General features: G+C 32.5%; 21 protein-coding genes, 1 long non-coding RNA gene and 1 other non-coding gene across 29 annotated transcripts; 8 read left to right on the top strand and 15 right to left on the bottom strand.

The window, feature by feature from the left end:
* Positions 1 to 2,300: 2,300 nt before the first annotated feature.
* Positions 2,301 to 4,351, top strand: LOC137814506 (protein RGF1 INDUCIBLE TRANSCRIPTION FACTOR 1-like). The gene is made up of 4 exons (XM_068617285.1): positions 2,301 to 2,507; positions 2,602 to 2,781; positions 2,883 to 3,098; positions 3,485 to 4,351. The coding sequence occupies exons 1-4, from the start codon at positions 2,505 to 2,507 to the stop codon at positions 3,713 to 3,715; spliced, it is 630 nt and encodes a 209-aa protein (XP_068473386.1). The 5' UTR covers positions 2,301 to 2,504; the 3' UTR covers positions 3,716 to 4,351.
* Positions 4,352 to 16,532: 12,181 nt separating this feature from the next.
* Positions 16,533 to 16,637, top strand: LOC137816792 (small nucleolar RNA R71). Its single transcript, XR_011081893.1, has one exon. It is a non-coding gene; the product is annotated as a small nucleolar RNA R71 (small nucleolar RNA).
* Positions 16,638 to 29,583: 12,946 nt separating this feature from the next.
* On the top strand, positions 29,584 to 31,776 carry LOC137814499 (probable 2-oxoglutarate-dependent dioxygenase SLC1). The gene is made up of 5 exons (XM_068617274.1): positions 29,584 to 29,709; positions 29,864 to 30,168; positions 30,347 to 30,594; positions 30,815 to 31,148; positions 31,341 to 31,776. Exons 2-5 carry the CDS (start codon positions 29,875 to 29,877, stop codon positions 31,587 to 31,589), a joined length of 1,125 nt encoding a protein of 374 aa, XP_068473375.1. The 5' UTR covers positions 29,584 to 29,709; positions 29,864 to 29,874; the 3' UTR covers positions 31,590 to 31,776.
* A 15,965-nt stretch (positions 31,777 to 47,741) lies between these two features.
* On the top strand, positions 47,742 to 49,480 carry LOC137814504 (uncharacterized). The gene is made up of 3 exons (XR_011081650.1): positions 47,742 to 47,986; positions 48,074 to 48,308; positions 49,349 to 49,480. It is a non-coding gene; the product is annotated as an uncharacterized lncRNA (long non-coding RNA).
* Positions 49,481 to 49,516: 36 nt separating this feature from the next.
* On the top strand, positions 49,517 to 55,721 carry LOC137814503 (probable pectinesterase 15). 2 transcript variants are annotated; one of them, XM_068617282.1, is made up of 6 exons: positions 49,517 to 49,945; positions 50,474 to 51,173; positions 52,581 to 52,752; positions 52,989 to 53,087; positions 54,945 to 55,195; positions 55,278 to 55,721. In XM_068617282.1, exons 2-6 carry the CDS (start codon positions 50,734 to 50,736, stop codon positions 55,456 to 55,458), a joined length of 1,143 nt encoding a protein of 380 aa, XP_068473383.1. In that variant the 5' UTR covers positions 49,517 to 49,945; positions 50,474 to 50,733; the 3' UTR covers positions 55,459 to 55,721. The 2 variants fall into 2 exon arrangements, with proteins under 2 accessions (XP_068473383.1, XP_068473382.1); XM_068617281.1 differs by having other exon boundaries at positions 52,881 to 53,087.
* Positions 55,722 to 59,803: 4,082 nt separating this feature from the next.
* LOC137816208 (UDP-glycosyltransferase 73D1-like) lies at positions 59,804 to 61,333 on the bottom strand. The gene has a single exon (XM_068619286.1). The coding sequence runs from the start codon at positions 61,297 to 61,299 to the stop codon at positions 59,839 to 59,841; it is 1,461 nt and encodes a 486-aa protein (XP_068475387.1). The 5' UTR covers positions 61,300 to 61,333; the 3' UTR covers positions 59,804 to 59,838.
* A 5,541-nt stretch (positions 61,334 to 66,874) lies between these two features.
* On the bottom strand, positions 66,875 to 69,558 carry LOC137814502 (UDP-glycosyltransferase 73C6-like). 3 transcript variants are annotated; one of them, XM_068617278.1, is made up of 2 exons: positions 67,863 to 69,558; positions 66,875 to 67,158 (listed from the first exon to the last, which is right to left on the bottom strand). In XM_068617278.1, the coding sequence occupies exon 1, from the start codon at positions 69,361 to 69,363 to the stop codon at positions 67,894 to 67,896; it is 1,470 nt and encodes a 489-aa protein (XP_068473379.1). In that variant the 5' UTR covers positions 69,364 to 69,558; the 3' UTR covers positions 66,875 to 67,158; positions 67,863 to 67,893. The 3 variants fall into 3 exon arrangements, with proteins under 3 accessions (XP_068473379.1, XP_068473380.1, XP_068473381.1); XM_068617279.1 differs by having other exon boundaries at positions 66,875 to 67,147; XM_068617280.1 differs by having other exon boundaries at positions 66,875 to 67,506; positions 67,863 to 69,552.
* A 2,228-nt stretch (positions 69,559 to 71,786) lies between these two features.
* On the bottom strand, positions 71,787 to 73,887 carry LOC137814501 (UDP-glycosyltransferase 73C12-like). The gene has a single exon (XM_068617276.1). It carries the CDS (start codon positions 73,499 to 73,501, stop codon positions 71,996 to 71,998), a length of 1,506 nt encoding a protein of 501 aa, XP_068473377.1. The 5' UTR covers positions 73,502 to 73,887; the 3' UTR covers positions 71,787 to 71,995.
* A 3,284-nt stretch (positions 73,888 to 77,171) lies between these two features.
* On the bottom strand, positions 77,172 to 79,429 carry LOC137814497 (UDP-glycosyltransferase 73C2-like). Of its 2 annotated transcripts, XM_068617273.1 has the most exons (2): positions 78,519 to 79,021; positions 77,172 to 78,394 (listed from the first exon to the last, which is right to left on the bottom strand). In XM_068617273.1, exon 2 carries the CDS (start codon positions 78,375 to 78,377, stop codon positions 77,493 to 77,495), a length of 885 nt encoding a protein of 294 aa, XP_068473374.1. In that variant the 5' UTR covers positions 78,378 to 78,394; positions 78,519 to 79,021; the 3' UTR covers positions 77,172 to 77,492. The 2 variants fall into 2 exon arrangements, with proteins under 2 accessions (XP_068473374.1, XP_068473373.1); XM_068617272.1 differs by having other exon boundaries at positions 77,172 to 79,429.
* A 2,156-nt stretch (positions 79,430 to 81,585) lies between these two features.
* On the bottom strand, positions 81,586 to 83,278 carry LOC137816207 (UDP-glycosyltransferase 73C6-like). The gene has a single exon (XM_068619285.1). It carries the CDS (start codon positions 83,170 to 83,172, stop codon positions 81,706 to 81,708), a length of 1,467 nt encoding a protein of 488 aa, XP_068475386.1. The 5' UTR covers positions 83,173 to 83,278; the 3' UTR covers positions 81,586 to 81,705.
* Positions 83,279 to 86,729: 3,451 nt separating this feature from the next.
* LOC137814500 (UDP-glycosyltransferase 73C6-like) lies at positions 86,730 to 88,366 on the bottom strand. Its single transcript, XM_068617275.1, has one exon. It carries the CDS (start codon positions 88,269 to 88,271, stop codon positions 86,799 to 86,801), a length of 1,473 nt encoding a protein of 490 aa, XP_068473376.1. The 5' UTR covers positions 88,272 to 88,366; the 3' UTR covers positions 86,730 to 86,798.
* A 2,670-nt stretch (positions 88,367 to 91,036) lies between these two features.
* On the bottom strand, positions 91,037 to 92,867 carry LOC137814496 (UDP-glycosyltransferase 73C1-like). Its single transcript, XM_068617271.1, has one exon. It carries the CDS (start codon positions 92,588 to 92,590, stop codon positions 91,121 to 91,123), a length of 1,470 nt encoding a protein of 489 aa, XP_068473372.1. The 5' UTR covers positions 92,591 to 92,867; the 3' UTR covers positions 91,037 to 91,120.
* A 2,641-nt stretch (positions 92,868 to 95,508) lies between these two features.
* LOC137814495 (UDP-glycosyltransferase 73C1-like) lies at positions 95,509 to 97,260 on the bottom strand. Its single transcript, XM_068617270.1, has one exon. It carries the CDS (start codon positions 97,101 to 97,103, stop codon positions 95,643 to 95,645), a length of 1,461 nt encoding a protein of 486 aa, XP_068473371.1. The 5' UTR covers positions 97,104 to 97,260; the 3' UTR covers positions 95,509 to 95,642.
* Positions 97,261 to 100,265: 3,005 nt separating this feature from the next.
* Positions 100,266 to 102,211, bottom strand: LOC137814494 (UDP-glycosyltransferase 73C2-like). Its single transcript, XM_068617269.1, has one exon. The coding sequence runs from the start codon at positions 101,944 to 101,946 to the stop codon at positions 100,447 to 100,449; it is 1,500 nt and encodes a 499-aa protein (XP_068473370.1). The 5' UTR covers positions 101,947 to 102,211; the 3' UTR covers positions 100,266 to 100,446.
* Positions 102,212 to 106,395: 4,184 nt separating this feature from the next.
* Positions 106,396 to 108,272, bottom strand: LOC137816206 (uncharacterized). Its single transcript, XM_068619284.1, has 2 exons — positions 106,981 to 108,272; positions 106,396 to 106,672 (listed from the first exon to the last, which is right to left on the bottom strand). Exons 1-2 carry the CDS (start codon positions 108,173 to 108,175, stop codon positions 106,638 to 106,640), a joined length of 1,230 nt encoding a protein of 409 aa, XP_068475385.1. The 5' UTR covers positions 108,176 to 108,272; the 3' UTR covers positions 106,396 to 106,637.
* A 3,499-nt stretch (positions 108,273 to 111,771) lies between these two features.
* Positions 111,772 to 113,834, bottom strand: LOC137814493 (UDP-glycosyltransferase 73C2-like). The gene has a single exon (XM_068617268.1). The coding sequence runs from the start codon at positions 113,603 to 113,605 to the stop codon at positions 112,109 to 112,111; it is 1,497 nt and encodes a 498-aa protein (XP_068473369.1). The 5' UTR covers positions 113,606 to 113,834; the 3' UTR covers positions 111,772 to 112,108.
* A 3,178-nt stretch (positions 113,835 to 117,012) lies between these two features.
* LOC137814492 (protein SHOOT GRAVITROPISM 6) lies at positions 117,013 to 173,369 on the bottom strand. Of its 3 annotated transcripts, none has more exons than XM_068617265.1 (51): positions 173,128 to 173,369; positions 172,950 to 173,040; positions 172,815 to 172,869; positions 172,544 to 172,675; positions 170,032 to 170,103; positions 169,525 to 169,615; positions 169,323 to 169,418; positions 168,352 to 168,430; positions 168,175 to 168,238; positions 167,841 to 167,944; positions 167,569 to 167,674; positions 164,581 to 164,670; positions 163,566 to 163,643; positions 162,842 to 162,909; positions 162,665 to 162,764; positions 162,424 to 162,561; positions 162,002 to 162,091; positions 161,819 to 161,884; positions 161,556 to 161,651; positions 161,349 to 161,423; positions 160,421 to 160,480; positions 159,722 to 159,811; positions 159,278 to 159,399; positions 154,747 to 154,876; positions 154,570 to 154,649; positions 153,464 to 153,599; positions 151,211 to 151,292; positions 150,767 to 150,909; positions 150,596 to 150,676; positions 150,423 to 150,523; positions 149,767 to 150,005; positions 149,575 to 149,684; positions 149,255 to 149,386; positions 149,046 to 149,120; positions 148,833 to 148,966; positions 148,630 to 148,702; positions 147,946 to 148,077; positions 141,764 to 141,939; positions 141,562 to 141,684; positions 141,050 to 141,110; positions 140,868 to 140,963; positions 139,625 to 139,725; positions 130,299 to 130,404; positions 122,478 to 122,591; positions 122,312 to 122,386; positions 120,267 to 120,365; positions 119,266 to 119,337; positions 119,083 to 119,168; positions 118,877 to 118,970; positions 117,653 to 117,760; positions 117,013 to 117,571 (listed from the first exon to the last, which is right to left on the bottom strand). In XM_068617265.1, the coding sequence occupies exons 1-51, from the start codon at positions 173,156 to 173,158 to the stop codon at positions 117,413 to 117,415; spliced, it is 5,112 nt and encodes a 1,703-aa protein (XP_068473366.1). In that variant the 5' UTR covers positions 173,159 to 173,369; the 3' UTR covers positions 117,013 to 117,412. The 3 variants fall into 3 exon arrangements, with proteins under 3 accessions (XP_068473366.1, XP_068473367.1, XP_068473368.1); XM_068617266.1 differs by having other exon boundaries at positions 118,877 to 118,967; XM_068617267.1 differs by lacking the exons at positions 169,323 to 169,418; positions 169,525 to 169,615; positions 170,032 to 170,103; ... (2 more) ...; positions 172,950 to 173,040; positions 173,128 to 173,369 and having other exon boundaries at positions 168,175 to 168,243; positions 168,352 to 168,431.
* A 2,940-nt stretch (positions 173,370 to 176,309) lies between these two features.
* LOC137814491 (uncharacterized) lies at positions 176,310 to 184,877 on the bottom strand. Its single transcript, XM_068617264.1, has 9 exons — positions 184,321 to 184,877; positions 183,142 to 183,355; positions 182,891 to 183,038; positions 181,808 to 181,887; positions 181,676 to 181,718; positions 181,153 to 181,209; positions 180,915 to 181,002; positions 176,700 to 176,794; positions 176,310 to 176,617 (listed from the first exon to the last, which is right to left on the bottom strand). Exons 1-9 carry the CDS (start codon positions 184,493 to 184,495, stop codon positions 176,522 to 176,524), a joined length of 996 nt encoding a protein of 331 aa, XP_068473365.1. The 5' UTR covers positions 184,496 to 184,877; the 3' UTR covers positions 176,310 to 176,521.
* A 4,718-nt stretch (positions 184,878 to 189,595) lies between these two features.
* Positions 189,596 to 191,949, top strand: LOC137814490 (expansin-A4-like). Its single transcript, XM_068617263.1, has 3 exons — positions 189,596 to 189,830; positions 191,060 to 191,378; positions 191,471 to 191,949. The coding sequence occupies exons 1-3, from the start codon at positions 189,641 to 189,643 to the stop codon at positions 191,781 to 191,783; spliced, it is 822 nt and encodes a 273-aa protein (XP_068473364.1). The 5' UTR covers positions 189,596 to 189,640; the 3' UTR covers positions 191,784 to 191,949.
* Positions 191,950 to 192,956: 1,007 nt separating this feature from the next.
* LOC137815395 (uncharacterized) lies at positions 192,957 to 202,113 on the bottom strand. Its single transcript, XM_068618536.1, has 12 exons — positions 201,816 to 202,113; positions 201,524 to 201,739; positions 199,944 to 201,071; positions 199,079 to 199,201; positions 198,005 to 198,186; positions 197,661 to 197,892; positions 197,327 to 197,536; positions 196,745 to 196,873; positions 194,774 to 194,842; positions 194,509 to 194,631; positions 193,645 to 193,695; positions 192,957 to 193,562 (listed from the first exon to the last, which is right to left on the bottom strand). The coding sequence occupies exons 1-12, from the start codon at positions 202,047 to 202,049 to the stop codon at positions 193,425 to 193,427; spliced, it is 2,835 nt and encodes a 944-aa protein (XP_068474637.1). The 5' UTR covers positions 202,050 to 202,113; the 3' UTR covers positions 192,957 to 193,424.
* Positions 202,114 to 209,219: 7,106 nt separating this feature from the next.
* On the top strand, positions 209,220 to 216,216 carry LOC137815393 (phosphatidylinositol 4-phosphate 5-kinase 9-like). The gene is made up of 9 exons (XM_068618535.1): positions 209,220 to 209,466; positions 210,157 to 211,678; positions 212,590 to 212,757; positions 213,145 to 213,310; positions 213,812 to 213,922; positions 214,161 to 214,348; positions 214,827 to 214,984; positions 215,099 to 215,261; positions 215,786 to 216,216. The coding sequence occupies exons 2-9, from the start codon at positions 210,462 to 210,464 to the stop codon at positions 216,060 to 216,062; spliced, it is 2,448 nt and encodes an 815-aa protein (XP_068474636.1). The 5' UTR covers positions 209,220 to 209,466; positions 210,157 to 210,461; the 3' UTR covers positions 216,063 to 216,216.
* Positions 216,217 to 224,023: 7,807 nt separating this feature from the next.
* Positions 224,024 to 227,204, top strand: LOC137814488 (ras-related protein RABC2a-like). The gene is given in 7 exon segments (XM_068617262.1): positions 224,024 to 224,662; positions 225,098 to 225,166; positions 225,343 to 225,408; positions 225,961 to 226,082; positions 226,644 to 226,772; positions 226,888 to 226,917; positions 226,919 to 227,204. Coding segments are annotated over 7 exon segments (585 nt in total). The 5' UTR covers positions 224,024 to 224,523; the 3' UTR covers positions 226,949 to 227,204.
* Positions 227,205 to 231,298: 4,094 nt separating this feature from the next.
* On the bottom strand, positions 231,299 to 232,603 carry LOC137814487 (zinc finger protein ZAT5-like). The gene has a single exon (XM_068617261.1). The coding sequence runs from the start codon at positions 232,265 to 232,267 to the stop codon at positions 231,458 to 231,460; it is 810 nt and encodes a 269-aa protein (XP_068473362.1). The 5' UTR covers positions 232,268 to 232,603; the 3' UTR covers positions 231,299 to 231,457.
* Between the last annotated feature and the right edge of the window lie 21,430 nt (positions 232,604 to 254,033).

Raw genomic sequence — 254,033 nt, 5'->3', positions numbered from 1 at the left:
ACTTTTTTCTTCAAATAAACAAGACAAAGATAATTCAATTTTTTCTTTATTTTCTGAAATTAAGGTTTCATTGATCGAGACTAATAAAATAAAGTAGATAAAAAAATTAAAATAGGTGACAAGAAAAATAAAATTAATATTCCGTTAAAGAGAAATAGAAAAACTAATAATAAAAGATATAAATAAATAATTAAAAATATGTAAAAATAAAATGAAAATAGATCCTACTATTTTTAAAAATTGTTCTCATATATTTTCACCAAATTATTTTCATTTATTCTTTTCCTGTAACTTGTTACCAAAAAAAGGTTAAATAATTTCAAATGTACTATTTGTTTCTTTTAGATCTCAAATTAACAAAGTGTAACTAAAGTGATAGTAAAACACAAAAAGCAAAATGATAGTAAGAGAAAGTACAATGAAGAGAGAAACAAATTATTGATTATTTGCTTTGCATGACATTGATTGGATTTGAGGCAAATTAAAGTTAGATCAATCCATCATGACATGAAATTTTGTCTACATTATGCATAATGCCATTCATATAATTAAAATCACCCAAAATAAAATAAGAAAACGTATATACACATTTGTTTATTCATTTTCTCTATATCATTGTTAATTATTTTTTATTTTTATAATCTATAATATATTATTTATATTAAGTGGTCGTGATGATAAAAATTAAAAGTAATTTTATTTTATAATTGTAATAACTAATAACAAGTATATTATTTTCTAATATTTTTTTATTACAATTTTTTTAATTTGTATATTTTTTTATTATAATTTTATCAAAAAAATCAATTATATTAAATTTTTATTATCATAAAATGTCAATATAGATAACATCCCTATTTCTATTAGTTTTAGTAATATTTTTATTCAATTTAATACTCTTTCATTTAAGGTGATCTGAGAAGTTATTCTATTTATACATAAGTTAATTTCATTAAAATAAAAATTTGTTTAGTATCTCTGTTAAGTAGTGAACTTTAAGCCTAACTCAATCTCATAAAACTATCCCATAAAACTGGCTCAATGAGGTGAGGTTTGCACCCACTTATATACTATGAAAGGCTTTAATCCCTAGTCGACGTGAGATCTCCAAATCTCCAACATGATTAGTATCCTACCTGATTAGTATCCTACCTAATTATATTGTAATTTGAAGAGAGAAACTCTCTATATATTTACTTTGCATGTTATATATATATATGTATGATTTTATTAATTTTAATTAAAATAGTTAATCACGAAACAAAAATTTATAACAAATTCAAATTATAAGAAATAATTATTTTTGTTTTAGAATAACGTTATTAAAAAAACAAAATATAAAAAAGACAGCTTTAAACAATATAAATCTAATCAATCAGTTTGTTTGTCAGAAAAGAGAAGAACATGATAAGTTTATAAAAGAACAAATAAAAAGGTACTCATAAAACTTTCAATAAAACTTAAAAAAGAAGGTGGAGTGTAGAACTATGAAGAGTCTATAAAGAGGATGTTTCAAAATGAGAACATTTGTGATTTTCATTAAGGTAAACCCTAAATACATAAGTTTGAAAGAGAAACAAAATTCAAAGATAAATGTTCTTGTAAGTTAAGAATAGAGATAAAGAGATTATACAATATAAATATTGCAAGTGATATTAATGTAACGTTCTTCCATAATTTTTTATCTTTTGATATACATGCATGTATGTTTTTTAAGATATATTTTATAGGATTGAAGAAGATATATTATAAATATGGTACATCATGTTTATAGGTTAGAGCACCCTACAAAATTCTAATTTATTAATTTATTATTGTTGGTTAAAATATTATTTAATAGTTCCACTTTACAAAATAATATCTCTGTCCTTTTTTTCTTTATTATTGTGTAATTTTATAAACAAACTGCAGAAGAGTGTAAAAAATATATATAAAAGAGAAGAAACAATTATAAAGAGTCTGAATTTTTTTTTAATATATAATTAAATACTAGGGCTAATAATATTTTAAAAAGAGGTAACAGGAGATTCTTTGAGAGTGGGAGCCACTAATCTGTGAGTGACCATAGATGTGACGCCACGTGGATAAGTATGGCATGTTGGATGGTGAATAAGTACTAGAATACATCTAGGGTAGGTAAATTTTGTATTGTGCCAACTTAGAGACGCAAAGAAGATCCAAAGTAGCGTAAACGCCAAACACATCTCCAAGCATCCAACGGCTGTGATCTTCCATGACTCCTATCTTTCCATCTCATCCCTACATTCTCCTATTTCTTTAATCACCCTTTGTACTTATACACTCTTTAGCGTTGTTGTGTAGTTGAATTCTAAGTCGAAGGCCGTTTATTATTTTCTTTGCTCTTTCTCTCCCTCGCCATTTTCATCTTCATCTTCAGCATCTGCGTTTTCTTTTTCAACAACTGAATCAAAACGGTTCTAACATTCTGCACTCACCCATTCAATTCAGCCACATTGTTAATACTATATCCTCATCTACCCACCATGGTATATATATTTATTTTACAGTCTTAGATTTCGGTTGTTTTTTCAATTGACGAGGTTTACAATGTCCATTTTCTCCGACAATGGATTTGAACAGGACACAGTTCTGGTACCTCCTTGGCTTGAGCAGCTTCTTCACACACCTTTCTTCAATGTTTGTCGAATTCACGCAGACGCAGCAAGGAGTGAATGTAACATGTTTTGTCTAGATTGCAGTGGCGAAGCCTTCTGTTTCTATTGTCGTTCTTCTCGACACAAAGATCATGGAGTGATTCAGGTGGGTGGAGTAGTACACACAGTTGTTCATTTGCATATATATATAATAATGTTTGATTTTGTTATATTGAATAATTTTGTGAGGCTGTTATTGATGGATAGATAAGAAGATCTTCGTATCATGATGTAGTGAGGGTGGGTGAAATTGAGAGGGTGTTGGACATAAGTGGAGTGCAGACATATGTGATAAACAGTGCTCGAGTTTTGTTCTTGAATGTGAGGCCTCAACCAAAATCTGGAAAAGGAGTAGCTCACATTTGTGAGATTTGTGGAAGGAGCCTCTTGGACCCATTTCGCTTCTGTTCTTTGGGATGTAAGGTGAAACAAATACTATTAATCTTCTTATCATTATATTTTTGCCATATTCTTCATTTCATTATCAACATGCACATCATTCACAACTCAATCATCCTCATCATATGGGTATAACACCCACCACCCATACATCATCACCTACATTTGAAACCCCATCACCATCATTCACCATCATAATTATATTCCCTCTACTTTTGAATATTCATCATGTCTCTGCATAACAACATGCCACTCATATTTTAATTCCTTCTTAATAGTCATAAAGCACCCGTTTTACAATTATTTAAATTCTAAGTATCCTTGGGAACATGACGTGACATATCATTAATGTCGCCATTTAATTCAATGTTTCTGCTAATACATATACCTTAATTGTGGAATTTAACTAGCTTGAAGGAATAAAGAAAAATGGGGATTCAAGCTTTGGTTTGGATGGTAGGAATAATGATGAATTGACAATGGAGACTACTACTACTACTTCAACTTCAAGAGGATCAATCTCATCAAGACAGCAAGAAGAAGGATTGCGTGAAGGTTCAACACAAGACATGTATCCAGCCACACCTTCAAACGCAAGGAGAAGAAAAGGAATTCCTCATAGAGCTCCCTTCGCCTCCTAATTATGCTTATTCCTATTCTTCTATATTCCAACAAAATTATTGAATAAAAATTTATTTTAAAAATAAAAAAATAACTAATCACTATATTGACTGAATTGGATATATAGTGATTAATTATTTTTAATTTTTAAAATTAATTTTTATTTAATGGTTTTTATTATCAGTTAAATTGATACCTGTTCAATATTCAAGATCATATAGTCCCTTTGTAATATATAATACAACCCTCTTTGTGGGAAACCTCGTGATTATAATTTTTTTGAATAAAGAAGTAGGAGGGTTTGGGCAAGGTCCGTGATGTGGGAAAAAAGAAAGGGTATATAGGAAAGTTCCCTCTGTTGGGGTCCAAAAAAAGGAATTCCCCCTTCTGAAGATTCAATAATGCAGATTTGTTTAATATTTAATTATTGTGGGTGTATACGTAATTAAGGAATAAAAAGGCAAGTCTTTGGGAAGTCCGTTTTATAGTTTTCAATGGCCCCCCATCCACATGGGTCATTTACATAAAGATAATAGTTTTTTTTTTTTTTTTTTATGTATCTTTTGTATTTTATTTAATTTATTAATTCGTGTGCATGTAAAGTAACAGGGACAAATCAACTTTCCATTTATCATTGCCAATTTTGGAGAGCTCAATGAGTTGCCCACACTTTCTCTCCTTTTGCCCTACATAACCTCCTAAAAATACGCCCACTGCTTTTCTCTATATTCCTTTGTTAATTTCTTTCCTTCTTTCACTTATTCTTTTAACTCTGTAAATGTGAATCATTAGTTATGCTTATACTTGACCACACCAAAAAGTTATCATTGCGTAGACACCTTTTCTGTGATTATTAAACTAACGACACAATGCAATTTTTTTTTTTGTACAAAGAGATGAGGTAGTTAGGTAGGAGCGCTGGAAATTTGGAGCCTCACTTAAAAACAAAACTCATACATCTATCAACCTACCTTTGTCCTAAATCTATACAAATTAATCAATAATTAATTTTAGGTCTTAACATTATCATAACTTCAAAACAAGAATATGGATCGTGTCGGAGTTGTTCCAATCCATTAAGATGGAGTTTGATTATTAGTATAGGTTTTAGTTATCATTCAATTTTGTTAGTTTTTTGTTAATGTTATTACCTAATTTTGATATCCAAATGCTAATAAAGTAGAACTTTTAATTTTAGAGACCAAGTAGTTCATTCTATTCTGCAACTACACATGTGGCTTGGAGATTTCTCAAGGGAAGGGTACCAACAAAGGTTAATTTGAAACGTATAATAGGGTTGGGCTACCGGGTATACTTTGTGAATTTAGCAATCTGGTTGAGGAAACTGTTTCACACATGCTCTTATAACTTGTAAGGAATCTTATTTCATATGGTGTATGTGTGTTAAGTGGGTTGGAACCCAATCGGTACACCATTAGGACCCAATGCAACATTTTATAAATTTTAATTTAATATATTTGAAAGTGAAACAAAATAAAATTTGGAAGAACTTTTAGTGAGTTATTGTGTGAATGACTTGGAACAAAAAAATAGGATAATTTTGAAGCAAGGAAAATATATCATCAAGATTTTCAAGATATTTTTTTTATAGTAAGGAAATAATGATTATCAAATTATGCGTAATTATAGACAATTATATGTAATTAATTTGATAATGTTCCATAATTAGTTTGTAATTTGGAGAGAAAGTCTTCGTACATTTGTATATATTTCCTATACATGGAGTGATGTAAATACGCACAAAAAAATAAAGGAATTACCATTTTACTTACCATCTTCTTATATGCCATTTTCTTATATGGTATAAGAGCAAATTCAAGGCTTCACTATCGATCAAATTCAGCAATTGACAAAGGCGGTTTACTCGCTTAATAATAATGGTAAAAGTGATGCGTTTATAAAGTTGCAGGTCTGTTTGTCCATAACTCGTTTATTGATTCTGCTTCTACGAAACCATGAATTTTGGATAGCGGAGCAACTGATAACATTGCATCTGATTCACAATTTTTTAGACACACTTCATTATCATTTATTCCAAATGTTAATCTGCTCACAGGCTCAGCTGCGACCATCTCATCTACTGGCACAATTAAATTCAATGACAATATCACTCTAAAAAAAAAATGTTCTTTGCGTTTCTTATTTTAATTTAAATCTCATGTCTGTTAGTAAGATAATCAGTTCCCTAAATTGTTGTGTCGTTCTTTTTCCTCATGGTTGAGTTTTGCAAGACTTGGCTACGGAGAGATGATTGACTTGGGTAAACAATAGGCGAGCTTATACTACATATCCTCTCTTCCAAACCAAGCCCGCGCATCTCAAATTTCAACCGACCCTTATTTATGGCACAATCGCCTCGGACATCCTTCTCCGACGCGTCTACAACTTGCATCTTCATTACTACCGTAAAAATCTTATTTCCATTCATAATAATTGTAGTATTTGTCCCAAAGCTAAACAGACAAGGTTACCCTTTCCTTTAAGCACAATAAAATCTCGTTCTCCATTTAATCTATTGCATTGTGACATTTGGAATCCTTATAAAATCCCAACTCATTTTTGAAAATATTTTCTTTCTCATTATAGTCGATGACTATACTAGATGCACTTGACTGTTTCTTATAAATCACAAATCTTAAACCTAACATATCTTAGAATCATTAATTACATTTGCACAAAATCAATTTCAGACATATATTAAAACCATCCCGCGTGACAACATATTGAAATTTATTTCAATGCGAATTTCAAAAAAGTATTGAATGTCAACGCATCTGCGTCTAGTAACAAAATGGACTAGTAAAACACACAAACATAATACGAGCCTTCCTATTTCAGTCCCATTTACATTAGAATTTTGGGGAATGCATTTTAACCTCCACATATATATCATTAATCGCTTTCCACCGCCTTTACTAAAAAATAAATCACTTTTTGAACTGTTATATAATCACCCACCTTCACTTTCTCACCTTTTGGTCGTCTAGACAAATTTCCAATGGAGCAATACCTAAAACTCACATCGGACAATGGAAAGTTATTAAAGGATCTAGTCAAATACATGAGACTTGTGGGACGGCTGATATACCTTACGGTTACTTGGCCTGTCATATTGTTTTTGGTTTGGACCCTATATAGAGACTCCACGAAAACCTTATAGGGATGCCGCAATTCGAAAGGATCACTAGGACAAGGATTGCTATTGTCATCTGAGAACAATTTGACATTGACAACTTATTGCGACTCAGACTGGGGAGGTTGTCAGACAAATCAGAGATCAGTATATGGGTAATGCATTTTTCTTGGTTCTTTTATTATCTCATGGAACTAAAAAAAACAGACAAACTTATCAAGATCATCTGCTGCGCAGAAACAGAATACCACGCGATATTTTGGTTACGATATTTGTTGAAGAACTTAAAGATGCCATGTAATTTGCTAGTTCATTTTTACTCTAAATATCTCTTATTCTATATTTTTCTCTATGATTTTATCATCAATCTTAGTGGGGTTAGTTGGGAAAAGTGTTTCTCTCAACTTAATTAAGCTCATACTAAAATTTGGTAATGTTTGTATAACTTGCTCGAGGTTCCTAAATTTTGGAGTGGGTAGAATTTCTATCAGAATAAAGAAAACTAACTTTAATTTTTAATACTACCCTAAGCTAAAAGATCTGGATGTGGAGGGAACGTGGTCCCAATATTCAATTTATCTTGCAGGGATGTTGTTTGTTTATATATTGTGTGTTTTTATTTATATATATATTGTTTCTTGTAAAAATATTAGATTTTGATGGTTTAGTATTTAAGTGTTATATTTTTTTTATGTTAAATAGGTTTTTGAATGTTGTGGATTTGTCTTTTGAATGATATTGATGAAAATGATATGAAATTGAGTTAATACATTTGAAATAATGTATAGATTGATGTTTGTTTGTGTATTAAGTATTGATGCCTATGTGGTAATATAGATCTTCGAGTTTTACTGATGATCTAATTCATATAGAAATGACTACCTTAGATTCTAAATTCTAAATTTGGTAGCAAAAATCTTAGTTGCTAATTAAATACCAATTTAGAAATCATTTAACAATAATAAAAACTAATTTAGAAATCAAAATTGTTTTTAGTCTCTAAAATGGTTTCTACTTTATTCACTATAACAACTAATAATTATTTTTTGTCTGGTTTATCCTTGTTTTTCTCGTTGTGTTAGGAACTGGGATGAATGTACTATGTATACAAGCAGATAGGTGACTGAAGTTCTAGAGGACATGTAAGATTTGTATTGTAATAGTTAGATGTAATTATGGGAGAACTTTTGTCACCTTAACCCTTGACTGAGACTTATTTCCGTATGCTTAATTGTCTTACAGTTCAAAGCCTAAGTTCACATTTTCTTAAATTAAAATTAGCTTGCATTTAATGTGATGTTTTTTTAAATAATTTGATAAATTATTAATTATTTTTAACTTAAAAAATCAATATTTATTAACATTGATTTTGATTTACATTAATTTTGAAATTACGTGATTTATGTTGGAACGTTTTTGTTATAGAAGCAAATTAATATATAGCTTGATATATTTATGATCCAACAAAAAAAACATGATCTAAATTTGTTTTAACTTGAAATTAATTTTGGACCTAAAATAAAATCTTCAGCAAACCAAACATGTAAATATTTATTAAATATGTCGATAGAAAATTTGAAATTACATATCGATTATTGCATACGAATAAAAATTCATATGTAGAATGAACGTTACATACGAATTCTAATAAGTATGTAAATAGACATTACAGTTTTTTTCATATGTAAACCAAAAGTAATTACAGATATAATCCGTACGTAAGGTATTTAAAAATTTAATTAAAAAAAAGTTACATACGGATATAATTCGTATGTAATTTATTTTAAATTTAATTAAAAAATAATAAAAAGTGTTACATACGAATTATAATGTATTAAAAATTTAATTAAAAAAATTGTTACATATAAATTAAATTTATATGTAACTTATTTCAAATTTAATTAAAAAATAACAAAAAATTAATGTAAATAAATAAAAACGGTAACATACGGATAAAATGGGTATGTAACTTATTTCAAATTTAATTAAAAAATAATTAAAAATATTATTTTCTTTTAGTGAATAAAGTATCTCTTAGCTACATTTTCTTGTTATTTTATTTTATTCAATGTGAAGCCATTTTTTTCAAATGAAGTTATCAAAGGTTCCTCCTTTGCTTGATTAAGTTTAACAAAGTCTCAATTTTCTTTCTTTTGTTTTCAAATCACTCCAACTCTAAAATCTTTAACCATCAAAAGGGCAAATAAATCTAAATCTCCCTGAAATCCAAAATAATGTGAAAACCCCCTAAAAGAACCCAAGTAACAAAATTGGTGAGAACAAAGGGTAGAACTAAAACCTAATGAGGAATATAAATTGCATGCAAACCTACATGAATTAATATGCACATATGGTAAGAAATTTTAGGCATCACCATCATTTTGTGAAGCGATTGGCAAGGCTAACTCACAATCAAAAGTGATTGGTGACCGACAAACTGGGCAATTGGCATGGTCCATGAACCATGAATCAATGCAGGATTTATGGAAAACATGATAACAAGAAGGCAACAACCGCACCACATCCTCATCTTCCCATTGTCCAAGGCAAATAGAGCATTCAATATTTTGGTCCAAATGAATGGCAATGACAGCACTATTTGTTTGTGTAGAGATTGAGAAAACTGGGATTTTGTTAAGGATTTCTTCATGGACCCCTTCACTCTTTACATAACTTGTGTTTGTTGTGTTGTCCCTGTGTTGTGCTATCTGAGTTCTAACGAAATACCTCCAGAGGATGCAGTGGTACACTGCTATCGCTACTGTAGAACAAACTATGCCAGCAGTGGAGATAATGAGAGGGGTGACATATGAGTTCATTAGGGTTTGTAGTTGAATTGGTGGAGGTTGTGGTTAAATAAGAAAGAAAAGTTGCATTTTGTATTAGGGTTTTGGTTTAGGTTTGTCAAGCCTTGAATTGTTATTCCACCAAAGACGGGTTCTGTTAAATTGACTACTTCATTTTCAAAATTAAAAAAAAAAAACTCAACTACAATTAGATAAGTAATTAAGAAATAAATGCTAATAAAAATTTAGGTTTAATTTTACTTTGCACTATATATAACTTATGTCACATCAAGTTACATAGTGTAAAAGTGCATTAATCACACATAATATTAAGTTAATTATTTATATAATTAATTTAATAATAGTAAAATAATGTTATAATAAATATTTAAAATATCATAAATATATTTAAAAACAAAAATATTAATTAATATTTATTATAACCATTATATTTATTAACATGATAGTATTAAAAAAAAGTAAACCAACTACATTACAAGAAAATTATTATTTTGGAGTAGATATGAGCAAGGGAGTAGCTAGATTGGTTTAGGTTGTTGCTGTTAAAAAGCAATAGAAACATTATAAAAAAATAATTAATTAGATACTAATTTTAGAAAAATAATAATTAATTATTATTAAATTAAAATTTTGGTAGTTATTTAAATATTAATTTAGATATTATTTATTAATAATAAAAATTATTTTAAATACTAATAATTTTATTAGTGTATAAAATATTATCTAATTTAGTTAATATATTTGACTAATTATTATTTTTCTAATAATAATGTATTGTTAGAAAATTATGTATATATTTTTAACTTTTATTTTCTACACATTTAATTTTGAAATCCTATTTTTTTTACTAGTTGGGTTTCTTTGCTAAGCTGTAAAAGATGAAGAGTAGGTACTTTGAACTATTTGAGACACCTTTAAAATATTTTATTTTATTCTATTTTTATTAATAAAAAAATACTTCTTATTTTAAAATTAGTTTTTATTTTTATAATAAAAAAAGTAAGGAAATGATGTATTTGACTCAACTCAAGTCAAATGTCATGGTTGAAGAGCAAGCATAAGTTGTAACCTTATCTTTCTAGGATTGGTATGTCAATCCAATATTTTGCCTTAAAACTTCGTTTTAGATGGGATATTTTAAGATGAGTAAATTGGTTTTTTCTTGTCCTATAGGCGTTGTTTTTGTTGTAGGCAACATGTGCCAGTGCTAGTTTAATCTGCAGGGAATGTGTCTTGTTGATGCAAGTGGAATAACAGCAAATATGAGGTCTTGAAGGTTGTAAAAAGCTACGCAAAAGTTGGATGGACCAAAGGAAGAACAAGTTCAAATTTCTTAGCAGAGGAGAAGAGCAAAACAGAGTTTTAAATTTGCTTGCACCATTCTACTGATATTTGGTGCAGATGCTTAGACCACATAGGTGCAACAATAGTGGTGAGAAAAAAATCCAAATTGTTAAATCCAATCATAATTGATCTAAATTTATATTATTTTTAATTAATTTAAATGGATTTATCTCAAATCCAAATCTATATTTTAGGATTTTAAGTTCAAACCATTTAATTGGATATGAATTAGATATAGATTGAATACATTTTTGAATTATCCAAATTAGATTTTGGGTTGGATTTTGACTTGGCCCAAGACCAGGTTGAGAAGAGTCAATACGGACCCATGTTGAGCTAAGTCGGTTTGAACTCATGTCGAGTCAAGTCGGCCTGGTCCCATGTCTGATATCGAGCCGAGTCGAACTAAGTTCCTGTCGAGCCAACTCCACCCGGGATGATGCCGAGTCGAATCAAGCAAGGCCAATGTAGAGCTACGTTGGCCCAGGCCGATGTCAGGCTAAGTCAGCTCGATCCAATGTCGATCTGAGTAAGCTAGGGACAATGTCGAGCCGAATCGGCCAGGATCAGTGTTGAGTTGAGTCGACCCGGGCCCATGTCGAGCCAAATCGACCTGGGCCCATGTCGAGCCGAGTCAGACTTGATCAATATCGAGCCGAGTTGGTCTGGGTCGATGTTGAGTCGAATTGACCTAGAATGATGCTGGGTCGCGTTGGCCTGGGTCCATTTCGAGTCGTGTCAATCAAGGACCATGTCGACCCGAGTTGACTCGTTTCGACATCGGCCCGGGACAATTTTGAGCATCGTCGACCCAAACCGCTATCGAGTGGAGTCGGCCTAAACTGATGTCGAACGAGGTCGGCCCAGGTTGATTTCGAGCGAAATCGGCCAGGGTCAGTGTTGAGTTGAGTCGACCCGGGCCCATGTCGAGTGATGACTTTTTACGGCAAGTGCACCGCGTTTGTCAGAAGTAATAATTGTCCCTAAAGACGGATATCGATCCCACAAGGAACAGTGAATTATCAAGTACAATAATCGCTAAATATAGAACAAAACAATTAAAAGTATATTGAAAGTGGTTGTGTTGGCGATGATCAATAAGAAAACAGACAAAGAATTAATTGTTTCAATTGGAAAAATAGGGATTAGGTTTCATCTCTCTCCCTCTCATGTATTTTGATTAGCATATCAATATTAAGTTCTTTAATTGAAATTGATGCCCGTATAAAAAGCATTTATATCGATTCCTCGCATATAAAATCCTTAAGAATGTTCCCGAACTATCGATCCCTCGCATAATTATAAGAACAACTTAGAACGAAGCTCAGACGTTAATAGCAATTAACATTTCAAGTCTATTCCTAGCACTCAAATATGTTAAGTATTGTTGTTTAGGTCCGAACCCTAAAAATACCTCCCGGTCAGATTTAAGATTCTCAATTTGTCACGGAAAATTAAAAGTAAAACAACAATACCAATAATCAATCAAGAACTGAATATTAATATATAAAATATCACCTCAATACATAAGAGTTTGAGCAGATTACTCCCAATCCCAAAGGGTAGAATTAGCCACGCATACTTCTATCACCTTCCATTCTCCCAATTGGGTTACAATTCACTCTATGGTGTTTTCCTCTCAGTCTGACACACTAAGGTTGAGCCTCTAGCCCTCTATTTATCCTAGTTTTCTAGGGTTAGGTTGTTTCATATGTCGCGCTAATGGGCTAAATGATAAAACATAAAAAAGGCCCAATCTTTCTTTGCATCTTTTTCCATTCTGGGACCTTCTATCTTTATCTTTTTAGCTCAAATCATTCATCTTTAATTCAAATCTCCAATCTTCCTTAGAAATCTGCAATTAACACCAAATTTGAGAATAAAATACTCTTATTCAAATAAAGATCATAAAAAATGTAAAAAGGTATAAATTCATAAATTAGGGATTATTTTATATGTAAATTAGCAATAAATCCTCATAAGTGCCTATATTTTAATATGAAATATTACTGAAATTAGACACTTATCACTCTCCCCAACTTAAAATCTTGCTTGTCCTCAAGCAAAGTAAATGAATATATTTGAATTTAAATATCAAACAGCTTAATTCACTAAACAACAAATCAAATTAGAAACTTATGATGCTTCCAATTTCAAATATAGAAAATTATAGACACAATCAATTTCCAGGATAAAATCAAAACAAATAAATGAAAATTCATCAAGGAATATCTTCTCATATGCTCACGGGTAAGTGTTTCTCTCTATTTTCACTGAATCATAACAAATCACAGTTGCTTTTCATTTCATCTTCAAATCACAAACATATTAGAAACATGAATCTTGAGGTCTTTTACAGGGTTGTAATGAGGCTGGGCTTCCAAAAAATATTGGTTTTTCTTAGATAACAAAATGCACATCTTAAAGAAGAAGAACATACCTACAATTCAATTATAGAGAACATATATGTTATCTAATTACCACTTTCTTTCGATGTCACCTTTTTCCTCATTTTCTTTCTTTTCATGATTTTCATGAAATTATTTTCTATCTTTTTTTTTTTTATTTCTTTTGCTTCTTCTGTTTCTGTTTTTTTTTCAATAATAGGAAAAGATTCTTCCTATTTTCAACTTTTTGAACTCTCAAAATCAGAACCAACCATTCCCTTTTCTATATGTATTGCATCTATGTTCTCCTTCCTTAGACATGCTAAAGGGTAGAAAATTATATCAATAAAGGTTAAGGTGCAATATTAACAAAAAATTTCTTAGCCCAAAGGGATATAAAAAAATTGGAATTCTAATATAAAGGTTGGCTTTTTGGCCCTGGCTCCTAATTAACACAAACAAATGCCTCAATCATCTTCATGATCTTTTATGATGCAACAAAAATAAAAATCAAGCAACCACAACTGTCAATTCATCAGTAAAACTCTCAAAACTGTTTAAGGTTCACACACTCACTTGGTTTAAATGGTCTCATTCCTTTTTGTCTTGTCATTATTTGTCCTAATCAATCATCCTGTTAAATTTTCATGTATCATAATTTTAACTACATTTGAATAGGGATTCAATCATATTTTCTTTTCTAACCTGTGTCTAATTCATCTCACTGTTTAATATCTAAACACAAATTCTTTTTTCCACAATTCAAAATTAATATTCTAGTTCTTTTTTATTTGAGAAAAATAAACTAGAAAGCAAACAAATTAAAACTGAAAATTTATTCAAGAACGATAATTCAAAACCTAAAACTAACAAACTAACAAAAACAACAAATTTATTCAAAACACAAAATAAGCAATTAAAACAAACTAAAAAATAAACAAATAAAAAAAACAAAATAACCAAAAAATAAAATAAAATAAATAAAAACTAAAAAGAAAATAAAATTTAAATAATTGAAAAGAAAAGAGAATTAGAGAGATAGAACCATATTTTTGCTCAATCCTCTCTTCTTTAGAAGTCATCCAGCTTTTTGTTAAAAATTTTATCTATAGTCTTGCTTCATTTGCTGGATCTGCCCCCTTGACTAATAGAACCTGTCCTCAGGTCAAAATACATAACCTGCAAAATGATTAGGAGGCATACAAGATTTTTTTTTTTTTTTGAAAAATAAAATAAACAAATGTAACAACATAAAACTAAAATGTGGACTGGGTTGCCTCCCAGTAAGCGCTCATTTAACGTCATCTAGCTTGACGCCTGTTTATTTCAAGGAGGATATTTATCTTGTTCCACCCGTGCTTTTGTTATCACTTTTATCCGTCTTGAATATGGCTCTTCAACTTCAATTTTTCCGTCTTTCTTCAATTCCTTGATGACCCATAATTTTCTTGTTTTCTTCCTTCCTCTACCCCTACCTGCGTTGAGCATGATAGGTTGTCCTGGACGATACTCCTCTCCTTCCACTAGCTTTCCTTGATTGTCTCCTTTTGCCTCTAACTTTTCATGACGTATAACTTTCTCCTTTGACTTTGAACTCTTCATCTTTTCACTATTTCTTGGAATTTCCTCTTGTTTCCCAGTCTCATCTGCAGTACACTTGGTTACATCATTAAAAAGATTAAATTTTACCTCTTCATCATGAGACCTTACAAGAATTTCTCCCTTGTCAACATCAACTATGACTTTAGCAGTTTTCATTAAAGGTCTGCCGAGAATCAAAGGGACATCCTCATCTTCTTTCATGTCCAGGATAACAAAATCCACCAGAAATATGAATTTGTCTATTTGCATAAGGACATCTTCAACCACACCATAGGGATACTTCATTGTTCTGTCAGGCAATTGTAACTGCATCTTGGTGGGTTTAACCTCCAAGTTACCTATCTGTCTTAACATGGATAATGGCATCAAATTTACACTTGACCCTAAGTCCAATAAAGCATTATACACAAATAAATTACCAATTGACACAGAAATAGTAAAACTCCCTGGATCCCTGAATTTCTTTGGCAAAGTTTTTGAGAAACTGCTCCCTGCTTCCTTCTCTCCATATTTATTTTTAAAACAACATATCTTCCTTCTAACTTCATCAAAATATGTCTTTTTCTCTGGCCATCCTGCAAAATAATTTTTTGGAAGCAAATTGTCAGAAAATAATCCTTCCTTTTCTTTTTTTATGTTCCTCTGGGATATTTCTTTTGCGATTTCTACAATTTCACAATTTTCTCCCTCTTCCTTATTTTTTTCCTTTTCTTTTTCAACCTTCACCATCTCACCATTTTCTTCTCTAGTTTTCTCATCACCTTCAGTAGTGATGTTATTGCACTGCTCATTGGGGTTGGTGGTAGTGTTAGCTGAGAATTGGCCAATTTTCCCTTCTATAGTTTGTGTGAGTTGTGACATTTGTTTAGCTAGCTGTCCTATCTGAGTTTCCATGCTCCTAATCGTAGCCATACTATTTTCCTGTGTACTCACAATCTTTGACAAAACATCTTCCACTTTATTCATCCTGTCAGGAATAGATGGAGAATTCGATTGATGCTGCTGTTGGAAAGGCCCTTGCTTGTTGGATGAATTATAGTCTTGCTTCCATCCAAAATTCTGATTTTGATTATTTTTCCAACCTTGAGGATAATTGTTAGAAAAACCGCCTTGCCTTCCTTGATTGCCCATATAATTCACCTCAACTTCGGATGCGTTGTTCTGATAAGAACAGTGACCATTAGGATGATCACCTCCACAAAAATCACACCTGAGAGGTACATTCTGACTTTGGAGTGATTGAACAGCATGCAACTTTTGGGGTAATTGGGTCATATGTGCGGTCAGTTGCTCAAGTTGCTGTGTCAGAATTTTGTTTTGAGCTAGCAATGCATCTGCAGTGTTTAACTCCAATACTCCTCTTTTTTGATGATTTTGTCTATCATGTTGAGCTTGATAGTCAGTTGTGGCCAAAGCTTCTATAATCCTCGTTGCTTGATCTGCATCAACAGCCATCATTGTGCCACCAGCCGCGGCATCTAGGAGCATCTTTGTATTTGATCTGAGACCATTAATAAATATGCTCAGTTGAGCAATATCTTCAAACCCATGGTTTGGGCATTTTCTCAGCATCCTCTTGAATCTCTCCCATGCCTCACAGAAAGACTCTTCTACCCCTTGTCTGAACATAGATATTCAGACTTAGCATTGATGTAGCGAGAGATTGGGAAAAATCTTTGCAAAAATTTTTCCTCCACATCCTTCCATTTGGTTAAACTCTGATTAGGATGAGATATAAGCCACTCCTTTGCTTTCCCTGCCAAAGAAAAAGGAAATAAACGCATGTATATACTCTCAAGATCACCTGATTGGAAACCCATAGTTCCCACCAATTCATAAAAAGTAGCCAAGTGTGTATGAGGATCCTCATGATCCATCGCCGTGAATTGATTGGTACTAATGAGGGTAAGGAATGCAGGCTTCATCTCCAAGGCCCTGTTAGTTGCAGGCACTGCAATGCTAGAAAAGTGTCTAGGCCCTTGATGTATGGCGTAATCTCCAAGAGTTCTCCTAGGAGGTGGTGTTTCCTCCCCCGCCATGTTGTTATTCTCCTGAAAAATATCAATGGAAAAAGAAGAAGATGTTGAAGAATACTCTTTATTATCTTCTTGATTCTCTTTTGTCTTTGATTTTCGATTTTTTCTGGCCACCTTCTCAATTTCTGCTTCAAATAGCAAGTGGTCTTCTGGAATTTGACCTCTCAATATCATATAAAAACAACTAATGCAAGGGTTAGAAGGAAAAAATCACAAGTAGTAACCCCAATTTTATATTTTATATTATTATTTAATTTTTTTTATTCAAAAATTCAAAAATAAACAAGAATTTAAATAGCTAACTAAAATAAAATCAATAAACTACAAATTAAAACTTAAAGATAAAATAAAACAAAAACAAAACACTAAAATGACACTAAGAAAATAAAACAAAGATATTCAGAAAAAAATAAAAATAAAAAATATAACAAAAATAAAAATAAAAATATATAAATAAAATAAAAACTAAAACAGAATAGAAGAAAACAATGAAAACGAGAAATAACTAAAATCAAGAAATAAAAACAGAATAAAATAAATACTAGAAATAAAAACAAAATAGAATAAAACAGATAAAACAAAACGTAAACAACTAACTTATTTTAAAGATACTACGTAAACTAACGTAAAAATACAAGCTAAAACTAGTAATAGATAAATAATTAAAACAAATAAATAAAAACTACCTAAACCTAAATAAAATTACGTAACTAAACCTAAAAAGAACTAAAATAAAATAAAATCAAAACAAAAATCAAACTAAATCTGAAAATAAATAGAAATAACTAAAATCAAAATAAGAATTAAAATAATAACAGCAAATCAGCAAACTAAAATAAAATCAAATAAAATAAAAAAAGAATCTGTAAAAAAAAATAAAAAAAAATAAAAAAAAATCAAAACAATTAAAATATTCACAATATTTAGGAAATTATACTCAACAAATCAAAACCTGTCCCCGGCAACGGGGCCAAAAACTTGATGACTTTTTACGGCAAGTGCACCGCGTTTGTCAGAAGTAATAATTGTCCCTAAAGACGGATATCGATCCCACAAGGAACAGTGAATTATCAAGTACAATAATCGCTAAATATAGAACAAAACAATTAAAAGTATATTGAAAGTGGTTGTGTTGGCGATGATCAATAAGAAAACAGACAAAGAATTAATTGTTTCAATTGGAAAAATAGGGATTAGGTTTCATCTCTCTCCCTCTCATGTATTTTGATTAGCATGTCAATATTAAGTTCTTTAATTGAAATTGATGCCCGTATAAAAATCATTTATATCGATTCCTCGCATATAAAATCCTTAAGAATGTTCCCGAACTATCGATCCCTCGCATAATTATAAGAACAACTTAGAACGAAGCTCATACGTTAATAGCAATTAACATTTCAAGTCTATTCCTAGCACTCAAATATGTTAAGTATTGTTGTTTAGGTCCGAACCCTAAAAATACCTCCCGGTCAGATTTAAGATTCTCAATTTGTCACGGAAAATTAAAAGTAAAACAACAATACCAATAATCAATCAAGAACTGAATATTAATATATAAAATATCACCTCAATACATAAGAGTTTGAGCAGATTACTCCCAATCCCAAAGGGTAGAATTAGCCACGCATACTTCTATCACCTTCCATTCTCCCAATTGGGTTACAATTCACTCTATGGTGTTTTCCTCTCAGTCTGACACACTAAGGTTGAGCCTCTAGCCCTCTATTTATCCTAGTTTTCTAGGGTTAGGTTGTTTCATATGTCGCGCTAATGGGCTAAATGATAAAACATAAAAAAGGCCCAATCTTTCTTTGCATCTTTTTCCATTCTGGGACCTTCTATCTTTATCTTTTTAGCTCAAATCATTCATCTTTAATTCAAATCTCCAATCTTCCTTAGAAATCTGCAATTAACACCAAATTTGAGAATAAAATACTCTTATTCAAATAAAGATCATAAAAAATGTAAAAAGGTATAAATTCATAAATTAGGGATTATTTTATATGTAAATTAGCAATAAATCCTCATAAGTGCCTATATTTTAATATGAAATATTACTGAAATTAGACACTTATCATCGAGCCAAATCGACCTGGGCCCATGTCGAGCCGAGTCAGACCTGACCGATATCGAGTTGAGTTGGTCCGGGTCGATGTCGAGCCGAATTGACCCAGAATGATGCTGAGTCGCGTTGGCCAGGGTCCATTTCGAGTCGTGTCAATCAAGGATCATGTCGACCCGAGTTGACTCGGTTCGACATCGGCCCGGAACAATTTCGAGCATCGTCGACCCGGACCGCTATTGAGTAGAGTCAGCCTAAACTGATGTTGAACTAGGTCGTCCGGGCTGATGTCGAGCGAAATCGGCCCGGACTGACTGATGTTGAACACAATTGACATGGGTCGATGTCGATCGGAGTAAGCCCAAGCCGATGCCAAGCGGAGTCAGCCTGGGTCGATGTCGAGCGGAGTCGGCCCGGGTCGATGTCGAGCGGAGTCGGCCCGGGTCGATGTCGAGCGGAGTCGGCCCAGGTTGATGTCGAGCGGACTCGTCCCGGGTGAGCGGACTTGGCTCAGATCGATGTCGAGGGGAGTCAGCCCGAGTCGATGTAGAGCTGAGTTGGCTTGGGCCGACCGATGTCGACCGAAATCGACCTAGGTGGATGTCAATCGGAGTCAGCCAGGGTCGATGTCAACCGAAGTCGACAAGGACGATGTTGAACGAAGACGGCCCGAGTCGATTTTTGGAGTCGGTTTGGGTCGATGCCGACCAGAGTCGGCACAGGCCGATGTGGACCGGAGATGACCCGGGTCGAAGTCGACCAGGGTTTGTCCGGACCGTTTTTTGAGTTAGCCTATGTCGATGTCGAGCGGAGTCGACCCGGGTCGATGGTGAGGGGAGTTTGCCTGGGCCGACGTCGAGTGGAGTCGACCCGAGCAGATGTCGATCGGAGTTGACCTGGCCCAATGTCGAGCGAAGTCAACCCGGGTCGATGTTGAGCCAAGTCGGCACGGGCCAATATTGACCGAAGTCGACTTGTGTCGCTGTATAGTGGGCTCAGCCCGATCAATGTTGAGCGGAGTCGGCCCTGGTCGATGTGGAGAGGAGTTGGCCTGGGTCGATGTGGAGCGAAGTCGGCCTGGGGCGATGTCGAGCTGAGTCGCCCTGAGCCATGGTTGATTCGCCACTGAACACCCATATAGAGTCAAGTCGACCCAAGTCGAGTCGAGCTGGATCGATGTATAATCGAGTCGACTAGCTTTCATGTCGAGTCGAGTAGGGCAAAATCCCAGTCGAGTCAAGTGAATCAAAGTATATATCGAACTAATTGGGTCCGAAACTTTTCAAACTAAATGATTTAATCTAATTAACAAAGTAAATTTAATTTAATTAACAAAAGATAAATCTCCCATTTTATTCGATCTAAATTGGATTTTGAAAAATCAATCCATCAACACCTTACTCCCTACCTATCAACCATCAATTATTGCAAACCTCTTGTCTCCAATTATATCTCCACTATCATCTATGTATGCATACCACCATATCACACTTCTCCCAAGCCTAATACCATACGCCTAATTAATATCAACTATGAAATTGAATGCAGTGAGAGTAAATAAGTTCAAGGCTTTAAGGGTCAAATAAACAAACACAAGAATGCAAACGAACGGATGCAAATGGTGTCACGTATCCCCGTTAAGCACGTGCTGCTGCTTTCCATACCCGCAACGCTAGCCTTCCATATATGTGAATACATTACTGTATACATATAAACCTTAATTCCCTCCTCTGCATCCAACACACTGCATTGTTTCACACATTATTACCAACCTCATATATGTACCAAAATGAAAAACAAAAGATACAATAATGGACACACATCTATGCCCCAAATCAAAATTTGTCTAAACTATCACTGTCATCATTGCTAATGCAGTTATTATTGGAAGTGAAAGAAATGAAGAACATTCTAATACTTTATTGCTTTCTTGATGTGAGGAAGAAAATAACAAGCTTTTAAAATGTAGTTGTACTGAAAGATTTATCACAATCTTTGATAGAATGAAAGTTTATAAACAATATGAGCATAAAAACCTTGACATTATAAATGCAGTGGCAGGCTCTTAATTAAAACCTTGTTAATGAATACCACCCCATGTTTAAATAAAATGATTTGGCTATTTAAAAATGACAATTAAATCAGATGAATATCCAATGAATTCAGAACTTAAGAAAAATCCAATTAGTTTATGAATGAAAACAAAAGGAGATGCAAATAAACAAATTAAAACTTAATAAGTAAATTTTAAATTTAAGTTAATGTTTTCAACTAGAACATTTAGTTTAGTCACAATTATTTTTAGTTTAGTTATTTTCTAAAACGATAATACTTTGGCTTAAAAGGCATCAGATACGAAGTGCATGCTTATTTTTTCTTTACATCACTTGAAAGGTCATTGCAGGAAAGATGAATAGACCTTGACCACACTAGAAACTGAGAAGCCTCCTCTGTTAATTTTATTGGTGAGGTACCTTCCCTTCAACCACATTCTGTCTTCATTAACATCTTTATCTTATAGGCTTTACAGTTCTATGCTTCTCGTGATCATATATGGTATACATATCATGCTACTCTAACTATCCTACCTTATCTATATTACTATACATGTAGGGTTTCAATTATTTTATTAGCTCAAATTAATGTTGTTTATGCTAATTATTCAACATCACCTAACTCATGAAATGTTATATATGAGATATGATTCATTAGTGATTCAGTGCTTTGGCTAATAGTATATGGATTAACGTGCATACTCACTTAATATCGTTTCTTTAATTAATTCATATATATAAGTACAACAGCATAAGTTCAAAAACTTAAAGTCAACAGCTGTAATGCATGGAGAAGCTTCATTAATTACAATTTCAGTAGTAGACTTTGTTAAGTTAATTTAGTGTATTAAATTAACCAACAAGTGATGTGTGTCAGTATGAATAAAAAATAATTGTGTCAAATAAATATTTTGATATAATAGTTTTATCATGATATATAATTAATTGAATAATATACATGTAAAATTTAAACATTAATAAAAAAATGAGATTTTACATTGATTGGATAAATAGTTAATGTCACATTTTACATTAAGCTATCTCCATAATTAACATAGAAGATGTGGAGTTATATTTTTTTTATCATAAAAAAATTAATAAATATGATTCACTCATGATTCAAAGTGCTCAAACCTTTTTAAAATACAGTATACTACTATGAAAATACAGTACTATAACCCATAATACAGTGAAGATCTGCTATATTTGTTGTACTCTGTCCCAACCATCAAACCAACAAAACACAGCAGGCATACAAGAAAATAAAACTCCCCTCCCAACCCATCAATTACAGTTAATTATAGTCATAATGGACAATGGATGGATGCTTGAAAATTACAGTGAATAGCAAGGAGACAAAGTCCTTCTTTTGAGCTGATACGCTTATATTCTAGATTAGGATTAAGGGCTGGATTCCTTGATAGATAATCTGATGTATGTATAAACATCTTAATGTTTTTAAAGAGATGTAAGATCATCAAAATTATATGTGTAGAATATAACTATGTTTAGGTACTTTATCTGTCAACCTTTTTCTCTAGCATAAAAAATTTCTGTACATTGATTGAAGAAACCGAGTACTTCTATTTATTAAATTTTTATTGCTGATTAAAAAAAAAAATCATAGTTAACTTTGAGCAGAAAACAAGAGATCATACATAATATGTAAATTAATTCAGCCAACTTAAGTCCTGCATTGCACTCTACACATCCTTATTCCATTTTAAAACATTAAAAAATACAATTTTTTTGATCTTGTTTTCCACCAAACTGCCCCTGTTTAACGGTTCTGCATCACCTTCATAGCAGCACCATTGCAGCATTTTAAATGTATAGCAAAACCAGAAGAATCATCTTCACCCAGTGTAATGGAACCAAAACCGTGCAGTAATGTTGCCGAGATAGAGCGTTTGGCATTGGCTTAATATTCCAGCTTTTGTTTCTATGCTATTAAAACTCATCCACTTAAAAGTATCCTCACCATAATCTTTTCCTTCTCCTACTTGGCCTCAGCCTCGTCCCTTTATCACATCTCTCTTCCTCGATTTCTCTTCTGCTAGTTTCTCCCATCTCTGTTCCCTGCAGCAAAAACATCAATGATCCCTTGCTTAACTAGACAAGGGGTTAGACCACCCCTATAACATAGTACGAAAATGGGCCTAGATAATACTTGCCGACAATAATAATGGTCATTGATATCTTTTCGTTCTTTTTTACTTTTTTCGTACTCGTTTCTAGTATTCGGTCGTTCTTCCTTACTCTTTTCGTACTCGTTCTCTGATACTCGGTCATTCCTCCTTGGTGCTCAGTCAGGAGTTAACACACAAAAGTTCTCGAATGATCAAGTAAGTACTCTGTAGTAATAAGAGTGTATGATGTAATTGATAAGAGCGTGCGTTACTCCTTTGTAGAAGCTTATTTATAGTGTTTGTAGTAGACTATTTGATTCATTAGTCGTATCTGGTGCAAATCTTTAATAAATCAGTGTTAACTGATTTTTCGGGTATCACCCAGATTTGGTGGGATACCCTGATTTATAGGATGTTTTCTTACTTATCATTTATTTGACAATTTATTCTTTAATTTGAGAAATCACCTGGTCAGTCAATGATACCGAGTGATGTGAGTGACTCATTCAGTCCATAATATGATTAATCATCTAGTTGGTCAATCAATAATGTCGAGTGTCATGACTCATTTGGCCCGACCCATACAATTTACTTTTAAAATAACTCGTAGACTATTCAAAAAATTAAACTAGTATGATGTTTTCTTTTAAAATAAAATTAAGTAATTTATAAATTTGTATATTTTCTATTTAGTTTTTGTTAATTATTTTTTCTATTAAGTATTTAAAAAATTATATTTTTAAATAAATTTTTTGTTATTTAATTTTTTTTCTTTATCAGTAATAATAAATTAATTAATATTATGTAGAGTGCTCTAAATTCATATCCAAACCCATATAAAAAAGTTATTATTTTTTAAAGTTTTTTTTGTCAAGGGTATGTTATCTTATCTTAACTCAAGTATTAAGAAACATAGAGTTTTGTGATTAATAAGAAATAATATTGTTGTTAATGTAAATAAATATTTTTATGTTAAATAATGAGTTTATAATGGACTCTTAGTGATAGCAACATGCTAAGGGAATAGATAGTTCAACTTAGCTAAAGTCTTAGTTTCAATTTTGAATTTAAATATTATCCTTTCATGAAAATAAAGATAAACAAAGAAGATGTAAAATTATAATACAAAATAATAAAGGTTAAATTTAAGCTAAAAACTAATAAAAAGCATAATAATGATAACTATCCAAATATAAACTATAAATAAATAAAAATATATTAATATTTGAATTAATCAATTATGTTAAAATACTAGATAATTGTGTATATGTTGTTTTCGTTTAAAAACAGGGAAAAAAAACTATAATCCCAAATAAACCACTATCGCATCAGCCAACAAAAAATAAGCCATAGAAGAAAATAAGTTTTTTCAATAATAACCATCGCTTTTATCTTTTGCAGTGCATTGCAGATTGCTTTTCCCTTTTCAAGATGTGAAGTAAAAATGAAGGATTCAAGAAGAATCCGCCAAGGTATTTGTAATAACTTTCAAGTAATTACAATATTATTCTTGCTTAGCTGATAAAAAAGGTAATGATATATGTGGGCATTAATTGAATAAGTAGAATTGAGAGAAACATCTCAATATATTGGACACAATGCAAATGACATGATAGGATTGCCTCTATCCCATAATATAAAACCATAATTTCAGTGTAAGAATGTTTCAACATTTACAAAATATCCTTCAATATATAGTATATATTGACATGTGAGAAACTAGCAGAAGAGAAAAGCATTTTATCAGTTTAGCTTTCAGCTGAATTGGGACAAATCACAGTTAAACAAAAAGCGATTTTTTCCCAATTAAAAACAATTACATTTTATATATAAAAAATATAAAGATCGAACACTTGCCCTAAAAAAGGAAAAAAAAAAAGTAAAATGATATTGTAAAAGAATTTAAAATTATCCACTCCCACTTAAACAAGGGTATAAAAAGTGTTCCTTTAACTTTAGATCATGCCAAAAATTTCAGTAAGTTGTGCACAGTGAAGACAGAAAATGTGCTCCATTTTTTTCTCAATCTGCAATACTTTTTAATCTTCAGTTCATACCAAGGAAAAAAATAGTAACAATGAAGAGTTACTATAATGACAAAGATTTACAAAAAAAAAATTATAATGAAAGAAAGTAACTAAATTAATTATGATTATAAAATATTTTAAAAAAATAAAATCATTTAGATAAAAATTAATTTTAACCATAAAAAATAATTAGTCACTATATTAATTAAATTAAATAATAATTTAAAATAAAAAAAGTATTAATATTTAACATACTTTTTATTATTAATAATTAATATTTAATTTAATATTTAATTAGTTATCAAAATTTTAATTTGATTAATTATAAAGTGTGGAGATGATATCTGGTTTCTATGGGTGGTGCAAGGTACAGATAAGAGAGAATTTGCATTGGAGGAAGACCGGATTATGAGAAGATTTATTATTATGAAATTATAATTATTGGTATACTGAGCTGAGTCACCACACTCTCTAGGAACCCTCCTAGAGAAAACCCAGTACCCTCTAGGAACCCTCCTCTCACCACACTTTTTCAAACTCACAATAATTTTCATCCAACAATCTTCTGGTCAACTCTTAGTCTATCCAACCACACAGCACCCACTCTTGAAACTTGCAAAATAATCATCTCACATTCTAGCTAGTATATTTAATTTTGGCATTTTTCATGAAATTTAAGTATGAGCAATCTTTCATAAAATAATTTAACCCAACATACCACTAAGTTGAATCAGTATAAATTTACTTTGTACTTGAAAGAGTGCAAATTTTACTTAGGAAGAAACTATCCTAACCACATCATTATCATTTCAACAATACATAGTTGGGTATGAAGTCAAAACCAATTGGATTGAGCTGAATTGACACCATATTTAGTGAGTGAACTTAATCATTGTGTCTATTTTATAATTTATATTTAAAGAGACTATTGTACTTATAATTGATGTGCAACATAATAGAATGAAAACTTAATAATTGCCCATGTGGATGTAGGATGCAGTTGGCGATCGAACCACCTTAAATCATGTGTTGTTTATTTTCTGCAGTTGATTTGTGATTGTGTGTTGCTTTCGCGTGTGTTTTTTTCCATCAAGTTTTGCATACATACAACAATTCATTGTTTTTCTTTTCTCATTTCCCATTATAAGAGTTCAAGAAAATAACTTTTGTATATTCAATGAATTAATTAAATGATAGCTTTGTGAATATTCATTGATTTTGACCTGCTCCATATTAATAGGAAAATTTATTACATTTTGGAAAATATAGAAGAATGAATAACTATATATAAAATTACATAAATAGATTTGATCTGATATAATTTGTTATATTTTTATAACTTATGAATGTGATGAATTACTTCGAAATGAATTTGATGACTGATAAATTGATTATTTTCTCAACTGAAAGAACTTCTCGAAGCAGTCCAATTCTAGGAGCTCTATAAATTGACGGTAATTTAAAACGTGCAACCCTTTTAAATAAAAACATGAGAGATGCACTAAGCAGACAAAAGAATTAGTATTAACCCGGTAAAGATTGTGATAATTGTTAATTAGAAGAAATAACTTGGAAAGGTTATGAGTCAAAATCACAATTCAAACAAATATGTAAAAAGTGGTAAAAGTGCTGACAGAGAACACAAGGCTACTTACCCATTAATATTAATATCAGAAATAAGGTAGTGGCTTGCAAAAAGGCTGCTTCAGCCCCGAAACATGAACATTTTGAGTCACAAAAGGCATAAACATGACGTGGAAAGTAAATTTACGTAGGAAGTGAAGATTTGGATTTTCAATTATTAATTATGGCAAACAAACATGTAAACTACCCCACTCCATAGCCATCAAAAATGAACCTACTAGAAGAATAATTACATTGAATTCAAATACTCACCATGCTGTCAAGACAAAAAGGCGTGATAATGAAGGCTGCTATACTTCACTGACTTACCAAACCGGATGAAAAAGAGAAGGAAAATCCAGTAAAATATACATATCATTTATGACTTTTGTTATTTTTTTTTTCATCTTTCACTTCCTTCCATACTATAGATGTACCGGATATTTCATGGATCATGTGGTCGAAATCGATTCTTAGGAAGCCAACAATTAATCTTTAATTAGTCTAATAAAAAGTACGAAATCTTACTTTAATATCGAGTTTAATTTTGCGACCTATTCTAATATATTCATAATGATCCTATAAATATACACTACATCCAAAGATAAATGTACACATCATTGAACAATATTTATTACTTTTACTTATCATATTTTTTTTATTAGCAATAAAAAATAAATAAATGGAAACCACTTCAGGGGTGGTCTAACCCTTATACATAAATAGCTAGCGCCTTACCAACCTCCAACCAAGGAACACCTTCCAACTTAAATAAGGAACAACCAAAGCAACTCAAGAAAGCGTTAAACAACCAGCCTCATACAATCCACTGGGTTCATTACCCAGTTGGGGTACGTAAAGGAACTTTTACTTATCACATACTGAGTTCTAATTTCAGTATCGGAGTTTTGATGACTATTTTCCGGCAAGTGTACCAAGTGAGAAGTAATAATTTGTTTCTAAGGACAAATATCGAACTCACAAGGAACAATTCTAAAATTTCAAGTATAATATTCACTAAATATAAGAAAATAGGTAAAAGTTTGTTGGAAAGTTGTTTGTATTGTGAATTGGCAAGAAATTAAATAAAGCAAAGTAAAATATTTGTATGTGTCGATTGAGAAAATTGAGATTGTGGTTCATCTTTCTCACTCGTCTGTACTTTTTCAAAAGCTTATAATATTCAATCTTGATTGATATTGATTGACGCACATATAAAAATCATTCATATCAATCCCCTGCATACAAAATTATTAAGAGAGAGTCTCCTATACATATTGATTTCTCACATATTTATAAAAACTCATTATCATTACAAACACAGATGTTATAAAACAATTAACATTTCAAATTTATTCCTAGCATTCAAATATGTTAATCACTAACATTTAAGTCAGATGCTTAGAAGTACTTTTCAGTCAAACCTAAGGATCAAAATTATGAATAGTTCAACCTTTGAGAATAAATGATAATACCAATCAAGAATTCAATATTATAGATAAATATCACCTCAATACATAAGAATTTAAACAGATTTCTCTCAGTTTCAAATAAAAGAATTAATCACTCATGATGGCTATTACAAGCATGGACAACAAGAAAAGAAGATCTAGAGTGTTTTTCTTTGACGACTATCTCCTTTAGGTTTCCTTCCTTTGGTTCATCCCAATTTCAATGATGTCTAGGATTATGCCTCACACCTTCTATTAACTTAATTGGGTTTGAGCTAAGTAACATATTTATTCATAATATATCATTTTGCTTCATCTTTCGTTAAATTCCTAAAAATAACACAAAATTGATAATAAATCGTTTTTATAATTCAACTTCTAAATTAGAAGTTGAATTATAACTATTTTATCAATTAAAGTTCATAAGTGTTTATCATTTTGTATGAAATATTACTAAATTATGACATTTATCAAGTTTGCATATACTTCACCATCTTCATCAGAGACCAAATCTCATGTAACACTGATAACTATAAACATTTATAAGGACAAGAAAAGTATTTCTAAATTAGAAGTTGAATTATAACTATTTTATCAATTAAAGTTAATAAGTGTTTATTTTTTTGTATGAAATATTACTAAATTATGACATTTATCAAATTTGCATATACTTCACCCTCTTCATCAGAGACCAGATCTTGTACAACACTGATAACTACAAACATTCAGAAAGACAAGAAAAGTATTTCTAAATTAGAAGTCCATAAGTATCTATCATTTATATGAAATATTACTAAATTATGACATTTATCAAATTTGCATATACTTCACCCTCTTCATCATATACTGGATCTCGTGCCCGATAACTAGAAACATTCAAGAAGTACAAGAAAAGTATTTCCTAGACCATAATAGGGGTACACAAATTGATGTATAGATACTTTACTAAATTGGTGTTTTAAGAGTTTATAATAGTAGAAACAAACAAAAAGAGAGTAATAATAGGAAAGAACAGGGAGAGAGGTAGTAGGTGCTAGGCAAGAAAGAGACACTATCGATTGGCATGGATGGGGTCTTTTGTGTCTGTCTTGCCCTTGGTCTGACTGAACTTTTGTCAACGGTTTTCTTAATAGACTTGGAATAGAAATGGAATCGGTCTTCCGATTCAGAACATTGAAACTGGTTTCTTCAAAACTTGCTGCTCTTCCCTGTCCCACTTTTCCTTCTTCCCTTCACTATATATACATCAATATATTCATATCATTAACACCCATAAAGCTTCTTTTTCAGTTTCTCTTCTTCTAAGCCTCATTATACGCTACCAATTTCTCAACCAAGGTAGTTTATAGCAACTCAATTTAAGCTCATCTTTCTAGTTAGTCGTACAATTACATAAAACTAACAAATTTTGTTGTCTCCAGTTAATTACATGCATGTTGTTACATGATTATAACTGCTTCCACATGGTAATTAACTGGTTTACATTTAGCAGAGCCTATATATATGTCGCCTGCAATGGCACTAAATGAGCAGAGGAGCAAGGATGATACAGCAGAAGAAAAAAGTGGATATGAGAAAGGAGTGAAGCATCTGTGTGAGAAAGGTCATATTCGTTCGGTACCTAAGAAGTACATACTTCCTGTTGCTGACAGACCCACCAAGAGAGTGGAAGATTCGAATGCTTTGAACCAAAATCTTCAGCTACCCATCATTGATTTTGCCGAATTGCTTGGTCCAAACAGGCCCCAAGTCCTTCAATCCTTAGCCAATGCTTGTCAACAGTATGGATTTTTCCAGGTAATTATCAGTGTTTCGTGCATGGACTAATGATGCATAAACAACGAACATTAAATATACAAAGAACTAAGCTTTAGGGAAATCATTTTCGTGAAGAATATCAAACAATGATTAATTAGTATTAGAACGTGATGTTTGTGCTTGTGATGCTGAAGTTTGTTGTGTTGTATTGATGCAGCTGGTAAATCATTGCATATCGGATGATGTTATAAGGAGCATGATAGATGTGAGTGGGAGGTTCTTTGATCTCCCTTTGGAGGAGAGAGTTAAGTACATGACAACTGATATGGGAGCACCGGTTCGATGTGGGACCAGTTTCAGTCAAACCAAAGACAAAGTGTTGTGTTGGAGGGATTTCCTGAAATTCCTGTGCCATCCCTTACCAGATTTCCTCCCCCATTGGCCTGTTTCACCAGTGGACTTTCGGTGAGCAGAATACTACAACAAACAAGCTTAAACTCAACATATAAATAATGTTTTTACCCTCTTGAAAGTGTTTACACAGATTTTTCTTTTCTGCACATGCCCACATAACAATTTTTATGATTAAGAGCTGTGATGCAAGTGGTGGCTGGTGTCACATGCCAAATGATACATTAACAACTAACATTTTCCGTCTGACTTTTATGTTTTTATTTAAAACCAGGAAAGTGGTTGGCACCTACGCAGAAGAAACCAGACATTTGTTTCTGGCGGTAATGGAAGCGATTCTAGAGAGCTTGGGAATAATGGAAAAGGAGGAAGAAGAGAATGTTATGAAAGAGTTTGAAAAGGGGAGCCAAATGATGGTGGCCAATTTCTACCCACCATGCCCTGAACCAGAACTTACCTTAGGTATGCCCCCTCACTCCGACTATGGCTTCCTCACACTTCTCCTGCAAGACGAGGTAGAAGGGTTGCAAGTCCAATACCAAGACAAATGGGTCACTGTTCAACCCATTCCCAATGCCTTTGTTGTCAACGTTGGTGATCACTTAGAGGTACCTATACTCCTTCATTTTCAAAATTTGGGAACATGCACACCATGCATTTTTACTGCTTTCTTCTTACTTCCGGACAAAATTGTTGGACTCTGTAAAGAGAAACGAGTCAGTAAACTACAATAACATAAATAAATGTTTGTGTTTATGGTTTTGCATTGGTCATTTAACTTTTGTGTTGGAATTGATTAGATATATAGCAACGGAAAATACAAGAGCGTATTACACAGAGTAATGGTGAATGAAGTTAAGAGCAGGGTGTCTGTGGCTTCGCTTCATAGCCTTCCATTTAACTGCACAGTGAAACCGTCGCCAAAACTCGTTGATGATGAAGCCAATCCCAAGCGTTACATGGACACAGATTTTGCTACCTTTCTTGCCTACGTATCCTCCCATGAGCCAAATAAAAAGGATTTTCTGGAGTCAAGAAAATTGCACTGATGTATCCAAAATTAGAAACCAAAATAATCGGCTCCGGTCGAGAGTTAACTTTTTAATATTTTAAATAATCGCATTCAAAGTATTTTTTTTGAGTTTTTGAGCACTGTAACAGTTTTGTCCTTCTAAAAAAGGAAGATGTATATAAATTGTCACTGGTCTCGACTCTTTAGCATCTCAATAATTAATTAATACATTCGAGGTATTGTGAACTTTGAAATTTTTGAGTCCATATATGTGAAGATCGTAAACTTTTTCCTTTAACTCGCAGACTTTTAAATACACCTATCTCTGCCAAAGTGTGGACAATACCTTAATATCGGCTTTTAAATACTCCTACATCCACGAGAGGTGTACAATACCTTAGATCGGAATAATATCGATGTTTTGTTTTGTGTATGATCAAAAGAGTTGTAGAATAAAATTTTGAAAATTATGATTGGGTTAATTTTGAAATTGGTATTTGTTTATTTAATTTAATTATTAAGGAATTAATAGGATATGAGGGTCTTTACTTTGAGATGAACATCTCTTTACGTGATTAAACTGATTAAGACATATAAATAAATTAATAAGTTTAACAGTAGTTCTCAAAATTATAATCAGATGAAATATAAAACTGTAGAAACATACATCGATGAACAAAAATGTAGCTTATTAAAAGTGAGGCAAAAAGGAAAATGTGAAGTTTTTATAAAATTTAATTAGAGAAGTTTCTGCTATATTAACTATTTAATTAATCAACAATGTAGATTAGTATTAATCAATTGTTAATTTGGGTGTATTAAATTTGAACGGTTTCTGCATTAAAAAAAATGAAAAGAAAAGGACCAATTTAAACTAACATGGTAACTTATTAAATTCGAGCAATATTCTTTTAAAAAAGCTTTCTCATTTTATTATAATATATTCACCGAAAGCTTTCTTCTAGCTTAGAATGCAGTTTGTATCCTACAACTTTTCATTTATTTGGTAACTATGCAAATGTATTAATAGTAATTTGGCCAAAAATACTTAAACAACCTGTTTCCAAACAAATGAAACAATATTTTAGATATTTAGATATGGTTTTGTTGTGTGGGTTCAAAGGGTTGATAAAAAAAAAGTATTGGACAAAAGTGATCTTTGAAATCTAGATTGGGATAAAATGGCATTGAAGAAAATCATTGCATAATTTCGATTTGCCTATGATAATGGATACGCCTTCAGGAGGTACTCATTTTTTTGACAATGACTCATGTTGCAGAAAAATAGTAAAACTCATAAAATATATTTAGAATTTTGAATCTAGCATCTACAACAAAACAATTACACGTTTAAATGTTTGTGGTGGATTGTCATAGTTTGCAACTTTTTCTTTGGTTTAATTTGGTTTTGTGATGATTATCTGGTGTTTATTTGTATAGCTGCTTAATACAGTATAACCATCGAGTCTTACTTTTTGTTATCTGTTTCTTCTTCTTTAATGTAAATGGGTTACTTGCTCTTATCTTTCTCTTCACTTTAGTTTCTTCTTCTCTAGGGTATACAAGTTTGACACCCCTTGTACCAATCACCATTTATATACATTTCTTCTTCTTGCTGATAAATTTTTTTAAGCTAAATAAGTTACTACTAATCTTCCATTAGAATATAACAAGTAATTTTTTCATTAATATCTAATACAATGTTGTTATTGTGCAAAGGTATTTTTGAGTTATCACGTGATGAAATTCTCTCTTTCTATGCTTGAATTAGTCATAAATAAGTACAAAATTTATTCTCTTTTTATTAAGTTCACTCATCTTTATAGTTGAAAAAACTCCTCACAATATATGAGGTATTGGAAAACGGTTTTAAAAAATTATGAATTAGTTGGTCGATTTCCATAATTCTCGTACAGGATCTCAATTAGATCTCTAAAAATGTGCTTAAGGGATTTGAGGGGTCGATCTCCTAGAGACCAATATTCTCAAAACTGATGACTAGAGATCATCATTCGGGTAATAGGAAGCTTGAGAGGTTTCCCCTAGAGTTCATCCTTTAAGCGATAAGAGACTTGAGAGGTTGATCTCCTCAAAATCGATGATTAGATATCACTCTTCGAACGATACCTTTTATGATCAACTATTTATATATACAACCACTTATATTTGTCTCTATTAGGACGGTACAACTGTAAAATGTGCATTAAATAACAATAAAAATTCTATAAAAATAATAAAATATCTTTGTATATGAAATAACTTAACTTCCTCCAATAAATCTTTAACCCACAGGCCTAGATTTCAATGCATATATTATTGAGTTTACTATATAATACCTTAGTCATCACCTCGATTTAGATGAATGTGGCATATTGACATGTAACCTAACATCATAACAATTATTCTTGGAGTTTTGTTTTATTTAAAAGCATATGTATGCGATTTCTTAAACGAGAAAGTCTTTTGGCCTAGTTTTAAATTTGTTTTATCAGCAAAGTAACCTAATTCTAGATATCATGTCATGTTCATAGAAAAGAAAAGAAAAGGACAATTCTTCACCACCTACTATTTATTTGTCCCTATTAGTGTGTTTTGTGCATTCATAAAGAGAGAGTTGATGCAAGACTTTGAATATGGCACACCACAATTTTGAAAGTGTCTTCTACGCTATCGCATTAATATGGTACGTGAATTTTCTAATGTCAAATACTACCATATTTACCAATAAGAAAAACTACAAATATAGCACATTTTGATAACATTTACTTCTCAACAAGACCACTCAATGCATTAGAATATCTCATATACCTATTTAGATTTTTTTTTCACAAATAATTGACAAAAATTTAGTTCACTATATATAAAAATTCTATTCTTTAGACATAAAAAAGATTAACACCGTTTTTAAAATTTACAAATAATTATTGTTTTTATCCTTTTTTTATACACTTATAATATGCCTCAGAATAAAAAGAGATACCTAAATTATTGTCCCACTTTGATGTCAACCAAAATATTTTTATCGTAAGACATCTCTGTCTACTTTGCATAAATCATGACTAATTCCTCTACTCTCTCTGTCTGAATTTTAATTTTACATAAATACCTTTTTCTGTCTGAAATATTATTTTCTCAATATGCTTTGTGTATGGGTCCCATAGGACTTTCTCGTGCGTATAATTAAGAAATTTCAATGAAGAAATTCAAAATTATATGAAGAGGAATATTATGCATGCAAACAAAAACAATAAAAAAAATATCGTATTGCTAGATTCCTCACATAACAGAAATAATAGCATAGCTTCCCCTATAATTATCTTGAAATTCGTGTGTCTGTAAGTTTTGCAATATCAAAACTATATGATTAGTTAAAATTAAAGATTAAAATATTCATAATATATAAATAATTGTAAATTTTAAATTTATTTTATAAAATTTAATGGTTGGAAACTAAAAATTAAGACATTTTATTTTAAATTAATTTTATAAGATTTACTTAAGTTTAAATTCTATTTTTTAATAAAATTTTGTTTATATTTTTAATATTATTTGGATTAATTAAGATACTTTTAATATTCTTGGTCTTAATTTGCAGAAGAATGGAAATGGGTGAGAAATTTAGAAATCAGTGTTTTAATCCTATGATGAAGATGTAAAGTCTGAATTAGAGGTATTTAGTTGGACCGGTGCAGTATCATTTTGTACTATACTATATTAATTGACTAATCATTTGCTTATTATATGTCAAAAAAATGGTCCCTATTGTACCTTGCCGTCAATTTGGCTTCATGTAAATGAGTGTTCACACTAATTTAAGAGAGGTGTGAAGTGTGAAGTGTGAAGTGTGAAGTAAGTATTAAAAAAACATTGTCAACACCCTACAATAATTTTATAAATTATCTTAGGTAATCACCAATAATCAATGCAAATTCACGACTAATCAAGATGCACACACTAGTTTCTCATAACTTCAGATCTTAGGCGTGTATGCTAATTCTCACTTTACAAGTTATGTTTTTATAAATATAAGTTAAATTTAAATTTATTTTTTAATATTAATTATGAAAGAATGGTATAAGTTTTTTTTATATATATATTGTTTTCCTTAAGTGCAAATCCTTCACATATTTAAACAAAAAAAACATAAGAATAAAAAATGAAGGAAAGCAATTAAACTCAAATTTTATATACATTGTTTTCGGTGAACAAAATATATAAATAACCATTGAATTTATTGTAATTTTTTTTCTTGTTTATTATTCTTTTGTTTTCTCGTTTGAACCCACCTTGCAACAAACTAAATATAGTTTTAATACCAATTATTATTTTGTACATTGATGGGCATTGTAGCTAGCTACTAAATTTATTTTGTTTAGTTCATAATCAAACTAGTTTTCTTTTGTGGAGTCTCCTTTTTAGAGGATAATGAAGCTCTAGTTGAAAGAATTATTTTACTATTGTTTTCGCGCCAATAAACATTATAAAATATAAGAGTAAAAGAGGTTAATTTTCAAACGGGTGTAAATTTACTTCGAATTTCTGCAAATAGACAAATTTTTTTAATCCTAAAATTAGATAAATCATATGAAATACGATTTAATTTTTAAAAAATCACCAATTTTTTTAAAAGATTTTACTAAATTTCAAAGATTTCGTATTCATTATATATGAGAAAAAAAAGAGTTTATTCATAAACCGTACATGAAAAATACGATTTTAATTACGAAATCTTATATTTCAAAAAACTGATTTTATAAAATAAATTATATATAAATGGTATATTGAAATCATGATTAATATTGAAAATTGTACATGCTATATACATTTTGTAAAATATAATTTGTTATAATTAAAATGTTTTTATATATTTAAAGAATATAGGAAGAAGTTACATTCTTTAATGTTTTGATATTATCTACACTAGGGGAAACACAGGTGTGGTTGCTTGTGTATCCACATTTTTCTCTTCTACTCAATTTTTATTATTATAGAAATTTAACATATATACACAAATAATTTTGGATGAGTTGAAATTGAAAAGAAAAAAAATAATATGTAAAAGAAAATTGATGAATTGATTAATCAACCTCTTTTTTCTTCTTCTCTGGATTGAGTCTGGTTTAAGTTTCTCTTCTTCTTCAAGTTTTTTTTTCTTGCATTGATAGTTTTGAGATTGGAGAATATGATGATGTTCACTTAAGGTTATGATTAGCTTGATGGTAGATACAAAAGAATAGTGACTTTACCAAATAATAGAGTTGCTTGTGAAGAGAGTGATTAGAAATGAAACTTATTTTATTTGATATGTGAGATTTGGTATGAGAACCGAATGAGGGTGAGAGTATCATCTTTCTCTGTTGTTGCCTTAAAATAAGGAATTAAGGGAAGTGTGAGGAATTAGTTTGCATATAAAAACGGTCAATTAATATTAATTTAAAAATTTAAAAAATAATTTTATTTTTTAAGTAATTTCTATAAAATGACAAATACTTCATTGTATTAATAAAATGAGATATATTAAACAATAATCGAATCAGAAAAAAAATTGTATACACCAAAAAACAGTTATTTTAAGAAATCATTTTTTTATCAGCAATAATAAATAAATAAATAGAATCACTTCATGAGTGTTTCAACCCTTATATATATCAAGACATTGTAACACACCTCTCCAAAACACTACTCCCAATCGAGGAAAAAAATCACCATCTAACATAAAACAACCCAGAAACAACCATAGCCTCTAAAGGGAATAACAAGGTAACCCAGCAAACAAACAAACTAAAAGCCTCTTAAAGAACATCCAACCCAAACTCACAAACAACCATCACCCAACCCACACAAGAAAACCAACCAAAGAAAACAATAATCGAACAACTTATAACAAATTAAGACAAGACATAGGAGTCAAACACCAATCAAAAAAGGAAAAAGAGCAGTGGGAACTTTAGAGGTAACCCAAGACCAAACATTCAGTTGGGCCAAAGAAAAGATTTCAAGGTGATCCACCACTCCACCGTTGAAAATGATCTTCTTCTATGATTCCAGATCTCCCTTACCACAACAATCCACACGCTTCCCAAGATTGAGTTGACAAATAAAGATTACATAAAGAGAATTGAATAAAATTTGAAAAGTGATCAATGGGAGCAGCCGACACCAAACCTAACCATGAGAGACACTGGTTCCAAACTAACCAGACAATTCTACAGCAAAAAAAAATTATTCATAGATTCTCTTGTACCCCGCACAAGCAATAAATAATATTGTCAATCACCATCCGACGCCTAACCAGGTTAACTTTAGTAACAATCTTATTTTCCAACACCCTACAAACCAAAACCTGAGCAGCATGTATCTCTATATATAAGTATTGATAATGATAAATATGAAATCTTTGAAATTTAATAAAATCTTACAGGACATTGGTGATTTATAATCAAAGACTTTTTTAAAATGAAATGGTATTACATGCATACGATTTATTCAATTCTAGAATTAAAAGGAAATCTGTCCATTTTGCAAAAATTCAAAGTAACGTGTATAAATTAAAGAAGGGGAAACCAAAAAGTTATAAGAACAAATTGCTAAATAAGTTTAATTAATGAAAGGAATGGGAGGGTGTAAATAGTTGTGTTTTTTTGGTACAAGACAAGAAGATTAACTCCGTCGTGTTTGAAAGTGGAAACAGATATTTTAAGCCGCCATGCAGAAGGTCTTTGGTAAATCCATGCAGTAACGAAGATGCATGCAATGTGCGAAGACCTTGACCTTCATGGGATTGGTACCAGTTTTCTGCCAAATTGACTTCACCAACCTATAAATAGCCACGTCGGCATTCATGTTTTTAACAGTTGACAGAATTTAAAAATTTTAAATTCTCAGTCCATTAAAATAGTCACTCCCTTTTGTTGAAGAAAAGAAAAACAAATTTGCATAAAATTAACTATACATTTTTTTTTTAATTCATGTATGACTTTAAAAGTAAACACTGTATGCATCATGACACAGGGTTTTGTTTATACACTGTATATCTTAGTTTCTGAATTCTAGAATTTTTTATTTATTTCTTTATCTTTCAACACTGAACAAGTTACGTTTGTTGCTGACATAAATAATAAAATCAATTTAAAAAATAGCAAGTAAAACTAATATTCTTTAAGTTTTGGTTAAAATATTGTTTTAATCTTTTGAATTTATGTCAAATTTTATTTTAGTCTATTTTAGTTTTTTAAATTAAAAAAAGTGAATTAATATCTCTAGTTTTGAATTTAAAACTTTTGTTTTCTCTGACTCTTTTATGAAAAAGATTAAGACATGAAAAAGTAAATTAAAATTTATAATGCATAAAAGAAGTAATTATTCTAAGATTAAATTGTAGTGTACTGCATTTTTACATTATCAAACCATTATAGCAAAATAAAATCAATAAACTTATTCTATGATTACATATGTTATTCACGACAGCACAGTTTGTAAATTTACAAAATGCACGGGGCGTAAGTTTAATATATTTCTCTAATATAGTTTTATTAATTGGATGAAATTAATATTATGGAAATATTAGTTGATATTATTAAATATGTACACTATACTACAAATAAAATACTGAAATGTATGATTTTTTTTTTATAAGTAACAATGGAAAGAAAAAAAACTAAAAACTTTTTCGTTTTTAGTTGTTGTTTGTCCTTAATAATTTATTCAAAATACTTTGTGATGAGATTTTTCAATAAAGAAAAAGAGTCTGCAGTCTTTTTAAGCTTTGAATATTTATAAATGACCACGACAAACTTTAATTAGTATACTATGTTTAACCACCATAGAATAGTGACATGTAGAAATACAATCTTTTTATTGTTGAGATATCAACTGTCCATTAAAGTATTCTGTAAAAAAGACTGTAACTATATATATATTATCTTTATTAGTTTCCATAAAAAATAAATAAACTTTATTTAAAACTATTTTAAAGACTTATGCGCATAATTTTTAAAACAGATATTATATATTTATACAATTCTTTTGTACAATAAAAAAAGGAGAGAAAAAAAAATATGATGAGATATTTGATATGACATGTAAAAGTAAAAGAAATAATATTATTAGGTGTACTTTAAGTCTAACTCAATCCTATAAAATCACTCAATAAGGTGATGTTTGCACCCACCCACCCATTTATATACTAAGTAAGACATTTTATACTGGATAGGAATCGAACCCAAGTCATAGGACTCGAAACCAAGCCCCTAAATTAATATTTCAAGGAAACTGCAACAGTCAGGATTTGAACTTGAGTCCTTCAAGTGACCTAGGGTAGCATTAACCACTAGACCAGAGAAATTCTTTGGTCATATTATCATTTTTATTATATTTATTATTAATATAATTTATACATATTAATATAATTATTATTAATAATAATAAAATAAATTATACTTATTAAATTATTATTAAATTATTATTAACATTATTATTAATATTATTATTAACATTATTATTAATATTATTATTAAAATTATAATTAATATTATAATTAACATTCTAATTAATATTATAATTAACATTATTATTAATATTATAATTAATATTATTATAAATATTATTATACATATTATTAGTATTAATATTAATATTTAATAAATTTAATTTAACTAATTTATATCATAATTTCAAAAATAAAATAGTTATGACAATATATAAATAAAATAAATTTAAAATAAACAAATATTTTATATAACATTTAAATAATTTAAATATATATTTTATTTTACTCAATTAATTTTAAATCAAACGCTTATTTAATTAATTTATATTCAAAATTGATAAATTAAATAATTTATTATGAAATAATTTATTATGAAATAATTTATTATGAAATAATTCTAAAATAAATATAATAAAGAATTCAAAATTAAAATATTTATTATACATTAAAAATATTTCAATTTTAAAATTCTAAACATGCGTGGGCGGACGCATATGTGTGGGTTCTGTGGGCAACGCAAAATGGACGCATATGCGTCGGCCGCGGCCCACGCAAAACCGACGCCTATGCGTGGGCCGCGGCCGACGCAAAATTTTTTTTAAAAAAAAATAAAATTAAATCAATATATGCGTCCGTTTTGCGTCCAATGTAAATCTTGCGTGGGCTTTTACTCATTTTGGCCGACGAGAATAGCGTCCGCAAATGGCCCACGCAAAAATTTGGAAGCTAAATCAAGTTTTTCCTGTGTTAAATTTTACTCAAAACAACTTGCCACTTTCATGTATCACAACATATTTTTATCAAAAAGTGAATGAAAAATATAATTAAGATATACAAATCGAATTCTTTCTTCAATTATTGAAATGTGTAAAAAATAAAAAGTGCATTCAAATTGAAGAAAAACCGTTAATTTATATTTGAATACTCTAATCAGACTTTTTACTTCCTTCACCTAATAAATTTGAACATATACTTTCGCTAATATGAAAGAACCAAAATGTCTTCTTTAATTTTTTAACGGTACAGGTAAAAATATATTTTTAATTTTCTGGAACACTTTTTGAAATACTTTTCTGGAATATGCTTTAGGGAATAGTTTTTAGAATATGTTTTCGAATTTTTGTTTTTTCATAATATTTTTTTCTAAAATATATTATTTGTATTTTGGATTTGTCTTTTCCAAATAAAATTTTGGTTTTTTAATTTTATTCCAAACTCATTTTTCAATTTCAGATTTTTAATTCTTGAATAAAGGACAATTTTTAAATTTTAAAAATTCATTTGATGCAGATTCAAAATTATTGGATGCAGAACTAATTGTCCTCTAACCCATATTGGAAAGTTTAATCTGAGGTAAATTCTTTCGGCACTATATCAATAATATACACTCAATCTGCTATTTGAAATGATAAAAATCTTCTAAAAAAAACAAAAATAATCTTAAATTAAAAGATAGTGTAGATAAAATTTACTTATGGAGCTTTTTTCGGAAATATTCTGCAATTTAATTATCCAGAACATATTTTTTAATTTTGAAAATTCTAATTTGAAATGTATTTTCAAATTTTGTGTTCCAGATTTTTTTATCGGAATGTATTTTTTTTTAGTTTTGAATTATATGTATTATTTCAGATTTTTAAATCCAAAACAAGGATAATTTTGAAAATTTCAAAAATTGATAGGTGCAAGTTAAAAGTCATATGGTGCAGGAAGAAATTATCCTAATCTAATTTAGGCCCAATATTTGAATTTTTTGCCCAACAAATATCCTCGAGGATTTTCTTCCTACACCCTCCATACATTTCTGTCTGCAATCCCTATGTAGACAAAAAATATTATTTTTAAATTCTTAGTATACTTCCAAAATATTATCCATAATATAATGGAAAAGCTTTTGAAGTACATATTATGGATGATAATATCCAAGTTATGAATTTTTTTAAAAAGAGGCACTTTGTGCCACTATATATTTAAGAAAATTACTATTAATAATAATAGTTTTATAAAAAAAATTATAGATGGTTACACAAAGTGTACGCGTTACTCTTAATATTTGAATAATTTTTTTCAAAGAACAATTATTCCATATATTTATTAGATATTGAAAATAAAACTATGAAAATTAACAACAATTATTCCTTTATAAGTGAATAAGAATTTTTTTTTATATATCACTGTTACTAGGAGTTACTAGCCGTGATTACGGTATTCATAGCTATTTTCATTTTCAAATTTGTATTGATAATTGTATTTTTGTGATATTGGCAAATACAATAAATATTATTTTTATTTAAAATATAATTAAAGATAGAATAAAAATATAAATTATGTATAATAAATTCTCTAAATATAAATATACATATGACTACAAGAAAAATCATTAAATATAAACTAATTTTAAAGATAAAAAATAATTAGTTACTATAATAACTCAAATAGAGACAATTTTAAAGACTAAAAAAATTATTGATTTCTAAATTTGTTTCTATTGATAAATAATTTTTAAATTAAAATTTAATTAGTTACCCAAGTGTTTGTTACCAAATTTATAATCTAAATAATTGATAGTTAAAACCTAGTAACTAATTAATTATTTTAATAATTGTTTGTAATATTTTTTAAATTTTGTTATTACGGTGGTGTTAGAGTGATGTTTAATCGATGTAGTTATTCGTGGTCTATGCTACAAATATTAACTTAGTGATGTATTTTTTTTTTTATTCGTCATTGAAGATGTTAAGCTGACATATTGCATTTTACTCTTTTTTTCCCTTTCAAAAGTTAGTTGTAAAATTAGAAGAAAAAAAGACAATTGTCTTCTCCAAATATGATAGGTTAGCCTAAAGCACTATGCTTTGTTTTGGATGAGGCATTGGATTGTGATTAAACCCACTTATTTGTTCGCTAATCACGGGGTAGTCTTTCTTAACCCTCTAACTTAAAACTTGTCTCAAAATACTCATCAAGGAGTAAATCCTCTTGCAAAGAAAGGCATTGATCAATGAAATCGAGATAGTAGAGACCTATGACATGATGCCGCTCTTGTCATCAAGATTTATAGGGGAAAGAGGAAAAAAAAGGAAGAAAGTGAAAGCCTATATAGCTACCTACATTTTAACACAACTTAACTTTTTTAAAGTTTATATTTTCTTTTCTTTGTAAAGGAGACACAACTGCTCTAGTGAACAATAAAATATTTGATGCCATTCCTCTCATGTCTTTTGCCCATCCCTTCTCTGCACATGCTAGACAGACACAACAGTTTTTCCTAGGTGCTATTCTACTTCTTGTTTTTTCATTTTTTTTTCCTTTTTCTAAATACGACTTCAGAGAAAACCTCTGAAAAATATAAAGGGAAAGCGATGAAACATCTCCGACCGCTGATAGCGGGTGACCTGATAAACTCAACAAACACTCATTAGAATATGTTCGAAATGAACCTGATACCATATTACAAAATGAACTTTAAGCCTAACTAAACTCCATAAAACCGATTCATGGGATGAGGTTTGCACTCACTTATATATAATGAAATGTCCTAATCTCTAGTCGATGTGGGATCTCCAACACACTCCGACCTAATAGCGGATGATCTGATAAACCCAATAAACACTCACTAAGATATGTTCGAAATGATCCTGATACCATATTACAAAGTAAACTTTAAGCCTAACTCAACCCTATAAAACCGGTTCATGGGATGAGGTTTGCACCCACTTATATATAATAAAATGTCATAATCTCTAGTTGACATAGGATCTTAACCACAAGTGTCAATTTTGTAGTTTATCTTTATCGATCTCCAATACTTCTTTTTCTATCTGAAATCTGTAACCACTTTTCCGTGATCATAATTGTTATTAATGAGTGTTTTTCCAAATGAAGGTAATGCATTATAGGTGGGTATTAGTGGAAGTGATGAACTGGGGTAGTTGGTTAGGTAGTTTACGTAACAAGAAACCGATTGCTCAACTGCTGAGGTAGCTAGTTAGGAGAGAGCTTGGGGCATAGTGGGATACTACGATACCAACTAATCATTTTGTAAACGGTGGATGGTGTGTTGCCAAAAAGAAAATACGTATGATGTGAGATTTATGCAAAAGTGAATATCAGATGTGGAGAGCAATGGAGGTGGCAATGGTATATGCTTTGGAAGATGCTAAAATGAGAATCTCCATTAAACTCTTTTTCTGTTTTATTCAAACGTTACTTTTCACAAAAAGTCACTCCTCACACTAGCTACACTAGCTATATACAGAACTCATCTCGCAAACAATCCTATAACGCCAAATCCAACACTCCTTCTCAAATCCTCTCCAAACTGCACCCCATCACTATTAACCCTCACTGCTTCTCTGTGGCATGGAGGTGGTGCAGAGGCATAGATGGGGGGTAATTACTGGTTATCCTCCATTTTTGTCAATGTTTCCTTTTGATTCGATCATGGTAGAGCAAGAATGTATAATAAGTTGAAAGATTGCTGGGAATGAACCGTCCTTCTTAAGGGCGATTTTCTCTTGAAAAGGGCAACTTCCATCCTTTGGCATTTTCCTATTCCTGGAACTCACTTCACTTTGTGTGAATCAAGTTTGGCAATTCATATATATGTACTCTACTATTGTACTCTTTGTTTTCTTCTACTTTATGCTTCAATTCCAACTGCATTATATATGTATCAATATATATGATACCATGCGCCTACTATATAGTACAATGGGCAACAAATAAATGGTGTTCAGAGAACTGTTGCCATGTTGTGTTCATGTGGGTGTGTTTCTCTGTTTTTGTTATTTTTCTTCTTATATAATAAAACAAAATTGCTTCTTACTGATTAATATCAGTACTCCACTCTCTATATATAGTTTCATCTTCAGCAAGATTAAACTGCAGATTTTGTTTGCATGTTGGCACTTTTGATTTCTGCATGTTAATGCTAATAAAAATACAAGATAGATGCGGTTAATGCTAATTTTGTACCTAATCTCTCGCTGAATCGATATATATGCGCATTTTTATTTTATGACATAACTTATAAAACTTTCTTTACACAGTTGTTTCAATTCCTATCTAGCTCCATGGCAGTGCTACACTTCAAATTATATTTTTAAATTACCTTATCTAATGAAATTTTGTACCTTTAAGGTGATGCCTAGCGAATATGCAAACATTTAAAAGAATAAGGTTATGTAGGCAATTCAACGCACGAAAAATCATTTCCTGGTGAAATCAAAATTTTATCATTAGATGAATCTTATTACACTTGAGTTTTGTCATATCAAATTTTCCTCAACGAAATAGCTCTAATCAAACTTATTGCAAAGTGTAAAATGATATAAAATAAACTAAGAAAAAATCACATAAAAATAATGTGATTCATTTAAAATGGTAATGGAGTTTAATCTATGTACATAATCCACTATGATTAAAAATTATAACTCAAAATTTATCTTCAGTGAACTATGTTGTTTAATTATCAAAGTTTTCTCTTAATCAATAAAATAACAATTCTTCAATTAATAGTAATCCTAGCTGAACGATTTTTTTTTACCTACATAATTTGTTCCTCTCTCTTTGACAACCAGTGCCTTCATAACATTACAAGTATCATTTCACATATGTTCAATTATCAACAACCTTTCAATACCATCATAACTTTGCTCGACCCTGGCTCGGGCGGGCATACGTGGTTCGAGTTGGATCTACGCAGACGTTGTTCGATCTGAATTAGGGCCTCACTAGACTTCAGCTTATGGATCTAGATCGACTTAGTTTGACCTAGGCTTAGGTTAACTCGGATTGACGACCAATTAGGCTAGATACCAGTATGCACTGACTTGACTCCATCTAGACCGGCTCAACTCGACTTGACCTGGGTACAGACCGACTCGTCTCTACCTAGGTTTGGGCGAACTCAACTCGACTTGAGTTCAGGTCGACTCAGTTTGACCTGGGCCTGTGCTGAATCAGCTCGATCGTGACCAGATCCTACATGGCTCGACCTAGGCCCGTGTGGACGTGGCTCAACCTTGATCGAAGCCTAGTGGCTCGAGCTGGGACTAGGCTAATATGACTTGACCTAGACCAGGATCAACTCGGCTCGACCTAGACCCGGGTCAAATCAATTCGACCGGAACCTGAGTTAACACAACTCAACCAGGGCTCTGCTAACTCGGCTTGATGTTGGCTCGTGGGCTTAAATTGACTTAGTTTGAACTTGGCTTGAGTTGACTTGGGTTAACTTGGGTCTGGGCCGACTAGGCTTGACCTTGGCACGCGTTGACTCGACTCCACCCGGGTTGGCTCAACTTGGGCATGAGCCGACTTGTCTCTACTTGGGTTCGAGCGAACTCAACTCGACCTATGTCTAGGCCGACTCGGCTCGACATGGGCTCGATCCGGACCCAGGTCGACTAAGCTAGACTTGGACTTGAGTTGATTTAGCTCGACCTGGCTCGAGTTGACTCGACTCAACTTGGGCCTGGGCCAACTCAAAATCTAACAAAAAAATCCATTTTGAATAATCCAAAAATGTATTCAATCTATATATAATCCAAACCTAATTAAATGGATTGAACTGAAAATCCAAAAATATGGATTTGGATGATTATGAATTGGATTTCAAAACTTTGGATTTTTTCCCACCATATGTTAGTCATACTCCGTGATAAGTTAGTAGGCACTTGTTTGTGCTTATTGATATGTCATTTAATTACTTGTTCACCCAGTAGCTTGACTGAGTCGATGACAAACCGAGTTCAAAACCTCTGCCTAAGATGCTAATACGTTAGGTTCTTTGAGTATAGAAGGCTTTAAGTGACCATGAAGATCCGGATAATAATTCATCCATAGGTTACCTACAATGTAAAACACCTTTTGTAATCCAGCTCGTGCCTTCTATACCTCTTTTTCCAAATATAACAACAGTTGAGGAACTAGAGATTCTTTTTTCCCGTATTTATATTCTTTTCCTTCTTGGGTAAATGCCTCGTTCACAATTGTTATACTAGATTTGTAATCTAAAAGCTTACGAGTTAGCAGAATATTCCCTGTTGAACTTATTTTGTATATATTTGATGGATGGGATTGTTTTAGTAAAGTTGTACATGAACTATTATATTTTTAGATATCTTTCAAATTGTATTAATTTTTATTTCATATAGAAATAGCTGAAACTTTTGTTTTAGATGCCTTAATTTTTTTTTTCAATATTTACTGAATGAAAGCAGCATGAAGAATATTTGCTTTGTTGGGTAAATTGTGAGATAGTCATCTTCTAAGCAAGTGTTATGGTCCTATCTTTGAAAACGCACAGAATGCGCATCTATGTCTAGTATTCCGAGTGGTGACTGGTACTGTCAATTTTGCAAAAACATAGAGAGAAAAGTTCGCGGCGCACAATGTCAATGCCGTTGCAGCTGGAAGAGTTGAAGGAGCTGATCCTATTAAACAGATTACCAATAGATGCATTCGCATAGTCGAAGACATTGAAGCTGAGGTTAGTGGGTGTGCTTTATGCAGGCAACAAATTCACAGTAAAGATTAGAAGCCCTTTTATAGACTTAGCTGTTATCTAACGTTCTACCAAAAAATGGCAATTGTTGCCATGTGGATATGCTCCAATAGCCAAGTTAATGAAAAGCAATATTGTATATTCATGATTGCACTGAGCTAGGCAATATAAAGAGAATTTTGTACATGTAGGGGTGTTGATTTCTGAAGATCTGGCTTTGGTCCACGAACAATATTACTCTGCGACCAGATATGCATTCTGATCCAATTTTGATTTTGTGTCATTTACAAGGACTTTGTAAACATTGGTGCAAGTATGAAGTATCTATTTCTTAGTTTTATTCAGCTAGCTTTTGTTTCCCCTCTCGCTTTTGCTGCAGTGTGAAAAGGAATATCACGTTCGCTGTTTGCGGGATCACAGGATGACATATTTGAAGGTATACAGTTTTTGTCTTCATATAATATTACTTTTGTCAGCAACTTCTCCTTCGTCTGTTAAGCATAATGTGTAAAATTAATTTCAGGAATTGCCAGAAGGTAATTGGCTTTGTTGCAATGATTGCACACAAATACATTGTACTTTGGAGAACCTCTTGGTTAGGGGGGCTGAGAGACTTCCAGAATCTCTTTTGGGTGTTATAAAGGAGAAGCAAGGAGAAAAAGGATTAGAACCCATCAATGATATCGATGTAAATTAATGGCAAAATTACTTCTCCTGAAACTAGACCATTGCTTTTGGAGGCTGTTTCAATCTTTCATGTAAGTTCTGCTTACCCTTCTCAATTTATTGATAATTATCGTTTGTTCTCCTTGATTTAATATAGGTAATTTTCCTTGTTTGTTCCCTAATAAGTGATGAAGCTGCTTTGGATATTTACCCCCTGGAACATTTTCCATATGTTTTGTTGTTGTCCTTTCTTTTCTCAGTTGAGCTTCCCCTTACACCGTTATCTGGTTGTAGCTTGTGATTTGGCAGTAATTGGATAAAATATATGCAAGGTTTTAGTTGTGCACCGATTGGTCTGCAATCACAACCTGATGCAGTTTGTAATTGAATTATGTGATGTCATCTGTGATTTAAAACTGATTATACAATATATAAACCATTTTTACGAAAGCATTGAACAAATTATACCATCATTGGATTTAACATCTCTATTGCTGTTGCACTACAATGGTGTCTCACATGGTGTCCCTGTGATGCATTGAATCTCATGTATTGTTTGACAGAGTGGTCATCACTGTGCAATCACCACTGGTGATTTGTGAATTTTTTTATCTGATTTTTGTCGTAGACCTAGTGGGGTAAGGTTTTCGCTATTGATTTCTGTTATGTCTTCCCCTCTTGTTTTATCATGCCCACAGCAGTAAAAATTGCAATCTTCCTTGTGAGATTGCAAAGTTTTCATGCTCCAAGTAATTTTGATCAGCCTGAAAAGCTTGTTCTGGTGTGATTGGGGGGGTTGCATGATCTTATGTAGTAGTGTCATCGGATGATCCAGCTTCCCACCATGCAACTCAAGAAGCCATTAGGGGTATAGGGGGGGAGGGGGACTGAGACAACCTGAAAAAAAAAAATCTTCGAACCCTACTTCCTTCATTTTGACTTGTATACAAGTTTTGTACATATTTTTGTACTCTATCTGTATGAGCTTTGTATAGGGTATTGCTTTAGTGAAATGTGTTACAATTTCAGTCTATTTGGTGTCACTTTTGTGTTTTATCCCTTGGGGAACCACTTTCGTCATTTACTACATGAATTAATTGGATTGAGACGAGATTTCCCCAGCTTGTTTCAGGAATGCTTTAATCCAATAGTTGATGCATCTAGTGGGCGTAACCTTATTCCAGCCATGCTTTATATGGGTCAGAAACTCCTTTTAAACCATTTTTTTTGTCTCATTTTTCCTTTATCTTCTTTCTTTTTTTCTGTCTCAATTAATGTATCACTCACATACAGGAGGAATGTGCGTGATCAGGAGTTTGGAGGAATGTATTGTGCATTACTAATAGTCAAGTCAGAAGTGGTTTTCTGTATTTAGCTTTATTTATTTAATACTTAACAGTACTTGCTGTTTTTAATATGTTGAAGTTCATCTGTGGTATCTGCTGGCACGCTTCGAATATTTGGCACAGATATTGCTGAACTCCCTCTAGTTGCACTGCAGAATTTCGACTGATTCGTGTATATTACGGTCACTTATGGCTGTCATTGTAGTGCATCAATTATAATTACATTGGTTTGATCCAAGCAGGGCTACTTCCAAACACTCTTCTCCTGCATCGAGAGGCTGCTCGCTTTTTTGAATGTGAAGAACCTTGTTCTGCCAGCTGCAGAAGAGGCAGAATCCATATGCACGGATAAATTTGTGTTTAGCAAGATCAAACAAGATCAGGTATATTCTTCTTTTTTATATTTTTTAAGGTTAGCTTTATCTAGGTTACCGTGGCAGATAATTCAACGATTTGCATTAATATCACAACACCATTTTAAAAAAAGAATAATTTTCATCCTTGTGTTGCAGCTTACCAACTACAGAAGGACCTGCAATCAGATAGTAAGTTTCAAGGGGACAAATATGCTGCATAAAATGGTGCCTCCCTGTCGGATTATCAATAATCAATCATGACATTTTTTTAGTTCGTTTTAGTTTTACTTTTTTTATATCAAACCAGTACACATCATCTATTTGATACATCTTGAGTAATTTTTTATTGTCCAAATCTTAAGATTTTATAAAAACTATGATCTACATTTAAAAAAATGGTAATGACCCGGAATTTCTCCGAGCCAAGTATTAATTAACAAGTAATACAAGACACAAGTACAAGAGGGGTGATTGCAACAGATTCAATTCGAAGTATGGACCTGCATTTATTTTTTGATCCTCAACTTCATTTTTTCATTTTCAATCTTTGTTCAGTTACTTGGCGTGTCCATCTTCCAATCTCTATTACTGAGTATCTTTGCCATACCATCTATTTTCTCCATAGTAATCTCTACACGCCTAACTAGACATGACACAACTTCATACCAATATTTCTTACCTCCCACTCCAATCAACCATCACTGCCACACCCTTTTCACATGCACATAATAAAAGCATTTCTCACTCACTCCCCTCCACCCCAAACCCTTATTTACCTCATTAAGACAAATATACTAACCATTTCATAAAGCTAAATGATGGGATTCAACAGAAACCTCTTCTGGCTTTCTGGCTTTGTGATTTTTCTCTTTTATATCTCATTTGTTCTTTATTCCACTTCACCTTCCCCGAGCAATAACACGGCCATTAGTCCTCAAGATAGTTTCAGTTTCCAGCTTGGTATATTTAGCAAGATTATAAAGCTTAGTGGCGCTCAAGACTTGGTATCTCTGATAACAAGTATAGCTAGGAGGAGACATCGTCACCATCATCATCATCACCGGGGAAGACATAAGGAAAAATGTGACGGGGCCAAGTGGGATTCCAGGCTTATTCAACACTATAACGTGAGTCTTGTTTTCACGGTTGATTTGAAGGGCTGTGCTAACTTCAGTAGCGTTCAAAAAGCTGTTGATGCTGTTCCTGAATCTAGCTCTGATACCACCCTTATCATAATCGATTCTGGTACATACAGGTTGTTGTCTCTCACTTTTTATTCATCCTTTCTGCCTCATCACCTCCATTTTACTTTTGCTTTCATTTGTTAAACTAAACACGTAGTTCAAGTTAATCATGTGTGTCTAAAAACCAAATGAATGATTTTGTATTGCATCTGAGAAACTCTCTTACATGCAAGAGTCTTCTGAGACTGAAGGGTAAATCATTCAAAGGTTGTCGTGTTAAAAAAATAATTTTGGTAAGAATGGAGGCTGTAAAGGATCAAATTTTAGATGACTTGGTCCTAAAGGTGCTTATTCCATGTCATGAACTTACTACCCCAAAAAGTTAAATTATTAGGTGGAGAAAATTGAATTACTCTATCACATCACTATAACAGTAACTCCACCAACTTCTATATTCATTCTTCTTTATAAGGTTCCACTTTTACAAGAATCAGTCATTAAAATCCGTTGAGTTAGCATACAAAGGTTCTTAAAGAATAAAAAAATTAATTATAATAATTAATTGTTGTTAAGTTGTCAAAAAGAAAAATTATTAAAGTACGGATTATTTATACAAATCTTGCCTCTAGGAACAAAACTAGTAAAAATAGGTGTAAGATTATTTATGGATAATGCAGTGAACATGTTAAGAATGAAAGTCAAAGTTGTAGAACATCACCAGACGTGTCTGGCTATATATAATTATAGCGTTTTTGTTATTATACTTCGATCCCTTTTTTAGAAAAATATTTTGCATTATAACCAAAATCCTTGAAAACAAAAACCTCAAGCATTTAGCCTATCTAGAAAAATATTTAAATCAATTAATGTTATTTTGAAATTAAAAGGAGATTTCTCAATTTCTCGTCCACTTTCCTGCGACCCAAGAGGTTTCTATCTCTGTGAACATCGTTGGAAGGAGAAAAAACATGTGCAGTTTTCTTAAATGAAAATGAATTGATTTGTCCTTGAAGTGAGTTCAAATTCAGCATACAAATGCTAATTAATTGCTCTATTGGGTGGTAATCCAAATAAATATTGTAGTTTTTGTGTTTTGTTTATTTTTTTTATTTGAATTTTCTGGTATGATTCAGTGGTATAATGAGAAATTGGGTACGTAAACCGAAAAACTTAAAAAATGATTTGTATGAGGTTTTTAAGTAATCACATATTTTTTTTATTGTTTTTGTTGGTTGACTTTTAATTAAAGTCTGATTTTGTATACGAATTAGAACACTTCAAGTGTTCTCTTTTATTTAATTATTCTTGTTAATAAAAAAATTAATTACTTTACATTATATAATTTATTTTTACTTTATTATATATGTAGTAGTAGTATTGATAATGCTGAATATTTTAGTAAGTATTTCAAAAATTCAAATACATAGGATAATTTGTAATTAATTAGTATAATTTTGATAAGTTCTTACAAATCACAGGGAGAAGGTAGTTGTGCAAGGCAACAAAACAAACTTAATAATTCAAGGTCAAGGGTATCTGAATACAATCGTTGAATGGAACGACACCGCCAATTCCACCGGCGGAACTTCATACAGCTACTCATTTGCCATCTTTGCTTCTATGTTCACTGCTTACAACATCAGCTTTAAGGTAATCAAGCATGCATGCATGCAGTTTAATATGTTACTTTCTTTGTTCAACTTCCTGTGTTTCTGCATGGTTATGGATATCATGGCCATGTGACTTCTGAAATTTTTACATTCTGATTCTCTGAAAAGAACACGGCTCCACCACCGTCACCAGGAGTGGTTGGGGCACAAGCAGTGGCACTGAGAGTTACCGGTGATAAAGCAGCTTTCTATGGATGTGGATTTTATGGTGCGCAGGATACATTGAATGATGATGGTGGAAGACATTACTTTAAAGAATGCTTAATCCAAGGATCCATTGATTTCATATTTGGAAATGCCAGATCCCTTTATGAGGTAATAAAAATAACTTTCTTCACTTTAAAGTTTGTCTTGTCTATCGCAATTCAATACCAAAAACATGACATTGCTTAAGGTTTTGGATTCTTCCTATTCACCATAAACACATCCGTTAAGTAATGTTAATATTTTATTATATAATTTAGTGAGAAAAAGATGTCATACAATTAAATATATTTTTAATCTTTATAAAAATAAAAACTTCATTTCCATTTTTTCAATGTTTTTAACGTTTTGGTTTACTATTTTGTATTTCACATGATACATTTGAAAATATTACTTTAACAACTACTTTATAGTAACATCGTATTTTTACATATTATTAAATAATAATATAAATTTCTTTCAAAACTTTTAAATTTTATAAAGATAAAAGTAATAGTTTATTAAGAGTTAAAACTAAAATTCATCTTACTAAAAACATATACTAAACCATATATTGTAAAACATAAAATCATTAATATTTGGATGTTCATATGAGTTGGTTCACCATTGGTTCAACTAACAAATCAACTTATTCAACTTTTATTTTTTTAAATATATTTTTTGTAATTAGACTTGACTAGTTATTAGACGGTTCACTTAAGAATTCTCTGAAGTTATTTTACATATTTATGTGTATTGACTGATTCATTTCTTTATAATCAATCAAAATATTAATCTATTTTATTTAATATTTATTAAGAAATAGATTTTAAACCTAATTTAACATTATAAAATTGACTTATAAAGAAAATGTTCTTATTTCTAGTTGGTGTGGACTCCAATACATCTCTTCACGTTGACACTGTCAACTCGTGTGTGAACTATATATTATGGATGATCCGATAATGATCCAATATCAGATAACTTAATAAATCCAACAAACTCTTACTATAATAGACTCTTAATATCCTTATATCTAATATAGTGGATTTGAAATCTTTTAACAATATTAATCACAATTTGAAAATGATATTATAAAGATAATAAGCTAGTATCAACCTTTATAATCGGATAAACAAGCTTTCAAACTTCAAACACTATTCAACATATATAGTTATAGTCTTAAGAAAAATACTGTTAACCTACATAATTAAAAATAATAAAAAACTTTAATAAAAAATTATAAAATATCATTATCAATTACTCACATTTTGAAAAAGTTATATTTTTTCAAATGAACTCAACTCAACCATAAGTAAGTAAGTGGTGTTGATTCACAAGTTTAAACTCATGTTTTGACTCCTAAAATTTGTATACATACCCTCACATAGTTAATTTAATTTTTTTTTATGTATATAATGTCGTGACATAACGTTAACAAGTATGATTTAAGTGGTCTAAAGTTTTATTCCTAGAACATTACGCTTTTAAAAATATACCAAAATTAAATGGAAAAATGTCTCATGAACACTAAAATATATTCATCAATATCTTATTTATTGATTATTTACCTTATATTTATGTGCCCGTAAATATTGGAACTTTTTTAGCTCTATCTAATAAGAGGTACACCATTTATAAAGAAACATATATAGATATAATTGTTAAATGAAATTAATCATTAAGATTATAATAATTAATGTATATTAACTTAAAATTTATTTTATGCATTTTCAATTCAGTTATTATACTTTGTCTTTTTTTTCCTAAATACACATTATTTTAAATAATTAATATATTTCGCTTTAAGTGAGCTCCTAACTTTGGCACACATGTGCATATACATTATTATTTAAATTAAATTTAAATATGATTTTTGTTTATTTTACACCCACACACACTCTTGAGTGGTAGTATCATTGGGAAAACTCAATGAGTAAATATAATTTAGAAAAACACAGGAATTAAGTTGCGACAGTAAACATGCAGGATTGTACCATAAACTGTGTAGCAAAAGAAGAGAAGGATGAGATTAGCGGGTCGATCACCGCTCAAGGGAGGAAATCGATGGATGAAGAAAGTGGGTTCTCCTTTGTGAATTGTAGCATTGTTGGGAGTGGAAGAGTGTGGCTTGGAAGAGCTTGGGGACCCTATGCCACTGTCATCTTCTCAACAACATACATGTCTGATGTCATAGCCCCTGAAGGATGGAATGATTGGAGAGATCCCTCTAGAGACCAGTGTGTATCTCTTCTCCTTCTTATACTTTTTATCTCTTAACTTTCAACAATCATTCACTATATCTGTTTTTCATTGACACAGGAGCGTGTTCTTTGGGGAGTACCGTTGCCATGGACCTGGAGCAAATTATGAATCTAGAGTCTCTTATGCTAAGCAACTCAGGGATAACGAAGCAAACTCCTACATGGATATTTCCTACATTGATGGAAATGATTGGCTTCTTAGTTATCCTCAAAGCTATGTTAACCCTTCATATATCTAATGCCAAACAATAAAGCTCAACTCATGAATGCATGATTAGGATTTGGGGAAACAAACCAAGTTTTTTTTTTTCCTTTCGTTCATCCAGTAGTTAATAATTGATGGGTAAATTTGAAGTCACTTGTAAAAGTTTTTGCACTCTGGTTTATGCTTAAAGTTGATGCAGAATTGCTGCATCACTACTGCTTTAGTGGTGCAAAATCTGTTGAATACTAGCGGCATAATTTATGGTGCAGATTTAATGAATACTTTATGCATATTTTTTTTATGCAAAGCTAGATTTTGGGTCTGCATAATAGTCTTATGTATCTTCACAAAGTAAGAGCCATAGTAGTTTAGATTTTTGTGTTTGTTAAAGTTTTTTTTAGATTATATTTGTGAAGACGGGTTTAGAATTTAGGTTTCACAGTGCTCCTTTTAATTATTATTTTTTTATAAAAAAATTTATAAAATTTTTTTATTAGTAAAAAAATAAAATTAATAAGAAATACAAAAAGGGTATTTCAACCCATGTAAAAAATAGGATGCGGTTGGTCCTTTAAACTATTATCAGAACAAAAAAATTGTTTTCTCCAATTACATGTTTCCTGTCTTGATCTCAGTTAATTCAGAATAATCCAAATTAGCCTAAAAAATTGTTGCATTCACTACCAGTGAAACAACAACTCACATATACATGAACCAAACTTATAGGTTCTGTGACGATATTGGAGGAGTTGTGTTGAGAGATTTTGATGATGAGTTGTATGTCTAACCAGTAATACAGAACACCATTGTTCTTGCATGACACAAAATTGCCATAACCAATTTGTTCATCCCATTCTCTTTCTCTATCAACTTGATTAAATTCAAGTTCTTTATCCACAATTCCAACATTTCCTTTGACTATTATGTAACAAGATAGAGTGGACCATATTTTGTCCTTGAGTTGGTTTAGAATAGTCCGAATTAGCCAAAGAAAGTGTGTTGATTTCACTATCAAGAAGACAACAACTCTCATTTTGTATGGACCTCTGGAACAAGCACTAAGGATTGAATATTGGATCCTTATATTTTGTTTATCTCTGAAGCACTTCCTTGTTTCTGGTATCCATAATGTTTATACTCTCTTATCTTTCCATTAGATCATGTTCCTTGCATGAACCAATGTGCATCAGCCCTTCCCAACATTATATAAGAGGGCTTAAGCTATAAGAACTCCTTCCCACCTAACTACCTGCTGAATGCGTAATTGTTTTAAGGCATTGAGTTGGGCATAAAAATCAGTATGTATAGGAAAAGTTGATAGCAGGCAATTTATTAGCCATATGAAGTAATTATTCCACATCTACTTTATTCTTATATATACTCTAAATTGTTGCAATCCATAGTCTCTTCCGCACCAAGTTTTGATTTTGACTTATTTGAAAAATGTGAAATTATCGGAAGTGACTCATAAGCTTATTGTGTTGGGCAGATTGAATTCCTACCCAATTACAACTTGTGTTCCAAATTCTGATATCTGATAGGTAAAGAATAAATGTGGAACAATATCATCATGTTACTGGCATAGATGGCAAATTGTACTAGTTGATCTCTCTTTTAAAAAATTCTGACTTATGGGTACTCATGACCCTCCATGCAAGGGTTTGAAGTTACAATGTGGAATATCTTGACTCATAGAAACAATATAATTTTCAATAATCATAAACCCAGACTATGAAAACTTTCATGTTGGTTTAGGTGAAAACTTAGACACCAATTTAGAAACCATTTAACAATAATAGAAATTAATTTAGAAATCAAAATTTTTTTAATATCTAAAATGATTTCTAATTTAGTCACTATAGCAACTAATTATTTTTTGTCTCTAAAAATTGATTTCTATTTCATGATTTTCTTGTAGTACAGTGAATAATGTAGCCGAAATCCCAAACCCAAATTAGAAGACCGTGAAGCCGACAGATCCGGAGAATAATGAGTTTTTTGTTTCTAGGCCCCGTAAGAACAAAAGGAAAGAAAGAAATCTTGAGCTTGGGAAACTACTTACAAATACTTTGTAGAATTATAATTTAATTGCCTATATATTTTGGGAATGGGGCTACTTTTTTGCATCATTGTTTCAGATATTATGTTCTTAGTCTTTGATATTTTTCTTTTGTAGTTAAATATGCATGTTGTAGTTGTGAGACCCTTATCAAACTTATATATTGGGGTATATTCTTTGTTGGCTTTTTGGTGGATATAATGTGCAACCTACTCTTTTCTATTTCTCTTATTTGAAGAAGGTCACACAGTTGTACTATCACTACAAGAAAATTGGGTATTAGCTGCGTAAAATTTGCGTCGGCCAAGAGTGGATGTGAATTGTGTCGATCAAACCTAGGAAAAGTTGACGCAAAAAAGATGTTGCATGGGTCAGCCGATGCATGGAAGACACTAAGAGAAAGTGAAATAATAATAATAATAATAAAATCACAGATTTGCGTCGACCTAGTTGACACTAAAAGAAATGAAGTTATTTTGTCGGCTGGCCAATGGGAGTAAAGTTGCTTCGCCTTTCGTAGGCTTAAGCTTATGCTAAGTATGTCAGTTTGCATCGGTGATAACCGACACGAAATGTTTGTTCGTATCGTTTTGCATCGGTCACAATCGACGTGAAGTGTGTTTCCATGTTTGTGTCAATCTTGGCCAACACAAAGTCTTATATATAACAAACTTTTGCTCCCCATCGTTCACTTTCCTCTAAATTAAAAACCTAATCCTAATTTCTCTCTCTTCACTCTAGAGTTTCCTCCGCCTTCGCCACCTCCCACCTCCACTGCCTCTGCTAGCCATTCCCACCCCTACATTGCCTCTGTTGTTACGATCCCGACGGTTGCCCCGTCGAAATTGTCTCAATCGTTGATCTTCTGTGCCTTCTTCCTTTTCTTTGTACCTTGTTTATTTTTTTGAAATTTATTCTTAAGGTTTTTTTTCTTCATTTCAACTCCAACATTGTACTTCCATCATCGCTGGTCTACCATGTCGAGCTCCAACTGCAACTCCAATTTCGTCTTCCATTTGCTTTTCCATCTTAATTAGCAAAAGGTAAATTTTAAAAATTTCAAACTTTGCATTTGAGGTTTTTTTTTTTTTTTTTTATGTTGTTGTTTATGTTTATGATTTTATTTGAATAGTCTGTTTATGTCTATGACTTTATCTGAATTGTTTGTTTTATCGTTTCCGGGGGAAAGGAAATGCAAAAAATTTTGTTGAATCATTAATGGGTAGCAAAATTAAGTTTATATTATTAATTAGGTATATATATAATTTTCAAAGAAATTAAAAGTTGGTGGGTGTATTATTAATTTTAATTTTTTTTCTAGCTTTCATTTTTGTGTGGGTCAGGCCCACGCAAGATATTTTATTTTTTATTTTTATATAGTCGACGCAAATTCTGATTTCAATGTTTTTATTTCTTTTGCGTCGGTTTGGCTGACGCATGATGATGTTTGTGATCCATTTGCATCGGTCTGACCGATGATATTTCGTCCCTATTTATGTTAGCTAGGTCGACGATATTTGCATCTGCCTCACGTCAGCTTGGGCCATGCAATTTGTGTTTTCCTCGCTAGCCAATGCAATATGGACTTTCCTTCCATGTTTCTCTTGCCGTTTTCTTGGCCAATGCAGACCTGATATTTTTTCGTCAATTTTCGTTGATTTGCATTTATTTTTGGTTAATGAAAAAGACAATTTTTATTGTAACATGGACTATATTTTGTACCAGGTTTAAAACACCTTTAATATTTTATTTTATTTATTTTTTATTGTTGATAAAAAAATTAAAGAATTTAAGTATTAGGTAATGGTTTTACCATGTTGTATGCTCTTCCCTTAACCATTTGCACGTGTCTTGATTATCTGTGTTCAAGTGTAATTTGTTTATTTCATTAGTGAATTATAATTCTTGAACATTAAATCAAGTTGCAAAGGGAAATAATTATTAAAGAAGTGTTCAACCCGTGTAAAAATTTCTCTTATTTAGTAATCTTAAAATATAAAATAGCTATTGTGTACGACGAATAAAGAGAAACAACAAAAGTTGCATTAATAACAGTAAGCATATACCATCAAACGAAATAACAAAATTATGCAATTTATATGTAAAATGGTCTAACGCGGCAAATATATATATATATATATATATATATATATATATATATATATATATTGTAAAATCATGTAAAACATTGTAGTCTCTTATACTTTTCTTAGAACCAAAAAAGTTTATTTTATTTTATTTATTATAAATCATAAAGAGAAAAGGACAGAAGGAAAAACAAAGATATGGCTTATTAATCACAAGCAGCGCAACAAAGATCTTAACCCACACATTTAACATATTAATTAATTAATATTAATGTCTCAGAATGTCTTCAATTAAGCATGAAACGTTGGAGTGAGATGAACCTTCCTCCACCGTGGCATTTCGTGCCATCTTTCCAAGCTCTGTTGCTCTATTCCTCCTCTTTTCCCCCTCTTCACCACCCACCATGCACATCTCTATAGCCTCACTGATTCTACTTTTCTTCACCATTGCACCAACTTTCTCTTCATCACCCCACCTTACCGGAACCTCCACGCCTATTCTAACTCCAATTTTCAAAACTTGCACAATAAATTTTTCATTCAAGAATTGCTCAGCAAACAAAGGCCATGTTATCATTGGCAACCCAGAGCACACGCCTTCTATCGTTGAATTCCAGCCACAGTGGGTCAAGAATGCACCAACAGAAGCGTGAGACAATATCAATGTTTGTGGAGCCCATCCCTTTATGAGAAGTCCTCTACCTCTTACCCTTTCATCAAAATTTTCATTCACTAACCAGTTATTGAGCTCTGAAATGTTTTCTCCTGCAGTTTTGACTACCCATATAAATGGTTTACTTGATGCTTCTAAACCCAAAGCAAGTTCTATCAATTGAGATGTAACAAGCCTACACAAGCTTCCAAGGCATACATAAATAACTGATCTTGGTTCTTTTGAGTTTAGCCATTCCAAGCATTGCTTCTCTTCAATTGAAGACTTGTTTCCTCTCTCAAACTTGTCCAAACTATCCTTGTTGGATAAAGACACAGGACCAATGCACCAAACTCTCTTGTTCAAGGCCTTCTCATACTCCTTTACACAACCATGTTCCAGTTGTTCAAAGCTATTTACCACAACCCCAAAAGAAGACATTTCAGCCTCCAACATTTTGTGTCTAAAATCATCCAGATCAGGCAGAGAAGAAAAGGCTCCAGGGAGTTGTGCTTTGGTTATCTCAACCCTCTGAGGCAGTCCTGGTATGAGAAAAGATTCTGAATCAGAAGAGCATGATAGATGAGAATTGTAGAGCTTGATATTATAGGAGCTAAGTAATGAAAAACAAGACATCCCGTGAAAGACAAGCCTTGGAATATTGAACTTCTTGGCTGTTGTAGAAGTCCAAGAGAGGCATTTATCTGATATAATGCAACTTGGAGGAGAAGGGTGGTTTTGGAGGTACTTCTCCACAGGTTCTTGCATCATGTCAAGGCCAATATAAAAGTTTCTGAGTAGGTTTTTTGATGGTAAAGTATCAAGGTTTTCACAGCCTAATGGAAGTCCAACTTTCTGGCATGGAAATGGAATTTCTAGAAGCTGAATTTGAAGGCCAGATTTTGCTGCTCTAATGATTGTTTGCCCCAGTCTTGAGGCATTGTGAGGGGTACTTATCAATGTGATAATAACCCCTCTCTCTGCCAGAATCCTTGCTATGTCAACCATGGGGATCATGTGCCCTTGAGCCAGAAGTGGAACCAATACAAAATGAGGCTGCTGCACTGGCAAAGCCATTGCTTAATGAAGTAAAATTATATGATGAAACAGGTTTGGTACATGCTTTAAAAAAATTGAGAAGGCCAATATATATATTGTTGCCCATGAGTCACAGTAATGTTTCTATTTAAACTACGGTACGGCTGATGATCTCAAACCTTCTAGAGTGCTCATGATAATAAAAACAAAGAAAATGATGGTTGGACATGCTCACTTTACACCCTATTAAATATTAATATTTTAATTATTTTTAATTTTAGAAATTATTTTAACATTTTACATTTTATTTAATATTTCATTAAATACATTTTTTTATTTTTAAAATTTTTATTATAAATATTAATATTTTAGTATAGGTATAAACTGGAGCGGGATGTCAAAATATAATAAAAAAAAAGACTTTATAGAGTATTTTTTAATGGTCTGAAAATATTAACTTTAAAGCAATTTTAAAAACATCAAAATAAATTAATGAAGAAATAATCTCACAGATCCATTTATTTGTCAATTTTCCTGTAAATTAGTTTTTTCCTACCCTTTAACATTACTCAACTTTAATATGCATAATTATTGTATATTATGACTAAGTGCATTTTTTTATGAAATAAGCTTAATTAATTGCTACTAGGAATTTATCAGTGATCAAGAAAAGATGTATGAGTTTGATCAATTGGCAGTAGGTTTTGCATTTTATTATTTATTTATTATTTCTCTGATATCCATAACCAAGTTTAAGTAATTTGAGCATTTGTTAATGAGATGAAGTGTACGACTAATTCATGAAATGCATTACATTTCATATACTCAATCTGTTTTATAAAAAAAATTGAACTCAATTGTTAGATTAATTAATTTTATATTTTAATAATAGTCATCAAATGGTTTGAATATAAAAGTTTGACACCTGCCATTAATGTACTCTGTCGCTGTCCCGTGTGTGTTGGAAGTGGGAAAGATGAATATGCATTAAGAAACATATAACTTCTATTTATATTGTTATAATATTGAAATGGTAGTTTTAATTATACATCGAAAGTATTTGTTTTCTTAAAATGTTACTTTTTTAACTGAAAATTGAAAAGATACTCTTTAAAATGGTAATTTGAGTAATGTAATTTTAAAATTATTTTATTTTAAAAAATATATTTTTATTTTTAATTTTAATTTAGTGTAAAATTATCAACATGTCATTATTTTTTTTTGACGAAAATATTATAAGTTTGACGAGTTTGCTTTGAAAAATAACACATAGGATAGTAGAGATCAAACCAAATAGCCACGCAAAAAGACTTACAGAAACAGTGGATTCCTCGTTGATTAGGTCAAAAGTTGAATCACTCAAAAACGCAATACGCAATGTTTGAAACCAACCGTGTGAAAGATTTTTTCAACAAGAAATTATGGATAAATAGATATGAAAAGCTGAAAATATAGGAATCTGTCCAATTAAATATGTTTACATGGAACTTAAACAATTATATGAATAAGTTGGTATTTTTTTTTTTTTAGGTTTTGGAATATTTCTTCTCAAATTAGATTTTATTTAAATCCTATAAAATATCATTTTTCTCCAAAATACATAAATATAACAAGAATTCTTTTAAGAGAGTTGATGTTTGGTTCTAAATTATATACAGAGTAAAAGACCCTCTAGTAATGAGAGAGTCGTCCAATGCAAAAAAATTAGACTTAACTATTTTAAAAATTAAACGTTAAAACAGATAATCTCTTTTATATATATGGGTATAGATATATAAATAAAAGAGAGAAAAATAATAATAATATATAATTAAAAAATACATAAAAAAAGTAATAAACACATAAATTTATTAAAATTAATATAAAAAAGAACTTAATTTCACTTTCTTACCTTTAATTGAAGAGATATAATAGAAGTAGCTACAAATGCTTATAAAAAAATTCTAAATTTTACTTGTATATCTCTACATCCCTCTTTTTTTTTCTCCTTCTCTCTTCTCTCTCTCCTTTTTTTTCTTTCTTCTATTCGAATATTTCCCACCCCATCCATCACATATATGTATAGTAAAAAATTATTTTAATCTTGATTGTATTTTGGATAATATTTTGGATAGTATTTTTTTAACTTATTTTTTATTGATGATGTCTTAAAAAATATTAGGATTTATATTCTTTAAAATCAACCTATTATCTGAATATTTACCTCCATGCATGAGTATAACAATTTATAGTATTGAAATATTATTTTTGCTACTTTAAAGTAAAGTTGTTTAAGTTAAGCTTTATAAATCAATCCAGCACACCACAAGTTAGAATTAGATAAAAAGAATTGCAAATTTTAATACGGAGTCAAAAATCGAATTCGGTCTATTAAGAATCCAAACCATCTGAGTTGAACCCATAGTGCACTACTACACAACCAATCTGTAATAATAATAATAAAAAACACTTTGACGTAGTCCAATAACAACCTAACACAATTAAAAAAACTGAGGTGACCCAGGGTTCCGTTATTCTCTTCAACTCTCTTTCTATCTCTTTTCTCTATGATTTTTTATTTTCTGCCATAAGTTCCCACACAACATTTCAAATTATCATTTAGTGTCTGTGTTTGATATACAGATATTATTTTATATATAATAGCATATCTCATCATCATATATGTATATTAGTATCACACCTATACTAGTATGATGATTTTTTTTTTTTGTCATGATTATTTTAGTAATTTTGGTTTCAGCTTTAATATTAAAAACATATATTAAAGAAAAAAAATTTAAAAACTCTAATTTTCTTAAAATTTAATAACTAAACCCATTTAACTTATTAAATTGTGGCGGATCATATCAGATTTGTTTTTTTTTTCTTCTTAAACTCACTAATAAGTAAATTATGTTAAATTAGTCTAATGGAGAATCTAGACTAAGACAAAAATAAATATAAGTGAATATTTAGTTTATAAGATTAAATTAAAATTTAATTTTTATATTTTTTAATAATATTTTTTTATATGATGATAAATAGTTGTTATGTGATATATCAGTACATTTGAGATTTCAAATTATATAATAATGTTTAATATGAAAATTTTTATTTAAAAAAATTTATTCTTAATATTCATCGAATAATAAAATGAAGAGTCAGAAAAATAAACTATTTTAATAACAAAAAGAAAATTACTGAATAAATTACTAAAAATTGAGATATTTTCAATATTATCAAGTAACTTTTGCATTTGTGATGATTAACGTCAACTCTGGAAAGTATAATGCCCAGACAAAAGTATAGAACCCCACCCATTGGCTACTGAATTTTTCTAGCATAGTTTCAAAAGAAGGTTCTTTCGTCCTTGCAAGTAAACTGCTTAAATACGTGGGTTTTGAATATATCAACTAAAAAGAAGAAATATAGGTAGGTTTTCTTAGCAAATGGACACTTGAATTTTCGTCCCAATGCCAAGAAATGAAGAAGTTTCATAGCAAATTACTCACTCCATCCACGTTCTAGAATATTTTTTTGTTACACATAAAAAGGTAGTAAATAGATAAAAGAGTGTGACAATTTTATTAAATTAACCTTATAATTATTAATTTATTGAAACTTTATGTTGTCCATCATTAATATTATTAACATTATAAATAAAAATATAATAATAATAGTTATTATTACATAGAAAAGGTAAAATAATACTTATTTTCAGTTTTTTTTTTCTTTTTTACATAAAAATGGAGAAATTACATATCATTAATGTATATATTCACTAAAATTTCATTTATTCATATAATCAACTTATTACGAACCAAAAGCAATTTAACCAGTTTAAAATTAAGACACAATTTGACTACTTTTAATTAAAATTATATTTATGTTAATATTTATTACACAAAACTATAAATATAAATTCTAACTTTTATTTAAAATAGTAACAAAAAGTGTGTGTGTGTGTTCGCAAATTTCCTTGCAAAATATTTAAGCAATCAAATTCACTTCATACTTTAATTTAAAAAATAAAAATTATTCGAAAATATTTACCCACAACAATTTAATTTACGGGAGCTTTTTTATACCACATTATATTTTTGAAGTGAAATGTTCAGTAGTTCATTTGATTCAGTTTTTCAATGGTGAATGACGGTTAGTGTGTTTTTTTATCTCACTCCCAGCTATGCACTTTTCATCACTTCCTTTATCTCTTTTCTTACTTTTTCATATGTGATAGTTAGTTATGACAGTTATGTGGTTCTGTTTGGTTGACTGTATAAAAGGGAAAACTTCCCATTTTCTGTTTTTTAGTTTTTCAATTGCTGTAAACAACTTTTCCCTGCAACTCTGATCAATAAAATCTCTTCTTGTTCAGTACTTTTGGTTCTGCGAGTTTCTTACAATTCCTAGAGCTCTATCTTCTATCAATTGGTATCAGTCTGTCTCTCTTTATCCCATCTTTTTCATGGCGGAAAACACAAGAATACAGACGGCAATGAAGGACATGGAAGATCGTATCGCAGCAAGACTCGAAACGCGTTTGAAAGAACTTACGGCGAACATTCTAAAGGCACTCGTTGCATCTTTAACAAACATCATTCAAGAAGGGTTCCGGATTTCACAAGAAGGTGCTGATGGTCATGGTTCTTCTGGGGACACGTATCGAAATCAGAATAAGGGTTCTAATTCACAGCATTCTTGCCGCATGAGACCCGCCGCAATAGATTTTCCGAGATTTTTTGGTAATAATGTACATCAATGGATCTATCAGGCTGAGTGTTACTTTTCTATTCATAATACTCCTAACGATAATAAAGTCAAGATAGCTATAACTCATCTTGAAGGAAATGCCTTGCAGTGGTATGCGTCAATCATCAGGTCTGCGGCTACTTTTCCTATGCATGATTGGGTTGCATACACTAAATTGTTGATTGACCGATTTGGTGAAGAATGAGATGATCCAATGGCCGACTAAATGCAATTGCGACAAACATCCACTGTTCAAAAATACCGTGAGGATTTTGATGCTCTTATTACTCGATTACAGTTGTCGGAAGAAGATACTTTGAATTGTTTTTTAGGAGGATTAAAGAAGCACATTCAAATGATGGTGAGAATGTTTCAACCGGATTCTGTGGGCAGGGCGTTTACGTTGGCCAAAATCTATGAAACTGCTACAACTTCTCAATCCTCGGTAGCGACTCCCTTCACTAGCAAAATAGAAATATTTTTTTTCCTTAGATGTTTTTTCACTGTGAATCGTGTTATGTGGACAACTCAGACAATTGCTAACTAGATTAGATTCGGCCTATGTCTTCTTTCTTGTTTCTGGTTTTATTGGGGTTTATGTCATCATAAATTTTTTCAACTCATCTGTTATGTGACACAACAAGAAAAAGAAACGTATTTTAAATCTAATTTAACATTATAAAACTTATTGTGTCTAATATGTAGCCAGTTAGAACAATATATTCTCAATCTAAAAGAATAATTTTAATTGAATATGTCTTAAGTTGAGTACTTTTCTGAGTTTTGAGCAGCCATTATGTGTGCATCTGCTCTCTTGGCATAGTGGCCTTCTACTACACCGCTACTTTTTTTGGGGTTGATCGTTATGCCTTATGGTTTAGGATTAAGTACACAAGACCTTACTCTGCTATCATTCCTTTATGTAAAATATCATACATTCCAGAGGTATTAGAGAATGACTACTGCAACCTCAGTAGGCCTTACTGGGTCATTTACACTGTTACTTGTCTTGACCCTTACATCTTCAGCTCCAGTTGCAGTGAGTGTTGTCCATGTGTGTGCAGTAAATGCACTCACTCCAGCGCAAAAAGCTTATAGTTGCATAAAAAATCCACAGAAGTAGCTCAACACAGAAATTAAGCATCTGAGGCAAGTTCTGCATTGAATCTGTGTTAAATGATACAAATATATGAATTGTTTTATCAATAAATATACACTTTTATTCATTTTTTAAGGGTAAGGGAAATAATTGTTGCTATATGTTTGTGCCTAGACTCCCATAAAAATGTTGATTTGGTGACTTTAGACCTCTCATTCATCTGTATTCTCCTAATAAGCTCTGAAATCTGATTAAACATAATCCTACACTCCTATTACAAGGAAAGTATTTCAGATTATAAGAAAAGTTTCCGATCTCGATCTTGTGTCCTATTTCTGCTGATTATTAAGTGGTTGGCTATCTGTTGTAAGCAACCACATAAGGATAAGAAGAGGAGACATTGGAGTTGATTTTCACTGAAATCAGAAGTAGTAGTATGATTAGCCTTTTTATCCACAAATACACCATACATACCTTAACAATCTAACATTCTTCATATTTTTCTTTCAAATACCCAAATTCACTTTCTCAAATTTTCACATATCTCCTCCCTAATCCAAACATACACATCCAATACAATACAATGAATATGCTTAATATCGTATTACTCATTCTAGTTGAATAATTGACCGTGCCAGTGGACTAAAATCATCAGCTAAAATATAGGGCGAGAATAATTAATTTTGGCAAACACAGATCAAAATTACAAAATTAGCAATGTATTTTATTGATTTGCTTAGCAGAATTAGGAAATTATCTGGAAATAATATACCTAATATGGTTTTGATAACCGAAGATAATCTTTAGTCTTTGGTGGACTGTTGCATGATATCTTTGATTAGCTGGGTCACATTGAAGTGAGATGAGCCTCCTTCTACAGCTGTCTTAGCCATCTCTGCAAGCTCTCTGGCCCTTTTTCTTCTCCCTTCACTTTCACTTCCCTCATCCATTAACTTCTCTATAGCCCTCACTACATCCTCCTTCTTCACCAACACCCCAGTTTTCTCTTCATCGCCCCAGAGCACCGGACTTTCCACCCCAACGCTTACTCCGATTCTTATAACGTTCACAACAAACCTCTCATTGAAGAATTGGTCCCCAAACAATGGCCACGTAAGCATTGGCACGCCAAAGGATATTGCTTCTAGGGTTGAGTTCCAACCGCAGTGTGTTATGAACCCTCCAATTGCAGGGTGTGATAGTATTAGTACCTGAGGAGACCAACCCAGAAGCATTAGACCTACCCCCTTGGTCCTTTCCTCAAACCCCCATTCTTTAATCCACTTCATCAATTCTTCTGTTTGACTCCTTTCCCTGATGACCCAAATGAACGGTATTTGGGATGCTTCTAAGGCCATGCCAAGCTCTATCAACTGCAACGGAGATAAATTGCATAAGCTCCCAAGGCACACATAAATGACCGAATTTGGGTTTTGCAAGTCAAGCCACTTCATGCAGCTATGTGCATCACTTGATGTGTTGTTGTTGTTCCCTCTTTGAGCCTTATCCAAGTGATTCCTGTTTCTAAGTGAAACGGGCCCAACAAACCACACTTTATCGTTTCTGGCCTTCTTGAAATCCCTTGCATAGACTTGTTCCAACTCCTCAAAAGAATTCACGACCACCCCGTAAGTAATCGCTTCAGCCGCCGCCATTTTCTCAACAAACTCGCTCCAGTTTTCATGCATAGGTCTTGGCGTCTGTGCTTTTGTGATCTCAACTTTGTCAGGGATGTCAGGTATGGAAAAGTACTCTGAATCCGTGGCTACCTTCTCAAACACCTTAGAAGTGGCCAACTTTTGCTGCCACCAAAGACAGAAGCAACTAACTCCGTAGAAAGAAATTCTGGGGACGTTGAATTTGGTAGCGATGTGGGCTGTGTATGCTAAACTCACATCAGAGATTATGCAGTTTGGTTTTGGTGTCAACTGTTCAAACACTTTCTCAGCCGGTTCGTGTAGAATGGTGTTTGCGGCAAGGAAGAAATTCAAGCCCATGCCCATTGAAGGAAGCATGTCAAAATTCTCACACCCTTCTGGAAATCCAGCATGGTGGGATGGAAATTGGAGTTGAACGAGTCGGAGGTTGAGACCCGAGTCGGAAGCACGAGCAAAGGTTTCTGAGAAACGAGAAGCGTTATGTACGGTGGTGACTACAGTAACAATCATGTTATTCTGTGCCAATATTGTTGCAAGGTCTGTCATGGGGAGCATGTGGCCTGGGGCCATGAGAGGAAACAGAACGAAGTGAAGCTGAGATTCTTGGGATGCCATTTGGATTTGAATTGGTCGAATCACAAACACACTGAAGAACTTCACTTGTTTATAATCTGTTCTCTTGTTTTTAAAGCATGTTATGTCTATTATCTGTGACGTAAGAGCTTACCTATGCAAGTTCATGTCTCAAGCCACCATTGCTTCCTAAATGGTAGAAGACTAGTAAGTATGGCAGAGTGACGCTACTTCCACGCCTTTAAATTATTCCACTTCCCACCTTAATATATTATTATTTTAATTATAATTATTTTATATTTTAATTATATCATTAAAATAAGTTGTAATAATTTTAAATATATTATTATTTTAATTATATTAGTTTAAATATATATTATTATATTATTTAAATAAGTCGTAATTATTCTTCAAATATTGCAAGTCAACACGTCTTTATTACTTTTCTCTCATTAAATGAGTATTTTATGGTTGAAAAAGAAAATCATATAAGACAAAATATTTCCACTTTACCATTTCGATCTCAACATAGACTCAATTGCCTCAACTTCAATGGCTGACTCTGGATCCAAACCGACTTGGTCGATCTGGACTCGAGATAACTCGGGATGATTTGGGTGACCTAAACCTGGGCCGACTACGTTTCATCCGGACTCGGTCCGATTACACTCAACTTGGTACTAAATGGTTCAACTCGACATGGGTTCAAGCCAACTCAACTTGATATGGGTCAGGCCTAACTCAGCTCGATATGAGCTCGGGTTTACTCAACTAATATGGGCCCAGGCCAACTCAATTCAGCCTAGGTCTGAGCAGAGTTGGCTCAATCTGGGGTCGGTCAACTTAGCTCGACTTGGTACCAGGCCAACTCAGCTTGATATGGGCCTCGACCCACTCGTCTCGACATGGGCTTGAGCCCACTTGGCTCAACATGGCTCAAGCCGACTCACTTGACCTAGGGTTGGAAAACAACCGTACGGGATATACTCGGCCGAGGAGATTGTACCAAAGGAGACCCGTTTCAACCTGACCTGGGGTCAGTGCCACCTCGACATGGGCTCGAGAAATTCGGCTCAACATGGGCATGAACCCACCCGACTCGACATGGACCCAGGCCAAATAAGCTTGACATGGACCAAGCTGACTTGGTTCGACATGGGCTCAGGTCTACTTGACTCAACATGGGCCCGAGTTGACTTGGCTCAATATGGGCCTAAACTAACTCGACATGGGCCCCGGCACACTTAGGTCGACATGGACCCGAATCGACTCGGCTAAAAATGGCCCGGGTCGACCTGGCTCGACATGGCCTAAGTTCACTTAGGCCAAGTTGACTTGACTCGATATGGGCCTGGATTGACTTGACTCGACATGGACCGGGATCGACTTGGCTCGACATGGACCCGAATCGACTCGGCTTGACATGAGCCCAGATCGATTCAGCTCGAAATGGGTCCGGACTGACTGAGCTCAACATGGGCCCAGGTCAACTTGACTTGATATGGGCCTGAACTGACTTGACATGGGCCCAGGAACACTCAGGTCGACATGGGCCCAAGCACACTCAGAACGACATGAGTCCAGATCGATCAACTAAAAATGGGTCGGATCAACTAGGCTCGACATGGGTACAAGTCAACTCAGCTCAACATCGAATTAGTTTAACATAAACTCGGACCGATATAGACATGGACCGACTCGATTCGACATGGATCCATATCAATTCAGCTCTAGACCTGGACCAACTCAAATCAACATGAGTCAAATTGACTCGATTAACATAAATTCGGATCAACTCAATTCGATATGAATCCAAAGTGATTTGACTCGACATAAATATGAATTGACTTGACTCAGTATAAACCTAAACCGATTCGATATAGCCAGACACAGTTAGCTGGATATATAATGGGTAATTATATATTTTGTTTTTAACGATAGTAAACATGCATATGGTAGGAGTTCCAAGGTACATGCATATGGTAGGAGTTCCAAGGTATGGACGTGACTTGACTTGGACCACTTAAATGTAGACACGAGTTGTTGTCTACGGACAAGACATAAGTCGTCACTTTCCAAAATGCAACCGTGGAAGATTAAGGTGTTTTTTCATTCACGTGATTTGGACTATAAATTTCGACCTGGTTTTGAGTTAACGAAGCAGATTCGTCACTGACGGTGATGCTTGATCATTGGGTGTGACGGAATTTGGGATTTAATCTGAGGCCAAGATGAAATTATTATTGCGCCACGTTGATTAAGAAACCATCATGACCCATAAACAATTCCACATGGGGTTGATTTCATCAAATTATTACGTATGGAATGAGTAATAATGTTTCAAATTTTAAATTATCCCTTATTTATGTTGCTTTGTATGATTTATAATAGCTTGATAAAGTGAATTTTACCCGAACAGTTTACTAATTTTTTATTTTTATCAATTATAAAAATCGAACAAGATATATCTCAGATCCAATTCCTTCCTAATCCAAACAAACATAAGGATATCTTTGCTACCCTCCTTTCTTTCGTATATTCAACCTTAGCAGATCCAAAGATCCACTGTTCCTGCTTCACAAAGACAAAGCTTAAGCAACAAAACACCCAATTTAAAACTACAATCTGAGTCAAGCTTAACTTAAACATACTATAGGACATCTCTCAATATAATCTAGTCTAAAAAAGCATTTGGTGTGGCCTTTTGTTGTGACATTTTCAAACGGACAATGTCTTCAATTAGCAGAGACATGTTATTGTAAGATGAGCCACCTTCTTGTATTGTTTTGCTTGCCATGTCTGCATAGTTTCTAGCTCTTTCCCTTATCACATCCTTTTCTTTGCCTTCACCCATTACTTTCTCAATTGAATCCCTAACATTGTCCCTCGTCACCTCTACTCGAGACTTAAATTCATCTCCCAAGCGCACAACAGTTTCAGCCCCTGCACTCACCCCACTCTCCACTACCTGCACAACAAACTTCTCATTAAGAAACTGCTCAGCATAAAGAGGATAACTCACCAACGGAACCCCACCACAGATCCCTTCAAGAGTCGAATTCCATCCACAATGTGTCAAGAACGCTCCTATTGCTCTATGTGACAATATCAACACTTGTGCCACCCAACCCTTTATCAAAATCCCTCTCCCTTTCACCCTCTCTTCAAACCCTTCTTCCAACAGCCACTTCTCCATTTCCTCTCTTCTATATGCACCTCTAAGAACCCAAATGAATGGTCTTTTTGTCGCTTCCAATCCTAACCCCACTTCTATCAACTGCTCAGGCGTTGCACGGTTTTGGCTACCAAGGCACACGTAAATCACAGACCTTTCAGGCCATGAATCAAGCCACTTCACATACTTACTCTCATCATTCGAGTTTCTCTTACTTCTCAGAGCCTTCTCCGTGTCATCCTTATTGCACAGCGAAACAGGTCCTACACACCATACCTTCTGCCCCGTAACCCTTTCATACTCTTCAACATACTCCGCTTCCAACTCTTCAAAACTATTAGCCATGATCCCATATGCTTTTTTCGCAGCTTCCCCTATTGCCTCACGAAAAGCTTGCAACTTTAAGTCCGTGCCAGGATAGAATATCCCCGGGAGTTGAGACCTTCGCAATTCGATCTTGTGGGGCAATCCGGGCACAACAAATTTCTCATCATAAGACACAGCTTGATGGACCTTGTTCTTGTTTAAACTGTGGCAGCACAGCAGAGAAAAACAACTAGTCCCGTCGAATATTATTCTAGGGACATTCAACTTGTCGGCAACATCAGCCACGCACAGGAAATTTTTGTCGGAAACTATGCAGCTTGGAAAGGGGCTTTGGTTTTGCAGAAGCTCTTCTATCGGGTGCTGCAACAAGTTCAAAGCGACATTGAAGTTGTATAGGAGATTCATTGAAGGAAGAGTGTCTTGGCTCTCACACCCCTTTGGTATTCCAGCCTCAGCCCATGGAAACTGAACATGCAGAATCTGGATGGGTGAGCCAGATTGAATCTCTCTGTCTATGCTAGCTTGGAAGTGGATGGAATTGAGGGGTGTGGTGACTATGCTGACTTTCACTTTGCGTCGAGCCAACATTTTGGCCATGTCCACCATGGGAAGAAGATGACCCGGGGCCATTAACGGGATGAACACAAAGTGGAGATTAGAAAGGGGTGTTGAATCCATTAATTGCAAGCTTCTGTTTTGTGGGAGATGATGCCAATGAGAAGATGCTCTTTAGCTTTTCCTTCTCCAACAATGTCTATTAGACTACTATACAAATTTCCCATATTTGATTAGCCATGTCTACTGCTTCATACATTCTGGAAACAAATTTCAATTTTAGCTAAATTAATAAAAGAGGAAGTGGGTTGTTAACAAATTCGATGTGACGTAAGAGAAAACTTTTCAAAATTTAATGAAATTACACTGCCAGCATATGCTGCCATGTGCTGCTACCTGTAACATGGTGGAATATAGTAGAAAACTGAAAAAAATTAATGTCAGGATTATATAAAATTGATATATGATTATTGGGTGGTCATATGTTAACCCTGTGAATAAAAACAAACATTTCATATATCAATAAATTATTTTTTATTTTTTTAATTTAAAAATATTATTATATTTATTATTTTAAACATTTGTTAAAGGTATGTTATTTACGTGTCAAAGAAACCTTTCTGATAATTATTTATTCACATTAATGTACAATACACTTCTATATGTTTTAAAAGTTTTGTTGATATAAAAGCCAAATACGTCTCGTCTCATTTATTTTTTTCACACTAATTCTTATCTTTTTGAAAGTTTAAATCATAATTGCATAACATTTTTAAGAAAATCTTAAAAAAAACTAAATTTATAGATAAAAAATAATTAATTGTTAAATTAATTAAATTAAATATTATTTTTAATATTAAAAAATTATTGATTTTAAAATTAATTTTTATTATTAATAAATAATTTTTAAATTAATATTTAATTAATTACCAAAGTCTTTTACTTTTATTATCAATCTTTTCAAAATTCTTCTTATAATTCCTCTATTATTCAATTATATTTATCATTTAAAAGGTCTTAATCAAAAGTAAAATATGATTGTATTTGTTTATATATAGAGAGATATTAAATAAGAATTAGAAACTATATTATAACTATCTTATGTACCTTAACTAAGCTACTTTAATAACATTTTTCTATAATTTAATTAGAAAGTATTAGTAAAAAAACAAATTTTATAGAAAAAAATTTGTTGCATTATTTTAAAATTCATATCACAAAAACCTTTTGCCGCAGTGTTTCAAAATTTATATCATAATTATCTTATTAAAGGTCACCACCTAATCAACTAATATAAATCTAATTATTCTACTTTTAATATAAATTTTACCCGTTTGAAAAAATTCATCATAATTATATAGTGTTTTTATTTATTTATCCTATCTTAATTTAAGGTTTCATTTTTTAGGCGTACGCAATTCAATTGATTCTATTATTATTCAACTTACTTTTATGTGAATAAATTATCTTATATTTTTCTTTTGTATCTTGAATTAGTTTGAAAAACCTTCTTATAACTTATTAATTTATTTGAAGTCTTTAATGATATGTTTGTAAAGATTATGTTATCTATTAATCATATTGATACTTGAAAATTATAATTTGATAATTTCTTTTTTCAAAATCTTGATCCAATTCACATACTCAATATGTTCAAGTGAGTTGGTTAAATTGAATTTAATATAAAAGAATTTAATATTTTTTTAATAAGTTAGATAACGAATTTTTCTAAATTCTACACTACCCATGCACTTGTCAGTTTTTATTAGAAACTGTTATATCAGAAAATACTAGTTTAATTTAAACGAATTCATGATGCAATTTACGTAGTTAAATAGTGTTTCATTGAATCAACCGTTAACAGCATGATTGAATGGGAATATTTTACTTTCCAATGTACTAAAATAGAACAACAGTTTTCTTACTTTTAGAAAGGAGCCTTTTTTGCAAATATTTACTAACGCATCCAAACAAATCCTGACGAATCAATGACCAGTTCCGGTATGAGTACAATTATTGAACCTCTTTCTGCTCTACATCGCTTATCTTTTCACTCCCTCTAAAAACTATTACCAATCACCGTATTTTTATTTTAATAAATAAATTTAATATTTATACTAATTTTAAGTTTAAATATATTAAATAAAATATATCTATTACTATGTATTGTAATTTTATTTGTTATATTCATAACAATACATAACCTATATCAATATAATAAATATCTCATGAAATATATTGTTTTAATTTATAATAATACATAATCTGATATCTACATGGTTGATTATAACAGTTATTTATAATCAAATTTAACTATAAAAACCAATACTAATATATAAGACAAAAAAGTGTTTTTCTTCAACTAATTGGAAATAATAAAACTAAAAATTGATTGATTCCACCATCCATTTCTTTCTTAAGAAATTTAAAAATTAAGTGATTCAAGATTTTTCACGATTATTTGCTTTTTAAGTTAAAGTTTTATGTTTTTTAAGTATAGGCTTTTGTTAACAAATCTGAATCGAACTTTGGTGGTGTACTCTTAATTGACTCTTTTTTTTGTCGCTGCTTTGAGATGCTAATAATTTAGAGTGAGAGAGAGGGGAGTTTCACCTGTTAACAAGACTCTGACGATCAAGTTAATGAGAACATGTAACTATGAGTATCTGAATACAATGTATATGTATAGATGTAGTATCACAAGATTGAACTTACTCTATTCAGGATCTTGTGACCCTTTTATCGCATTCACGGATCTTCCCTTTACGAGTTAATGACATAAAGATATTTTGTTAATATATCCTTTTATTTTAAGGGTGCAAGTAAAACATTATCTCTAAGCGTTTATTTTTATCGAATCTTAGATTATATATTTGTGTCTGAGCTAATTCAGTTATTCATTAAATTGTTTTTATTTTAATTATCTTATTAAAATACCTTGTCAGCTGTTTGGGTCGACCACTTGACACGGCATTGGATCCATTACCGTTTTGGACCGAGTTAAACATTCAACTTTTATAAACTAGATGGATCATGATGGGGCATTTAAGTGCTCGGATTGACCCTGAGCACATCTGACGATTACAGTATACATTAGTTCTTCTCATGCTATCTGTCTAGAATTGTGCTAATGAATTTTCTACTGCAATCGTTTTTCCAAGAACATGACTCCTCTGTTACTATGTCTATGTAACCATTTCTCAAGAACATGCCTCCTACCTCATGGTTGTGGAGTATTACTCTCTTTGTGCCTTAATATTGCAGGCTTGACAATACCATTCTTGTGTATTATTTTATCTACCGTCAATTCCAGAGAACAAGGTCATCTATGTTTATGCTAGAGTTTCAAATTCTACCCATCCAACATTAGTTTTGTTCCTAAGAAGCGTGATACTTACACATGATTTCTGACATGTTTGCCTACAATTTGTGAAGTTTGTGGGAATGTAACCACTATATTTATAAGATTTGAACTTCATGAAATGATTCTTGTTCCTGCTATTTTGTTTCTCCTTATCCATCTGTAATTATAAGCTTGCACCTTCAATTCACATTATTCTTTTTCCTACATTTTTTAGTATGTCTTTACAACTAATTCTGATTAAAAGAAACCTTTAAAATGTATGTCTAATTATATCTGACAGGGAAATACTAAGTTGTATTACAAACAAACATAACATCTCTCATTCCGTTTATTCTATGAAAAAAATTGTCACATGCTTATCTAACTGGCATTAACAAGAAGTGTTGGATTATGATCCAACTTCATAGAAAAAAAAAGCTAAAACTTTGATTGTCCAAGCCAATAATACACCATTGAAGCAATGACTTAATACCATCTAACGAAAATGACATTTCCATTGAGCTAATAAATTTAGTTCCTGCTGTTGACATTCAGATTTACCAGAAAGTCAATCAAATTTCAGGAATACTAAAATTTAGATAGCAAGATATATTTACATATTCAAAACAAAATAATTGCCTACAAAATTTAGCAGAGCTTATGAATAAATTTGAAAGAGTTCATGACACACCATTAAAAGATAGACCCTCATGTGAAAAAAGTATAACATGTGGCCTTTTACTTCAGATTGGTGTTTGGCAAATGAGATTGTCACATATCTCTCTTGATCTTTTGCATGATATCTTGGATGAGCAAGGTCACATCAGAATGAGAGGATCCCCCTTTCTCTACAGCTCTCTTAGCCACCTCTGCAAGTTCTCTTACCCTTTTTCTTCTTTCTTCACTTTCGCTACTCTCATCCATTACACTTTCTATTGCCCTTTCAATATCTTTCTTCTTCACTTCCACACCAATTTCCTCTTCCTTTCCCCATTTAGTAGTACTCTTCACACCAACCTTCACTCCAACTTTCAGTATCTGCACAATCAAATTTTCATTAAAAAATTGATCCCCAAATAGTGGCCATGAAACCATTGGTACCCCGGAACATATTGCTTCTGAGGTAGAGTTCCAACCACAGTGTGTTATGAACCCTCCAATTGCAGGGTGTGATAGTATTAGCAATTGAGGAGCCCAACCCCGAATTAGAAGGCTTCTAGCATTGGTCCTTTCCTCAAACCCGTCTTCCTTTATCCACTTTTCCATTGCTTCTGACAAACTTCCTCCCCTGATAACCCAAATGAAGGGTCTTTTTGATGCTTCCAAGGCTAAGCCAAGCTCTATCAACTGTGGCGGTGTTAAATTGCATAGGCTTCCAAGGCATGCATAGATCACAGTCCCTGGTTGCTGACGATCAAGCCAGGACTTCAGGTGGCACTCGTCAATTGAAGCCTTGTTACCTCTTTCAGCCTTGTCCATGCGATCCTTGTTACTAAGTGATAGTGGTCCAATACACCATACTTTATCATTATTGATCTTCTTGTATTCCCTTGCATATGCTGGCTCCAACTCTTCAAAAGAATTCACGATTATCCCATAAGTAGCAACACCAGGTGCACCATATTCATCCATAATCTCTTTCCATCTTTTATCCATTAAGTGTTCTGTTTGGGCTTTGGTTATTTCAATTTTGTCAGGTAAACCAGGCAAAACAAAATACTCCGATTCAGTAGCTTTATTCTCCATCATATTATAAGTTTGTAAAGTACGCAAACATAGTAGAAAGAAGCAACTTACAGCAGCAAAAGAAATCCTCGGAATGTTGAATTTTTTGGCTATGTGGGTTGTATATGGCAAACCCATATCAGAAATTATGCAACTTGGTGCTGGCGTTAACTCTTCAAATAATTTTTCTACTGGTTCCCGTGAGATGTTTGCTGCACCGAAAAATTGAAACCCCATGCCGAGTGTAGGCAGCATATCGAGATTCTCACACTCATGTGGTAATCCAAACTCTTTAGTTGGAAATTGAAGTTGAGCGACTCTAATCTGAAACCCCGCTTCAATATAGCGATCAACGATTGATGCAAAACGAGCTGCGTTATGTGGTGTTGTGACTACTGTCACAATAACGTTGTGTTGCACCAACACTTTTGCAAAGTCCATCATAGGGATCAGGTGGCCTTGTGCCATGAATGGGAACAATACGAAGTGAAGCTGCTGTTCTTGGGAAGCCATTCTTTTACCGTGAATTCACCTCAACAACAGAAGAATTAAAAGATTAACACTAGTTTTAACACAGTATGAGTCATTTTCACACATCTTAAAAGTCCTTTTGATGGTGACGTAAGCGCCTACATAAGCATCTTTGGATTCTCTTTTCTTCACAGGTCAAGTGATGTTTATCTCATGTTGTTCTTCAGTTACAAACAAAACATTTAGTTGCTGATCAGCATTGAGGAGACAGTATTCAAGTTAAAATGAAAAACTATGTCCTACTAAAATAATGTTAAACGATAAGGATAATTTCTATTATGGGCTAGAAAATAAAATAAAATTAGATGAGAAAGTCAGAATAGGAACAATTTTTTTCCCAACAAAGAATAAAACAAATAAAAATAAGATATTTAAAGAATGTCTCAACTAATTTGTGGACACAAGATCTTTTAACCCCACAAAAAAAATATTGGATCCTCATTCTATCAACCAAAAAGACAACATCCTCCTATAAGATAGTAAAAAAGAAATAAACAAACAAACAATAATAACATAAAAATAAAGCATTAGAGAAAAAATATTAGAAAAAAAGAGAAATTAGCCTTTAACACTTTTATTTTTCTTTCACTTTCATTTAATAACTCCTTTTAATAATAAAATATTATATTTAATTAATAAAAAATAAATTTTTAAAATAAAATAATAATATATTTAATTATTAAATGAAAGTAAAAAAAATATTAGTATTAAAGTATCCCTAGAAAAAAAATTAACTTATAACAATATTTAAAAAAAGGGCTAGATGTACACCTTCAATCTTCTTACACCTTGTTAAGTCTAATACAATAATAGTATTTTTACTTCCATACTTAATTCATTCCAAATCATTTTATGTTTTAAAATAAAAAATGTTATGTCATTTATAATTGATGGGTGTTTGGTAAAAATGGGGTATTTATCTTTTTTCCCATAATTCATGAACTTCTATTAAAACATTTATAAATAATCTTACTAAATATATGAGAAGCATCAAAATCTTTATAAAGATTTTTCTTGAGTATATGATCAGCTGAAACTTGAATTCCACCTAACATACTTTGGACAAATTACAACTTATAACATAATATTTACCGTATCAAGTAAGATTTTTTTTTTCTTTTAGATATGCAATTAAATTGGGAAGCAAATGAAGATGTCACTTTATGAATAATATCATGCACTTTACAAAAAATCTAATTATAGTTAAAAAAATAATTATATTGTGAATATTTATATTTATTTGAATCAATTATATAACATGTACTAATCATGTAAAACTTATTTTTTGCAATTTAAAAAAAAATATTACACCGTTTTCATTTTTTATTTTTATGTTTGTTCTCTTTGTTTTTCGTATTTTTTTCTTATCAACTGCTCCTTTCTCCTTGCTATTAAAGCTTCTTCATAAGTAGAATAATTTTTCAACAACAATAGTACTTAAACCTTTGACAAGGTCTAGATTTGTTTTTTATTTTATTCCAACATCTATCTATTTTCTCATTTTGAATGAAATAATATAATATGAGAAAGTTAGTAAAAGGAAAGTGTTCCACAAGTCCACATGTAGATCTATGGCTAAATTTTTTACAAAAGTTCACTTCTTTTTCTTTACATTATTGCCTAACGTGGAATGGGCTATCTATTCCAACCCACTAGCGAGTTTAGGTCTATTTGGAATAATCCACAATTGGCATAGATCAAGTGCGAGATGAAACGGAATGACTTGCATGACATGCATAACTTAAAAATTTAGAAATTTCTTTCTGCACTTCCATATTTTTTCATTCATCATATTCTAAATTTTTATAAAAGTATCAATTCCAAATTCTACAATCTATAATGCAAATTTGTATTTTGTATTGTATAATCTAAAATATTGAACAATTCAAAACACAAATTTCAACTTTCAGAATTTATAATTTTGGAACTCTCTAAATTTCACATTTCACAAATTTTATTCATATCTTATTACACATGTACAGTGAGAATAATATTACAAGAACATTTACCTAATTCATCTAAATAAATAAAAATATTTAAAATTTATTTTTTATTAATTTTTAAAAAAGTATTTTTTTATACCGCGGGCTAAATCAGATCAACTCTTATGTAAAATGAGCCAATAAAATCAACCCACGCATAGAGACTATCCAAATACTGGAGAAGCCAATGTAGAGACAAACGCACATTGTCATCTTTAATTAAAAGCGACGTTTGGTCTATGATTTTTTCACTTAACTCTTTAAATGAGAATAAATAGTTGAATTACGATTAAAAATAATAGATTAAAGTAAAATTGCGCGTCTTTTTTTATTATATATTTTTCTATTTTCATTACAATTACACCCATTCTAATACTCATTCTTATATCATCGCCACAAAACAAAATTAATGATTCACTTGACAGAAATTTTTGTACTGTGCAAACCAATGTGCTTGGGTCCTAAAATGAAAATGACATTTCCCCCTCAGCAAATTTGCATTCATCTAGCTGCTGATGACGTCAAGTCTCACAAGAAATTCTATCAATTTGCTGGAAAAATGCTAAAAATTATAGAGCAATTGTTGTATATTAATCATAGTACTACTGAAACAAAATAGTTGCCTTAAAAATTCTACTGATTTGCAAAAGTTAAGGATAAATTTGGAAGAGGTTATGCATACAAATTATAGATAATTAAGTGCAAAACTTCAAGGTTGGTCTTTTTATTACATGAGTATGATAGTATCATACATTTTGTTTGATTTTTTGCATTATATCTTCGATAAGCAAGGTCACATTAGAATAAGAGGATCCCCCTTTCTCTACAGCTCCTTTAGCCATTTCTGCAAGATCTCTAACCCTTTTTCTCCTTTCTTCATCTTCGCTTGTCTCATCCATTAGTTTTACTATTGCCCTTTCAACATCTTCTTTCTTCACCAACACACCAATTTTTTCTTCTTCTCCCCATGTAACAGGACTCTCCACTCCAACCTTCACTCCAACTTTTAATATATCCACGATTAGACTTTCATTCAAAAACTGGTCTCCAAAAAGTGGCCACGTAACCATTGGAACACCAGCACATATTGCTTCTAAGGTAGAGTTCCAACCACAGTGTGTTAAGAACCCTCCAATTGCAGGGTGTGATAATATTAACAATTGAGGAGCCCAGCCCCGAATGAGAAGGCTTCTACCATTTGTCCTTTCCTCAAATCCATTTTCCTCGATCCACTTTTCCAATGCTTCTGAATAACTTCCTTCCCTGATAACCCAAATGAAGGGTCTTTGTGATGCTTCCAAGGCCAAACCAAGCTCTATCAACTGTGGTGCTGTTAAATTACACAGGCTTCCAAAGCATGCATAGATTACAGTTCCTAGCTTTTGACAATCAAGCCAGCACCTCAGGTGGCACTCCTCAATTGAGGCCATTCTACCTCTTTGAGCCTTATCCAAGTGATCCTTGTTGCTATATGACAGTGGTCCCAAACACCACAGTTTATTGTTTCTCATCTTCTTGTATCCCCCTGCATAGGCTGGCTCCAGCTCTTCAAAAGAATTCATGATCATCCCATAAGCTTCCATTTCAGCTTCAAACAATGTATCAGTAACCTGTTTCATGCCTTCATTAATTGCTAGTCCGGACTTAGCTACGTTCATTTCAATTTTGTCAGGTATACCAGGCACAACAAAGTACTCCGATTCAGTAGTTACGCTCTCCATAACATTATGGATACGTATATTAGACATGCAAAAGAGATAGAAGCAACTTACTCCCACAAAAGAAATCCTGGGAATTTTAAACTTTTTAGCAATGTGGTTTGTATACGGTAAGCACATATCGGAGATGATGCAGCTTGGTGCTGGTGTTAACTCTTCAAACAGTTTTTCAGCTGGTTGTCGAAGTAAGTTTGTTGCATTGAAGAAGCCAGCGGCCATGCCCAGTGAAGGTATCATATCGAGATTCTCACATCCATCTGGTACTCCAGCTTCTTTACATGGGAATTGAAGTTGAACTAATCTGATTTGAAACCCAGATTCAACATAACGATCAAAGATTGACGTGAAACGAGCTGCATTGTTTGGGGTAGTGACTACAGTCACAATAACATTGCGTCGCACCAATACTTTTGCAATGTCCACCATGGGGATCATGTGGCCTTGAGCCATCAATGGAAACAAGACGAAGTGGAGTTGCTGATCTTGGGGACCCATTCTTGTTGTGGAATGGTATTCTGCAATGAATTCACTTCAACCTGTTTATTTATTTATAGACGCGTCATGCAGCCTCTCTCGATGCAACTACGTGAATACCTTGGAATATGAGACAGTGCATTGCAAATTGCGTTGCGTTTTGTCTGTTTGGATTTGCATCTTCTGCAGAAACAAATGCATTCAGTTGGAAAGTTTTGTTGCTACGTAATACATAGTATGTTTGTATCATAATGTCGGATCCCTTTGTCGGAGGAAACCAAGCCGGCCATAAGAGGCTTCATTGGAGAGAGAATAATGTCCATTTGGACCAGTGATACAGTTCATGCATGTGTTTTAACCAAGATTTGAACTATTAATAATAGGATCGTTAACACCATACACACAGTGCCAAACATTTATTTCACGTATAAAAAATTAATATATTTTTAATTAAAAATATTATTATTAGAGTGTGAAGTATTTTTTATTTTTTTTAGCAACAAAATCTTTTCCTTAATAATACCAGTTCATAGGTTTATTATTAGAGCGGTGATATATTAACACCGTAAACAGAATAAATTAATATTTTATTTACTTTTGATTTATTTTTTAATTAGAAATATTATTGTATTATTATAAACTGTTGTTAAAGGTATGTTTTTAACTGTTCAACAGTGTTAAAAGAAAGTTTTCCTTATTATTATTAGTAAAAGAATTACTATTTCTCTTAAGTTTAGAAATATCATAGAGTTTGATTTTTTTTTGTTATAATAACAAATTGGGGTATTATTTCATTATGTTAAATCTCTAATGGCTAAGAAGTCGGAAGTAAAACCAATTTAAATACATCTTTCACTTTTAACGGTGGAGGACACTTTTTAAAAATAAAATTATCATGGTGATATGAGCTAAAAAACAAATAATATTTTAGATCTCCAAATCTTCCAAAGACACACCCTCATTCTCTTATAACTTTTTTCTTCCATATTATTTAGGAGGTGGGTGATTTTTAAAATAATAAAATATCTAAAAAATTTACTAATAAGAAATACATATATATTCTTTATTAATAGTATAAATTATTATTCAAGTCATTATAAGGATACTTTGAGATTAAAATTCATGCATATATAATTATGTTATTTTAACCATATTTTATATTTCAACTAGTTAACTTTTAATTTTAATCAATCAATCAATTAAATTATTTTAAAAATTAATATCAAATTAATTTTTTTCACATTTTCTAAATGACAAACAGTAAAAAATATAATTGCATTGCTATACAATTTACTTTGTATTAGGTGACAGTGCATTGGAGATTTCCTTGCCTTTTGTCTTTTTGGTTTAGCATTATCTGTTAGACCCAAATACAAGAAATTGGAAAGTTTTATTATGTATCATCAAGTTTCTTTGTAGATCGAGCACAAAAAATTATGTCCCTTGTGTACTGCAAGTCTGCATGAGTATCGAAATTGCAATCGGTGATATTTTGACGCTTAATTCCATTTTACACTAACAATATATTTACAATAAAAAATTTAAAAAAAATCTTAATAAAAATATAAGCAAAATATAAAATGTTAAAATAATTTTTAAAATTAAAAAAATTATAAATAATTAAAATGTCAATATTTATTGGGATATAGGATAGAGTATGGATGTAAAAAAACATTTTTGATTGCAATAAGAATAATGTGAGGTACATGTTGGACCACATAAATCATGTGTGGAGAAATTCTAAAAACTTTTAGATGCATGCCCTCGTGATACACGAGTTCATCTTATTAATCTTGATCATGTAATTGTAGTCAGAATTAATAATATTTCAATTAATTTCCACTGTATAATTAAGATTCTTATATTACATTCATCCTGAAGTATGATCGTCTTCTAAAATGACTTTTACAATTGTCTAAAACAATGCAAATGCAGAAAACACAAAAAAAAAACATATATATTGATTAGAAATTAGGCATAGACTAGAAATAAAATTAGTTTACACTATTTAATTCTCACCTTTCAAACTAGTTTGGGAAAGATGAATTGTACTTATGCTTACTTCTTAAATTATACATATATACGAAATATTTATTACTCGACATTTGCAAAACTTAGAAGAACAAAGGTTGAGGTGAAATGATTCTTGTAATTCATGTAAACCTTTGAATACCAATCTAATTGGGATGTAAAAGTTGAAAATAATAATTAATGTACAATTATTTATTAAAATGAGTAAAATTATATATAAGAAAACACTTTTCTTAACGGAAGAAAAAACATGCAAGCTCTCTCATCCTTACAAAACAAATTATTTGTGAAGTCTATGGAGTCGGCATGCATTAGAAAACAAAATGAAAAAAAAAAAAAAAAGTTAAAATGACGGTAACACGAATTTGAATATTTGGTTCGTTCTCTTCTGTTGTTTTCCTCCACAAGTTGGGATGATAATGAGGGACCCATGTATAAACTGCAGAGTGGATTAGATATTTAAATATTGATTAATTTATTCTATTTCACAATTTACATTAATCTTTTAATACTTTATTGTTATATAATATTATTTATATAATGAATATAATTAAATATTTTTTATTATTTATTTAATATTATATATATTTACAAGTACACGTTTATATTTTATTTCATGCTTTATTTTAATATATATTTTCATAATATACTTTCTTATTTATCTATAAAAATAGTAAATTATTATTTTTTAAGTATTTTTTTAATTATTATATTTATAATGAGTTTTTAATTTTATAAAGATAATAAAATTTAAGATTAAAAAATTATAAAATATTGTCTAGATTTTTTTAACTTAGGCGTCCATGATCTCAAAGTCACACTCATAGGGAGATGTAAAATCTATTAATATATAAGTTTTACACAAGTTATTTCATCCTAAGTTTTCTAGTCAACTTGAGGTCGATCGGCATCTGAAAGAGTTTTTTGTGGTCTCCCTTCAAGCTCTAGTGATTCAATCTTTTAGAACAAGGGACTCCTCCTATGTGATACTCGGACGTTTAAGTCAATAAAAACATAAATATAATATAATTTAAAATAGGAGTTGAGAGAGAGTACTCCTTATGTTGTTTATTAGATGATGTTTTTTTGTAAAGTCTAATATGATATATATAGATCGAATTGTAATTAACCTCTTCACCTTTAGTCATGATTATGTCTTAATTGAGTTATTAAAGTTAATTTATTGAGATTCATTGATTTGTAGTCCCTCATAATGTTAGATAATAGGTCGGGAAACAATCATAAATGACCAACTATCAAACCAAACCCATAACCTAACATGCCCCTCAATCTCAGACGTAGGCCAATGAGGCTATGATGAATTTGAAGGTCAAAAGATAAACAATTTGTTATATTCCATCGGGAGAGACCCATGACTTAACACTAAGTGTAACTCGCTTTTGATAAGCCAACACTACGAGGTAGCTAAATCATGAACGTGTCGCATTACCACGTCAATGCACAAGTAATATTTTAAAGTATTTTTAATATATATTAAGACATTAAAAGCAATATAACTTAAATATGTGAGAAGATAATGCACAATATTTTCTTAGAAAAGAGAAAACATAGATAATTCATAAATTTTTAGTGAAAATGGTTTATGGCAAATGAAACTATAGCACATCTCCCTTGTTTTTTTGCATAATATCCTGGATAAGCAAGTTGACATTAGAGTGAGAGGATCCCCCTTTCTCCACGGCTCTTTTAGCCATCTCGCTCAATTCTCTTATCCTTTTTCTTCTTTCTTCACCTTCACTTGTCACATCCATTATCTCTATTATTGCCCTTTCAACGTCTTCCTTTTTCACTTCCAAACCCATTTCCTCTTCCTGGCCCCATGTCATTGGAGTTTCCACCCCAACCTTTACTCCAACGTTTAGAACTTGAACCACTAAACTTTCATTCAAGAACTGATCACCAAACATTGGCCATGTAATCATTGGAACACCAGCACATATTGCTTCTAAGGTAGAGTTCCAACCACAGTGTGTTATGAAGCCTCCAATTGCAGGGTGTGATAATATCAACAATTGAGGAGCCCACCCCCGAATGAGAAGGCTTCTAGAACTTGTCCTTTCCTCAAATCCATTTTCCTCGATCCACTTTTCCAATGCTTCTGAATAACGTCCTTCCCTGATAACCCAAATGAAGGGTCTTTGTGATGCTTCCAAGGCCAAACCAAGCTCTATCAACTGGGGTGCTGTTAAATTGCATAGGCTTCCAAGGCATGCATAGATTACACTCCCTGCCTTCTCACAATCAAGCCATTTTAGATATTGGGACACATCGATTGAGCCCCTACCTCTTTCAGCCTTATCCAAGTCATCCTTGTTAATAAGTGATACAGGTCCTATACACCACATTTTATCATTTTTTACCTTCTTGTAATCCCTTGCATATGCTGGCTCCAACTCTTCAAAAGAATTCATGATTATACCATAAGCACTCTTTTCAGCAACCGCAATTTCTTCACGAAACTGTTCCCACTTTTCATTCATCGACACACCACTCTGTGCTATGGTAATCTCAATCTTGTCAGGGAAATCAGGCACAACAAAGTACTCTGAGTCCGATGCTACGTTGTCCCTGACATTATGGATGAGAATATTATGATGACACAGAAGACAAAAGCAACTTACACCAAGAAAAGAAATCCTTGGGATATTGAATTTTTTGGCGATATGGTATGTAAATGGCAAACACATATCGGAGATTATGCAGCTTGGTGATGGTGATAACTCTCCAAAGAGTTTTTCCACGGGTTGCTGTAGAAGGTTTGTTGCTTCGAAGAAAGTCCTGGCCGTGCCAAGTGAAGGTATCATATCGATATTCTCGCATCCTTCGGGCAGTCCTGCTTCTTCACATGGGAATCGAACTTGAACTAATTTAATAGCAAGTCCATTCTCATTCTCAACATAACGATCGAAGATAGGTCTGAAACGAGCTGCGTTATGCGGCGTGGTGACTACAGTCACAGTAACACCGTGGTGCACCAATAATTTCGCCCAGTCCATCATGGGGATCAAGTGGCCTTGGGCCATCAATGGAATCAGGACAAAGTGTGGCCTTTGTTCTTGGGAAGACATAGTTTTGCACTAAAATGGCAATGCACAATCTATGAATTACGCTGCCTTTAAATGGTGTGTTCTTAAATGTGGGTCTGTCACATAATACAAACACGCCTAATGATATATTTCCAACTCCAATCTTTTATATAATTACATTATAATTTTCAATACTATTATTTTAATATTTATTTATATTATTTAATTATAAATTTATTATTTATTATATATATTTATTTCTAAATCTATTACATCAAATAATTCGATTTCGATTGGTTGATGTTGTGAGTTTGTAATGTATTAGTGAATGTTCATGTAAGCGCTTACGCAAGCACATTGAATAATGCCACACTACTGAGTCAATAATTTTGACCTTTTTTGTCGTGATTTCAGATCTCTTGGCTAGTAATACATGAACTAGGATTTTGTTTGTTACTTTTATGTATTTCTCTTTTTCATCACACCATAGCTGTCCATGAGAGTCACCAATCAGAATTTGAACAAGAATAATGCCTAGGCACCTTTTTAAATCACGAATATATAGATAAATAATGTGATATACAATGAACCACTGGTCATTAACAAATATCCAATCAAAGTTTGTTTGTTAAAGTTTAAATGTATGTCCTATGTCAACAATCAATGATGAAAATCTTTTCAAAACATTTACTATGTATGTTAATAGATAAGTACTGAGTACATAATCTAATTAAATTCTTAATCTTGTATTTGTTTTATTGTAATTGAATTTTTAATTTTGTAATTTTTTTAATTATAGAATTTATTAATTACTGTGACGATTTTAAGCTGTCGTATAAACTACAATTCTAATTCAAATATTACAAGATAGAATACATTATTCAAGTAATTATTATTTTCAATTTACGGAAGTAATAATTTCTTTCTCAAACAATTTCGGGTTTTATTAATTAAGTTAACCTTAAAAATATATAAAACTTTAGAGTGTTAAAAATTACAATGAATATACATTTATAAAAAAAATCATTTATAATTTTTTAATCAGTATTTTTCACTACAAGAAATTGTCTACTTACATACCAATTATTACATATAGATCTTAATTCGTATGTAAAATGAGCATTACATATGAATATTTACATTCGAATTTTATTTATTATGAAATAGACATTACATTCGGATGTTTTTCGTATGTAAGAACATAAATGATTACATACGATTTTTTTCATATATAAAAACAAAAGTGATTACATACGAATTTTTCTGTATATAAGTCAAAAGTGACTACATACAAATATTTACATAAAGATTTAATTCAATATGTAAATAGACGTTACATATGGATTTTTTCGTATGTAAGCCAAAAGTGATTACATACAAATTTAATCCGTATATAATTTTGGCGTCATGAAACAAGAATAATTATATACGGATGATATTCGTATATAAAATATTACATACAGAATATTTTTAATAATAATAATAATAATAAGTAAAATAAAATTCATAATATGACAAAAGAACTAATCTGATGTAGTGATCAAAGCTTCTTTAGTTATTCAAGGTACTTGGCTTTGAGTAGATGATATTTAATTTTTTTGTGTAAGTTGAATTAGTAATAGTCTTGAATAATGACAATGTTACTGAAAATTTATTGATTAGTAATAGTTTTTTACTGACAATTTAAACATATCACTGTTAATTAACCTTATCATTTTAAATCAATTAAATTAATATAGAAGAAAACAAATCGAATTGAACTGATTTAAAAGACAAGATAAAACAAAACTATTTATTAACCCTAAAACGATATTAGACAAAATAAAAGTAAAGAAATCACAAGACAAAAGTGTAACTAAAGCTAAAGTGATAATGATGTATCACGTGCAGATCTAGATGAGTGAAGTCACACAATAAGACAAATAATTAAGCGCAAGAGAACGTGTACAATTTGTCATTGCACAAACACAAATCAAACTTTTTCTCTTTTTTTTAAGAATTTATTAAAAAATGAAAATCAAGGTTGTTTTTAGATGTAAGAAAAATGAGTTGAATGAGGTAAAAAATTTATAATAAATATGATTGATGTGAATGAAAAATAAATTAAATTTAATATAATTTATTGATTTATAAAAATATCTTTGTTTTAAATGTATTAAGATTAATATTTTTTATTTATTTAAAATAAGAGATAAGATATTTATAAGTTAACATTAATATAATATTTCATTAAATAGATAAAAAAAAAATTAAACTGCATTTTTTTAAGGTATATTATTTTGAAAGTGAATGTATTATATTACCTAGGTATAATGGATAATGGATGTTAGTGTTAATAAAAAAAATGAAAAATGTTCCTTTCAAAACTACAAATTGAAAAACATAAGTGATTCGGTAAATATAATTTTAAGATTTCTTTATTTCAAACAAAAAAATATATTTTTTCAATAATTTAGTACATTATTATCAAGGTATCAACACTAAAAAAATTATAAATAGAAGTAGAAGAGGTAAAGTTGGTTGCAAAAAAAAAGTGATGGGAGAAATGAGTTTATTTGGAGTTGGAAAGGCAAGTACTGTAATCCATCAATCACTAAACTATAATTAATTATGATTAAGACCTTAACTGGACAAAGGGTAAATTTCCCAATCCCACCATCAGTTCTTTTATATTCTATGAGTGGGGCAGATTCTTCCATCCACTTCAATAGTAAATCAACACATCGAAACACAGCATCACCACCATATAAAATAGGGTTAATATGAACGTAAAAATTAAAGAAATACGTCAACATGAATCGAGAATCTTTTAGGCGTCAAAATTGCATCCTCTTATAGATTTGGGTTAATAATATGTAGGTATGCAATATATCACTGTAGATAAAAACAAATTAAGCCTCTTGGGTAGTTGATTGTTGCATAATGTCTTGGATTAGCAAAGTGATATCAAGATGAGAAGAGCCTCCTTCTTCAACGGCTCTCTTTCCCATCTCACTCAGTTTCCTTACCCTTTCTCTTCTCTCTTTGCCTTCTTCTCCATCTTCATCCATCACCATGCATATTGCCCTCTTAATATCATCCTTCTTCACCAACACACCCCTCTTCTCTTCCTCTCCCCATTTCACTGGAACCTCTACCCCAACGCTCACTCCAATCTTCAACACATCAGTAACAAGCTTCTCATTCAAAAACTGATCACCAAATAGAGGCCAGGTAACCAGTGGCACTCCACCATTTATCCCTTCAAGTGTTGAATTCCAACCGCAGTGTGTTAAGAATCCTCCAATGGAAGGGTGTGATAATATTATCACTTGTGGTGCCCAACCTCGAATTATAAGGCCTCTCCCTTTGGTCCTTTCCTCGAACCCTTCTTCAGAGATCCACTTTTCTAGTCCTTGGAACTGACTTCCCTCCCTAATGACCCATACAAATGGCCTTTTTGTATCTTCCAAGGCCAAGGCCAACTCCACAAGTTCTGAAGTAATCAAGTTGCATATGCTTCCAAAACAAACATAGACCACTGACTTGGGTTGCTGCAAATTTAGCCACGTCAAGCAATGGTGCTCGTTAATTGAGGCCTGGTTGCCTCTTTGAGACTTATCCAAACCATCTTTGTTGCACAATGAAACAGGACCAATGCACCACGCCTTATTATTTCTTACCTTCTTGTAATCCCTCACATATGCCTTCTCTAACTCTTCAAAACTATTTATGATAACCCCATAAGACTTCATTTCAGCATGACGCACCTGATCTTTAAAGTCATCCAAATCCTTGCCAAGTGATCCTGGTAACTGCTCTCTGGTAACTTGAATTTGGTCGGGTATGCCGGGAATAGTGAAGTATTTGGATTCTGAAGTGATGCTTTTACAAAACTTTGAAGTATGTATCACGTACCGGCACTGGAGGCAAAAACATGAAAATCCGTGGAAAGAAATCCTTGGAATGTGATAGTTTTCGGCTAATTCAGCGGTCCAAGGAATGCAGAAGTCAGAGATTATGCAACTTGGTTTGGGCGTAAGTGTCTCAAAGAACTCCTCTGCTGGCTTTTGGAGCATGTGGATGACATGGAAAATTTTGGAAATATCATTTGAAGTTACCATGTCCAAATTCTCACACCCTTCAGGTAGCCCTGCTTCTTTTGATGGAAAAGGAAGTTGTAGGACACGGATTTTGAGGCCTGTTGAAACAGCTCGAGATATAACAGAACTGAAACGTGATGCATTTTTTGGGGTTGTGAATAAGGTGATAATCACACCACGCTGTGCCAATATTCTTGCAATGTCCATCATGGGGATGATGTGACCTTGAGCCATCATGGGGAATAATACAAAGTGAGGGCTGTTTGTTAGGAGAACCATGGCTCCAAAGAGGCAGATGAAAAATTGGTAGCAGTGCAGATCTCTCCTCTCTCTTGGTTTGGTTTTGGGGTTTTCACTCTGCAGTGTCCATGATCCTTTATTATAAGAGTGATGTAGGCTACTACAAAATTATTATTTACTGGTAAATGATGTAAGAGCATACGTAACTCTAGTTGGATTATTTTAAGTGAAAATATATAATAAAAAGTAAATTTATAATTAAATAATATTAAAATATATTAAAATTATAATATAATTATATAAAAAATTAGGATTATCAGTTACCGGTTTAATGAAGTTGTGGTGGATACGAGGCATCAGTGCTGTAAAGGTGTGGTTCACGTGCCTTTTTTGTTTCACAGATTCATACGCTGCATCATTGTTCAACGTTTCATAATTATCCTTATATAGCTTTGATTGTTTAGTAAAAAATAATCATACTTTTTGAATGTTTTAGTAACAAATAATCATAGTTTTGAGCTATTACATTACGAAGGAAACCTTTAGAAAATTTAGCATTAAGGTGTAATTTCTTGAAAATGTTATCCGATTAGGTAAATTGTAAAATAATTATAAGTATTGGGTAAGTTCTCTTTTCTCTTGAAAAATGATTTTAACTATATATATATACATTATTTTATTAAAGTAAGATGTCTTTACATTAAAAAAAAAATCCATTTATCTACGGAAGAATTTTCTAGGTATCCTTGTGCTGTGTTTAAAATGTATCTACGGTTGGTTCTACTATCCCATTTTGTTGAGAGTGTAAACACAAGTGCATTGACATTCAATAGTTTTTTTTGAGAAAAAAATTAGGCATTAAAATAAATTTGAATCCGTGGTCAACACAAATGGTTTTAATAGATGTGTGAAATTAGTTTTGTGCAAATGTAATTAATGATGTTAAGAGATGTTGGTTTCAGATTTGTGATTCATAAGAAATAGTCATAGACTATAGTGAGTGAGAAAAAAAAACCTATTTTCCAAAATGAGTTGGGATTTTATGATGACCCTAAATGTCACAATGCAATAGATTAAATGGACAATATGAGATTTTATTTTGCTTAAAGGAAATGGTAGTCTTATCTGTTTAGCTTTGGACAAATACTACAATTATTATGAATGAAAATGAGATTTATACTTATACGCAGTAATGAAGATACAAGTTGTAGACGCGTCAGAGAAAGGATGTTCGAGGCGCTTGTGCCATAAATCAGGGTCAGCTTGCATATGGTTTACCCGAGCCAATTATTCTCTCCGTAGCCAAGTTCAACAAAACGTAACCATGCAAAAAGTGCCCGTAGATGAGATGATCGCAGTTGAGTTCGTGGGCAGATTAACATTTAAAATAAATAGAATAAATAATGATGAAATGTGTGTGAAAAATTGTGAATCAGATATCATGTGATGGGTTACTCCACTATTCAAAATCCACAGTTTCGTAAAAACAGAATTAGAACAAATAGACTTAAAACGTTTATAAACACGACAACATGAAGTATCATTGCCTACTAGCTAGTTTAAGAACATGTAGAGATTTATTCGATTTCCAAACCTTATTGTGATCCTTTTTATGCCATGGAAATAGCTACATATAAACCACTTCGTTGAGATTTCCATGTAAAAAAATGTTAAAATCTAATTGTTTAAAGTACCATTTGTTGATGACAACAAGAACTAGAACAATAACACACAATGAATAATTCTACAAGTGGTGAAAAAGTAGAACTTTTGGATCAATAGTTTTTTAATTATTAATAATATAATTTACAAATATAGTGATTATTTTAAAAAAAATATTACTATTTCTTTACTCTAATGAATATATCATGTTCCTTTATTCCTTCCGTTTAAAAAATTTAATATTTTTAAACATGAAAATTATTATTCATATACGAGGAATAAACAAAATTACTTTAAAAATAACTTATTCTTCGTTCCTAGTTTTTATTAATTGAACTATTAAGGATGAACTTTTCACTATAAAAACATTGAATTAAAAGAAAAAAAAATAGAAAGTAAAGAATAAAATAAAGTTAGTTGAAAAAAACCCGATCCCTCTCCTCTATACTCTATATTTTAGTATTATTATTTCGGTAGAAAGATTATGCGCTTGACTAAGTGTCATCAAATGTCAATACATAATCATTACATATAATTATATTGATCGACGAAAGTGGTGATTTTCTTATTCATCAATTATTCACCAAAAATTATTTGGAACAAATGACTCAAGTGACTAAACTAGTGGTGATCATTTTCTAGAAGTTTTTTCTAACCACGAGAAAATATGTTTCTGGTGAGTTGACACAACAAAAGACATTATTACATGCGTTTTGAGATGATATAAAAATACCAACAAATAATGATGACTATTGTTACAATCGAAGTCATAAAATATAAGAAAATATATAAGAAGATGGAAAAAAAATGCTAATGTTTTATTTTTTTTATTTACATAAAAATAATTTTATGTATAAAAAATATTATAAGTGCATGAAAACTCTTTTTACAAATTAAAGTTAATTATGAGATTCTATTATTATCAAATTAATAGTTTATAATTACATATAATTACGTATAATTGTATTATTGTCTTAATAGAAAATAACAAATGACAGAATAACAATGTCTGATGATTTTAAAACTGCCAGAAAATTACTGCGAATTAAAAACAATCTTGTGGTGATTTGTTTTAAAGAAACCTAGTTAATAACAAGCACTAAGCATGAATTCAAAAAGCAAAATGACAAGTAATGCTTTAGTTTGACTCTAAAACCGATACGCCATGCTCGATAACCTCAAAAATGAAAATGATGTTTATTTTTATTGTGTAACTAGTTATCAGTTTAACTAGTGTAAACTTTCAAACTTTCAAATTTTCTATAAATAAAATAAAAACAATCTAACTCACCATATATTTTAAAAAAATCTAATAGATAATTAGTAAATTTGAGAAATATGATGAACAACATTTAAAAGAAAGAGAATTGAGTAAAAAACTAAAAGCTGTGACCTTTTACATCAAATTGGTGTAAGGTATATGAGAATATCACACGTCTCTCTGGATTTTTTGCGTGATATCCTGGATAAGCAAGTTCACGTTAGAGTGAGAGGATCCCCCTTTCTCCACGGCTCTTTCAGCCATCTCGCTCAATTCTCTTATTCTTTTTCTTCTTTCTTCACCTTCACTTGTCACATCCATTATCTCTATTATTGCCCTTTCAACGTCTACCTTTTTCACTTCCACACCAATTTCCTCTTCCTTGCCCCATCTCATCGGAGTTTGCACCCCAACCTTTACTCCAACTTTCAAAACGTGCACCACTACACTTTCATTCAAGAACTGATCACCAAACATTGGCCATGTAATCATTGGAACACCAGCACATATTGCCTCTAAGGTAGAGTTCCAACCACAGTGTGTTATGAACCCTCCAATTGCAGGGTGTGATAATATTAACAATTGAGGAGCCCAGCCCCGAATGAGAAGGCTTCTAGAACTTGTCCTTTCCTCAAATCCATTTTCCTCGATCCACTTTTCCAATGCTTCTGAATAACGTCCTTCCCTGATAACCCAAATGAAGGGTCTTTGTGATGCTTCCAAGGCCAAACCAAGCTCTATCAACTGGGGTGCTGTCAAATTGCATAGGCTTCCAAGGCATGCATAGATTACACTCCCTGCCTTCTCACAATCAAGCCATTTTAGATATTGGGACACATCCATTGAGCCCCTACCTCTTTCAGCTTTATCCAAGTCATCCTTGTTAATAAGTGATACAGGTCCTATACACCACACTTTATCATTTCTCACCTTCTTGTAATCCCTTGCATATGCTGGCTCCAACTCTTCAAAAGAATTCATGATTATCCCATAAGTACTCATTTCAGCAACCATGATTTCGCTACCAAACTGTTTCCAGCTTTCATTCATGGGTTGTGCCTGTGCTTTGGTAATTTCAATTTTGTCAGCGATACCAGGCACAACAAAGTAATCGGACTCAGACGATACACTCTCCACAGCATTATAGATTCTTATATTATGGTTACACAGAAGACAAAAGCAACTTACTCCGACAAAAGAAATCCTTGGAATATTGAATTTTTTGGCGATATGGGATGTGTATGGTAAACACATATCAGAAATGATGCAGCTTGGTGCTGGTGTTAACTCCTCAAATAGTTTTTCCACCGGTTCTTGTAGAAGGTTTGCTGCTTTGAAGAAAGTGGTGCCTGTGCCTAGTGAAGGCATCATATCGAGATTCTCACACCCGTCTGGTACTCCTGCCTCTTCACATGGGAATTGAACTTGAACTAATCTAATAGGAACCTCAGAGTGAATATAGCGATCAAAGATTGAGGTGAAACGAGTAGCATTATTTGGCGTTGTGACTACTGTCACAATAACATTGCGATGCACCAATATTTTTGCGATGTCCATCATAGGGATCATGTGGCCTTGGGCCATCAATGGAAACAGGACAAAATGTGGCTTTTGTTCTTGGGAAGGCATAGTTTTGCAGTGAAATTAAAGGTACAGATTACAAACAATGAGTTCAATATGTAAGTTATATAGGAATTGATGTATTAGCGATTACGTAAGCACTTACGTTGGATATTGTGCCACTTCTGATTCCTCTATTCTGCCTTTTTATATGCTAATTAAATTTCAAATCACATTATTATAATTACTTTTTTCAAATAAACCGATTTAAAAAATATTGTCCAAATAAATTAATCCCACTTTAATTCCTAAGTTAAACTTATTTATTATTCATACTATGAGAATTGAGTTCAGATGGCCGAATTTTTAACAGTAAAACTACCCGTGTTTCTTTTCCTCTCTTTTGTCCTCATTTTAAAAAAAATGAAAAACATCATACTCAACATACCCTCACCGAAAAATAAACCAGAATTCCATTCTTGAATAGCCAAATTCCAAAATATATTTTTCAATTTTTTTAAATGGAAGAAAGAGGAAGTCCATTTCATGTTAAAAATTGAGCTCAGGGTACCGAATCCTCAACATCAATAATAAACAAAGTTTAATCTAAAAAAGAAAGTGAGAATAAGTTTATTTAGGTAAAAAATTAAATGAATTTATTTTGGAAAAAAAATCCATGATTTTATTAAAAGAGTTAAATTTTTAGGAAGTTTCTTAACTATTTCTAATTTTTTAATAGGTATTTAAATAATATTTTACGGAAGAATAAGTTTTCCATAATTTCAAAATATTCCCATTTTAAATTAACACGTTTAATTTTTTATTATTATCTAACATTTAATAAATATTTTAATTTAATATTTATTATTATTATATTAGTTTTAAATTAATAATATTGACATTAATAATTTTCTTCAATATCACATATTAATATATTAATTCAGAAATGTTTTATTATAGAATGATTATATGTAAATCGTATTAATATTAATAAAATTAGTATAGAATTAAATTCACTTGTTTATTCAAACATTTACCTTGTTTAAAAAATATTAAAATTATATTATATTTTGAATACAAATTTAAATATTTAATTATGTTATTATTTATTTTAATTATCACTGTATATGTTCGTTGGTGCGAAATTTTATTCAAATTGAACTGAGAGGTTAGTTATCATACTTCTGACAACTTCAACTTTTACGAAAAAAAACTTAAGCAGTAAATAATATTAGAAAAATTTGTGTTCAGTTAATATAACTTCTGAGTCTTCTTCATTGAACTAAAATTATGTTGTGCTCTTAATTATTATTTTTAAAAAAAATTACATTAAATTAAAGTCGTATTCGGATGACTTAAAAATGAAGTTATGTTATTCAACATACTTACCCATATACATAATTTTTTTTTTCAAATTCATTTTAATATTTGGTGCATAAATTTGATGCAAAATTGTGGTGTAAAAGTTCCACAGTGGTAACGATGTGGGCTAAAATCACGACTTGCATTAGCTTAACAGAAAGCCTACATCCTGACTTAACGTAATGAGAGGGGATATGTAAAGATTCGAGGGTTAGGAAAAAGAAAGTGAAGAGGGATTCGAGGGTTAGGAAAAAGAAAGTGAAGAGGGATAGGAAAAAGAAAATGAAGTTATTTGAATTAAGTATGTAAAGTTAATTTTAAATAAATTTTATTAATTCTTTGTAAGTAATTTGATGATTGTGAAATAATTTTTAAATTTTTTTAAGAGATTTAAAATATAACTTATAAATTTATTATTACCTTTAAAAATATTTTAATAATAAATTATGAAGTATTTTGTGTAGATTTGAGTTAATTAGAAAATTATTTTTTTATTATTGAATAATTATTTTTCAGAAATAATAGGAGTTACTTATCATTCATTGATTTCGATACTGTGTTAGAGTTACTTTGAAAAAAAAATTGAATCATATAAAATTGTTGCAACATAAAAAATATTAATTTTTTTATATTAAATAATAATAATAATATTTTTATAATTAAGATTATTATTATTATTATTTTGTTACATAAATAAATATATTTGTTTTTATCTTGTAATTGTATTTTTATTGATATTATTATTAAATATTTGTTAAAAATTAAAATTAAAAAATATTATTATTAGTACTATTATTTAATAAATTTATTTAGTTATTATTAATTTTTTAATTTGTACTTATTATTATTTTAATTAACATTATTATTTCTAATTTTATTATATTTTATAAATTATATTCAAATATTATTTATAATATATTTATATTATTAATATCAATAAAATTTGTTATTATTATTATTATATTATGTTAAATTTTTTAATAATTTATTTTTTAATAATTTTATATATTTTTTTATTTTGGATTATGATTTGATTAAAGCTTTGTAGTGTTGAGGAGGAATGATGTGAAAAGATATCCATTATTTGGATCAAGGGATATGCAATGAAGAAGAATAGTGAATTTGCATGAATAGTAATTTCTCTCATTCTTTTCATATGTAAAGATTTGAGAGAAAAGTAACCTAGGATGATTGTGTTTTTTCTTTTTTTGTCTTCTTTTTTACTTTGTCATTTATACAATAATATATAATAATACATTTTATTTTTATTATTTTTTCATCATATTATAATATTTCATACAAATAAACTTTATATATTTCATACTTTATGCAAATAAACTTTTCTACCATAATTTAGTCACTTTCTTCACACTTTTCTCTCAATTCTCATCTATCCACTCGTTGAAATCCTCCAAAATCCTGCTCTAATCCAAACAAGCCTTTATTCGTAACTCATCGAGGATATGAAGAGTTGCATCTGATGTAATTATTCGTTCATATTTTCTAAATCGAGGGATCTAAACGTGTTTCGATCTCACTTTTGCGAGTGGACAACCGTACGTACATGAGTTTAACCAAACACACTGTAAAGACACGTGACTAGTTGCAATAGTGGAAGAGAGGGGTAGCGACAGCAGGCAGGCAAACACACATGAACGTTAACAACAGTGAAAGAAATTGTAAAAAAACAGTGAAAAAGACGAGAAAAGTAAGCAAAAACTATATGTATGCTATTCTAAGTCAGTTTTGAGAAAAACCAACTTAAACAAAATGTTTCTTATTTATCACTTACCATAAAAAAATTGTACAATTTACGAATTTGCTATTGTATATTTTTTTATTGGTTTATTTGACATTTCTGTAAATCACTTCGTAAAATAATATGTATTTCAAATAAAATAATTCCAAAATATTATGATTCCAATTTTGAAAGCAAACTTAGACATAAGAGAAAAAAACAGACCGAGGACATGCAGATTTGGGTTCATAAAATTAGAAAGTAGACATGCAATATACCATTATAGTTAAAAACAATGTAAATTGCAACTCTTCAAGCGTGCGTCAAATATGTATCATCTTTGGTTGTTGATTGTTGCATGATGTCCTGGATAAGCAATGTGATATCAAGATGAGAAGAGCCTCCTTCTTCAACGGCTCTCTTTCCCATCTCACTCAGTTTCCTTACCCTTTCTCTTCTCTCTTTGCCTTCTTCTCCATCTTCATCCATCACCATGCATATTGCCCTCTTAATATCATCCTTCTTCACATACACACCTATCTTCTCTTCCTCTCCCCACTTCAGTAGAACCTCTACCCCAACGCTCACTCCAATCTTCAACACATCAGTAACAAGCTTCTCATTTAAAAATTGATCTGCAAATAGAGGCCAGGTAACCAGTGGCACTCCAACACTTATCCCTTCAAGTGTTGAATTCCAACCACAGTGTGTTAAGAATCCTCCAATGGAAGGGTGTGATAATATTATCACTTGTGGTGCCCAACCTCGAATTATAAGGCCTCTCCCTTTGGTTCTTTCCTCGAACCCTTCTTCAGAGATCCACTTTTCTAGTTCTTGGAACTGACTTCCCTCCCTAATAACCCATACAAATGGCCTTTTTGTATCTTCCAAGGCCAAGGCCAACTCCACAAGTTGTGAAGAAATCAAGTTGCATAAGCTTCCAAAACAAACATAGACCACTGACTTAGGTTGCTGCAAATCTAGCCACTTCAAGCAATGGTGCTCGTTAATTGAGGCCTGGTTGCCTCTTTGAATCTTATCCAAACTATCTTTGTTACATAATGAAACTGGACCAACGCACCAAAGTTTATCGTTTCTCACCTTCTTGTAATCCCTCACATATGCTTTCTCCAACTCTTCAAAAGTATTTATGATTACCCCATATGACTTCATTTCAGCATCGCGTATCTGCTCCATAAATATTTTATGTTCGTTTAATGTCGGGACCATCAGAGGTATCTGCTCTTTGGTAACTTGAATTTGGTCAGGTATGCCAGGAATCTTGAAATACTCGGATTCTGAAGTGATGCTTTCACAAACCTCTGAAATGTGTACCTGGTGCAGACAATGGAGGCAGAAGCAAGAAAATCCGTGGAACGAAATCCTTGGAATATGATACTTTTCGGCTACTTGAGCGGTCCAAGGAAGGGTGAAGTCAGAGATTATGCAACTTGGTTTTGGTGTTAGTGCTTCAAACAATTCCTCTGCTGACTTATGAAGCATGCTGATGGCATGGAACATTTTGTTCATCATATCTTCTGGTCTTATTATCATGTCGAAATTCTCACACCCTTCAGGTAGCCCTGCCTCTTTTGCTGGAAAATGGAATTGTGCAAGTCGGATTTGCAGACCAGATGAAACAGCACGAGAAAGAACTGAATTGAAACGTGATGCATTTTTTGGGGTGGTGAATATGGTAACAACCACACCACGTTGTGCCAATAGTCTTGCAATATCTATCATGGGGATCATGTGGCCTTGAGCCATGAGGGGAAACAAGACGAAGTGAAGATTTTCTGTTAGGAACACCATGGTTGGAAGAGGCAAATGAAAGTGTTTGTGGTGAGCCTTTGGTGTTGCTCTTCACATATGCTTAATTGTCCCAGTTTTTATAAAGTGCCATAAATTTGTGGGATGATGTAAGAGCATATGCAATGTCTTTCGGATTATCTGAGAGAACCAGAATCAGATGACTGGTGGCCAAAATCTACTGAATATATATGAAAGCACTAAATGACTATTAAAGAATAAATTGTTTTTGCAGAATTGGAAAATAAAAGAAGAGAAATATTTTATTTTAACTAAGACTGTGTATAACTCTAAATATTTTATATCTAAATTTGCTTTACTAACATAATACACGACACTTCACATATTTGAGACTAAAAATACAGTTAGACAATGACCATACATATATATATATATATATATATATATATATATATATATATATATATATATATATATATATATTATAGTTAAGAGAGATGACGCTATAGAATATTCAGTATTTTCTTTTCTAAGTTATAAATCATTCCAATTCTATTTATAACTAAATTAATGTCCATACTCCTAGTTTTTTTTGGTCTCATTTTATCTTTTATTTTTAATTAACTATTATTTTTACACTATTTAGTTGTCTTAGAAATTATTATATCAGCAGATTTATTTCAGATTATGTGTTTATTTTGCTTGTATTAAGATTTATTAGATTTATTTGATAAATTTATTTCAGATTACATGTTTATTCTGGTTTGACTGTGATAAATTCCTTTATATTTACTTCAGAAGAATATCTTATTTTTTTCTTAATTAATCTTTAATGATTGGATAGATTGAAAACCTACTTATTACTACGGTCTCAGCTGAAAACTTAGAAGTTTGATGGAAAAATTATCTATTACTATATAATCCCTCAATTCGTAACAAAAACTTTGTTTAAGGTAAGTCAGAAATCTATCTATAATTATACAATTTCTCAAATTTGATCTCCCAAATTTGAGCAAAAACTTGATTAAGATAGGTAAAAAACGTGTCTATCACTACAATATATATATGAAAATATAAGAGAGGATGAAGTAAAGTACATTTATTAATAAAAATATACTTATTTTTTACAGCCTTATATAATTATGTTAGTTTACAATGATATTTGTGGTTCATAAATTTAGAGATAAATAATGATTTTGAAGGATTTAATAATTATTGTGGTTGCAGTGGATGGATATGGAAGGTGGACGATGTAACAGAGTTTTAGCTTCACAAAATTCTCTACCAATAGAAATGCAGACAAAGAAGTTGATAAGAAAAAGCTGTGCTGTCACACTCTTCTTAGCATGGCTTCTATCTCTCCCTACCACCTCTTCACCTGGAAAGATAAGCTTGCATATATGCAGGGATTCATCAAAACTTCATAAAAATATGACATTAGAAAAAATAATTCTGAAACAAATTTAATTTAATCATTTTTGTTTTACAAACTTTATATTATAGTAAATGAAGATGATGAATATTCCTTGCCTGATGCTTTAATGTAGTGTACGTAATTGTACGTAATCGTAATGAAAAAAAAAAGGTTTTGATAAACTCTACTTGTAGAGAAAACTAAATATAAAATAAACTTTTATTCACTTGTATATTAAAGAGTAAAATACATGGTGTATATATAAGAGAAAGATTAAGACCTAATTAAAATAGAAAAGGAAAGTTGGGCCAAAGAAACAAAGCCCAATAATTTACAATAGAAAATTAAATATGTTAACATCCCCTCAAGCTGGGGAGTAGATATTTGTCAAACCCAGCTTGGATTTGAGAGTAGAGAACTGTGCGGAAGCAAGGGGTTTGGTGAATATGTCAGCAACTTGCATTGCAAAGGTAATGGGCAGCACTTTGAGGAGACCAGTTAAGTTTTTCACGAACTAGGTGACAATCAATTTCGATGTGCTTGGTTCGTTCATGAAAAACTTGATTGGAAGCTATTTGAAGGGCAGATTTGTTGTCACAATACAGGGTTGCAGGCTGGGAGAGAGGAAGATGTAAATCCTAAAAGAGGTAAGACAACCATTGTAGCTCACATGTGGTGGTGGCAAGTGCTCTATAGTTGGCTGCTTTTTTGATTTCCATGATATTAGGGAGTCTCCTAAGTAGATGGAATATCCAGTGACAGATTTGCTTGTGGTAGGGCATGTTGCCCAGTCAGAGTCACTAAAACCACAAAGGTGAAGTGAACTAGTGTGAGAAAAATATAGTCGTTCACCAGGGGTGCCTTTGAGGTAACGCAAAAGACGGGAGACAGCTTGCTGATGATGAGTTGTGGGTGCAGATATGAATTGACTTAAATTGTGGACAGCGAAGGCGATGTCTGGTTGCGTGTTGGTTAAGTAAATTAGATGTCCAATGAGTCTTCTGTACTGGGAAGTGGCATCAGCATCGAGAGGTGAGCCTTGGTCGGGAGAGAGACGGGAGGTGTGAGTCATAGGAGTGGCCACAGGTGCAGAGTCAAGCATGTCAGTTTCTTGAAGGAGATCAAGAGTATACTTGCGTTGACTTAAATGAAGACCAGTACTGTTGCGAACAATTTCCAGTCCCAAAAAATAAGTGAGATTACCTAAATTTTTTATCTTGAAGTGATGGTGAAGGGATGCAGTAATTGTATTGATTTCCTCCGTGTCATCACCAGTTAAGACCAAGTCATCAACATAAACAAGAATAACAGTGAGTTTATCATTATTATATTTAAGAAAAAGAGAGTGGTCAGCAACAGAGATAGAGTACTTATTTGATAAAAGAAAAGTAGAAAGTTTTGCGTACCATTGACGACCAGCTTGACGAAGACCATACAAAGACCGTTGAAGCTTGCAGACATGCTGGGGAGAAGGAAGAGAGAGGCCAGGTGGGGGGGGTCATGTATACCTCTTCATGGAGATCACCGTGAAGAAAGGCATTATTGACATCAAGTTGTTTTAAAACCCAATTTTTGGCAACAGCAAGGAGAAGGCGAACGATAGTGAGTTTAGCAACAGGTGCAAAAGTGTCTAAGAAATCAAGTCCTTCAACTTGGGTGAACCCTTTGGCAACAACTCTAGCTTTGTGGCGCTCAACAGTGCCATCAGAATGATATTTGATTTTATATACCCATTTACAACCAATAGTTTTCTTTCCTGGAGGGAGAGGGGTAAGTTGCCAAGTATTGTTAGCAGCAAGAGCTTGAAGCTCAACTTGCATGGCAGATTGCCAAGAAGCATGTTTGGAGCTTCGGTATAGGTGCGAGGTTCAGGATGAGAATTGATAGAGGAAATAATATTTCTAAAATTAGAAGATAAGGAATTGTAAGACAAGTAATTATGAATAGGATATCTACTACTTACAGTGTTGGTTGTTGTGTGGAAATCAGCAAGATAGGCAGGTTGTCGGTGAGGATGAGTTGATCTTCTTGGAAATTGGGGTGAGGTGCTTCCTGGAGGTGCAGGAGGTGATGATGCTGGTGGAGGTGCAGTGTTGGATGCAGGAGCAGAGACATTATTTCTGGAATATCAAAGGATAATAAGGCTGGTGGAGGGGCAGTATTGGGTGCAGGAGTAGAGGCACACGGCTCGACAAGAGATGCAGGAGTAGAGGCACACGGCTCGGCAAGAGATGCAGGAGTAGAGGCACACGGCTCGGCAGGAGGTGCAGTATCAGAAAAAAAATCAAGAGCAGAATTATATGCGTTAGAAATAGGGAGAGATAAAGTGTTGGGGTCCGTAGGCAAGCCACCATCCAATTTATATGGAAAATGGGTTTCATGAAAGATTACATGTCTTGACATCTCTATGCGATGAAACTTTAAATTTAAGACAATATAACCTTTTGTATTTTGCGGGAAACCAAGAAAAATACCTTTGATAGATCTATCATCTAATTTCTTCCTATGTGCAGTAATGATACTAGCATAACATAGGTAACCAAACACTTTTAAAAAAGAAATGTCATATGGTTTTCCAAACAATTGTTCATGAGGAGTGATGTTATTAAGTAATGGAGTAGGAATAGAATTTATTAAGAAAACAACATGATTTACAGCAAATTCCCAAAAAATAGGAGGAAGATTTGTTTGAAAAAGTAAGGCCCTGGTTACATTTAGTATGTGTTGATGTTTACGTTCCACAATGCCATTTTGTTGTGGTGTTTCAACACAAGATGTTTGATGTATAATTCCCTTTGAAGCATAAAAACTGGACATAGCAAACTCAACACCATTGTCAGTACGAATCGTTTTGATATTAGTTTGGAAATGATTTTGAACAAAAACAGTGAAGTTAATGATGTGCGAACGCACTTCAGATTTATTATGCAACAAAATAACCCAAGTATAACACGAGTAATGATCAACAATAGTTAAGAAATAACGAAAAAACCTTGCATAGAAGTTATGGAACAGGGTCCCCAAATATCAAAGTGTACAAACAAGATCAAAAATAGCAGAGGTAGCAGTAGTACTTAAAGTGAAAGGAAGTTTTCTCTGTTTTGCACGACTACAAGTGTCACATACATGATGAGTATCAATAGTAATAAAAGGGTATTGTTTACGTAAGACATGTAATCTTTCATGTGAAGGGTGCCCCAGTCTATAGTGCCACAGTGTTTTGTCCGTGATATTACAATTAATAAGAGGAGCAAAGTTATGTGGTTTAGAGCGACTAGAAGCAGGCAAGGTAGTGACAGGGTACAAGCCACCAGTGGCTTCAACTGTACCAATCCTCTCTTGGGTGAGATTGTCCTGTATAATGAAGTGAGTTAAAGTGAAAGTTAAAGTGCATTTAAGTTGGTGTGTGAGTTTAGAAACAAATATTAAGTTTAATTGAAAATGAGGCACATATAACACATCAGACAAATAAAACTTGGCCGAAAAGTGTACTAAACCAAAATATGTGGCATAAACAGTTTGACCATTTGGGAGACTAATTAAGACCGGTTTGATTTTAGTCCAAGTAGTAAAAGCGCTCAAATTGTGGCAAACATGATCAGTGGCACCAGAATCAACAAGCCAAGATTCTTTTATAGCACATAGTGAAGAGAAAAACTTACCCGTTGAAGATTGCTCGGTATTGGTGATTTTGTCCGTCGAGAAGGTTCCGACTTGATTAATTTGAGCGTGAGGGGCAGGATCCTCAAGGTTTTGCTGACGCAAAATGTTGGTCAGGAATTGACACTGTTGTGATGTAAGTTGAATCCCCTTTACATCCTGTTCTTTAGAAAAAGACTCAGAAGAAGAGTTAGTAGTAAACATATTGTTGGCTTGGGATGTCCTATTGATGGATTTGTAGCCAGGAGGAAACCCATGCTTTTTATAACAGGTGTCGACAGTGTGGCCAAGACGATTACAAAAAGTGCAATTTTTTCGAGTAGAAGAAAACTTTGAGGTTTTAACATCACCAGAAGGAAAACCCACTTTTCGAAAACAAACAGCTTCAGTATGACCGTATTTACCACAAAAATTGCATGTAGTAGTGCGACTACTGTTAAGACTATGAAGACTAGGGGCAGGAACAACAGTGGATAATTGTCTCTCTTGTTGAAGAACCAAGGAAATTTTTTTGGATATGGCAGGAATGGGATCCATGAGCAAAACATGAGAACAGATATTTTTATACTGATCATTTAATCCTCTTAAAAATTGCATAGCACGATCCTCACATTTTCTTTGATTTATAATAGAAATGACCGAACAAGAACATTTTACTAGGCATGTGCACACAGGATTAGGTCTAAAATTCTCTAATTCGTCCCAAATAATACGCAATTTTGTAAAATACTCTGTGACAGACATATCCCCCTGGTTTAAAGAAATAACTTCAAATTGCAAATCAGAAATGCGAGATAAATCCCCTTGTGAATATCTAAATTTTAAATCATTCCAGATGTCAAAGGCTATGTCCATCCAAACAATGCTTTGCCTAATAGGGATTGAAACCGAGTGTACTAACCAAAAGACAACCATGTTGTTACAGCGTGTCCAAGACGAAAAAGTGGGATCATCCCTTTGTGGGCACGGGTGTGAGCCAAGTATGAACTCCACTTTGTTCTTGGCACTAAGAGCAGTGATGAAGGACCGACTCCACGAATGGTAGTTTGTTGAATCAAGAACAGGCGACACCAACGAGGCTGCGGGATTCTCGCTTGGGTGTAAGTATAGGAAATTGTTCATCGGCTGTTCCAAAAGGGGCATCAGTGTAGGGTTTCCATTTGAAGAGGAAGCCGGTGTGGGATTTGCATTAGCCATCGCCTACAAGGATTTAAAGAAAGAAAAAAAAAACAAAAAAAAAAAAACCAAGAATAGCAAAGAAGGAAATAAAAATCAGAGAGAAGGGACTTTAAGCCTAACTCAACCCCATAAAACCGGCTCAATGGGGTGAGGTTTGCACCCACTTATATACAATGAAAGGCTCTAATCTCTAGTCGATGTGGGATCTCCAACATACCTCCTCACGCCGAGACTGCCAACTCGTGCATGGGACTATATATTATGGGTGGTCCGATAGCGGCCCGATAGCGGGTGGCACGATAGACCCAACTCAAACACTCGCTAGGATAGGCTCGAAATGGCTCTGATACCATATTACAGTAAATGAAGATGATGAATATTCCTTGCCTGATGTGATGCTTTAATGTAGTGTACGTAATTGTACGTAATCGTAATGAAAAAAAAAGGTTTTGATAAACCCTACTTGTAGAGAAAACTAAATATAAAATAAACTTTTATTCACTTGTATATTAAAGAGTAAAATACATGGTGTATATATAAGAGAAATATTAAGACCTAACTAAAATAGAAAAGGAAAGTTGGACAAAGAAACAAAGCCCAATAATTTACAATAGAAAATTAAATATGTTAACACTTTAAATAAATTATTTAGAAAAAGATATATGGATCCACCCGCAAAATCGATTAACTAGAAAAAAAATGATATAAGTTTAATTAAATTATTAATTTTATCCGTTTAATCCACGTTCTAAATTAACTTAATCCGTAAATTAATCATGGTTATGGAAGAAGCATAACTCAGACTCTTTTAATTATTATTTTTTTCGATTAGAGATTAAAGTCTTTCATAGTATATAAGTGGGTGCAAATCTCACATTGTTGAACCGATTTTATGGGGTTGAGTTAGGCTTAAAGTCCACTTCGTAATATGGTATCAGAGACATTTTGAGCTATAGCGAGTGTTTGTGTTGGGCCTATCGTGCCACCCGCTATCGGACCATCCATAATATATAGTCCCACGCACGAATTGGCAGTCTCGAGGGGTGTGTTGAAGATCCCACGTCGTCAACTAAAGATTAGAGTCTTTCATAGTATATAAATGGGTGCAAACCTCACATTATTGAGCCGGTTTTATGGGGTTGAGTTAGGTTTAAAGTCACTTTGTAATAGATCCATTCAATGTCTTGCATCAAAAACTATATATATAAGTGGGTTTAGGAAGGAGTCAAGCTGTGTGGAAAAGGATGGAGGGGTCGATGGTGGTCCTGGAGTGATCTGGTGACGAGTGGGATCCAGAACAGATGCTGTTTTGGTTGTGATATTTAAAATGGTGCAGTACTTTAGCAAGAAGGAGCAGTTTAATCTACTGGGACAGGGGCTCTGACGTGTGTTTTCTGGAGGCAGTCCGTGACATCTGGTTTTTCTCTGGTTTTATGCTGCTAAAGGAACTGTTGGAGCTGGTTGGATGTAGATATAAGCAAAGGGTCGAAGTTGTTGGTAATGAAGCTGAGTAGATCTTGAATGGGTGAAGTGGACAAGGAAAGCATAAGACCCTTGGCACGTTCTGCTGTAATCTGCATGATTCAGCAGGTTCATGCCTTCATGGGGATTAGTAGGGTGCTTAGGCTGGGTTTTGTCCAGCTGAAACACTAGTTTTAGCTTTGCCCCTTTTCTAAATAGGCTTTGTATAAACATCCTTAAATGTTACTTTTAATTCATTTATTTATTTTTTGATAAAAAAAAACTGACCAATTTTATAAAATACTAATTATATTTTTTTAAAATATAAATATAATAGTAAAAATATTAAAATACATGTATAATATAATTTATACATGTTTAAAATTATTATAATATATTAAAAAGTATGTCAGGGTTTTGGTGGTTGCCGCAAAGTAGTTTTTCGGCAGAAAACGAGGATAAATACGACATTATATATTAATACTGAACTTATTAAGAATGTTTTGTGTTTTTATATTTAAATGTATAAATATTATTTGCGTAGCACACATGGTAGCAAAGAAGAACACTATATGAGAGGCACCTATACTGACTTTGCCAGCTAAAATAAAATTATTATATTTTTATTGCCGCCGAATATTTAAATCTTTTATATTTTCATTTACCAAGTTTTTTCTTAAATAATAATATTTTAAAAACATTTACCCGATAAAACTCAAGTGGACAATTTATCAAAATAAATATTTTTTAGTGTTGATCATCAACCAAATTCTGACCTTTACTTTTTGCATCTTGTGTGGAAAAGCAGATAAAAATTTGGTTTTCAAATACTGAATTCTAACATAGTTTTTCACTTTTTTTTTAAAAAAAAAATATCAAAAAGATTAATTCAATAAAATAAAAAAATATTAATAATAAGAAATTATATTTTTATTTTGTTTTTAAGTTTCATATAATAAAAATAAATTTAATAACAAAATATTTTTTGAAATAATACAAAATAAAATTATTAAATATTTAAGTAATTTAAAAAATTATATTGTTATTATTTTTTATTTTCATTAGTTGTTTATTAATTTTTTGCAAAGAAAAAGTGAAAAGTTATATTAGAATTCAGTTCTTGGAAAACTAAATTTTAACTTATTAGTATAAGATGAAAAAATAAAGGTTAGAAATGAGTTTTATGGAAATGAAATTCTGTCTATAAAGATCTATTTTGACAGATAAAGTGGATCTAGATTTGGTTGAGTAATTTGTTTTAAAAATAATATTATTTGAGAAAAAGAATTAATTCATTTACTCAGTTGAATTTATAGAAATGAGTAATAAAAGAGAAAAGTTTCTTTAACACCTTTAACACCATCAACAATAAATAACATACATGTAATAAACACTTATAATAATATAATTATATTTTGAATTAAAAAATAAAATAAAAATGAATGAAATATTAATTAATTTATTAAAATATAAACTGTGTTTTCATTCTTCACAATGTCACCATGTCAAGCTTTGTTTGGATTAGAGGATATGGGGGAGTGGAAAATTGAGGGTGTGGAGAGTAAAAATGTGAATTTTTTTGAAGTTGTTTAGATTATGGTATGTTAGGATGAACATGTGAGGAAAGTTTATTGAAATATGTGACTGATGTGATGGTTGTAATGATATTTTGAATTATTTTAAATTGTGTAAATTGTAAGATTACAAATTCACCTTTGTGTAAATTAATGTATTTAGATAATTTTAATATTATTTATGATTCTTTAAATTATATATATTTACAAATTTACTCTTATCTTTAAAATATTTAAATAATAAAATATGAAATATTTTGTAAAATTTAATTTAACTAAATTTTTATACTATTTTTATTAATATATATAGGCATTTTTATTTTATTAGAAATATATTTAATATTTTTATTTTTATTATAAATAATTATATTTTTTTTGGGTGTGTACAGTTTATTCGAAATAAAATTAAAATAATTGAAATGATTTTAATTAATATTTATTATATTATTTTAAAAATTTATTTTAAATATTATTGTTATTTTAATATTTATATTATTAATATAGTTAATTCTTTTATTATATATAAACTTTTTTACAATTTTAGTTTTTTTTTATGTTTTATTATATGTGCATGGATAGTTAAAAAAATATATACAAAATTATATCTGATTAATCCATAGCAGATTTTATAAAAAAAATAGGGGCACATGCATAATTGCAGAATATTTAGGTGGCTTTCTCTCTTTTCCCACTTATTTATTTTTCTCACTTATTTCTCTGCACTTGAGAGAAGAAGCCTGCACCTTCCAGCCACCCACTCCCTCATCCTCTGATCCAAACAAGGGTGTACTTTCATTTCCGTCCGCAGAAATAGTGCACTCCTGATCCAAAGAGGCACTTAATAAAATCTGGATACAGGTTATGGTATAATTGGACAAATAAATAGTACAAAGATGAGAGTAAGATGAGCAACAAATCAAGCAGAGCATGTAAGATGCGATTCTTGAGCCTGAGCAGTTGAATTTTGTATAATGTCTTGAATAAGCAAAGTGATGCCAAGATGAGAAGTGCCACCTTTTTCCATCGCTCTCTTTCCCATCTCACTCAATTCTCTTGCTCTTTCTCTTCTCTCTTTGCTTTCTTCTCCATCTTCATCCATCACTCTACATATTGCCCTCCCAATATCCTCCTTCTTCACCAACACACCTCTCCTCTCTTCTTCTCCCCACATCAAGGGAACCTCTACTCCAACGCTCACTCCAATCTTCAACACATCAGTAACAAGCTTCTCATTTAAAAACTGATCACCAAATAGAGGCCAGGTAACCAGTGGCACTCCACCACTTATCCCTTCAAGTGTTGAATTCCAACCACAGTGTGTTAAGAATCCTCCAATGGAAGGGTGTGATAGTATTATTACTTGTGGTGCCCAACCTCTTATTATAAGGCTTCTCCCTTTCGTCCTTTCCTCAAACCCTTCTTCAGAGATCCACTTTTCCAGTTCTTGGAACCTACTTCCCTCCCTAATAACCCATACAAATGGTATTTTAGTATCTTCCAAGGCCAAGGCCAACTCCACAAGCTGTGAAGGAATCAAGTTGCATAAGCTTCCAAAACAAACATAGACCACTGACTTAGGTTGCTGCAAATCTAGCCACTTCAAGCAATTGTGCTCATTAATTGAGGCCCGATTGCCTCTTTCAGCCTTATCCAAACCATCATTGTTGCATAATGAAACAGGACCAATGCACCACATCTTATCATTTTTCACCTTCTTGTAATCCCTCACATACGCCTTCTCCAACTCTTCAAAAGTATTTATGATAACCCCATACGTCTTTCTCTCAGCGTCACGCAACTGGTCTCCAAAGCCCTTCAAATCAATTGAGAGTGCTCCTGGTAACTGCTCTTTGGTAACTTGAATTTGGTCAGGTATGTCGGGAATAGTGAAATACTCGGACTCTGAAGTGATGCTTTCACAAACCTCTGAAGTGTGTAGCTGGTGCAGACAATGGAGGCAGAAGCAAGAAAATCCGTGGAATGAAATCCTTGGAATATGATACTTTTCAGCTATCTGAGCGGTCCAAGGAATGCAGAAGTCGGAGATTATGCAACTTGGTTTTGGTGTTAGTGCTTCAAACAATTCCTCTGCTGACTTCTGAAGCATTCTGATGGTGTGGAACATTTTGTTCATCATATCCCTTGATGTTACCATGTCGAAATTCTCACACCCTTCAGGTAGTCCTGCCTCTTTTGCTGGAAAATGAAGTTGTAGAAACCGGATTTGGAGACCAGATGATAGAGCACGAGAAAGAACTGAATTGAAACGTGATGCATTTTTTGGGGTGGTGAATATGGTAACAACCACACCACGGTGCGCCAGTAGTCTTGCAATATCCATCATGGGGATCATGTGGCCTTGAGACATGAGGGGAAACAAGACGAAGTGAAGATTGGTTGTTTGGGAAAGCATGGTTACTAAGAAGAGGCAAATGAATTTTGCTGTCACTGTGTTTCTTTCTGGTGTGGCTTGCTATGTGGTTTTATACAGAGTGATAGTTTGCGGAGATGACGTAAGAGCGTATGCCATAATATCTTGATTGTTTTAAAGAGAAATTATAAAGAAACAGTTTCACGTGTCTCTGATATTCCCATATGGAAATATGGAAAATGTTTGACATAAACGTTTAGCAAACACCCTTCCCCAAAACTTTAGTCATTATCGACTTTCCTTTTCTGCTACTTTGATCTTTGATCGAGGTGAAGGCTGAGAGGGACTGCAGGATTGGAATGGCTGTCAAAGACTCACATAAATACTCTTACAAAGTGTTACAATTATAATCTAAAATTATAATATTTAAAATAGACTTAAAAAATTATTAATATGTGATTTTTATTATTAATAAAATATTATAAAATAATTTTTAAATTAATATTTAAATTAGTTATCAAGTTTTAGTTATTAATATTTTAAATTCAAAATTAGTCTTTATTAATTTAAAATATAAATATTTAGTAGCTAAAATTTTTGTAACTAATTGTTAAATATCTATTTAAAAATTATTTTATAAATTTTTATTAATAATAGAAATTATTTTAAATATTAATATTTTTTAGTTTATAAAATAGTCAAAATAATAATAAACTATTTTGATTTCTAAAATTAATTTTTATTTAATATTTTTTTAGTAATTTTTTTATTAACTTTTTTATATTCTCTTATCATACTTTATGTAGTTTTTCATTCTTCCTAATTCTTATTTAGATTATAATAATTAATAAAAAAATAAAAGAAAAAAATAAAAAGTGATTGTAAAAATTGATTGAAGTATTAAAATATCATTATCTCTCTGCTTAAAAATATAAACAATTTTAGGTCTGATTTTGTATTTACACTTTTAAGCATAAAATCAATCAATCAATCAATTGTTTAACACACTTGTCGTTAACTCTTTTTTATTTTTTTGAAGTATTAAGAAAAAATAGTTGTCAGTTATTACGTATGACCATTAATGAGTAGTTAAAGATTATCTAGTAATTTCTAAAAGGAAAAGCCAGATTCTAATGGCTGCGGTCATAATTATTGTTAGTTAACACACATTGCCAAGAATTTCCCAGATAACACGTTATACAGAATATTTACTAAGGTAGCACAATTCACTCAAATATGATAGAATTTAATTATTGAGAAGTCAAATTCTAACTTTTGTTTTGCAAAAATTGGATTTCCAGACCTAATTTTTCCTTTTAAAAAAACAGAATTTGAAAAAAATTATATTATTTAAATAATTAAATAAATAGGCAAGAAATTAATATAAAATTAAGCTAATTTATTAAATTATTTATATAATTCACGGAATAATATATTCATATTCTCTTCTATAAGTAATCAATTACAAAATTAACTTCTATTTATAATGATAAATTTGAATAATAAAATTACATCCTTAATAACAATATAATAAAATAAAATAAACTTTAATATTTTAAATGAATAATAATTATTTAATATCATTAGTTAAATTTATTTTATATTCATTTTTTATGTAAATCATTACTAGTAATATTTTTTTATTCAAAATAAAAATTAATTTATATTTAAATATTTAGTTTAAATTATTTCAACATTCAATATTAATTTATATTAAATCATTAAATTTAATAATTTATACTTAAATAAACTGTAGTTCGTAAACTATTATCAATAAAATATCTATTAATTATTTAAATAGTATTGATTAATTTAATTTAATAGTTTATATAAAAATTATTATTTAAAATTTAAAAAATATAACTTTTTTTCTTCAAATTCTATTTTTTAAAGAAAGTTAATTCATAACTTAGTCCTGGAGTCAAATTCTAATCAGTTTTCCATCGTGGATTTTTCACAGAATTCTGACCTGCTTTGAAAATATATTCTAAATTATAGAATTTAAGAAGTATTTTTAGATTATACAATTTAAAAATATATTTTAAATTGTATAATTTATAATACATTTATAAATTATGTAGTTGTATGATATGAAATATATTATGAATTGTGTAACCTTGAAATACATTTTCATATCTAGAATTGATTATATAATTCATGTAATATAAAATAAATGTTTGAAAGTTCTTAATTATATAGTCTGAAATTTTAGCTTTTGCAATCTAAAATATTTTCAACCCATATATAATTTTGATTTTTCTTATATTTATAAACACGTAGGATGAAGATATTGAGGTGGTAACTTTTGCTTTGGATATTTCTATAATGTTTTGTTTACTTTTCTATTAGAGAGACAATCCATTACATATGAGATAACTTTTTAGCTTGTCCCAACATCTCTATCTAAACCATGTGTTGAAGAGTGAAAGTAGATAGTAATGAACTTTTCATTCTTTGATTGCACTTTCATCAATCATATCATGGGTGTCTCAAAATAGTACTTACCAATCCTCGAGATTAGTTATGGCTAAGGTTAAATATCAAGGTCAACATCATTTTGTTTTCGATATCTTACAGAAGCTTAACTACAACCAAGATATGCTTTTAAGTGTTATGATTAGATCAAATCTGCATGTCCGCAATGTTAAAAACATATATACTTTGATTGTGGAAGAAAAACTTTCACATTATGTCTTTGTTCTTTTCCTCAGTAGTTGAGGTAATAATTATGCTCAATTGATACAATAAGATAATTTTTATACTTTGGACTCTGAAAATTATCATTCAAATTATTTGACCATGTTATTTGATATAACATATTAAAAAGTTCAATGTTAACAGGATGTCTTTTTCATATGATATTCTTATTACTTGCATTTGGAACATCTTAAAAACCTTAGTTTCAACATGGCTGCAGAAACACAAATCATCTCAAGATTATCAAATTGATTTAATGAAAAATCATTTTAGTTGTTTTTCACAACATGAGAGACCCACCATGATCATTAATAACATTTTGAGGATGAAAATCATGAAAACAGTGATAAGGTAGAATATTAAGAGACTACAACTTCAACTCCAATATAACATTGATGTGCTTGATAAAATTTAAGATGATACTCAGAAACTTCAACAAAATTTAAACACTCTAAACATAAACGCTCGTGGAGATTTCAAAAAATATTTGCCATAGGACTGATAAGAATTAATAGATATTTAAATAATTCCAAATCTCTCAAAAAAATATAACTTATTTTTTAGTTTTCGAATGTTTTTAATTTGAATTGGTATTTGCACATTATCTTCGGACGGCAATGTCCTTATTTTTTCTTGGCATACAATTCTTGCTCATTAAAACTTTGGCCACGTGATAAGCCAAAATTGATTTCCTCTTTCATCGTTAATAGAAGCATAGAGAGAGGAGGGAGAGAGAAAAGCAAAGCACCAAATACTTCAAATACCTTGGTTAGCTGTTTGTACTTGTACACCATTAATTCTTAAATATCGAAAAAAATAATGAAAATACTAAAAACAAATATCCTCCGTGGTGTAGTTTCAAGTGTAATTAATATACAACCATTTACACGATCATAAAACTAACATAAATGTACATTTAAAAGGAAAAAGAAAGAAATCGATGTTCCATTTCAAACTTTACAACAAAATAAAATACATGAGGGGGAAAATGGACAGAATAGAATACATAAGAAGTGATTTGCGCAAGAACATCACCAACAGCCAGGTTGCTTTCACATGACAAATATGCAAAGCAGCACGCTATTCCACTCAACCATTCCTAAAAAAGCTCATGGCTCGTAATGATTTCAGTTATATAATCTAGAGCCGTTGCTAGTTTTTCATGGACTCTGCATCATGGTTCCGTGATGTTGAGTCCACCCATGAACATAAATTGGAGGATTTCAGCAACAAGCCCAGTGCGGCAGAACATGTTGCTCTAACGACAGCATCAGGTGATCGGCTCATTTTCCCAACCAGCATACCAAAGACCTAAAAGAAGATACAGACAAATCTGGTAAAACTAAGTTTTAGCTGAAATGCCAGAAAATCGCAACTGCGTTCTGCAAATACCTGTGAATGATAAACAGCTAAAATATGCTGATTGTCCGATAGAGAGAGAATGCTGCTGCAGAAGTATATAGCATTTGCCTGAATTATGGGCCATGGTGCGTCAAAAGCCTGCCTCATCAAGAAAGAAAATAACTAAATTCTCAAGGCCCCTAAATTTAAACAGAAGGAAAATTGATTCACAACACAAAGTGCTGGGTTGAGGTTTCTAACAACCTTCTTGTAGAATTATTACAAGCTTACTTGCAATGGAGAGATTATCAAGTAGAAAGTCCATGCAAAGAAAATTAAGCTAAAATGCATGATTTAAATAATGTTCTAATATATATTGGCCCTTTTTCCAATATTACTATTCTACAAATTCGACCAAAGTTGACAGATCATGCTTGAACAATGAAGAGAAGATGAGGAATATTTTGTAAAATTTAGAATAACTGAAGATACTTGAGAACAGGATGTTTAGAGATATTTATTTTTTAATTAACTTGAATGGAAAAACACCCAGCAAGACGGACATATATGCCTGCACACCCTGAAATAATTACATTTTATGATTAGAAAGAAAATGAATAAGTATAAGAATGCTTTTCCCATGTTTATGAATGTTGTTTTCTATGTACATGGACCTATACACGTAAAACCTTAATATGAATCTGAATTAATTCCAGCTTGTAATTCCAATACAGATAATTCTCAAAGAAAAGATGAAACTTATACATACATATATAAAAGAGATATAATATAATATCTACATTTGATTCTTTCAACTAAAATGGAAAAAGAAAAAAGAGATTACAACTCATTCGATCCAAAGAGAGAAAGAGATTGTTTAGGAATGCGGTAACAAAAGAAGTGCATGTTCAATTTTGATTAATTTCAAGAGAAAAAATTAATTAGAATGCACAAACAGTCTAACCTTACAAGGTCATCCAATCACATGTATGGTATGTTAGTAGAATTTTATGATGACTACTATAAAAAAAGTCATACCTAGAATGATTTCATATAAAAAAATTTACTCTGATAGTACATGAATATTAAACTCTTCAAGAGAAAAATTGGTTTAAAAAGATTTCAAATGCTCTCATTTATTAAGATTAAAGCTTTGGCTATAAAATCATCATGATGAAACACAAAATAAGTTGATCCAAGCACACATAATCTTAATTTCAGTCAGTAAGAAAATCATGACTAATTTGTGTTATGACAAAAATTGTTAACAATAACCTGCACTGATGATGCCATATAACTATCAACTCTGCTGGGAAGATGCTGTGTAAATTGCTTTGCAATGTCTCGAAGAAAGTCCTCATAGTCACTTCTAAATACACAAAAGACGCCATTTGTCATAATTATATGGCATAATTATACATCATTGTAAGTTATTCAAAATAATAACAAACTAGGCAATTTTACGATCTGTCAAACCATACCGATGATCAGAAAGGAAACTCTGTGTGTTTAGTACAGCAAGCAATCGTTCAATTTCCATCAATGGGAAAACTTGTTTCAGGGTATTCTATCAGTCAGTACATTTCAAAAAGGAAAGATTTATCATGTTAGACATTTCTTTACAAATCTCCGATTCAAGAAAATCTAAGATGATGGTCAATTACCCGACAGGCTGATCGAACACTAACATCTTCATCATGAAGATGCAAGACCAGGCGAGGAACAGCAGCATGTACCTATTAAAAACAATAATTGACATGAAATGAGCTTGCTGAAATATTAAGAGAAGCTAATACATGACGATCACCAGTTCAGTTGGTCTACTATGCAATCAAAAGGTTCACCAAAATAATGGAAGACATATCACCTTGGAATACTTGATGATAAATAAACTTGTCAACTTGGTTGATAATATTTGAAAGAATATATGACTTTTGCATATGATGACACTGGTTATATAACAAGATACACGTATGATGACCTACTAAAAGGCTATACATTATGATCTAGATTAACCTTTTTCATTTATTTTGATTCACGTGTTCACTGATAATTAACGAAGTATTTACTCGGTTTTGAAATTGCCAAGTTGAACATTCCAAATTTGGTTATTGGGTAAAAAAAACTACCGTTCAATTGGAATATGTCGAGTTTAAGATTATCAGATAAACAAATCAGTGCATAACTTTATAGTAGCACTAGATAAGAGTGACATTCTGTATTTGGGAATTAGTTGAGGAGATGGAGGGAACTGAGCAATGTAACTAGCTCGGGGCTATAGCATGGATAAGTCTACAAATAGTCGGTTGGCAGAAATAATACAAGCTTAAATGTGGCCAATTTTTTCCTATGCTTTTACCAAACTTTATTGATTATCATATTGTTAAGTTAACCAAAATGGTATTCACAATGAAAAGTTGGTAGTAAAATTGCTATAAGCTAGTTATATCACCTAATAGTAATAAAACAAAAATGGATACTAAAAGAAATAATTGCAAATAGTAAGCCCCCATTTACCACCGACTATTTGTGCCTTATTAAAAAAATATACACTACTGACAACCACCAATTACATAATAGCATTAGAGTATATAATTTAAAAAAAAATAGAGAGAGAAAGTGGAAAGAATAAAAGCTACTATTACAATCAGAGTTAGCAATAAACCTGCTCAACAAATGCCTCACTTAGTGCCCCAATTCCATATTTGCTTAGGGCCCCAAATACTGCAAAAGAAGTGGCTCGCATTTTTGCATTCATGCTTGACTGTTTTATAAAAACAATGATAAGAATTTCCGAAGTAAGAGTAGTTAATGGAAAGTTCTCCATTCTTTCTTTTACAGAAACAGAGTATATTAGTAATATGAAGGGAGAATAAAATATCTAAAGAAAGTCCTTTTAATATACAAATACATATATAATTTCTCACTTTTGACAGAGAATGCATTGCTGACTTCTTGTTAAATGTGTGCATTTAGTATATGTAAATACAAAAAGGAGGGAAATATCCAAGTATTAGAAATTAGGGATTTAATTGATTTTGTGTACCCTTCATTGTTCGTGTACTTCATTATAAATAGAGAACAAGTGTATGGTATATTACACACAACATTCAGTAAATAATTTCTACAGGGTTGCTCTAGTTTATTTTTTCTTTCAATGCTGTTTTCCACATTGGGCACACCATGAACATTACCCACAAACCACTGTGCCTCTGCCTGCTTTTGTCCATGGGAACTAGCAAGGGCTCCCTCCAGTAACCCTCTCTGGCCCAGCCTTGCCACATGTGGCTTCACGTGTTGCCCTTTCCTGGGCTGGCTGTAGTTCTTGAGCCTACTGTTTGGTTTAGTTGCAAGTTGCTACCTACTAGCTTGCATCCCTTTCCCTTCCTATGACATGGTGGCTAGTCAACAACAGTTGCATTTCCACATTCCACATGCTTTTGGACATTCCACCTCTTTTGATGATTCTTTTGCTCTTGTTTCTCACTTTTAGCATTCAGTGATGCCAACGACACCAAAAGATTTTGGTTGAAATCAAGTCTACCGGTGGTTCAAGAAAAAGCAGGAATTGACAGCTTGATCTACAACAGAAGCTGAAAATTGCAGTCTGACCAACACTGCTGCTGAACTCCTTTAGCTGCAGTCACTTCTAACTGAATGCAGATTCCCATCCTAATTCCCATTCTTTTATGGGACAACCTGACCAGTCCCTATCTCATAATCCAGTTCTATATACAAGGAAAGGATATGGAACTAGGTATCTTTTTTGTTTGACAGAAGGTTCTTAAAAAAAGAGTCTCTCAGTAACTCACTATCATGCTGCTGACCAGAAGGCAGACATTTAGCTGAAGTTCCCTCACCTCTTCAGTTCTCCATCTTTAAGGACAAACTAGGAGTGGCTGAAAGATTTGCTCTTTGTCAACTTCACTCAGTTTGAGGGCAATGTGTCTTTTAGTTTGCTACAGTTGCTACACTAAACTGCTCTACTACAGCACGCCACATGGCGGGCAGGGGATGTTCCAAACCATTATATCCCAACTAAGGCAGGCTGGAAATGACCGCAATTAAGACAAATTTCAGACAAACCTCATACCCTAATTAGGTGCATCATTCGTTTCAGGCTTCCTTGTATAAAGTTTAGTTTGCCTAGGGTTTGGGTTTTGCATCATATAGCTTGTTCTAACTAACATGAATACCTATTAATTAGTAAAAGAGAAGATTCAATTAAAGTAAGTTGTTGAAACTTCACCTTAAAACTGATTTTATATGGATGAGTTAGGAGTAAAGTCTTCTTTCTAAGATGGTAATAGAACTCATCCTAGCAAGGTCTTTTGGACTTATTGTTGCCACCTTCTACCCAACTACTATCGAACTACCCACAAATATCTAGTTCCACGTTCGAGATGTCTAGTCTTCAGCATGAGGATGAGGGGATTTGTTGAATATCCCACGTTAACTAGAAACATAGTCAAATTATAATATATAAATGGAGGCAAATCTCACATGTCAATTTTGTGAGATTGAGTTTCACTTATCTAAATTCTTTGAGTGCACTTACATATCTCTTAGACAACTTCACTTTTGATGTCAATTGGTTTTAAGATTAAATATGACAGTCCTCGGAACATACTAGCTTCTAATAAAAATTTAGAACCAAAATAAATAAATAAGAAAAATAAAAATGATATATACAAAAGAAAATTTACATACTTGAAGATTTCGAAGCCTTTTTGAAAGATTAAGCAAGATGGGCTCAACTGCATCATCAGGTGAAGAATCGAGAATCTACAAATATCCAAAAAGCATAGTAAATAAGTGAACTTAGAATGGATAAAAAGGTAAATACAATAAAAAAACAGGAAGCATAGAACCTCACCATCAGTAAACATGATACCCCAGTTAATTGCACAGATTCATCAGAATCATCTAGTAGAGCTAATATAACACCCAAGACTTGAGTTGTATACTTCAGAATATGAATCAATGGGATCTGCAATATTAAATTGGGTAAGGTTGATTTAGAGATCTACTCCAAGGAATTGAAACTCTAACTCATAACATAAGCCACAACTCAATGATTATATTAGATCAGGTTATCTTTGGCAGATATCCTAGCCAATGGTAGTGACCCAAATCTTCCATATAAATATGGCAAATGGCATGGAGGCTTATGATGAAATATATATATGCTACCATATATATATATATATATATATATATATATATAACTGTAAAAGTAAAAAATAAATCAAAAACAATATAAAACAAAAATTCATAACATTCATCAAAGTCTCGATCTCATCATTGTCATTACACATAAACAAAAGGAAATACAAAGACACAATGACCCAGTACAAAACTAATGTTCATCCTTCCCTTCTAACTCAATATAATCATTTTCCTCATTATTCGAATAGACATGTCCTTCAGCTTCCTCTCCTTCTAACAAGTAAAAACAAGAAAAAAATGAAAAATATACCAAGTTAATGGGTCCTCGAAAATAGTTACCAGAGTTTAGGTAGTCGGCAGGTTGTCTACATGCTCAAGTCACCAACCTAGTTAACAAAATATACTTCAAGAAGGAAGAGGCTTCACTAGTGTTAGAGATATCCTTTCCTCTGTTTTGTAATGTTTAGTTTGTTTCTAATTTCTAAACAACTTTATGTTGTCTATGTGGTTTGAGAGGTGTAGTTTGTCTATATGGTTGGACAGATGGCAATGGAAGATAACTAACTAAGTTTCCTGTTAATAGTCCAAGTAGGTTTGTTTTCTTCAAGTTTATTGAAACTAGTGATGTGATAAAGAAATGTTTGAGTTGTTTGACAACATTGTGGAAGAAATTGGGGACAAAAATGCACAAGACTTGACAAATGGGGTTGGTAATTGTTGGAGATCCCACATTATAAGTCGGTTTTGTGAGGATGAGTTGAGCTTAAAATTACTTCTTAATATGGTATCAAAGTCTCTCGTAACGAGGTTTGATGGGTCTATTGTGTCACCTAAGAATATCTAGTCTCATGCATGAGATGTACATGCCTTAGCACGATAAGGGTGTGCTAGAGATCCCACATCGACTGGAGATATAACCAATTTAAAATATATAAGTGGGAAAATCCTCACCTTATAAGCCCGTTTTTTTAAGTCGGTTTTGTGAGTATGAGTTAGTTTTAAACTTTAATATTAAACTTGTGGAAGCTGAGTAAATGTTAATGGAAAAGAGAACCAAATTGTTTTGGTCCCCTTGTTTAACTCTTGATCTAGTCCTTGAGGACATTGTAGAGTGTTTAGCATTCCTTGCCAATGCAAAGAAAAGCACTACTAGACATGTCCTCTTGTGACAAGGTTCACTATCTTACATTAAATTGCATTAAGCAAAAAAATAATGCTCTTAGATCTATCTATGTGTTGGAGGAACGGGTCACTAGACCACATGCCTACAAAAGTAGGTCATACAAGTGATCAACCTAGTGTTGTTGACTGATTGCAGAATTTGGAAATCAATCAATATTGCTTAAAGTGTGTGATTCCACTTGCAAAAGTTCTAAGGCTTGTAGTAGTGATTCAAAACCAGCCATGTCATACATTTCTGAAGCATTGGACAAGGTTAAAGAGAAAATTAATGAAATTTTTCAAAAGGAAGAGTCAAGGTATAAAAAGTTAGTGAGCAGATATTGGCAAGCAATGAAGCACATTTCTCATATAGGAAATGAACACCAAGTTAGTGAGCAGATATTGGCAAGCAATGAAGCACATTTCTCATATAGGAAAATTAACTATTTGCAAGAAAGAGAAGATAATTGGCTTTTGAACCTAACCTAAATGATTTACCTATTGCCTTGAGAAAAGAAAAAAGATCTTGTGTCAAATATCCTATATCCCAATTTGTGTCTAGAGAAAAACATTCTATGCAGCACCAGAGTTTTCTTTCAGCTATTGATTCTATCATAATCCCTACATCGGTACAAGAAGCCTTAAAAGATGAGAACTGGATTCGAGCCATGAATGAAGAAATGAGCGCATTAGAAAGGAATGAGACTTGGGAGATTGTAGAGAGACCAAAAGATAAGAAAGCAGTGAGTTGTAGGTGGATATACACACTTAAGTATAAGTCTGATGGCACACTGGATCGGTATAAAGCAAGGTTGGTTGCAAAAGGGTACACTCAAACTTCTGATACCATATTACGAAGTGGACTTTAAGCCTAACTCAACCCCATAAAACCGGTTCAATGAGGTGAGGTTTGCACCCACTTATATACTATGAAAGGCTCTAATCTCTAGTCGATGTGGGATCTCCAACACACCCCCCCTCAAGCCGAGACTACCAACTTGTACATGGGACTATATATTATGGGTGGTCCGATAGCGGCCCGATAGCGGGTGGCACGATAGGCCCAACACAAACATTCGCTAGGATAGGCTTGAAAATGGCTCTGATACCATATTACGAAGTGGACTTTAAGCCTAACTCAACCCCATAAAACCGGCTCATAGGGTTGAGGTTTGCACCCACTTATATACAATGAAAGGTTCTAATCTCTAGTCGATGTGGGATTTCCAACATGGTCGATTATGAGAAGACTTTTGCTCCAGTGGCAAAAATGAATACAATCAGGATTATTGTCTCCCTAGCAGCACACTTTGGTTGGGCAATGCATATTTGATGTTAAAAATGCCTTCTAGCATGGAAACTTGGAGGAAGAAGTATACATAGAGATTCCACCTGGTTATGGTGTTGTTAATGAAGGGAATAAGGCGTGCAGACTTAAGAAGGCCCTATATGGTCTTAAACAATCACCTCGTGCTTGGTTTGGAAGGTTTACTCAAGCTACGGTATCTTTGGGGTACCGACAAAGCCAAGGTGACCATACTCTGTAAATAAAACATTCTCAGAATGGTAAACTCACTCTACTTTGGTCTATGTAGATTATATGATTATTATAGGTGATGATGAGATTGAAAAACAAAATTTGAGGGAGAGACTAGCTGCTCAATTTGAAATGAAGGATCTTGGGAAGTTGAAGTACTTCCTTGGGATAGAGGTTGCTTACTCGAGACAGGGCATCTTTATTTCTCAAAGGAAATACATACTTGATCTTCTCAAAGAGACTGGTAAGTTGGGTTGTAAGGCCACTAGAGTGTCAATAGAGCAAAATCATAGGATTGAGAATGATGAGGAAAACCCAAAAAGTGGAGAAGACACAATATCAAAGACTTGTGGAAAAACTCATTTATCTATCACACACTAGGCCAGACATAGCCTATGCAATTAGTGTGGTTAGCCAATTTATGCATGATCCAAAATAAAATTATTCAGTACTTAAAAGCCTCTCCAGGAAAAGGATTGTTAGTCAAAAGGGGGGAAAACTTATCTCTGAAAGTATATACTGATGCTGACTATGCAGGATCGATTGTTGATAGGAGATCCACCACAGGCGACTGCATGTTCTGGGGTGGAAATCTGGTGACATGGAGGAGCAAGAAGCAAAATGTAGTTGCAAGATCAAGTGCAGAGGCAGAATTTAGAGCCATGGCTCAAGGGTTGTGTGAACTCTTATGGATGAAGATCATACTTGAGGACCTGAAGCTCCTATGGGCTTGGTGTGTGATAATAAGTCCTCTATATCAATATTGCACACAATCCGGTTCAACATGATCGAACAAAGCACGTAGGGATAGACCGACACTTTATTAAAGAGAAGTATGATGATGGTCTTATAGCCACTGAGTACATCCCTTCAAGACTCCAATTGGCAGATATGTTTACTAAGGGACATCCCACACAACAATTCGAAGATCTTACTTACAAGTTGGGAATGATAGATATACATTCACCAATTTGAGGGGGAGTGTTGCATAATCAGGAGAATTATGTTATAATTAAGTGCAGGTTTCATTCTATATTTATTAGGACAAATTTGTTAATGATTTGATTTTATTTGATTTGTACAACTTTAAACACCCATTATTTCTGGCTTTCATTACCTATTATTTCTTTCCTTAATTAGGTTGTAAAACAATATTATGAGATATTATAGATATTGTTAGATATCTCATATTTATGTAATGGGCTTAGCCCATATGTTTCTTTTCCTATATAAACATAACCCTATGTGTTCAATACACACAAGGGATTTACCCTATTCTTTCTTTTCCTTTAATATGTATCTAGAGCATAAGGTTAGGGTTTAGGGTTCAATTTTTATTGGTGAACCCACCATTCACTGGAATTTTCCAGCCACCGTCCCACTGTCTCGCCGGAGCTACCACTACCTCGTCAGAGTATCCGCCGGACCCGTCGCCGGAATCTCGCACCGTCACCGGAAACACGCCGGAATTTCGCCTGAGCCGTCGTCGGAGCCTCCGCTGGAGACGTTGCCGGAATCGTTGTCGGAGCCTTCATCTTTGTTGCTCCCGCCAATTAACCGGTGACTGGATTTGTCCTTATCTTCTATGGCTTCTTCCGCTTCCGCTGCCACTATGGCTTCTTCCGTTGGCGCTAGCACTGTGGTTTCTTCCGCAGTCATTATGCCGGATTCATCTATTTATACTAATTACGTCAATGTTCATCTTTCCATTGACAAATTGGATGGAACCAATTATGACACTTGGGCATCAGATATTAAATTATGGCTTAAGAGTCAAGGTTATGTTGATCATCTTACTTATCCTACTCTTGTTGAAAATGAGGTTTTCCGTTGGTTGAAAATTGATGCTCAATTATGCATTGTTATCAAATCGACCATTCACTCATCTTTAAAACAAATTTTTCGTACCTATGAGACATGTTCAGAAATTTGGGAACAAGCAAAATTATTATACACCAATGATACTCAACGTCTTTATGGTGTGTGTCAAAATCTTCTCACAATTGTTGCTCCCAAACATCTTGATGGTACAATGGCAGAATATCTAGGTAAACTTCATGCTCTTCTTCATGATTTTAACGAGTTATTACCTCCTGCCTCTACTCCTTCTCAAGAACTAGAACAAAGATCCAAGTTCTTCATGTTATTGGGTTTACACGGCCTTCCTGATGATTATTCTCACGTTCGTGATCAAATTTTGGGATCTCCTATTGTGCCCAATTTTACTTCCACTTGTTCTACCCTTTTGCGCGTGCCAGGTAAACACACCGCTGATATAACGTCTCATGTTGATGACTCTTCTGCTTTAGTCTCTCAGTATAATGATCGTACTCGCCCTCACAAGCCGGGCAAAGGGCGTCACAAGTGTGACCATTGTGGCAAACTTGGCCACAAAATTGACAAATGTTATGCCTTACATAGTCGTCCTCTTAGATCTGTTGCGGTTGCTCAAATTGCCCCTGGGCTACCTTCTACCATGGACCATACTTCAATTGATACCCCAGGCTAGCCTGCTATTTTCAATGAATTTCTTAAATGATATGAGGATCTTCAGAACCCTAGTTCCACAGCTTCTGTTGCACATTCAGGTACATCTTTTGTTGGCCTCACTCACTCCACTTCCCATGGCCCTTGGGTTATAGATTCAGGTGCCACTAATCACATTAATGGTAATAAATCTTTTTTCTCTTCCTTATCTACTACGGGTTATATACCTTCAGTTACCATGGCCAATGGATATAGGGTACCATCACATGGTGTTGGTACTATTAATCTTTTTTCATCTTTATCTATTGATAATGTTCTTTATGTCCATGGGTCTCTATATAACTTATTATCCATTAGTCGTCTCACTCGTTCCCTTGATTGTGTTATTTCTTTTACCAAAGATTCTGTTACTTTACAGGACCGGAGTTCGGGACGAATGATAGGCACTGGATGTGAGGCTCATGGACTTTATCAACTACAGATCTCTGCACATGTTGGCGCAATTATGGATTCTCCATCTCTCATTCATGCTCGGTTGGGTCATCCTAGTCTTGCCAAGATGCAGAAGCTTGTTCCACAATGGCCTCTTTATCAACTGGATGTTAAAAATGCTTTTCTTAATGGGGATTTGCAGAAAGAAATTTACATGGAGCAACCTCCCGGTTTTGTTGCTCAGGGGGAGTCTTCTGGATTGGTATGTCGTCTTCGCAAATCCTTATATGGCCTCAAGCAGTCTCCTAGGGCTTGGTTTGGAAAATTTAGCAATGTTGTTCAACAATTTGGTATGACTCGCAGTGAAGGAGATCATTCAGTTTTTTATCGTCACTTGAGTGCTGGGTGTATCTAGTATATGTTGATGACATTGTTCTTACAGGCAGTGATCACCATGGCATCTCACAAGTAAAACAACACCTTTGTCAACACTTTCAGACCAAAGATCTTGGCAAACTCAGATATTTCTTGGGGATTGAGGTAGCACAATCCAATACTGGTATTGTTATCTCTCAAAGAAAATACGCATTAGATATTTTGGAGGAAATTGGGTTGATGAATTCGAAATCTGTTGATACTCCCATGGATCCCAATGTCAAGCTTCTACCCAATCAGGGAGAGCCTTTTTCAGATCCTGAGAAGTACAGGAGATTAGTTGGAAAATTGAACTATCTCACTGTTACTCGTCCTGATATTTCCTTTGGGTGAGTCAATTTCTTAATTCTCCATGTGAAGATCATTGGAATGCAGTCATTCGTATAGTGAAGTACATTATAGGCTCTCCTGGAAAAGGTTTGTTATATGGTCATAATAACCATACTAAAGTCGTTTATTATTCAGATGCTGATTGGGCAGGATCTCCATCTGATAGAAGATCAACTTCTGGTTATTGTGTTTCCATTGGTGATAACTTGATCTCTTGGAAGAGCAAGAAACAAAGTGTTGTAGCAAGATCTAGTGCAGAAGCAGAATATAGAGCTATGGCCTCGGCTACTTGTGAGCTTATTTGGCTTAAACAGTTACTTAAAGAATTGCAATTTGGAGAGGTTACTCAAATGACACTTATATGTGATGATCAGGCTGCTCTTCATATTAGCTCAATCCAGTTTTTCATGAAAGGACAAAACATATTGAGATTGATTGTCATTTCATTCGAGAAAAGATTATATCGGGAGATATCAAGACTGAGTTTGTTAATTCAAATAATCAATTAGCAGATATTTTTACTAAACCCTTACGAGGGCCTAGGATTGATTACATTTGTAACAAGTTGGGTACATATGATCTATATGCACCAGCTTGAGGGGGAGTGTTAGATATTATTAGATATAATTAGATATTATTTGATATTATGAGATATTATAGATATTGTTAGATATCTCATATTTATGTAATGGACTTAGCCCATATGTTTCTTTTCCTATATAAACATAACCATATGTGTTTAATACACACAAGGGATTTACCCTATTCTTTCTTTTCCTTTAATACAATCGATAAATAGAGACTGTAATCACATTTGTAAAATATCTCAGAAATATATTTCCATCTATTTCTTTCAACTCATACACATAGGTTTTATTGCATATATTTTTTTCCCTTTCAACAAATACTATAAAAAGTTAATCATCGTCTTAAAGGTAATGAACACCAAGTTAGTGAGCAGATATTGGCAAGCACTGAAGCACATTTCTCATATAGGAAAATTAACTATTTGCAAGAAAGAGAAGATAATTGGCAAGAAATCAAGCATTTAAATTGGATACATTCATGTTAAAATAAATACAATTGAAAAGAAAGAAACTATGGTGACATGAATCATAACAAAGTATCATAGGTGAAACACAAGACCTGTACTAATCCTCGCAAACATAATCGACGAACAGTTGAAGACTCATCCGATACATGCCGACATAAAACCTCAACCATTTGCTCCAAAAGCGAACCAAGTCCATCACTAAATAATATTAAAGACGGAATCAATATGAACTTGAAATGAAGAGTCAGAATATGTGAAAAAAGACAAAAAGGAAAACTGGTGATTAATTAAACTGCAATATTCCAAATATTTTAAACTGGTGCCAAGACAATAAACTGCAATATTCCAAATATTGGAAGTTAAAAAGATAAACATTATCAATGAATGACTTCATCCATAAATTATTTTAAAAATTCCATTGAATCATGAAAATATACATTGCGTACAAACAATTATACTAACTAGAGTTTATTGTCCTATAGTGGATGTTCGGTAAAGGAGTTTTACACTCACAATTTCAAAATATTCTCTTATTTATCCAGAAAACTATTTTATAAATTAAATCATTTTTTAAAACGCTGTTTAATCAACTTTAAAGAAATGATCATTTGTTTAATTGGTTTTAAAGATTTTTTTTGTTGATGAAAAGTCGCTATAATTGTGATCACCTCTGACCCACCTTAGTTGCAACCTTTTTAGGGGATACCTTAATTCGAGACTCAAGGGTGGGGATTAGAGATTGACTAAGAAGACCAATATCTACAACTTTTAAAAACAAATTTTTACTTTTGAAAATTTAAACAAGAGTGTTAGGATTCAATTACAAGGTATGTGACTTGAGTCTCATGTTAGAAGAGATTATGATGGTTTTTGAGATGAAAAATCTTGGTTTAATGACCTTCTTTCCGGAATGGAGTTTAAAAAAGATCACGAAGCCTTCTTTAGTCAAAATAAGTATGCCAAGGGGATTTTGAAAAAATTTAAACTTGAAGAATGTAAAGAAATGATCATTACTATGATGCAGAAGGAAAAACATTGTAAGGAAGATGGAACAAAGAAGATAAACCAGACATTTTAGAAGAATAATTGGTTGCATGATGAATCTTATAGTCACTCATCTCAACATCCTAAATTTTGAAAATATTGTCTTGGTTTATACATTGCACAAGTGAAAAGCTGATGTTCTGGTTGCAAAAAGGATGTTCAGATAGAATTTGTTGACATTGATTGTGGTTGACCAATTTGATGATATGAGAAGTACTTCAAGGTATTGTTTCGCTTTGGATTGATTTTTTTCTCATGGTGCTAAAAAAAACAAAGAGATGTTGCTCAATATTTGACAGAAGCTGAATTTATTGTTGCTACCACTGCTTTCGACCAAGTTTTGTGGTTGAGGATGATTTTAATTGACCTTAACATGAAGTAGAAGGAAAGAACCATAGATGCTTGTTGACAAGCAAGCTTAATAGCCATATCCTATTATCCCATTTTTCATGAAAAAAACTAAGGATTTCAACATTGAGTTATTTTTCTTAAGTGAAAAAATAGAGTTGGTACTCTTGTTAGCTGTAAAATAGAAAACCAAGTTCATACTCTTAAGACAGAAGCTTTAAGTTTGCAATCCTTAAAGCAAAGAGAAGTGTTAAAAATATTTGCTTACTGTATTGCACATGACTTTATATTTCTCTTTCAGTTTGATGAGCAAATACATTATAGGCTGACATTTTTACTTGAGGAGCAAGTCATTCAATCACTACTTTTACTTAAGGAGCAAAGCAAGTCTATTATTTGTTGATAATTATATCTCCTAATTCACCAATCTATTTTTGTTATTTCAATAATTATAAATGCAAACTTTGTTGATAAACAAATCAGATTCTTTGCTCTCAACTCAACTTGAATTTATTATGCTTCCCCTTCTTTCCTATTCCAACAACTATGTCGCGTCATGTCGGTGGTTTGTATCATGAAGCTTGAAGTATTGTTAATTGCTTATTTTACTTCTTTGATGAGCATAATCCTTTGTCTATTTTAATTCTAGTGCATGAGTATATTACCAGATATATGACCGTTTGAACTAGTCAATAACTCAAGGACTAAGAAGGAAATTTTGAGAAACATGCAAATGATTACCGGTGTGTTCCACCAAGGAAACGTTACTAGTAGATTAGAGTGTCTTGCAACTTTTGATAAAGTCTTCATAAGTTGCTAGAGTCAAGCAAGGTAGATCAATTGGCAGTGTAGGAGCAAAATGAGAGACTCAAACGGTAGATGTGTAGGAAATATTGGGTGAACAAGGGGATTTGCCATGCAACTTTTGGCAGCTATCATTGGTATGTCGACTGCAGAGGCAATGTTTGCATTTCAAGAGATTTTTAGATTTAGTTCTAGGAAGGTGTTCAAAGCTATTACTTTATATGCAAAGGTAGTATTTTCCCTTATAGATGAAGTATGTGTTTTCATGTTTATTTTCCGAGGAATACAAAGAAGGATTTACTATTGATCCCAAGATCTGATTATAGGTAACAACATACTCTTATGGAAAGCCAAACAAGCCCCAGGTCATAAAGAGCGTAATGTGGTTCTCAAGTTCCTTTATATTTGTAAATGGGGCAAGGAGCTCATTGAAATCATGTAAGGCAAAATGAACCCAAGATAAGAAAACATAGGGCCTCAAATTGTCGTGGAGCAAGAAGTATCAAGGGATCTTGGCACACACTGTATAGATGTTATGTCATTGATATAAAGGGCCCAACCCTCACTCCAAACTAATGCAAGTATCTCATGGGGATGGAAAATAGTTTTAGTGAGGTATGAAAAGTGGAATTAATAATGCTACATAATTGAACATCAATATTTATCCATTTTCACAATGTTTTGTATGAATGGACTTAGTAGTTTTAGTGAAATGGGATTTGTAGCCTAACATCACTGACTTGTTTGTGTCGTCGAGGCCCGATCGACTGGTGTCTTCGACGGGGCTTCAATAGCGGCAATCGGTCGATCAGACCGAAAAACCTGATTTGAAGATCGCCCTTTGAATAGTCATAAGCATCAGCGTAGACTTCCGCTGCCTTGGGTCCGCAAACTTTAACGTAATTGTTATGCCATAGCATGATGCACTGGTTGAGGCTCGATGGTACACACATCTTCCTGTGTATCCATTCTCTTCCCAAGAGTACGTTGTACTCCCACTTAACCATAACCTAATTTTGGAAACCAAAATTGAATAGTTAACTCATCCATCTTATCAATAATGATAACATGGTTAGAAAAGATGGGAGAATTTGTTTTGGATGTTGATTTGATGATGTGGAAGACACTTTTTTTTGTTAAAACCAGAATAAAATAAAAATAATCCACGTAAAAAAAAAAGTAGATAGGACCACATAATGAACTTTGATGGAGCTAAGAAATGGACTTTAAGTCTAACTCAGTCTTACAAAACCAGTTTGTAAAGTGAGGTTTGCACCCACTTATATATTATGAATTGACCTTATCTCTAGTCGATGTGGGATCTCCAACACACCCTCGTCACATCGAGACCAACCAACTTATGCGTGAGACTATATATTTATGGGTGATTCGATAGTGACCCGATAGCGAGATGGCACAATAGGCCCAACAAACTCTATGTAGGATAGACTCTGTTGCATAATCAGGAGAATTATGTTATAATTAAGCGCATATTCCATTTTATATTTATTAGAACAGATTTGTTAGTGATTTGATTTTATTTGATTTGTACAACTTTAAACACCCATTATTTCTGGCTTTCATTACCTATTATTTCTTTCCTTAATTAGGTTGTAAAACAGTCTATAAATAGAAACTGTAATCACATTTGTAAGATATGTTAGAAATATATTCGGTGGGAGACTCTTCTGCAATATTCTTTTTTAGCAGCCTTCATTGCTGTAATCATTGGCAGCCTTCATTGCTGCAACTTTTTTATTATACTTATCTTTTCTCCATTAACCACCACCACCACCTTGCACCATTGACTGTTACTGCCACCGCCATTGACCGCTGCCGCCAACCACCACCGACCACCGCCGATCACCGGAAACTTCCACCGATCACCGGAAACTGCCTCTGATCGCCGGAAACTGCCTCCGATCGCCGGAAACTGCCGCCGGCCGCTGGTAACCGCCACCGAATTTTTTTTTTAAACTGGATCAATTTTGCCCATCTGAAAAACTCAGTTGGTTTTGAGCTCTCATGGACTCCCTTAGTAAGCCATCTAGCTATTGTTCATTCACTATGAGTGGTAAGAGTTCTAGTTTTTAATCCTTTAATGCTTCTAATACTAAAAATATCTGGATTATAGACTCTGGTGTTACTGATCATATGACACCTCATTACTCTTATTTTTCATCCTACACTGCTTTATCTGGTAACCCATATATTACTGTTGCTAATGGTTCCACTACCCCCGTTAATGGTTGTGGTAACATTCACCTTCAACCTTCATTTCCTTTAAAAAATGTGCTTCATGTTCCCAAATTATCCAATAACCTCTTGTCTATTCAAAAAGTTACCCAAGATTTCAATTGTACTGTGGTATTTTTCCCTTCCCATTGTGTTTTCCAGGATCTTGCCACGGGGAAGACTATTGGAATTGCTAAAGAGCAGGGCGGGTTATATTATTTACAGCATGAAGAATATAAAAAGTGTGCTAGACTACAGGCACACACTTCTAATCTCCAGCAAGGTCGTGAATCTTGGTCATCCTCTCAGATATGGCTTCAACACAAACGTCTTGGTCATCCTCTCTTTAGTACCCTAAAGTCCTTATTTCCTGTTTTATTTACAAAAGTTTCTGCTGAGTCATTTCATTGTGATGTTTGTCAGTTTGCTAAACACCATCGGACAACTTTTCCTCCCAATGGTAATAAAAGTTCTAAACCTTTTGATCTTATTCATTCGGATGTGTGGGGACCTTCACCTATTCCTAATATCTCAGGTGCAAAATGGTTTGTTTCATTTATTGATGATTGTACTCGGGTTACCTGGATATTTCTCATGAAAGATAAGTCTGAAGTTTTTCACCTGTTTGTAAAGTTTTACAGAATGATTCAAACACAATTTGAAAGTCCAATGAAGAGATTGCATTCTGATAATGGAAGAGAATATGTGAACCAAAACTTTTCCCAGTTCCTTCAGGAAAATGGAGTTGTTCATGAATTAACATGTGTGGACACTCCTCAACAAAATGGGGTTGCTGGAAGGAAAAATCGTCATCTCCTTGAGGTTACTTGAGCTTTACTTTTCCAAACATCTGTTCCAAGATCTTATTGGGGGGAAGCAGTCCTGACCGCTAATTATTTGATAAATAGATTACCCTTTCGGGTTCTAGAGGGTGTTACTCCTATTCAGGTTATGACCACATTCTATCCTTCTATTCCCATGTAGACTAGTCTTCAGAATCGTGTCTTTGGTTGTCCTGCTTTTGTCCATGTTCATAGTCCTTATCGGGGTAAGTTAGATCCTCGCGCCATCAAATGTGTCTTCATTGGTTATGCCCCCAACAAAAAGGGGTACAAATGTTATCACCCTCAAAGTCGTAAAGTTTATGTTTCCAAGGATGTTACCTTTCATGAAACAGAGACTTTCTTTCCTAGTTCTCAACTTCAGGGGGAGAGTATTCAAGAAGTTGAGAATCTTGAGTTGCCACCTTTTCCTTTGTTGCAGGATTTCATTCTTAGGGAGGATGACAAAGACCCTGCACCAACATCATTACTAGAGAAGAATAATGAAGACAAATATTTTGGAAAACAATATCAACGAAGGCAACAAGAACCCGTCCTGGTCGAACAACAACTTCAATTGTCTGAACCGGAGGTAAGAACTCATACTAGTGAGACTCTTGAGGACACCTTAAATACTGCTTTTAAACCTAACCTAAATGATTTACCTATTGCCTTGAGAAAAGAAAACACATCTTGTGCCAAATATCCTATATCCCAATTTGTGTCTACAGAAAAACTTTCTATGCAGCACCAGAGTTTTCTTTCAGCTATTGATTCTATCAAAATCCCTACATCGGTACAAGAAGTCTTAAAAGATGAGAACTGGATTCAAGCCATGAATGAAGAAATGAGCGCGTTAGAAAGGAATGAGACTTGGGAGATTGTAGAGAGACCAAAAGATAAGAAAGCAGTGGGCTATAGGTGGATATACACAGTTAAGTATAAGTCTGATGGCACACTGGATCGGTATAAAGCAAGGTTGGTTGCAAAAGGGTACACTCAAACCTTTGGGATCGATTATGAGGAGACTTTTGCTCCAGTCGCAAAAATGAATACAGTCAGGATTATTCTCTCCCTGGCAGCAAACTTTGGTTGGGCAATGCATCAATTTGATGTTAAAAATGCCTTGCATGGAAGCTTGGAGGAAGAAGTATACATGGAGATTCCACCTGGTTATGGTGTTGTTAATGAAGGGAATAAGGCGTGCAGACTTAAGAAGGCCCTATATGGTCTTAAACAATCACCTCGTGCTTGATTTGGAAGGTTTACTCAAGCTATCGTATCTTTGGGGTACCGACAAAGCCAAGGTGACCATACTCTGTAAATAAAACATTCTCAGAATGGTAAACTCACTCTACTTTTGGTCTATGTAGATGATATGATTATTACAGGTGATGATGTGATTGAAAAACAAAATTTGAGGGAGAGACTAGCTGCTCAATTTGAAATGAAGGATCTTGGGAAGCTGAAGTACTTCCTTGGGATAGAGGTTGCTTACTCGAGACCGGGCATCTTTATTTCTCAAAGGAAATACATCCTTGATCTTCTCAAAGAGATTGGTAAGTTGGGTTGTAAGCCCACTGGAGTGCCAATAGAGCAAAATCATAGGATTGGGAATGATGAGGAAAACCCAAAAGTGGAGAAGACACAATATCAAAGACTTGTGGGAAAACTCATTTATCTATCACACACTAGGCCAGACATAGCCTATGCAGTTAGTGTGGTTAGCCAATTTATGCATGATCCAAGAGAAAGACACTTGCAGGCAGTAGATAAAATTATTCAGTACTTAAAAGCCTCTGTAGGAAAAGGATTGTTATTCAAAAAGGGGGAAAACTTATCTCTGAAAGTATATACTGATGCTGACTATGCAGGATCGATTGTTGATAGGAGATCCACCACAGGCGACTGCATGTTCTGGGGTGGAAATCTGGTGACATGGAGGAGCAAGAAGCAAAATGTAGTTGCAAGATCAAGTGCAGAGGCAGAATTTAGAGCCATGGCTCAAGGGGTGTGTGAACTCTTATGGATGAAGATCATACTTGATGACCTAAAAATAAAATATGAAGCTCCTATGGGTTTGGCGTGTGAGAATAAGTTTGCTATCAGTATTGCACACAATCCGGTTCAACATGATCAAACAAAGCACGTAGAGATAGACCGACACTTTATTAAAGAGAAGTTGGATGATGGTCTTATAGCCACTGAGTACATCCCTTCAAGACTCCAATTGGCAGATATGTTTACTAAGGGACTTCCCACAAAACAATTCGAAGATCTTACTTGCAAGTTGGGAATGATAGATATACATTCACCAACTTGAGGGGGAGTGTTGCATAATCACGAGAATTATGTTATAATTAAGTGCATATTCCATTTTATATTTATTAGGACATATTTGTTAGTGATTTGATTTTATTTGATTTGTACAGCTTTAAACACCCATTATTTCTGGCTTTCATTACCTATTATTTCTTTCCTTAATTAGGTTGTAAAACAGTTTATAAATAGAGACTGTAATCACATTTGTAAGATATGTTAGAAATATATTTCATCTATTTCTTTCCACGGACTCTAAATGGCTTTGATATCATCTTAAGAAGTGGACTTTAAGCCTAACTCAACCTTACAAAATCGGCTTGTAAGGTGAGGTTCCACCCACTTATATACAATGAACTGACCTTATTTCTAGTCGATGTGGGATATCCAACAATACGGTTAGAAAAGATGGGAGAATTTGTTTTGGATGTTGACATGGTGTTGTGGAAGACATTTTTTTTTGATAAATCTAGAAAAAAAAATAGTAAAATAATCTATGGAGAAAGAAAAGTAGATCGGACAACCAAACTAACTTTGATGGAGCTAGAACCATAGGGATAAGAATGCGCAAAGGAGGCAATTGTGGCTCATGTTGGTCGACAATGAAACACCACCGCACACACCAATCAGAGTTGTAGCTAGAATGGGAGAGAAGTCATGCGTGAGAGGGTGTGGGTAGGTGGTTCACGTTGGCATTTGGACGATTGGTTAGATTGGTGCAGCACGATCCCAACCCTATGTTTGCCAGAGAAAGCGGTGTCACAAGAAACACACTGCTGGAAAACTCACCTGGTCAATGGTGCGTTAGAACAATGCACACAAACCTGAGAGAAAGTTAGCAAAAAAATAAATCCTTCTTGGGCAGGAGAGACATTTAGTTGAAACTATGTGTATGTGAGACAACACAAGTTTCCTGTAAAGCTTTTCTCCTAAATGAAAACTTAAACCAAAGGACGGTAAGTATTGGATGTTTTTGCAGAAACTTAAGGTGTTGTCTTTAAAATATTCTAGCAAGCTTCATTCTTCATTTTAGTGGGACAGAAATATATAAACTACGAAAAAATGTAGTGGTGTAATTTCCAGGAAGTGATGGTTGTTCCAAACAAGGATTGAGGGTCAAATCTTAGTCCCGACTTTTTCTAAGAGTTGTTGTCATGACACATGTTTTTGGCACGGTGTTATAATTATTAAAAAGGAGCCAATTCTATATAATCAAGAATATTTAGATTATATTATGTATTGTTAGAAGATTTTTATTATTCTCAAATCATATCTTTATTATTCGAGGATATCAAATCTTCTTTTTTATTGTATTTATTCCATATTTTTATACATGAAGTATATATAAACTATAAAAAAGAATGTAGTGGTGTAATATACAGGGAGTGATGGTTGTTCCTAAGCAAGGATACAGGGTCCAATCCTCAGTCTTGACACGAGTTTTTGTCAAGTTGCTATAATTATAAGAATAAGGAGCATATCCTATGCAATAAATAATATCTACATTACTTATGTATTATTATGAACACTTTTATTTCTTCCCGTATTATATATTTATCATTAGAGGATATTTATTCCCATCATATCTTTATCATTAGAGGATATCAAATCTCCTCTTTTTATTGTATTGATTCCATTTTCTAAACATTAGAAGTATGAGCAAATAACTGTTTCTAAAAAAAGCATTATAATAGATCGTTGTTTTGTCAAAAATATGCCTATGTAAAAATAAAAAATAAAAATAAAAACACACTTTTCTTCAAAGAGATTAAGGCAATGAGCCATTAAATAACATTGCAGCATCAATGGGTGGCAATTATTTAAAGTTTCATTATATACTCACTCACCTATACCGAATGAATTCTGATAGTGCAGCAGCTGCAGCTTCCCTCTGATATTTCTGGGGTCGATACAATGAGTTTTTCAAAAATAGACAAATATTTTGTACCTATATTCCCAACAAGGAAAGAAAATTTGTCAATCAGGTTCACACTTCACAGCGCATACATTTTTACGAAATAGCTCTCAAGGAAAGCAAATGATCCCCAACAGTACACCTTTTCTATCGTATTATTTCTAGAAACTGAAAAGCAGGTCAAATACATTACGTATTCTTAAAAGTGAAAAAAAAAATCAGGTTCATTCATTCATGTAGTCTATTCCATAGTTCAAATATTAGTCAATTCATTATTGTGTACAAAAAGAGCAGGGAGGTGACAGGGTGGAGCTAGAATAAGCAACCTATAAATAAAAAGATGAGACACCTCCTATGGAAAAAGAGAAGTGAAACTGAAATTAAAATCTAATTAACAGACCACTTTATTGATGACAATAGTATTTTAAACAAAACAATATGCTAAATAATCATTGTATTTCAGTGATAGCATCATAACCTATCCAAAATGTATGCAAAACCTGATTTTGAAAACTATTGATTTCATTCCATTAGCAAAATGCTCCATTTAACTGCAAATTTTCCACGTACAAAGACCTGGTCCATTCTTCTGACTAGTGGGCAGGCTACTACTCAACAGCATCAAATAGCCTATTCCACACATTCCTTGTAACTAAACTAAATAATATTAAATTATTGAGCCAAGTCTAATATAAAAACACCAAAAATATTAGCATACATATGCTAACACAATCAATTGATATAATTATCATAACTTTCAATAAAAATCAAAGCTTAAAACATTCAAGCTTATGTTGTTAAGAGAATAACCAATGTTTCAGATTCGTATCTTCAACATGCATACCCACTGATCCAATAAAGGTAGCAAGAGGATTGATCTCCTAACAGTTTATCAAAGAGATTATGGGTAAAAGGTGTTTACCTATCAAGGCCTTGACCTATCAAAGAATTTCCAGAAATGGGTTTACTTGAAAAGGTGACTCAAGGTTTGATTTATATCTCCAACACCAACAACAAATAAAGGAAACCCCTACAATTTCATCAATATATACTGAGGCTACTCCAAATATCCTATTAGTGTTTTTCTTTTGCTCATACAATCATGAACTCATCTGGAATTCTGGATATGTAAGGTAATGCATATAACTAGTTAAGTATATCTGAAATCACATTACCTCTTTTGGTCGCTTTATAGATATGCAGCCTGCAATGTCTCCAATGAGACTAATCCACCTCTCATTTTCTAATAGTTCTCCATCTCTAGCTAAAATCTAGATAAAGGAACACTTTTTTATATTAATTTGCTTGCAAGACCATATCTTACACCCTAACATGGAGCAATTTTAAATTTGTTTACCTTGCCCATCTCAAGGTCACCAACACATTCACAGAACGCCTGAAATGCAGTAAGAAGATTCCTGCACAAGAACATAAGTGGAATTAAACATAGAATTCACAAGTGCAATTGTGCCCCATAACTGCTTTTTCTGAGTAATTTTTCACAAATTTTATTATACTATTGTAATTTGTTCAGTTCCTTTTCAGACGCCAACTAAACCATATGACTAGAATATCATGCCCAGAGAAAAAGAATGGTAGGTGAGACATAAAAACTCACTTTTAGGGTTTGATTTAATGCATCTCCCTTATTCCCGTTGAAAACCATCCAAAAATAATATCAACTTTAGATTTCAAAACACACCCTTTAAGATTATCTTTTAACATATTTATATGTAAAACAAAATAAGATACAGACATAATTGACAGGCAATACAAATGTGGATGCTAACATGCAAGTGAAATTGCAGTGTAAGCTCAGTAAGAACAGAAATAGGCAAAAACAGAAGCACAGTTTCAAAATGCGGTCACCTTAATGGTTCATGCTGACCAGAATAGGTTAAACCATGACAGCTTCCAAGTTGCAGTGTAAGCTCAGAAAGAACAGAAGCATAGTTTTGTTCAACAGCCCTTTTTCCAACTTTCCCCCCACCTCTGTATCAAACAATGGTTTGTAAATTGGTTGGATTATTAATGTATCTTAAAAGGAAAAAGCATTGCTGATAACACAGACCTGAAGAAAGCAGTAAGAGCAAAAATTGCAGCTTGCAGTTTGCCATCTTCTGTATGACTGTCAACAGGGCTATCCTCAACTCTGTCGACATCACCTTTTAGGATTGGAATCTGGCTAAGGACAGTTATCACATGTTCTAGAAACAAAACTGACAGTTCCATGTGCTGAGAAAATGCCTGGAAAAAGTTGTACTCGAAAAATCAATTAATTTACATAAAAAATTCTTCAAATTGGAGTAAAGATGACAACATGAAACTCATCTTCTAATAATATTTGAACGTAAATGTTACCCGATCTGTGTAAAAAATTAAATCATTTGTGTCATCACCTGTTAGATATTATTAGATATAATTAGATATTATTTGATATTATGAGATATTATAGATATTGTTAGATATCTCATATTTATGTAATGGGCTTAGCCCATATGTTTCTTTTTCCTATATAAACATAACCCTATGTGTTCAATATACACAAGGGATTTACCCTATTCTTTCTTTTCCTTCATATTAAAGGAAAAGAAAGAATAGGGTAAATCCCTTGTGTATATTGAACACATAGGGTTATGTTTATATAGGAAAAAGAAACATATGGGCTAAGCCCATTACATAAATATGAGATATCTAACAATATCTATAATATCTCATAATATCAAATAATATCTAATTATATCTAATAATATCTAACATCACCTAATAACTTAAGCTTTCAGGATAGTTTGTTCATAACAAAGTGTTAATTAAAGCCTATATGACCAAGTGTTCTAGAGTTAAATGATGTTGCAACCATTTTTCTTATAGAAGGTTAAATTTAAATTAAGAGCACCCAAAGCTTCTAACTGAAGCTGTACCTTTTTTTCAATAAAAAGGTAGTGCTAAGCATCACAATGTTAATTATCATCATAGTTGTGCTGCCACCACCACAATTAAAAATCATATGCAATGCCCTAATCCATAAAATAAATGAGAAAAGAAAAAGTGGGGGTAGACCACAAGCCACTAAGAAAACCTAAAACGAGGAAGTTGAAATCTATCTCCCAAAAAATCAGAATTTAGAAAAGGTATACTATCCTATCATGTATTCCATTTTATATTTCTTAGGACAGATTTGTTAGTGATTTGATTTGTACAGCTTTAAACACCCATTATTTCTGGCTTTCATTACCTATTATTTATTTTCTGAATTAGGTTGTAAAACAGTCTATAAATAGAGACTGTAATCACATTTGTAAGATTTCTAAGAAATATATTTCATCTCTTTCTTTCCACTGTTAGCATTTTTAAAAGCTCAGACAACTAATTCAGAATCACATTTCAACCAATTCCTTGATTCTTGTGTGTTGCTTTGCTAGGTAAATTTGTAACAGATTAAGAAACTCTGAATTCTTGTATCTAAATTTTAATATTTTTTACAGAATGACATCCCAGTGTTGAACAAGTGTTGTATCCAACACCCCTTCTATTAGGGTTTGTATAGCTTAAGAGATAGATAGCAAAGTGCAATGAAATAAAAATGCAAAACTGAAATAACAGTTTATCTGTTATTGGAGGGAGAATAAATCAGGATTCAGGAGACTACTTGTTTACAAAGGTTACTATTGGAGATCCCACATTGATTAGGGATAAGGACATTTCATAATATATAAGTGGGTGCAAACCTCACCTTATCAGCTGATTTTATAAGGATAAATTAAGCTTAAACTTTACTTCTTAATATAGTATCAGAGTCAATTATAGTTTATCATTGCGAGTGTTTGTTGGGCTTATCAGGTCACCCGTTATCGGACCGCTGTCGGACTACCCATAATATATAGTCCAATAGACGAGTTGGAGGGTCTTGGTGTGAGAGGGATGTTGGAGATTCCATATCGACTAAAGATAAGGATATTTCATATTATATAAGTGGGTGGAAACCTCACCTTATAAGCCGGTTTTATAAAGTTGAGTTAGGCTTAAAGTCCACTTCTTAATAATTTTTATTGCATAGTCAGGAGAATTATGCAGTAATTAAGTGCAAATTTCCATTTTATATTTATTAGGACAAATTTGTAAGTGATTTGATTTTCTTTGATTTGTACAACTTTATACAACCATTATTGATCGTGGTAATATCCACCTTCAACCTTCCTTCCCTTTAAAAAATGTGCTTACTTTCCCAACCTATCTAATAACCTCTTGTCTATACATAAGATTATCCAAGATTTAAATTGTGCAGTGACATTTTTTCCTTCCCATTGTGTCCACGGGGAAGACAATTGAACTTGCTAAAGAGCAGGGCGGGTTATATTACTTACAACAGGAAGAAACTAACAAATGTGCTAAACTACAGGCACACACTTCTAGTCTTCAGCAAGAAACTGAATCTTGGTCATCTTCTCAGATATGGCTTCAACACAGCCAAGGGAGCCTTTCAGTAACAAACTAACTATGGTATGTTGAATGGTTTATGGATCGAATTAGATCAATATCAAAATTTGAAGATGAAGTGCACACATGACTCTATTGCACTAACACAATTTCTTGAAAGGGTACGCATATTTAAATTTCTTTATGGATTAAACCCTGAATTTGATCCAATTAGGATTCAGATTTTGGGAATGCAAAATTTCCCTTCTCTCTCAGAGGTTTTTCACATTGTACGAGGGGAAGAAACTCGGAGGTTAGTAATGTTGGACGAGGGCAACTCTGTTGATAGTTCAACTATGGCGACTGGCAAAGGCCCTATAAAAGATTCATTTCCTTCATTTGGAAAGCCTCCCACAAAGGTTAATCGTGAAGATCGTTGGTGCAGTTATTGTAAAAAGACAAGTCATACTAAGGAAAGGTGCTTCAAACTTCATGGAAAGGAGAAGGTCTTGGAACGTATTGGAGGATTCAAAGGTACCACACAAAGGCATGCAAATCAAGCATCATCTGACTCTGAAAGTACGACCTTACCTTTCACTCAAATAGCAGAGGAAGTGCCCTCACTCAGCAAAGAAGAGTTGGAACGTTTAGAGCTCTCATGAACTCTCTTAGTAAGCCTAGCTCTTATTCTTTAACCATGAGCGATAAAAGTTCTAGTTTCTTGTCCTTTAATGCTTCTAGTACTGAGAATATCTGGATTATAGACTCTGGTGCTACTGATCATATGACACCTCATTCCTCTTACTTTTCATCCGACAATGCCTTATCTTATAACCAACATATTACTGTAGCTAATGGTTCCAATAACCGCATTACTGGTCATGGTAATATCCACCTTCAACCTTCCTTCCCTTTAAAAAATGTGCTTCATGTTCCCAACCTATCTAATAACCTCTTGTCTATACATAAGATTACCCAAGATTTAAATTGTGCAGTGACATTTTTTCCTTCCCATTGTGTTTTTCAAGATCTTGCCACGGGGAAGACAATTGGACTTGCTAAAGAGCAGGGCTGGTTATATTACTTACAACAGGAAGAAATTAACAAATGTACTAAACTACAGGCACACACTTCTACTCTTCAGCAAGGCACTGAATCTTGGTCATCTTCTCAGATATGGCTTCATCACAGCCACGGGAGCCTTTCAGTAACAAACTACTATGGTATGTTGAATGGTTTATGGATCGAATTAGATCAATATCAAAATTTGAAGATGAAGTGCACACATGACTCTATTGCACTAACACAATTTCTTGAAAGGGTACGCATATTTAAATTTCTTTCTGGATTAAATCCTGAATTTGATCCAATTAGGATTCAGATTTTGGGAAAGGAAAATTTCCCTTCTCTCTCAGAGGTTTTTCACATTGTACGAGGGAAGAAACTCGGAGGTTAGTAATATTCGACAGGGGCAACTCTGTTGATAGTTCAGCTCTAAGTACTAACAACTCTGGTGATAGTTCAGCTATGGCGACTGGCAAAGGCCCTATAAAAGGTTCATTTCCTTCATTTGGAAAGCCTCCCACAAAGGCTAATCGTGAAGATCGTTGGTGCAGTTATTGTAAAAAGACAGGTCATACTAAGGAAAGGTGCTTCAAACTTCATGGAAAGGAGAAGGTCTTGGAACGTATTGGAGGATTCAAAGGTACCATACAAAGGCATGCTAATCAAGCATCATCTGACTCTGAAAGTACGACCTTACGATTCCCTCAAATAGCAGGGGAGGTGCCCTCACTCAGCAAAGAAGAGTTGGAATGTTTAGAGCTCTCATGAACTCTCTTAGTAAGCCTAGCTCTTGTTCTTTAACCATGAGCGATAAGAGTTCTAGTTTCTTATCATTTAATGCTTCTAGTACTGAGAATATCTGGATTATAGACTCTGGTGCTACTGATCATATGACACCTCATTCCTCTTAATTTTCATCCTACAATGCCTTATTTTATAACCAACATATTACTGTAGCTAATGGTTCTAATACCCGCATTACTGGTCGTGGTAATATCCACCTTCAACCTTCCTTCCCTTTAAAAAATGTGTTTCATGTTCCCAACCTATCTAATAACCTCTTGTCTATACATAAGATTACCCAATATTTAAATTGTGCAGTGACATTTTTTCCTCCCCATTGTGTTTTTCAGGATCTTGCCACGGGGAAGACAATTGGACTTGCTAAAGAGCAGGGCGTGTTATATTACTTACAACAGGAAGAAACTAAAAAATGTGCTAAACTACAGGCACACACTTCTAGTCTTCAGCAAGGCACTGAATCTTGGTCATCTTCTCAGATATGGCTTCAACACTGGCGTCTTGGACATCCTCCTTTTAGTAACCTAAAATCCTTATTTCCTGTTTTATTTACAAAATTATAGCTTGGAAGTCTTTTCATTGTGATGTTTGTCAGTTTGCTAAACACCATAGAACAACTTTTCCTTCGAATAATAATAGAAGTTCAAAACCTTTTGATCTTATTCATTCTGATGTATGGGGACCTTCATCTATTCCTAATATCTCGGGTGCAAAATGGTTTGTTTCATTTATTGATGATTGTATTCACGTTACCTGGATATTCTTTATGAAAGATAAGTCTGAAGTTTTTCACTTGTTTGTAAATTTTTACAAAATGGTTCAAACACAATTTGAAAGTCCAATTAAGAGAATATGTGAACCAGAACCTTTCAAAGTTTCTTCAGGAAAATGGAGTTGTTCATGAATTAACTTGTGTGGACACTCCTCAACAAAGTGGGGTTGCTGAAAGAAAAAATCGTCATATCCTTGAGGTAACTAAAGCTTTACTTTCCAAATGTCTATTTAGCTTATGACCACATTCTATCGTTTTATTCCCATGTTAACTAGTCTTCAGAGTCGTGTCTTTCGTTGTCCAACTTTTGTCCATGTTCATAGCCCGTATCAAGTGAAGTTAGATCCTCGTGCCATCAAATGTGTCTTCATTGGTTATGCCCAACAAAAAAGAGTACAAATGTTATCATCCTCAAAGTCGTGAAGTTTATATTTCCAAAGATGTCACCTTCCATGAAACAGAGTCTTTCTTTGGGAGACCGACACTTTATTAAGGAGAAGTTGGATGATGGTCTTATAGCCACTGAGTACATCCGTCAAGACTACAATTGGAATATATGTTTACTAAAGGACTTCCCACAAAACAATTCAAAGATCTTACTTGCAAGCTGGGAATGATAGATAGACATTCACCAACTTGAGGGGGAGTGTTGCATAATCAGGAGAATTATGCTGTAATTAAGTGCAGATTCCATTTTGTATTTATTAAGACAGATTTGTTAGTGATTTGATTTTATTTGATTTGTACAGCTTTAAACAACCATTATAATTGTCTTTTATTACCTATTATTTATTTCCTTAATTACGTTGTAAAACAGTCTATAAATAGAGACTGTAATCACATACACATCAGAAATACATTTCATCTATTTCTTTCTATTCCTTTCAACTGTTTCTATACTAATAGAGTTTACAAACTCAAATTGGCTAAGAAACTTATTTTTCAATCCCTCACTGTACAGCTTACTCCCATTTAACCACCCAACTAACTGTCTTAACCTCTGACTGTACTTATTTCTGTCATTTACCTGATACCTAACCCCATATCCGTGTAACATAACAGCAACAAATTTTAGAGCCCTGTTTTTCTTCATATCTAATAATTTCTACAAGTAAATCAATTCTTGAATAAAAATCTACAGTGGGCAATCTGTACAAAAGTGGATTAACGAAGTTCATACGGAAAACAATGAGACTTACATAGAATGCATCCTGCATGGGCCATCCTCCACGTAACCTAGATATATCCTTTGTGATTGTATCTCTTCCAGCAGTAGCCAGGACTTCATCAAAAACAGTTTTTGGGCTAGTGTTTTCAGCCAAAGAAGAAATCTTTTTAGCAAGTAAAGGATGAATTTTCCAGTAGTAAAATGACAAACACCAGAAACAATGAAGTAAAATCAGAGAAAAAATATTTTCAGTGAAACCCTAGCTTCTAACACGATGATACCAATACTAAGTATGAGAAATACAAGAGTGATGCAGAAGAAGGAAAAAGTTGATAATATGGGCAAATTCAAGAGTGATCAATTCTCTCCCAGGTCAAAGCTAATTCCTTCCCATCTCACCTCTCAAACTCCCCCAACTTATACGCTCTCTTTTCCCCCATACAATACATGCACACCCACTATGCCAGTGCCAGCTAGGCACTTAGTTAGAATATTCACTCTCCTAAATATTCCCTCTCCTTACACACTTTCGTTATTTTGAAAGGGGATCCATCAGTAAACAGCTTGAAAGCAACATATACTGATTATATATATGATAGAGAAGAACAAACAATACCTTCCCAATAACATAAACGACTACATTGATTCCAACAAGTTAAAATCATGACAAGATATTCAACAAAATACGTCAAATTTAAAAGAATTAAAAGGATACAGCTCCAAGAGTTTCCACACGCAAATGCTTGTCAGTTGCATGCACAACAGCAGAGATCAATGATTGGGTTGTCCTGTAGGCAAAAACATTATGTCATGTCACCATAACCTATGCTCAAATTTACAAGCTCAAAAGACAATATGATATCAACAAAGATGATAGTTCAAGTAACATAGTGTTGGTGTGTACACTATGCTTTAAACCTTGAGATATCAATTTCAGTCAATTCCCCCCCTCTCTTTGTAACAAATTCAACAACAGCTTGAATAGCCCCTTCAGCTGATTGCTTAATCTTATCACATATAGCAACTGAGCAACCGTGCAGTGTAGCAACCATCTGTACACCAGTGCCAACAGAGTTATTAAATATAACTTAGACATGATATATACACACACAGAGAATCAAAGACACTTACCTCCTCTTTTGTCAACAGAATGCAGAGGGAGGAAACAATCCTGTTGAAAACTTCTGATGGATCAATAGAAGTATCCTGCACATATATACAAATATACATGAAAACCAAGTTCTTTGGTCTCCTCTTTTCTGCAACTATAAAATACAAGAAAGATGGAAAAAAAAAGAACAAGAAGTTAGGTAATAAAACAAAGTGGTCAGTGAACTTACATTCCTCAATATGGCTATAACATCCTCAAGAGAAGATAATGCGCTGTATGACAATTCTATAACCTCAGCAGACATAGATGACCCTGCAGGTCTTGGAAGCGAAAGAGAGATGCTAAAGAGTAGATCAAGAATCTGCACAAAAAACAATTAGTTGGACTATTTAAGAACAAGTACGCAATGTCCTCTCTACAGAAGTAAGAACCAGAGAGCATGAACTTTATAGAATATAGACCATATTATATTCCTGAAACTATACAAAATACTGAATAGAGATTGTGCCTTTTTCCTTATAGGAGCACAACTTCTCAGATACCACTTACTTGTGCTGATATTTTTCGGACTTCAGAATTTGGGTCTGCACAACGTGGAAGATACATGATTACCCTATCTCCCAAGCACAAAGATTCTCGACTTGGTAGTACAAACGCAGCTGGTGGTTAATAAGAAAAATTATACTTCATAATATATGAAAGAAGAGCAATTTAAAGGTATCTAATGGAACAAGTATTTACATGGTAGCTTTGAAAAATTCCCAAACAGAGTTCGGTCAATTTGCTTGTTATGTGCACAACTCCCATGGCAGCCCAGTGCACAATACCCACTAACACAAATCATCCGAAACTTTAGAAGCATCTCATGTACAGCAAGGCAACCTCTTTTCCTCTGATACTCAATGGGTGAACAGACAAATTGATCAATTTGCCTCAAGATAAGCATTAGTAGCTCTGCCCGACTTCTTCCATCTTCTCCACTAAATATTAAGTTTTTACTAATTAGTACAAGTAATACAAACTAACTCTACATACACAGGATGATCAAATATGAATGAAAAAAAAACATTAATGACATAAATTGACTGCCAGGTGTGTTCAGAAAGAAAGTGATGAAAGACAAAAGATGATGTTATGTTTATAATGTATGTTTATAATGCACAAGATGCGGCACCAACAACAAATTACAACTGATAGCCCAGGATGGAATTAAAACAGGTCTAACAAAAGAGATACATTTTTATACTTTAAAAGAATATAACAAAGTTCTACAATGATGCATGGTGGATGCACGGTTCTAAGGAAATCAACAAAGTTAAACAATGTTCAAAAGAACAGGTAACATAACAAACCAGAAACTTAAGCAGAATATATAATAAGATTTTAACTTAAATTACCCAGTGAGTAGAATTGCACATAAAAGGGTGATCAAGTTGTCTATAAGGGGATTGACAACATCAACCGGATCATTTGGTATAGCAAAGAACCCCAACGTGGCCTGTCAAATTCATCAGGAAACTCGGATGCTTAAAAGGTAGAATTAAACATAAATCAAATGAAAGCCACATACCTTCATTACATGGTTCCTAGTTTCAAATGTTAGCTTTGGTTCTACAGAGACCAACGTGGTGCAGGCACTAATAGCAAGGGCCTAGATATAAGAAAACACATTAGCAAACTCAAATATTCTCAGCTTTAAATGAGACTATCTTCATCTTAGGCATAACTCAATTTTATATACCTGAGTACGCAATAGGTCATTGTAATCAGCAAAACCATCTTCGTCATCCCGACCCATTAAAGTTAAAATATAATCGAGCAGTTGGTCCCTTCTTTTCAGTGGAAACGGTGAGCCATTTTCAGCAGCATTAATGACAGCATTACCTGCAATAAGTCATAGTCACAATCAATCAAACTAAGGCTGCCATAAAAATAATTCATTAAACAAAAACAAATCATGAATAGCATGATTTCTACAACTACTGTATATGGGACAAAATAACCACAATTTCACAGGTTTACACTTTCTAAAGTAGGTTTTGTAGCAGTCCATTTTTTTGCATAAATTTCCAGTCAAGTGACAAGAAAAACACAGAAGTGTTGATGACAACAATATCAATAGGTAAAAAATCAAAGGGATAACAATGAGAATAAATGATAATTCAATTCTGAAAAGATAATAAACCTAGTAAATCAATTGCTGTGATGACAGCCTGTTTTGCTTTGGGATGACGCACATGAAGAAGTCGTGAAAGCACATTGGTGCCCTGCCCACAAATAAATGAAACAATCTAATCAACTTTCCTCATTACAAACATATGCATTGCAAATAAGCAAAAGAACACATTTACACTCAAACTACACTTACTATTTTGTACTTTCATGCATAATTGCAACAGAAGACTAAACCAGGACAATATTTTTTTTTAAAAACTAGGTTCTGCTACAGACTGGTTCTTTTAATAGCAAAATTTCCTTACAGGTCTAACAAAAAGCAAAATTTCCTTCCTCCTAACAATCTTTTAACAGCCAAGAAGCCTCTTGAGCAAACAATTCAAAAGTAATTAGAGGTGTGCAGATTAGGCCAAAGCAATCAAGGACCACCACAGTTTAAACCCCTATCTTGTGCCTCTCTTGTGCACTTTACTTACTACTTCAGACAAGTCTTCCTCTTGCTTATTTAAAAGTAGCAATTGCTTCATAAAGGCAGAAAATGCACAAACTCAGAAAGTGCAATTCCTTCTAGCACTTATCTTCGGTCTAATGTCCACTGAGCGCTAGATCTTAATGGCACACCAACACATCGATAAATCTATACATATACATATTACATACCTACTTCGCATACAATAACCCAATACTATACAAACTGATTTCAATGGAAACCATTATTGTTAAACTTGTTTCCATCAACAGCAAAACTGTAATCGTATAAATAAACTGTTATTTACTTTTTTGAAAGTTCTTCCAAAAGACATCATCTAAAATACATAATTTTATTGTTCTTAAAGAACTCTTGGAGTAAGAAATAAGAGAAATAGTTGATGATATCATAATGTTTTAGGGTTTCCTAGATGATCTCTTAAAATTTATTCAATACTTTGAATTGTTTCCTTAATTAGAATCTTTGCAATTATAGGCATGTTTTGTTAGAATCTAACTTATCAACGTATCCAATCATGTATATAGGAATAAAATCTTCTATAATAATTTGTATTTGTTGCAATTGCAACCAACTTACATACAACGGACTCCATTGTGCAGTTCATATACACAGCTCTAGCATATCTTTTATTTGTTATTCTTTCTATCAACGTGGTATCATAACCATACCATCTTCTATGACTTGTTACATCACTATTCAGCTGTCAAGTTCCTAAAACAAAAATTCGGGAACTCCATCTAATCACACCTTTGTTTGGCAGTGTTATCAAATCGCGCTCTCTATCAGGTTTTTGCCCTTCCATCTATTGCCCCGCTACCTCCAACAACCCCAATTGCCATTAATCACCTACTTCTCTGACAATCTTCGACTTTGTTAACAACTATTTTGGCAATCTCTGTACATTGTAGATAGATTTTCCAATAGCTGTCATTCAACACCGACAACTTTTCCAGCAACATGCATGCTAGTGGTACTTCTTTCCCATTTATAATCATTCCAGTCATGACCATCTTTTCCACATATGAATCGCATTGGTGGTGACTTTTTGCCACCAACAATCACTTTAGTGGTGAATCTTTTCCTGCTTGAATCATATTAATGTTGACTTTCTTTTTAACCAACATTCACTATGCTGGTAACTCTATTGATTTGTAGTTTTCAAATGTAGAGCCTTGAGTTTGCTTGCTATGAATCTTCACTGAGACTAATGGTCATTTTAGCTACTGGCTAAGCCATCATTCTAGCTATTCTATGAGGACTCACCAACATCTCTAGATTGCTTTTCCAACTACTGAAAGCTTAGTACGCTTCAACTTGGGGATGCTAAAAATAGGATATATTTATAAATTATAATAATACTATTTTAATATATTTTAGAATATCCTACATTATCTCTTAGAATTTATTCTTTTATATTTTATGATTTGTTCTCCTTATATAATTACGATCTTTGTAATTATAGGGGTATCTGATTAGACCAAATTTCGTTAGCATCCCATTAATAGGCTTATCATATCATGTATATAGGAATAAAATCTCTATAGTTATTTGTATTTATTGTAATCAACTTATATAAAATGCACTCTGGAATAGTTTAGTCACATGGTTCCACATCTCTAACATGGTTTTTCTCTCTTTCAACAGTACTTAGTTAAAACTGCATTTAAACAGAACAGAGAATGGTTCCAAATGAAACATAGATTATTCATTAGGTATCTCGTCACAAATAAAGCAAGACAACAAAGTCAAATGCAGAGAAAAAAGATGACCTACAACAAGGGCATTTATTCTGGCTTCAATAACTGTTGATGGGGCATACTTTGCAGCATATCCATACATTAGTGCCAAAGCGGCATGAATGTCATCAGAGTCTTCTGTTCTGAAACTATCAGAGAATAATGACAGTATCCTGCAACAAATAAAAACTACAAATAGATAAGACAAAGTCTGAAACTAAATGAATCTTGAGAAAAGAAAAAGGAAAAAAAAAAACACTCTGAGGAAGTTAAGAAACTGTTGCAATGGTTAAAATGTTAATGTTCAATGAAAGGAGATAAAGATCTATCTCTCTCTAAACTGATATCATGTTCTTATTCAAAACCTACTGTTCAACAAACAAAGTATATATCAACAAAAGGCAACAAATTCTGAATATAAGAGAATCTTAGAAAGGAAAAGAAAAGAAACATTTTAAGAAGACATGAATCATGATAGAAGGGTAGGTAAGAGACTTCAGACAGAATCAGGATTTGGGCTGTATATGAAAGCAAGGGAAAAACACGGGAGACAAGCATGAACGGAGGGAACGTGATAGGGAGATGTGCATCAAGTGATTGAATAAAAAGATTTGGGACTAAAGTAAACCCATTGAAGAGACTAACATCCTATTAGAATTCTATAGTTTCCTTTTTCTGCTACAGGATCTATGTAAATTGATTCATCTGTTTCTGGTGCCCATTTAAATTAATATTAGTGACAGAAATATTCCAGCAATACTATAGTGATATACAAGCATAGTTACTGTTTTCTGACATATTATACAACAAGAAACAATTTCATAACCTATAAATGAAAAACATACTTAAGGTTTTGAATTCCAATGTGAAATATATTGAACTACAAACATCAAAAGAAAACATAAAGGATGGAAAAGAGGATGAAAACAATTCACAAGTGCCGCAGTAAGATGTGAACATCAAAACTTCATCAAAGAACATTTTGAAAAAAAAAACGGAGCAGATTTAAAAAAGAGACAACTATAGTTTGTCAATAAATTATGTTTAATACTCCTATGCAAAATGATTTATGATGTCAGATCAGATAATGAACCAATCCAGAAAAAAAATATATACAGTCAATTCTACAAATCTGGCATAAACCTCTGAAATACGCCTTGTCCAACATTGTCTAAAATGTCCTTCAGCTTGTCCAACACTGTATCCAAATGTGATGCAGCAACCTTAATAAATAGAAAGTAAGTTAAGAAGAAATAGGAAAAGGAAAATGAATCCAATAAGATCAAAATAAATAAACAAAGAAAGAAAAGATTACATTACCAGTCCCATTGCTTTTGCCAATCCAAGTCTATTTGTTGGATTTGCAATGTTTGCCTGCTTGTACATCCAATCTATTTTATCACGGACATAAGCTCTTTCGTTAACCTTTTGAAGCAGAATGCCTAGGCACCTGTGTTCAAGTACAATATCTTTTTCACACTCCTTCCAATTAGATAATGTGAATGGAAACAAATACTATGGTAGATTAGCGTTTAAGCTCAGACTGGGAATAATAAATAAAAACATGAGACATTATAGGTCATTTGCTCATCTGTTTCAGTCACTTCTCATCACACACCTTTAGAACTCTTACAAAGTGGATTTAGACCTAACTCAACTCTACAAAATTGATTTATAAGGTGAGAGTTACTTCCACTTATACACTAATTTTGGCACTATCTCTAGTCGATATGAGGCTTGGGGTTTTTCCCAATACACCCCCTCACATCCAGCATTATTGGGCATGGTACGTGGATAATACAACAAGTGACCCTTTTAATGGATCTCGAATAGACTCTGGTTTACAAAGTGGGTTTATACTTAACTCAACCCAACAAAATCAGCTTAATGGGTGAGGACTACCCCCATTTATATTGTATTTTGACCATATCTCTAATCGATGTGAGACTTGATCTTTTTTCCCAATATGAACACTCTGAAATCAACATGACAATTTTTTTATTATTAGAATGGAACCACTAAGGTAATATATTATGGTGCAAAATGGAATTGATTCCTCATTTGTTCTTATCTTGTTCTCCAATTGTTTTTTTTTAATTAAACATTTGGTGATTTAGAGAATGTAGTGGGTTTCCCCTAAGGCATTTGGACTAGTAGATGACTTGGCAGTGTGCCACCAAGGTAGTGTTCCACCAAGGCAGTATTTATTTTATACTAAATGGCATGTCTTACACAATTTGATAGAGTCTTCATAAGTTATTGGAGTCATACGATGCAGATCAATTGGCAGTGTAGGAACAAGTGACTCACCATATATAGTTGGCCAATATTGGGTGAATGAAGAAGTTTCTCATGCAACTTCCAATACTCATCAGTAGCATGTCCAATGTGGTTGCAATGTTCATATCATGGACGACTCTCAGAATTATTACTCTCTGATGCAAAGGTTGTATTTTCCCCAACAGACAAAATGTCTTCATGTTTATTTTCTAAGGAATATGAACGACCATACATGATACGAAACTCTTAGCAGTGTTTACTAGAGCTTCCAAAATCTTATCACAGGTAGCGACACACCCTTATGGCAAGCCTTACAGACCCAAGGTCATAAAAAAAAGGCCATATAAACCCAGGGTCATAAAAAACGTATTCTGAAATGTAGGAACAAATTCAATTGTTGTAATGAAATGGGATTTGTAGCCCGACCCACTTAACCAACCATAACCTAATTTCGGAAGCTCAAGTTGAATAGTCTGACCCATCCATCTTCTTAAGAGTAACAATATAGTTAGAAAAGATGAGAGAATTTGTTATGCATGTTGATGTGGTGCTAGAAGACATTTTTTGAACTCAGCCTGGAAAAAAAATAATTTGAGAGAAAAATAGGTTGGACCACCAGAAAAACTCCAATGGAGTCGTTACCACATGGTTAAGAGTGCGCAAAGGAGACAACCTGGGTGCAGGTTGGTTGGCCGCTGTGTGCTGCCACACACCAATCAGAGTTACAGGGTTGGGGGAGAGATGCCAAGCTTGAGGGTGTGTGGGTGCGTGATTTGTATTAGTGGTGGTTTATCTCAAAACATTTGTATGGTTAGATGTAGTCGCACAGTTAAATCTGAATATTGTGCTTGCTAAAGCAAACGAAGGATGCCGAAAAACTCATCTAAGATGGCGTCGGAATAGTGCACGCAAACTTGAGAGAGAGGTTTTCCAAAAATTAAATCCTCCAAAAAAAGTGGGTCTACAAAGCCAAAACGGTTTTGGAAAGGCTTTGATACCATGTTAAACTATAGGAAAAAGAAAGACACTAAGTTCCGAAATAGCATAAATGTTTTTATTTATATTAAGAAAACAAAATCAATAGAACACATACGGGGATTTATTATCCTCTAATAATAAAGATATAATACATGAATATATAAAAATGTTCACAATAACATATATAAAATCTAGATATGTCTGATTATTTAGGATCTACTCCTTATTTCTATAATTATAATTTTTAAATTAATTAAGTTTAGAAAGTGGAGCAAATAAAAATCTAATTGATATTTCAATCTCAAAAACATAATTTGATGGACAATATAACGTTTAAAATATAAGTCAATGTTTTTTTATGAATATCATACAACTGAATGCCCAAATTAATTGAAAGTTCATATAGACGATCAAAACATAGTATCAAATAATTAAAGCAATGAATTAGTTAATTTCATATTCTAAATAAAATTACTAAATGTTGTAAGTACAAAAATTTACACATTCTAGGAATTGATTCTGACACATATTGAGAAGGGATTATGCTATGTAACATAAATTTTGATGTACACTAATGGAGTATTAAATAATTTTAAACTAATCCAAGATTTTGTTGATATGACCTATTTGATGAGAACTTTCAATTCAACAATAAATTGGGAAAAAATTATCCCATAAAATGGTGTACATTTCTTCTCCGATCAGTACATACATATAGACATAAATAAATACATTTCTCTCATTCCAACTTGATTTTTAATTTTGCAATCCAAACTCAGTGAGGCCGAGTTTCCTGTGCCTTCTCAACTAACTTGAGTTTCCTTGGGGAAGTGAGGTGAGGCAAGGGAAGTGGGTGAATAACTCCATCATGATAGTATAGCTAGTTTTTGAGTGGGTGCTTATCAGATGATATGAGACCTGGTTGTCCATGTCTCAGAAAAGGCTACTTCTGAAAAGTTCTAACCAACAAGGAAACTGAGTGAGGTATTATCGAGTGAAGTGTCATATAATGAAAGTTCCCGAGATATTAGCTCTCATATCATTTCATAAGCTACCATAGAATGAAAGTGCTATTATAGGAACTAGGGTATTATGGGCTGTCTAAGTCCTACATCAAGTAGTATGGGATGTTTAGTGCAGTATTTTTGTGTTTGACTCCTCACCCTTCATAACTAGCATTTAAGGGTGAGTCCCGAGTACTTGGGTGCTTATCGGATATGAGGGGGAAAATAATCATTTCCAAAGCAACACTAATCCCCTTGGGCGCATAAACCTAAAGCTTTTCAACATGCAGTGTTACAAAAGAAGGTGGGAAAGACAGAACAATGAGGGACAGCAGCAATATAATAAACCAACTGTTAGATATTATGAAATATTATTAGATATTATGAGATATTGTATATATTGTCAGACATTTCTATGTAATGGGCTAAGCCCATATTATTTGTATGTTTTTCTCTCTATATAAACATAACCATATGTGTTCAATATACACAAGGGATTTATCCTATTTCTCTTTTCCTTTATTTTAATACCAACTAAAGGTTCTTTTACATGGATAGATAAGTCATAAGCAACCAATTCAACCACTGCATAAAAACCTAATTCTATAGGAACAACGAAGAGACTGAACCCCCAAACAAACCCCGTACCAGTATATGATGGATAACACCAAAGTTTACTAGCAGTTCAACCACTCAAGGCCAAAGAAACAGATGTATAGAACCAGATGAACAATGGAGTACCGACCTCCCTAGTTCTCCCATGTGTAACAAGTTTTTAAACACTGATTCTGAAGTAAATAAAATAAATAAAGAACTATTAAGAAGTAGACGTTAAGCCTAACTCAACCTCATAACATCAGCTTATGAAGTGAGGTTTGCACCCACTTATATACTGAGAAAGGCTCTAATCTCTAGTCGATGTGGGATCTCCAACACACCCCCTCACGCCGAGAATGATAGCTCGTGTGTGGGACAATATATTATGGGTAGTCCGATAACAGCCTGATAGCGGGTGGCCTGATAAGTCCAACAAACACTCGCTAGGATAGGTATGAAATGGCTCTGATACCAAGTTGAAAGAAATAGATGAAATATATTTATGAGATGTATTTACAAATGTGATTACAGTCTCAATTTATAGACTGTTTACAACCTAATTAAGGAAAAAAATAATAGGTAATAAAAGCAAGAAATAATAGGTAATTAGAGCTATAAAAATCAAATCAAATCACTAAAAGATATCAAATTTTTCCTGATAAATAGAGAATGAAATTTGCACTTAATTACGGAATAATTATCTCCTAATTATGCAACAAGAACCAACCAGGATTTTTTACTGAAATAGAAAACTAAAAAAAAAAAAAGCACTGGATTTAACAGACAAACCATGATGAATCATTAGCTACTAATTTCAAATTCTGTAGTGAACCTAAATACTACCAGTACAAATACAATTTCATTTGCCTTATTTTGTATAGATAATATAAACTGTAAAGCAAGCAACTTCTCAAGTAACGCAAAGCAATATTTAACATATGTTTCTATTCCGTTTACAAAAAAAAAAACACTTTATGTTAGAGCATTGATACCGGTGCAGAAGCGCAGTGTGTTGATCATCAGAGGCATAAAGTTCATAATGTCTGGCAAAAACATTTCCAAAAGACATAACCCAATCAGCATCTTGGATCACATCCAAAGATTCTGCAAGAAACTGCAACCAAAAAATAGAGATGATACATTAACTTTGATTAACCACAATTTATATACTGATCCATCCTCGTGCTTTTTCTCAACAATACCAATTTGAAACATGTTTGATCACTTAAGTAGAACTATCATTTTACAGTTCACAATGAACCTAGTTGAAAAAATATTTCAGTTGCAAACAAACTAAATACTCCACCAACTTGGAAAAAAAATAGCTCATGCATTGATCCAAAAGTTCGACTCCATGACAAGTACTTTTTACAAATTATAGAACTATTATACAGTTGAGGGGAGGGTAGGATGTTAAACAAGTCATTCACACTCACATTGATTATCATGTCATCCCAAGTGTCTTGATACGACGGATCCTGTTTCAAGTCCTCTGTATCGCTAACATATGCCTTCATCTTTGGAATCTAGAGCTTACCAAATACAGAAATTAATTACACTTTGGTCTATAATAACCATCCTGAAATTGTAAGTTGTAATGTAACTGATTCAAAATAGCATATTACAATAAACTATATTGGTTATTTCAAAATATTCAAAATAGCATATTACACTTTGGTCTATAATAACCATCCTGTAATTGTAAAGTATGTGAAGCTTTTTGGTTATTTATCAATAACAAACAGAAGTGTAAAGACACATTAGATAAAAAATTATGAACTGCAATACTGTTTTCTTCATCTAAAAAATTTTACAAGATCAGAAAGCCAAGCATAGCAAAAAAATTTATGACCCAAGATTCTCAGAATACCTGAACTGAATGACTTCACTGAAGAAGGAGGCTTATATAGGCTTATTACAACAAATACACATAAATAGAAAAGTTTTGTTTCCTCTAAATCGAACGTGGCCTGCCTATAAATACAATACTTGCTTATAAACTATATATAATAATTAGAAAAATATTTGATTATGATTTCAACAAGATGCACAATTAAGATACGAAAGGTAAAGAAATTCACAAAGAACTGAAGATTTAAATTGGATAAGATATAAATTTTAGCAAAAAATGTTACCTCCTCTTGCCAAAACAAATTAATATCTTTTGGGAATAGAGGTGCCAAAAGACATAGAACCTGCAAAAAATGTTTACTTATATGTCATTCAATGAAATGTGTGCAACTAAATTTGAAAAAAAAAATAGCTAGTGAATGACACCATCAACCAACAAAAAAAAAATCATCAAATATACTAAAATAACATTCCAGATAGTTTGAGCGACCATTCCAAAGAGTTGAGACTTGGCTTCAATCCAATGGCACTCTTATTGTGACACACAAATTACATAAAGGACCACCTTAACATCCTTGAAGCAAAACCTATCTCTTCTTCTATTAATCCTTTACTTCAAAATGCAAAAAATGGATCCAAAAAAGACTTAAGATCTGGTTTATGTGCTCTCCAACCATCAATGTTTGTCTAGAAAAGATGAAGGTATTATTGTATAAAAAAGGATAGACAAGGTTGTGGGACATTTGTATCCACATGATGATGGTGTTTGGCTTCTTGATTTGGCAAAGTTCACTGTTAAGGAACCAAACTTGGAAACTATGTGTTTTTTGAATGATGGTAACAGAGGAGATGAGAATGATACATTAGCATTAGACAGTAATTTAGCGAAGCTTCTAAAGTGTAGGCTATTATATAGAGTCAATTCTTGTTTTAAGTTCTACTAAAGATGTTTTCATTGATACAGTTCGTTATCAGAGAAAAATGTAGCACCTAATAGCATTAAGGAAACTATTCAACAAACATGTTAACTTCTTTAGGTTTTAGTCCAAAATTAATAGAATTTATTTTTTGGTCTATGGATTGGTAAATGTTAGTATATACAGCATTGTAAAATTACAAAAAATCATGCTGAAGGCCAGTTATGTGACAATACATCAAAGAATAATTCAAAAAGAAATATTATGAAGATATTAAGGGATGTCATGATCTCACTGTCAAAATTTGGGTGGCCAATTGCTCCCTTGCCAGCGGATTATGCAAAAGCACCACCAAGCGGGCAAGAAGTTCCTATATCAAGCATAAATCATTCAACCAGGTAATATGTGCTGATATAGCAAACAGTGATTCTTTATTAACAATTGAAGGTACAAGTAATTATAAATATAAAAAAAAAAATCAAAAGTATTAATATTATCATACCTCAGCAGTTGGTATATCAGGACGAGTTTTACAATCACTCAACATATCATTGCTAAAGGACCTATGACGCCACAATTCTGAGATACACCTGCACACCTGTAAAGTAGTAATGATGTCATTTGCCAAAGAAAACTTTCTGCATTGACAAAACTTCAATTTTGCAGTGCATTTATATTTCCATACAATTTGAAAATCATACAATGGATGGATAAAATTAATCATGCATCTGAAAATCAAGTTGAAATTCCCTACAGAACTTTTACCGTGGCCACAGCACCAGTGTAGGTTCGTGGAATAATCATCCTCAACAGAAAAGGCCAAAGAATATGCTGTACAATCCAATATCAATTTAAAATATTTTTTTGGTTAAATTAGCAAATAGAGAATTAAAAGAACCACAAAGCAAGTGAAAAAAAATTATCAATAAGGACAAAAATAAAATTTACCTCCATTTCAGGAATCGTAATAGTTACCAAAAGCAGACCTTTTTCACAAACTGCTCTTAACTCACTGGGAGTAACCGCTCCAATTTTCATCTAAGAAGGATTATGAAAACTTAGGTGTCTATGATAAATAATAAATGTATCATAGAAGAGAGGGGAAAATAACTACAACAATCAACATTCAATTGAAAGATGAACAAGAGACTAGAAAGCTCAAAACAACAGAGGCTTCCAATCATATCAAATCAACATAGGAAAGTTTCCTTAAAACACTGGAACAAAGAGGACTACTATATCCAATAAAATAAGAAGTACACACATAGTTTGGTATTAAGCTCCAATTATTTTATTAAAAATTCATAAGAATTCATGGCAATTCAAAGATATGCATTTTTTTGCTTTGAGGGAAGGAGGAGAGGAGGTACCTCTTTTCTCTTATTTGGTATCTTCTCAAGATCACTCCGATTTTGATCAGTTATAGCACAATGGCGTACAAGATATTCAATGAACAACTCTCCAGACGAACCAACCAAGTAACAGTGAGAAGCCATAACCACAATTAACTATAAACAAATGAGGGAAGACTAAGAAGCCAAAATATATTGAACTTTTAGTGAAAGATGGCATTGTCTCATTTAAATATTAAAAAAACAACAGAGGACTTACCTCAGATAGTGTCTTTCGAACAGCTAAATTCTGCTCCTCGTGCAAGGACTTTACAGCTTCGACTAGTAGAGATATTTTACTATGCCAAGCTTCCGACAGCCTTAAAATAAGAATTGCAGGTTACCTTACACTTAATAATTATGAATAATTATCATCAGGAATAGAGGAGGCAGAAACCTTGGCAAAAGATGCTTCAAAATGCAAAGAGCACCAAAAGTCAATGGTTCTTCCCTCAGTCTGCATTTCTGGAACCGCAGGTACAATATAGACATGCATAATTTGTAAATATTAACAAAAAAAAGTATATTCTTCAACTTGGAAATGGAAGAAAATAGATAGGGAAACCAAGGAATAAAAAATACTGACAATAAAATGCCCCCTTGGACTGAACATGCTAACAACAATTAAAATTTAAAGGTTAAAATATTTTTTGGTCACCATATTTTAAAATGTTGGTTTTTAGTCCTTGTAAGAATTTTCTCAGGTTTCAATCCCCATATTTTGATAGAAAAATGTTTTTAATCCCTGATGAGCAACTAAAACCACATTACTTTTGATAGCCGTATGGACTAGAATGTTAGTTTTACTCACTAAACACATGTTTCTATAAAAATGTAGGTACTATTTTGAAATATTTTTTATGGACAAAAAAAACAAACTATATACACCCTAAACTGATGTTTGGTATGTTTTGGCCTCAACTTTAATTGGTAAGGTTTAATAATTATAACCTAATGTTTTATTTGTTGACTTTATCTATCCTCTGCTATTATATATTCCTCTTTTATCCTTAGTAAATTTCTTTTTTAATCAACAAGAGAGGGGGCAAAAGAAAAATTATTTTGTCAAGAATTAACACCACACAGAATTACAAGCAATCTATCTATTTTTATGAACTTACATTTACAAGGAACAAAAACAAATCATCTGGATACACCAAGCCGACTGTCAGAAAGCAATGCTGAACCTCATTATACATCTGCGATGCATAATTGAATAAATTAAATGTTTAACTCTTTTACTCTGTATAATGGAAAACGAAAAGCTATTCTAAATTGATATCATCAATGAGTAAACAAAGATGCATCCACCCTTAAATTTTAGTAGGTTAAGATTATGAAACACTTCAAATTCAAGGAGTATACATCTGAACCATTATTAACTTTAGTGATAACTTCACATTACAGGAGACCCTTATCTAAAAGAAAATCAATGAAAGAGAAAGTACTAGCACAAAGCCAAAGGAAAACCTCCAATGACATTCACAAAAAACATGATCAAAATGGAGAATTATCAATCTCAAAAGACTCTCCAGAGTCCAAACCCATTCCATTCCATGCATCAAAGAGGACCATTAAAAGTTCACAGAATCTAATCTAGATAAGGCTCCCTTAAAACGAGCAAGTAAGGGTGTAGCCACTCACTCTTGGTTTTAATCTAAAACACATTGTGCCCTTAATCCAATAAAAAATTTATGCGTAGATACACCATCCCTAACCCGGAGGTGCTTTAATTATAACCCTTAAGGAAGTGAAAGAATATGTCTTAAAATCAGGGACAAGTTATTCAGGATAACACACTAACATCGAATTCTAGAAAAATATACCAACCCCACCGAAAAAGAACATTTTTACAACATCATAATGACAAATTGCACTGACCTACCCAGCCACTATAAGCCCACATTGCAAAGGCACCCAAAAAAAATTTAACTAATTATTATGCCTCCAATTGGAACTGAACTCCAAGAAACAAAAGTAACATAACAAATAGACGCTAAAAAGAACTAAATTCAAAGCATAAAAGTCGAGATGGTAAAAAAAGGAATAAAGCTAGACCTTCGCAGCAACAGGTGCTGCAGTAGTTTTAATATTCAAATAACTTAAAATTCCAACCAATGAAATCGATGGTATTACCTTTAGTCCCAAAGAGAAATCTGATTGGTCTTTGCTGTCATTATTGATAGAAATCACAGGTAGAAGTGTTGATAAAACAAGAGTCAAATCCTGCAGCCAATGATTTTATTTCATTTCTCAAGTGATAAAATTCCAGCAAGATACAGATAAAACAACTGTATACACAAAGGGACAATCTAGACTGGAGACATTTACGTAGCATCTTAATTTGCACAGTACCAACCTCACAAGATACAGGACAAGTTTACAATATATATGAAATTAAGAAATTATTAGAGAGCAGAAGAACATGGCAGAGGTATTGAACAGCATACAAATTTATGGAAAACCTCCAGCATCATGAAGGAAAATTTGGGAAAGAAACAAGAGCAAGGGGGTGATCAAATTATAGTTAGAGCATGAAAGATGTATCCTCTTTACCTAGGACACTTCCACTTCATGTCTGTTGTTTGAAGGAATTATTGCAGCAAAACATTATTTTATTTAAGAAATTGCAACAAGCTCCATGGTGTATCCAAATTGTACCTGAAGTACCCCTCTATACTAGTATAAAATTATATAGTATGTACAAATACAGCAAAACTTTGGATAAGTCCATGATTTAGAGAGAATTGAGATAGTGTTGCACTTGCATATATACATCATTGAAATAGTGATTCTTAAAGCATGGAGAAGAAGAAAAAAAAAAGAAATGTGTCTGATGTTTTTAGGGACAATAAATCTTGACCACCAGTTTCTAAAAGCTGTTGCACAGTCAACCATACAGCACGCCAATTAGGGTTCAATAGCAACCTCTGAAATGGTTCACTATTGGACAAAAACAGTGAAGGATGAATTCTAAGTTTTTCATTACCAGATTTAGATTGTGTTTGCATAGAATGAGTATTAGGAGGTCTACAAAGAAACTAGGATCCAATAGGTATGATTGTAGGGGTGGAAGCAAGTGATGACTGAGTGACCGACATATTTTCTGTATTGGTAGACTGTGATAGAACAAATAATGGTTCAGTTGGAGAGAAGAGATTAGGTGTAAGACGGAAATACTGAGAATTGGTAGGAACAAGAGCAACAGATTGAGCAAAAAGATCAAAATAAGGAAATCCGATCTCATTAAAGAGAACATCTTTTGATGTGTAAATTTGACCCAATTATGACAAACATAGATAGCCTTTATGAGAGGTAGAATAGCCCAAGAAAACACATTCAGAAGTGGGTTTTAAGCCTAATTCAACCTCATAAAACCAGATTTTAAGGTGAGGTTTGCACTCACTTATATACTATGAAATGTCTTAATCTCTAGTCGATGTTGGATCTCCAACACAGCCCCTCATGCCGAGAGTGACAGCTCGTGCATGGGACAATATATTTATGGATGGTCTGATAGCGGCCCAATAGCGGGTGGTCTGATAAGCCCAACAAACTAGAATAGACTTTAAATGGCTCTGATGTCATATTGAGAAGTAGATTTTTAAGCTTAACTCAACCTCATAAAACCGGCTTATAAGGTGAGGTTTGCATTCACTCGATGCGGGATCTCCAACACATAGATAGTCTAGGTAGAATGCCCAAGAAAACACATTCTTGTGATCAGAATCTAATTTGTGACATTAGTAAGTTTTTGGTAATTGAAGGGACATGTAACAATTGTCAAAGTATAGAGAGAATTTAGGATTAGTAATGATTTGAAACATGAAGAACCAGAACCATGAACTTTCAGACTTTCATCATTACCAATATAATCTACTCAAGCCCTTCAAAGTAGCTAAACTATTGTATATTTTGTAGTTCTCTTGTCACAAGGAAGGAGGCTCCTGGATCGGGTATCTAGTTGAAGTTACCTTGTCTTGGGATGATGAATTGGCTATCATGGCACTTGGGATAACGTAATTAGCCGATGTTAAGTTCTAGCAATAGTGGGATTAACCCGGGCGTTTGATTTAGAAGCGGGCTGAGACTGATTAGTAAAGTGCGGCAACAGTTGACACGTAGTCGGATCATATAGAACAAGAGATTCATTAGGTTGATAGGATGAATTACGATAGTAACAAATATTACATATTTGAGGCAAATCTGACATTGGAAGTTAGCAAACAGATCACCGCAGCCACAAACACCTAGGTCAAAAAAAGATACGCAACCAAAATTTCAATAAGAAGAACTGGTGCTATCCTACAAGCTTGAAAAGCTTGGATTTACATATGATTGTGATTAGTTTACCGAAGAAGGGAATGTTTTCTTCTAAAACCGATTATTACGGGATTCATGGACAAGAGCTTCAACTTCCGTTATTGGAGGTGTTTCAAACTTACTTTCAATAACAAAAATAATTGAAGCATATTCATGCATTTCAAGAATAGCGTCAACATATTCATCATGTTAGATGGGACATCCAATTCAAGCAAGTTCATCAACAATGGACTTAATCTCTCCCAAGAACTCACACATAGTCTTGTTGTAAAGAGAGGTGACACGTAGATTGGTGTGAAGATGTCTAGCACACACCTTGGTTTGGGCCAAGAAGTGATCATGAATTAGTTCCCAAACATGATACGAACAACTCCAAGAACATGAGACAAGATTGACTTTCAAAGCATTGATTGAAGCAAAGAAAGCAAGATTTGATTTTGCACTTCCCATTCTTCATATATGCTAGATTTATAGTTCCAAAAGCACAATCATCATGGAAAGAAAGCGCGGAAGCATAATTGGATTTACAACAAATCAATGAAGTCTATGTGACTTTATGACAAGTTCAACTTGTTACAAATGAAAATAATTGGAATCATCAAGTTTTTCAGATATAGAATTGGGAAAAACCAATGTGTAGATGTTCATATTACACCTTAAAGTATCATGGTGACTCTCCCATCATCTAAATGATATGAAAACAAATTGTTAATGTTTGATTGAAAATTACCACATAACCAAAAGTATGATTAAAAAGAATTCAACATACCATTTTAAACCAGAACATTATAGCATTCATACCTCAAAATCAAGCATAGGAGGGCCACTTTCAGACAGTAAAGAGGCATTTAACAGATTGTGGAGACTACATGTAGCCAAAAAAGCTATATCTTGATCCTTTTTATACCTGCCATCAGAAGGGATGAATATGAATCCATCTGATAATACTAGTCGATATTTTAAGTATCTTCCATATTCTGATCTAGTGAGAATTACTCGTTAAATAAGAAAAAAACTAATTAAATACGAACAATAGAGAACTAAAATATAAATGCTTTGAAGACCAATCTTACAAGTCCAATATTGTAGGGATAAGCCTTGGTAGGGCAGTCTTTAACTGAGCTCGTGTTATGAGGCCTACCATCTGCCCCAGTGCGTCTACAGATGCCACACGAACCTAAAACCAAATAAGTTTACATAAGACAGATCAACAACAATCAAGTGAAAAAATCACAAATTATACACTAAAATACTCATCTACTGTTAATAATCTACAGACAAACAAAACATGTTCAGAAACTCAACTTTTATAGATGTATCAGCAAAAAAAAAAAAGATCCAGAAAATAATAGATACTAACATAAGGAGTATAATGCAAGAACAAAAATAGAGCAAAATAATAGTGACCTTAAGGTCTCTCGAAGCTGCCCAAACTCTCAACAAAAGCTCAAAAGCAGAATTTAGAAATGACCTGCACTACATAGAGAATTAGAGATATTTCTCACCTTCAGATAAGAAATAAAGGGAAGGGAACATGATTTGCTGAATCAGAAAATAAACTACAAGACTATATATTGATCTCACATGACATCACCATCTTGAGGAAAATGTGAAGGAAAGTCTATACTATATTGCCAAGAAGCTTGACACCAACACTTAAATGCTGCAAACAATGACAAATTATGAGTTAAGTGGATCAGATTGTCAGTAACAATAAACACCTTTGAGCAAGGTTAGCCAAATATTTTCTTCCCACATTTGCCTACCATCAAAAAATGAGAGCATAAGTTGAGGGTACAGCTATAGAAAAGGGTCATAATTAACTCAAATCTACACAAAAAATAACTTATATTTCATTATTTAAATATTTGTAAATGCAAGGGTATATTTGTAAACATACATTTCACACCTTTTAAACAAATTAAAAAATCTCTCACAACCATCACATTACTTACAAACTATAATAAATTTTCCTTACAAATCTCCTCTAACATATCTCAATCCAAACACACTCACTTTCTTCACACTTTCCTCTCAAATCCTCACACATTCACTCCCCAATCCAAACACAACTTAAGTCTAGTATGTATATCTAGATATTAATAAAGAATCCTAAAACATAATAAAAATATAATTTCAATTCCGTCCAAATTAAGAGCATACTTAATGGACATTACTAAAATGAAATAAAAAAAATTATAAATCATTGTCATCATAAATCACTTCCAATTATTTACAAATAAGAATAGTATTATTAATCTCATTTGGTTCTTGAAATTGAAATCACTCATAAAGAGGACAATCACCATTTTTTATTCACCAATGAGCAATGCTTCCATGGCTCCATATTATACATGCTTATAAATAACCAACGTACTTGTATTGGATTTTTTCACAAAAAAATTATATTGACCAATAGGTATCAATGAAGTATCCAAGAGTATCAATATTGGTTACATATGTGTGAAGCTAATTAAAGTATCAAATGCTTCATAAAATACACCAAAGATAGAAGAAACATATCCATAAACAAAGAAACAGAAGAATTGATGTACCATTTGCAAAAATAGGGCGATGCATTTCCCGTACATTTCCAAGAATTGGCAAAATTCGTGAAAGTACACCTTTCCAACGTGGAATGAACTGCATGGCTGTATCAGATTCATATGAAAGAAAAACTCATCAGAGTTTACAATTGAATGTGATCCTACAGAATAATTTGACAGCTGATGCACATAGTTAAAAATGATTACTAACGATCAGTAGAAGCAAATTCTGCAAGGATTTGAACCATAGCCTGTAGTGCTGAATTTGTCCCAGATAAATGAAGAAAAATTTCTTCCATCATCTGCAACACAAATTCAGGGGAAAAGGAGATCAAAGACATGAGACCACGAATCCAGGGAAAAGTAGGGGATGTGCAAAAAAGAGTATATATATATAAAAGACAGTGGTACATCCCATGAAAGTAAAATGAATGGGAGATATTACTTTAGCATGATAGAAAAATATTTTAATAATTCCAAGTACAAGGATAAAGTAACACTAGGGAGTATGGACAACAGTTCTTAACTTATAATTTAACAGGTAATAAAAGAAACTGTAGTACAGTAGGGTTGCATGCAACTGATCTTTCTTTCTCTTGGTCATACTTGTTTCAAAAATGACTCTGTAAACATATATTTCCATTCTTTATTGAACTAATATTTTTAATACAAACAAAAACCAATTTCAATAGTTAAAAAGAAAAAGAATATATCTCACGAGATCAGGTAAATGTGAGCCTATTGCAACAAGTAGGCTTGTTGCTGCTCGTTGCCAGTCAGAATTTAGTTCCTGGAGAAAACAAACAATGTGAATTAAATAAAGCATTAGCCATAACATAGCAAATCTGGTAAAACCATCAGCTAGAATATTCTAAGATGACCATGATATCAAGAAAATAACATACAAGGGAGGATCCAATAAGAGTACAATAGACTTAGGATATGTTTAGATAAACTTCTCCATAAACATATTTCTTTTCATTTTTTTTCAACTATAAGTGTCTATATCTAGTGAACCTTATCCAAACACACCCTTACCATCATTTCATATAAAGGAAAGACAGATATATGAGGGTGATGTAGAACAATAAACCTAGAGTACTCATCTAATTAGGGTTTCCGACACTATGTGAAAAAGGAAATCTCTATGTGGCATAATCATGTGGGACTAATGGTGACGTTGGTTGTGAAGAAATGAAGAGGATGAAATTAATGTAAGTTGTGTGGTATGAGAGTTAGGTACACAAAGTCAAGCTGCGCAATCCAGCATATTAGTTTGCATACCCATATAAACCAAATGGTGTCAAACAGTAAAAGATTCCTAACAAACCTTGCCAGATAAATCAAAATCCCATACTCAAAGCATCGTACAACTCACAAATTCTCTTTATCTCCTTCCTCATTAACTTCTGAGTTCTGACAGTAATCATCTGATTTCTCACTCGAGTCAAAAACACAAGTTCGGACACCATAGGCCTAGCTGTAGGTCATTTTTTTTTATAAACATGTTCTTTAATACCTTCTGTACCAACCAACAATGTAAGAATGTTACAAACATAGACCAAGAAAAAATTAGCCCCCCTAGTCCTCAACTTTTTTAGTTCCAACTATATATGCAGTAACACTTTTCTAGTTCATAGTGGCCAAACTCCAATGTATGCACCGACTATACTTTAATCATCAGACCATGGCTAGCACATGTAACCTGCCTTTTTATCTTGTCCTCCAGTAAAATGAATTTCAATTTCGACAACCTTCTCTCGAGCAAATTTGCATCCATTCAATTTCCAGTAAATTATTTGTCCATGTGGAAAATGAAAGGAGGAGCAGCGAAATTTCAAACCTTGAATCACTATATGTTCAACCATCTAATAGATGAAGACCCAAAAATGGTGCTTATATCTCCCAAAAAATTATGTAAGACAGCTTAACATCCAATCCCCCAAGAATCAGACATTTTTTTTAGGAAATCACCTTTTGAAATTCAAATCAACATACAAATAATCATGGTCACCTTAAGCTTTCTTACTCTCCTACTGAAGAGAACAATAAAACTAAATAAATCAAATGTGAAGGTAACACCAATTATCAAACCTTCTAACCCTCATACTCTACGGTCTGGATCTTAAATTGACCATGTCCGATACAGCATCATAGACAACATCCATATTACATCTCAGTCACATAATTTCTAGCAAAAGGCACATGTAGAGTGTTTGCTATTCGGAGACATGCCACAATTTTCAAGGATTTTTAATCTGTGCCAATTTTATGGAACAAAGCTGCCTTCTTGGTATCTTTATGATGCCAGCTTATGGACTTTTACGCCTTTGCTATTGCAGCTGGATAGGCAATCAGTGCTTTGTTGATGTAATTTCCCTTCTGTTTTTCTTTTATTTTTATTTCTCATTCATTCAATGCAACAAACTAAATAGACAATAAAACTACTGAAGAGAACAATAAAACTAAATAAATCAAATGTGAAGGTAACACCAATTATCAAACCTTCTAACCCTCATACTCTACCGTCTGGATCTTAAATTGACCATGTCCGATACAGCATCATAGACAACATCCATATTACATCCCAGTCACATAATTTCTAGCAAAAGGCACATGTAGAGTGTTTGCTATTCGGAGACATGCCACAATTTTCAAGGATTTTTAATCTGTGCCAATTTTATGGAACAAAGCTGCCTTCTTGGTATCTTTATGATGCCAGCTTATGGACTTTTACGCCTTTGCTATTGCAGCTGGATAGGCAATCAGTGCTTTGTTGATGTAATTTCCCTTCTGTTTTTCTTTTATTTTTATTTCTCATTCATTCAATGCAACAAACTATTTCTTCTCCTTACTTTCTTAACTTCCGAGAGGTAAAAATTTCTATCAAAAAGTGGAAAAGCATTGTTAAAACTTAAAAGAAAGACCTCGTGTGTTGATAAAAAGGAAACAAGAAATTAAACGTATCCTCCATCAGTTCAAAACGGCAAAAGCCCCATGCGATCAATTCAAGCCCGCAGCCATCTCCATCTACGCGCTCCACTATATTCTATAATTAGTTTGAGTAGTTGCGAAGTAAAACCGAGTCTCCAAAAAATCACACACAAGTTAACTTACTCCTACTAAGCCAACAACGTAAATTAAAAAAGTGATCGTCACTGAATTGTGTGCATTACTGTCACTACTGCAACTAGCTACTCACTCCTGCAAGAAAACAGAAAAGAAAGCACCTTAGAGGATATTAGCTCAGCGGTAGCAATCTTAGCGAGCTTCGCCATGAAAGCAGAATCGACGTCTCTTTTGTCAAGAGCCCGAACTCCGAACGCCATCACTTGGAAAACTCCAGCCATGTTCCCAAACCGCTGAAACACCACGAGAGAGAAATAAAATAAAATCATGATCCAGTAAAACCTAAGCATCGAATGAAAAACGAGATATATATATATATATATATAGAGAGAGAGAGAGAGAGAGAGAGAGAGAGAGAAAGAAAGAACGCACCCGACGCCCACCGCGCGAAACGACAGCGCAGCAATCGAGAACGAGAAGAGGATTCCTGAAAAAGACGCAATGAATGGTGAGGATAAAGAAAGAAGCGAAATTGAAGGAACGAAATGAAATAAGAGAAGTGATTACAGTGCGGCAATGTCCTTGAGAGAGGACATGGAGGCCTTTCTGACGGAGGAGGAGTCATCGGCGAGCAAGGAGAGGAGAACCTGCACGGCCTCTGCAAGAAAGAGATTGATTGAGATTAGAAGAAGATGAATTGGAAGAGTGAAAGAATTTAACGAATGGTCGGAGAAGGAGAACGTACCGGATGCGGGAACTGAGGTTGAGGAAGCCATGGAATTGGAAGGTGCGAGAATCGCGAAGGCGAGAGCAACATAAATAGAGAGAGGTGTGGTATGGCGTGGCGAGGTGCCTCTAGACACCGGGACACACAGACACTGCTGCGCTGGTTATGTCTTGCCTTCCAGAAATTTAATATATTACTCTTTTCTTATTTTTCACACTTATTATTATCGGTCCCGTTCCATCAACGATCAACACCAAAACATTTTCTTCAGCCCTTTTGTTACAATTTAAGATGCACTCCTCCTCTTTCGCCAAAAACAAAATGTTGTTGCAGGTAAAATAATTATAAAATATTCTTTGACAGCACCACCAACATATTTTACAATTAATTAGAATTTAATAATCACGCATATAAAAAACTTACATGATTATCGAATATTTAGTTAGTTAAGATATGTGTGATTATAACTAACAACATATTTTACAATTAATTAGAATTTAATAATCACGCATATAAAAAAACTTACATGATTATCGAATATTTAGTTAGTTAAGATATGCGGGATTATAACTAACAACATATTTTACAATTAATTAGAATTTAATAATCACTCATATAACATTTTTTTTCTTATTTTAAATCATTTTTAAAATCATTATGATGAAAGAACTATACTCACAACCGAACAAAATCACTGTTAATATCATTTTGAAATAACTATTATAAAACTACAACTTATTTTAGATAATAATAAATTTTGAATTTTAACACTTTGTTTGCTTAAAAAATCTCTTGATAACTAGCTTTTTTTTCAAATAATCCACCAAACTCAATATGCATTTTTTCCTCCATCTTAAGTCAGTAAATTTATTATTTGTGACAATTTATAATTACATGTCAAAAATCAAATGTTAGTATACATTATTTATTTTAATTTTTTATTAGTTTTGTTTAAGTTTTGATTTATATGAAATTTTAAATAATATAAAGAAAGTTAATGCGACCTTATTAAAAATATACAGAAGGTGATTATTTTTTATTAAAAACATAAAGAAAGTGAATATTTATTTACAAAATAAAAATTATATAAGTATCATGTTATTAGAAATATATAAGCGAAATAGATGTGTATTTTAAAATTATAGGAAGGATTATAACACTGGGAGATGTATTTTTCTTTTTTTTAATTGTTTATGAGAATAGGAAACAATTTCTATAAAAAAATTTAAAAAAATAACTTTTACAATACAAACATGTTTTAAGTTGATTTGTTTTTATTTAAGAGTTTAACTTGATACATATTAAATATATATATATATATATAATCTTGACTTATTAGATAATAATTATGATCTCATATAATATTTTAGATCATACTTACTTTTTCATATTTTTTCAGGTATAATTGTTCTATCAGTTGTTAGTTGTAATATCAGTTGTAACTGTTGTTTCACGTCTATTGGTGAAGTGTTAAATTCAAAAAATATTGGTTGGATGCTAACAATTCTAGCATGGTTCTAACACAATTTTAAAAATGACAAATACATTCATTTTCTAAACACTCAAATTTATTGTGTAAATTTTTATTATGATTATAAAAATAAGAAATAAATTATTTTAAACTAGCCATAAGAAATATTTTTCTACCAAAAAAAAAGAGACATACTTGTGCATATAAATTCAATTTATATAGTTCATAATTATATATATTTGTCATGCCTTGCATCTTGAATATTATAAGTGTCTGTTACCTAGGTTGTAACTGCTCTTTCAGTTGTAACTGTTCTATCAGTTGTAAGTTGCAACTGTTCTATCAGTCAGTTGTAAGTTGTAACTGTTCTATCAGTCAGTTGTAAGTTGTAACTGTTCTATCAATTGTAACTGTTTTATCAGTTGTAACTTGTAACTATTCTATCAGTTGTAAGTTGTAACTGCTCTGCTCTATCAGTTGTAATTGTTCTATCAGTTGTAAGTTGTAACTGCTTTATCAGTCTTATATAAATATAGTACCCAATAATAACTTAATTAATAAAATATATTATTTTATTTTTCTTCTTTTCTTTTCCTTCTTTTTAAATGAGATACATAAAACTAAGAAAATTTATTGTCTAATCAAATATAAAGTTCATAGGTTTAAAGGTAAAATCGGTCTCTTCATTTCATAATAAATGGAGGGCTTATCGTTAAGATTATCTATTTACTTCTCTAAAAATATTAGTTACATTAAAATATGATGACATTATATAGTGAATGCATTGTTTTTTAACTATAAGTTAAAATCGTGCAAACTCTTTTTTATTAATACCAATTTTGATAGAAAGTAAGGACATGTCGAGAGAGAAGTAATATATTATCTATGCAAGTATTCTTCGTGATTTCATTTAAAATATAACATTTCATACCTTCTCCTCTTTAATTTTAAGGATTAGAAGGCCACCTAATTGAATAATTAAATTTTGTGTTTAGCAGATCATTGTATAATAATAAACATTTGAATTTGCTTCTTCTATTTAAAGTGATGCAGTGACCTTTTTTTTCTTGCGTGGAACGAACGTGTAGATTTTCTTCAGAAACAGTATTTCATGTTCCCTTTCGTCTTTTACTTGTTCATTTCATTCTTTTGGCTTGTTCGTTTCCAGCTTATCATTTTGTTTTTTCATCATGTTGGTATTATAGACTTTATTGTAAATTTCGGCCAAATTGAATAAGACGCACATACGAGCCTGAATATTTGATAAACCATTTGCAACACCCATTGCTGTGAATCACCAATAATACAGATTAAAGTGGTTGGGTAGTCACTGGTTTCATCATCGATAGATAATGTTTCCCTCACAAATTCACTTTTTCTCTCATCAACAAATTTCTAGCAAAGACACATAACCTGTATTTGGAAATTCAAGCATGGTACAATAATGAACCTCTCAAGACGGATGCTTACAAATCAGAATATTTCAATTATACCCTATAATATCTTTTGATTTTTTGACCAAATATTTCAAACTGGTTTAATGATTAACGTATATTGATAAAATAATCATTAAGGTTTGACAAATATTTCCTAATAATAGATCAAGAAACAATACTTAACAACTGTAATTATGAGTTTATCTTTCTTGGGTTCTTTTGCCTTATTTTTAGTAAATTATACGAAATATGACCATAAAGAAAATCTAAACTAAACAAATGGAAAATGGAGATTTGATTGGAGAACTAATCTGATATTCCATTAAATTCTGATATGGTTTTTACAGATAGTAATGTAATATGAGACTGCATAGTCCTACAAAATTTTACAGAGCAAGTAGAAACAGATTTTTGAATTTGCATATTTCATGATTATTATGGTTAAAGAAAGGAAATTAGGCTGCAAACATTTGAAATATGCATTACTGGTAATCGTGGTCAAAATTCAAAAAGGAGAACCAATTGGAGCTGCAAGGCCGAGGTACCGCATTATCTTTAACCGGCGAAGCTTTCTTTCTGATTTCACTGGATATGTAACCTCCTGGAAAACAATTTATTCATTAAGCCCGTGACAGACAAGTTCAAATAGTGATCATGCCACAAGTTGTAAATTGGAAACTTACATCAAAGTGAACTTTGGGTTTACGTTCCCTTTTCCCCCTTCGTCTCTCTTGACAATCATCAATTGTTTTGCTTGTGGTCCTAGAAGGGCATTTATCTGTTTAAACCATAACTTCATATTAAAAAGGAAAAAAGAACAACCAAAAAGAATAAACCATTGCCAATCAGTAGATAGCTGTCGAGTCTGACAAACACACAAGACATACAAGGACATTCAATGATGCATGGATAAAAACAATGCACATGGAACTCTCTATGAAGATAAGTGTCCCAGAATCCTTTGTTTGGTAAAAGTATTTGCTAAATAGAACTGTGACTAATCATAATCATATCACTGAAAGCCCTACCTGTTGTTGAAAATTAAAATATTTTCAATGGAGTCACCACCTTTGTTGTGCTCCTTGTTGCAACAGGCAACGATTTTATTGAGGACTTCACAAATATTGTTCGACTTTTAGTAAACATCATTTTACTCCATTGGTTGATTTTGCACAACAATTTGAAGATGAACCGCATGTTGTTGTTAGGTGAGGATGTGAATCGGGAAATATAATCCAATCTCTCTAAAAGCCGTGAAACCTCCTCTTTTGGCGAGAAAGTGGCATTTCAATACTGGCAGATCAGATCCACTTCAACTCCATTTTAGTTGACTGCAAACCCCCAACTTGTCAGACTTCATGCCAAAAGAGCATTCAGTTGGGTTAGCCTCTTACAACTTCCTCAAACACTTTTAACACTTTTTGCAAATAACTTAAATGACTTTGTGATCATGCCTGTAAACTTTAATCTTAGTATATATCAGGTCATGAATCAAAGTCACCATTGTTCTTTGGTATGTTACCCCAAAAAAAATTCACCTAAATGAAATAACCCTAAGTGGCAAAAAGTGACCAGCAGTTGCGGAGATTGAAAATATACTACTGGGGGGTGGTCAAATTTTCAAAAAAATAATTTTTATATTATTTATTAATGTTTAAAAAAAAATTGGGGCATATATATTGGGGTGCCATGGCCCCCTGGGCCTCCTACTGATATCTGCCAGTGGGTGTGATGATCATTATTTTCTCCTTTTCTTTAACAATCTTAACTTGATTGTATCCAAAGAAGTCATCCTTTAAAGAAAATAAAGAATGTTAATTTGTATAGTGTGCTAGCAAATCAATATACGGTACAAGAAATAAGAACATCTTCAAGGTTGGCTCTATTTAGGTTTTGATAATTAACACAACTTTGTCATCTTTCTTAGGAACTAGCACTATATTGGAAATTCATTATAGGCATTTCCCAACAGCAAGAAAATCAATATAAAATTGTTTCCTGTCCTTATCTCTGGTTTTTAAAGAGATTTTCGTTTCATTTGTCTTCACTTTTGGAAGTGAAGTAAATTTTGACTTCAAGGGAAATATGTGTTCCACTATTGTAGTATCAAGGTGTGACATTATCATAATATGACCAAGCAAAGACATCAATATACTAAGTAAAAGTTTTATCTGCTTGTGGCATTCATCTTTCCTAATGAATGCGCACATTTTGTACACACGCACTTCATTTGCTAGTCTCACTAACTCCACCTCTCTTGGCCTTGGGGTCATTGATTCTGCATATTTTAGGTAATAAGTCTCTTTTCTCATTCATTTCCCAATCTGGTTATTTACCCTTTCTAAGCTGCATCTTCTATTGTTGGTACTGTCCATCTTCTCCTGTCTCTCTCCATTTACAATATCCTTGGGTCTCCATTTGATTTATTATCTCGTAGTAGTCTCTCCTATTCTCTTGATTATATTATTTCTTTTACTAAAGACTTTGTTTTCTTATAGGGCCAGAATTCATGACGAACGATTGGCAATAGATGTGAGTATCACAGTCTTTATCAACTTCGGACCAATGCTCAGGTTGGCCTGATGGTGGATTCCCCTTCCTTTATCCATGCTCAATTGGGCAATTCTGCCCTTGCCAAGCTTTAATACCTTGTAACGCATTTGACTAAGTTGTTTACTTTGTCTTGTGAGTTGTGTCAATTAGAAAAACACAATTGTAGTACTTTTCCTAGTAGTGTCTCCAATAGAATCTTATCTCCTTTTGCTTTAGTTCACTCAGATATTTGGGAACCAAGTTGTGTTAGGTTTACTTTAGAATTTTGATATTTTATAACTTTCATTGATGATTATTCTTGATATACTTAGTTGCTCTTAATAAAAAATCATTCTAAGTTGTTTTCCATAGTTCAATCCTTTTATAATGAAGTTAAAAAATCAATTTGGTGATTTTATTTTATTTTTCTTAGTGAAAATGATCGTTGTATATACCTCTTGCCTTCTTTTCAGACTTTCATGACTTCCTATGTCTTAAAAAGTGAACTTTAAGTCTAACTCAATCTCACAAAACTAATTTCTAAGTTAAGATTTGCACCCCACTTATATCGTATAATTTGGTCATATATATAGTTGATTTAGGATCTGCAACACTTCCCCTCACACCGAGGACATCTAGAATTGGAATAGAGGGATCTCAATATTAGGTAATACGATAGACCCAACAAACCTAGTTAGAATAGACACTAATAAACTTTGATACCATCTTAGAAAGTGGACTTTAAGGCTAATTTAACTTCACAAAACTGCCTTGTTAAGGTGACGTTTACACCCCACTTATATATTATAATTTGGTCATATATATAGTCGATGCAGATATCCGGCACTGGTATTCTTTCATGTCATCTTTTCTCCTCAACAACCAAACAAAGTTGTTAAACTCTGCTTGGTCCACTTTTCGTACTTTTAGTTGACTTAAAAACACTACAAACTTAAGATCAACTTTGGACTAGCGAGTGTGATCCTTCATCAATGGAAGCATGTATCAAGGTAAGACAATCAAATAATGTTGTCCCTTAAGCCAGAGCTTGATATGAAATGTCCGAATGTCATGATTACTATCACCAAACTTGTCAATGGAGAGTGGGGCATTGGCATAGTCAGTAAAGATAGAAAATTCAAACCTACCACTAGCAGAAAAAACCATGATCAGATGGAGAGAGAGAGAAAACAACAACCAAATCTTCACAATCACATAGCTAGGACCATATTGAAGGAGGAGACATTGAGGCAAGTCCAGTGTTAGTGAGAACAAGCAAAACGATGGTCGGACACGTTGTCACCAATAATTAAAGGAGAGAGAAACACAACATCATCCGTGTGTGCATGAGAATGCATGGCTGGTCTAATGACCGCAACTCCAACGATGCAATGGTCGCCTAGGCAAGGTAACTCAAATAGTGGGGTTGTTGGTCGAAAAGCTAATGACAGTGAAGAAATGGTAGAAAATAGATGGAAAAATGTGCATACCAAAGAAAGGATGCTAGAAATTGGAAAGAGACAGTTTTTCAAAAATAAAAATTGACACTGATGGACAATGGGTCCACTAGGAGGGCATAGATTCGAATTAGGTTCTATATACCATTTAGAGATAAAAGATATAAAGTCATATGATGGAGTCCTTGTGTGTTTAAAGCACAACAAAGGAACATTATATATATCTCATATAGTAAAAAGTAAAATACATTTATCAATATTGAATGAGATTGACGTTGTTCATAACATTTTCGTGGAAAAAGTTGAAGGTATCAATATTAGAATCACTACCAATAATTACGTATGGGATCTCAATGGAAGGAGTTGGGCATAATTAGACCCAACACATATAGTGACATACACAACAAACCATATTTTGACAAGTGTTATAGTTGACAATAGTTTCTCATTGAAAGTGACCTCAAAAGAGACACTTGAAAATGTATCATCTAATGAATGATACATGAATTCAAGCATAGTGGTAAGTAGAACTTTTGATGGGTCTCATAAAGAAGTGATTGCAAAGATAAATTTGTCAATTCAATTTATGGTGTTACATTTGAGGTAACAATTCATAAGATAGAGAGGAACTAAATCTTTCCATTTCATATTGTATTTGATAGTTAGATGTGAACTAAATCTTCAAACTATTGCACAAAATCAACCATATGGAATGGAACGGAATGATGGTTTCCAAGAAGCCTTTGTGAAATTGCAAATTGTCTAGTTGAATGACTATTTGTCACAATGCGGTTATAGAGGTTGAAAATCTTTTATTTTCTATTTTATGGCATCCTCCATTGTGGCCCTTGTTGTGACATCTCACTTCACTATACACAAAATAATTTAGAGTAGAAATCAAGACAGTACCAAATAGACGTTCTTGCATATCAGATTGAGGAGAACTATCAGCTGTCAACTTTCGGCAAGAACTAAGTTGTGCCTTCTTCTGTAATGCCTAGTATCATAAAATAAAAATATAAATAAAAAAGTCTTACCGAGAATGGGGGAGGGGTTATAAAATAGATAATATACAGGCTCTGTTGGCTGAAATTGTAAAATTTATTGGAGCAAAACAAAGTGAAGTTTTGCTTTACATTAAACATACTTGCTTTAAAGCCTGTTGAAAATCTTCTGAAGGGTTATTGCTCCTTGCTTCGAAGGACTGAAATAAAATCATGTACAGAAAATGATTAAGCAAACAATCATAGAACTACCTTCTTCACAATTGTTGAAATTCAAGTCCTGCTTAACAGAAAACTGTGTAAAATATCTCCCTAATTCCATAACAACCAACCTCTCAACAGAAAGGAAAAGGGAAATTCATAAAACTTAAAATAAAAATTAGAATAGAAGGATTGGCAACAGCAGAGACAATATGATTATTTTTAGCTCAGTACAAAAATTAGGCTACATGCTGCATGGAAACATATTAGAAAATTGAGAAATAAGCATTTATTCACCCTCTGCTTTCTCATTTAGAGGATGACAACGAGGCATTCTACATGCCTCCTCTTCTAGGATGGCTTTACTTAGATGTTAAATATCAATAAAATGTATACCATATGTACAAAAGCATCATGAACTTATCATATGTACAAAAGCATATTGCATGAAAAGGATTAACTCACTTCCTCAAAAGTTGAAATATCTGTCATTGGATCAATCCAGGCACTGATAAGGAACAAAGAAACATTCAGTACAATAAGTAGACAAGTCAGACAAACCAAGAAAATTCCATCAGGAAAATATATGAGAAATACCTGGGAAGATTTCCATAAAAATGCACTAAAACATGTCCATCACTACCAGGTTTGGATAACGCAGATGTTTCTTCCATGATCTGAAATGTGTATTTTCTTAATTAATATAGATAAATGGGCTATGAAATTTAAAAGCAAACAGTGACAGAGAAATAAACTCCATGCCAAAGTCATAAGCTGATCTATTTTATTAACTATTATGTTTAGAAGGTTGGATTCAAAAACATCGGAAGTATGACAGATTTGCACCAATAGTTTTGATCTTGTAAACTACAAAAACGTTCAAATAATTGGTTTTCCTCATATTTCTTGTAGTTTAGCAGCTTGAGAAAAGTTTTGACAAATCAAGTACCATAGATATGAATAGGCAAAAAAGTTCAATCTTCAATAATTAAAGGATTACAAATTTCAAGTGAACAATAATTGATTTAAAACATTGATTTTAACTTCGACAGTTCCCATGAGTGAACATTGTCACAAAAATTTCCGAAGGAATAGACAGGAACATGGTGGAATGGGTAAAATAAAGAAATAAAGGGTTTATCAAAGTTTGCCGAGATAATAAAGATGATAATACATCGATTATTAAAAAAGGAAAAGATCGTGACGCTTAAACTGATTATAGATTAAGTTGAAAGAAATAGATGAAATATATTTCTGAGATGTTTTACAAATGTGATTAAGGAAAGAAATAATAGGTAATAAAAGAAAGAAATAATGGATAATTAAAGTTGTACAAATCAAATCACTACCAAATCTGTCATAATAAATAGGGAATGAAATCTGCACTTAATTACAGAATAATTCTCCTGATTATGCAGCAGATTATTCTATTGATTATATGAAAAGTCATTTTAAAATTTGAAAGTAAGTTCTCCAGTTTTAAAGAAGACAAGGACATGTTACAATATCCTGATGTCAGTGAATTTTCCTGAAGAACTTAGGTGGTAAGTGAACTCGTAAAATCAAGAGACTCTTCAAAGCTGCCAGTAAGAGATTATGGACTTTGTAACTGTGGATTTTTTTTGTCTATCATATGCCATATTGACTCATGAACCAGCACACAGATATAAAAGTAAATACCTCAGCAGGCCACCACAATTGACAATCTGTCCTCGCCCATACAACACTTCCAGGAGTTGCAGCTTGAGAACTGCTATCACTTATAGATGATTCAAGAGGTGTAGATTCTGACATCTTGGAAATATCATTTTTTTCATTGCAATCATCCCTGTATAGAAACAAGAAACTTTAAGTTTCAGTCAACTAAAACATAAAAGCCGAAAGGTCTTAATCTCCACTTATTTGCACTAGCATGCTTGCACAAAACAAACCTATTGCTGCCAAGATCAAGACTTTCATCTTGAACAGCTGAATCCACTTCCACAACTGCGGCATCAAAAAACTCAGATGAACATACTGATCTACCCTCTTGGTAAATGCTGCACCGAACCATCATATTCTCAGAAAATTGTTTCGTTGTCATTCCCCTTCCCTGCAAACTTCTTGCAGTGACATTGCTCAACCTCACTTCACCAGAAGACGAACCTGCATGAAAATTAGTCAGATCAAAGATCAGCCATATATTTTAACAAAATTCAACCAAAGTTTCCTAATGAAAAATAGACACTGGGTTTAAATCCTAACTGAATGGTTAAATTAATTTGAATCACATGTTACACATAGCAAGATGTTAAAAGGAAGAGAGCAAACTACCGGCAAAACCTCAACGCTTGGCAACATCAACAACAAAGTTTTAGAGTACCAAATGTATAAAACTAGCCTGAAAAAAGTCATATGGATCTAAGAAACAAAATTAATTCTTTCAAAATTTTGACAAAAGCTTATCAAAAACATATTATATCAATGGAGGGACTCAACCTTAAAGACTGTAAAGGTCCATGCAAAAAACAGCATATTCTGAACTTTTCCTCTAACACAAAATACACATGACAAAAGATTGAAATAAAAAAGTTACAAAAAAATTTCAGTACACACAGACCATTTAGCATGGTAACAAAAGAATGATTTCATTCCAAGCAACAAGTACGTAGACACGGTTATTTCGTAGCTCAACCACATTGCTAACAAACTACCATCCTAATAACTTTTTAAAAGAACATAATCATCTACGAAGACGTGACACAATAAACAGCAAATCGAACTGCTTCCGACCAAAGAAGGAGGAAGGGATTTCATAATCTAATTGCCAATTGCTTGTCTTACTATACAAAAACATTACAATTTCAATTGTTTTGAGAAGCACCGAACAGAAAAGCAGAAAATGAACTAAATACGGGGGATCGCACGAATGGCACTAGCTTTGCAGTCAACAGTTGACGATTAATTCAAAGAGAAACGAAAGAACGATCCCCACATAAAAATGACCAAAATGAATTAGCAACAATAAGCCCACACAGTGAAGAATAATGAAATTCCATATCGAAACGAAATTGAGGAAAGAGTAGAGCAAACATGAAAGAAGGAAATTGAGAAGAGGCAGAAAAAGGTACCAGAAGCAGGGTTAGAGAAGGAGGAGGGAGTGCGTGTGAAGACAGAGAAATCAGTGCGACGCTTGGGAGGTGAGCTTCTTGGCTGTTGAGAATGTTTTGGCATGTGAATTGTCAATTGGGTGTTCCTTTGGTTATTATTGTTGTTGTTGTGAGGTGTTGTTCTCTTCTTGGCCATTGGTGTGAAGGAAGAAACAGAGGAACCCTAGAGGAGGTTGGCAACAAAATCTTGCAGCATTGACGACGTTGAAACTACGGAAGCATTAGTATTTGCAAGTTAAGATGCGGGCCACCTATTCCACAAGTCGTTATTATTCCTTAATCCTAGTAAGTCCCAACCCAACAGAAATCGGAATTCTAGGACGAAAACATTTTCCTTAAACTTGACACTTGCCAGTTGCCACCACCACTACCGACTAAAATACTGCTCCAACACACCGTGTTACTGCTCACTCCACATCTTATGTTCCATAATCCATAACTTCCTTCTTTCCAACTGCAAGGAACAAACATGTCCAAATTTGTTTTTATACTTTTCCTCATAAAATATATTCAAAATTAATCACAACAAAATTAAACATCACATCATATATGTATACAATTTTAACTTATTTTATTAGAAAATATTTTTTTAATCGGAATCCCCAACATCAATCTAACCAATTTACTTATGATTGAATTGATTCATATAGAATCATTAGATTTTTTTACTTAAAAATATTAAACGAGAATATATGAAAAATGAAAAAAATAATAATTAAATGACCAAAGCTAGAATAGTAAACTCTAAGGACAGTAAAGATATAAAAAAATTATGTAGTTGAACTAAAAATAAAAATCTGATGTATGAATTAGTTGAATTTGCAGAAAATTAATTTTGCTCATTATACTTTAGTTTTCTTTATTTAAGTACTCAAACTTTAGAAAAAAAAGGTGAAACTGACTCTCACCTCAACTCAAGCAACATTTTCACTCTGGTGGCGAGCAAGTGTATGTAACGTGATAAATTTCAATTTAAATAATTAATTTATATATTTGATAATAGAAATAACTTTAAAAATGGTAGATTGCTCTAAATAAAATAAAAAAGAACTTGCCTTTAATAAAAAAAAATGGTTCAATTATTTGTAAGGTTTATTTCACTTTAACTGGTTTGATAGAAAACAAAGAAATAGCACATGTAAGAGCTAGGAATTACAATGGATGTCGTTGACTTATTGATTCTTTAAGTTCTTTCTTTCAAAGGTTGGTTCCTCAATTCTATGATAAGAAAAATCTCAAAGAAAATAAGCAAACTAAATTAGAAACATCAACCCTAATTTATGTTGTCAATCAAAAAGCTAAAACTACACATCAACATAAAGATTAACTCGTTCACACATTAATCAGGTATTTTATAAGGAAAATATCAAATGCTTAACCAACTTCACATAGGATAAAAATGATTTCCATGTTAAAAAACTAAAATAAGAAAAATGTAAAAAAAATATTTGCATATCGATTATTAGAATTCATTATAAAAAATAAATACTCTTTGATGGCAGTGACAACAATACAAGAGAGTGGTGAAGAAAATGAAAAATACATATAAAAAATTAAGACAAAGGAAGACAAGGAGGAGAATGTGAGCTGTGGACTTTTAGATCCATAGATTTTATAAAAGCAAAAATATAAAAACCACGTTAAGGTATAAAAATTCACATAGAGGTCTTGATTAAGTACAAGTCAACTCATATAAAGCATGCATATGAAGTCTGGTTGAGTTGACTTACTGATAGATTGAACTGAAATTTTGACTAGAAAACATTTAACTTCTTTTTTATTTATACAGGCTTAATATCCTTGAAATATTTCCTTTTATTTTATAATATTTCACTAATAACATGCTTTTCAGAAACAGAAGTTGATGAGATAGGATTCTTTTTATTCTAAATTTTTTCAAATTTAATTTGAGTTTTATTAACAAATTTATCATTAACTTTAAACCATATCAGACAACCAAAACCAAATATATTAGTCAACATCAAATCTTTCAAAATATTATAATTAATTATTAAATACCTTAAATAATTTAAAAGGCATTGAGTGATTGTTGGTAGAAATGTTGTTAATATAAAATTAATATATATATATATATACTACAAATTATGAAATAGAAATCAATTTTATAGACAAAAATAATTAATTGCTATAAATGACTAAATTAAATACCATTTTATAGACTAAAAAATTTGTAGTTTCTATTATTGTTAAATGATTTTAAATTGGTATCTAATTAGCTACCAAGATTTTTCTACCAAATTTAAAATATAAATAATTGGTAGTTAAAACATTTGTAGCTAATTAGATATCAATTTAGAAATTATTTAACAATAATAAAAACTAATTTAGAAACCAATTTTTTTTTAGTTTCTAAAATAGTCTCTACTTTAGTTATTATAACAACTAATTATTTTTTATTTCTAGAATTGATTTCTATTTCATGATTGTCTTATTTATATATATATATATATATATATATATATATATATATATATATATATAACATGTTAATTATTTATACATTCACACTCATAAGTTTAATATTTATATAAAGATTGTGAAATCGGTTTATACAAAAAGATTATTTTTAAAAATTAGTTATGTTTTAAACTAATTTTTGTACAACTATCAAAGGATTCAAAAGTTTATTTACTTACTATCGACAATAATAAGTGAGTTGTTACGAAATAACTACAATTAATAATAAATATTTTTCAAGACAGGATAGATAGAAATCAATAATAAATATTTTTTATTATATTTTATTTTATATTAAAGTTTATAATCATATTTGTTATGTAAAAATTAACTTATTTCAAATAATATGTATATATATATATGTAATAATAATATATTTAATACTATACATATTCTTTCAACAAATTAAAATTTAATATAATTTTTTCTGATTTAAAAATAAAACATATATTTACTAAATTTATCTAATTTACAAATAAAAAATATTTAGAAAAAATAAATCAAAACATACAATAGTGAATATTCCATGCAAATTGCATCACAAATGTATTTATGTTGTGAAATCATGTATGTTTTGGAATCATTGACCAAGTAAATTAACTATTTTAAGAATAATAGATGAAAGAAATGAAGGAATTGAACCAAAATTATAAAACATTCTACATTAATGATTCTTCTTTGTTTTTTTAAGGAATAATGTCCAGGAGAATAGGTCGTGGTATGTATATATACATAGTGGTAGAACTGAGAAATCAAAAAACATATCGAATAATCATCTGATATATTGATATATTATAGACTGAAGTTGTCATGACTTTCCCCTGGGGAGTCCTCTTGACCACAACATTACTGACAAATATAACAAAAAAAGTGACATCAGAAAGCATCGTCCTCTTTTAAGCCTACGGTATGAAAATAAGCTCATGCTACCTTCTATGAGGGAGACTCTGAAACATTTGACTTTTAATAATTTGATTTTTATTAACAAATTTATCATTAACATTAAACCATCTCAGGCAACCAAATATATTAATCAACTTCAAATCTTCCAAAATATTATAAGTAACCATTAAATATCTTAAATAATTTAAAAAGCATGTACACGGAGTGATTCTTGTAGTAGGAATGTTGTTAATATAAAATTAATATATATAGCATGTTAATTATTTATAAAAATACATTCACACTTATAAGTTTAATATTTATATAAAGATTGTGAAATCGGTTGATACAAAAAGATTATTTTTAAAAATTAATTATGTTTTAAACTATTTTTTTTACAACTTTAATTTAAAAGTTTATTTACTTACTATCCACTATAATAAGTGAGTTATTATTTACCAAATAACTACAATTAATAACAAATATTTTACAAGACATGCTAGATTGAAATCAATAATAAATATTTTTTTGTTATATTTCATTTTATATTAAAGTTTATAATCGTATTTGTTATAAATATATGTGTAAGAACAATATATTTAATACTACACATATTCTTTCCACAAATTAAAATTTAATATAATTTTTTCTGTTTTAAAAATAAAACATCAGAATAGAGAAAATATATTTACTAAATTTATCTAATTTACAAATAAAAATTATTTAGAAAAAAAAATCAAAACATACAATAGTGAATATTTCGTACAAATTGCATCACAGGTGATGTGTTTATGTTGTGAAATCATGTATGTTTTGGAATCTTTGACCAAGTAAATTAACTATTTTAAGAATAGATTAAAGAAATAAGGACTAAAATTATAAAACATTAACGATTCTTCTTTATTTTTTTTTAGGAATAATGTCCAGAAGAATAGGTCGTGGAACTACGTATTTGGTAAAAGCATTCTTAGGGATAGAAATGAGGAATAAAAAACATATCCAAGAATCATTTCAGATTTATTCTAAATTTTTTCAAATTTAATTTGAGTGTTATTAACAAATTTATCATTAACATTAAACCATCTTAGACAACCAAATATATTAGACAACATCAAATCTTCCAAAATATTATAAAAATACATTTACACTTATAGATTTAATGTTTATATAAAGATTGTGAAATCGGTTCATACAAAAAGATTATTTTTAAAAATTAATTATGTTTTAAACTAATTTTTGTTCAACTATCAAAGCATTCGATTTAAAAGTTTATTTACTTACTATCCACTATAATAAGTGAGTTATTATTTATCACATAACTACAATTAATAACAAATATTTTACAAGACATGGTAGATAGAAATCAATAATAAATATTTTTTTATTATATATTTTTTTTATATTAAAATTTATAATCGTATTTGTTATAAATATATGTGTAAGAACAATATATTTAATATTATACATATTCTTTCAACGAATTAAAATTTAATATAATTTTTTCTGATTTAAAAATAAAGCATCTTAATAGAGAATATATATTTACTAAATTTATCTAATTTACAAATAAAAAATATTTAAACAAAAAAATCAAAAGTGAATATTCCGTACAAATTGCATCACAGATGTGTTTATGTTCTGAAATCATGTATGTTTTGGAATAATTGACCAAGTAAATTAACTATTTTAAGAATAGAAATGAAGGAGTAGAACTAAAATTATAAAACATTAACTATTCTTCTTTATTTTTTTAAGAAATAATGTTCAGGAGAATAGGTCGTGGTACTACAGTGTATTTCACACATGGGACAGCATTCTCCTATTTATACATAGTGATATAATTGAAGAATCAAAAAACATATCAAGAATCATCTGATACATTGATATATTCCAGAGAACTGAAACGAAATCTAAAGTTGTCATGGCTTTCCCTTGGGGAGCCCTCTTGACCTCAACATTACTTTTCTCATTTCCTATTATTCATGCAGCTGATGACAGTACTGACAAATATAATAAGAAAGGTGACATCAGAAAGCATCGTCCTCTTTTTAAGCCTACTGTATGGAAGCAAGCTCATGCTACCTTCTATGAGGGAGGCTCTGAAACATTTGGTACCATTTCTTACTTAACTTCATTACTTATATCTAAACCTCTTCAGTCTAAAATTCCTAACCATTATGACAAATTTGTTATTTTATTTTATAAGAAGACATGCAAAGCATGTAAAAAAAAGAAAAAAAAAAGAATATAATAAAACATGTCGAAAATAAAAGATTTCATGTGTTAATATAAAAACTCGTTCATACACTTAAAAAAAATCATTAAATAATAACTAAATATAAAAAAAAATTACTCACTATATTAATTAAATTAATATTATTTAAAGACTAAAGAATTACTTGTATCTAAAGTGGTTTCTAAATTGATATATAAATTAGCTATCAAAGTTTTAACTACTAATATTTGAATTCTAAATTATTCTCAATTAATTTTTAAAAACTAATTTAGAATCTAAAATATTAGTAGTTAAAATATTGATAATTAATGCTTAAAAACTAATTTAAAAAATAATTTAATATTTTTTGTTAATAATAGAAATTACTTTAAATACTAGTAATTTTTTTGTTTTAAAATGATCTTTAATTTAATCTAATAGTAACTAATGATTTTGGTATTTAAAATTAGTTGCAATTTGATATTTTCTAGTAATGATATGATGCAGGTACCAATATTACTACTAAAAAATTAGTTTTAGAGACAAAAAATAATTAATTATTATATTTAATAAATTAGATATTATTTTAGAGATTAAAAAAATTATTGATGTTTAAAGTAACTCTTATTATTAATATAATTTATAAACTAGTTATCTAATTAGCTACCAAAGTTTTAACTATCAATTAATTTAGATTCTAAAATTCGTAGTTAGAAGATTGATAGCTAATTAAATATCAGTTTAAAAATTAATTTATAATTTTTATTAATAATAAAATTACTTTAAATATAAATAATCTTTTTAATATTTAAAACATTATTTAATTTAGTTAATATAATAATTAGTTATCTTTGATTTGTCTTTAGTGAATCTAGTTTTAATGTGTATACCAAAAAGTTGGAAGATAACGTTATATTATAATCTTTTTTTTTATACAACTACATTACAACTATCAATACTATTATTTTAATATAATTTTTTTTATTATATATTTATATTTAAATTAATCACATCAAAAAGTTAAAGTTGTATAAACTCTCATAGTTGTCAAAGTATATTTTTTAAGTTGGAATTAGTATGTTGGGTTAATGGAGAAGAAGAATGAGTTGATTACATTGCATGCAGGTGGAGCTTGTGGGTATGGTGATGTGGTTAAAGATGGCTATGGCCTAGACACGACGGCATTGAGTTCAATTTTGTTCAAGGAGGGACAGACATGTGGCGCATGTTACGAGATCAAATGCACAAAATCTGGTGTGGGATGCAAGGCAGGGAAATCCTCTATTTTGGTGACGGCTACCAACCTTTGCCCACCAAACTATGATCTGCCAAGTGATAATGGAGGATGGTGCAACCCACCACGCGAACACTTTGATTTGGCCAAACCTGCATATCTCAAAATTGCAGAGTATAAGGCTGGCATCGTCCCCATCCAATATCGCAGGTTACATATACATGCATATCATATTTGCATGCTGCTAACAAAAACTTTTCCAGTGATGTTTACTGAAGTGTAAGAGTTGTATATCTATGCAGGGTACCGTGCAAGAAGGAAGGAGGGATTCGGTTCACCATCACTGGGAATCCTTATTTCAATCTAGTATCAGTGTGGAATGTTGGAGGTTCTGGGGAGATCACAGAAGTGCTGGTGAAGGGTGAAGAGAAAGTCAAGAATTGGACAAATTTGAAGAGAAATTGGGGTCAGAAATGGGAAAGTGATGAGATGTTAGTGGGAGAGACATTGTCTTTCAGAGTGAAAGCTAGTGATGGAAGGTACACTACCTCTCTCAGGATTGCTCCCAAGGATTGGAAATTTGGTCAAACTTTTGTAGGCAAAAACTTCCCTTAATTAGATCTGTTCTCTCCAACTCCCACCTTTAGATCTAGGAAGTGACTAGGTTAGTAGTCCATTTAGAATAATTCAGTTCTGATAGATATTATTCCTACAGCTATTCCGAGACATGTCTGATGTATTTTTCAAAAAAAAAAAAGAAAAATAAAGACATGAAATATGATTTTTTTTTTTTTGTGTACAAAAATGGTCTCCTGTTTTATTTTTAATAATATTTCGAAATTATAATACAAAATTTACAATGAAAGACACGAATGGGAAAGAGTAAAAAAAACACAACCAAAATTTTAAAAAAAAATTGCTCACAATTTATATACATTTAATTTGTAAGTGCTTAAAATGTTTAATCAATCAATCTGTTTTAATACAATAAATAATATATTTAAATTTACTCAAAAGGTATTATATTTAGAAAATTCGTTTTGAAGATTCTATTTTAAAAATCTTGTTATAGAAATCTAACCCCATTCCAAAATATATTTCATGAATTTTCAGAAAATTTCCAAGACAAGTAATCTAAAAGAAAGAAAGGTAAAATGGTCATTTTGAAAATTGTGGCGGTGCAAAAGTAAAAGCCATGAAAAATAAGCATGTCCCCTCCCTGCTCATTCCACAGTACCCTCTTTGCAATCATGAAAAATAGATTTAATACCCTTCTTTATTGGTTAAATTTGTATAACTCGGCTTTTAGTATTGTGTGAAATAAGAACTAGAAATCTAGATCATACAATTATGCATGAATAATGAGATTAAAATTAGCTAGACACATTATCAATTCAAGTAGCTGCATGTATTTTTTTAAAATTTGTCCACCAAATATGATACAATAATTCATATTCATAATTTTCTATTTTTCATGTAATAAAATACTTAACAGCATTATACCATTCTAATATGTTGAAATATAAAATAATTCAACATATTATAGGGAAAACAAAACAATCTTGGGAGAGAATTAGAAAATATCAGCATTATACCATTCTAATATGTTGAAATATAAAATAATTCAACATATTATAGGGAAAACAAAACAATCTTGGGAGAGAATTAGAAAATATAAAACTTAGTATTTTTGTTGACTGTAATACATCACTTCATATATTACATTCAACAAAAATTAAACTTTTTTATTTTCCAAGTCTCTATATATAGACACACACGTACACACTATTTGTCAACTTAACGGCGCTTGTATTACACGGGAAAAGTTCTCTCACTAACAGAGTACATAAATTATCAGAAAAAGTATAATGAATTAAATTCAGGCAAAATTTATAATGTTTACACATATTACATGGAAAAGTAATGACCTTTTCTAAGGTACCCAAATCTGTGAAAAACTTACTCTTCAAATGATGATGACATCTTGACATCAAAATATAAGCCGCTGATTAAAACTGCAACAATCTGGAAAAAGGAATCATGTTGACAAGGTCATACGCCTTTCTGGAGATCCAATCTCTTCTATTCAACATTTTCTTTTCTTGAACATGTATACTATATTATGACAACTAAGCTCCGAATCTTCAATGTTTCATCAATCACATATTCACGTGGAGGCCAATTTTTCCACCGTGCTTGAAATACCCTGTCATTAACATAAGCCAGCACATAACCATGTCCAATATACACGATACTTTATGTCTTTTTCTTCTTCCGCTTCACTTCTCCGGTTTGTGACCTTTCTTCTAAACGTTTGGATTGTCGAGCTCGTATCTCTAGCAGTTTTGATTTTGCATCATGAAAAAGAGCATCCGATCTTGATGCCATCAATTGCTGAAAGATCATTTCAAAACTGAATCAGCGTGTTTATCAGTGGCAAGGCGAATAAGTATACAGCAGAATTTTTTATACAAACCTGAATATGATCCATGGCTGCGAGGTTAAAACCAAAGATATCTTTCCATCCCTGGCACAAGGTTAAGACAGCAAGTTGTCAACAATACAATCAAGTTCATCAGTTAACTATACTAGAAATAACGAAATAACATAAATATTTAATTTTGAAAATATAAATCCTAGGACTAATGCCTTTCTTGGCAGAAAATATTCTCTAGTACTAAAGTAAAAGCTAGATAATGATAAATTAAACTATAGAATTATCGGGCGACCTAAAAATTCAAATTGATAACAAACAAGTAATACTATTTATATTGGGATTATCACCCATAACCATCAGATATCTTAATTCTTATGAAACACCGTATGTCTGTAAGATGCGCACGTTAGATATGATAGTATGCTGTCTGAATAATCGCAATGTTAGAAGCCCATATTATACATAAGATGTGTACAATTCCAGCATGTCACGCATCTCAAACATTAGAATAAGAGATAATTAAGAATCATCAGAAGAGTAACTTTTGTCAAGTTTAGTTAGTGTTTCATCATCCTTCAAAAAGATCTATTTTCATTTGTTCCAAATTTATCCTACACTTTCTTCAGGCAATTTTCAAGAGTTTAAAGACGGGGCATAACGCATATCCCATCTACTTTTCAGACCAAACTTTCACAACAAAAATGTAACGCAAATAGATATAAATTCCAAAAAAATCATGTGCAAATAACCAAACATACATTCCAAAAAGTATCATCAATTTCTTCACAGGGATTCACACTCACAGACACGTTAAACTTGCATAATTTAATAATCAATTCAAAAATAAATATGTTTCTGGCAGTAAATTTTAATGTACCAAATATGACAAAGCTTCAATTTTACCTTGACCCTTTCATAAAAAATGTCACTGAAAACAGTCAAGATAGGTCGGGCAGCTGGTGTGGCAAGAAGCTGGTTGTAATGTGTCTGCAACAGCAGCGTACCTATTCTGCAAACAAGCTCAACCTGCAAAAAAAAACATAAATACTCGCATCTTGTGAAAATATCTTCACGACCTGAATTAAATTTCTATACATCTATTATTGTTAAAATTAAACATCATCATCATTATATCTAATAATGTAGTTTGTCATATATCAAGGGTAACCTTATCAGAATATGAAGTCCAGTCTTTCAAGTACGAGAGAAGCTTCAAAGCATCTGAAAATGGTAAAGCCTGCATATGTAATGATATACGTTAGACTAGATTTGTACATTTGTAAATTATGTCCATTTTTCTATGGTCTCAACCAATCTTAAATGACTAATTCGGAAGATTTAGCCACATCGTACAAATTTTTAGGCTAAACCATAGAGAAACAGCTCATTCAATCTTTATTGTCAAACCTCTCCTAAGAAATGTGAGTAGTCAATTCAGTCATTACAAGAAATGAGGCTACTAAAATTTATTGACTAGAGAAACATTTATGCAATTCCTTTCAGACAAATATCTTCCTTTGAAAGTTGATTTTAAGTTTAACTCAATCTCTCTAAACCAGATTGCAAGGTAAAATTTGCACCCACTTATATATATTATAATTTGGTTATATCTCTAGTTGATGTGAGATCTCTCAGTCTTGAATACTTTCGGGGTATTGAAGTAGTTCAATCACAGAATGTATGGTAATTTCTCAAAAAATACCTTAAATATAGAAACAAGTATGATTGATTATAGACCTATGCATAGTCTTATTAAGGATACAAATAAAAAATTAATGACAGAGTAAAGTGAACCTTTCTCAGACCCAGAAAGATATAGAATACTTGTTGGGAAACTTATCTCACTATATTACTAAACCTGACTTGTCTTTTGCAGTAGGAGTGGTTAGCTGATTTATGCAGGCTCCTTGTGTTGCTCACTAGAATGTTGTCATTTGCATCCTCATATACCTCAGAAAAGCTCCAGCACAATGATTTATATATATGAAGATGAGGGAAATACTCAGATATCTAGGTATTGTGATGATTACTGGGCATGATCTCCCTTTTTAGATAGCATTCTACTACTAGATTTTTTTTTCATTGGAGGCAATATTATTTCTTGGAAAAGCAAGAAACAAAATGTGGTTGTTTGATCTAGTGTTGAAGTTGAGTATAGGACAATGACGTCAGTCACTGACTTGTGAACTTATGTGGATAAAAACAATTCCTTGAAGAGCTGAAACTTTGTGAAATTCTACAAATGAGAATGTATTGTAGTAACTAGACAGCTACTCACACTGTTTCCAATCTTGTATTTCATGAGAACCAAACGCATAAAAATTGATTGTCATTTGTTCGAGGTGTTGTCCAAGAAATTTGCACTAAATTTGTCGGCTTGAATCATCTTGCAAAAATCTGCTAAATCTTGAAGAAGACCTTCAATTTAATTTATATATTCCAATCTTGGTACATACAATCTGTATGATCCAACTTAGGGGAGTATTACAATACCTTAGAAGTTATCTTTTGACCAACTCTGGAAAATCTGACAAGCTATTTTTTGTTGTACCTATTTGTCACCTAGAGTGCTAGGTGTGGTCTGTTTTATATCACCCCTTTGTATCTTCGATGTGCGTGTGTGTATACTAGCATGCATAAGATGAGAGACAATTATCTCTTACGCATCCTTTCTCAAATTTTCGTTCTCAAGTTGAAGTACTTAACAAGTCCTTAGTTATGTTGCTGACCCAAAAGAACCCTTGAACCATTACCTTTCAAAAAATTATAAACTAAATATGATATGCAGAAATATTATTATGGTCGGGGAAAATATATATACTAAACCAAATAGAGCTGGTGAGGAAATTTAACCAAGTCGTACCAGAGAAAAGGTCAAGGTTTAATGAACTTTCTCCATAAATGATTGAATATACAGAGATAAGAACTACGAAATAAGAACTATATTATAAATGCGACATGCAGAAACAGTAATGAATCAGGAAGTTCAACCAACTCAATAGGCTAGTGCACATCCAAAGCAATGGTTTAAATGAGTTTACATATTAACAACGAAAAATGGACTCCTACATACAGTAGTCTGAAATGCCTTGTATTCATGCAGGAGATCATGTAACAAAAATGCAATTCTCAAACATACCAGTAATGTTTGCTCCAAATCGTTGGAGTGAACATTTGAAAATGCACTCAAAACATAATCAGAAGGTGAAAGCCCATTCATAAGCGGATTTGATTGGAAAACAGCAACATTTTTGTTATTTTTCTCCTCCTGAAATACAAATTTAAATAATTGCAACAATGAAATTAGGCATTATTAAACAAAATATACAAGATAATGTTCCTTAGCACTTTCTGTTAAATGCCACACAATATGAACTGAAGATATTTTCTGCAATCATCAATACTAAATGATAGTATTGAAATTTTAGTTTTTGATAGAACCCAAAGGTGTAATTATTTTTTTTTTCCTGAAATATAAAATCAAATAATTGCAAAGACAATCTTGCTTACCATTTTCTGTTACATGTCACACAAGATGACTAGAAGACATTTGCTGCAATCATCCATACTAAATGTATTTATTGAAATTTTAGTTTTTGATAGAACCCAAGGGCATAATTTGATGCAAAAAATGCTTTATTTTCAAGGCCAAAGTTGTTTACTTGTGCTGTATCTATAATTTGATAATTACTTGTGGAATTAAAAGGGAACACATGTAAACCTGATGTTCTGCAATACGCTTGTCTTCAGCTTCTGCGATGTCTAATCTTTCAATAATCAAGTCAGTTGCAGTAAGGGTTTCCTGGGTTTGTTTCCCAGCTAAAGCCACAGCTCCCTCCTCTGGTATTTCTTCCTTTGATGCATGCTTGTTTTCAAATGCATTGTCAATATCAGCCTCAAACATTTCCTCCAACCTTTTCTCCTTTTCTTCCTGCAATAAATTTAATAAAGAAAATTCAATCAAAAGTGTTCCGGTAATAAATTTGTAATTAGAGGCTTTGACCCTTTGTCCTGCTTTTAACAAGTGAAAGCCATCACATACAAGTTGAGTATACCTCAATGAAAAACTGCTCTTCAGAGCGATCCCAACGACGGATAGAACGATCATGAGATCCAGTGACGATGAAATCCCCTCGATTACTGACTGCAAGACACCAAATATCAGCATGATGTCCTTCTAGAGTCAACAGCAGCTCAAATTTATCAGCATCCCAGTATTTTACTAGGCGATCTTTTCCAACACTGAACACATAATGTGTCCTGGGAACAAATTGTACTGCCATAACACTGCAACATAAATAGCATTAGATAATTCAAATACAGATTTATCCAGGCTTACCAGTTAAGAAAATAAATAAGAACAGCAAATAATTATAACTATTAATATATTATTTAGCACCTGTCAGAATGAGCAAAAATGGATTTATGACAGTCACCGAAGTCTAAACCCCAAATCTTTAAATTTTTATCTGCAGAGCCAGTCACAATTAAATCTCCATCTGATGAGATATCCATACACAGAACAGGCAGCTTGTGGCCATATAATGAAAGGAAAAATTTGAATGTGTCTGCAAAGTGAACCTGAATAATGAATGAAATTATTTAAAACACACTTGAAAAGGTAAAAATAGGACTAATGCATAAATAAAAGAGTCACCACAATCTCATAGTGTAAACAATACTCAACATTCAATAAGGCCCACATAGTTGTCCAACACACCTAGAATTTGGCATTTGCAATGAAAAGCAACACAAATAGAAGTATAATTAACTAATTTATCACTCCAGCCGGTATCACTTACTATTGTCCCAAAAGAGCATTCAGCATAAAGATGCATTTGGATAAAAAGCTTCATAAAGTGCTTATTCAATAAGCTCTTAACATCACTACAGGGCTTATGGCAAAAATTTGAGCGGGGTAAGCTACACTCAGAAACTTATTGAAATAAGTTAAAAAAATAAACTATTTTATGGGAGTTGTAACCTATTTTCTTAAGCTCAAATGAACTTTCATAAGCTCTTCCAAATGCCTCCAAGGCCACTAGAAAGATGATTCGCTTCGCCACATTGTCTTGTAAATCAAATTATCAAATCCCATGAAGGACAGACATCTCCTGTCGGAATTGTCACAATGTAAAAGATTTCTTTGATACCAATACCTCTCTGATTAGGTTCCCAACTAAAAAATCCAACCCAAACATTAGAACTGACACCTAAATATTCTATTGCTCCTATTTCATTTCTTTTGAGTCTCTTTGGCATGAGTGCCTGCAGTGTCCTCAATTTTTGTGCCACTACACAAATAATGCTAAGGTTCCCAAATCGCCAAGAAATGGTAAACAAACAATTTAAACTCTTCAAATTTTTATTTTCAAGTGAAACAAAAATGACAATAAACAAAGATTAGAAGTTAAATTTTGTTTTTGAATACCAGATATTACAAACAGAACAGGAAAGATTTAAGGCATCTAACCTTCACAGTACTATCCAATAGAGCAACAGCAATATATTTAGCATCAGGGCTAATTGCAACCACAAGAGCGTCATCATTCATTTTCATGGTACTGACATTTGACACTACAAGTTGCTTAGTAGCCTGAAACAAAGTAAATAAAGTTACAACATATACAAATTGGAGAATCATTTGTACATGATTTGGCATGTATTAAGTTGGAACTAATTAGAGGACATATAATAAAGTAAGTGAAAATTGGAAAACAGCGAGTGAGGGAGCACATGCACATAAAATTAGAAAAATTAAAAAATAATGGGAGAAAACAAAACAATGCCAGTATAAACAACATAAAAACTTCTGTCACTTTTTTTGTGTAGCACCCCTGAGAAAAATTTATAAAATAGAACATAGGTTAAGTTCATCTACATAGAAGGTATGAGATAAATTTTAATTTAATTTCTCTTTTAATTTTTATAAAGTTAGTTCAAGCTAATTAGTGATAAATTTAGCATGAGAGTGGAAATATGGAATATTGTTAGTTTAAATTTCTTGTACCAGTAGTGATTTAATGGGTTCATTGTCATTGTTATGAGTATTCAGTAGCTTCTACCTACATATCTGCATGGAAACAGTTTTGTGTTTACAGTTCAAGTATTTGATTCCAGATATTAAATATAAAACAGAAAGACAAATACAGATAAACTTCTCAGTGAAATACAGCATTGTTATAAACAAGAGAACTTGTAGATTTTTACCTATGTTCTATGTGCACTATAAGATAAAACAAAATAAAATGTTAAAACTTCTGGGTATTTTTTAAAACTATTTTTTTTTTCTTAAAAAGAAAAAGGAAACACAAATTATATGAAAATGATGGACATACTTGACCAGGTTTTTGCTTAAATTGGTACTCCCAAAATTTGACATCATGATCAGCACTTCCTGTGACAAAACCATTTTTATGAGGTAGGGCAGTAATTGAGCGAACAGAACCACCATGAGCTTCCATTACTTCAACACAAGTGCCACTTCCAATATCAATAATTTCTATGGTTCCATCTTTAGTTCCAACAACTCCATACTTGTTAGTGGGAAGAATTAAACTGCAAAGTCCATATCCAGAATCAATGGTCCTTAGGCAAGAGCCAGTAATTGGGTTCCAAATTTTTACTGCATTGTGACTGGTTGACATCAGAAAAGTGTTGTCTGAACTAAGCGTGACACTTCTAACATCAGAACGATGCCCCTGAAGATCAATAGCAAGTGTTTTTTTGGATTCACCAAGTTCAATGGAATAAACCTCAAGAAGATTATTGTTCAGAGACAATGCTAAACTAGCCAATGAATTTTTTGGAGTGGTTGGACAGAAAGAAATGGAGCATATCTTTTTGTTAGCTCTAATAGTATGCAACAGCTTAAAAACATCAGGCACAGTAACTGAAGGATTAGTTGTTTCTGTGACCGCATGAGTGACAGAAGAATTATCTCCTTTGTTAACATTATTCCCGTCCCCATTTTCTACTACCTCCGAAACCTCTTTACTGTGTTTCTTCTCTTTCTTTCGGTGACCCCTTCGTTTTGCCTTGCGCTTTGCTTCAGCATCATCCAATACACGATATATTTCTACTGTCTTTCCAGCAACTTGGCAAGCTAGCAGATTTCCTGACTTGTTGAACTGCACCGTTGCAACCCTATCCTTACTTTGTCGCTGAATTTCACCAAAATGCCTCAACACTTCCCATTTGCTTTGAATGGAAGATTCTTCACCACCCTTTCCAGACTCCCCATCCACAGACTCATGTCTGATTACATAAAAACGAAGTTCATTATCTGCAGAACCAGTGACCAGATACCTTTCATCCAGATCAACATCTAGGGACCATATTTCACTATGATGTCCACCCACAATTTGCATACAGTGCTGGGTATCAAGATCCCACACTCTCAAGAACTTGTCTTTGGAGGAACTAACAAGTTTTTTCCCAGAATTCAAAAAAACGACATCAGTCACCTGCCAGAATGAATGAGAACCACATAAAGGAAACTGCCAAGGTAAGTTTGAGACAGAGGGTTTTGGAGAAGGAAAAGTAACAGTCCCATTTCAGGTAAATAATATTTTTCTCTAATTTAATCATTTTTAGAATTAAATTAAAAATATGACAGTGTATCAAAAATCCTTCCAGTGTCCCTAATTCTCTTATCCAAACCCTATACAACTCTTTTAATTAAGACCCTGTTTGGATAAACCCATAAATAAGTATTCACAAGAGTTAGTTAAAATGAACTTACCTACTTCAACTTCTATATAAGATCTTTCTTGTAACTTCTCTAAAAGCTGATGTACATAAATTCATGTTCCATTACATAAGTTTGATTAATTTTGTCTCTTTTTCCTTCTTCCATTAAGCGTTTGCTGAAAAGTCTTGCCAAACAAGACCTAATCTAAAGTAAAGAAAACCAAACCTGGTCACGATGACCGCGAAGGCGAAAGAGCCCAGTCTCGCCAACCACGTCCCATAAAATAACATCATTGTCCTTGCTACCAGAGGCCAGCAAGGAACCAGCCTTGTTGTAACGAAGAGCGGTGACAGCTCCCTTGTGTCCATTTAGCGTAGTCTCACACGTTCCTTTGTCAGAGTCCCAAATCCGTATGCTACCATCCCCGTAACCACCAGCAATCTACAACGCAACCAAAAAAACCGTTTAAGAGAATCACACATTCGAGAAGGCACAATCGAGATTCGAAGTTCATTACCAATGAAGAAGAGGAGGAAGCAATGGAGGTGACGGCGAGGGAAGGACCGGGCGACGCAGTGGAAGGTGTTAGGGTTTTTGAGCAGAGGCCCTGCCGCACGTGCCAGACGCCGATCTTCTCTAACGCCGGAGAGAGGAGGTGCTTGCCAGAGCTGTCGTATGATATGTTGGAATCCACTGAGGCTATCACCCCAAACGACGCCGCCGGCTCGTATCGGAGGTAGGCCTTCACCATGGTTTTGCCGCGGATACTTTCAGAGTCGGAGGGTTTAAGGGCAAGGTTTATGATTACGGACTCTCTCCTTGCATTTTTACTTTTTTAATTTTTTTATTGTTGAGCCTGAAATAAATTGGGCCTGGGTATTTTAGTTGGACCACTTTAAGAGAGACTATTAGTTTTAGGCAAAGGAATTTCTTCCCGCACCCCTATACTTTTGTAAATCCTAAACATACCTTCCTGAATATTTTTTTTTTCAATTCTAGATTGTGTAATCTCATATTCATATTACAAAATTTAAAATATAACATTTTTAATTTTGTATGTTTTGAATTATACAATCTATAATATAATATAAAAAAATTATTTTTTATTGTGCATTTGTATCATATAAAATTTCTATAAAAGGATTTCAAATTAATAATGCAAAAATATTTTTTAAGTTTTTAATCTAAAATATATTTTCAAGTTTAAAAATAAACAATTCAAAAAGTTATTATAGATTAGTGGAATCGGGTTACACAATATTGATAATAATACAAAACTTCAAATTTTTCTCGATGTCTATATATTTGTTCTGAATGGTAAGAGATGTAACATATTTTTCTTGTGTGGTTATTGACAATTAAAAAATAGTAAATTAACCAACTTTAAAAGTTTCTCCTATATCTATATTTATTTCTAAATTGTAAGAGATATACCATATTTTCCATATTATATATTTTTATTCCACCATTATTTTATCTCACATATCATTATTTTTTTATCCAGTAAAAAATTAGTATAATTTTTAACATTATCTCAAGTTTCTATGGATTCAACACTCTTGACTTTAAAACTACAAATGATAATTGAGCGTTTGTCATAAAATCAACAATTATCCATTAAAATTATTGTCATGTACTGCTTAAGTCTTCTAAACAAAATAATTATCTAATTCTTACTAATTGTGAGATTGATACATTTTGTCATTCAAAAAATCATTTCAACAATAATTTAACTTTTATAACTTACTTTGAAGATGAAAATGACCACAAAACTATATATATATATATATATATATATAATAGAAAAAATGCACGTGAAAACAACACAAAATCACAAATCAACTGAAAAAAAATAAACGACACAAGATTTAACGTGGTTCGGTCGTTCACACTGGCAACTATTAAATTTTCATTCTATCATGTTGCACACCAATTACAAGTACAAATATCTCTTTAAATATATATTATAAAAGAAACACAATGATTAAACTCATTCGGTAACATGTGTCTAGTCAGCATAACCCAATTCATCATGACTTGATACCCAACAATATATATATATGACTACAATCTATTGTAAATATTTTTATATAGATTACATTTGCTATATGTGTTAATTTCATTAAGAACGTCTCTAAACAATGGATCAATAACTTCACAACTTCAATTCATTATGAAAACGTGTATATATATATATATATATATATATATATATATATATATATATATTTTGGTTAACTTGAATGCTAAAATTTTTCCTCAATTATATATAACTTAGATCTCATCTTGTTTATTGCCCTACGAAAATATTTAAAAGCATTATAAAAGTCAGTTAAAATCCCCTTGTAAAGTTAACTTGTTACTACCGAACATCATCATTTCATAACCCATCATAGGTTTAGGTGCATTGCCAATTTGAGTGAAGAACATTTTAACACGAGTCCAAGGTACACTAGCCTCCATATACCCTTCTTCGTCCTCATTCTACACAAGCCCATAAGCCTATTACTATCCATGATCTATACACGCCCATATTCTATAAAAAAATTATATTACATCAAGTTGAGAAATGTGATGTATTCCAATATTTATATTATTCATATTCACTGCACAATAGTCATTAACCAACAAAACATCTTTCAACAAATAATTATTGAAACACCAAAATCATATAAACAAAGTATTTTAATCACATCCGTAAGCAATTAGTAATTACTAGTAATGGCAAAATGATATAAAACAAGTATAAAATTATCATACTCCACCACAAACACGCAAAGACTAAACGGCATGACAAAAAGTAAGACTACGAGATTATTCATTAAGACCTTCATAATATTCACTTACAGCCTCGTCCCTAAAAAAACAAAATCAAAGTAACATGATTTAAAAAAATATATGAAAAATTACATTGATTACATTGAAAAATATACTAAATTGAACTTAATCAAAATAGTGAGACCCACAATAAAGAAAATACTAAGTAAAATATTAATTCTATTTGAAATCATAAATGACGTATGACACAAGTTTAAAAGAGTTTTAGAATACATCCAAATATCCAGCTGATGTATTTGATAATATGAACATGTATTTTATTGCTATATATAGACTAGTAATATTTATACTACTGATTTTATTTTGTTAGGCAATGATTGTATTACAAAAAGCCAATTTAATATAGAACCATTAGCCAGCATACTAATCTAAAGTGAATAGAGATAATGCGAGTAGGAATTTGATCTGGAAAAAAATATAAGTTACTTAATATTCTTATTTATATATATATATATATATATATATATATATATATATATATATATATATATATATATATATATATATATATATATTAACAAGTAAAATCGCACGTTTTACATTGCCATCAATATTATATTCAAGATTTTCTTACTGTGAACTGCAGTATTCACGTCACACGTTTAAATTTATGTGTATAATTTAATCTTTAAAATTATTTTTCTCTCGAAAAGAAAAAATGTTTTTCGTTATGAAAGAGATCATAACGATTAAATAAGAAATGAGTGTGTGCAGTTCAAAAGAGAGCAATAGATAATTAGATAATAGTTAGAGTCAAATTATCTAATACAATTTGCATATCAAATACAAGTATTGCATTTTTTTTCAAATTAGTTGCTAAGTAAATGAAAGGGTCATTATTTTGATAGAGACAATTTTGTCGAATGTAAAGGCTTAGTATATGCATATCTTATTTTTTAACGTTTTCTATGTGGTTTATATTTCCTTCAGTGCATGCTTTTGACTAATTATGTGGTTCAAATTTGAGAGCAAACCCACCAATACATCATCGTGTAAGTCTCCCTATACATCAAACGCTGTCTTAATTTAATTACTTTTTGAGATTATACTAGTTAATATTGAATGTATTTATATAAAACATTAATTTCCTTTTTTTAGTATATAAATATTTTTTTTCCAAAAAAAGTTTTTATTTTATATTTTTAATAAATCAATTTAAACTTTTTTTTTCATACCAAATTTGATGTTGAGCCTTTGGAAGCAATGAATCTGAGTTATTGATGCTGTTCGATCTTCTCTTTGAAGAGTTGTTGAACTTTATCACAAAAAATTAAATAAAAATTCATTTGTAGATGACTCTTTAACGTTTAAATTAATAAGAGATTATTTATCTCTAAGTAATAAATAAGTATAAAATATTAAGTAAGTAAGAAGAGGATTTTAAAAAATCATGATGTCTTCCAATAACTTATGAGAAAATTGAATTCCATAGATACATCTTAAGTTTAATGAATATTCTGAGTAATTCTCGAATAGTTATCAATGAAATATAAGATCAAGTTATATGTGGTTAGAATTCACTTTGATATTGGATATTAACCGTCTAGGATTCATGGTCTGGTAATACATTTTTAATTAAGTTTGATTGATAAATAAAATAAATTTATATTTTTAATTTTTTTATAAATTAAGTGTATATCATCTTGAATAAAGAAAAACTTTAATGGAGAATATGAGACTAATGTGGGAACCAAAGAGGTAGCTTCAATTATTTAAATTTGAGAGTTTATTATATGAAAACCAAATGAAAGATACAGAGTCGGCGGCCACCACAGAAATTGAAATGCAAGTGGCCATAAAAATGTGAAAGAAAAAAAGGTTATTAGAAGTTAGTCAACCAAATTGAAAGAAATTTAAGAAAGAAAAATTGTAACAGATTAGTGGAAGTAATAATAATTACCGACATTTATTGTCTGATTTAATAATTGGCAATGATGTGATGATAAAAGTGAGGTTGAGATATCATGAAGTTATGGCCACAAACAATTATTAATATACCAATTTAAGAGTCACTTGCAAAGCTTAATTTGCCCACTTCCATATGTCTTACTCAGCCCTCACTGCCCAATAGGATTGCCACACGTGTACTAACATTTTTTTATTCAAATATGCAAAATCACTTCCTTAATATTTTTAATATTATTCCTCCCTATATTTATTTTTAATGAAAACTTTGTTAGCATTTCATTATACGGATTTGTATAATATTATAATAAATTTGATTATATAAACATTTTAAACAATTTTAAAGATAATAATATTCGAGGAAAAGATACTAGTACATATTTAACGTAAGAACAAAGAAAAAACACTATGAAAATGAAAGAAAGGGAGAATAATAATTGACAACTAAGCCTACTTGAATTTGTATTATTAATTAGCTAGGAATAAGTTTTTGTTTAGAAAATAGGTTCCATTTTTAGTTTTCCTTGTGCAAATAAGCAAAGTCTTTTTTTATTCATTCTATTAGTCAAGAGTAAATACAACTGATCAAATAATTTTGAATAAAAAAATATAAATTCAATTAAATTAATTACGTTTACTTATTGTTGTAAAAACTCATCAATTTAATTTTATTTAAGCCGAGCCATATTAAACAAAATTATTTCTATAGTTTATTGTGTATTAATTAATTAATTACTCACTTTTACACGATTAGATTTACTTTAGTTTTATGAGTTGATTTATTGTTTCCATTTATTAACGTGTTTGTACAATTTTACAGTAGACTGAGTTATGAAAAATCATTGAAATTAATATTGGGAGCTTATAATACAAGACAAAACATTTGATAAGAGTTAATTAGACTAACAATATTTAATTGATAGACACGGTCTTTAATTAAAAACCACCTAATTTGAATATATATAAAACATGTTTGTGTAGTGTTCTTGAAACATTTTTTTTGGATAACCATTTAAATTTTTTTGAAGGAACAAATTTAATTTTCTATACAAATAGGATTGACGGGTCCGAAAAGATTCACAAACTAAGATTTAAATTTTTTAAGAAAAAAGAGATATTCATATTCGGTGTGTTTGATTATATCATTAACTAAATTATATTTAAAATAAGATGATCGAGAGAAAAAGGTCAAATATCACATAGTAAAAATAATAACATAAGATTTTTACGACAACATAGTTAAGTATCATAATTATGGAATTAAAAATATTTTTTTCATTGAAAATATTATCAATATATTCTCGCCGTATTTTTAATTTATCACTAAAGTAATTTGTGATAAAAATACGATTATTTCTTTAACCTGTAATTAAATAAAGCAATCAGAGAACATGTAGGACAAGTAGGCCATCGCAGTTTCCATTTTTTTTTATAACACTGAGTGCATTTAGATTTAGTTATATTGATACAAAAGTTAGATTAACTTATATTTATAAACTAATGTAGTAATGTATATGTATACTCATAGTGGAAAATATTTTAAATTTTATGTAGTGATTTCTAAAAGCAATATATTTAATAGAGAATTCGTGTGCAAATTTAATGTACAGAATATAAAAATTAAACTTTAAATAATCAGTCTTTGATTTTTTTTAAATTATCATTTACTTTGCTAGAAAGCGTTCTCAAAGACCTGTTCAAGAGACTCATTAAAATGAACACATAAAAAATTATTTATTGTGCCTTGAAAGTAATATTCTAAAAATATATAAATATATGTGTGTATATGTATATGTATCGTATGATATTTATATTGTTACAGTGACGTCTATGTATATTTTTATACGGTACGATGTATTATATATGTCTTTCAAACAATTGACATGGTACTTTAATATTGCATAATAATGATCCTTTCTAAACTGTTTACCAAGTCTGATTCAATCTGAACATACAAAATATTGTTTTCTCCTCTGAATTCTTTTATAATACAGTCATCATATTTTTTTTTATATAAAAAACTTTCATGTTAAACATCATTATGCTATTTGACATCTTAACTAGACTGATACCTCAAGTAATAACAATCATCTGTCATCACAGAAAAAAAAATATTAAAAATAAAAGAAAGAAAATACAAAAATATAGGAAATTAGACAAAAACTCATATGTTAACAAAAATGATACACCTATTAATAAAGAATTCTAAGAACAGATTAGATGGAAACCTATTATACCAATGAAATGATTCTCTAGGAATAAATCTTAAATTAGTCAACTTATCATTATGAGTTTTGTTATTATAAAAACTGGGGGAATTTTTATTTATCAAAATTTTGTCAATTACTAAACCTTAATAAATATATATACATATATTGTTTTTTTTTTTTAAATTTATTAATTTAGTTCATTTTTTTAAAAAATAAGTCAATGTAATATCTTTTGTTAAATTTATTATAATGAAATTGAAATTATTAAAATTACACGTGACATTTGTTGGTCATAGTAAGTAATATTTTCTTTAATAAATGATGTATTATGATTCAAGTTTTATGTTAACATTTTATTATTAATTTGATACAAGATATTATATTGAGTTATTGAGTGGAATCAACTAAAAAGCTCTAAAATAATGGGATAAAATTGAGAAAATAATTATAAAAGTGAAAAAACTATTAAATCTATCTAATTATAATAATTATATTAAAAATTAAATAACATAATATAATATATAAGGAAAAGAAAAATTTGATAAATATAATAAAATAACATAGATAAAACAATTAAAGAGTTATAAAATATATTATATTTTCACTTTTATTTCTCTTCATCTTATTAAATATTTTTTTTGTCCACTTTCTATATCTCTTTCCTTCTCTTTTTTTTATTTAATGTACCATATTAGGTGTCAAATCCCTTCCACTATAAGCTTCGTGTTTATCTTTGTTGCATTACGTTTTGGATAAAAATACTGTTGAAATCGAATAAAGAAAACCTAACTATGTAGCCATTGAATTTCTCAATCTTACTTCATTAGATGAATCGTGTAATAAATTATTCGAACTTTACATTATGAACTATTTATATGAGTAATCAACGCTAATTATTTTCCTGACCAATCGTTACATCTAATACGGACGATCGTATAATATAATAAATGGAAAACCAAATCATTTTCACTTTTTTAATAAGTTGATGTGCTCATATTAATCAACTATTGTAAGTTAGCTGACCCATAATTTGATTTGGATCAATTGACCTAACTTATACTCTGAATTGTCATTAAAAAGCTGTTTTGAAAAATGAACCAATTCAATTTTAAGAATTTTGGAAGAACTATATAATCTTCCATTTGAACAGAGTTAATCTCTTCTTCTTGCATTCTCCGGCAACCACACTGTTTCATCACTGCTCATAATTCTCCGGTAAACTCTTCACACTTCCTCCTTGTGTTAGTGGATGTCAATTTCATATTCACTAATGTCGTATCTCACAATCTTTGTTATCTTCACTTTGCAATTTCTTCTGGCACTTGCGTGTGTATGATGTTTTGGCTGTTCTTTCTGTATTCAAAGCTAAGGAACCTATCCTTATAAGCCTATGAAATCTCAACAATGGAATTCCTAGTATTATTTAGCCATGTAATGATGTAAGGACCAAGGAGCTTCATTTGCTACACATTTTGTTGTTATTAGTCTTCTCTTTTTCTTTGACTCTCCCCAAATACCCACTCTGTCTTGCATATTGCTTTCTTGATAAATGTTCTCATAATGACGGAAAATATTGTTACCTTTTTCATTTAATTCTTGTCCTTTTTTATAATTTTTTTTTTGATACTATTGTTTAATTTTTTTCTGGTCTCCATTTAATATTGTGATCGTATGTTTCGGTCTGCCCTTTTTTTAGTAATTTGTGGTCTGCAAAATTCAATGAAGAACACAGTGAGTCTGGTCACTGCCTTTTAGAATTAAACTTGTTTCTTCATATACAAACACACATACACACACTGTAATATGATTTTGATTCTTGAATTCTCGTCCATCTTTGTTTTTTTCAATCACTTATAATAGCTACAATATATAACATATGTATTTTTATCTTGTTTGAGACTACAGGTATCCTTCATAGAAGACAAGTCTACTCGAGTCGCTTAAAACTACTATAGGCAATACAGATTGCATGCCTAGAGTTCGAATTTGAAACCATGGTTAATCTGTAACAACCTTTTCAATCGATCCAGACGCTGAGTATAATTACATATTTTGCCTTAAGTAGTAACATATTGTATTCATAGGACAAAGAGTTTCAAGGGTGATCTTTGGGTCAGAATTCCTATATGCAAACCTTCTTGTTTTGGAGCTGCTGATAATTCCGGGCATTTGAAATTCTACAAGGAAATATTTTTTTCTGGTAATTGTGAATGTCTGGCCCCGTGGCCATTGCAGATTATTCAAACGGAGCACTTTCTTGTGCAGACAGAACGAAATATGTTGATGTGCTTCCTGAATTAGACCAACCTTCTACATTGACAAACGGTGAAAGTGATGGCTTTAGTGTTGGGCAACTCTTACTTCCTAATGGAGAGTCATATTCTGGATCCCTTTATGGCAATGTTTATGAGGGTCATGGAACGTACGTTTGGTTTGATGGTTGTGTATATGAGGGTGAATGGAGGAGAGGTACGAGAAATGGGTATGGGAAGATAAGATGGCCTTCTGGAGCAGAGTATGAAGGTGATTTCTCTGGTGGATATATCCATGGAACGGGGAGATATATTCGTTCTGATAAATTGACCTATAAAGGTAGATGGCGGTTGAATCTTAAACATGGACTGGGGTATGAAGTTTATCCTAATGGAGATACCTTTGAAGGTTCTTGGATGCAAGGAACACCAGAGGGCCCTGGCAAGTATACCTGGACCAATGGAAATGTTTACGTAGGGAATATGAAAGGTGGGATAATGTCAGGAAAAGGAACACTCACCTGGATAAATGGGGACTCATATGAAGGCAACTGGTTAAATGGCATGATGCATGGATTTGGAGTTTACACTTGCAGTGATGGAGGATGCTATGTTGGGACTTGGGCATTTGGTCTAAAAGATGGCAAAGGAACCTTTTATCCAAGAGGTAGCCGGCTTCCATCAGTGCAAGAAATTTATCTCAGTGCCTTGAGAAAAAGAGGGCTATTGCCAGATTTGAGAAAACAAAAGCGAGTGAGAGATGTCGAGGTACCAGAAAATCAGCTGTCAAGTTATGGTTCATCTGATAAGCTTGCAAAAGGAAACCTGTTAAATCTGGAACAGTCTAATAGAAGAAATGTGTCTCTTGAAAGGCGTTGGAGTCTTGAGGTGTCGATTGAGAAAGTGATTGGATATGATTCAGCATTAGGATTAGCAGATTCTGTGCCAGAAAGTAGCGACAAAGAGGTTGATACAACGATCCCAATTTTGGAACGAGAGTACATGCAAGGTGTATTGATAAGTGAGGTTGTGTTAAATAACATGTTTTCATCAATGTCGAGAAGGGCAAGGCGACTTCAAAAAAAGCTTGCCAAAGAGACTAAAAGACCTGGTGAAATAATCATTAAAGGTCACAGGAGTTATGATCTAATGCTCAGTTTGCAGCTTGGAATAAGGTAAAGACACTATGTTCACCTGTAGCACACTGAAGTTTCTTCAGTTGTTATCATTTGTTACAGTCTAATTATTCTCTGCAACTTCTACATGCTTTTGTATTTATTCTATTGCACATGACATATGCTAACATTTCAAGATGAATCCAAAGTTGGAAGGCAATAACTAAGTTATAAAACCATAATTATAATATAGGTATGGTTGATGATTCTATTCGTCAATAATACCAAAGGTCACATACCTAACCTCTTTTGTTCTTCCTATGCACCAACAGTTGAGTTGAGAATAGAGATCTGTGGTGTGCAGCTCCAATAAAGATAAGAGAATCGCATGACAACTATAAGCTGTTTTCATTCAACAAAGTTTTTCGCTCGCATTGATTCACTTTTACTGTGGAACATAGATAGCTCATCTTATTTCATTACTCCAATTTTAAGATTAGGATTTCACGAGGCCGAAAACTGTGAACTGAAGGCACAAACTCCATCTAAGTTGAAGTTAAAATGCTGTCCTAAACAAACTGTCTTCACTTTCCTTTGCATGGATTTTCCTAGTTTTTGGTTAGACTCAAGAGAACTACACACAAACCAAGTAGTTTAATTTATATATTTTCGGGATTAAACCAGAAAAGAAGTTACAACAAACCCAGACAACAAAATAAAAATACAGGACAGAGTCCCTCATTGAGAGCAACCTCTCTTAATACACAATAAATAGATAGGCCTAAGCACTAACAGAGACTCTTCCTCTCTCAATCGCACTCAATACAACATAAACATTTTTTAATAATGGTTACAAAACGCATAACAGCCCAATAGTTACTAAATTTGTGTTGTTTACATAACTGTCCCATCATTCTTCAATATGGTTGCTTTTGCATGGATTTCCTCGTTAATATCCTTCAATTGGTTAGGTATACCGTGGGCAAGATAACACCTATACCTACGCGAGAAGTAAGAATATCAGATTTTGGTACCAAAGCAAGCTTTTGGATGAATTTTCCTAAAGAAGGTTCTCAATTAACACCTACCCATGCATCAGAGGATTTTAAATGGAAAGATTACTGCCCCATGGTGTTCAGGTCAGTAGTTACTCCTCATTTTTTGATGATGTGTGTCTTTCATGTGGTGCTGATATAATTGTTATACCGTCTAGGAGTGCAAGTAAATCTTTCTCTTTAGGCAAGATTTTAAACCCCTTTTTAGGCGAGTTAGCTTATTTAGCTCCCATCATATCGTGGATGTTTCCAATTTGAATTGAATTGTCTCCTTTGGAACATGCCTGTGCTTCTATTATCCTTAATTTTGTGCGTTATATTCAGAAGAACAAATGTGTTCCAAATCCGGGATAATATGGGATTTAAGAATATAAGATCATAATGTGGTACATAAGTGTTTGATTGATCATAATATGCATTCTTAAATCCCACGAGTCCTTCCATGAGTTTGTTTAATATAACCTATTGCAGAAATTTGAGAGAGATGTTCAAGATTGATGCTGCCGACTACATGATGTCCATTTGTGGAAACGATACTCTGAGGGAATTATCTTCTCCAGGGAAAAGTGGTAGTGTCTTTTTCCTGTCTCAGGATGATCGTTTCATGATCAAGACACTGCGAATGTCTGAAGTCAAGGTGCGTTCTTATAAATGTTTCAGTTAGAACCAATAGAAGGTCAAAGGTTGCGTTTTTAGAATTTCAATAACGTTTACAAATGTTTCAGGTCAATCTCTCATATTTCGTGTGGACTCTATAGTGTACATTCAGTTACTCAACAAATCGAAGCTAACAATTTATTTATAGATTAGTATGGAATTTCACAGCAACTAAGGAACGAGAGAGTGCTTAATTAGTTCTCTTGGTTTAAAGATTTCCACATAAACGTCGAGTCCTGATAGGAAGCAAAGTCCCAAATAATTTTGTGGCAGAGTTTGGATTTTACAATAGAGCTTTTATTGTAGTTGTAGAATAATGCTTAACATTTTTCAGAGGCAACTCGTAAAAGAAGAAGCTTTTAGCTAATACATACTGAGGCAACTTCAATTATTTAGTAATGATATCTTAGTATTCACCTGTTATTTTCTACTTGTTTTCAGTGCATAATGAGAACTCCTTTGTTCAATATTTGACATGCAGGTTCTTCTAAGAATGCTGCCAGACTATCATCATCATGTGAAGTCATACGAAAATACACTTATCACAAAATTCTTTGGCTTGCACAGGATTAAGCCTTCAAGTGGCCAGAAGGTAACGTGCACATTGCCTCTCAGCATTTTTCAGATCATGGGTCATTTTCTGTATCAATAAGGATGGAATGACACGCTTCTTAATACTTTCAATCTGAAATATTAAGTATGAAAAATATCATAAAGCGAATTTACAATGTCAAATATTTGAGTCTGTCACTACTGGCATCTGTAATTTTTTTCATATGCATTTGCTGTACTATGAGTCTAATATTTGGATATAATTTTCCCTTTTGCAGTTTCGCTTCGTTGTAATGGGAAATATGTTCTGCACGGAACTGAGGATCCATCGGAGATTTGATTTAAAAGGTTCGTCCTTGGGACGATCATCAGACAAGATAGAAATTGACGAAAATACAACACTAAAAGATTTGGATCTGAACTACTGCTTCTACTTGGAACCGTCATGGCGGGAATCTTTATTAAAGTAAGTAGTAGTTACAAATAATTTTCTTTTGCATCTGGGTTTCTTATACACGGTAAATAAAATATTTATTGAAAGAGTCAATTTTCAGTATCTCAAAGGATTACTTCTTGACTTCTAGCGAAAGATACCCAAGTATAAAAAATATTATGATAAAAAGAAGAAACTTGATTACAACGTAGAGGAAGATATACTGTGTAGTATGCTGCAAAAACTCTTGGATCATATTTTGATACTGTGAGCTATGAATATGTAAATATATGTGGGTAGACTATGTCTTCAATAAAATATGTCGCTGTTGAAAACAATTACTATTGATGTCGGATTTTGTTTGATCTTTGCAGTCCAAAATTTTATGATGCATCCAGCATGCATACAAATATTTTTTTGATTGTCATAATATACCTTAATCATGCGACATTTTTTTAAATGCACTGCAAATACAGAATATTTCCTCCTACCCTCATACTTTTTTGTGCAGGCAGATTGAAATAGACAGCAAATTTTTAGAAGCACAACACATTATGGATTACAGCCTTCTTCTAGGTGTTCACTATCGAGCTCCACAGCATCTGCGTCCTCTCATATCATACAATCAAAGAAGAAGTGTGGATGGATTAGCAATTCTTGCAGAGGAAGGTGAATCGATTGTGTCGTTTATAGACTTATTTTCTTGCTTTTTCTAGTGCAATATATAAGAATGAATGAACTGATCAACTTAAAAACTGTGATATGCTAACGATGATTTGATAGATCCTCTGGAGGATGAAGCATCCTATCCACAAGGCCTTGTTCTAGTTCCTAGAGGAGCAGATGATAACAGTGTTGTTGTGGGCTCACATGTGAGGGGTAGTCGGTTGCGAGCTTCATCTGCTGGTGATGAGGAGGTGGATCTACTTCTACCTGGTACAGCAAGGTGTGGTTTCTTGATTATTTTGCCTCGGTCCTTTAATTTTTAGGTTAATTAGCTAGACTGTTTCATAGTCCTGTTGTTCACAGCATATGCAGGTTAGATCAAAGGACAAAACCTATATACAATTCTTTTGGTGTTGGTATTATTTTTCAATCCGAATTCAAGTTTCACCTAAGTAACATATGTAATAAAATTTTGTATTGAACGATTCTATAGATGGTCAAAGTGAAAGTTTAATTCTGATAGGAAAACAGCATCAATAACACTATGAGACTGTATCTAAGTTTAACAGAAATTAAATACGGTGTGATCGAACGGTTCAGCATAAAAGTGAGATCTTAAATTGGTTATTTATTTTCTTCAAATTATCACATAACCGTTATAATGTGGACTATTCTAATAATTCTAGGCACTTTATTCAGGATTTTAATGATTATAATAATTCCTTTACACTATAATTGTATGATCGCCACATGTAGTACATACTGATATTCATATTTTCACTTTCTTTGCAATGTGTTAAGCAGACTCCAAATCCAGCTTGGTGTGAACATGCCTTCAAGGGCAGAGCAGATTTCAGGAAAACAAGAACAACAAAAGTTGCACTCGGTGTACGATGTGGTGCTGTACCTGGGTATCATTGATATATTGCAGGACTATAACATGACCAAGAAGATTGAACATGCTTATAAATCTCTTCATTTTGATTCATTGTCTATATCAGCAGTAGACCCTACATTCTACTCTCATCGTTTCCTGGAGTTTATTCAGAAAGTGTTTCCACCAAATGCAATGGCAGGTTAATAAATGAGATTTTGGGGTTATATGTAACCACTTAATTTGTTTAGAGAGTGTGAATTGTTCCAGAATTTCTATTGTGGCCACTTGGGCATCTTATTTGACGGTTGTAATAGAAATCTTGTGAATAACGAAGTAAATAGATTTATCTCAAAGTAAATATGCATAAACAATTGTTATAGTTAATGTATTCAATAATTTTAACCAATTCTTAAACTAAGGTGGATATAATCTTTTTTTTGTTTAATTTAACGAAGATAAATCTAAAATATGGTTTATGTTAACAAGATCATTATTTCTAAAGGTCTATCATTTGATAAGTTTGATTTTGATTTTTTTACAAGTATGCTAATATGAGAATATATATCTTAATGAATCGAGGCAATTTGCTAGGTATAATACCAATCACACCTGCATTAACCAATTGGTTCATAATTTAATAGTTTTTCTTCAAATTTATTCCTTCCATCATCTATAATAATTGAATATGGTCTTTTTAATCAAAATCTTAGCTTGACAATGTTAATGCTAGTTTATATTTTTCACTCAATCCTTATCATTATCACTTTTTTTTAAATCTTGGTATAGATAATTGACTAATAATTTTATTTTTTACACTTTTATTAATCACATTTGTTGAGAAACTATTGTTCTTTCATCATATCATTTTAGTTTTAAATTTGATTATATTTTAGATACTTGTTCTATCCTACTCTCTAGTATTTTTCTTTTTCTATCTTCCAAACTTCATCTCACTCATTTTCTCTATTTCACATATTGAAAAATAGAGTATGAAGTTAGATACCCAATATTCCAACTATGAAAATTGAGTGTTATAATTGTTAGATCTAATACTCGACCATTCTAATTAAAGCATGAAGTGATCTTTCATATGTCACCACTATAAGAAAATCTAAAATTACATATTGATTATTATAATCTGTATGTAATTTATTTCAAATTTAATTAAAAATTAATAAAAAATGTTACATACAGATATAATTTGTATGTAATATATTAAAAATTTAATTAAAAAATAAACTTGTTAAATTTGTATGTAATTTATTTTAAATTTAATTAAAAAATAACAAAAAGGGTTAGATACCGTATGTAATGTAAATTAAAAAAAACTATAACATTCAGATAAAATCCGTATTGTAACTTATTTTTAATTTAATTAAAAAATAACTAAAAATGTTACATACGGAATCCTATGTAATTTATTAAAAATTTAATTAAAAAAATTGTTACATACGGATATAATCCATATGTAACTTATTTAAAATTTAATTAAAAATAATAAATATTAATATTAATAATATTTATATTAATAATAATAAGTATAATAAAAATTATAATATAAAAAAATAACTTGTTCGGTATAGTGATTAAATAATAACGAAAATCTTGATAATTATATATCAATATAAAAATTAATTTATAAATTTTATTATTAATAAAAACTTCTTTCAATACTAATAATTCTTTTAATTTTTAAAATAATATATAATTTTGTTAATATAGTGATTAATTATTTTTTTTCTCAAATAATAATTTCTATTTAGTATTTTTTTCTTGCAATGTATATATTATTATGCTTGAGTTATATGTAATTCAATAATTGTACGTGAGCATTTTGTACTTTTAAAGAAAGTCTGTAGTAATTTTAAAACGATAAATTTTTGAGTTCTTTTAACCCTTCTAGAGTATAATGAGGATTATATAAATTTAATATATTAATATAGTGATTATCCTATATTTTATGGGAATGATCTACCTAACAGTGTTTATAACGGTGTGAGATAATTTGTTAAGAACCATAATATGAAGAGGGGCATTAACATTATCCAATAAACCGAAAGATATAATAGTAGTAGAAAACAAAAATGTGAGAAGACATCTTCATCCAAAATAAAATGAGTCATAAATACTAATTCTAAAAGCAGGAGTTGGAAGGAAACATTTTTGGTTTAAAATAGGTAATGAAGGAGGAGAAAAGACCTCTTAACCACTGTCAACAATGGAAGTTTCTTGGTGACATGATATGGGCCCTTAGTATTGGTGCCACCCCATTTTGATAGTGACACTCTACCTCTTCTCATCTCTTATGGCTTTCTTTCCTTCACCTGAGGCATAAAAAAGGCACACCTGAATCTACTTACCACAATCAATGTATGCCATTCTTGCATGGTCAGGGTTCAACTCCTTTTGTATTACCATTTTTATGGGTGTCATAACACTGAATTTCATCAATCTTAATTTATCTTAAATTTGTTTACAAAAATATTTTTTAAAATTTTTGTATTTGCAAAATAATTTTTGGAACAACACTTTTCTCAACATATCATACTCATTGGGTAACTTTTAATCTATTTTAAGACAAGTATAAATACATTACTTTTCTCACTTAGTAAATTATTTGTTTTTCAGTACTCTCCTTAACTATGAAGTTCGAACACTTTTCTTAAATGGCATGTCAGTATTGTATACTCGTATCGGACACCGACACTCGTATGAGTATGACACTTGTACGACATGTATCTGTGAAGTGTCCAATTCAAAAAGTATTTGTTGGATTTTTGATAATTCTAATACGATTTTAACATAATTTTATAAAGAAAAAATACATTAATTTTCTAAAAACTGAAACTTATCGTATAAACTTTTATTATGATTATAAAAATAATAAACAAATCTATTTGAATCAGTCATGAAAAACATCTCTTTGTTCTAAAAAATAACCTAGAACATACTTTGCACATAAATCTTTATCGTCAATTTGTATAATTTATAATTATATAATATATAGATCTGTGTTCCTCCTACATTTTAGAGATTACACGTATCTGTATGTCCGTATTCGTGTATCAATGTGGTTGTCATTTATGCTTTGTGCATATCAATACGCATATGCATATGTTATAAAGGGGAAAAGGAAAACTGGATTATCAAAGTATGAAGTAATGATACGTTGGACATTGATTGACTTTTTAAAGTTGAAAAAAATCATAAAATATATAATGGATAGGCGAGTTATGTTACATTATTTAAGGGTTTAAATGTGTTGATATGATAAATGAATTTGGTAAAATATTTATTTGTAAGGACTCATTTAGATTCCTTAGAAGCTATTTTTCTACCAGATATCTACACAAACAAAGACTTGAATAAGGGAGACAAGGACAAATCTTAAAAATTAACTCAGATAAATGCTTTTCAAATAGATTGTTTCGACATTGGAGGAAGTCAACCTTTTACAGTGAAAGATAAAAAAGATTGCAATTAGCTCATTCAAGAGGCTTTCTGTGATGAGTTTGAAGATTTAAGAAATGACTGAAAACAGTATTATTGAAAGTAATTAAGATAGAAAGCCATGAATTTCCGATAATTTTTTTAGTAATTTATGTTTTGTTATTTTTACCCTTTTAACGTTAGTTAAATTAGTTTTAAGCTAATTAAATAATTTAGTATTAGTTTATTTATTGATAAGCATTTTTTTCTTATATTTTAATTATTTTAAATTTAAGAAAATATACACCAACTATCATTGGAATTCTTTATTTTGTAGATCACAGGTAAAGGAAAAAATAACTTAGATGAATAACTTTGTTTAGATTTGAAAAGAATGGTTAATGAAAATCATGCATGCTACTGTACAATCTTTTCATATGATGATAGATTTTCACCTCATAATTTTCATAGTTGAGAAGAAATTATGAGGTGAATTATCAAGGATACATGGAAGTCACCACTTTCCTTTAGTTGCAGTTTCCTTTGCTGTTTTTTATGGTAACCACAATTATCAGAAAGACATTCCATTAAGAGAAAGTCATTTAAGGAATAAAAAAAAGGATTCAAGTTACATTGAAAAAGTGTATTGCAATCCACTACAACAAAATTATGAAATAGAAACCAATCTTTAGAGACAAAAAATAATTAGTTACTATAGTGACTAAATTAGAGGCCATTTAGACTAAAAAAATTTAGTTTTTAAATTAAATTCTATTATTGTTAAATGGTTTCTAAATTGGTGTTTAATTAGTCACCAATAAATTGGTGTTTAATTAGTCACCAAGGTTTTTTCTACCAAATTTAGAATTGAAATAATTGATAGCAAAAACTTTGATTACTAATTAAACACCAATTTATAAACCATTTAAGAATACTATAAACTAATTTAGAAACCAAAATTTTCTTAGTATCTAAAATGGTCTATAATTTAATTACTATAGCAACTAATTATTTTTTGTATCTAAAAATTGGTTTCTATTTTATGATTTTCTTGTAGTGTTCAAAATATTTAAAAAAAATGTCAATTTAGTACCATTGTTGACTATAAAATGGTCTATAATTTAGTCACTATAGTAACTAATTATTTTTTGTCTCTAAATATTGATTTTTATTTCATGATTTTCTTGTAATGTTCAAAATATTTAAAAAAAATGTCAATTTAGTACAATTGTTGACTATAAGATTTGTTTCAACAATTGTGGTTGATTGGTACTTACAGCGATGTCCAAAGATTACAATACACCGGCTTAACAACCAAAATTGATGTTTTGAAAGATGAATTTGTTAGGAAGATTGATCGACTGTAATTGAAAAAAGGATTTTTTTTGGCCATCTTCTTTTCCCTGAGGATTTTTTTTTTGTCTAACAACTGCTAGGGTAGTATAAATTCATTTCGACTATAATTAGTTACGCTGCTAGGGTAGTATAAATAATTTTATCCATATCAAGAATTCATATGCATGGTGATTTAAGAGAAATTTTCAGTGGATTTTGAACTTAGAAATGAAACAAAATTTTATTGTTTCATTTTGTGAATTCAAGAGTATTGAAACATAATTTAAGAATAAATTGTTTTGTGAACATTTTTTATATTTTACATTTTTAGATAACATCTTGTTTTATTAGTATTTTTTTTTCTGTTGAATGATATTATGAAAAATTATTTTGAATTTAATTTTTAAGGTTAGAAAATTAAATTATTTCTTTTTTTACTATATTGACTAAGTTTTGTTAAGTCATGTGCTATATATTAGAAAAAATATGATTATATAAAGACATGCATAATTAATTTTTAATGATATGTTAAATAAATCAATTCAAATACTACACAAATGAATATGAATTTTTTTAATAATATATTTTCAAATCATATTAAGGCATTGTAATTTTAACCGTTTATTTAAGCTATTTTCAAATAAGTCAATTTGTATTTAGTTTATATAATTTCCTTTTCAAAATTTAAGTTCAAATAAACACGAGTAATAAAGTGTTATATAAGAACATGGAGAAATATTAATTTTATTTCATATATTGAACAATGGATTTTATAATGTATTTTGACAATTTGATATTTTTTCATGTATCTCTAATTAATATATAGGAATATTATTTATGGATTTTTTTTATTTTACTTATTTAATATTGAATTGTTTAAATTTTTAATATTATATTTCAGTTATTTTATTTAGTATACTAATTGTATTTTGTACTTTTAATCATTACACAACAAAACTCCATGAATGCATTAATAAAACCATTTAAGCATATTTAGATAAGAATATACAACTTTTACTAACTCAAGAATTTGGTCTCCTATCATTAACTATTAAAAATTTTATTCGGATCGGTGATATTATGAAAAAGACATAGTCCCCGTAAATTATGATACGATTTGTTCTTATCTTAAGAATGGAGGTTTGAAGATTATTAATCTTCGTTATGAAAATAATGTATATATTTTTAAGCTTGTTTGGAACTCTAGCCTTGGTCTTTTCTCTTGAAAGTCAGGATTCTTAAATCAAAATACGAGTTTAGAATGGTTTATATATCCTCATCTTTTTAGCCTAGAATTAAGTAGTTTTATTCTGCTATACTTGATTATACTTCTTAAACTGTTGGTACAAGTAAGTTCTTTTATTAATTTCTGAAATAATAAATGATGTTCTACTACTTCTTTATAAAATTTGAAATATTTCCTTATCTTTACTACAAATGCCTCATTTTTTAATCATATCATGGTTAAGGAGAAACATGACATTCCTAATTGGATTCTAGATGAGTCTGGTCGTTTCACTCTTAAATCAGCTATGAGTTTTTTCTTTGAACCAGGAGTTCCATGTGGTCGGGGTAAATTCATTTGGTCTTCATCTATTCCACCTTCCAAAACTCTAGTACTTTAAAAAAATTTATGTGGGCGGTACAGATCAACATATTTAGAATAAAGGTTTGCATACATGTTCTATGTGTACACTTTGTGAAAAGCATGAAGAATTTATTTAGCATTTATTTTTTTGAATGTTTTAATGCTTTCATATTTGGAGTTGAGTTCGACAAATTTGTCTTACTTCTCATTTTTCTAATAAGTATGATCTTATTTCTTTTATTAGGAGTGATGATAGTATTTTGGTTAAATTGATTAAGCTTGCTGTGATAATTTTTTCTATTGGGATGATATGACATATAAGGAATTATGCTAGATTTCATAATAAGATTGAGATTTTTAGGGCTATTTCGGTAATTAAAGATTTAACTTGTCTAGTGCGAAATTCGTCTAAAGCTTAAATGAAGAATGATATGTTGGATTTCAACGTGATTAAGTTTTTTGGTATTAATACTCGTAGTAGTAAAGTTTTTTGTCCTCTTCCTGTTAGATGAGAGTTTCCTTCACCAGGCTGAGTTAAAATTAACACTGATGAGGCTGCTAGGGGTATCCTGATCTTGCTACTTGTGGATGTATTTTTCGTGGCAGCATAGGAGAGTTTATTGGTGCTGCTTTCTCTCTGTTAGGTTTTCATCTAGTTTGTTCTTATAATTCTTTATGAATATGTATAGTCTACCTATGTATCGTTTTTGTTAACATGAGTTTTGGTCTAATCCTCTCATATTTTTTTTTAATAATAATATTTTTTTCACGTGTTAGCAAGTGATTGTTGTTACTTGAGGTGTCAGCCTAGCTAAAATGTCAAATTGCATATGCCTAATATAAAAACTTTTATAAAAAAAATAAAACAAATCAAAATTGGATAAATCATCATGAAAAAATAAAGTAAAAATTAACACAATTCCTAATTTATTTAATGACTTTAATTTCTTTTTGAATCAAATAAAAATTTGAAATACTTTCAAGTATTTTAAATTCATGGTAGAGGTAAAATAGAAATTTGTTTTTATTTTGTTGAAATTAAAAGTTTTTATTAGTCTCAATGTTTGGATGAGCTGATATTTAAAATTGATGGGTTTGAAGAAAATTAGTGTAATAAAGCTGAAGCAGCATTGCTAAAAATGTTTTCTTTATACCCCATAAGCTATGATAAGAGTATACTTTACCAGAGACGTTTTTTTTTTCTTAAACTGGGTAGGATCAGTATTAGTATTAATGTCTAAACTTTTTTAGTATTTAATTTAGCTGAATACCTAAGCTTAAACTCCATCACTGTTTAAGCTAAAGCAACTCCAAACAATTGATCTGTACATTCGTTGGAAATGACTAAAGAAGTACAACGTTATAACATGTTTGTGTTCATCACGTTTAATTTTGTTTGTACGAATTCTAAAACCACATATATTACATAAAAAAAACAGCAATTTATTAGTTGGTGCAGAAACACAAGTAGATATGAATCTAAGTTATAAAATAACAGAGTGTGCAGATTTGACAGATGGGACGAGCACGCCTGCATCAAAAAGAGAAAGAAACAAGATAATGATAGATTGTGGAATGCGTGGGGAAATCTACAACCAATTTACTTAAGAATAAGGCATCAATTATGATAGTGCATGGATTTATGTAATAGTTTTACAGTCCCGTTAAAATTGGAATTTCAAGAAGAGTGAAAGGCATCAATAATGGTTGAAAAAAGTGATTTTCAGGCATGGAAAAGGAGCATGACGTTGTTGGTTTTGAGATGAAAGGAGGAAGGAAGGAAAAACAATAATAAAACCCAAATGGCTCAGTTGAAAATGGCTTCCGAGGAATGATTATGAATGGTGTTTGAATAGCAGCATCGGTTTGAGATTAAACCACACCAATCAGTAGCTTGCACGTGGGGCATGGCGTTGGGACAAGAAGTCCCCCGCATGAAGTTGGGAACTCAAAATATTATATCATACACTTCTACAAACTCCTACATCACACACAAACACACAAAAACAGAAAAGAAATGAATAAATACGCTGGTGTGGGGTGTGTGTGTGAGCTTAGGATAGGTGGTTGTGCCTGAACTGAGCCAAAGGGTGGCCGTTTTCCTTTTCTTTTATCTTCTCTCTCTCTTTACACGCCAAATAAATCAAAGGTGTTGCCCCATTGCTCTTCCTTACAGCATAGCCTTGCCTACCCCAACCTCCTTAGCCTTTTCTCTTTTCTCTTTTCTTTTTCTCTCTCTTTCTTTCCACTTTGTTTTGCCCTTTTACTGTACTTTTTGAACCACACGTAGCACATTCATCGGAGGAGGAGAGAATGAGTTCATCCTCAGCTCAGAGCAGTGGCTATGATCTCTCTTTCAAGATCTTGTTGATCGGAGATTCTGGGGTGGGAAAAAGTAGCCTACTTGTCAGCTTCATTTCAAGTTCTGTTGAAGATCTTTCCCCCACCATTGGTAATTCATTCATCTTTTCTTTTCTTCGTTTATTTTACTTCTGTTATTTCTATCTTTAGCCTTTGCATGTTTGGGATTTAGGTGTCAAACTTCTGATACATTGTTTGCAACCAAATGGTTTCTCGTACTTGTCGATCTATTGTTCACAGTAACACTGTTGAAGTTTTGAGTGTTAAATTTATGATTTTTCGGTTTAAAAGCTGCTTTGCATTTCTGGCTCATCCAATTCCGACTGTATTTTCCTATGCTTTCGTGATTGAATCTGTTGGTCTTCGGTTATTGTCTCTGCCTATTACTTGCGTAGGATTTAACTGCCTTTGGTTCTTTTAGCTACTTGAATTAACTAGCAATTGAATTTATCTTCTCGCCTCGGTCACGAGTTGTTTGTCTGATTTTAGTTTTGATATGATCTAATGTCGTTCCTATGATATGCAGGTGTTGATTTTAAGATCAAAACGCTCGTAGTAGGTGGCAAGAGATTGAAATTAACGATTTGGGATACTGGTAATATAGAGTCAAATCTTGTGCTTTCAGTTCTTGAAATTAGACCATTTGTTCAACCCAAGCAGCTTTTGATTAGAACAGATAGAATGAAATGCCTTTCAGAGTGTTTTGGTTATTTGTTGCCCAAAATAACTTAAGTGATCTATTGACATAAAATAACCTCATATCTATTGCAGCTGGGCAGGAAAGGTTCAGGACTCTAACCAGCTCTTACTATAGAAAAGCACAAGGAATCATTCTCGGTATGCTCAATTTATTAATGCACATAACTACAAGAATGTAGGATTATTAGATTCATTCACATGAGAAAATGTTCTAGAATATCTTTATGGAGAAATTTATCTTTGCAACTAGTATTGAACTCTGTTTCAACATTATGCTTTGATAGATACTCTGCATACTTTTTTATTTAAGAGTGATGTCTGGTAAAGATGGACTAAAATGAAGCAATTGAACTAGTATTGAACTCTGTTTCAACATTATGCTTTGATAGATACTCTGCATACTTTATTTAAGAGTGATGTCTGGTAAAGATGGAACCTTGGTTTCAGGGTATGCTCGATGTTTTTGATTAAAAGTTTATACTTCATAGTAAATAAATTCTGATTTTATTTTTATCAATTATTAGATAGGTTTTACACTTGTAAGGCCTTTCTCAAGGACATCCCCTGTTTTTATCTTTTTAGTAGTAACATGATTCTTGCCATTGTCTCATGCTCCTTTTTTTAGTAAGAAGAATTCCTTAAATTTTAATGATTTCTATTTATAGAGTGCTTCATTTTCTTCACTTCTAGTTTATGATGTTACGAGGCGAGAAACCTTTACAAACTTATCAGAAGTGTGGTCTAAGGAAGTGGAACTCTACTCAACTAATCAAGATTGCGTGAAGATGCTAGTTGGAAATAAAGTTGATAGAGTAAGTTCTGTGCTCAAATATTGGGCCCGAATATATGACAAGCGAATGAGTTTGCTATTTCATGAATGCTCTATTCTTATCTGTCTTAGGAAAGTGAAGCAGAACTCAAGTTTTGTCTGTCCATTTGAAGCAAATTAAGACCATGTCCAAATCCAACTTATGGTAGATTCAGTTCGACATGCCTATGATACTTACTCAATTGCTCCAAACTATTCTGCCACTAGCTCATGATTATCTATCTGATGACATCCATCAGAAAACTGGATCCCATGCATTATCAATACAGCCCCATTTATATACATGGTGTTCTTGATGTCATAACACTTTCACTACATAGCCATGTAGCATTTGTTTATGAACTCAATGCCAATTCAGTGAATTATGAATATCTGTATAATTACATGCATGCATTTTATGTGGCACTATGGAACCTGCCATATCGTCAAAGCAACCGAGTTAAGCCTGTGATTAACAATTTAGTGGACCCTCTGAAACTATTGAAGAGCCCTTAATGTATTCAGTTCACTAATTTCTGTCACGGTTTATTTTCTTAATTTCTAGGATACTGAAAGGGCTGTGAGCAGAGAAGAGGGTTTATCCCTTGCCAAAGAATTGGGGTGTTTGCTTCTTGAATGCAGTGCTAAAACTCGGGAAAATGTGGAGCAGTGCTTTGAGGAACTTGCTCTAAAGGTACAGTATTAGAAGTTTGCTTCAATGCTATTTATATCTTGTTCAAAATCATGCTCAAGCGTTGTTTGGTGTGTTTTGTTTTTCCTGCTATGACAAATGTGGCACCGTTTTGTAGATAATGGAAGCCCCCAGTCTTTTGGAAGAGGGATCAACAGCAGTTAAAAGGAGTGTTTTAAAACAGAAACAAGAGCCCCAAGCTTCCCAAAATAGTGGTTGTTGCTCTTAAAAATGAGACATTGAGTCTTAATTAGCACATCTTGGACAAATCTTGTATATGTAAGCTTCCTCCCTACTTTCTTACTGCCATTGTCTTTTGGTTGTTTAATTATTTGTATTACCGGAGTGGGGAAATTGGCAACAGTGGCACCTATTTTAGCTTGTGTAAATTTGTTTGCCCTTCAATGACTATCATTTGATTGCTCATAAGCCCAAGTTCTGATATTTCAACTGCAGTTTCATGAAATTCTCTGTTGTGCACACTACATCTAATTAATCCACCAATTTGGTTAACGAAAGTAATCTAAAACTATAATTTTATTTTACTCAAAATACTTGAAGCTCTACTTAACATAACCTGTACTTTTGAAGATTGACACAGTAATGTAGGAACATGAGTATATATGAATGATTAGTTGTGCGATCGTGAACTCACAAACTTGTACAAACTATACAGATGGCTTAGTCAAAGAATACAACGCTGCCCCACTTACAGTTTTTTTTCTCGTTTAAGCTCATGTAGTCTACTATGTTATCACTACATGTTTCAGAACATTTAGTGCAACTTTTTGTTGTACAAAATACAAGTTGTGGCTGCCAAATTCCTCAAAAACAATAGTGTCGGTGTCCCAACTTCTACCTTTCTTTCAAATATTTTATTGCACTTGAATAAACTCAATCAGAAGTTGGTTGCCAGCAAAATATCTATACCCATAATTAGTCTGAGTAGGCAAAATGAAACTGCTTTTTTCCCCTTAACATGTGTCTAGCCACATCATATTTATTAGATCCTTGGATAAGTCTTTCACAAATGTAGGAGAAATTGCAAGATCATAGTAAATTGAGCATGCATTAGGATCAATACCTCATAACTAATAGTATAGAGTTGAATTGAAATAAAAGAAAGGAAAAAAAAATCGCATCAAATGAACTTGAATTGAAATCATCCACAATTTCTATATTTTTTCATCAAGAAACAATATTTTCATGTATCTATATTATGCACGCTTCTAGGTCTAATGTAGATGTATTTGTACTACGGAAAGGCTACGTTGCTCATTTTACACTTCCTTTCTCATAATTTTAAGATTTTAATACGAATAAATTAAATTTGTATTTAATTTTCTACTAATAGCAATAAATTACAGTATATCACAAACTCATTTAGAAATGAAAACAAGTGGGATATGATGGAAGTGAGTTTGAGTATCTCATCAACATCCCCAAAGTAAATATTTATCCTTATCTCTGAGGTAAATATTTATCTTCATCTCTTTCTTATCCAATGCAATGACTATACTTCCAGTCACATCTCTACATGTTCTCTTATTTCTCTTATTATTCTAAATATTAATTATATATTTTTTTTATAAAGAATAAAACATGATATTATCAAATATTTAATATAAAAATTATACACATTTTTTTCTACAATATTAAATATTAAAAAAATTTATAATTGTATAAATATCAAATATAAAAGTATCAAATAAGAATTAGATAAATGTCAAATAATTATAAAAAAGAGTAAAAGTTACTAAATGCATTGAAATTAAGGGCCACAAAAAGTTAATATAAATTTTTAGATTATCTAATAAATTAAATATATTTTAGTAATTTAAGAGGAGAACTTAAATAAGTATTGAGACACGTATAAGGACGTGATGATGGACGAAGCAAATATATGCATACTCATCTTCATTCTCATACTCAATTTAAAAAATCAAATATTACACATTCATAATAGTCATTTTAGAAATTCTATCAAAATTAAAATTAAGATAAGTTTGGACAAAACAAATACTAACTAGACAAGTTCACCATCAATCTTTAGATAAGAAAATAAAACTAAAACATCTAAAAGTATGGAAAAAAATACCAACATTATATATGTTAGTCTAAGTTGTACTGAAGTTTATGAAACTTTTTTATAAATGATTGATCACGTTCCTAAGTAAAAGTAATATATATATATATATATATATATATATATATATATATTAATAGATGAATTCATTAGATACATGTATCCATAACATGCTAACTAAAAAAAGTAAAAGGAGAAGGTAATAAATATAAACTTAAGAGAGAGAATCAAGTCAAGCAGACTTCAAACTAAATTTTGAAAGTAAACCAAATGATTTCTTCTATTTTAAAAGCTTAAATTTGATTGATTTAAATAAATTTAAGTCAAAATTGGTAAGGTGTAAATTAAATCATGTGCATGAGTATGTGAATGCATGTTTTGATGGAGCTATTTAGCACCTAAAGAATATTGTGTTGACATTCACGTTGGAAGCAACACCAATTTTAATGTTATCAATTCATTCTCCAATAAGGAATTGTTTATACTTTCTAACAAGAAATGCCCCCTCAACCTAACATAGAACTTTAAGTAGCAAAGTTTGTGGTGTTCCATCTCCATATTTCAAACATTTTTAAAAGCTGGCGTTCATATATTCCCACCTAAACCAAAAACATCTTGCAACCAAATTTACAGCGAACTAGAAATCTTGTCAAATCCACCCTCCAACCAAAAATAATTATATGAATTTCAAATAAAAAATACTTAATAAATTACTTATCAATAAGAATAATATTTTAATATAAATCTCATAAAGAGTTTCTTCTATAACTTACTCTTTTCAATTTTAAGGAATTAAGGTTAAGTTAAGAAATTCAATAAATAAAAACTTTTATTGAAGTGTTATTACAAGAAAAAATGATTTTAACAGAAGTTTTTTTTTTACATTATTTATGGTTTAAATTTTTATTAAGTCATTTATTTAAGGTTATAGTTTCTTTCGCTAAATCATTTTTGGGAACATGTTTTTCGGAGTTTTTTTAAACTTTTGGAAAAAGTCCTGTTAAATACTATGGTTCAAAAACCTCTCTTAAATATCATAAATTTTAAAATTTTTGTAAAATGGATTGTCGTTTGAAATAACCTTCACTAAAGCAAAATATAGTAAGAGAAAGAAAAATGAGAATGAAAGTATGTGTATTTGAAAAAAAAATAAAAAAAGGAGTGAAAATGAGAAAAGGAAGAAAAGAAAGTGGATATTGAGATAGGTTATTCAAAAATGTTGTAATTGGTAATTTTAAGGAAAATAAGTTATTAAACTAATAAAAGAAGTTATTAAATTGATAAATAAAATTGTAAGAAAAAAATTATTAGACTAATATATTAAATTAATTATTATTTTTTTATGGATAAAATTGAGAAAAGATCTGAGTACACCAGTTTACTAGAAGAATCATGGTTATATATATTGTTATAGGTTTATATATTATAATTTTTTTGTATGAACATGTACTTTTAACTTTATAAAAAAAATATAAACATCTTTTTTACCAATATTTTATTTTTATAAAAAAAAATCTATATTTTTTTAACAGGTTTATAATGTATATATGTTATTTTATTTTAAAAAAAAAATTATGTATCTTCTTATATTGTATCCCTTTCTTCATATGATATTGAGAAGGGAAACAACTATATGAGAAAATGAGACTTACTTTGAAGCAAAATGCATATGCACTTTGGTTTAATTGCAAACATGGATTGGTCTCGTCCGAATGTTATAATTTTGTGTGTTTTTAAATTAAAAAATCTCCTTAATTAAAAATTATTATTAATTAATGCGATTTTAGATAATTTTTATAAATATGCTGTTTGATTTAAGAAAATAATTTTACATCTAAAATTGATTTTAAACTAAAAAATGGTTAAATAATTTTCATATTAGAAAAAAATATTATATTAACTTTCACTATTATTTTGTTTTATAATAAAAATATTTAAACACAAATAATTTCCTTTCAAAACCAAGAATCAAAGTTAATTTTGTAAACACTTTATTCCAAATGTAAAAAAGAAAAAAAAACCTTGTTGAAATATAAACAGTGAAGCATTGTTTGCAAAAACACAAAAGAGTAAACATTATTTTAATTAATGAACTTAACTAGAAGCAAGCAAGTAAGTATTGATGGCTGGCCAAGCCCTACCATTGTTTTGTCTTGAAACAACTTCATTTATTACTTTTGATGACTCAAGTTCCATGAGTTAGGAAGTTAGCCATTGGCTTTGCTTGCCATTGGGTCTTTCATTGTCTGCTACCAGATCTCATCTTTCCACCACATTCATACCTGCACCTTTATTCTCCTTTTCTTTAATTTTCCCCTACTCTCTCTCAATTTTCTCACGTGCATGACGGTGGAATACGTGCAATATATATAAAAAGGACCATCATATGAACTATCAAAAACAAAAAAATGGAACGATAATTAAAATAAAAGAAATCAAGAAATTGTCAGTATTGACACCCCACTGATGGAATAAATTCAAATTTAATAGTGTACATAGCATTGAATTAATGTAAAGAATGAACAAATGTTTACATGGCTAAACGTAAAAAAGAAAAGAATAGCAATAAAGAAGGTTAACAGTTAAAGACAGACTTGAGCTTTCAGTAATGGCAATCCACCAAAGAAGTTGCAGAGAAGACAATGACTTTTTCTTTGGACTGAAAAGGAAACAAGTTGGATTCTCTGTGATGATCATCCTCAGGGGCCGGAAGATTCAAGTCCAAGTTCAAAACATCTTTGTGTTTCTTGGTTTCTGGAATTTCAGGGCTTCCATCACCACCATAAGCAATTGTCCCACTTGTAGGTGCACTCACAAAATTTCTGTGCCTTCTCATGTGTCCCCCCAAGGCTTGCCCAGATGAGAACTCTGACCCGCATATGGAACACTCATGAACCTTAGGTTTAGCATTAATAGTACTACTCCTAGTGCTGTTGCTGCTATTATACAAAAACGTTGATAATTGTAAGGTGAGGGTGGTGCTTGTGGGGACACAATAATCATCATGATTATTATTATCCCCAAAAGTAGTAAGTGGTCCTTGCTTTTCTTCTGCACTAGCCTTGGAAAATCTCTTGTGGCTGGCTCTGTGGCCCCCAAGGGCTTGAAACGAAGGGAAGCATCGGTTACAAGTCTTGCACTCGTAAACATACAGCCCCGATTCCTTGTTGTGTGAGGGTTTTGGAGTGTTGTGGCCTTGAGCCAAGAGAATCAAACAATTGGCCAAGTCTTCATCCTCTTGGTTCCTTAATTCGTTTGAGGTTGTTACAGGATCAAAATCTGCGAAATTGTCGGTGCTGCTTCGTCCTGCGGTGGAACATGTTGGCATGGTTAACCTAAGTGGCGATGGAAGCCTTTGACGCTTTGTGCGCTTGCCCTTGATGATTTGCATGTGTTCCTCTTGCATTTGCATGGTGATCAGGGAGATAATGTTATGGAGAATGAGTGATGAATGGAAGAAGAGCAATGAAGAGAGTGGGAATGGTTGAGGGAAGAAGGTACCTCTAATAGTAATAGTAACGTGTTTTGGGTTTGCAAGAGTTGTTGCGTTCCCAAACTTGGAAGTCTTATATTACAGATGTGAAGTGAAGAGAGAGGGAGAAAAAAAGATGCAATGTTAAGCATGAAGAGGGTAGGAAACGAGTGAGATTCGGTTGGCTTTGAAGCAAACCCATTACTTTTTTCGCAACGATTCCTTTCTGGAGGATTGGTTTGCAAGCCTGGAACCACACACATTTTCCAAACTTTCACCACCTTTTATTAGCTTTTTGTCTTGTGTTTATATATACTTTCCCTCTCAATTTTTAGCTTCCTTTACTTCAACCACTGCAGCTTAATTTAACTAATTCTAATCCCATTTTAACTAACAACCAATCACTTCCAACACAATCTTAATTAAGAGAACTTGATGCCATGTTATCTTCCAATAATTTAGAACTCCATCTCCAGCTATATCTCCTATGATATTAAACGAGTGATTAATGCTACTAAACTCTACACGTCTATATTCTTGCTAAATAATTACTTCATGTGCTGTTGACCTAAACATTTCTTTCTGTACAAATTCATCACACCCGCATCAATGTGGCACAGTCAACAATATCATCAAGTCAGCTTACACATGATCCAAATAATTGATATGTATAAATAAGTTTATGTCAAATGGGTTTTCTTTGTTTAAAAAACTAAAGAACTAAAAGTTCATAATTATCTCCATTTTAAACTTTTATGTTCATTTGACTGATACATCTTAAAATCAACATAAATAAATAAATATAAACTTTTCAACATAAGTAAATGCAGACTGTATTAAGTATGTTGTGTCATTAAAAATAGTAAATACACCTATTCTATATAATCAATAACGAGAAATTGTGAAACATGGATACTTATTTTTTTAATATAACAAAGATATATTAGCATAATTCTTGCTCATGTATCGCTATTTATATCCTTGTAATACATATTCACGAGATTTTATTTTGTTATGATAATTAAAGTTAAGGATGCCAGAGAAATTTGTTTAGGTTGTTTGATTTTGATCACAGCACCTTTGGTGAAAAAATTGTTTCATTTATTTTAATTTAATTTATTTTTTTGTTTAGAGAGAGAGAGAGTGAAGAAGGTAAGATAATAAAGATGATGGATATAGCTGCATATCTTTGACTAAAAGCAACAACTCGTTAAACTGAACGTACTTTGAAAGGTGTGTTTCTCCAAGTGAATATGTATATTAAAGCATGCACTTTTGTAAGCCTTAATTAGGATAACTTTTATAACATTTTCTTTACCATAAACTAAATTATTAGTTTAATATGAGGGCTTGTGACCTATCTTGATTTCGGGTTTTCTCTTGTATGTCTTGATAAAATATAAAACAAATATATGCATAATGGCATGTGCCAATATTATAATTTATATGTTAGGCAAAATAATTAATTACGACTACATATCAAATTTATGTATTCACATAATTTAATAATTTTATATAAAATAAAGGATTAACTCAAATCGATGATAATTCCATGTTGTCATTCTATTTATATGTATCATGTCATAATGTAACAAGGTAGCAATTAATTTTCAATTTTGTATAACATTTTATGTAAACTGGATTTACTTTGTAAGAATTTTCAATTCAACGATTGAATGATACTAAAATCATATATAAAAAATTCAAGTAACTGTAGTTAAAATGGTCTCTAATTTAGTTACTATTGTAACTAATTATTTTGATATCTAAAAATTGGTTTCTATTTCATGATTTTCTTGTAGTATGTTTATTTATTTTTTCATAAAATGAATGTATTTATCAAACTATTAACAATATAACATTAGCATAATTTAAAAGTATTCATTCTAAAAAAACATTCAAATTTGTGATATAATTAATTAAAATTAAATATTTTTTTTGGTTGATAGTGTTATATTGAGTATTTATTTGTATATATGGGATCTGAAGTAGCAGTGTATACATATGAAGTTTTCATACTAAAAAGATGGTAAGGTGTGATTTCTACTGGAGTGCAGTAGTAAGAGAATTGTGGAAGCATAAGAATATAATAATTTTTAAAAGAGGCATAGTTGATGATTTAGAAGTGTTTGTCTTAGTTCAATTAAGGGATTGGTCTTGAGTTACAACCAAATCACACTTTAGATATTTTTTCTTTTCTTACAGGTGTCTTAACCCTCTGGTTTCTATTGGTTTCTATTGTTGATGACAGGTATCTAAAAATTGGTTTCTATTTCATGATTTTCTTGTAGTATGTTTATTTTTTTTTTCATAAAATGAATGTATTTATCAAACTATTAACAATATAACATTAGCATAATTTAAAAGTATTCATTCTAAAAAACATTCAAATTTGTGATATAATTAATTAAAATTAAATATTTTTTTTGGTTGATAGTGTTATATTGAGTATTTATTTGTATATATGGGATCTGAAGTAGCAGTGTATACATATGAAGTTTTCATACTAAAAAGATGGTAAGGTGTGATTTCTACTGGAGTGCAGTAGTAAGAGAATTGTGGAAGCATAAGAATATAATAATTTTTAAAAGAGGCATAGTTGATGATTTAGAAGTGTTTGTCTTAGTTCAATTAAGGGATTGGTCTTGGGTTACAACCAAATCACACTTTAGATATTTTTTCTTTTCTTACAGGTGTCTTAACCCTCTGGTTTCTATTGGTTTCTATTGTTGATGACAGGTATCTAAAAATTGGTTTCTATTTCATGATTTTCTTGTAGTATGTTTATTTTTTTTTCATAAAATGAATGTATTTATCAAACTATTAACAATATAACATTAGCATAATTTAAAAGTATTCATTCTAAAAAAACATTCAAATTTGTGATATAATTAATTAAAATTAAATATTTTTTTTGGTTGATAGTGTTATATTGAGTATTTATTTGTATATATGGGATCTGAAGTAGCAGTGTATACATATGAAGTTTTCATACTAAAAAGATGGTAAGGTGTGAGGTGTGATTTCTACTGGAGTGCAGTAGTAAGAGAATTGTGGAAGCATAAGAATATAGTAATTTTTAAAAGAGGCATAGTTGATGATTTAGAAGTGTTTGTCTTAGTTCAATTAAGGGATTGGTCTTGGGTTACAACCAAATCACACTTTAGATATTTTTTCTTTTCTGACAGGTGTCTTAACCCTCTGGTTTATACGAGGATGGTCTTCTAATCTTTTTTTTCAAGTGTCTTTTTTAGATGGTTTTCTGGTCCAGTCAAGGTGTGTTTGTTCTATAGTTGTCACTTTGAAGCGTTTTTCTCTTTGTTGAGAAGACTAAGGGTTAATTTTTTTTATACGGATTTGATCATTCTTAAAATAATTCACATTTATTATATTTTATTGTTGATAAAAAAAATTTATTGTCGATAAAAAAAAATACTAAAAGGATTGTCAATTAGTACATGGTAACACTGATAATATTTATACTAATAGCTTACACATAATGTATACCAGCAAAGAATAGACTAGACTGAGTTATGCAGAGTCGTAATTTACATCATAATTTAATTTCTTGACATAAAATTTCTGGTGCAAAGACCCAGTCATACCTAACCTTTTATAGTAAATGAGTCTCTTGTAGTAATGCATGGAAGATGTGTTCCAGAAGAATGATTTTGGGGAAAGAAATGAATGAAGAAAAGTAAAGAATAAGGCAAAGGAAGGAGTAAGGAGTAGAGATGGAGATTGGTGCGATGGTGGTGTTGAGGTTCCGTGGTGTAAGGTATAGACTATACATAGTCATTTGGGGAAGTTAGATTCTTAGCGTAAGGAATTGTAATGAAGGGCTTATTTGAGAGAGGCACGTAAAGTTCTTCCTCACCATTTCAGCATCAGACTTAGGTTTAGGTTTTAGTTTTGCTACTGTTAATGGCTCAAAGCAAAGCATCTTCCTCAACACCTGCATATTATCTACTCATTTATTGTCGATCCAATTATTATACAATAAAGTAAAAGAATAATGTCTATAGCAGCAGCACTACTTCCCCACCTTCCTCCTATCTTTAATGCATATATATATATATAATCATTAATGTTGCTTAGATAAGAAACAAAGTGGTGACCAGATCTCATCTTATGCCACACCAACAACATGGTTCTTGAGTTAAACAGGCTATAAATGCATTGATTTGCTTTCTGTCTGATGTGAAATTTACTATGAAAATGAAGTGGTGCTCAACTTTCTGATATAATAATTTCTTAGAGAGAGTTGTTCTAATTGTCTATGATATTGTAATTGGGATGAAGTACCATATCACCACAGAAGATATCAATGCTTAATTTATTTATAGTTAACAAAGCGTTATAAAGAATATTTGTCGTGTCCAACACCTTTTTTTTTTGTCCTCTGAAAAAAATCTGTTTGATTTAGTATCTTATAAATAATTTAAAAAGAATTACAATTTAAAAACTCAATAGTTTACATGGCATTGAAAATTATGTTTAGAAATGCATTAAAAAAATTAAATGAGCTAGAATAAACAAATAAATTACTATGAAAATGAACAATAAAAATGAAATATAGTCATCAGAAAGAATGAATAAATAATTTATCCTACATAAATAATATTGATGAAATGGTATATCCAGATTTTTTTATAATGCCAATTTTTCGATACCAAATAATTAAACAAACATATATTGGTAAAAAGTAGTTTGAGTTAAAAAGAGGTACATAAATTTATCTTATAATAAAGTATAAAATGTTGGAAAAAATAGTTTTCTTGTGGTCAAGGGAACGAGGATTTACAAGTGACTCACTTCTGAAACAAAACCAACATTGAATTACATTATAAATATTTGTGTGACATCTATTTTTTCAATCTTTCCCCAAAACAAGATAAAACCCTGAAAAAGAATGGAAATAAATGGTTATTGACTGACAAAATAAATGAAAAAAGATGAGACAGTATCAACCCATTGTTAGTTTTTATTTATTTTATCTAAGACACCACTAGTTTAATTGATCCTTAATTTGATTGATGCTGATCTATTAGAAGTAAATTGTTACCCTAATAATTTAATCCTTAATATATTCCAGTCGTTATCTTTTTCTTTTATTTTTGTTGACATCTAATAGAAATAGATTTTAAATTATATATTTAATTACTTACGAGAAAAACCGATTCCATAAATTAATTTATTAGTCTAAAAAATAATAAAGTTAATCATTAATTTAATTAAAGATTAATTTAGAATTAAAGTAGTAAGCAAATAAAAAATATTTATAAATTTTTTATTGATAATAATTACTTTAAATACCAATATTTTTTAATTTTTAATTTATAAAATAATAACTATTTTTTTAAAATTAATTTATATTTAATCGTTTTCAGGTGTCTAATAATTCATACTTATATTCATTTTATAATAGAAATATATAAGTTGCACTTTTAAAATAATTATGTATTAGTTTTAAAATATAATATCACTGTGTCTTCAAGCCTATTTTAAAATGTCAAACTTTAATATATATATATATATATATATATATATATATTTGTCGCTTTCAAATTTTAAAATGATAATTTGTTTACTTCTTATTTAACTTTTAATTCAGCTATATATTTACCATGAAAATGAAACTAAAAAAAAAAACATATATTTTTAGTATTTTTATGGAATATTATCTTGTAAGATATTTTACATAATATCTTTTTTAGAAAAAAATTATTTTTCCAAATTAAGACAAATTCACATTAAATTGTAAGTATAACGTATAATGTAATTATTTAAAATAGTAGTGGAAGGGAGTAAAACGTGATACAGATTAATGTGAATGTGTCTTAATTTTAAAAAATAATAATCCAAAAGATATTATGCAAAAGACCTTATATGAAAATATTTTATTTTGTTTTCGTTATCTCTTATATCTATAGACAATAGTACTAAAATTTTAGTCTTTAAAGTTAACATCTTCCCTTTTATAGAGGAATCATAATTTGAAAATTAGAAAATAAAATACAAGGATTTGAATCAATGTTTTAAAATTTGAGAACTGAAGCCAAAAAAATATATTTAAAAACTAAAACTTTCATCAACTCTTTTCTAAAGAGACAATAGCTCAAATAAAAACAGTTAAGAGGGCTAATTTTTGGGGCATGAATATAACATCTGAGTAAAAATGGTGGATCATGTAAAAGCTTTTTCTCTTGTTTAACTTCAACTTCATATATGTACAACTACATTTAATTTGTTTAAGTTGAGAAATTAGGACAATTATGATTGTGCACTTTTATATTTTTAAAACGATCATTTTATCTTTTACAAAAATGATTTTTAAATTAAATATTTTGGAAATTATAAAAATGATTTTATTGATTTTAGAAATTTTCTAAAATAAACTTTCCAGAATTTTTAAAATATAAGCATATATTTTAAAATAAGTTTTTTTAAACAAAATTATATATATGATATTTTTCTAAACGATTTTTATGAAAAAAAATTTCCAAAACACATTAAATATATCATGAAACAAACATATATGATAATTTTTAGAATGAGTTTTTTTTTCAAAACAAGTTTTCTCTGTTCTTCTGCTTCCTCTTAAAGGTGTAGTGGAAAACAGAGGTCCAGTGACTATGACATAGTGGTGACATGGTACAATGAGGAGAGTATTTTTTGTCTTTTTCTTGTTTGCATAAGGTGTAGTTAATAATAATGGGGTGCAGGAAGAATAGTTATAGTGTTAATTGCTTTTATGAGCCCAATAAAAAATTGCTTTATTTTCGACCACCCGCGAAAGTGTTACTTCTTGGGCTCAAGGTGTAAACATTATCAATGTTTTGTAAATATATATAAAGAAATAGTTTGGTGACTATGTACGGGTAACGTAAAACTCTGTTATATAATATTAGGGTGTAAGCAAACTTTTCACAATTAAAATTACTAGTGGAATATGTCAAAACCTAATTTTTTTTTGACAAGGGTACTCCAAACAAGGAATTCAATAAAATCAATATTTAAATTTATTTGTAATTAATGAAAGTTAGCGATAATAATAAAGAAAAAAAATTCTGATTGTTAAAATAAATATAAAAAATAATTAAAAATAATAGAAAAAGCATGTCGATTCCTAAGTTTATTCATCATGATTTTTTCATTGATATTCATAAAATTATTATCCTTTAATTCTCACACAAATTTCAAACATGACTAAACAAAAGTTAATCAAATTCAGTGCTTAGTGTTGTATTCAATATCTCAATAATTCCAAACATGTGAGATTGATTAGAAGTAAACCAATTAACAAAAAATCTAATTAAAAAAAATGAAATTCTTGACAAACGTTTAAAAACAATTTCTTTCACCAAAATTCAATTTCAAACAAGATAGAATCAAGCATAATTTACTAAAAAAAATTGAACAAAAGAAAACTCATAATTTAATGAAGAATCACAATAGAACAAATGAAAAGTTTTAGTCTTCCGTTACACATAAGAAAAAGATGCTATATATCCAGTTTAAAACAAAGAAAAGAATTAGGCGTATGAATTTATTGACTTGTTCATTCTCTTCTATCATGAAATTTCTCAGTTTTCCTCACTCCCAAGCCGACCAACAATAATCAGGAGTGTACCATCCGAGTGACTGCAACCCAACTGTTCAAATGACAAAGATATTGCCATCTTTGACCCGTAAGAAAGCCACGTGACCCTAAAATCATTCCACATTTTCGTAGAATGATCATTCATGTACTACATTTTTCAAATCTAATACGATACCTAGATTTCATCTTAAAACTTACTTATACCTATGTAAAAGAGGTTTAATTAAAACTTTCTGTAACATTAAAACTTCATAACTTGAGAATAATTAAATAAAAGAGAACTAAGTCCAATTAATAGTGCCATTTGAGGTGTTGTGATTCTAGAATTGTTGTCTTTTATTATTAAAACTAGGTGAAGAATATGTTGTTATCTAGTACTAAATAGTTTCTAGAGAAAGAAAGTGTGGAATGTAAGTCCCCACAAATCGGAACAATATCTTCTTTTGTTGTGATGCAGTGTTGATCATATAGCTGTAGCAGCAGATTCATAATGTGAGTGTGGCCGACCTAACCGACCTTTCATCCTGAACCAGAACCCTCACACCCACTCTCACTTTGGTCTTGTAAGAAAATAAAACTCACAAGAAACCAACCACATGCCATAACGATTACGTAAATTACTTTGTAAAGCCACACACATATTAAACATGCTTTCATCAAACATATAACTCTTTCTATATCTTATATGATGGAACTTGTGTGGCTCACAATCATCTCCTCCCTATACGCAATGGGCCCATGCTAGCCCAAGATTTTTTTATTTCCGCCCATCGAATTGACTGCTGAATGTGGTGACATGTTTCTGTAAACTTCTTTCACTTTCTTCACGATATGCAACCACAATACGATAACGACACAATTTTAGGCTTTTACCATATAAGATTTATAAATTTCATTTAACAATCAAATTATGGAGAACTTCCTGCTATACAAACCGAAAGTGACTTTTATTGGTGCGTTACTTAATAGTTAAGAACTGAGTTTCACTCAAAAAACATATAACGTTGTTTCGGTAATTTCTTTTCTTAGGTATGTTATATATGCAGACAAAAGAAAATGTAAACGACATGGTCGAAACATTCTATTATATTGATGATTAGGTGGAACAGAATGTTGTAATTTTGAAATTTCATTGAAGTGGAATAATACAATATTATTTTTCACTTAATTAATTAGCGTACGGCTATGATTTTATAATACTACACAAATGTGCCATCCTTGTCTTTTTTTGTTCTCCTGCTGTAGGTTGTATACCACAAAACCCGTGGCCGGTGGGAGATGGGGACACTTCTGTTTGCTCAACATTTTTTTTCTCTAATATTTTTAATCATGAAATGACTTTTTAGTATTTTTCAATTTTATATTTCTTTAAAATAATTTAAGTCTCTGGTATTAAAAAATATTAATATTATACAAGAATACAAGATTGATTAGGTGGTAAAAGTGAAAAAAGTATAAATATATTATATTAGAATATTGCTTTTTCTGATAGGTTCTTGGAGAAGCTATGGAATTTTTAAATTTATGCGCCAATTCTAATAGAAGGATATTATGAAATCCCTCATAAATGGAGCGAGTAATTTGAGGGTGAGAGGCAGGTGCAGTTTCTGGATAATCGTGAAACATTGTTTAATTTTCTTAGCATGCAAAAGTAGTGTTTCCCTTTGATGATGATGTTCAATTTTAGTATTTCAAAATGTAAGAATTGTGTCTTTAATTGTTCAATTAGTTGAAAAGGTTCTCAATCAAGTCCACTGATTGGCTTAGTGGTCGCCAACTTCTTCACACTCATTATTTACTTATACATTACCTATTTTTACTAAAATTTGGTGTCTTAAAACTATTTTTTAAAATTTCAATTTTATATTTTAATACTTAAAAAAAATTATTTTACTATTAAATTGTTAGTTTTCAAATATTTTAATTTTTTAACCGACGGGGAACGTAGCATAATAAAATAAAACAGATCAAATTTGTGTCATGTTATTTTTAATTTTTTATGCAATGTCACCATTTTATTATAAATTTAACGAAGCAGTAAAACATGTAAAAATTAAAAATTGAACATTGAAAATAAAAATAATAATAATAAAATTTATAAAATGATAATGATTAAATGATAAAACATGAAATTAACTTTTTATAAAAATAAATAGATAGAGCAATGGCCAAGGTCAATTAATTAATGTTTGCTAACTATGCTTTTTGCAAAGATTCAAAATTATTGAGTGGCAATTTAGACTCTTATTAGTAGAGTATGTTTCTCAACGAACTTTGTAAAACACTTGAAAGAGTAGAAACTTAGTTGATGAATCCCTTTAGGGTTTTCGTGACTGAAATTATTAGTATATGACAAGGACGAACATGAAATTAGATCCTGAAATAATTGGTTTTACACAATTGTTGATGTGTGAGAGAGAGAGAGTTCTAAGGTGAGATAGAGAGTTTTTTCGGTGAGATTTGAGTGTTAGGTCAATGGCGGATACTTTGTTTTCCTTCACAAACTTTTCATATCATTTCTTTAAAAAAAGATTTTTTAAAGTTTTTTAAAGGTGGGGAAGAGTTATGGACGTGTTTATTTCTAAAAAGCTTAACTCAAGAAATCGGAGGTTCGATTTTGTCAGATTTCAAAGAGTGACAGATGTCTTTGTTCTGGAAAAGAAGTTGGATGCAATTTGTATTGGCACATGGAAACTACAAGTGAAGCTACCTAAATATAGCAAGAACGAAATATCAAGGAAATAGTGGAATTCCAAAAAGAGAACTGAGCAACCTAGGAAAGTTTGGAGGTCGAAAGTGCAACAGAAATAGAAACTATCCTATGCACAAGTGGTTTCAGAAAAGAAAGCGAGTTGTTCCCATGTGAATGAGGTTGCTACTACATTTAACGTTAAGATGGAGTCTTTATCTTGGTTAGATGGTTGCTTCGGTGGATGTCTTACTGTGGTACCCTGCTGTCAAATTAATATGATTCTAGCGTAGACTTGTCTAACACTAGAGAGATGATACTACAATTGTGGTCAGATGACCCAAAGTCGTCTTCCAACGAATCCACTAGTAAAATCAGTAGATTAGTGTTTAGAATCTATTTGCAAGCAATAAAAGTTAGCAATAACAATAATAGTAAAAAGGGGCTAAGATAGTTGTGCAAAAAATATAAAAGAGATTAAAATAAAGAATAAAAAACGGTTGATCCCCAAATTCTTTTACCATTGAATTCTTCACAGGTTCTCTAACAATTAATCCTTTATTAAGCCTCCAACAGAGCTAAACCATATTGACACATGCGCTGATCTGATTCAACTGAAACTCACCAGTAAAGCATGCGTCTACTGATTTAATCAATACCAACTTTGTTCCATGCGTATACTCCATGGGAATGCTTATCTCTTCTCTCTCTCTTGAATCATGCACCCAAGAAATTAATTAGAACAAAAAATGCGAACTAACTAAGAAACCAAAGTTTAAGATAAGGAAGACTCTCAATCATGCGTTCAAGTACAACCTCTCACAAAAATCAGTTTTCCAGTATATTAGACTATTAAAATAACTGCTGTAGACAATTAAAAATAGAAACTTTTATTGACTGAAACATCAGAGCTCAATGAGAAATTACAAAGGAATCAACCAAAAAGGTTTAGTCTTCCATGCGGAGGCAAAACAAAAGAATTACAAAGAAGAAAAGAAACTAAGAAAACCCTATGAAGTTCTCCCTTTCTCCTTGATGCTTGTGTCCTTTTATAGGTTTTTCTACTCCAAGGATCTTGGGAAAATATTGTAGTTTATATTTTGTTAACAGTTTCCAACTTTCCATAATTATTGTATTTTGCAGAAGATTTGTTTTCAATTTTGTTTATGAGATATTGTAGATTTTATTTTCTCTTTCTTCTCCTCGAATTTTGTTTTTTGTTTTGGTTTAAGAAGCAACTTGAACTTTTGCATATTTGGTCCATTCACAAAGGTAGATGCTTCCTCCAGATAATTTTCTCTAAAAACACAAAATTAACAATAATAATAGTCAAGACCCAAATAAACCCAATTATATGAATTTGAATTAAAACAATGAATTTATTTATTATTATAGTCTAATAATCCATGATTAAAGCTATTGAGTGTGAATAAATATATGCTCATCATACCCAATATGCAGTTGGTCAAAGAAAGTTTTATCTTGGGTAGAAGTTTGTTCTCATGTCTTGTGATGATGTTGGTATTATTGAAAAACTTATTAAAGATAATAAAGTGTTTATCCGAGGTTGTTCTCCCTGAGCTCTTCCAAAGTTGCTAAGGTGGTCGAGCTTGGGGTATGGTCTAATGGTGGTTGGGTTTGACAATTAGCTTGGAGAAGGAGTTTCTTTTAATAGAAAAAGCCTATGGTGAGTCATTTTTTCCAGGTATTTCAATGGTTGAGTTTTGACTTGGAAGAGACGGATAAATGGGTTTGGAAGAATGGGGAGTTCCCAACTTATACGATTAAATCTGCATATAATTGTTTGAGGAGGGGTCGAGAAGGGGAGAACGTCTGTGTGTACAAAAAGCTTTGGAGGTGCAAAGTTGTGCTACTAGGGTGATGAAAAATAAGATTGCTACTAGGGTCAATTTCGAAAGGTGTGGGATTACGATCGAAAGTCTTATGTATAGTTTTTGTGGGGTGGAGGAGGAGTCTTGCCGCCACTTGTTTTTTGAGTGAAAAATAGCTTGGATCGTTTGGAGTCAATGTTTTGCTTGGCTTGGAGTGACCTTCGTGATTCACAATGACCTACTGTAAAATTTCTTTAAGTTTAGGATGTGTAATGCTACTGATTCAGTTAATGACGTTTGGGAAGCAGTTTGGATTGCAGTAGTAAGTGAGATTTTGAAGCACATGAATAATATCTTTTTTAAAGAGGGTGTGGTTGATGTATTAGAATTGTTTGTCATTGTTTCTCTTATTCTAACTAGTGTCTTGATCCTTTGGTTTGTATGAGGCTGGTTGCTTGATGTATTACTATGTTGGGTAGCACTATAGTTGGTTTTTGAGGTTTGTCAGGTGTTTAATTAGTTGTCAGATGGAGTTTTTTTTTTTGTCTGATCGAGGGAAACTAAGGGTTAATTTTTGGTATAAGGGTTTGACCACCCCTAAAGTGGTTCATATTTATTTATTTTTTCTTACTGATAAAAAAAACAATCGATACTAGTGAGTCCAACACGATAATATGCAGTGTATTAACAACCTTTGAGATCATGTTCTTAATTAAGATGATGAAGAAGGTTTTAGTCTCACTATATAAAAATGTCAAAATTACAAGTTTGGTCTTGGATGAAGAGAAATAATAAATTCTTTAACTTATACTATTCTGACTGAGTACTTTATCCTCTAAATTGTTTATATTTCTTATGATTCTAGTATGCTGATTTATGATATTGTTTTGGCTTGGTTAGTTGTGATTGATTATGTGTAATGAGTTTTTGAGAATTTGTTTTGGAAATGTGTTACACAAGGTTTCTGTTTATGTATGTAGTATAAGAAGGGCACCGGAATGGACTTAAGCATGGAAGGGGGTGTGAGGCAAGGATGGAGATATCTTTAGGGAGGGCAAGGCTAGAACCCCTTAGATATTGTATAAGGTCTTGATGTTGAAGGCTGAAGCCTCGGATTGCAGGAAAAACAAGGAAGTTTTTTCGGAAATGGAACTAGCATCTAGCAGAAGTGGTGCCTTGAAGGAAAAAAGCAAGGATGAAAGACTTAATGGAGGAAGGAAGGTGAAGGAAGAACTGTGTTTATGCTGAACTGGAATGCGGTATAGTGAAATCTATGTGAAGTTGGAATTATGCAGAACAAGCTTCTGTTAGCAGCTATGCCAAAACACCAACTGCCACTGTCAAGAAGTTTTGCTGGTTTTCTATTTTATTTTGCAGAATTCAAACTTGCTGCATAATTCTGCAGGAAGCATAGAATTCCAAATGTTATGGTTTGTTGGCGAAGATTGTTATGTTTATGAATTTATAAACAAGATGGTCAGGCTATAGGTTCTTATATAAGAGTTGAAACACTTCTAAAATGTTTTTTTTAATTTATCAATTTTTTGTTGATAAATGATCCGATCGGTCATCGGTAGTCGATGACGTCAGCATCAGAGAACCACGTGGACCACTCGCCGGGTGACACGTGGACCAGTTGGCAGAGAGGTCAAAGGGACGATCGCCAAGAGAGGTGATCGGTGGTCAGTAATCAAGTGACCACCAACAGATCAGGCGGTAGAGAGGTCGGGGGACAGATCATCCGGGAAGGTGATCGGTGGTCAGTAGCCAAGTGGCCACCAACAGATCAGTTCTCAGACTAACGCCTGAAGGCAGAACGCGAGAAACAGATAAACACTGATCAGTCATCGGGGTATTGTCATCGGGGTCTCGTGTTACACGCAGTTAAACTGGAAATGAGGTTCCCAGCGAGAGCGTTACGCATGGATCTCGCATGTGCACACCTCAGGGAATCATGCACGAGAGTGGCCTGAGGGGACTAGTAAACCAGCCAGTGGTTGGTGATTCCCTCAACCCATTACGTGCATGGCATCGTGAAGGGTAAGCTGTATACGCAGAGAGCAACGCTTGGTGAGTGTGCCTAGACCAGCCACACCCGACGTTCTCCCAAGAGTATGCGATCTGCCCAGATAAGAGAAACATCCTACGTTACTCCGCGAGGACGTAACTTAGGCCCACAAAGAGAAGCGCTAGAGCCCTTCCAGTAAGTGACGCGCGTGTGGTTAGATGTGAGTTGCAGGCCTCCACGTGTCATCATCTGAGAGGGGTGCGGTCCAGACAAAAGAGCACTCCGTACCACTAAAGGTACAGACAGGCGCAGCCAAGCGCAGAGACGCGCAGACATGCGCAGACCCTCACGCTCCCCACTGCTGATTCTGAAGGTACGCTTTCTCTGAAAAGCATAACAGGGTTCTGACACATGCCAGAAAAGCATAACAGAATTCTGTTATGCCCAGAAGCAGGGAAAGAGAGATAAAAGAGAGAATCAGGGGAGAGTGGGAAAAAGGAGAAAAAAGGGAGACGAAAAACAGAGTGCAAGAGTTTTACACACACATTACTAGTTTCCAGTTTCTGGTGGTTCTGTTGGACTAACTTGATCGTCGGAGTGCAAACGGCCGCTAGAGACGCCGTCTGTGTGTTTTGCAGGTCACGCTTGGAACACCAAGAGAAGGTCCTGAGGGTGATTCTGCGGAAGACGCAGTCGCGTAGACAGGGCAGAGAGTGCTACGAAGCGATTCCTCCCCGTTCGAGTTGCCGGCAGGATCATTTGGCGCCCACCGTGGGGCCCGAGTGAATCGTTGTCCCATATATACCACAGTTTTAAAGCTTACCAGAGTTTAATCAGTTCTTTGATAGAGAAGGATGCCTAGAAACAGACAACCATCACCTGCGCCATCCGCTGACGAAGGAGCTGTGACAATGGCGCAGGTCCTGGAAATGGTGCGCACGCTGCAGGATAACGCTGCAGCGTCAAAAGTTGAACAAGAAAGGATGCAGACGGAGTTGGCTGCGTCGCAAAGCAGGAACGATGAGCTGAATCGTGTCAACGAAGAGTTGAGAAGGACGCTGCAGGCGCAGAGGGAGCACGTTGTTGACGAAAGGGAGTCTAGGCAGCCTTCACCTCCAAGGGCATTTCCCATGCCATTCTCCCCTGAGATCATGGGAACCATGGTGCCTCCCAACCTGGTGGGGGTAAAAGCGTCGTTCAAAGGGGTAGAAGACCCGGAGGCGCATCTGACGGCATTCCACACCCAGATGATGTTGTCTGGGGGCTCAGACGCTGTGTACTGCAAGATGTTCATGAGCACATTGAGCGGAATCGCCATGGAGTGGTTCGTGAGTTTACCAGAAGGGCATATCACGTCTTTCTCTCAGTTCTCGAAGCTCTTCACTGAACAATACATCGTCAACAAGGCACCTGCAGTGGTGTCCTACGATCTGTTCGACGTACGCCAGTACCAAGGTGAGTCGCTGAAGGACTACCTCAACCGCTTTGGGGCACAAGTGGTTAGACTGCCCAGCAAAGATGAAGATATGCTGGTGCACGCGTTTAAGAAGGGTGTGCTGCCTGGCCCTTTCAGCGAGTTTCTCATCAGGAGCCATCCCAGCACCTTTGCAGAGATTCGACGACGTGCGGTGGCGCACATAGTGGCAGAAACAGAGGTTTCTGAGAAGAGGAGAAGTGCTGCACCACCCAAGCCGCGTGGAGGGCAAGGAAAGCCACAGCAAGGCAGGGTGCATGAGGCCAAGGAGGGGAAGAAGGTGCGGGAAAAACCTCGTCCCTATGCACCAGGCAAAGACCAGAGCAAGGGGCGCGCAAGGGAAAATAACGCACCCCCGAGATACAACTTCATGGTGGGATTGGCGGATCTCATCGCCCTTCCTGCCGTAGCGGCAAGACTACGAGTACCAGAGAAGACAGATAAGGTACTTGGAAGGAAGAAGAATGAATGGTGTGAGTTTCATCAGGCCTTTGGCCATACACTTCATTCCTGTTTGGCGCTGGGACACCAACTGGCAGAGTTGGTGAAGTCTGGTTTTCTAGCAGATTACCTGCGTGAACCGCAGGGTGATCGCGCGTCAGGATCCCAAACTGGAGAGCAACAGCATGAAGTCCCTGTGCATGGGGAAGTGCAGACGATCGCTGGAGGCTTCTCTGGTGGGGGATGCACAGCTTCACAAAGAAGGAGATACACTCGATCGGTGATGGCGGTAGATGCAGTGAATGAGAGTCATTACCCTGAGGTGGACATTATCTTCAGGAAAGCTGACCTACGGGACATTGTCCCGTACGACAACGACCCTGTGGTCATTTCTCTCATCACAGCAGGAAGACGGGTGCATAGAGTACTCGTAGATCAAGGAAGCTCGGCGGATGTCATGTTATGGTCAACATTCAACAAGCTACAGTTGTCCCCTGATCAGTTAAGACCGTATACTGGTTGTCTCTACGGTTTTGCAGGGGACCAGGTAGAGGTGCGGGGATACATCGAGCTGAGGACCACGTTCACTGACGGAACAACAGCCCGCACTGAAAAGATAAAGTACCTAGTGGTGAATGCCCCTTCTGCGTACAACGTTTTGTTGGGTAGGCCCACACTCAATAGACTGGGCGCAATACCATCGACGAGGCATATGAAGTTGAAGCTGCCGTCGATGGAGGGGACCGTGATAACCATCAAGTCGGATCAGGCTGAGGCAAGACGCTGTTATGAGAACAGCTTGAAGCAAAAAAGAAGTGTGTGCCATGTCACCACAAAACCACCACCAGGCGCTCAAAGGATGGAGGACGCTGCGGTGGGGGGCTCTCAGGTAGCCCAAGTTGAAGAAGAAGAGGAAAGCACAATCACTCCTCGCGAGTCAGGGATCGCGAGAGCGGTCATTGCCAGTGAGAGAAGGCCCCACCCAGCTGAAGGATGGGTCGAAGTGGACATCAGGGGAAGAAAATTCAAGTTGGGGGGATCCCTCATTGAAGAAGAGCGAAGGCTGATCATGGGTGTGATTGAGAAGCACATGAATGCCTTTGCATGGTCAGCATCCGACATGCCGGGAATCGACCCCGATTTCCTCTGCCATCGTCTATCGATGGACCCCATGGTTCGACCGGTGCGACAGAGGAGAAGGAAATTCAACGAGGAGAAGAGGAAGGTGATCCACGACGAAGCGCAGAAGCTCCTTGTCGCAGGGCATATCAGAGAAATCCAGTACCCCGAGTGGCTAGCGAATGTGGTACTGGTGCAGAAGGCAAGCGGCAAGTGGAGAATGTGCGTGGACTTCACTGACCTCAACAAGGCGTGCCCCAAGGATTCTTACCCCCTACCCAGTATAGATGCTCTAGTTGATAGCGCCTCGGGGGGAAAGCTACTCAGCTTCTTGGACGCTTTCTCAGGGTATAACCAGATCAGGATGCACCCAATGGACGAATGCAAGACCGCGTTTATGACGGAACGGTCTTGCTATTGCTACAAGGTCATGCCATTTGGGTTGAAGAATGCGGGGGCTACCTACCAACGGCTCATGGATAGGGTGCTCTCGCCCATGCTGGGAAGGAACGTACACGCCTATGTAGATGACATGGTGGTTACGTCCCAAGAGAAGAAGCATCATGCAGCTGATCTGGAAGAGCTATTCACCACCATTGCCAAGTATAGGCTGAAGCTCAACCCTGAGAAATGCATATTCGGTGTGGAGGCTGGGAAGTTCTTGGGTTTCCTCTTGACAGAGCGAGGGATCGAAGCTAACCCGGAGAAGTGTGCGGCGATCGTGGCAATGAGGAGCCCAACAACGGTGAAGGAGGTGCAGCAGCTCACCGGTCGCTTGGCAGCACTGTCCCGATTTATGTCCGCTGGTGGGGAGAAAGGTCACCCATACTTCCAGTGTCTCAAACGCAACAACAGATTTCTCTGGACACAGGAGTGCGAGGAGGCTTTCGTCAAGCTAAAGGAGTACCTGGCGAGCCCACCAGTCCTGCGAAAGCCCCAGGTAGGCATCCCTCTTCGTCTATACTTTGCTGTTACGGAGAGGGCAGTCAGCTCAGTCCTGGTGCAAGAGCAGGACCAGGCCCAGAGGCCTGTTTACTTCGTGAGTAAGGTGCTGCAAGGCCCTGAAACAAGGTACCAGGCCCTCGAGAAGGCTGCTCTGGCGGTGGTGCTTTCAGCCAGAAGACTCAGGCATTACTTCCATAGCTTCACAGTGGTCGTGATGACTGATCTGCCTATCCAGAACGTATTGAAGAAACCTGATGTAGCAGGCAGGATGGTCAAATGGGCAGTAGAATTGTCAGAATTTGATATTCAGTACGAGCCCCGAGGACCGATCAAGGGGCAGGTGTTCGCGGACTTCGTAGTCGAGCTATCATCCATCGCGACACCTACAGAAGGGCTAAATTTCCGATGGGTGTTATCGGTGGATGGCTCCTCTAATCAGCAGGGAAGCGGCGCGGGAGTCATCCTGGAAGGACCAAATGGGGTACTGATCGAGCAGTCCCTCCGCTTCGCCTTCAAAGCTAGCAACAATCAGGCGGAGTATGAGGCCCTGATCGCAGGAATGTTGTTAGCAAGAGAAATGGGAGCAAGAAATCTGCTGGCCAAGAGCGATTCGCTACTGGTCACCGGGCAGGTTACCGGGGAGTTCCAAGCAAAGGACCCCCAGATGGCAGCCTACCTGGAGTATGTGCGGCTCCTAAAGGCGTCCTTCGCCGAGTTTGAGTTAGTGCACGTGCCAAGAGAGCAGAATGCCCGAGCAGACCTGCTTGCCAAGCTGGCCAGCTCAGGCAAGGGGGGGAAGCAGAGGACCGTCATTCAGGAGACCCTGAAGGTGCCGCGCGCGTTCGTATCAGACAACCAGGTGCTTCACGTATGCAAGTCAATGGAGCGTCTAACGATCGGTCATCGGTCGTTGACCCAAGAAACGCTAAGAGCACCGAGGGTGAGATCGCGACCCTCAAAGACCGATGAGTCGATGGAGGTTCATGCGGAGAAGGAACCCGACACCTGGATGACGCCATACCAGCTATACTTAGAAGATGGTGTACTCCCGCTCGATCTGGCAGAGGCAAAAAGAATAAAGAGGGGTTCAAGTAAGTTTACTCTTATAGATGGAAGCCTATTTAGATTTGGATTTTCTCACCCTGTGCAGATCTGTGTGCACGGCGAGCAATGCACCAGACTCATGTCTGAGCTGCACGAGGGGGTGTGCGGAAGCCACGTAGGTGGCCGCGCTTTGGCAAGTAGAGTACTCCGCGCGGGGTACTACTGGCCAAAGCTGAAGGAAGACTGCATAAGGTTTGCTCAGCGTTGCAAACAGTGTCAACTGCATGCAGACTGGCACAAGGCACCCCCTGAGGAGTTGAGGTCCATCCATAGCCCGTGGCCATTCCATACATGGGGGATTGACATCCTAGGACCCTTTCCCCTGGCGGTAAGGCAGATGAAGTTCCTCATCGTAGCCATCGAGTATTTCACCAAGTGGGTGGAGGCAGAGCCAGTCGCACACACCGCACAGAAAGTCGAGCACTTCGTCTGGAAGAACATTGTCTGCCGCTTCGGAATACCCAAGAGGCTGGTTTCCGACAATGGCACCCAGTTCACGAGTCATCAGCTGAGGAAGATGTGTGAAGAGTTGAAGATACAACAGGTTTTCGCTTCAGTGGAACACCCACAAACCAATGGGCAGGTGGAGTCAGCAAATCGAATACTGCTCAGGGGGCTGAAGCGAAGAATAGACAAGGCCAAAGGAGGCTGGCAAGAGGAGGTCCCCAGGATTGTATGGTCTTATCACACCACCCCACAGTCCAGCACCCATGAGACACCCTTCAGCCTTGTCTATGGGACAGACGCCATGATTCCTGTGGAAATACAGGAGAGCTCCCCCAGATTCCTGAACTTCGTTGCTGAAGAGTCCAATGAAGAGCGTAAGGTGAATCTGGATCTGCTAGACGAAGTGCGGGAAGAGGCCAGAGTCAGTGCTGAAGCTGTGAAGAGAAGAGTGGAGCGGAGGCACAACTCTAAAGTGAGGCCCAGGCGTTTCCAGGAAGGTGATCTGGTGATGAGAAAGGCGCATCAGAATGACATGCAGAACAAGTTATCCCCAAAGTGGACAGGCCCGTACAGAGTGGTGGAGACATTAGAGAACGGAGCCTATCGCCTAGAGACTTTGGAAGGAGGAGCAATCCCCAGAACATGGAACGCCACCCATTTAAAATTTTATTTCAGTTAAAGTTGTACAGTAATAGGCGTTCTCGCGCTAAAAGACACATGTTTGTATGTGGTGGAAACAGCTGAACAGACAAGGGGGCACTCTTTTCCCTAAGGAGGGTTTTTAACGAGGCCACCCAATTAAAGAAAATTTCCAGCATATAAAGTGTGCTCAAGTATTAAAAGTTAAAATCCTCCTTGCCCCAGGTGCAAGTGCAGGTGATTGGTTAGACCCTACTTGCCCTAGGCGCAAGTACTGGCACCGATCTAAGTCTTCCTCACCCCAGGTGTGAGTGCAAGCAGTTAAAGGTTTGAAAAGCCAGGGGTGCTAGTAAGACCAAGGGAGGAAAAGGAAAGGTTTTGACAAAACGTCCTTACCCGCTTGGCATACACCAATATTGGCCCAGTAAGACTCTTAGTCCGAAACCCTTCTCACCCCAGGAGTGAGACAGGGAATGAGCGACTCAACCCGCCAAGGGGTGATGACCTTGGGGAAAGTAAGAGGGGTTAGCGAGAAACACTTTTCTTTCCCCAAGACGAGGCCTCACCTTGAGCGATCGATGTCAAAGTCCTTTATGCACTTAGCGTTAGAGCGACAGAAAAAGCTAAGTGAAGACTAAAGAGCGATCACTGATGAGTCGTCAGTAATTGGCTAGTAGTGCAAAGCAGCGCACGAGGACTGTTAAACACCAAGCTGAGGGAATAGCCAGTCGTGATCAAGTAGAAGCAAAAAATAAGAGAAGCAGATCGCGCTAAGCCTAAGCTGGTTAACACTTAGTTGTGCGCAAAGAGTAAGAGAAGCAGATCGCGCTAAGCCTAAGCTGGTTAACACTTAGTCGTGCGCAAAGTGAAAGACGAAGCTCAAGATCGCGCTAAGCCTGAGCTAGTTAACACTTAGTTGTGTGCGAAAGGAAAGGTAAAGCCCATGATCGCGCTGAACCTAAGCTAGCTAACGGTTAGTCGCGCACATAAAGATAAGTGAAGTTCAAAGAGAATACAAGGGAAGAAACTTATGCAACAAAAGAAGCATTGAGAGTTTGTATTCACAGTCAAGTCTTATACAAATTTCAGTGTGATAAGAAAATTGTGCAGAAATTAAATTTACAGAGAAAAGAAGGGTTTAAGGAGCAGGGGGAATGAGCTTTCCATCCACCACTTCGTGGTAGATGCTGAACTGCGAGAGGTCCAGGTCCGGGAGAACGCATTTGATTTGCTCGAGTGCTAGCTCGAATCCGTCTGTAAGGGCATCAGCACCCACGTTCATCAAATCGGCCTTCTCCACCTCCAGTTCTTGCTTTGAAGCCTCCGCAGCATCCCTCTCAGTGGTGACGGCAGCAAGGGAGGAGGCAGCCTCAGACAGTTTGCCCACCACCTCCTCAAGTCTTTT

This window comes from Phaseolus vulgaris, chromosome 1 (genome assembly GCF_000499845.2).
Source record: "Phaseolus vulgaris cultivar G19833 chromosome 1, P. vulgaris v2.0, whole genome shotgun sequence".
Classification (NCBI taxonomy): domain Eukaryota; kingdom Viridiplantae; phylum Streptophyta; class Magnoliopsida; order Fabales; family Fabaceae; genus Phaseolus; species Phaseolus vulgaris.
This window is presented reverse-complemented; position numbering and strand designations above follow the sequence as displayed.

Bases quoted from the DNA above. Each gene is read 5' to 3' on its own strand.
- LOC137814495 (XM_068617270.1), bottom strand. From the start codon at position 97,103: ATGCCTTCCCAAGAACAAAAGCCACATTTTGTCCTGTTTCCATTGATG.
- LOC137814494 (XM_068617269.1), bottom strand. From the start codon at position 101,946: ATGGTGTTCCTAACAGAAAATCTTCACTTCGTCTTGTTTCCCCTCATG.
- LOC137814499 (XM_068617274.1), top strand. From the start codon at position 29,875: ATGTCGCCTGCAATGGCACTAAATGAGCAGAGGAGCAAGGATGATACA. The intron at 30,169-30,346 runs GTAATTATCAGT...GTATTGATGCAG, and splicing joins AACAGTATGGATTTTTCCAG to CTGGTAAATCATTGCATATC. The intron at 30,595-30,814 runs GTGAGCAGAATA...ATTTAAAACCAG, and splicing joins GTTTCACCAGTGGACTTTCG to GAAAGTGGTTGGCACCTACG.
- LOC137814493 (XM_068617268.1), bottom strand. From the start codon at position 113,605: ATGCTTTCCCAAACAACCAATCTTCACTTCGTCTTGTTTCCCCTCATG.
- LOC137816208 (XM_068619286.1), bottom strand. From the start codon at position 61,299: ATGGCTTTGCCAGTGCAGCAGCCTCATTTTGTATTGGTTCCACTTCTG.
- LOC137814502 (XM_068617278.1), bottom strand. From the start codon at position 69,363: ATGGCATCCCAAGAATCTCAGCTTCACTTCGTTCTGTTTCCTCTCATG.
- LOC137814491 (XM_068617264.1), bottom strand. From the start codon at position 184,495: ATGGCCAAGAAGAGAACAACACCTCACAACAACAACAATAATAACCAA. The intron at 183,039-183,141 runs GTTTGTTTTGTG...GTTTCTATACAG, and splicing joins CTTGATCTTGGCAGCAATAG to GGATGATTGCAATGAAAAAA. The intron at 176,618-176,699 runs GTAAGTTTCCAA...ATTGTTTTCCAG, and splicing joins AACCCAAAGTTCACTTTGAT to GAGGTTACATATCCAGTGAA.
- LOC137814490 (XM_068617263.1), top strand. From the start codon at position 189,641: ATGGCTTTCCCTTGGGGAGCCCTCTTGACCTCAACATTACTTTTCTCA. The intron at 189,831-191,059 runs GTACCATTTCTT...CATTGCATGCAG, and splicing joins GGGAGGCTCTGAAACATTTG to GTGGAGCTTGTGGGTATGGT. The intron at 191,379-191,470 runs GTTACATATACA...ATATCTATGCAG, and splicing joins GTCCCCATCCAATATCGCAG to GGTACCGTGCAAGAAGGAAG.
- LOC137814487 (XM_068617261.1), bottom strand. From the start codon at position 232,267: ATGCAAATGCAAGAGGAACACATGCAAATCATCAAGGGCAAGCGCACA.
- LOC137815395 (XM_068618536.1), bottom strand. From the start codon at position 202,049: ATGGTGAAGGCCTACCTCCGATACGAGCCGGCGGCGTCGTTTGGGGTG. The intron at 197,537-197,660 runs GTATACTCAACT...AATTTATTGCAG, and splicing joins AAGAGCAGTTTTTCATTGAG to GAAGAAAAGGAGAAAAGGTT. The intron at 193,696-194,508 runs GTAAAATTGAAG...ACCTTGTGCCAG, and splicing joins TTTTTTATGAAAGGGTCAAG to GGATGGAAAGATATCTTTGG.
- LOC137816207 (XM_068619285.1), bottom strand. From the start codon at position 83,172: ATGGGTCCCCAAGATCAGCAACTCCACTTCGTCTTGTTTCCATTGATG.
- LOC137814496 (XM_068617271.1), bottom strand. From the start codon at position 92,590: ATGGTTCTCCTAACAAACAGCCCTCACTTTGTATTATTCCCCATGATG.
- LOC137815393 (XM_068618535.1), top strand. From the start codon at position 210,462: ATGTCTGGCCCCGTGGCCATTGCAGATTATTCAAACGGAGCACTTTCT. The intron at 213,923-214,160 runs GTAACGTGCACA...TCCCTTTTGCAG, and splicing joins AGCCTTCAAGTGGCCAGAAG to TTTCGCTTCGTTGTAATGGG. The intron at 214,985-215,098 runs GTGAATCGATTG...ATGATTTGATAG, and splicing joins AGCAATTCTTGCAGAGGAAG to ATCCTCTGGAGGATGAAGCA.
- LOC137816206 (XM_068619284.1), bottom strand. From the start codon at position 108,175: ATGGCTAATGCAAATCCCACACCGGCTTCCTCTTCAAATGGAAACCCT. The intron at 106,673-106,980 runs GTAAGTTTTTCT...TTCATTATACAG, and splicing joins TACCGAGCAATCTTCAACGG to GACAATCTCACCCAAGAGAG.
- LOC137814503 (XM_068617281.1), top strand. From the start codon at position 50,734: ATGATGGGATTCAACAGAAACCTCTTCTGGCTTTCTGGCTTTGTGATT. The intron at 52,753-52,880 runs GTAATCAAGCAT...TTCTCTGAAAAG, and splicing joins CTTACAACATCAGCTTTAAG to AACACGGCTCCACCACCGTC. The intron at 55,196-55,277 runs GTGTGTATCTCT...TCATTGACACAG, and splicing joins AGAGATCCCTCTAGAGACCA to GAGCGTGTTCTTTGGGGAGT.
- LOC137814492 (XM_068617265.1), bottom strand. From the start codon at position 173,158: ATGGCTTCCTCAACCTCAGTTCCCGCATCCG. The intron at 122,387-122,477 runs GTGAGGTTCTAT...GGATATTTGTAG, and splicing joins GGGTATCATGTTTACTGATG to ATTCTCGATTCTTCACCTGA. The intron at 118,971-119,082 runs GTATGGTTTGAC...TTGTGTATTTAG, and splicing joins AGTTTCCTTTCTGATCATCG to AAGTGACTATGAGGACTTTC.
- LOC137814506 (XM_068617285.1), top strand. The intron at 2,782-2,882 runs GTGGGTGGAGTA...ATTGATGGATAG, and splicing joins AAGATCATGGAGTGATTCAG to ATAAGAAGATCTTCGTATCA. The intron at 3,099-3,484 runs GTGAAACAAATA...GAATTTAACTAG, and splicing joins TCTGTTCTTTGGGATGTAAG to CTTGAAGGAATAAAGAAAAA.
- LOC137814500 (XM_068617275.1), bottom strand. From the start codon at position 88,271: ATGTCTTCCCAAGAACAAAGGCCACACTTTGTCCTGATTCCATTGATG.
- LOC137814497 (XM_068617272.1), bottom strand. From the start codon at position 78,959: ATGGCTTCCCAAGAACAGCAGCTTCACTTCGTATTGTTCCCATTCATG.
- LOC137814501 (XM_068617276.1), bottom strand. From the start codon at position 73,501: ATGGATTCAACACCCCTTTCTAATCTCCACTTTGTGTTCATCCCGTTA.